The 237,240-nt window shown below is 37.8% G+C and overlaps 3 protein-coding genes, 1 long non-coding RNA gene and 1 other non-coding gene across 7 annotated transcripts; 1 reads left to right on the top strand and 4 right to left on the bottom strand.

Moving 5' to 3' along the window:
* Positions 1-91,256: 91,256 nt before the first annotated feature.
* Positions 91,257-100,278, bottom strand: LOC149079637 (serine protease 30-like). The gene is made up of 9 exons (XM_089240233.1): positions 100,098-100,278; positions 99,657-99,814; positions 97,658-97,889; positions 97,071-97,184; positions 96,357-96,567; positions 95,560-95,689; positions 94,281-94,446; positions 91,563-91,705; positions 91,257-91,464 (listed from the first exon to the last, which is right to left on the bottom strand). Exons 1-9 carry the CDS (start codon positions 100,150-100,152, stop codon positions 91,294-91,296), a joined length of 1,380 nt encoding a protein of 459 aa, XP_089096359.1. The 5' UTR covers positions 100,153-100,278; the 3' UTR covers positions 91,257-91,293.
* A 3,026-nt stretch (positions 100,279-103,304) lies between these two features.
* LOC149079638 (uncharacterized) lies at positions 103,305-112,220 on the bottom strand. Of its 2 annotated transcripts, XR_016193677.1 has the most exons (3): positions 112,002-112,136; positions 111,103-111,257; positions 103,305-103,357 (listed from the first exon to the last, which is right to left on the bottom strand). It is a non-coding gene; the product is annotated as an uncharacterized LOC149079638 (long non-coding RNA). The 2 variants fall into 2 exon arrangements; XR_016193676.1 differs by lacking the exon at positions 103,305-103,357 and having other exon boundaries at positions 111,021-111,257; positions 112,002-112,220.
* A 4,296-nt stretch (positions 112,221-116,516) lies between these two features.
* LOC149079639 (TBC1 domain family member 2B-like) lies at positions 116,517-225,756 on the top strand. Of its 2 annotated transcripts, none has more exons than XM_089240236.1 (19): positions 116,517-117,141; positions 121,115-121,265; positions 121,401-121,617; positions 124,160-124,332; positions 126,319-126,446; positions 127,762-127,902; positions 128,998-129,232; positions 129,375-129,481; positions 130,885-130,964; positions 131,468-131,561; positions 131,688-131,802; positions 131,956-132,101; positions 133,774-133,885; positions 134,055-134,186; positions 138,729-138,866; positions 139,494-139,670; positions 140,698-140,832; positions 218,451-218,528; positions 225,562-225,756. In XM_089240236.1, exons 1-19 carry the CDS (start codon positions 116,717-116,719, stop codon positions 225,649-225,651), a joined length of 2,874 nt encoding a protein of 957 aa, XP_089096362.1. In that variant the 5' UTR covers positions 116,517-116,716; the 3' UTR covers positions 225,652-225,756. The 2 variants fall into 2 exon arrangements, with proteins under 2 accessions (XP_089096362.1, XP_089096361.1); XM_089240235.1 differs by having other exon boundaries at positions 116,527-117,141; positions 124,073-124,332.
* LOC149079640 (uncharacterized) lies at positions 143,375-211,045 on the bottom strand. The gene is made up of 4 exons (XM_089240234.1): positions 210,908-211,045; positions 146,626-146,763; positions 145,686-145,962; positions 143,375-144,792 (listed from the first exon to the last, which is right to left on the bottom strand). The coding sequence occupies exons 1-4, from the start codon at positions 210,989-210,991 to the stop codon at positions 144,554-144,556; spliced, it is 738 nt and encodes a 245-aa protein (XP_089096360.1). The 5' UTR covers positions 210,992-211,045; the 3' UTR covers positions 143,375-144,553.
* TRNAK-CUU (transfer RNA lysine (anticodon CUU)) lies at positions 185,595-185,667 on the bottom strand. The gene has a single exon. It is a non-coding gene; the product is annotated as a tRNA-Lys (tRNA).
* Positions 225,757-237,240: the final 11,484 nt, after the last annotated feature.

The raw sequence follows: 237,240 nt of genomic DNA on the forward strand, positions 1-237,240 counted from the left end.
TGGTAATGTGTGGTAGACATTATCACTGTGCAACCTGGGTAACGCAAATTCTACCACAAGTCACTATACCGCGTGATCATTGGCGCCGCATAACCATCATGGTCCTTGCACCAATGAAATGCAAACTCCAAAAAAAATTACAGAAAAGAATACTGTGTTAATGCGGCATCGGCAAAGACGCCACATACCTCAGAAACAGGCGTACGCAGGGGGGAGGGGAATAGGTGGCTCCTGCCCCGCCCCCCAAGCCGACAAAAAATTGGAAGAAAAAAAAATGTAATACTTCTATGAAACAAATCAAAATGTGAAAAGACAATACTTTTTATATAGTATTTTTCGGTTGATTCAGATGCTTTTTGAAGGGTGGTAACTCCAAATTTCTCAAAAGAAAATTTTTGTGCAAACCCCAAGCGTTTTTGTGTCCTCTAAAGGTCGATCTTGCCTACGCCCCTGCTTAGAAATAGAACTCAAATGCGTAAAAAGCCGCTGCTTTTATATAAGTTACTGTAATTAAAAAAATCACCTTAAAATGTGAAAAAAAACTATTAAAAGTTTAGAATTTCACAAATAAGACGATGTTGTTACTAACAAAAAAATTACAGTAGACTCCATGGGCGGAGAAGAAACAGGTTGGGGGGGCGTGCCCCCAGAGTCAAACGTGGAGTCAACTGATCTAATGTATATATGTATAGATGAATTGACATCATCATCATCGAGCCCCCCCCCCAGACTTCCAAGTCAATCTCCGCCTATGGTAGACTCCCGTTTACCTGATACATCTTCTAATATGGAAAAATTGAAGGATAATTTACAAATTTCGGTATAACTGAAAACACGCAAGAAGTGAGCGTAATTATTATTTTTTTTCATTTGTAGTATTGTTATTTTGTTATTTGCAGTTAAATCCTGTTATAATGAACTTAAGGGGAAATTTGCTTTTCTATATTCGATCCAATAAGTGAACGTTGCATGGGGCCAAACATTTTGATCTATACCCTGAGAAATCTAGCTTATTGGGAAGAGCCTGGTCATTCTTCAAAATGTGGCTAATATATTTCGAAAATTATCTAGCACTTTCTAATCATACTAATATATAGCCACCTCGCTGGGCATTTTGCCTGTTGTGGTGTTGTATTTGTATTTGTATATTTTATGCTTATCGTAGTGAACCCATACACACATTTAAACTAATTAGAAAATGGATGCTTGTTTGCTCAAACACAGCCCGGTTTCATCTAGGCTTATTACAATAAGGCGGTTTCTTCATTTTGATTATAATATGATTGCATGAGTGCCGGATATAATCAAGAGTCCACCGTTCTCCTCCCCCCCCCCCATATTTCTTTTCATCAAGCCTATAATACTGTAGAGCAGTGATTTATGACTTGTTCGTGTGGGTACGATCACTATAAAATGGGTACGTGAAAATAATACGCGACACATCAGAAAAACGGATGAGATGATAATGCACTGGGTAGTAAAGTATATTGAAGCTTATCAATTTGAACACCTCTGTATCCAGAACACCGTTCTATATTAGACGGTGTTAATGGAACTGACTTATTGCTAAGAACAGAAGGCTTATGCTTGTCTTAAGACAAAAAATGTCCAGAATACTGTTATTCTATATCCTTGGAAAGCTAACTTGGACTGATTTCAATGGGTGTCCAACTTAGACAGGTTTCGCTGTTTATGTTACCATTAAAGCTCGAAAGCCGTTAATGTGCGCATTAGCTAAGTAATCTGCAGATTAATTAGCCCGATCCGAAAGTGCGGAATCACCTACAAAATAATAGTTTTCAACACTTTACCTAGGTAATGTACGCATAAAGGAGTGATCCCCATCCCTCTTTGAGGAAAGAACGGATTTGCCGCCCCAAGTGATGTCGCGGAAATCATTCTAAAAAAAGGGAAGCAGAATAGGGAACAGTGATTGGCTGGAAGCTCATCCGCCATATTTAAGCAAAGTGTGACCTCATAACATTGCTATAACTGTACAGATTCCTCTCGCCACATTTCTTAGAAGAAAATTAGCTCAAAAAAAGCAAAAAAGAAAACGCATAAATAAGGCTTGTAATAAGTGAGTTAACGTTATAGGCGAAATAATTACAGTCCAGATCGATCCATTCTGTCATTTGTATAAACGTGTCTTCTTTAGAATATCCCGTGGGCGTTATCATTAGGAAAACCCTAAAAAAATACATTATTATTATTATTATTTTACAAGAAAAATAACTTTGGGAATTCCACCGTACTTTTCTTTAAATTGAAGCGTACCTGTCACACAGAAAACCAAAAATAATAATAATAAAACGGGGTCACCGATGTCAAGTGTGGATGCATACGGTAATTAAGATAGTAATTAATCAACAGAGCGAGTAATTAGACTTTTACAATAGATCACTCTATTCGTAAACCTGAAGCCAACGTCCACGCATACCTGTATATGTGTGTGTGTAATACGATCATTAATTATTTCGAAGAAAGCAATTTTCCTTTTGGTTGTATTAAAAGATGAAAAAGAACTCGGTTCTTGTTTTCTTTGGGAGTTGAAATAAGGAGTGGAAATTCTTCATTGGATCGAGGTACCCTCGTATGTCCTTGCCCTGATGGCTTCGCTAACCTTAGGGCAGTGTTACCCCAACGCTCTTCGGTATAAAAAGAAAGCTCTCTCTGTGCTTTTATAGATGAATCTTTGCGTTGAAAAAGACAGAGCTTCCATTAAAAGTTACCCTTATTGACATCGGCGTGGATGCCGCATGAATGGAATGATAGAATTTAATACCATAGTAACTCAAGTGATTTGCCATACCATCGCGATTAGTGGTAGCACATGATAGGGTGTGGGTCGTAAACCCCGACAGCCACAATCCCGACGCGGCCAAAATCCCGACAGATCAAAATCTGGACATGGTCAAAATTCCAACACGGCTGAAATCCCGAAAGACCAAAATTTCGGAACTGCCGAAATTCCGAAAGAACGAAATGCCGGCGAACAAAAATCTGAACGCTGGCGAAAGTCAAAAAGACCAAAGTACCGACGACATCAAAATTCCGACAGACCAAAATCTCGACATTGCCGAAATTCTGAAAAACTAAAATGTCGACACGGTCGAAATTCCAACAGACCGAAATCCCGACGATACCGAAATTCTGACTGACTGAAATCACGACATAGCCGAAATTTTAAGACCTAAATGCCGAAGAAGAAAAATCTCGACACGTCAAAATTCTGCAAGACGAGAATCCTCACAGACCAAAATCTCGACACGATCAAAATTCCGTAACAGGGGGATCCCGACAGACCAAAAGCTCGACACGGTTGAAATTCTGCATAAGATCAGGATCCCGACAGACCAAAATCTCGACATGGTCAAAATTCCGCAAGACCAGGATTCCAACAGACCAAAATCTCGACATGGTCAAAATTCCGCAAGACCAGGATCCCGACAGACCAAAATCTCGACACGGTCGAAATTCTGCATGAAACCAGGATCCCGACAGACCAAAATCTCGACATGGTCAAAATTCCGCAAGACCAAGATCCCGACAGACCAAAATCTCGACACGGTCGAAATTCTGCATGAAACCAGGATCCCGACAGACCAAAATCTCGACATGGTCAAAATTCCGCAAGACCAGGATCCCGACAGACCAAAATCTCGACACGGTCGAAATTCTGCATGAAACCAGGATCCCGACAGACCAAAATCTCGACATGGTCAAAATTCCGCAAGACCAGGATCCCGACAGACCAAAATCTCGACATGGTCAAAATTCCGCAAGACCAGGATCCCGACAGACCAAAATCTCGACACGGTCGAAATTCTGCATGAAACCAGGATCCCGACAGACCAAAATCTCGACATGGTCAAAATTCCGCAAGACCAAGATCCCGACAGACCAAAATCTCGACACGGTCGAAATTCTGCATGAAACCAGGATCCCGACAGACCAAAATCTCGACATGGTCAAAATTCCGCAAGACCAGGATCCCGACAGACCAAAATCTCGACACGGTCGAAATTCTGCATGAAACCAGGATCCCGACAGACCAAAATCTCGACACGGTCGAAATTCCGCATGAAATCAGCATCCAGACAGACTAAAATCTCGACACGGTCGAAATTCCGCAAGACCAGGATCCCGACAGACTAAAATCTCGACACGGTCGAAATTCTGCATAGAAATCAGCATCCAGACAGACTAAAATCTCGACACGGTCGAAATTCCGCAAGACCAGGATCCCGACAGACTAAAATCTCGACAAGATCGAAATTCCGCCAGACATAAATCTCGATACCGCCAGCATTTGAAATGACTGAAATCCCAACAATTCAAAATAAATTTCATTAAATAAATATTAATTTACACTACTTTTTTGAAAACCTATTAACAGGAGCAGAATAAGTGTATGTATTTCTATAAAATAAAATAGAATTTTTTCCAGCTTAACTGTTAATAAACAAAAAAAATTCTGACAATCAATTACATACCGCACCGCAATTCACCGGGACTTTCAAGTATGAAAATTAAGATTTTCGAATGAAAAGGGAAAATAACAGTATTCAGTATTCTCCATACAATATGTATTAAAATTTTAAATTCCATCTGATGCTATAAACTTAGATTTCAACTGTAGCATAAGTCATGTACGAATAGAAAATTTTAATAGTTTAGATAAGGGAAAATATCACCGAATAAAAGTTTCAGAAACATTATGTAAGTGTCACCTGATGTCTAAAGTGTACACGTCACTGCTCGTAAGGCGTAAGTCAATCGTCGTGGGGTCATTAACTACATGAGTTTCAAGTTCATTTACACGCTTCCAACAGAAAAAAAAACTGAAAAAGACGAGGAAAATCCTATTGTTGAAGTGACGCAACACACAAAAGCCTGACTCGGAATAAGGGAAAGTCCCAAACTTCAGCTGTCAAACCATCATCTTGACTCCCTTGTTGTGGCCACCCACAAGATGGTGTTGGTGGACAACCGGAGAGAAAGTACTAGAGGTGTGCCATCTACAGAAAGGGGCTGGGAGCTTTGTTTTCCGGTGTCATGTCACCTGCCCACTACCTGTCACAAAAATCTCTTTAAGTACTTCACGTGAAAATTTTACAAAATATTGATGGAAATAAGATATACCACGTATTAAATGGATATATTCATTGTTTTTGAATTATAACAGAAATCAATGAGTTTTGATTTTCAATTTCAACTAGCGTTAACCCTGAACACTCAAAACTTGAACGTTACTTTCGTGTCTCCCTATGGAAGCTTGTCTGTCAGTAGTGTTACAAATTTTAGACTCTCAAGGAAGGTGCTTATTTCGGAAGCTCAAGAGAAGTGCATGCAAATTTTGGAAGCTCGGGACAGTAACGTGCAGATTCGGAAGCTCTGGGTAAACGTGAGTGGATCTTAGACGATCAGAGAAATTGTGTGCAGATTTCGAAAGCTTCTTGTTAGAGCGAGTAGATTTTGGGAGCTCCAAGTTAGCTCGCGTAAATTTTGAAAGTTTCAGTTCAGCACGTTGTATGCAGATTTGAAACGCTCAAGGAAGTTGTGTGTATACAAGATTCATCGAAAGACTGGTTATTTGTGGAGATGAAGATTACAAGGAGAAAATTCATCGCTGCCCTCGCGGGGACTCGAACCCCGGTCTCTCGCTTGCCGGAAGAGTGCTCTACCGTCGAAGCAGATAGAATACTTCAACCTTGGAGCTTATATATATTTTGAAAGGCACCGTACATGGACGGCATCAACAATCAACTAATAGCTCGTGAATGACATAGGCCAACCAGATGGCCACATGCATATAGAAATGTCCTCTCCACGTGTAAATACAACGTCCGGCAAGCGAGAGACCGGGGTTCGAGTCCCCGTGGGGGCAGTGATGAATTTTCTTCTTGTGATCCTTATCTCCACAAATAACCAGTCTTTCGATGAATCTCGTATTGACAAGTGAAGAGGACATTTCTATATGCAAGTTGTGTGTAGCTTTAAATTTATCGAAGGTGGAATAAAGATTTTTTAGCGCGTTTAGATTATAGATACTCAGAGAAGGAGGGTGTGGATTTCGAAAGTTCTCCTCTTTCGCGCGTGCAGATTTCGGGAGTTCCGTGCTAGCGGGAGTGAATTTTAAGTGATAGGAAGTACGTGTATATTTTGGAAGCTCTAGATTAGCTCGTGTAAATTTCGGAAGCCCCAGGTCAGCATGGTATAGATTTAAGACGTTCAGCCGAGGTGCGTGTAGATTTTAGACGCTCAGAGAAGTTACGAGTAGGCGTTGGAAGCCATAGGTCAGTGCGAGTATATTTCGCAGAGTCCAAATCAAAGAGGAGAAACTCAGGGAAAATGCTTGCAGATTTTGGAGCTTCTCGTTAGAGACTTCAAATTTTATAAGCAATACATTTTATTCGGGGAAATGCATGTAGATTTTGCTATGTCTGATAAGTGGATCTTAAACTTTCAGCTCCGGGTTAGAGCAAGTAGAAAAAATTTAAATGCTCAGGCAATGTCTATGTGGTATTTAGAAACTCCTCGTTAGAGCCTTCAGATGTTGAAAGCTGGATAGCGCATGCAAGGCTCTAGGTTATTGCGAGTACAGATAAAACCTAAAGTTACGTACAGATTTCGGAAACTCCTCGTTAACACTTGTAGATTTTCGGAAGCTCCTCGTTAACACTTGTAGATTTTCGGAAGCTCCTCGTTAACACTTGTAGATTTTCGGAAGCTCTTCGTTAGTGCGTATAGACGAGTTATCACGTGTAGACTTTAGAGACTCCGTGACAGTGCGTGTAAATCTTAAAAGCTTAGGGAAGCTAGCTGTTACAGCAGAAGTTATTTAAAACATTGCTGTGGCGCTCATAATCAAGGATACAGCCCGATACATATAGACCTCAAGATCTACAAAAACAATATCAAGTTCAATTATTGAAACTTATAAAATGAAAGTAACAAATACTCATTCCAACAAGGCCCAAACAAGCCATTAAACCCAATAGTAGAGTGCTCCTAACAGCAAACATCCACACATCCATTCCTCACTTTCTCGCATGGAATATGAATGAAGAGCACATACGCATTTCCTATCCTCTTATTCATCTGTTAAAAGCAAAATAACACAGGAGGAGAATATAATAACTTCTGTGCTCTTACAACACACACATATATTTTTTCTTTTTCTTCTTTAAATAAATCATATCACAGCAATTTGCCCACCGGGATAAGAGAAAGAGAGAGTCCAAATCGAAGAAGAGGAGAAAAAGAAATGGTTCCTATATCCATGGTTGTCTCTGTAATCGGCCATGGCAATGAAAGGAAAAAAACTTCTCAACACTTACAACATGGGCCCACAGAAAGCAAAAGAAAAAAAAGAGGAATGCCAAGCCCCGGGCGTTATTTAGAAATATTACCATCTACGGGGTGATAATATCTGTTCTCAGGTTGGATATGAAGGTTAGTCGAGCTGGGGGGGAGGGTGTATTTGCGGCCCTCGTATAACGTATAGGCCTGAATCATTTAGGATCGCGCTTCCGTTGATCAGGTCGGCCATTCTTGTTTTTTTGTTGTTTTTTTTACTACGGTATCTTAGTATGTAAGTCCAAGTATTTTCAGTCTTTTCGCCCTCCGTCTTGAGATATTCCTACAGAAGATTAAGAGGGCAATTTTTGCAATGATAACTGCAGAAGTCTCTCTTCCCCCGAATGATTGCCTTCTCTTTCCTTGATTCTCGTTCTGTGTTTGAGATTGTAATTCAGGACTTGTTTTTTGAAGCGGGTCTAAGTCTTCGAAATTTTATATTTTTATCAGGTGCCGAAATTATTTTTTTTTCTCAAGGGGGTGGGGGGATAAATGCGACAAGTTGGATTTTCGAGATTATATTGGACAGTCCGGACTCGTAAATACATTAAGATAAAGTTTGACATGACACTTTACGGTGACGGTTTTTTGAGTTTTTTGGACTGGGGCGCAATCGTATATAATCCCGAAAATGTCCACTTAGCGGCCGATTTATACCGATGTCTTGATCATTCTGTGTTTTTTGATGGTGGGATTGATATAAATAAAGGACCGTGTGTTTGCGTTGAGGATGGTGGTGTTGATTGCGGTTAGATATCCCGCAATAACGTGATTTGAGTGCGAAAATTCTGGACATTTCGTACCGCAAAGCAATTTGAAAAATTCCAACCTCAGTTTCCAGTCGTTTCTAGACAGCCTAGGCCATAGTTCCCCAACCTTTTTTGTCCCATCGCCCCGATCTTCAGAAGTTTTTTTTCCCATCGCCCCCAACGCAATCTAGCCCATAGGATCCTATGTTATACCCGTAGCTTCTACCACCCCCCTGCAACTTTTCATCGCCCACGTTAAGAATCACTGGTACGTCGTAGATCTGAAATTCCGCTAGACCAGCGGTTCTCAACCTAAGGTCATATGGCCCTTTTGTGGTCCTGGGGGACCATGGGTGGAAAAACAGATGAAAGGAGAGCCGCGGCAAGAAGTGAAGGGGACCCACAGAGATCTGCGAAGAAATAAAGTTTCAGAGTGAAATACACGGTGGTTATAAATAAACTCGCACTACTCAGGCGTATGTAGTATCCATTCTGATGGAGGTATTTAATTGATGAAACGTGGTACATATGGACCATGGGGGAAAAGATGGATTCAATAAAAAATATTTCAAATTTTGTCCACAAGGTGAAAACTTGGCGCTCTTTTATCTGTTATATTTTCCGCCATGATTCAAATAATGTATATACCAAGTTTCAATTAAATATGTCCACCACAACGGGCGCTACATAGGTTGGAGTAGTCAGTATAATTAAGCTGAGTAGTGCAGTGAGTAGTCCCTAGGTGGTCGGTCCGTGACGATGGCGTAGGTGGTACGCGGGCAGACTCGATAAAATTTTTCACCCGTTATAATTGATATTAGTAATGTTCATATAGGTTCAAATAAAATTATACCTTCATATAACGCAGGTTCACCATGCATCATTGAGGAGAATGCTGGAAATTGCGATCTTAAATATCACTAAATTTTGTATTTTTGAGTATCACTAAATTTTGCAAAAAAATTGCAATTCGTAGCTTAAATAAATTTGGTAATTACTACTAAAATTTGCTGAAGGGTGTGGAAATAGAGCTGCTACAATTAGTCGGTGATGACTATATTTCATTGAGGAAATGCGGTAAACTGGGATCTTAAATAATAATCCTTAAAATACGGGACATCACCTATTGACATCAAAAACATTATCGGAAATAGGCACAAAATCACCAATTATCGTAATTTAAATTCAATAAAAAAAATTGTTGACAAATACGTGAGATGAATATTAATAATTTTTGCCATAATTTTATGAATATAATTTATATTATGAAAACGGTTTGAGCCTGCGTCCGCGTATATTCATGGCTTTCAAACTCAAATAAGTATCGTTGAAAAAACGGGACAAATGTATAAAAAAAATCGGAACAAAGAAAATTACAGAATGCCCAGTAATACGAGACACAAGTGGTCCGTCAAATTGTTTCAGGTATCTTAACTACTATACCAAACATCAACTCTGGCCATATCGCTATATTGCAATTTACTGCCAATAATGTGATGGGTTGGAAATGAAGGCACTGCGGCGCTGTTCATCGGTGGTCGCCTCAAGCTCGTTAGGTTAAATATCTTATATCGCTATATCGCTATATGTTACGGTAAATGTGATAAATCGGTTTTTTGTACAGTTGCCAATCGTTTCCGTAAAGCCAGGTTTTCCTAGAAGCACGTTTCTACAGTGCGTGCAGCGTTAAAACTCTGATTGGTCAAAAAAGCTGAATTTCAAGTTTTTAATCAATCAGCGTTTTCACGCTGCACACGGCGCAGAAATTCTACTCTTAGGAAATTGATGATTTTGGAAATACGAAAAAAATTCGTCTGTTATGGTTGACCTACCCCGATTTAAAGCAGTGCCACGACCCCTGAAGTCGATTATGCATAATAACCGGTAAAAAGGGATAAATTTCAAGTATTTATCGAATTAACCAAGTACGCTTAAATATCAGGTACAATCACCCATAAAAATGAAAACTTTTTTTTTAGTATTGAATCAAATTTGCTAACGATACTTGGGTATTATGCATAACCACCGGTAAAAGTGATAAATTTATAAAACTTACGGATACGATTGGGAATTATGCAAAAACTATATTATCACATTTACCGTAATCAAAGCGTTTTAAACCCCTTGCCTCTTTCGGCCCGCCTCGTATTTTAGTGACGTAATAGTGATCTTGGATAATGATCGCAACCCCATATTAAAATCCTATGTATAGGATGGAATAACGCATCCCTGTACCATCGCATTCCCTCAACGCTGCGTACTTTCTGAGACATAATAAGAATTAAAAGTGGGAATTTTCGTTCCGTGACGTTACATAATGGTCAATATAAATCAGGTGCACTGTTTTAAAGATGTAATCACGTCAAAAATTCAAATGATTCCGAATGGCCTTTAATTAGGGCAAAAGTATTTCCGACGTATATATGACCATCTGGGTCTTGAACACGCGATCATTCAAGCGCACCCCCGGACACCTGAATAAATTAAATCTCATAACACCAGCTGTGTACAACGGTAATTATACTTACGTGAGGTAATAATTGCACATGTGTGCATATTTGTAGGTCAAGGGTCTATATCCCGAGAGAATGTGGGGGGGGGACATTGAAGATGCATCGATTAACTCCGAAAAACCGATCGATATCGATGGGATGGGCAGGAAACGTATGCGTAATGCGTTCAACGCGTAACGTGTCATTACACGTGAATGGACGGTAACAACACACACCGAGGTTTTAAACACTACCAATTAGTGCAGGCATTTTGAGCATGCGCGTGTTTGTCACGCATTCCAACCATTTTTTTTTTTAATAACAGCGTAAGCGTAGTCTTCGACAGACCTAGAGAGCAGTCATTTTCTATATAGAGGAGAAATAATCGATTAATTATGGTAATGTTGTTTTCTTACACCAGGAGGCCTACCTACCATAGGTAAAAATTAACTTAATCAATTTTTTTTTTTTGGTAAATTATAAATTTAAAAGTTCTCTTACACACAGAAATGTGGCAGCTACATTGAGCAGCGGGGTGTCTTTTACCGGCCTGTCTGTACCTGAATTATTACACATGTGTAGCTTCTTCTTGGCTTCAGGCCCCCAATGTGGCTCGGCACATCGCGTGAATCTCTACGAAAGAGATTAGAAGCAATTTTTCACCTTCAGTCAACCCTCCCCTCCAAGCCTTACCTATGAAACTTTTAGAGCTTTAGGGGGCTCGGGTGGGGGGGGGCAGGGAGTGTAGGCCATATATTGCTACCTGACCTCTATTACATCTCCAGCTTCTTCTTGTTCTTTTGCCTGAATTCCTTTCAAAAGAGGCGACAACTAGAACAGTGAGCATTGCCGTTATAGCGAATTCGGTGGGGATCTAGGTAATAGGGAAATTTATTTCCGAGCTGCTCTAAAGGGAGGCCCCCCCAGGATTTCCTCATCACGTGAATAATCACGTGATGAGGATTATATGCAGTGTATTTGCGCATCGATATTGAACTGATTATTGGGAATGTTGAATATTAAATTAAGGTGCCCTGAGGCGAGTGTGAGTTCTTCCTTTCTAATTGCTTCATCTGTCATTTTAATCTAATTGTGATAACTTGTTAAGTAGAGTAGAAATTAAGAGGTTTATACATTTTCCCCACGTTTTTACTGTGCTGAGGCATGCGGAGCCCAATGCATTTACATAACCCCCCCCCCCCCCGCATTTTTGCGAATTTCCCTTATTATTTGCCGTATAGTGTCGGATAATATTTTCGGGAGGGAGGAGTATTTTTGTATTGTGAGTTTTCTGCATTCCACGGTTATCAATCAACATTATGAGTTTTTCTGCATACTGAAGTGGCAAAAATTAGTTTTTTAAACAAGAATAATAAAATGTTTTGGCTTTTTATTTTTTTTTAAACCAGGGGTTCTCAAACCGAGTGCCGCGGTGCCCTGGTTCCTCTCCAACCTTTGTCAGGGGGTACCGCGAAGCGGTGACCATTTCTTCGGTGTTTTTGTATTTTCGTATTTTTCTTCAATTTTCTTGTATTTTCGTATTTTTCTTCAATTTTCTTGTATTTTCGCATTTCTTCAATTTTCTTGTATTTTCGCATTTCTTCAATTTTCTTGTATTTTCGCATTTCTTCAATTTTCTTGTATTTTCGCATTTCTTCAATTTTCTTGTATTTTCGCATTTCTTCAATTTTCTTGTATTTTCGCATTTCTTCAATTTTCTTGTATTTTCGCATTTCTTCAATTTTCTTGTATTTTCGCATTTCTTCAATTTTCTTGTATTTTCGCATTTCTTCAGTGTTTTTATATACTGTATTTACATTGTTTTTTGCTTTCTTGTGTACTGTTCCTTTTTGTGGTATAATATTTTGTACTCTTATGTATGCAGTACGATTTTGTTTAATAAAGTTTTTTTCCGACACGGCCCCGACCCTTCACAGGGGCAAATGGTTAATATTGCCTAAAGCCGATAGAGCCCGGACCGTGTTCGGTTTAAAAGAAAGAAAGAAAGAGTAGATATCACAGCACTATATTGAACATTGAACGACCGAACACACCCCGCTTCCCATCTCAAGGAGATATCAAAGCGTTCCCGAAAGATGGGTGCACCCGGAATTCTATTAAATATGCATATGTATATATATCTATATAAATTTGTATAACAGAATAACAAGTCCAATTACAGGAGTATAAATCAACGAAATAATTATGATAAATCATGATCTAAGAATCGAAATCTAAATTGATATTATAGCGTCCTTGGGGCACGTCCGGACTCGATAATCAAATTCCGTTGGTGGCGGTCCGTCCGTGTTCGTTGGATGTCACTAGTCGTGTAGGCCGTACAACGACGAATCGATGTCATGTTTGCGTCACATGTCCTTGTCCGAGTGTCCAAGTCAGCCAATGTTCGGACACCCGGATGTTTTAGCTCATTCTCGACACACATTCCTGTTCCATAAGCATCCTACATCTTAATTCTCCTGGGCAATTAGGAGATTTTCATCATTCCCGAATCTACATCGGCTGGCTAGCTGGATTATGGGTGGCATTGATTCACCACGTTAACATGTTAAGTGGTTATAGTTTCTCCAATAAAGTTCGCCGTTCAACGACGTATCAGTTTCGTAAATTTCCAGTACCCCTACGTGGCCGCAGCACTATAACAAGCATTACACAGAAACAAACTTTATGTTAGGTTCACAACACGTGAGCTCCAAAGTCTTCTTCGGCCATGCTGAGACAGAGCGACGGGCCATAATCTGTTAGGAGGAGGGGGAGGAGGTACCTACGTGAAAAAGTAAGTATTTAAAAATAATATGTATCGTTTTAATAGTTTCAAAAGAAAATTTCAATTTAAATTATCAACGATGATTCCTATAATTCATAAAAATTATATTTAAAAAAATCATGAAAATACATTTACACGCCGAGTTACGAACTATCAATTGGAATCGTATCGATCGAAAGAGATTCTAGTTCGCAAGAAATATAGCGAGTTAACAGCTGAGATTCCAACCATAATTTATCATCCACGGGGTTCGAAACCGGTCTGACGTCCACACGGAAGGCGCAGGAGAGTGAAGGACTTGGGGTTGAGGGGAGGGTAAATAAGTAACTATTTAGTGCTTCGGAAGGGAACACATTCGGTTGGAATCGATCTCATCTTAACGCTTCCAGACACCAGTCAACCCTCCCGCTGTTATAGGAAATTACTTTCCTCTCGAATCTGCGGCTTTCGATTTCGCTGCTTCCAGCTCGATTTATCCTGGTCATGGCCGTTCCATTGTTTTCGCGTTCTCTCGGGCCTAATTCTTGGCATTCCCGTGTAGGCTGATGGGAAAACACAGACAGTAAGAAACAACCAAATATGCACATACACGTCCTTGTACCACACACAGACGTCATCTCAAAATTCTGATTAATAAGCTCACCATGAATGTTGTGAAAACTATAATCACGTTGTGGAGATTGTTGATGTTATTCAAACGCATTCTAGAGTCGTGGTCTACAATCAGCACTTTTGATTGAGGAGGAACTTTTTTGTGTGACTGAGAGAATGGGGTTCCCTCGATAAATGCGTCATAATTACGTACTTACTCGAATCACATCTGCTTTGTTCTGAAACACGCCCCGTTGATCCCTTATTAACCCTTCGTAGAGACCCGGTTGTCCACGGAGCTTCATATAAAAATGACTGCTGTAGACTAATGGCCATGCTTCCCGCCACCCAAATAATTCTGCATCGCAGACCCTAGGCTGGGATCTTCCATCGGCCCTAAACCAACTATTGTGGAAATGTTATCGTAAAAACATAAAAATGATAAGAATATATTCTCGGGGGCCCCCGAACTAGAGTCCTACATTATTGGGGTCATACCAACCGTTCCCGACCCTTTAAGCTTCAAGAACCTCTCTACATATATCACTGAAAAAGAAGTAGGATCCCCCTTCTCCCTCAAAAATGCGAAAGATACTCGCGTTTTCCTGGAAATCAGCAGGTGTGAGTACCTATTAGAATGATCAAGCCTTACAGCGTCATTGACGAGATATCCCGCCTAACTTAGTGATATGTATTACGAGGTATCTCGCCTTCTTAAAACCGTGTTATTTCGCCAGTGGCGAGCTCAGCTATCTCTATAAGGCAGGCTTTGTACGCAAACGTGTTTTTTCAACCCCCCCCCCCCCCGCAACTTGTCAGATCAACTGTCAGTGGCAGCAGTTGTTCAAAGTTTGATAACAGAAGGATATGAAACGGTGTTTCTCTCCCTTCCCTTTTTGCATTAATATAATAATAGAAGTACAGTATAAATAACAAGGCAAAGATAAAGTATTTCCTCTTCCCCTTGGTTTATTATTATTGTCAGAGTTGAAGGGAAAGCGCTATCACCTGCACAAAATCGGAAAAATATATTTTTCTTCAAAAAGAAAGGTACGGCATTTTACAAAGGATTTAGTGATTTCCATTGTGGCAGTTAAAATGCGGATCAGTGAATTAAAAAAAAAACCCATCTTTTAAAGGGTTAAGAGATGTTTATATGTTTTGATATGCGTAGGAAGTGTGGATATTCTAATCTTAATAGAACAACTGCTTCTTGTATCGTATCTGATTGCATCTGATAATATTTTCATACCCAAAACACATTGAAAACGTCAGCCTCGGCTATAATGACAAAACTTGGTGGAATCTTCGATGTCGTTACAACCGAGTTTGACCGTATAAACAGAAGTAATTTACCTTGAAATGCTAACGACACAACGGAAATATTCGGAGGTTAAGATAGTGTTATAATGAGGAGATAATTCAGTGTTTCTTAGCTTTAAATAGACAATTTCGCGCTTCTGAATTTTTTATATTTCATATTTACAAACTCTACTATTATTCAATTGAGAAATAGCGTTGAGCTGAGTTTGTGCTGCCATCTAACAAATGAAAACAATAATGATCTCTGTAGTAGTTCTGGAAGGAATATTGGTTGGTGGTTTAAAACCGGTGTGCAGCAGGGAAACGTGATATGGGGGTATGTGTGATACCGCAGCAGGGTATGTGTGATACCATACTGGTATAAAATTTATACGCCATAACACTGTTTAGTAAGAGATACTAACCCCCGGCACGGCAAACATAGTTCGCCAAACGGGTTCCCCGAAGGAAACATTTATTTTCTCCACAAAAAAAAAAAAAACCCATAACAACACTGGTTATGTTATTATGTTTGCCGCAAGATTCCAGCTATGAATTTTTGGTGAACAGAATATAAATACATAATTGAATTCAAAGTTAATGGGCTACCGAGAGTATTTTGTGGCTGACTCACACTCAATATGCTGGTTTTATTTATTTTTTAAATAATTCTTTTTGGAGATGGCAGCAACAACTCAAAAAACAAGAAAAAATTATTTTTTATCATACACCAGAGAAACATTTTCTGCTAGCATGCCTACTGCCACCTATCAAAGAAAAATAAAAGTATTTGTTATAATTCTTCAAGTGAAATTGGTTATTGATTTGTGAAAATAAATAATTTTTTGCACGATATCAAATATTTTTTTTATTTTTCACCTTATCATTATTACCATAATTTCCATGCATCATAATACTGCTACTTCACCACGCACCCAACTCTGGCCATACCGCTATGCTTCAATTTACTGCAGTTAACGAGTTGGGTAGGAAATGGAGGCACCATCTATCGGTGTAGGGGGGGGGGGTGTTGGGGGGGTGTAGCAGTAGTAGGTAGGGCCTCCAAAAAAATGGCTCGGGGATCCATGATGTTCTTAAGTCAGCCACGTCGTTGGGCAATTTGCCTGTTGTGGCGTTGTACTGTATTTGTATTTGTATTTGTATAAGAGAAATTAGTTTCTGCTTTAGAACCGGTGAGCAGGATGAAATGAATAAATGGTAATATTTATTATGCATTATTCATTTTCATACTAAATGCCGTTGTAATTTTTTTGGGGGGGTCATCATACCGGTTGATATGTTTTTATATTTGTCATAGAATTTCAGTAATTAATGTTTGCTGTCCCATATATGAATGTAGCGGGACTTTAAACTAACGGTCAATAGGATACTTTGAAATGCACATTTTTTTCATTTTTTGCTAATGGCAATGCAATATCAACATGCTCTATTATAATACTCGAGGGAAAAAAATTTACACTGATGCGTGCCTACTGCCACCTATGAAATAAAAACAGAAGTGCCTGTGAATCTTCAATTAAAATTGATTAATGGTTTTAAATCGGTGTGCAGTACGAAAATAAATGTGTGGTATGATGTTATACTCATTTTTCATTTTCATTCTGCAGACTGGCGTAAAGTTTTCATGCACTATGATACCGGCTACTATGTATGTGTGTTCCCGCAGAATTTCATCAATTACTTTCCCGTAAAAAAAACAATATTTCGAGAACTAGCGCAGAACGCTGATTTAGACAACACTAAATCCAAAAAAAAAAAATTGCTCCTAATCAATAATCTTGGAAATTTTAGAAAACGTGTTTTAAGAGATCCTTGATGCACCATCATTCTAAATCACCTTTAGACAACTCACCTATCAATACCCCACTGGAACAAAGGTGCTCCAGTCATTAGCCGAACGTCATATAAAATGTTCGAAAGCCTTCTTATTGTTAATATATATAAATACAGCTCCCCAAAATGGATCCAAACTGCAACCGCTAACGAACCATAGGCGTAAAAATATCAAAAAAAAAGGAAAAGAATTAGAGTTAATTTACACCTCCAGCATCCGGGATTTAACTTAATCCTTGCTCACAGCTATAACTATGAGATATAAATGTTTGAACTTGAGTCGTAAATCTTACGAGGCTCGTCGTAAATATCATCTTTCTCTCTTCTCTTCTCTTAAACGTATATAGAGAGATTCTGCGCCTTTTCTTTCCTATGTCTTGACGTCTCGGATCACAACGATACGATCCCCGAGAAGGTCGTAATTAATGTGATTGTTTCGTAAAGTTGTGATAAGTAGAAATAAATAGCATTTAAATGTCGTAAAAGATCAGCTAGATTTTTTTTTTGTTGCTTCTTGTTTCCTCATCGCGATAAATATACGATTTTTTCGGGTTTTTTTTGCCAATTTATATTAGAGATTCGTCAGTATTTTTGGTCTGATTTTTTTTTCATCGCCCTTAAAGAAATATTGTTTTTAGTGATGTTGGTTTTATATATTTTTTCTTTTTGAGGTGCGTGTGGCACGGAAATGCAAGATTATGAATTAAGATTCAATTTGTGTTTCAATTGAAAAATCGATTTACTAATTCCTGCGATACCGAATGCAAATTTTATATCTCAAGTCCCGTATTTTCCGGGACTTTAAGGGAGGTCACATATCTCTAAACATGGGGAAAAGTTAAAATATCACATTAAAAATACTATTTAACCATTGATTTATTAGAAATTTTTTCACATATTTTTGATCAAATATGCTATCCCATGCTGGTATAAAATTTTACACATCTTTGATACTTTATTTTTTAAAAATTTTCAAAACAATACATTAAAAACTTCTTGCGCGAATGATAAAATGACGTGACATCAATATAACCATACAATATTGAAATTGAAATGATGAAAACGGTTCATTTCATAAAATGAACTAAAAAATTTCAGATTCATTCAAAAATATTTGATTTATAAAAAAGCATTTTTTTTTAATTTTTGAAAATTTAAATTTAAATTACTTAATAAGAACGAGTCAATGCAGTTCAATCTTTAGTTCAGTTTCGAGAACTTTTCTTAATTTCTGCAAAATATAAGCCGCAAAATAAACATATATTTAAATTGAATTACCAATAACGGGAAATAAAATGAAGTATTTGGTGTAAAAAATAAAACAGAATCAAAAAAGTAAAAATGAATAAAAAATGCCAATTTTTCGTTAGATCAAAAATAAACCTCCAATAAGCAATTGTGCCGGTGAGGGTGCTTAAACGATATGCAGTATGTAGTTGGCCTACACTGCCATCAGCTCGTTTGTGGGCATACGAGTAACATACGGTGAAACCTCCCATGACGGACAAGCCTCTCGTTAGCAGACGAGGAATCCGTTAATACTTGTTTGAATGTCATGGAGGAGGGCTCCAATATATTTCACTGGCTATTAATGGACACTCCCCGTTAGCGACAATTTTTTTAAATTTTAATAATTTCCGTTATCGAGAGGTTCTACTATAGTAGCGAAATATTATAAGCTTTTATGAATCACTCAAAGTGTGTGTTCTCTTTCGGGACGTCCGTATATACTTGAACAATTTTTTTTTTTATTCTGGGAAGTTAGCCCGTCTTTTGGGGCACAAATTTTATTATTTTATTTCACGAAGTTAGTCTATATTTGGGTGGGTAATCTTTACCCATCTTTCGGGAACGATATCTACTTGAGATGGGAAGCGGGATGTGTCCGGTCCTGCAATATCAAGTCTGTATTTGGGAAGCAATGTTTTTTTTTAATATCTTTCGGGAAGTCGGTCTATGTTTGATCACATATTTTGTTATTTCTGTTAGGAATTCAGCCTGTTTTTGGGCTAAAAGAATGAATATTCCTTTTGGGAAGTCAGTCTGTGTTTGAGCTACAAATTTTGTTATTTCAGGAAGTCGGTGTTTATTTGAGCTAGAAATTTCGTATTTCTTCTACAGAGTCGGTCTGTATTTGGGATGCAAATTGCATGATTTCTTCTGGGAAGTTATTCTGTATTTGGATCACAAATTTTGTTAGAAAGTCAGTCTGTATTTGGGTAGCAATTTTTGAAATTTAATTCGAGAAATTGGTTTTCTTTGTGTGGGTACACTTTTTTGTTTATTTTGCTTTTGTGAATTTAGTCTGTATTTTCGGGCTAAAAAAATATTAACTTTGGGAAGTTAGCCCGTATTTGTGCCACAAATTTCATTATTTCTTTTTATGTTTTTAGGAGTCACGATTTTTTTTTTCTTTTTGGAATTCAGTCTTTGTTTGAGCTATAAATTTCGTTTTTTCTATTGGAAAGTCGTTTCTTATATTAGTTGCTGATTTTTATCATATTTTTGAAAAAGGTAGTCCAAATTAGAGCCACAAATTTTGTTATTTCTTTTTGGCAGTCTGTATTGGAGCTACAAATTTCTCTATTACTTTTGGAAAGTCCCTGTCATTTTTGCATAGAAAAAAAATGTCGTTAGTTCTTTTGGGAAGTCAATCTGTATTTAGGCTGCCAATTTTATTTCTTTTATCAGTCTATATTTGAGCTACAAATTTTAGTCTCTTTTGGGAATTCAGTCGTTATTAGAACCTTCTTTTTTTTATCAATTTTGGGAAGTTACTGTGTCTTTTGCGCACTTTTTTTTTATTTCTCTTGGGAAGTCGATCTGTGTTTTGGCTGTAAATTTAAAAATCAGAAAATTAGTTATCCGCCAGAAATCGCCCTAAAGTAACGGTTCTTAACAAAGAACACGACTAAGTCATTTCTATTAAATTACCAAGATCGGTTCTTAGTTACAAGATAATGGTTATGTTTTTTGGAACATTGAACAAAAAAAAAACCAATAATAGCTTTGTAATCTCTTCAAGGCCTCATTGAGCAGAAAAAAATTAATTCATAATTCTTTAGAATCAGTCCTTGGAACAAATAACTCCCGATTGATTCCGATCGACCGAACAAACAAATCATGACCTGCCATATTAATGAAGTCAGTGCTATTCTGTGACAGAACAAGCGAGTTATCACTAGACCCAGACGTTCTAAGAGACAGTCTGATAAGAGGGTAAGGAACTACTTACTCCTCACAAGAGACTGGTTAATACTTTTTTCTCAGTTTCTCAGAGATTATAACCTTCTACAGTCATTTAATTTCCATGAATTCAAAATCCCTCCAGGTCAATATTTCTAGTCGAACCTTCCATAGAAATGATAGCAAACTCTACAAATAAAAACAAAGCCAATTATAAACCAACCAATGGAATCATAGAAAAAAATACGTCTGTAGTCGTTTTTTGTCTTCATATCCTTTTTATAATAACATGGTGATTATTAGACATAAGTAGTAGAGGCTCGAAACTCCCACGCTGGCTATTAAGTCAGCCAACCATACCATTCAATTAACGCCGACCGAAAGTAGATTTTTCTACCTATAAATATACATAAAAAATGATTCAATTTAATGAAATAATCAGAAATTGAAAAATATATAGAGAGAGAAAAACAAATGGATTCTAAAAATGAAAAAAAACCATTACTGAGTAAGAAAAATCGAGTTTTTTAAAATGAAAACAACCACCAGACATTGAAGAATCTCTATATATACCTACCATATACTATAGGCATTATATAGGCCTCCGTGACTTCCTCGAGGGACCAGCCAGTCCATGGTAGAAGGTCATTTTCTCTCTCCTATATCTATAGACTTATAGACTACTTTATTATATAAGAGGACAATAAAAAAGCCCAAAACTTTTGTGAATGCAATTAGTCGGCCTCTTTTGATACCTAGTTATTACACTCAGGTGGCCCGGTGAATGTTCCCCTAAGATTCACATACTATTTTCCCTCCCTCGAAATTTTTATTTTTTGCTTAGGCCGGCCTTAGGCATTGTGGGAGGAAGACGAGAAAAGCCATGTTGCTTTGAGAAATGGGATATAAGAGGCACTTGTGGTTGTACACCGATACTTATATATTTCTTTTCCTCCTCTAGATGTTGTTGTACGGCTATTATTAGTGGGTATTGCACTGTAAGGACTTTAGTATAGTGGGGGTTTTTTTTGGTTTAGGCTGTTACACTATAGTCACATCTAAAATACATAGAAAAAAAAATTTAGATGATGTGCCACACCTTCGTGTAATGAAACTATAAACCAATATGTTTTCCGAGGTTCCGATACATCATTAGCGGACTTGTGTGGTGAACCACTCGGCTGCCGGATGACTTGTTGACTACATATAAGAGCATAAGCCAAACAAAATTTCACGCGGAATTCGTTTTCCTTTTTCTCTGAAAAAATGTCATTCGGTTTTCCCGAAAGTTCTGAGAATTTTTATGGGTTTTTTTTAAGGTCAAGGACGTAATATTGCGTCCAAAAGCCAGTGGAATAAATTCGAACAAGTTCTCCGTTTTCTTTCCTATATCCTCATCATCGCGAAGTTTTGTTGCAACCCTATGAAACGAAGTTGTGCTTTTTACCTCCGTTTATTTCTGTACCTACTCGCATTAGCGCAAAGGGGGGTTTTAGGGTTATAACCTCTCCCCTCTTGAGCCAAGATTATTGTGTTATTTTGCAGGAAAAAAAGTAAAAAACCCCTCAGAAGGAAAAAAATCTGTACCCCACCCCTCCCCAAGAAAATTCTGCGTGCGCCCATGCCTACTCGTATTACTGTTTCTTTTCTCACATATGATGTATCCTTCTACTACGTTGTATATACATATAACAGACGAAAAAGAACTCATAGAGTGAGGGTAAAAAGAGAAATCTACTTCGTATTTATGTTGTTCTTCTTATCTATTTACTGCTTTGCTTTCATTTGATTTTTTTCGCCCTTCCTTTTCTTCCACTTTTTTATCCTCCTACTACTTTTTCTTTTCTGCAACTTGGGGTTAGTTAGGACAAGGTTACCATATTTATCGCTGATTCTCAAATGAACATCATCCGAATTTCTCGTCAATAGCTTGGAAGCAAAGGAGGTTAATTTACGCTGAAGACTTCTATTTTCGAATTATCGTCTTTTTTTTCCACAGCTTCAAGCTATTATTTGGGCATTTTCTCATATGGTGGATACTTTCTTAAAGGTGGATACGGATGCTGTGATATTATTAATTTCATTTGGTAAGTTGTTGTAAAAACTTAGAATCAGATGGAATGTTTCCAGTTGAGGAGCTTATTTTCAAAAGAGATGTTTCTTTTTGGTAACTCATTTTTAACGGTTTCTGAATCTTTGCGATGAATTCTACCGGATCATAAAACGGGGATTTTCCCCAACGGAAATATTTTTGGAGAAAATTATGATGTAAAGTTGACCGTTTCTACCGAGGGGCAAAGATGATATGCACCTCGTTCATTCACTTCAATAAATTCTTTGGTAGAACCTTTCGATAACGGTCAGCCATGAATTTAGTCGCCTTAAAATGTCCGCTAACGAGGAGTGTCCGTTCTCATGAATAGGAAAATACATTGAGTCGCATCAACGTGATTCAAAAAAAATGTCCGTTAGTGGTGGTGTCCGGTAACGGGATTGTACGTTATGGGAGGTTTCACTGTAGAATGATCGTGCTCTTATGTTAGTTACGACAGACTAGTAAGGGTACCTTCTTTGTTTAGGTGAAACATTCTGCAATCAACAGGTCGCTTAGAAACTTCCGATTTTTCAGACTTAACTAGTTTCAATTTTAATCAAAATATAAACATGTCCACTAATTTTCTTTTTAATTGGAACACATTTAAAATTTAATCGTTTCATATCTCCCTAGAAACAGGCAACTTCAACCCGTTGCTCGTGAGCATCACAGTGCTCCCCTAAAGTGTCCACACTGCTCGATGCTAGTGTCAGATTTCGTGCTCATGATCACTTGATTAACATTCCAATTTGTGCAAATTACATTCAAGGATTCAAATCATCCTGCTTTCGTGCAATCGTTTGTTGAACTTGCCGTAACGGTGCTCTTCTTTTTGATGATGGGTATTGGTATAGGCGGTGCTTGCGACTAGAAAAAGGTAGAAGACCTCTGCCCTAGAATAATGATCAAGAAACATGATATTTAAACATTCTTATATTACTCTCGTAAGATGCCTGTCAGCTATTTCCTAATTTTGTAAAGCAAACCTTACGTTTTTACCTACGTTAATACTATATGTAAGTACATATTTTAATTATGTATCTACATAGATAGATAGATAGAACCGCTCACAGCCCCCGGACTGATGCAAAACACCTTACTTCCGTTACCTCAAAAGAGGCAGAGTTGTGTCGGAAAAGTTAGCAAAGATTTATAGTGGTGGCTCCCCTTGCCCCGTGCTCGCAAGTTTCGAATTACTCGCGTCGTTCTCCCCATGAAGACAGCCATCAACTCGATGCAACGTACAAGCCATTTGACAAAAATGGGTGACTGAATCCAATGACTAGGGAGAAAAATTGCACGTGCGGACAGTGGCACATAAGGGCCGGAGACCGCAGCCTGGGATTTCAAAAGAAGGAATGCTTTGGATAAGCCACCATAATTTAAAATATTTGAATCAACATTTTGATCACATATTTTGGCATGGAAAAATGCAACTTGATTCCATGAAAACTGATGACTTCAGTTTCAAATTCAGTTCAAGACTAAAATTTATTGTCTCCACTAAGAACCGCAGTTATTTACACTTTCTTGGAAGCAGCATCTCTCCTCACATGTATCAATCGGGGAAGTTTCTATGTAGTAAAACTAGCTACAATGTAATCGAAAGTAGTTTCGAAATCGCGATCACTGATCTAAAATAACCGATTTTTTTTTTAAAAACGACAAAACCCAAAGGAATAAACTCCAGAATTTGACAAAATATGTTAAGCAATTAGAATTTCTTCAACTGGACACAGTTAATTAATTTCTTAAGTAAATTTCATAATCTACGTATTGCCATATTTTTTTTATATGTGGCGAATATGGCATGAAATTAATAAAAATATTTTTATAGCATCAGTTAACATCACATAGTCGCGACAAAAAAAAATTCTATAAAAATTCGATTAATCGATTACAAAATTTCGATTAATCGATTACAATTTCGATTAATCTATTACAAAATTTCGATTAATCGATTATAAAATTTCGATTCATCAGTTAAAAATTTTAATCAATTCCCAGCCCTCAGGAAATTCTCAAATCTTCCGAAAAATAGCAATTTCTAGGAAAAATAGAGTTCACTAAACAGAGAGAGACATAAAAAGGGGAAAAAAAGAGGAAAAATACGTATTTTTACAATCTCATCTCTCACATCTGATTCAAATGGATATCTTATGACTTAAATATATTTATTACTTACTTTTGTATATATAGCTTTTTTCTCTTCTCTCCTATCTAAAGGAAAAGAAAAATGCCTTTCAAGAAAGAGGCTTTGGTGATTGAAAATGGTTCGTCCTGCCCACGTGTTGGCTGTCTCGGAGGAGATTTTCTACCTTAAAAAAGTCTTTATCTGACCGCGTGCGTCTTTTTGGTGACAGTTAAAAGGCGCATTTATTGCTGGTGTCAGTTCCAGTCGTTGGGCATTAGTCAAAAAGCCCCATCTTCTTCTTCTTATTCTTCAACTTTGTCCTTGCTCCCTGTATTCTTTTCTCATTCGTCGTCTTCTTAAAAAGAAATGGGAGAAATAAGAAAAATACTCTACTATTGCTTATTCCGATAACAATGCGGTAATTTATCTGCAGTTCACGTCTGTGCACCTGAGATTCTAACACGAGAATAAGAGATCACACCATAGGAAATAGGAGAAAAAAAGAAACTAAATAAGAAATCTTCTAAGATGTGGAGGAACATTCATCAATTTTTAGTTGTTTCACATTTACGTACCCGAGCAGTAATTTTTGAGATAATCGTCGGGAAATGACACAAATTTCCGCTCGGACACAAATCACCGGTCCCATTTTTTTTTTTTCAAGGATTTATATATTAAGGGAGTAACTTTTTTACTTTTATATAATAGCGATTTATATGCTGATAGATTGCCTTTATATAAATAAATCTTGAACTTGATTTACCTATTTGTTATTCGTGAGTATGATTTCGTATTCCAAACTGGATTATGTCTGCATTGTGGAGAGTTTTTTTTTCTTGATATGAAAAAGTAGACAAATTATTTGAGTTATATATTTGGAGAGTCTTGATATGCAAATGTTGTAAGTCTCATGTAAATTGTCGTGGTTTCTGGGATATACTTAAGAAAATTATTATTATTACTTAAGAAAATTAAGAAAATTATTATTATTACTTAAGAAAATTAAGAAAATTATTATTATTACTTAAGAAAATTAAGAAAATTATTATTATTACTTAAGAAAATTAAGAAAATTATTATTATTACTTAAGAAAATTAAGAAAATTATTATTATTACTTAAGAAAATTATTATTATTACTTAAGAAAATTATTATTATTACTTAAGAAAATTATTATTATTACTTAAGAAAATTATTATTATTACTTAAGAAAATTATTATTATTACTTAAGAAAATTAAGAAAATTATTATTATTACTTAAGAAAATTAAGAAAATTATTAAGAAAATTATTAAGAAAATTATTATTATTACTTAAGAAAATTATTATTATTACTTAAGAAAATTATTATTATTACTTTAGAAAATTATTAAGAAAATTATTTCTTGTATGAAAATATAACTGACCGGTAACAGTCCACGGACCAACAGATGAAGAACACTTAATATAGTAAGTATTAAGTGTTCTTCATCTGCTGCTCCGTGGACTGGTACCGGTCAGTGAGGAATTTTGATTAATTCATTTAGCCTAAACATAATTTGAAATGTTATACCGTCTATACATTGGTTTTTATCTCTCTCTTGGCCGTCAGCAGGTCCGAATTATTTCTCCCATTTTATTATTTTATCGCCTGCCTTAAAAATTATTTTTCAAATTTGTTTAGTTTTGCTGGTCCTAAATCTTCCTTCTACGGCCTATTTATTTAGTTTTGCCTTCAAATTATTTCTCCCATTTATTTATTAGTTGCCTGTCCGTAAATTATTTCTACAATTTTTGTATTATTTTTACAGTTTACAAATTATTTTCCCCCCTTTTATTTATTTTTTTCCAGTCCATAAATTATTTCTTCTGTTTATTTATCTGTTGCCGGTCCTCAATCTATTTGTCCTACTTATTTATACTTTGCTGTATGCAATTTATTTTCCCTCTTTATTATTTTATTTTTCATTTGTTTACTAATTCTGAGAATAATTCTGTCAATAATCCTGTGAATATTTCTTTCAATAACTCTGAAAGTATTTCAACAAGGGATGAAGCGATCCCTTGAGTAGAATATTGTATGTATATATATATGTGTGTATTTTTCTTCTCTTTTTTTTCTCAATAAACTATTATTATTATTATTAATTCTTAAAATATTTCAATCATTCTGAAAATATTGCTTTCAATGATTCTGTGAAAATATTTTTCGTTATTTAGGAATATTCATGAATTGTGAAATAATTTTTTACGGTTTCTGAAACTTTTTCTTTCAATAGTTCTGAATGGTTTCCTTCATTATTTTGAAATTATTTCTTTCAATTATTTTGAAATTATTTCTTTCAATTATTTTGAAATTATTTCTTTCAATTATTTTGAAATTATTTCTTTCAATTATTTTGAAATTATTTCTTTCCATTATTTTGAAATTATTTCTTTCAATTATTTTGAAATTATTTCTTTCAATAATCGTGAAATTGTTTGTCATTAATTCTCAAATTCTGAATGTTTTCTAAAAATAATTTTTAACTTTCTTCTTTCACCGGAATACACACACACGATTTTGGAATATTCACACAGCATGTCTATAAACTCTGTATCTACGTAAGCCTGTTTTCATCAGCGAGCCACTCTAACTTATTAGCTCCAATAAAGCGAACCAATTTTTTGGTCGATTGAAGTTCGTTAACACAGGGTTTTAAAATGATGATGCGTCTCCTCGATTATTGCGGAATGATTCCTGGTTATTTAGTTTATGAAATATTTAGTTCCTTAGAGCAGTGGTTCCCAAAGTCAGTGGTTCTCAACCTGTGCGCCTCCAACCTTTGGAGCGGTCAACCTGACGAAGGTTTTTCGAAAACATTCTTTGTTAAACAGCTCTGGGGACCCGGCGGATGAGTATTGAATAATAGCAGACAGGGGCGCCGCGGGTGGAAAAAGTCTGAGAACTTCTGCCGTAGGGGGTTGCGAGAGATTCTCCATATTAAAAACGTCCATATATATATATAAACAATTCATTTTTATTTTAAAAATACTACAAAATGCTTTTACTTAGCTGAGCTGATTACCATGTATCATACAATGTAATTTTATCAAATTCTACTTGTACAATAACCAATATATCAAATTAATAATTTTACAGGCTGGAACAGAATCCACCTGATATTTCAAAATAGTATATTTCTTAAAAATTGAAAGCACAGTATGTAATAAGTGAAATGTGGAAGCGTCATCTATCTTTTGCTTTAAGTATTACTTTTTAATTTCATACGTAGAAATTTTGATTTAATATTTTCAAATTATATCGTTTTTGTATTTCCCCCCCCCCCCTAAAAAATAGATTTTTTGATAATTTTTATAATAATTTATCATTTGGAAAAATTGCATCTGATTTTCTCAATTGTAAGTGAAGAAATGGGGAGATTTTTGCTTCTCAAACATGTCATTTAAGTAACTAATCATATGTAAAAATATATGTTGAATTTAGTTGAGAAATCGAGATAAATGTAAAAAATTTGTTGATTAAAAATTGCCAGGAAAAAAGAAATGCTGTTGACATAAAACAATGATATCTGGATTGATGCATATTTTATGGAATATATTTATCGATCTTTTTAGAAAAACTTTTGTTCCAAGTTTTTATTTTAATAACATATGTTACAGTTGATCTCAATTATAGTGAAATTTGATGCAGTCAAATATCGGTTAATATAATTTGTAATTGTTTATTTTGATCAGTAGACAAATTTTGGTTATAAATTAATTTAAGTTTCGATTTTGTGTGTTCCCGAATAATTCAGATTTGTTTGTCAGCGTCATCTATCTTTGACTTTAAGTATTACTTTCTAATTTCATACGTATGAATATTTTGGTCATATATTTTCAGATTATATCGTTTTTGTACTTTTTTTTTCTCCTTGAGAAATCAATTTTTCAATAATTTTCAAAATAATTGATCATTTGAAAAATTTAATGGTCGATTTCAAATGTAGAATCATTTTCAAATCGGATGATTCTTTCTTAATCACCCTTTGTATACGAAAATCAAGGACCATACACCTCGCTACACTTCCATCTCGCATAAGGGACAACACTAAGCACATCAAAAAAGAGAATAAATATATATAATACAGTCGAATACCGTTTAGCTAAAATCTCGTTTTAACGAACACTTTTCTAATCCCTCTAGATAAGTTAACATACGAACAATGCAAAAATCTGGAATTCCTTTATAACGAAATTTCGTTAAAACGAAGTGATTTCTCCGATCTCTTGGAGTTTGTTATAACACTGTATTTAAAAAAAGTTGAATATCAATAAAAGTTGATATCGCCTAACTGAAACCTAAACAAGCGTTGCGAAAAATTCTTTCGGGATTTCACATTCACCGACGAAAAATCGGAATAGCCCGAAAAACTGGGATATATGGTCAGCCTATGTGGGGAGGGCACCGATAAATTCCTTGGTCAAAAGGGGGGGGTCACGCTTCAAAAAGTTTTTGAACCACTACTTTAGAGAAAGCAAGCTTTTTTAATACTGTACACAGATCCTGATATACATACCACAAACGTCTATTACTACAACCGGAATCCGGATCAAGTATACAAAATGATACACTTTTTCGGATTTTACGCTTAAATACGAACCTTGAATTCAAGAGGGGAAATAATATCAGTGAGAAAATATAATTATTTCGGGAGGTAATTCCAGGTATATATCGCTGTTATTCCGGCAATTGAATCGTTCTGCTATGTAATGTGTTTGCGTGCAGATATTTAGACGATTGCGACTCAACGTAGGAGGTATATGGATTTAGGAAGTCCACCACATGGGCATAAATAATACACAATTGCCCTTCGGGAAATAACAGGTTCTATTTTTCTTGTTGAAAAGCGGGTATTAGTTTTTTTTCCGTAGGATAATACTTTGTAAAATGTCTCTTGTGCGCGTAACCACAGTATAATGGCTGTAGGAGAAGAAAAAAATAACAATTAGATCGTTCTACTTCTTGAAGACGATACTTTTGTTTGTGGGTGGTATGGATGGTCATTTCCCCCTTGAAGATATGTTTACGCTCTTCTAGTTCAGTGGCCACTAAACTGTTGCCATCATCTGATGAAGTCATCATGTCGGTAACTGAAGGTCTTTGAACTTATTTTCCTATCAGTCTCTCGGCTCGTCTTCCTCGGATATTCTTAGTGTTGGGAAGTATTTATTAATAATGTTTAATGGATACAAGATTGTTTCAAATCTGAACAAATTTCTAAATTATGAGAAATCGGTTGAAATGCGCGCAGCGATAAAGTTAGATTGTCTCTGAATTTTTATCATACGTATCTTGCTTGTCTAATGCCTCCTACAGAGCCGTTTTTGAGGTAGAGTCGAATACCGTTTAAACCATAGTCTCCCAAACTTTTTGTTCCATCGCCCCCTTCATCAGATATTTTTTCCTACCATCGCCCCCCAACTCACGTAAGGATCCTATAGGATCCTATGTTAAATCAGTAGGTTCTATCGCCCACTTTGGGAAACACTGGTTTAAACGAATACCGTTATAGCGAAAATCTCGTTTTAACGAACACTTTTCTAATCCCCCAGATAAGTTTACATAGGAACAACGCTATGTAACCTGGAACTTCTTTATAATGAAATTTCGTTATAACGAAGTGATTCCTCCGGTGTCTTGGAGTTCGTTATAATGGGATTCGACTGTATTCGCCTATTTTTATAGTTCAGAGGTTTTCCGCCAGAGGTCCACGGACCCCTTGTCGGTCTTTAGAGAGATTTCACAGGTTCCGTAAGCTTGGATGAGGAAAAACAATTAAAGAGGTTGGTGTGAAATTTTGGGGATTTTTGAAAAAGTTGCATGTTGTTGAAGTTAAAATTCCTTCCTTTGCGGCACCTATACTTTTCAAATCTTGTTTTTCTACGTTGTTTAAATTTTACAAGTTGTAATCGTTATCGTTGTAATCGTTACAAAATTTGAATCTTTCAATTTTTTTGAAAAAAAAACCAATTTCATTTATCTATTAACAGCTTCAGATCATCCAAGAGAGGAAAAACATTACCATTGTCAAATAGGTTTTTGATTAGATGTAGGTCTGGACCTAGAGGTGGCGAATAAGTATCCAAATGATGTCTCGCGCCAATGTTTCCCGGTTTGAGATCAATAAATCTGTTTCCCACCTTTCCCCCCCCCCACCAACTTTTCACCCGACATCTCACCCCTAGCACGTTTCGTCCCCTGTGCATTTGGCCCAATTTCGCCACTGACATTTTACCCCGGAAAATTCACCTGCCCTGACCGTATGAGCGACCCAATAGGTGACGAATTGAGTGACTCTATCAGTGATCAAGTGAGCTGGACATTTACCCCAAACATTTCACCAGCTCTGAAAGAATGAGTAACCATGTGAGTGAACATATGAATGATGGTATGAGTGGACTAAGTGAGTGACCGTATGAGTGGACTAAGTGAGTGACCGTATGAGTGATCAAGTGAGTTACCCCGTGACATTTTGCCTGCCTTGAAAGCATAATGTCCGTATGAGTGAACATATGAATGATGGTATAATCAATCATTCACAGCCACTTACTTGGTAATTTATACGGTCACTAACTCACTCATACAGTCAATTTCACACTCATATAATCAATTTCACACTCATACAGTCAATTTCACACTCATACAGTCAATTTCACACTCCTACAATCAACTTCATTCATTTGGTCACTTGTTCGGTCACTCACCCACTTATATGGTGACTTACTTAATCATTTAATCACTCACACTGTCAGTCACTCATACGTTCAGAGCAGGTGAAATTTCAGGCGCGAAATTTCCGGATCCCATTCCGAACACGCCATCACCTTCGGAGAATTAAATTTCCGTTCATGGATCTGCTGAGATATAATCTCTATTTTCAATCAAATCTGTCGAGATCCCGACACGAAATTTCAATATAAAAAATCTAGCAAATAAAAAAATCTCTGCACAAAAATCTAGTCTAAAGATCTGGCAAAAACATGGCGTTTAATAATAATAATAATAAAACAATACGGTAATATCTCGGAGAGATGAATTTTTTTTTCTATTCTAAGTATTTTCTTTTCTCTATCCTCTTAGTTCTTAATAAATGGTGAGACCCACAGCCATTCATCTCCGTGAGTGGGCCCCGTTACCCCCGCAACATGAGATGTGTCTGTCACCCCCCCCCTTCCCTCCCTCCTATTGAGGTTGATGGATTTAGTCTTCCGAGGTCCATTCCTACATTTGATATTATTTCGCAAAAATTTCGATAATAAACTACAAGGAGATTGTTGCAGAAAAATATAATCTCGCGGGTGCCATAAATTCTTTCGATTACCACCCAAAGGTTCTTAAATGACCATTCCGGTCTGTGACATCGGCCCGAAAAATTATTTTTCCCTACCTTCTCCTCTTCTCTCTACATTTATATGGTAGATAAATGCTTATAGAGTGCTTTTGAAAATATTCCTGTGGCCCGAGGGACAATTTTTTTTTTGAGTCTTGTCTTATCTGTGTCCACGAGAAAAGAGGAGAAGGAATGAGCACCTCTGACGGGAAATATATGTATCCAGAAAACATCAAATCAATCTTATTTCTAAGAGGCGTCCACGCGGGCACATCCCCCTCCTTGCCATTCCCACCTTTCCCCCCCCCCGTAACCCTCGCCATGGTTGGTGGTGGTCAAGTCTTAAGAGTGAAGAGTCGTTACAATCTTATAGAGGACAATTTAGAATCCCCATCTGCGCTAAGCGTCAGCGATGGTGGCATTGATAAAAACTGAATCTACGGAAGACATCAAGCTTCTAATCTTTATGAGCAGATCTGCTTCGGCCATGATGGAAAGTCCTCGCGTTAGTGCCATAAAAAAAAATTATTTTTTTTATGTATACCTTCCCCCCCCCCCTCCTCCTCCTTACTGAAGCATTTGGCGATATACAAGTTGCAAGAATGTCGGCCTCTCGTACGATTTGGGACATTTAGCGGTGGGGTGCCGCTGCAATTCTGTGTTAGTCTTTATAAGCCTATATTTTTCTACATATTGTGCATTCATTTCCGTCGAAATTTCCTCAAATGATTGCTAAGGTGTTTTCTTTTATCTTATTAGAGAATCTGGCATCTGAAAGCCGAGCATGGCGTAGTAAGATAAATGAAGGCCGAGTAGAAAGTATATACGGCGATGCCGAAGTTGAATTCTGAGAATGTGTCACAATTTGGTTTTTTGATAGCACGGGACCAAATTGTGTCGTACTAAAGGAATTCACCGGTTAATGTCACTGAAATAAATTTATATCTATTTATATCATTGTATGTTTTGTAATTTCATTACCAGTCTTGTTAGGTCACATATTCTTAGCCCGCAGACCGAAAGCCAAGTGTCTTCCTCGGAGAATTTTCAGAAGACAAATGACGTGAAAATACCACGGTTAATAATCACTTAAGTAAAATGTGAACCAAGAACGCGGGACTAAGAAACGTCAGGTTTCAAGAATTTCAACTCGTCACTGATGTGGTTTGAGCATTTCAGCTCTTCCCTGATGGGGTTATTTCACTGATGATGAGTATTTCAGCTCTTCCCTGATGGGGTTATTTCACTGATGATGAGTATTTCAACTCGTCACTGATGCGGTTTGAGATATTTGTATTTGAGTGTAGTTTATCACTATGTAAAAAGGCAAAATGTCGAACTCTGCCGTCCGGAATCGATGATAAAATGTAGGTCTCGGTCTAATTAGCCCTCGTGTGCAGAAAATGACCGCGGTGCAACAAAAACGATGAAACGATCAAGTTAAAAAGTGTGAGACTCCTTAAACGGCCCGTGACACATTACAGTACACACTTCATTTTTATAGATCACTTAAGTGGATCTTGGGATATTTACCGATAACTCAAGCGACACGCTTTCAGATAACCTGAGTAACTCGCGGCACACGTTCAGAAAACCCGCAAGTAGCCCGTTGACACGCTTCCGAACCAACGAAGTGTCCCCACACACACCGCAAAAGGTTTCGCACCCCCTCGCCATATAGCATGCGAGCATCGTGCAAAAGAGTTACGACATATTTCATGAGAGAATCTCTCATACAGTATAATCTTCTGTCCTGAATATTGGATTATATAAGATTATTCTCACCATTCACGTCCTAAGACTCAAAAGGAAAAAAAAAACCGAAATTTAATGAAATTCCGTCGGTGTAAATGCGTTTATTTACACTCATAAAAGTGCTGATTGGTTCACAGTGGGGTGTTTTCTTCCTGCCCCCCCCCCTTTTTCTTACTTTGGGTGTGTTCATAATATTATGGCACCTGGCAAAAGGCAATTTCTAGCTGTCGAAGAAAACTTCGTAAGAAAGAACAGGGCAATGTGAGAGGTCGAACAACAGGTACAAAAAAAAAAGCCAAGCAAAAATAAAATATCGAAATATACTTTTAAATGGAATAAACACCAAGCAGAGGAGGAGGGATGAGAAAAAAAAATGGCTGTCATTGCGAGCCGAAGAGAGTAATCAATCAAAAAGTGAAGAAGTGAACGTTTCTTCTGAGGGTTTTTTTATACTTTTTACGTAACTTGCTAAAACCCCCTACCGACTGCGTTAATTATTCGGCTGCCAGTTATCCCTGCGATTAATCCGAGTTGCGTCTCGTTAAACCCCTGAGATACTCTCTGACAGGCTGCAAAAGAAAAAAAAAAAAGAAAATGTTACTCACAAAATGTGGTGAAAATCATGGTACAACCGTAAATACGTAACGGCAAAACAGCTGACCGTAAGCAGCCATGTGCCTGTGCGTGTAGTTATTCAATCAAAATAGGTTCCCTAGAACTGTTAGTGTTAGACTGGAATTATACACTATAAAAGTTTGTTAAAATTTCTTTTATAAAAGTTGATAAATGCAACCAAACAAGCATTGGTAACATCCCAGCAAATACAATCGATCACCTTATTGGTTGTATTTTTCGAGTTTTGTCAATGAACTTTTATGAAACTTTTATAGTGTAATCCCGGCCTTATACAAAGGCCACAGCAGACAAAATCCCCAATGAGGTGGCAACAACAAAGACCGACAACAGCTCAGGCCTATCAATGAGGTGGCAGAAAAAAAGATGTCTATGAACAATATGGATGTCGAATATAGGCCTGTATCTAAACTATTACATCAAAAATACAGCAACCCAATAAGATCAATAAAAAACAACTAATTATGCTCAATTATAACTATACTGCTCATAAAAATTATGGTTGCCTCATCTAAGTATGGAGAGCTCGATTTATCCCACTGTGTCTATCGTGCTTTATTTTAAATGCATCAATAGAGTCTAAAAATTCACGACCCCCGGAGGTGAGCTATTCCGTTTATTGGCATCATTATTAGAGAAAAACTACCTTCGACACCACAACCTGGAATCTTTGTCCCTTACAAAACGATACTGGTGTCGAAGCAGTTGATTTACGATGGATTAATAACTCGTGATTCATTTTATCCATCCCGTTGAAAATTTTAAACACTTCAATCATATCTCCCCTCCCCCGACATCGGCACTCTTCCAATGTAAATATTTTCAGAAAATCAAGTCTCTCTTCATAGCTTAAGCCCCGTGTGCCACCAAAAGCACGCGTGGCTCTTCTCTGCACCCCGTCAACGAAATCAATGTCCCTCTGTCGGTATGGTCTCCAAAACCTGCTGCATACTCCATCCAATCCAGGACGAACTAAGCCCCGGAAAAGTGGACGGATCACTTCGGGAGAACACGAAGAGACATTTTTGAGAATGAAGCGGAGCATTCTATTCGATTTTTTGACCATCGTCGAACAATTTTCAGAAAGCCTAAGCCGCTCGTCAATGAGAATTCCCAGATCGGCGATCCAAGTTGCATCCGGAATGATAACACCATTCAACTCATTAGTGAAACGTGGGTTGTTCGAACCAAAATGAGCGCCCATGGTAATTGTATTAGTGGTTAAATGCGAGGTAATGTGCCGTATCATTGGCGAAATGTAAGGTTATGGGCAAAGATGCGGGGGGCGGGGCATATAGGTCATTGTGTCCCTCCCCCAGCGTCAAAAGTGGAGCCGACTGATCTAATTTATATACGTTATATGAATTGAAATCATCATCATCATGCCCCCCCCCAGACTTTCTATTTAGAGTCTATCTCCGCCTATGGTTATGAATCGTATCAGAAGTGGAATATATGGTTATTAATGGTATCAGTGGTAAAGTACGAAGCGAGAAATCGTGTCGGTAATGAGTTATCGTGTTGGAATTGTTAAGTGATGAATCACGATGATTTAAATTGTATCGGTGATGAACTACGAGGATTTAAATTGTATCGGTGATGAATCACGAAAACTGGGAACTGTGTCAGTGACAAATTGCGAGATTATAAATTAAATCAGTGCTAAATTGAATAAATTGTGAAAAATTGCCAGGCCAGCAATTGCAATTTCAATAAATTATGGGAGTGATTATTTAGAAGACAATTGATCATATCTATGATGAGTTAAACGCGCATAGAAACTGCACTAGTGACGAGATGGGAAAAAAATGTATCAGTGACGAGTTTTGAAATAAAAAATATCGCATTCAGTGACGTGTTGGAATGAGAAAATCACATCGGTGATGAGTTTAATTGAAAAAAAGAACCTCGTCAGCGACCAGTAAAAATTTTCAACGTCTAATCAGATACAAGTTGAAATGTTCAAAACCGCATCAAGAACGAAATGAAATATTCAAACCCACATCGTGACTAGATGAAATGGAAAACCACATCGGGGTGACGAGGTGACAATGAAAAGCCTCACCCGGAAACAGTAAAAATGCTCAACACCATTTCAATGGTGAGTTGAAATTTTCGAAATCTCATCAGTGATGAAGTGAAATGCTCAAAACAGCATCAGTGACGAGCTAAAATTAGCAAGACAGCAATAGTGATGAGTAGAGCTCGGATTATATGCAAATGCATATGTGCATATGCATTTGCATATTTTGGCCTTTTTTAGCATTAATGCATATAAATGCCTAAAATCAAAGAATTTTCAGTATAAGTGCATATTTTTGAAGGTTTGTTTAAGCTCACTCAATTTTTTTAAATAATTTTTTGGGTTTTTTTTTTTCACCCCGCACGTGAAATTTATGAAGTATTTTACGAATAATATTAACCGTTTTATTGTAAAGGCTATTTCCAGAGATATGTCAAAGTGTTAAATTTTTTTAGAAATAGTGTCGAAATTCTTTGGTTAATGATATTTTCGTTATTGAGAAGCTACAACAAACTGAAAATTAAAAAAATGCTTGAGTAAAAGTATGAAGAAGATATTTATTTGCATATGCGATATATGTAGCTATATGAGGGGATATTTTTTGTAAGTAAATACATATATGCACTAAGAAATAGAAAAGGTGCATTTTACAAACACATCAGCTTATTTTTTGCATGATTTTCTCATTTTTTGAATACATATTTCGGAATTTTTTACTTTTCAAGATTTCTAATGCATATTCTGAGGTGTTTGATGCACATTTTGGTATTTTAAGTGCACATTTTGTACTTTAAGTACAAATTTTTGCATTTTTAAATGTGTGTGTGCATATTTTTTGCATTTTCAAGTGTAAATTTTTTTGCACTTTCAAGTGTAAATTTTTTTGCATTTTTAAGTGCATATTTTTGCATTTTTAAGTGCATATTTTTGCATTTGCATTTTCAAGTGCATATTTTTGCATTTTCAAGTGCATATTTTTGCATTTTCAAGTGCATATTTTTGCATTTGCATTTTTAAGTGTATATTTTTGCATTTTTAAGTGTATATTTTTGCATTTTTAAGTGTATATTTTTGCATTTTAAGTGCCTATTTGCATATTTTTTGAATTTTTAAGTGCATATTTTTGCATTTTTAAGTGCATATTTTTGCATTTTTAAGTGCCTATTTGCATATTTTTAGAGCATATTTTGCCACTTTTTTAGTGCATATAATCCGGGCTCTAGTGATGAGTTGCTTGGTGGAAAATTGAATCAGTATCATATCAAAAAAGTTACCACTGAATCAGTAACAAATCAAAACGGGATCATATGACATCATAGCGACCCCCCCCCCACACACACACATGGCCCAGAACAGCTGTTTATGTAAAAAAACCTGAGCTAAAATAAATAATCTACTAATATTTCCAATACTATTTTCGGGTAAGTTTTAAGTGTTTTTCGCCCCAAACAGTAGAAAAAATGACATCTTGGCTCATTTCAATTAGTTTGGGTAATAGTAGTTGACTATTTAAAAGAAAGCAGCACTGTCACATTAATTATCGTTTTCTCCTCTTAATCGTTGTTGCAACGTATCCAATTTTTTTTTTTGCAAATTTGGCCAGAAACGATTTTTCTCCATTATCATTTTTGTCGCACCACGATCATTTTCTGCAATCGAGGTGCTAATTAGACCGGATTCTACAATTTATTGCCGATTCCGCAAGGCAGCCTTTTTTTATACTCATCGAGAGGCCGGTGCACTAAACTAACCCCTCGGTGTGGGACCCCCTGCGGTAGCAATCTTTTTCTTTGGTCATGTCACTGTTTCTGTTGTACCCTGTGCCAGGAAAGTTTTTGACAAGGACCAACTCGCAATACCTCTAAGTATCCTTTGGTACTTTAGTCGAGTGTCTCCCCGACCTGGGCTACCGCTCCCACGATTCTGCTTCCTCAAATGCGGTCAAAAAATTTATTTTCTTCCGTAAATGAGACCCAAAAATTTGTTTCCTTGCGTAAATGTAACCCAAAAATTTTTCTTCCGTAAATGTGCCCAAACATTTGTTTTCTTCCGTAAATGCATCTCAAAAATTTGTTTTCTTCCGTAAATGCGGTCAAAAAAATTGTTTTCTTCCGTAAATGAAACCCAAAAATTTGTTTTCTTCCCTTAAATGCAGCCCAAAAAATTATTTTCTTCTGTAAATACGCACAAAAATTTGTTTCCTTCGTAAATGGGATCCAAAAATTTTTTTTCTTCCCTTGAATGCAGCCCAAAAATTTGTTTTCTTCCCTTAAATGCAGCCCAAAAATTTAATTTGTTTTCTTCCGTAAATGCGAACCAAAAATTCCTTTTCTTCCTGCGATTTTTTTTGTTTTCTTCTACTACTCAAAAAATCCAAAAAGTTGAAGACTCCTGGAGTACAAGATTCCTCCAGGAAAAAGGTTGAACTTTTCTTGTTACAACTCATCCCTTCAGTTGTAAAAAGGTTATTTCTAGTGCGATATACATACAGGTGGTTGGTATTTACAAGAGGAAAATATATGATTCGAATAAAGCCAGTAATTAGATATTTCGGTCAGTTAAAAGATGTCTGTTATACTGTAGGATAAGACGGAGGGTAAATAAAGGTGCTCGGTTGATAGATCACGGAGAAAAAGATCGATGTCGTGCAACGAACATCGCATTTGCTGTCGCTAAAACCAACACTGGGGGTGAAGGATCGACTCTCGAATCATACACGATTTACGCCCAAATGGAAATTCAATTTTGCTCCTGGTATCACATATCGGTTTTTCTACGTATTTTCGGCTACCCCGTGTTTTCTGCCGCTCGATGTTTCAGTAGTCGACATTTTGTTTCGACTATCGATGTTCCTCCGACTCTGCTTGGAGGTTTTTTCAGCTGTCGATGTTTCTTCCATGTCGTTTTTCTCCTATTTTTAAACTATTCGACATTTTGTAAACATTTGTGTAAACATATCATGTTTCTACATTTTGGTGATTGACATATTGTTTCGCAAAACATCTATGTTTTAAATATGTCGGCGATTGGTATTTTGTTTCGACTTTTTGGTCATTGACTTGTCGGCGTTTCATCCATGTCGCGCCTTTGTCGTTTGTTGGTGATCAGCGATTCGTCCATATCGCGTCTCTGCTGTTGGTTAGCAATTAGTGTTTTCCCCGTGTGCGTGTTAGTTGGCGATTAGCATTTCGTCTATGTCGCGTCTTTGTCGTTTGTCGGTGATTTACGTTTCATCCATTTCACGTCATGTTGTTTGTCGGTGATTTACGTTTCATCCATTTCACGTCATGTTGTTTGTCGGGGAATTACGTTTCATCCATTTCACGTCATGTTGTTTGTCGGTGATTTACGTTTCATCCATTTCACGTCATGTTGTTTGTCGGTGATTTACGTTTCATCCATTTCACGTCATGTTGTTTGTCGGGGAATTACGTTTCATCCATTTCACGTCATGTTGTTTGTCGGTGATTTACGTTTCATCCATTTCACGTCATGTTGTTTGTCGGTGATTTATGCTTCATCCATTTCACACGTCATGTTGTTTGTCGGTGATTTATGTTTCATCCATTTCACACGTCATGTTGTTTGTCGATGATTTACGTTTCATCCATTTCACGTCATGTTGTTTGTCGGGGATTTACGTTTCATCCATTTCACGTCATGTTGTTTGTCGGTGATTTATGTTTCGTCCATTTCACACGTCATGTTGTTTGTCGGTGATTTATGCTTCGTCCATTTCACGTCATGTTGTTTGTCGGTGATTTATGCTTCATCCATTTCACACGTCATGTTGTTTGTCGGTGATTTACGTTTCATCCATTTCACGTCATGTTGTTTGTCTGTGTTTACGTTTCATCCATTTCACGTCATGTTTTTTGTCGGTGATTTACGTTTCATCCATTTCACGTCATGTTGTTTGTCGGTGATTTATGTTTCATCCATTTCACACGTCATGTTTGTCGATGATTTACGTTTCATCCATTTCACGTCATGTTGTTTGTCGGTGATTTACGTTTCATCCATTTCACGTCATGTTGTTTGTCGGTGATTTACGTTTCATCCATTTCACGTCATGTTGTTTGTCGGTGATTTATGCTTCATCCATTTCACACGTCATGTTGTTTGTCGGTGATTTATGTTTCATCCATTTCACACGTCATGTTGTTTGTCGATGATTTACGTTTCATCCATTTCACGTCATGTTGTTTGTCAGGGATTTACGTTTCATCCATTTCACGTCATGTTGTTTGTCGGTGATTTATGTTTCGTCCATTTCACACGTCATGTTGTTTGTCGGTGATTTATGCTTCGCCATTTCACGTCATGTTGTTTGTCGGTGATTTATGTTTCATCCATTTCACGTCATGTTGTTTGTCGGTGATTTATGCTTCATCCATTTCACACGTCATGTTGTTTGTCGGTGATTTACGTTTCATCCATTTCACGTCATGTTGTTTGTCGATGATTTACGTTTCATCCATTTCACGTCATGTTGTTTGTCGGTGATTTATTTTTCGTCCATTTCACACGTCATGTTGTTTGTCGGTGATTTATGCTTCGTCCATTTCACGTCATGTTGTTTGTCGGTGATTTATGTTTCATCCATTTCACGTCATGTTGTTTGTCGGTGATTTATGCTTCATCCATTTCACACGTCATGTTGTTTGTCGGTGATTTACGTTTCATCCATTTCACGTCATGTTGTTTGTCGATGATTTACGTTTCATCCATTTCACGTCATGTTGTTTGTCGGTGATTTATTTTTCGTCCATTTCACACGTCATGTTGTTTGTCGATGATTTATGCTTCATCCATTTCACGTCATGTTGTTTGTCGGTGATTTATGCTTCATCCATTTCACACGTCATGTTGTTTGTCGGTGATTTATGTTTCATCCATTTCACACGTCATGTTGTTTGTCGATGATTTACGTTTCATCCATTTCACGTCATGTTGTTTGTCGGGGATTTACGTTTCATCCATTTCACGTCATGTTGTTTGTCGGTGATTTATGTTTCGTCCATTTCACACGTCATGTTGTTTGTCGATGATTTATGCTTCATCCATTTCACGTCATGTTGTTTGTCGGTGATTTATGCTTCATCCATTTCACACGTCATGTTGTTTGTCGGTGATTTACGTTTCATCCATTTCACGTCATGTTGTTTGTCTGTGTTTACGTTTCATCCATTTCACGTCATGTTTTTTGTCGGTGATTTACGTTTCATCCATTTCACGTCATGTTGTTTGTCGGTGATTTATGTTTCATCCATTTCACACGTCATGTTTGTCGATGATTTACGTTTCATCCATTTCACGTCATGTTGTTTGTCTATGTTTCCGTTTCATCCATTTCACGTCATGTTGTTTGTCGGGGATTTACGTTTCATCCATTTCACGTCATGTTGTTTGTCGGGGATTTACGTTTCATCCATTTCACGTAATGTTGTTTGACGGTGATCAGCTTTTCGTCCATGTCACATCTCTGTCATTTGTTTGTAATTACCGTTTCGGCCATGACATATCTCTGCCGTTTGTTTGCAATCAGCGTTTCGTCCATGTCACGTCTATCACTGTGAATATTTCGTCTTGAACCAGTATAAGTTTTAGCTTTCAAAAAACCTAATAACGATCCTCTGGTCCTACCAGAGTCTTCACTCATAACAGTACTCTGTTTCATCTTTTCAACATGATGTTAGTGTCGATGTCTCGAGTGTCCACATCCATCATTGAAGTAGGTGAAGTCCGCCACCACCAATATAAAAATAACCGTCAAACTCGCGAAAGCAAAATTGGTCAAAATACAAAGTAATAATTCTGAAAATCACAGACTATAAATATAATATTAAAATAGAACTGCATTGATTATTGGTCGAATGTTTTAACTAGCGTCGAACTTAGAACTTAGATCTCTGTCCAAGCATCTATAATTTTAGCCTTTCACAAATGAAATAAAAGCAATTTAGAGAAGCTCATTAATAAACAAAAACAAGCCAATATTCAATTGAATGGAATGTCAATGTTCACAAAATGGAAAATTCGGTGGGGAAATTTTTGGAGATAAGTGTGGCTTTCTTTCCAAAGCACAAGCCAGTCTATATACAGAACTGTTAAAAACCAATTTATACCCGTGCAAAGCCCCAAATGATGTCGAAATAGTAATAATAATAATAAAGCAGGACGAGAATATAAGTTATATAAAAAGGATAAGGAGGGGGGTGAGAGAGAAATGGAAGAAATTATTAATGATTTATCGAGTACCAGCAGCCGCCTTGTAATTGCAGCATCTTCATTCAACTTCTCGAATTATCTCCTCCTCCTGAATTTGTAGACAGATCATCATCATCATCATATCCTTTGGACCTGAATCAAATGTAATGGAGTAAAAAAATAACATAAAATGAATTCGTCTCTCTGGTACCTGAAGGGAACGTATAATTTATTCTAAAAATAATCGAAAGGTCACGTCAAGAGGCTCGAAGAAATGATGATATGCGTTCAATTCATCCGATCAATCCGAGCTATAAATGAACTCAATTTGCAAATTAAGTTGGAAAGAAATGTATTTTTAGCCATATTCAATACTAACATGATTTCAGATATTTGTACCTGATTTTTCCCCCAAATTAATGAGTATTAATTTCCAAACTTTATTAACTATAAATAAATTTTCATTAATTATTTTTAATTATATTGATAAAAACTGAATAATGTAAGTCTTTTAATGTTTGTATTGAGAGAAATATGTTCCAAATCGAATTTTAAAATGGTTTAATCTGATCATAAACTAAGTATTTGATAAATAATACCTTCAAGAAAACGGTAATTTTATTATAGGGTCAACTCTCATGATAGCAACCGTGCGTTATACTGACCATCCCATTACAAAAACCGGTCCGAATGTGTTTTCTTACTCATTCTATGGTTATTTTATCCAATATAACGACCTAAAATATCATTTAATCCATTAGAACTTTCACAATCGGTTACCAACCTGAGAAGAAATCAACAAAATATTGTAAATATCCGAGTAAATAATTCCGTTTTTAAGAAGCTCCAAAGAAACACAAACGACGACTTCTGATTATTTTGATCCATGTGTTGAGAAATAAATGTTGGTTTTAGCTCAAATACAGTTTTACACAAGTGACGATTTACCACAAATTATATCAATGAAGAAATAGATATATATATGGTAGGAAAAAAGGTTCAGTGAGACAAATATTGCAAGAGCAAAAACTGAATATAGTGAAACCTCCTCTTAATGGACACCCCTCTTTTTACGGAAAAAAAAACAATTCGTTTGTTTTTAATTCTTCAATGGCAATCCCCTCAGATGTAGTCACCCCTCTTTTATGGAAGATTTTTCTTGTGCGTGAAAAAGGGGATTTACTATGTTTCTACAAATCGCATGAGCCATGATTTACAATTATGTCAGTGACGAGTAAAAGGAATGAAAACCACATCAGTGACGAGTTTTATGGAAGAAAACGGGATCGGTGACACATTGCAAAAGCAGAGGCTGAATATTTCTACAAATTTTATGAGTAACGATTTACAATGAATCATATCAGTGACGAGATATTTTTGCTAAAAAATTTAATCAGTGATGACTTACTAGAACAAATATTAAAGGTTTCTACAAACTGCACAAGTTACATTGAGAGAGATTGTATATTTATGTTATTGCATTTTGCATTTTCCCATGGTCCATATAGCGTATATACCAAATTTCAATGGAATTCGTCCTCCAGAACGGGTGCTACATAGGTCGGGTAGTGTCAGTATATACTGACGGGCGCTACACTGGTCTGAGCAGTGACTCATTGGTCTACATTGGCCTGAGCAGTGTCTTATTGGTCTAAATTGGTCTCAGCAGTGTCTTATTGGTCTACATTGGTCTGAGAGCAACCATTTTAGATATCCTAAAATTTTGGCTGTAATATCGGATAAGTAGTTTTTGAAGAAAAACGCTCAGAGTACTTAATTATATAATCACCCTGTATAATTAGTCAACATTTTCCACGATGCGTAACAAATAGAATGTCAGAGATGATAAAACGTTCCATAAAATTTAATCTCTCATTGTTGGGCAACTGAGCTTAAACGGCATCAGACTTGTTTTGATAACTTTCCTATTGCATCCACGGCTTCCCTTTAAGAAGCGCTCCGAGCACTGGATTTCAACGTTCCTCTTCCAGATCTTATCAACGGTATATAACCCTCCATCAACCAAAAAACGTTACGTACTAACTGGACGTCAGAGAGGTCAAGAAAATTACACGTTTCATATAAGGACGACGAAAAAAACCCCATTCTTCTCTCTTTCTTCTCATACACATCCACATAACACACGCCGATAGGTTCATCTCCTCCTCTTTGATGACTTAGTTTCCCAATAACGTTCCCGCTTTTTAACGCTCCATCAGCGGTAGAGCGCCCCTAACGTTTTCGCCGAATGAAGAATTATGAGATATCTACCTGTGTGTGTGAATGTGTACGGGTTACAATTAACGAGATACAGCGACATAACATCTATCTACGGGCCGATAAATGCTGTCACCTGCTTAATTCCCCCTCGGGACGTACTTTCTCGCTATGTGGCGCTCGGGTAAAAGTTGGCAGCTGTCGACAAGCCCCGAGGCCAAAATCGAATCGTTTGTCTCCTTCTTAAATGACAGCCTAGACCCGCCACCGTCATTTAGTCGCATAGTGGAAAGTAAAAGAAATATGGGGTGTGTGTGTGTGTTGAGGAACTGGCAAAAGGGGGGGAGGGGTGCCTTGTAAGTTCGGTACCATGTAGTGAGGTTGTCCGTATGATATCACATTATGTGTATCGCCAAGTTTTGCCCCTCTCCTGGTTCGAACTTCATCACCTGCCCTTGCGATCCGCGACGCTTCGAAATCGGCAGGTTTAGCGGCTGTATCGTGTAATTATCTTCGAACGTGGTCACATTGCGAGAGGAGGTAGGGTAGGGTTACAAGTGATACTTTAGAAGGACACACGAGGAATTAATAAGGATATATACGGGGGGAAGGTTCCTTGGGAAAATTATTCGGCCCATTAGTATCGGCGAACGTACTTGCGGCAACCTGACTCGTGTATATATATATAGAATTCAAGAAGGCAATTGAAGATTTACTACGGCTAAAATGATTGGGAAGGGAATTGCAAAAGACGAGAGATGTCTGATCAGATTCAAATCGATAATATCGATGGCAATAGGGGATTGTGTCCAAATCAAAATAACTTAACGGTGTGTTATCATGGACATTGAAAAATCTGAGATAACTGATCTTAAGTTTGCCTTTATTCAGGGTATTTTTAACCAAGTACCAATTTTTTTAAACCTCGTAAAAAAAATTTCGTACTCGTTACTCATACTTTGAATTCATAAGTATAATCAGTCATGGTAAGTCGCCACTGTGCAATTTGTCGAATATTTTTGTCCCTAATATGGTGTCCGTCCTTTAAGTTCTTCACCCCAAAAAAAATTCAAATAATTTTTCTGTTACTTTCAAAGTTGTTTTATAAAGAGTTACTTAATCAACGAGTATTTTCTTAACAACACCTATACTAATATTGACAGACCTATCAAAGAAATCTATTAAAAGAAACTTTGCAAATTTTAAAAAATTAAAAATAGCAAATGATAATCATAAATTTCCCATATCTTGTTGCTCTATCAAATTTCACAACATCCAATTGAATTCAGATTTGTGACATGTAATACAATATATGTACAATAATATCTACAATCATAAAATTGGTTTAAAATTCTTCAATTTGCCTCGTGGAATTCTCAAAGACATTGATAATAGAAAATTTCTCTTCATCATCAATAATAATATCAAAAAAGTTCTGGAACTTCTCAAAACCGATAATATCAAATCCATTGAGACTTTTTGATTTTGGAAATCTATTCACTAACATTCCACACAATGAGGTTATAAACATCTGTGAGTTTCTCTAATATTTCATGTTACAGATACATTGACGATTTAATAATCTTCAATTACAGCAACTTTCACAAAATCCGATACAATTTATAGTCATATAACTCGTCACTGATGAAATTTAAATTTGTGTAATTTCCCACTGATACAAATACAAATACAAATACGACGCCACAACAGGCAAATTGCCCAACGAGGTGGCTGACTTAAGAACATCATGGATCCCCGAGCCATTTTTTTGGAGGCCCTACCTACTACTGCTACACCACACATGCACCCCCCCCCGCCCCGCGGAACCCTCAACGAACCGGTACATTCGGGAATGTGCGTGTACGTGTAGTGAAACCTGACGTGAAGTTTTTGCTTCTCTGTAATGCTTGTTACGTGTAGTGCTGCCATCTGCCACCAGGTTTTCTAACTAAGAGTGAAGTGTTATAATTGAATGATTTATCGTTGTAGGACTGTTGCTCTCTGTGGTGAGACCTTTTAACGGGGAGATCGGCTCGCATTTGCACCTTGAAATTGGGAACCACAGAAAACCAACTTCGGCCGACCACCACTGTGGGGTTCGAACCCGGATCCTCGCATCGCGAGTCCGTCACTATAAATAACCTCTCGACCACCACAGCGGCAAATTTTCAGGCCCCTTTCACACGGAGCGGATGCGGATGCGGACGCGGGCCCGCATACCCTTTCAAATGAGCACTGAAGATACGAACGAATCGCTTGCATCTTTAGTTCGAAATTCGTGCATAAAAACTGTTTTTTCGCAATTTTTGTAATTATTTTTCTTCTTCACCCCTGATTCAGTGCCCATAGGCAGCCTAGAGGCATTCTTTGGTGGTTTAATCTAGAGCGGCCACATAGAATATGGGAATAAAGATGTCTTCATTCCGATCCTCACAAGTAGTCGATGGGAGAATATGTCTTTTCGGAAATAAAAATCCGTCTTTTCGGAAAAATATGGAAGAAAAATTTTCCAAAAACATCCAAAGCATTCGATGTTCCAAAAAAAGAAAAAAAAATTCAGCAAATATCAAAGAATTTGCAAGTAGTAAAAAAGGGAAGGGGTAGAGACTTTCAAAATGCCTGTGCTTAGAAATATTCACATCGCAATTCTGTCTTAGGCCGGGATTACACTATAAAAGTTCATTCATAAAACTTGAAAAATGCAACCAATAGGCGGATCAGTTAAGTTCTCTCGAATGTAACAGATGTGTTTATTGGTTACATTTTTCAAGTTTTATAAAATAACTTTCATAAATGAAAGTGAATGTAAGTGAATGAAATCCCATCCTTAGATTAGTCTCACTTCTGAAATATAAAATTTCATTTTTTCAGTTTATAGACTGATTTTTCAGTTTTAAACTTGTAGGTATCGGGGGAACCACCAAAAATATTCAAGCGCTAGGGTCTTCAAACGACTTAATCCGGCCCTGAGTGAACACCGTGAAAAATCACCTTCAAAAAGTAGGTAAAGATGCGGACGAATTCGCTCCGCATCCGCATCGTGTGAATAGCTCCGAATAAACCTATTGCCAAAACTTCTATGAGCGGATGCGGAGCCCGCACTTAGGTTTTGACACATGCGGACGACGTCCGGACCCGCATGAACATTTCCTTGGTGCGGAGATTTTTCGGCTCGTCTGAAAGGCGCAGTATATTCCAATTGTTAAAACTTCTTCCGGACCCGCGTCCGCATCCGCTCCGCGTGAAAGGCCTCTCAGTTCTGTAATTCGTCGCTGATACGATTTCTAGTAGCGTAATCAATTACTGATACAGTTTTTATTCCTATTATCCATCACTGATACAATTTTCAATCATGTAGTTCATAACTGATATAACTTTTATCCCCGTAATTTCTCACCGATACATTTCCCAATCTTGGACTCTCTGGACTCGAAATTTCCAATAAAAACTCCATTATATATGTTTTCTTTTATTTTAACACCATTGTGAGGATATTTATGTCTAATAACGTTTTTTGAATTCTCGACTGTTTTTCTGTGCTCTCGGTGCCGAAACTGTTTCAGTGTGAGTTTATTATAAATCGCATGCCTTAGAAATTTTTAGAAATAAAAATAAATCACGTACGTCAAGAGTATAGCCAATGATTCTGGTTCTCTGAACCGCATTGAAAGACTTTTCCAGTCGGACTTTTACCAATTCCTTCGGCAAATCCAAAGTTATATACAGGTAAAACTTGAAATTTACTGTAACACAGAAACCTTTCATTTTCCCAAATCCTCGATCAAATCTCTATGCACATTACTGAAATATATATCAAGATAGATTGCTGTAGTACATGGAATCCTTGACCCCAACGAGGAGTGGGGGACTGACCATGACCTCAGTTTGAGTGAGTTCTGTTTTTTTTTTAAATTTAATATTGTAATTTGTAAATTGTAATAAATTTACTTTGAAAGAGCCCCGGGAAAAGTTTGACCTGGTGCCCACCGAAGATTTCAGACTGGAGAGTCCGGGTGAGCATTTGGAAATCTTATATTCATACGAGTAGGCGTCCTGTGATTGGTCACAATGAGTGACGATGGAAAGCAAAACGTCACTTTCAAATGAGTCGTTGGCTAAATTCAATATAAAAATTGACAATTTTTTTTTCCATTGCAACATTCTTTTTCTTACTTCCTCATACGGTTGCAAGCACTTTATTTTCGTCTTATTTCAAATTCTTATAGTATTATTTGTTATATATATAATGCATCAAAATAGCCGAAATTCATCAAAAGAAAGTGCCCGCAACCACGCATAAAAAAAAATAAAGAAAAAGAACAGCCAAAAAATGGGGAAAGATTCTCTATCTTCGACTTAGCGAAGAAAACCGCCAATGGTGACGTATTGCCACCTTCGTCATTCGTTGCGGCCAATCACGAGAGTCAGAATTTCATTCTTACTGGTATAAATAGAAAGTTTGCTAATATGGGGTGGGGGGGTGGCTCTCAACCTTATTGAACCCAAGTACCACTAAACTTCTGAGGTAATTTGACCACTAATTTACAGCATGTGAGCCTAATTTTTATTCGAACCTATCTGAATATCAATAGGTCAATATTCTTATTCAGATAGGTTCGAATAAGAATATTGACATATTGATATTCTTATTACTTGTCAATTACTTGTTACATAAGATTGAATAATTTTCATTTATGTAGTTGAAAAGGTTTTCGCTGCCAGCGGCCATGATTAGATTGGCCTATTCGGGCTTGAAGGCTGTCGTTTTTTTTTCAGTTTGACCTCAACGTTTCTCTAAGACTACCGTTTAGTGTCTTCAGGAGAAGTATTATTTTATCGGGATGAAGATGTCAACCACTAGTGTTGGAGAAACGTCGAGGTCAAGCAACTCAAACAAACGACTTCGTTTCAGCCCGAACAGCAAATTTTCAGTTTTCATTTACAGTGGGACTTCGGTTAACGAGCAGTTCGGTTAGCGAGCAAAAATTGTGAAAAAAAAAATTGATTTGATTAACGAGCGATTATTCGCATTACGAGCAAACATTTTGCGCTTTGTTTATTTATTGTCACGTTTTCGCAACTAAACTGATGATTTTTCGCTTTCGTGCACACACGTTCTGGGAAATCGTAGGTAATACAATTGTAGGTAATACTCCCCTACAGTGTCCGGTCAGCATGCCTCACTAGAAAAATTGAGTGTGTGACTACTATGCGAAACTAGATGTCGCATTGTAATCGCGCGTATGTGCGCTTGTTTTTTACATAAATTCTGCTTGGCCAGGAGCTGACCATATACGAACTGATGGACCACCATTGCATGCAACAGAAAGAGATTATATTGAGGGTATCTTTCTCTTGGGAAGAGAGAAGTGAGAAGTTCCTCACTGTTCAAATGTGATTAGAGAGATGTGTAAAATGTGGGAATCTGTGCAAAATTCTGCAGAAAAATACCAATGAAATAGAAGCACATTAAAGCAAGCAATAAATCTGTCCAACGACAATGCAATTTTCCTTCTCCGAGATATCCTAAAAATGAGGAAAATAGCAAGTGTCATTGGATACGTTCTTTTTAACACAAAAAGAATAAGAATGCAAACAACAGTGAGTCCGTAAATCGTCCAACACGAGATAGTCCTCTTCTCTCTCGTTGTTTAGAGTAAGTTAATTTGTGTACATTATCTCGTATCGCATGTTTGTTTATGGCGTTATTACATTATATATATTTTATTGTATTATATTATCATTATTATTATTGCATTGTATTATTGATTAAACGCCGTTCTTATTAGTCATTTTTATGTGAATGAATAATTGCGGAACGAATTATATTCGTGTTTCCATTATTTCCTATGGGGGTGTTTGATTCGAATAACGAGCACAAACGCGGAACGAATTAAGCTCGTTAACCGAAGTTCCACTGTATTTTGAATCAAATTTTCAAGTCTGCCTGTTGAGGACTACGTATCTTTATCTTCACGGACCACCCAAAGTCCTTGGACCATAGGTTGAGAAACACTTGCATACAGCCTCGAAATTGACACACATGCCGTCATTTCAAGATTTTCGAATCCGAAACCTGAATATTCAACACTCTTATTCAAAGAATTATCATGAAGATTTTATCACATCGAATACTTCAGTATAAGTTAAAAGAAAAATCAAGTAGCTGTTGGAGTACGTAACTCTGAGACATAGTTGGGAAAAGATTCAGTGCCGCGGAGAGGTGCTTCGGTAACACAGGGCCAAACTGTTACCTCAAGATGAAGAACAAGGCGTCGATTGCCTGATCGGTGCCCCAGCGACCCATAACCAGAAAAAAAATAAAGGGGGGGGGAAAGGAAACAAGATTACTGGTTAATAATCGTTCCATATAATTAGGATGGTTATTAGTTTTTATTAATGTGTTTTCTTCTTCTTGGTCGTCCACTTGTATACTTACGAGTTTGCTCTTTTTGGGTCGCCCCAAGCGTTTCCTGTCGATCTTATTATTACCGCGTCGAATTCTGATTTCTCTCTCTTCTCTCGTTTGTTGTCGCCAGCAAAAATAAAAATGGTGATGATTCTCGTTCGCGGACCCCCCGCCCCCCCCCCCCACCTCTATCTCTATCTCTCGCGCTGACGCAAATTATTGCACTCGCCATTAAAATATCATGATAAATGTCTTTCGGACGAGCTGGTACTCAATATGAGCAGGTACTTTAGATAAGGGTAATTGCTCGGGATGGCACAAAATTGCTGATTCCTTTTGGTTTGAGAAAAGAAAAAAAAGAAATCAATGGTGGGTTTATATAAGAAGGGGACAAATGAAAAGTACCTTTTTTTGTCAGGTATATCAGGTATGTAAGGATATGTATGCGTGTGTGTGTGTGTAACCTTACCCCCCCCCCATCCCCGTCCATCATTTATTGGAAGTTATTTCATAATATCCCTAATGGCCTTAGTACGCGTGTGCGTGCGTCCATCTAATAATTTTGAACTTAATCAGGTTGAACGATAGGTGTTCGCCTTAACTCGGTGCCTCCCGATGAGAATCCGTGGGGGAAATTTGTCTTCTTTTTTTTGTAGCTTAAGTACGGGTAGAGGATATTCGCGAGAAATTTTATCTTCTATATACAGGGTGATTCGGAACTATTGGTACAAGGGGAATGAAACGCACAAGTAAAGATTAAGGCTATTCGTTCAAAAAAATCCAACCTACCTTGAAAACATCTTTTGTGTGCATCTGCCCATTTTTGGCTCGATTTGATCGCCGTTGCGGTGGAGTTATCGGGTACGAGTTAATTTTGTGAATGTTTCAAGTGCAAAACACTAACCATTGTTCGAAAATTGGAGCTATGAGCTGTTTGATTGCTAAAAATTGAGGAAAATAAAGTGGGGGTTATCAAAAAAAATGGAGATTCAACATAGGTTGCAAAGAGGAATTGAAGAGAAAGTTCTTGGGTGGTTCAAGAAGAGATTCAGATTATAGGAGTTCATAATTACCCGGGAAAAGTTCCCGGTAGCAGAAATTTTCACCACAACCCGTTTACATGCCATTTAGTATATGCCGGTATTCGCCCTCCCCCCCTTTTCGGAAGTCGTCACTGGTCACGTGGGTTGAACGGGTGGTTGGCTCAAGATGGCCGGCGAAGGAGCTAACAGAAATTGTCGCGGCACGAAGAATTATTGGAGAGATGGTCGAAGTCATCCACTATTATTCCGCACAAAAATGGGACTCTTTTGACGGATCTCCGTCCTACCTTTTCCCCCGATGAGGAAAAAAAGTTGCCGTTTAGGTAATAATTACCAAAGCTACCCCACAATCTTACACATATAAACGGGGCTGAAGGTGGGAACCATAGAAAAACAAATTCAGTCGACCATCAATGTCTCGACGGTGGTGTTCGAACCCCTGGACCTCACGATGCGAGTCCGTCACTACGATCACTCGACCACGACAACGGCTCATATTGACATTCAGGGATATTTATGTGTAAGATTTCCCCTTTTTTTGAATGGAAGTCCGGTGAAAATATGCAACAGTGACACAGCCCTTGCTCAAAGAAAAGACATTAAATTTTGCATGATTATTAGGCAAAAATAATTTCAGTGAAAACATTCACCTTACATCATATCAATTGAAAAAAAACCAGCAAAAACAGATTGCCAAATATTTCGCGTGAATTACGACAAGAGATTTAAATTTAATTTAGACTTTTTTTTCCTAATGCTGTATAGGCTATAGGGTGAATTTTTTTAGCAGTTCTGTTTTAGAGTTGGGAAAAATTGTTGATGTGACTGGTTTTCATTATTCGGAATAGTGACGCCATCTATTGTGAAAATTGGGATAAGTGTCATCATCGAGGCTACGTGTGTAGGCGTCCTCCTTTCTAAGTCTCCGAATCTACTTTACCGCACACCAACCTTCGGTCATATATCGCCATTCGGCAATTTCCAACCAGCGGAGTTGGGTGGGAAATGAAGGCAGCATCTATCGGTGGTCGCCCCAGGCTCGATAGGTAAATAACTTGTTTCTGACGTTCTATGCCCAGATTCGAACCCGTGGACCTTGACGATAACCTTCATAGTGGAAGACGAGCATCTCACCACTGCGCCACTCGAGCCATCATTTCCGAATCTGGTAACCCTAGCTCTGGCTATATATACCGTATATAGACGTTGAATTTTTCATTTTACAGCTCCACATCTGTCACTGAAACTTCCTTATATTCATCAAAAACGACTCTGGGCTTATCAGGGCTTATCTTATTATAAGTTATCTTGATGCAAACCGCACCTTTTCTGGTCAATTGGTTGATTTATCATTAATCTGATATTTATTCTTTGGAGGTGCGGTCTTTGCGTGACGTCATTTCGTACAAGATAGGATAATGGAATTCAAAGAAATCTAAAGTCTCTAAAAAAAAACATACTTCCGTAGTTTTTCACTTTTCGCCGTAGTTCTGTATTTTATACAAATACAACGCCACAACAGGCGAAATGCCCAACGAGGTGGCTGAGAATGGTAGAAATCAGGCCCGTCATTTAGGGGGGGGCGGCCGTTGCCCCCCCCCCGGCTTTCGAAAATACACTAAAAATGGTATATATATACATATACAAACATGTATATACATATATTGAGTACATGTGCTTTGCCCCCCCGGAAAAAGTTTAAATGACTGCCCTGGGGTAGAAATCCATTCTCAGAAATGGTAGAAATCCATAGAAACTACAAATTCCGTAGTAGTTGGCAACTATGTATATGAGTAATATATATATAGTATGTATAGTATTATATATAAGTAACTATGTATATAGCATCATCGTAATTGACTGGACAAATAAATTATGTTATGTTATATGTTAGGGGTCATTCAAGTATTACGTCAGCATCGATGGGGGGTTCCGATTTGCTGACTTTTGATGACGAGGGGGGAGGGGGGTTTGGATGATGCTTACGTCCTCAACCACCCTTTATAAAAATATGAAATATTCTTAATGACATCCTGAACTGTGGTGTTTGTGGGCACCTGAACTAGCAATCTCCCTATTGATAAGTCTCCTAGCGAGCCACTTTAGTGATCGCTAAATGTTTCGTGGCTCCTTCAAGTGATCTAGAGATGTGCTTGAGACGCTTAAGTACTCTAGAACTGTGACACGCATCATTCAAGTTGTCTGTAATTATGCCGTGGATCACTTAAGTAATTTGGGAATGTGCCGGGGGTAACTTGAGTGATGTAGAGCCGTCACACTGGGGGTCGCTTAAGTGCTCTTAAATTGTGCCAACTGTCACTCAAGGGATTTCTAAATGTTCCACGGATCGCTTAAGCGTTCTGAAACTGTGTCGCGGATCTGTGAATGTGCCGCAGGCCTACTCGTGTTATCTCAAAAAATAGTGCCACGGTCCTAGTTGAGTGATCTGAAAACGTGCCGCTTAGTTCATTTTTACAAAATTAGGTTTGAAGGGCAAGCCACATCAAATAACCCCACGGGCCAAGGATTTATCATTATATGCTTTAGAGGGTGGGTCACAATGAATTTCTTTAAAGGAACTTTTGAGTTCTTAGCCTTCAAATAGCATTGATATTAACAGAAATTGATTATAATAACATAAAGGTGTTTTCCTTCAAAATTTTGATTGTTTTTTAAATATTTTTTGCATTTCGAAAAATTATTTTTTGATCGTTTGGAGCGGGCCAGGAGCTCCACCCTATGTCCTCCCCCTCCTCGCGTACGGTCTCACCGTATATATCCCACCAATATTTCATAGGAGGTGGGGGAGGCAGAGATGACGAAATTTTGATGACGGGAGGGAGGGTTGAAAATGTTTGAAAAATTGCTGACATAATATTTGAACGGCCCCTTATGTCATGTCATGTTATGAGTATAGAGAGATATTTTTTTTTTTCACAGGACAGGTGATGTCCAGATTAAAAATTGATTGACTTTTAAGGTATCCGACTACCTTTCTTGTCACTTTTCTTTAAAATGGTACTGGAGTGAACTTTAATAACATTTTTTAATAGAAAGTGTCTCGAAATGGTGAAAACAGTGACAAATTTTGGTCTGCCTGTGGCATTTTCTATGAAAAAGTCGTTTTTATGTCAAATTTTTTAGGCGAAATTCACGTGATATTCGAAACACGATTGCAAAAATTTTGTTAATGAAATGCTTTGAGATTTTCACAGTGCATTTAGCTAGTAATGTTGCAGGTTATGAACCAAAATTTAAAGGATTGCATGATATGCTCATAAGTTATACCCAAATACGTTTATGTACATATAAATTTTCTGAAATTTCATCCTACATTTCGTCTATAAAACACTGCAATTCAAAAAATACATGTGATAAACCTTAGATTTAGATTTTGGTTCATAACCTGAACAATATATAGCAAAATATAACATTAAAATTTCGTAATGATGCAATGAATAGATTTTTACAAATCATGTCACAAACTCAAGTAAAATGTCAAAAATAGCATTCTTCGTAAAACACGTTTTGAAGTCTTTATTCGCGTATTACCTGTATGTAAAAACGCAACACTAAAGTGAACGTAATTTTGATTGTATAAGCATCATATAAACAAAGCAAGGCCCGTTTTGGAATCAATTTTCTTCCAAAATGACGTTTTCAACGTAGTCGGATACCTTAGGGGCCGTTCAAATATTACGTCAGCATCGATGGGGGTGAGGGGGTTCCGATTTGCTGACTTTTGATGACAAGGGGGGAGGTAGGGTTTGGATAATGCTTACGTCATCAACCACCCTTTATGAAAATATGAGTTAGGATTCGGAGGGGCAGAGCTGATGACGAAATTTTGCTGACAAGGGGGGGGGGGTCAAAAATGGCTAAAAATTTGCTTACGTAATACTTGAACGGCCCCTTAACTGTACAATTCCAAAATTGTAATTTTTTTTTCCTAGGTCCCTACTCAAGGGGAAAAAAAATCTATTCCCCCTCAATGACATTGGTGTTGATTAGAATTTTTGAATCTTTTGATCACAGCCAACACTTTCCGTGCCTGACAGAATCACCTGCAACTCAAGAATTTATAGGTCGCCCACACGTCTCTCTTATTACTTTTCTTCTTCTCCATTTTCAATCTTCAACACTATAATCTATCTTCTATGGGAAAAAAAAGAAATTTCTTACGATACATATATTCTGCACACAAAAAAATAAATAAATATCGAAACGGAAATCGTGTTCATGCGCTTAAAAAACTGCGGTAAGCCACTGACAAGAGACGGACAACACAATAAACACCAGATTATAATAGTCTACGGAATTGGAAATAGCCAGCCGTGTGAAAAGTCAGCTGTAAAAAAAAAAAAGAAGGTTGTGAAAGGTCAGTTGTGTACCAAATAGTCAATTTTCCTCCGAGATTCAAGGGTGCCAAAGAGAAGGAAAAAGGAAAAATTACTATATTATAAAAGATGACAGCTTGAAATCAAAAACTGCCATGCCATCTCACAATACGTAACTTCCTTTTCCTTAGTGTTTCCTATTTTTTTTTTCGGATCTATGAATAGCACAAGTTACGTTTTTATATGGTGTTTTTAGTCGCCATTGTCTATATAGTTCCTCTAATATATATTTTTACAAGTAAAGCAGGGCAGTGCAATCGTTTTTCCACTCTGTGGGGCAAAAATTCAATTTTGCTACTACATTCTAAGCCGTTTAATGTGATCGTATCGGAACTCACAAGATTTCTGATAACAATAACGGAATGATAACTCTATCTACGAAAAGTCCCGTTCTCGCAAATACGTATTGTAATTGTATTGTATTGTATACGTACATTGTGATTTCTAATAAAAAAAATATCCCCGTCAATTAACTGCCAAACTTTTCTTAGTGGAAATTAATAGTCATTCGTAGCGAACTTTTAATGACTATTTATTGAGAACGTGAATTTTCAGATCACATTCGTATATGCACGCGTTTTATCATTGTCTAGGAAAGTGGTTCTCAACCTGGGGCCATGTGGCTCTGGAATATTCTAAGGGACCAAGGGCGAAAATCAGGTGAAATGGAGCTGTGACAAGGGGTGAAAGGGGGTCACGGAGAGCAGGGAAAAATTAAGGCTATCAAGTGAAATATGGTGCGAGAAAATGTGTTACACTACTTTCAGAATCCAGCAGAGGTATCTTTCTCACGGGCCCATGTGTGCTTGGCTCTGGAGCTCATATCCATGAGGGGGGGGGGGTGAGTGTGCATGGTGAGATTGAGATTTTTGTACTATGTATTTTCAAATGTAAATATGTAAGCACTTGCTTCCAGCTAAGTATGCCCCATCCCTAGAACATTACTTTGCCCGAGGACACCCATAATGAACACAAAGACGGCCATACATAAAACCACCAGAAGGAGGAAAAGCTCACCGAACTCTAGCCCTGGGTAGGCGAGGACCCGGGGTGATGTGTCGGAAGAGTCGATTGTAGGTTCACGTTTTGGATCAGCTCATATTTACATAAACTTACTTCTCACATTTAATTCGGCTATCGAAAGATATGATCACCCACTTTCTGGATCCGTGCCTGGCCCAGGGTTCCAGAAATCGATCTCATTTATGAAGTTTTCGCTCATTATAAGTTATAATTAGTTTTGATTAAATTCTATTCAATGAGTACAAAGAATCTCATCCTGGGATGAGGGTAGGGGAAGGGGCTGGATAAAACGGGGGGGACCCATGAGAAGAAAATATTGTCCGAAGGGGGGCCCCCATGGGCTGAAAAAGGTTTCAGAAACCACTGGTCTAGGAACCGTAACGAGACGAAAACGAAAGTATGAAATTTCATTCATGTTTCTTTTTTTTTTTCATTACTTTCTTAGCTTTAGGCCTAAACTGACTTGATATCAGTTGTTCTTTTGAGGTTGATTGATTAAGATAGGTTCGACCTTTGCCTCTTATACCTAAGATGTATAATATGTATTTATTCGCCAATTTATTTACTGTCAAGACCTGATTCTTGTATTTGAGTTGCAAAAAGAGTTGTGTTCCCTAGAGGTTTAATTTCCGATGTAAATCCTTCTGCGGTTGAGAAATTCTGAAAGTTTCATTAAAGTTCAGGTGCAGCTTACGTTTTATGTATTTGGAATTCCTTGAATAAATTGAGTTGAGTTGTTTCGTTTGCTTTTTTTAAATGGAGAAGTCCTTCGATAACGTTTCCTTATCGAAGAAATAATAATAATAATGCAATTTAAATTCAACGTCCACGATCTTCAAGTTTTGAAGATAACAGGAATCACAGTGATTAGACCCTAGTTTCCCACACTTTATTGTTCCATCGCCACCTTCTTGAAAAAAATTTTTCCTCTCTTCGCCCCCCAGCTAAATCGAACCCATAAGATCCTATGTTATAACCGTAGCTTCTACCGCTTCCCTGGACCATTCCGTCACCCACCAGGGGGGGGTGCGAATTGCCTACTTTGGGGAAACACTGGATTAGATCAGGGAGTAACAGAGTGAGTGACGTAGTTAGGGAATGGAGAAAGTGAGCGACCGGGTGATTGAGGGAATAACAGAGTGAGCTAACTAGTGAGTTGATGATAGAATGAGTGACCCAGTGAGTGAATGACAAAGCGAGTAAGTTAGTGATCTAGAGAGTAAATGAGTCTCCTAGGGATCACGTGTCAACCTGCCTACTGAGAGAGTGATCGAGCGACATTGTGAATGAATGACCTGGTAAGTAAGGCAGTGACCTAGGGAGTGAGGGAAATAATGAGTAATCTATATTTATAGTGAGTGAGTAATGTATAATGAGTGACCTAGTAAGTGAGTGATAGAGGGAGCTACCCAGTGAGTTAGCGGTAGAATAATCGTTATAACGAACGCCAAAAAACTGGAGGGATCACTTCGTTAAACCGAAATTGTCCCTATGTAAACTTATTTGGGGGATTAGAAAAGCGTTGAGTATAAAAAAGATAATAAAGCGGTTGTCCTACTGTCATTAAGAGATTTTTCTACAAAACAGCACATTTTTTCCAAAAAGTCCTTTCTAAGTCGCATTCCACAGTAAAACCTTTCGATAACGGACACCGGTAAGATCGAAAATTTTGTCTGCTACGAGGGCTATCCATTAACTGATTTTTGTCACGTTTAGCGACTTTTCTGGCGAGCACTGTAAATATCCCGTATTTTTCTGTATTCAAGGTCACTATTTCTCTCGATGAAATATGATCAGCCCTATCTATTAGAAAGGAAATTAAACTGTTTTATGTAGGCTGATTATAATTCCTCAAGAAAAAATACGGGAATTTGGGATTCTCACAAAAAGCAGAAAAAAAATGCACCGAAGATGCGTCTAAAAATACAGAAAACCTGCCAAATGGTGGAAAGTTAAGTACTACCTCAAATTGCAGTTGATTTTAACGCAGCAGCTCATGGGGAGGGGGGAGGAATAACGTTAAATACAACAAATATTTGTGATGTACACATATTTTCAGTCATAATTATCATAACATAATATAAGTTGGGAAAAGTATTGAATTTCTTTATTATTTCAAAAGTACGGGAAAAAACAGGGCATTTTTTTACAAGAGTACGGACCGCCTAAATTACGGGGAAGAACAGGAATGTCCCGTTAAATATGAAGCATATGGTCACCCCTGTTTGTATATGAGAATCTTTTAGGTACAAGACTCGGCACATTTTTCCGACCACCGAGGAGCAAAATTGTCAAAATCTAAGCCCAAGTCATCAAAAACATTCTAGAAGAAGCACAATTCCAAATTTTACATTCGAACCTTGGTCTCTCTCACAAAATCGATTATATTTCCACAAAACAAAATCCCACATGACTTATGGAAGTGTTAACAAAATGTTCTTGTACGAACACGAACATCCTGTTAATCAAAATCATTACGCACAAACACTCGTATATATATAACGCTGTCATACTGTCAAAAGGTATAATAAAAATACGAATATAAAGACGGTAAGAAATGCTATTATTCATAAAAATATATATATATATAAAAGATCGCAGACGTTCTAGTTTGATCTTCAAGAAGATCAATGATCTCGCTAACAAATGATGTTTGTATCGTAACGTGTTACGCGCGGTACACACGAGCATATACAGGCGGAAAGATTGATGTGTTTTCCCATAGCCACATTGAAGAATAATCGTACGATATATTCAAGATATTTTCTTTTTTCAATGCACTGCGATTTCGATCAAATATTTCTATGTGTGCCCTGAGGGTCTTTATTGTATCCAGAAGCGGCGAGAATTCGAGGTTTTCTTAATGGTTCCTCACAATGACCTTTGACATCCAGACCTGAAGTTAGGTAAAAAATAAATAAATAAATAAGAATGTGCATAGTAAATGATGTTACTCTAGACCGGTGATTCCCAACGTAGGACGCACGCCCCATGGGGGGGGGGGGGTCAATATGATTTTTAAGAGAGGAAATTTGAAGATCCGAACACCCTTCATTTTTTTATATCAGTTCAATTTTTTCAATTTTTAAACAATTTCTTGATGATTTCTCTCTTTTATTTTTCTCTTTCTGTGGAAAGGGTTTGAGTAAGGGTTCTTAATGCTTTATGTTCCACGGAAAATTTGTACCAGTAAGATAAAGTCCCCCAGCACGGCCCAACCCACACGGATAAAGGGCTTATATATCCCGGAAAGGACAGAGCCCGGGCCTTGTCTGGTCTGACTAATATAAAGTCCACGGATCCCCCTGTACCAATAAAATGTAGGAAAAATGAAGGGCACGAACTCCTTAAGAAAATAATGTGTATAGCAATGTAAACAAAAACGAGTAAATTGTTTTTTCATCCAAGTTCACGGAAGTCTCATCCAAGCCCCCCGAAGTCTCTCCGAGGACCCCTGATTAATCGATAGAGCCATTGTGATCACTTCTTTGCTTTTTGACCAAATAAAAATAGACATAAATGTGGGGTGTGCTAAGGCCCCTCTGGCTTTAAAATTCAAGGGGGCAAAGCAAAAAATAATGGTTCTTACATTTGGGAAAAAACAAAAACTTCATTATGGAATTGTGAAGTTTCACCGAAGGGAGGGGGTTCCCCTAATGAAAGTTTGGGAGTTCGCTTGCTGAGTTCGGTATTGCTTTAAAAATGTGTGACGTAACAATTCACTGTAGCGGCCCCGGATGGCATTTGCGCACCTATGTTTCCATGTGATTTTGGATTGCTATCGAATGCTTGAATTGCCCTCTCAGTATGGTGATGTTTCACTGAATCACCCTGTAAATTTACCATGGAGAGAGTACTGTAAACAATACTGGCTGGAGGGGGAGGGGTCCACCAAAGTTCCCAGCCTAGGAATCAGGACACCCCCCCCCCACCCTCCCTAAAACTGAAATTATTCGCGCTCGCTGGAAGAATCCAACAAAATGAAAGTATGGGTCTCCTCGAAAAACCGAAAGGGAGAGGTATTCTAGAAAATTCAGGATCTCCCGGATTATCCGGAACCTCGAACTTTCGAGACTCGGATTATCGAGTTTCTACTGTAACTGATAATAAAATGTCAGAGATCTCGTTGCAACGTCACCGCTGGGGACTGAATGTAATGACTTTGTAAGCGGGGTGACTCGATAATGTGTGGGGGTAAAGTCCTATTTACTAATTATGTTGGCGGGACCTTTAATGTTATACGCGGAATGGTGTTAAAAGCGATAGACGTTGTATATAGAGTTTATTATTAACAGATGCTCAGTATCTATCAAAGTACTTATTGTTGGATAGATTGGTTAAGATTCAATTGTGTGTGGCTGCATTTGTAGCGTTAGGTATTTGAAAAAGTATTCGGCATATTCGCGATATTCAAAAATATTCGAAGCATTCGGTGTTCAAGAGGTATTCCGCATAGTCGACATTCAGAAAGTATTCGAATTATTCGCAGTTCTCGGAAAATATTTAAGACATTCGGGAAATATTCGGGGGCGTTCAATAATGAAATAACGTAAGAATATTTAGTATTCAAAAAGTATTTAAAGAATTTAATGTTCGTAACATTATTTCGAGCATTTTATATTAGAAGAACTGCTTGGAGAACTTGATATTCAAAAAAGTTTTCACACATTTGATACTCAAAAACACTCGAACATTCGGAGAGATTCAATATTAAAAAAATACTCGAATGTTCGGAGCTTTCAGTATTCGTAAAATAATTCGCATATTTGATACTCCAAAAATATCTCGCACATTTAATACTCAAAAAATATTAGGACATTTAGTGTTCGAAAAATATTAGGTGCATTTCATATTCAAAAATTTTTTCAGAGTGTTCCATACTTGAAGAGTATTTGATATTCGAAAATATTTGGTAATTTTTATATTTGAAAAACATTTGGTACATTTGGTATTCAGAAATTACTCAAAACGTTGAATAACTACTTGAAGCATTGTCTACTTCAGGCATTTGAAATTCGAAAATTTGTCACAGAGTTAGATTTTCAAAGAAGCATCGATATATGGCGGAATAGTTGGAAAATTCTCATCAAGTCCAAAAACTCGAGATATCTCTTAGTGTTTCCCAAACAGTGGGAAGCTACTTATAAATTTTTATTACTCACACCAGATAACACCGATATTTCTAAAATCCCGGTACCTCTACGGAAACGACATTTATGGAAAGAGACCTATCATTTCCTCTCACATAAAACCTTAAATAAGATTCCCACGCTAAATATCTTCAAACTCGACTACTTAAAATCGACTATATAGCTTTTATCATACGGTGGTACCCTCACGGAACCTCTAGCAAGTTATAACCTAGCTCTCTCTCTCTCGAGTTAAAAAAAAAAAATTGCAACTCGCCCACAACACTTAGAAATTCTTCCCCCCCCCCTCTCCTCTGATTATTTGCCTTTCTTTTAAACAGTATAATGATGCCATTATTATATTTCTTCATTTTTTACGAGTACTGATGTCTTTTCCATGTACCAAAGGCGATAAAATAAGAGTAGGACGTGAATACTACATTCACTTATTTTATTCTTATGAAGGCTCCGTGTAGAAACTGCCATAAGCTCCAGGTATTAATAGAAGCTGCTGAAATAAAAATAATAAAAAAAAATGTTAAAAAATGCAAGTTGCGTGCGTGTGAGTGTTGCAGGAGCAGCAGCAGCAACAACAACTTTTTTTTTTTTTTTTTTTGCAAATTTTTGCCGCACCCTGTAATCCAAAACCTGAATGTTGCTAAACTTTTTTGGGTGAAGAAATGCTGTGTTGTTTTTTTTTTACTCTTTCAGTGTCTTTAGTAAAATAGCATTGAAAAATATATGGTATACATATATAGTGAGTATAAATTTATATAAGCGATGAAAGTGTTGATTCCTTATTACGAAACGTAGTTATATATAACGAAATGATAATCCTTCTTTACGAGAAATTCTTAATTTTTGCCCAATCTTTTCTTTTTTGGGGGGGGTTTATTCTGACCGGATAACATTGATCATTCGATCGAAATGAGTGTTGAAGGTATAATCCCATTAACGACTGCGTAAATCAAGTGTTTTAAGTCAACTTATTAAGAATATATGCGTTTCTGGACTGGGAGGAAGCGGAACGCATTTCTGATATTACTCAATAGATAAGCTTTGTATATAGGCTCGTATTTAAAAGAGAAATGCCAATAATATACTGAAATTTGGGATCTTCTTTCTCACACAATGGGAATGGGATGAGGTTTCCTCTGGTGATTATGATTGGTTTGGATATTATTTATGTTTGATTCGTGATTTTTTTTAGTGGTCGCGTGTTTATGGGGTTCTGATTCGTATGATTTGAATGTACGTGGATGAGTCGTTAAGTAAGTCACGGAGTGGTATGATTTATTTCATTTATTTGTTGGTATTCTTATTTGGAAGCGATGTCTCCGTAGGTTACATTGTATGTCTATGATCTCGAGGAAAGGTTCTCCCGATGGTAGATAAACCATTTTGAGGACTAGTTTGTAGCCAGAGGTGGATTTAACGGCGGGTGCACCGGGCGCGCGCGCCTGGGCCGACATCTAGAGGGGTCCCGAAAAAAAAACAAATTTCACACTTTTTTCAAATTTAAGGGGCCCAATATTTTTTTTCTGCGCCCGGAGCCTCGACTGACTTCAATCCGCCACTGTTTGTAACACATCTTCAGATCTGCAGTGATTCTACGCCATTCCGGAAAGCATTTGACAGAAATCGGTTATAATTCTTTTTTTATGTAAACGACATTTTGTTTTGATACTTTAATTCTTTCACAGAATATTTAAAAAAGTTCAAATTTTTTGTCAATTTTGGTTTATTCAATGCCCTGGGGGAATGAGCTCCCTATGCCAACCCCCCCCCCTCCCCGTACTCCTCTAGATTCTACCATTTAAAGAACTAATTTTGCGCAATCGTAACGTAATCAACGAATATCATCTGTCCCCCTTGCTTGTACATGATATTTACAAACTCCCTGGAACAGTTACAGAACCGACGAACCCTGCTTAACATCAACGATGTATCCATGTCAAATTCTGTACTCAGAGTGGGGAAACAAACCGTACTAATTACTAATTCCGGCAGTAATAGCATTTAACCTCATGAAAAGAAACAAAAAAAAAACATTTTTTTTCCGATCCACTGAAACAATCTGGGAACAAAAAATGTCAAACATTTGTTTCAAATCGAAAAACTTACATGAAAGATGAACGATAAACTAATCTATTAACTTCGGAGGAGAAAATTCTCTCAAAATTACAAGATGTCGGAACAAAGATAGCGGAAAAGTCCCTTAAAAAAAAACCAGAAAATTTCCACCAGGTGGATCTCATCCATTCCAATCTTTGTAAGGGTCTTTCTCTTAAGACACAAGGGAAGATCTTCTTATTCTGGTTTGCTTTAAGTGGAGTCACAGGTCGAAATCAAGAAACGGCTGTCTTCTTCTTCTCTTCTTGTTCTTCTTCAATAACAAGAAACTATATATAATAAATGACATAAATATGGCGTTGGTATTTCTTTACAGATGAGAAAATGCTACCGATCGGTGATAAAGAGAGGGGGGGGGGGGCTAAAAACGAAATTACGGGGTTTTACGGAGTCCCCTTCATTTTTACCAATCGAATATAGTTAGAGTTGAGTGTGTATCTTTAGGTCTTTCATTTCATTTGCTCCTCCCCTTTTGTTTCGTTGTTTTTCTCGAAGATTCGATTCCTCTTCCTTACAATTTCATGGTCCTCTTCGGGAAATGATCGGTCTTATTACATACACTTAACTTATTACACTTAAGTTGGCGAGAATCTCCAAGTTGGTGTTGGATCGCGTGTGGATGTTTACCGAAGTGGAGTTTCATTCAAGAAATAATTCTACGAAGGAATCCATTTTTTACAGGAGAATTGTTAGTTTAACACCATTGCGATCGTGACATTTTCTTGTCATCGGCAGGGCCGTCTTAAGGGCATCATGGGCCCCGGGGCCAAGTGATTTTTCTGAGACCCCTGCCTTGCCAATTTTCGAAAATTTCAACCGGTTCTCGTTTTTGTGAGGCCCCTCTTGTCTTGAGGCTAAGACGGCTCTGGTCAGGGAACTAATAGAACTTTTTATTTGAGAAATATTATTTACCACTGATTTATTTCAAACTAGCTGTTGCCCGCGGCCTCGCTCGCGTGGATTTGATAATCTTAAAATTGCTTGGCGATGATTTCCCTCCACCCATATAACATTTGCACCCCCTCGGAGGTTGAATTTCCAGAAATCGTCCAAGTGAGTTTCTATATCATACAATAGCGATCACTCACCAGTGCCATCTTAACTCATAGGCCCAGCCGGGCACGGCCCTGGTGCCTCTAAATAAGAGGGGCCTCAGAAAAATAAGAAGCAGTTGAATTTTTCAGGAATTTGCCAGGTAAGGCCTCAGAAAAATCACTTGGCCCGAGGGCCTATGATGTGCTTGAGACGGCCCTGTCACTCACCAAATTTCGCTAGTTTGACCAATTTCAAAAAACATAGTCCCGTGCAGTGGCGTCGGAGCCGGGGGTGCTGTGGGTGCTCGAGCACCCACGGAAGTTTGTAGAACGGGTTCGAGCACCCACAGAATTGATTCAAAAATCGAAATTTCCTGCATGAATCTCAAGACAGGCACCCACAGGTTCGAAACACTTCCGACGCCCCTGGTCCCGTGGGTCGCGAAGCTGATCCCGTTGCTGCTTTCGGGTCGCGGCTGTAAAAGGTTAAGAACCTCCTGCGCGTAACGTGAAACAGCAATAGAAATTATTCCCCCTGATCGATCTTCTCTTCCTGGAGGATAACTCCCCAAATGTGTATGCCTGGAACTTCCGCGCAGTTGTTAAACAGGGGGCGTGTTCGGACAATGATACAGGTGATTTTTTCAGTACGAATCTTTTTTTCCCTTTCCCCTTCCAAAATTGTTCTTTATCCATTTTTTCCGAAGAATATACTGACACCCAGGGGTGAAGATGGGGCGAAAAAAGATCTTCAGTTTTACGCCCGAAGCGACAGACGTATTCCGAAGAAAAATGTAATTTTACATGCTCTCTCTAAAAACTTAAACTCTTCAGGGTACGAAAAGATTTACGGAAATAACCTGCGCTCTATATAATCATGGCCTGTCATTTCATTTACTAAGGACACGTTATCGTTATCACTTATTGAAGAAGGAAAGAGAATGGGAAAAAATGGTAACAATATACTGTATATATATACATATATATAATTTTGAGGTAATATCATAATTTCCTGTTTACTTGGAATCTTAATAAGCTGAAACGAAGAGAACAAAATATTTTGTAAAATTTTCATTTCTAGCAAAAAATATACGTTTAATTCTCTTGTTTTTTTCAGTTATTTTGTTACCAGTTATAACCGTTATTACCTGGTATTTTTCCAGTTATTACCGGAAAAATACCAGTTTTATTTCGGTTATTTTTCCGGTTTTTAGGAATTTTTAAAGTTTTTACGGACGTTTTACCCACCTTGTAGCCAGATTGTCATCGTTGAGGTTTTTAAAACGGGCGTTGAATAAATTTTCTAGCCCCAAACTGTCAGGAAAATCTAGAAAAATTGCAGGTTTCGCTTTTATTATCGATGATATTATTTATGAATTTCCATTTCTGACGGTTTGTATTGAATTTAATAAATTGTTTTCTATATAGTATTCATTTTTAGTATATATTGTTTTCAATTTGTGTAGATTAGTTATACAATTCTAAGCAGTTTTAAATAGTGAATCATATAAGGATGTTTCTTTTTCCGTAATGTTATACAATACAAATACAACGCCGCAACAGGCAAACTGCCCAACGAGGTGGCTGACTTGAAAACATCATACATCCCCGAGCCATTTTTTGGAGGCCCTACCTACTACTACTACACCACACATGCACCCCGCCCACCCCCGGAACCCCCCAACGAATCGGTACATGCGGGAATGTGCGTGTACGTGTAGTGAAACCTGACGTGAAGTTTTTGTTTCTCTGTAATGCTTGTTATGTGTAGTGCTGCCATCTGCCACCAGTTTTTCTAACTATGAGTGAAGTGTTATGATTGAATGATTTATCGTTGAAGGACCGTTGCTCTCTGTGGCGAGACTTTTTAACAGGGAGATCGGCTCGCATTTGCGCCTTGAAGTTGGGAACCACAGAAAACCAACTTCAGCCGACCACCACTGTGGGGTTCGGACCCGGATCTTCACATCGCGAGTCCGTCATCTATTATATAATTATATATATAATATTTTCTTTTCTCTTGATCAAGACATAGATTTCAGTAGTCATCGTTTTGATGCTCGAATCCCGCATCTGCGAACACTGCGTTAGGTAAGATATAACAGCAGACCAATATTGCATTAAGGTGGTTGGTACACGATCTTATCATCCACGCTTTCGTTTGAGAAAAATATCCTCTCTTTAAGAAACATTTGAAATTTTTCTATTCACTTTAGGCACCCCCAATTTTTATTCCTCAGATACTATGGATACCATTGCATAATTTAACATAAGCATTTAGGATTTTAATCGTTGGGTTTTTCCTCGAAATTTTACTTCAACAACATACCATTTACCCATATTTTGTGCCATAATTTTTTTCAATAACTTTAATAACAAACCCTTGTTTAAAAGTATGTAATGCCTTAGTGTTGAGAGTCACAAAGTTTCAAGACGTTTGGAACGAGTGGCGTTTGAAAAAATTTTCCTTATCTAACAAAAAACTTGGTTTTGAGGAAAAAAGCATTTTAATGGAAAATATTACAGTAGCATATATATATAATGCCTGCCAGCAGTTTATAGTAAAATATTTTAAACATATTTCTAATGCAAGTAGAACAAAAATTTTAATACAGCAGACCGACGCAGAAAATTTAATAGTATTTGAAAATTGAAAAATTCGAAAATGTGTGTTTTGGAAAATTTGCGTGCACCAACCCCCCCCCCCTCCATCAACGTTCTGAGTTCTGCTGTTAATTCCCGAGGAAAACACCGTAAGAACGGAAGCAACGACGAGAAACGTCATTGCATTTGTCAACTGATTGTTTATTAATTATTATCATCTCCATAATTTGTCGCTTATTTGAACATTTTGATCATTTTTGTCGCACCACGGTCATTTTCTGCACGCGAGGGCTAATTAGACCGGGACCTACAATTTAATGCCGGTTCCGAATGGCAGGCTTGTTTTTTATACTCATCGAGAGGTTGGTGCGCTAACCAGTCGATGGGGAACTCCCTGCGGTAGCAATGTTTTCTGCGGTCATGTCGCCGTTTTTGGTGTACCCCTATGTCAGGAAACTGACAAGGGCGAGCCGGGTATCGAACTCGCGACACCTCTAATTTAGGCGAGTATCTTATCGACCTGGGCTACCGCACCCTTTTCGTTTATTTCGTTGTACGCTTTTTCATCGACGTTATAAGCAAAGTTCCTCAAGCCGTAGGAAAATATCAGCAATTACATTTCATTGCATCCAACTGCAATTGAATGCAATGGAAAAAACTCTATAATAAAAGACCCAAAGCATTTCTCTTCCAAAAAAAAGGAACTTTGTAACCTATAGTAAACTTTACAAGGTATCTGTAGCATACACAGTAAAAAGACTTCTGGCAATGTCAAAGAGCGTTACCCTTGTTTGTGGGTGGCAAAATAGTCACAAATTTTTTGTTGCATAATATAGTATATTTTAACTCAACTAAAAGAAAAAAAGTGTTAAGAGTAGAGAAACCAGCAATTTACAGTGTTTTCAACCTTTTCACTTTGAACTAAATCTCTTCTTTGGATTCCGTATATACATTTGATTTTTCTTTTAAAAAAAAAAGGAAACGCCAAGATAAATATCGCGTTTTTTACGCCAAAAATGATGGAAAAAAAACTAGGAATCCGAGAAGAACCCCGTTGTTCGAAAAGAAATAAGAAGTATTCTCTTAAATAACCGAGTTCTTAAATTTTTACTTAGTTACAGTTTCTTTTCACAAAATGTAGCAAAAAGAAAATATAGTGAAATATTATATGAAGTGTTTCTACTGTCTACCATCTTTATGGCTGCCATGTTGGCTAAAAAGAGAGATATAATCACGTTTCTCCTCTCTGCAATATTTCTCCATTTTTACTTCTTTCTTGTGTTACAATGAATGATATGTGTTATTGCTATTTTTCTTCCGCTTTGAGGAAGTCCTTAAAGGTCCTTAAGAAGTCATTTCCCGGTTTGAGAATTGTTTCGGGTGTTACCAAAATTGTTATAGTTAAATATTAGCGTGAAAATATTGAATGAAAGCTCAACGGAATATTATGAAAGATTTCTTTGGGCATTGCCTTCTTTATCCATTTTAAAGACATATGAAAGCGATAGTTTATCTGAATTGAGGTACATATCCGACTTCGTTTAGAACGTCATTTTTGGAAGAAAATGTTGCACTTCATCATCCATTTTCATTAAAATATATATATGTTACGGTAAATGTGATGAATGAGGTTATTGTACACGCTTACCAAACAATTCGGTAAGTTTGAGGAATTTTCCTAAATTTAGCACTTTTGCCGATGATTATGTTTAGCACGTAAGCGTCGTTGGTAAATTTAATAAGTACCAACAAAACTATCACTTTTACCGGCGATTATGCATAATAAACAAGCGTCGCGTCATTGATAAACATGATAAATCGTACTATATGATATACTATACATGATAATTCATACACATGTATTCTATCATTATAGCGGGGTACGATCGTACAATTTATTGTTATTATATAAGGGCCCGCCTAATTCATCGCTGAAATGCATATCGTTCCATGGTGGACACATTTTCCTCTGTCCACCATGGAACGATATGCATTTCAGCCATAAGCAACGTCTAACCGTACGTCTGACAATCATGGATCTGCATCAAAGTCTGCTGATGTCTCCGTCTCTTAACTCCTGTGGTGAATACTCGTGTTTTCTGGAAGTCACTTTGGTTCAAAGTTGATTCATTTCTGTCAGGTAGCTTTCTGAACTGGTATCCCAATTTGCTGGACGTATTCGCGTTAAAAACGTTGAGGTTTCATGCTATTGGTCACCCACAATGATCCGATGTGGACAGATTATCCTCTGTCCACCATGTTAGCTACAATTACAAACCACGGATTCAGCTATCCGAAGGCACGTTGAAAGAAAGCAATTAGATGCGGCTTTACCACAGATGAAAGGTAATAAAAATATTTCTAGAAAGTGAATTCAATAAAATTTGCATCTTTGAGACGCTCCCGATGAGGAATTTGATAACCAGAATCAATGACGTATATTTGACTAATTAATTGAATATCTGAGGTTGTTGCGTTCTCATCGACGTTATAAGCAAGGTTCCTTAACGATAATCTATATGGGAATCAGTCCAGACCACCGACTATGGACGTTATAGCCGAGGTTTCATTACTGGTGGCTAGTTTAATCGAGGTCGTTATACCTGAGTTTTACTGTATAAAATCCAAAGTTGTATTTCGAATTGAGACGAAACCACATTTCAAACTGATAAAGAATTTGTATCAAAAGCCGCTCTCAATTGTAATAAATTGGCTTTGTTCAAAGAACAATCAATGGTTCTTAAAATAACTACATTACATAATATAGCTTTTACTCCTTCTTCCTTGATGAATGTCTATCAGGTTGACCGAAGTCCAGGCTAAAAGCCTAAAAGCACACACATATGATAGCTTAAAAAACCCCCGAGACATGTCAGTCAATATTTCACGGATAGCAAAAGAAGCTCAATGTCAGGTCACATAACATGTTCTTTCTCTCTCTCTCTCTCTCTCTCTCTCTTCGTTTTCTTCTCTTGCTGTTGGAACAGGCTATTATGGTTCAAATGAGATGATGTCTTTGGTAGAAAAAAGAAGAAAAACTCTTCAAGAGGGAACTAATAAGTTTTCATGAGAAATGCTTGCACGCGTTCCCACGCGCTCGTGTCACAACCTACAACCTTCTCGGTTAAACGCCTCGAGGCGAGTTCAGTGCAAAATGCATGAGAGGAGGATCATAATAACCATTCCAAAAAGACGTTACTTTGATAAGGATGACGACCTCAGACCACGATCACTACACCACAAAAAAATAAAAATAAAAAATAGGTACCATAAATTGTCTCCTGGGCTAGCTATATGAGAGGTATGAGTGGGAAGTCGCGTGACAAATGTGTGTGTGAGGATACGTCACTAAATCGACTGTGAAAACACCAATATTCATAAATCTCAGTCCCCGCTACTTCCTCTCTAACTGTGACTTTTATATTGATATTTTAAGAGGAATTATCCATTTTGTTGCACTTATTGGCAGCGTGTACCCATAACTACAGCACTTACTCTGGAGAGGAAGAATCTCTGCCAGAACATAACGTGTCTGAAGCAGTTTTGTTCCTAACCTGGGAACCCTACGATGTTGTAAAGAGCAGTGGTTCTCAAACTTTTCCCACACGCGGCTCCCAAGAATAGTCTAGAAGAGATATACTTGTATATATAAGTTCCAAATAGGTACACACATTAATCGACGCCGCTGGCAGAGGTTGGTGACACCTCTAGGAACCGCGGTGCTCACTTCGAGAACCAGCATACTTGCCAACTACAACGGAATTTCCGTAGTTTCTACTTATTCCTGTCGTAAAATACGGAACTGCGGAGAACCGTGAGAAACTACGGAATTCTGGTTTTTTCATGAGCTTCTTTTGTTCAAGGATTTTCCATTACCCCCCTAAATGACGTAACGCAAAGACCGCCTTTCTAAGGAATAAATATCAAATTACAGTGATAATAAATCAACCAATTCACATAAAAAAGGTGCGGTTTACACTACGAGGAGCCGTCTTAACGCACGGGCGCACCCGGGCCTCACAAAAATGAGATTTGGTTGAAATTTTCGGGAGTGAGTATGTGAATTTGTCAGGTAAGGGCCTCAGAAAAATCACTTAACCCGGGTGCCCACGGCCCTGCACTAAGGTAACATCATGTGGAGGGCAGTCAGGAGTCTCTCCCTGAGAGGCCAGTCAGGAGTCTTTTTTTTTCCTGAATCCTATAGAGAACTTGGACATTGGACTATGACTTGAATATGGACACTTGTGTGTGTGTATATGTTATATATTTCGAGCGGATATTCTTACTATGCAGAATTTCCCACACTGTTTACGGGACACCGAGTCTATCCAATACCTTGATTGATCGTCTAACATCATATTTTTTTTATTATTATTCGACACGAAACTCTAGATCCTTGAAACTCCGCAATTTCAGACACAATCGGAATTCACATTGAGTCCTAGTCTAATTAACCTCAGAAATATAAAGAATGGGACAACACCTGGGAAATCCCTCTCTCTGGAGTGTATGAAGGGGACATATGTATATACATATATATCGTACTTACTATTCAGAGACATCCCTAAATCAGCCATATTTCTCTCTCTCTCTCTCTCTCTCTTATTTCAAATAGCCTCATGAATGACCCTCCTTAATAAATATTTCAACCGACATTACGAATGCATACAGTGCATTAGACAAAAAAAAAAATAACGCGATACAAAACGAAAAGAGAAGAACAACAACAAGAAAACGGCTAAAAAATAGCGGTACTAATTCACATGCGGGGTGAGATTTGCCGCGTGTCAGGAGACGATGAGAGATTGCTGACCTTCGACAATGTCAGCTGACCTTGCTTGGTGAAGGGGGAGATTCGTCGGTTCGAGTGACCCGAAAGATGTCTGACTGGAAGATTTCACCACAAACTTTTTGCCACAGTCCAAGACGGACGATCGACAATTAAACCTCTTGGCCTGACACACAGATCCATCATTGACTTAGATAACCGGCGGGAATCGACCAGCGAGCACACATACATACCCCGTATAATGCCAGAGAGAGAGAGAGATGCATCGCTCTCTCTCTCCAACCATTTTCTCTTCTCCTCTCTCTCTCTCTCTCTCTCTCAAGTAAGTATTCAGAGAGCTATCCCTCTCTTCTGTTTTTTGACAGGACCCAAATTTTACACCATTCTGGTATTTCGTCTTGTTCTGGTATTTCGAAATTGTAGGGTTCCTGGACATAAATATCATTCTTCTAATAACGGCGCGTTTATCCTCCCTCCCATTATCACGGCTGGTAAGGTTGAAGCCTACACGCCTGCATGTCACGGAGGAATATTTCTACAAGTGTATCTTCACATTTCTGGTTCTCTTTCTTTATACACACCGCACGGCAACTCTGGTTAATATAGTACCACCACAGGACAACTTACAGTACTGATTGAATTCAGTTGTATTCCCAGCTCTTTCAGATTGGCAATTCTGAGGCTGTTTGCGCCCGTCACGTGCGGGTACCATCTAAGTTTTATCCCTTAAGGAAAATCCGTACCCACGAAACTCTCCTTTCTCACAGGGAGGCCACCAGTGGCGCATTTACGGAGGCTTAGCGAGCTACAACCCTGACCGGGAGGCTCAGAGAGGCAGCAAATTTGAGGAATGAGTGGCCGAGAAAATTCGTAGAATGGAGAAAGGCATCAAAATTTGTGTATAACCCTAAATATATCCGCATCTGCCGAACAGGGCCTTTCTTAACGCATGCGCCTACCTGGGCTTCAAGAGAAGAGGGGCCTCATAAAAATGAGGTCAGGTTAAAATTTTCGAGAGTAAGTGTGTAAATTGGTTAGGGACAAGCATTTTTAGCCAGGTAGGGCCTCAAATATATTACTTTACCCAGGGCCCTTGATGCTCTTAAGATGACCCTGCTGCTCCCGAGACAGTAAGGAACTAGGTCAGTGATTGACCAAAAAGAGTGACCTACAGAAATTACAAGCACGTAAGTGGGCAAGGGTGTAAGCGAGCATGTGCAAGTATGTAATTGACCAAAACAGTGTGCAAGCATGAGAGTGGCTAAAAGAGTGTGGAAGAATGCGATTGACCAAAACAATGTGCAAGCATGTGAGTGACTGAAAGAGTGACTTTAGAGACACAGGTATACTTGGAGGGTCAAGAAAATTAGACCAGAATCGAAAAGGGCGGCAAAATTCCATTTGCTCACAAGCGGGAAAAAACCGTAAATGTGCCTCTGGAGGCCACGGGTGAAAATAAAATGGAAGGGGAGCCATGAAGGTATCTAAGGGGTGCCATAGAAAGCTGTGAGAAAATAAATTCAGATGTATAAAGAAATAAAGGTTCTAAATGAGTGTGAGAAAATTGTACTAAAATTGTAGCAAAACTGCCGATAGAACCAGAGCCATCTTAACGCATGGGCCTATCCAGGCATGACTCGTTGGTCTCTCGATAATAGGAGGGGCCCAGATCAGCCATCTTCAACCTGTTGCTCGCGAGCACCATTGTGCTCCCTGAAGCAACACGAGTGTCTTGTTTCATGCTTTGGAGCACTTGATCAACACTTCAATTAAAACAACCTGTAAAACTTTTATTCCAGATTCCATAGAGTAGCCTACCCAAGATCGATTTTCTCGGCCTTATAAAATCTTTTTCATTGTGGATGAAAACAGCACTGCCAACCAAATATTGAAGGGAAAAAAATGATTTCGGTCATTACCACTGATATTACGCAAATCAGAACCGAGAGAGGAATTGCGTTCGGAAAAATGCTTTTCTGTCTCGACAGCACATTTACTAACGAAAAATCGTGAATGTCCCGGAAAACCTGAAAACATGATCACTATATACGTAGCGGGGGGGGGGGGGGGGGGGTCATCAATAAATTTCTCGTCAAAAGGGAATAATGGTTCAAAGTGTTCGGAAACCACCGTATGATTTGATGTGACTATTCGATGCATTTGATTGACTATTCGAAGTTTTTCTTTAATACAATTCTAATTGGGAGGCGGTTTTTCTCGTGTTGAAAAGTGATTTTCCCTGCAAATATTCCCTCATAATACATTTGTGTTATATAACTATAACATTGAATAAATCTACTTATATTTCAAAATTATTTCGTAAATAATTGGAAAAATATTTCCACCGAATTTCACTTTCAATCTTTCACATCCCTATAATCTGTTGTATCGCCATCTAGCGACGAACTATGAAATCCAAAGATTTATCATTAACCTAATCATTTTCGGGCAAAAAAAAAATTTTATATTAATTTTGTAAAGGCTTCTTTAAATTTAAGTAAAAGTTTCATGAAAAAAATTCATGTAATTATAATTCAAATAAAAAATAAATGCACAAAATAGAAGAAAATATTTCCTAAAAATGTATATTACATCACTATTTTCATTGAAAAAAGATAATTAAAAAATGAATCCAAGTACTACATGGCGTACAAGTAAACAAAAGAAAAATCGCGATTTCTATTAACCATTCATTTTTTTTTCCACCCAGGTCGTTTAATAACCTGGTAATATCTTACCACTCCATCACATTCCGCCAAAACACATAAGCCCATAATCTCCACGAAAAATCGCGATCCAGCGACAAGATTCCAATTCGATGCAATAAAAACTCATTTTCCAGTTTCATCACCTTCATCGGTTTCCATCAACCGCATTCAAACCAAGGTTATCCTCCAAAAAAATCTCGAAATATATATATCCCGAATCAAATCTATTTCATATATACTGTTTTTATATGTATTCCCCTACGTAAAAGACCGCGGTCTCTTCAGAAGAAATAACCTTAACCTTTGCGGTTAATTTTCAATCCGTATATGGTCGATTCGTCTTCTCCCATGTTATTAAACTTTTACACGATTCCAACATGGCTCGTATGAATGGTGCATAAGAAGAGATAACGTTCTCTCTCTCCCCTTTTGCGTTATTATAACTTAAACGGACCAATCCTATATTTTCTCTCCACCTCATATCATCACCTACGTGCGTTATGGTGTAGAACAAAATAGAAAAAATATATATATATGAGAAGAAAGTTAATTGGTAAGAAATTATTATAAGATCGAGTACCTTTTTACACCATAGATAAGATCTCTCATGTTGCGAGTGCTCTCCTATGTGTGATAATCGACTCGCTACCTCACACTGTCGGGTCAAGAGAGATAAGATATGATATTGAGGAAGAGGTGTTGTAATTCATAATGGGATGAACTTTATAGAATTTATTTTAGCTTAATAATCTCGAACCCCCCCTCTCTCTCTTTTCTTTTATTATTACTTTTATCTATTATCATCATTTAATAGGGTTGCCCTTGGAAAGTATAGAATCCAATTTTATTTTATTTTTCCTCGTTGGTTGTCTGGTTAAGCGATTTGGCTATTTCACCCATGTTGGAAATGAGAATAAATTTTTAATTTTTTTTAGATCTAAATTTTCTGAATATTTTCCTTGAAGTCGTTGAAGTATGAGATGTCGTTTCTCCCTTTAACTCTTTAACTGAGGCATTACAGAAAGCACACTAAACCCCCTGTAAAAAAAATTTTTTTTTTCTTTTAATAAGATTCCGATTTTCAGTGAGTGCAAGTAAAGGGGGTAAGAAAATGTGTTCCATTGAAAAATCAGCTTTGCAAAATATCTGGGTTTGTCATTGCTAAAGTAAAAAAGCTTTTAAGAAGCCGAGATATCTCGTTAATGTCAGTGAGATGGTTAAGAAATATTATAACCGGTGTTTCGTGGCACTTGAGAGTGTCAAGCAAGGGAGAATATTCTCCTACATGCGAGAAAATCTTTTCGATGCATTCCCTTGTATAAGCCACACCTGGAAAACGATACAAAAAACCCGCAGATTTGTATACGCTGTGCGTAATGTTGCGAAAGACAACACAGGCAAGTCAGTCGTTGCTCTTACCTTGGGCTTATTGCGGGATTCGGAAATTTTGCCTCCGACATTCCGCCCCCGACGATTCATCCGCAGAATTTCAATTCTGAACGAATTTTCAGAATTAATTAAATATAATGCCGAAATTAACGTGAAAATATTGCCATGATGAATGGAAAAATAATCCCATAATGAATGGAAAAATAATCCCATAATGAATGAAAAAGTAATGCCATGATAAAAATAAAACCAGAATGAAAGAAATTATGGAAAATTATTGAGCAATAATTGAAAATTTATCTGAGAAATAACCGCCACTTATACCACTTTAAAAATTTCAAAAACCAAACATTTCGTTATTTAGAAATGTTTTATAAGCATTTTCAAATTCGATACAGACCCCTGAGCCACAAAATCAATCGTGTTGTTGATTTTGGGTCGTGTGTATAATAAGGTTATGAACCCGTGCAAGAGTTGGGTAATTGGAAAATTATCCCATGATCCAATAATTCATCATTTCTTACATTTTTTCCCCTTGAAACAATTTATTTTTAGTTCATCAAATTTACTATTCATTATTACTCATAATTTAGTATTTAAAATTTAATTTATTAATTAATGACAATTTTCTGTCAAAATATGGAAATATATAAATAAAAATCTAAAAAATGCATGCAGTTGGACTCATTTAACCATTTTGTTCATTCGAAATCGTTAAATTTCAATAAGTTATTTTTAGAGACTCCCTGAGATCATTGTACTATGAGTAATAAAATGTAAATAGATATTTTGAAGAGTATATGAGAGAGAAGAACTTGTATAGAAAAGTATCGATAATATAGAATGACGTTGTCAATTTGACGCGAAGAGAGATTGTTCTCAAGAGATAAGAACAACAACACAACAATCAAAGCTGAAGACAACTTTGTTTCATAATGCCGGAACTTCAACAGTGAAAAAAAAAAAAAAAAGAAGAGGAAATTCCCGACCATGTCCAGATCATGCTAAACTGAAACCATACCATGATGAAAGTAAAGCATTTACACGTACAGAGAGAAACAAGAAAAGACCTAATAATTTCGGTACAGTAGGATAAAAGAATGAGTAAAGTAAAAAAGAGAAAATGAAAACTTTTTTTTTTTTTTAAGGATGTGTCTAATCGGAGTTAGTGTTTGAAAGCAAAGCTGAAGCTCCATCCAATATGGGGATGATCTGGACGTCAAGTGGCGATCAACGATTTCTTACGCCCGCTGTCCATCAATGTCCAACACTAAGAACACTACTTTTGAAGGCGCAAAAGAAAAAAAAATGAAGAAACGAAGTAAAGAAGAAAGGAGTGGTTGTACCACATATAAGATGAAAATTAGAATCTTATACACAAGAAATATAAGAAATCTTTCTTTATTTTCTTATGTATAAGTTTCTTTCTTCTCATGTAAGGCCATCATCTCACTCACATTTTACGGAGTCGTGTCAAAAAGAAATTGTCAGTTCGGACTGATCCGTTGTTCCGGTGTGTAACAACAGCACGTGTTGTAATAGTGTTCGTTTGGACGTGAAGTCCTATGGAGTCGAAATTGGATTTATATACATATATATATACGTATTTGCTTCTCTCGGTTAACCAATTTTATTAAGTAAATAATATAGGAAGAAAAATATATTTCCGATTAATATAAGAGTAACAATACAATAACTGTGATAAACATTATAGGGTAACTCCATGAAGAGCTCCTTAAATCTGTGTACTGTTACAATGTTGAATTTTTACTGTCAGAAATATTCTATTCGTTCTGTTGTTAAAAAGTCTTTAAAACTGGTTATTTTCATTTTAGTCGTTTAAATTTATTGTCTATATTGTTTTATGAAAGTATTTGAAATAAACTAGAAATTTTTTTCTCTTATTTTAGTTTATTCCATCTATATTTTGTCTGTAAGTCAGCAAAAAGAGCTAGCCGTTTCTTGTATTTTATTTTATTCCGTCTGTATGGTTGCCGAAAATTCTTTGAAACAGAAAAATCATTTCTGATGTTTGAATTTATTCCATTTGTATTGTTGCCTAAAAGTATTTGAAACGGGATAGCTATTTCCCATATTTTATTATTTATTCCATCTGTATTGTAGCCTAAAAGTATTTGAAACGGGAGAGCTATTTCCACATTTTATCATTTATTCCATCTGTATTGTTGCCTAAAAGTGCTTAAAACGGGATAGCTATTTCCCACATTTTATCATTTATTCCATCTGTATTGTGCCTAAAAGTATTTAAAACGGTCTAACTATTTCCCATATTTTATCATTTGTTCCAACTGTATTGTTACCTAAAAGTATTTGAAACGGGATAACTATTTCCCTATATTTTATCATTTATTCCATCTGTATTGTTGCCTAAAAGTCATTGAAACACACTATTTTTCTTTCTGATCTTTTAATTTATTCCATCTCTATTGTTGCTTGGAAGTCTTTGAAACCGGCTATCCATTTCTGATATTTGATTTCATTCTGTCTGTACCGTTGCTCGAAAGTCTTTGAAGCAGGCTATGTATTTCCGATATTTTATTTCATGTTACCTGGAAATATTCGAAATGAGCTAGCCATCTCAGATATTTGAATTCAACCTATCCGTATTGTTGCCCAAAAGTCATTGAAACAGGCTAGCCATTCAAATGTCCAACACTAAGAGCACTACTTTGAAGGGGCCATCATCTCACTCACATTTTATGGAGTCGTGTCAAAAAGAAATTGTCAGTTCGGACTGATCCGTTGTTCCGGTGTGTAACAACAACACGTGTTGTAATAGTGTTCGTTTGGACGTGAAATTTTATGGAAAATCTAAATTGGATTTATACACATATGCATGTATATGTATTGGTTTTTGTTTTTTTTTTGGGGGGGGGGGGGGTCTTGCGTAACCAATTTAATTGGTCGAACAATAAAGTCGAAACTATAAAGAAGGATAAATTTATTTCTGATGAATAGAATATCAGGGAAAATCTATAAACTTGGTTCTGAAATCTGTGTGTTGTATCAATTTTATTAAATTTTATTGTCGTGAAGTATTCTAATTGTATTGTTGCCTACAAATCTGTAAAACAGGCCAGCCATTTTGTTTAAATTTGTGGTTGCATGTAAATAATTAAAACAGGAGATAGCCATTTCCGATATTTGAATTTTTTCCAACCGTATTGTTTCCTAGGCTGGCCAATTCTTATACACGTGACTAAATTTATTCAATTGATATTGTTGCCTTAAGATCTTTGAAACCAGCTAGCCATTTCCAATATTTGAATTCCTTTCATCTGTATTGTTGCCGGAAAATATTTGGAACAAGCTATTTCCATTTTCGATGTCTTGATTTAGCCTATCTGTATTGTTGCCTGGAAGTCTTTGAAACCGGCAAACCATTTCAGATATTTTAATTTATACCTTTTGTATTGTTACTTAAAAGAATTCCATCTGTATTGTCCGAAAACCTTTGAAACAGGCTAGTCTTTTCCTATATTTTAATTCATCTCACCTATATTCTGGGCTAGCAGTCTTTTAAACAAGGTAGCCAATTCTCAAACTTGAATTTATCCCATCTGTTCTGTTGCCTGAAAATCTTCGAAACCAGCTAACCACATTTCCCATACTTCTTAATGCTTTAAAATTACCCATAAAAATTTTAAATTAACTGGTATCAGGAACGAAAAATTTCTGATTGTGGAACTACTTACAAAGTTGTCTGTCATCAAAGTTAGCATTAATTTATGTTACATAACGAAAAAACAATTTTTGTGTAATGGTACATGTTTACCTTTTTGTTTACAGCAAATACTTGAAAATTTCATCAATTTTTTGACAGGTTCCATAAGAGAAAGGCAATCGATTTTAGATTCCTTTGTATTGCATTAGTTTAAAAAATTATTTTTTTTCTGTTTGAATGTATGCATCAATTATATAAATTCAATCTTTTCCTATATATAAGCATTTAAGCAGAAGGAAAAGAAACCTAAGCATGAGAAGCCGCCGATGAGGGCGATGACATAGGCCTTAAACACAACCGTATCAGCACCTATAATTAGTATGTCCATCAAGACCCATCCCGAAAGGTATACATACGTACACATGTACGTAACTCGTATATCCGACAAGTTTTATTACCCTTCAATAGATGAAGAGAGCGAACGAATACTGCCAAAAAGGCACCTTTTCGATTTTCCTAGGCAGGCTGAGCTCAGACCGAATACCGTTGAATGATGGCCTTGATTTTCTTCACTACATGGGGGCTCAAAGCGGCCGAGATGAGCAAAGCACCTATGGTGTTGAGAGCTCTTAAGACAATGATAAACAAGCCAGTCTGTACGGAGGGGCCTCCCTTTGACAGCAAGATGCTGGATTGGGAGAAACGAGCAGGCGAATCGAAGAAGGGGCGGAGAGGGATTGCCTAGCCCCCCCCCCCCATTTAGTGAACCAAGCAAAGAAATGGAATCAATTCAAGGGAGACGCATTCGAAATAACAACGTTAACTGCAAACTAATGAGCTTGGTAGACATAAGAAAAGAAGGGGAGGGAGAGAGAAAAGGGAATCGCAATCAGAAAGAGATAGATTAAAGTTAAGCAAGGACACACGTTCCTTTCTTCGGAAACTGGTCTGAAACTAAATACTTGCTACCGATTTATCTTATTTTATTTTTTTTTTACTTTTCGGATCGAACACGTCACTTTGCATTGCAGTTTGAAGAGGATACGAGATAGTACCCTCTTGACATGAACATGAAAACTCTCCTTTATCTTGTCTTCGGTCGAAACATCTTCGTAATCGTCCTACGATGTTTCCGACTGTATGCATTTTCTTTGATTTTGAACTTTCGTTCTGGATATCGGTAATGGGAAAACAAAATTATGAAGGCCTTTTAAAAATTTCACCTTCTTTTTTTTTTTGGTCTGAAATAACGTTCTATATTGAATATTTTGGGTACTAATATTTTCCGTTCGCAGCCGTGTTCTCCACACGACTGTGAACGTAATATATATGAGAATATATTATGTATATACGGAATATACAAGGATGACGTCACTCTCCGCTACCATACAAAGGTTTTAACAACTGGCTGTTGCGAAGATATATTTCGGAAAGAGAGAAAATTCAACTGCCCCTGCGGGGAATCGAACCCACGCCCTAGACCACTATACTACAGAGGCACCGAATCTCTCAATCTTTCCTTGGAGCTCGTGTACACTGAAAGGGACCATACATGGACGGCCGGACCAGACTGGCCAAGCTCACAACTGCTGACGCTGCCACGAGATGGCAGCGGAAAGTGAAAGGACGTGGGTTCGATTCCCCGCAGGGACAGTTGAATTTTCTCTCTTTCCGAAATATATCTTCGCAACAGCCAGTTGTTAAAACCTTTTTCTATACGGAATATATTATGAGCTTAAAATTATGAGTTCCGTTTATCTGGGCTTTCGATAGTCACAATATCCACAGGCCAAAATCCTAACAATATCAAAATCTTGATGATACCAAAAGCCTGACAACACCAAAATCTCAATGATTACACAATCCCAACACAGCCGGAATCCCGACGCAAATGAAATCCCAACGCGACCAAAATTTTAAAAAGTAGCTGCCGAAACTTCGGCAAGTATAATCCCGATATTTCAAAATTTTTGTAAAAAGAAAATATCAAATGAACTGACTTCGAGAAAATTTATCAGAAGGATGTGGCAACGCGGAATAAAAATCAATCAATCAATTCAATGTGATGAATTTTTTTTTCCCCTTTTAATTTCACCACATTTTTTTTAGGTGCGGTTGAGTTTTTTTGAAAAAATTGAACTTGTTTTTATTTTAACAAGTTTATTCTCATTCTACTGAATAGACACAATATCCCATTGTTCGCAAGTGCGATGCGGTAAGTTTTAGACAAAGAGTATGAAATGCGGCTTATCTGTTGAGAATTTGATTTGTATTGGGGTAAGCTGACCATATTCCTCGAGAGAAATACGGGACATCGGGATTCCAAATACGGGAAAATACGGGACTTCGCCAATTATCGCCAAAAACGACGCCAAAACCAAACAAAGTTGCCAAATATTGTTGAAATTACGGAAAAATCACAATGGCGGGAAATGATGCATTACTGCAAATTGCAGTGGATTAAAATGTATTCCACGGGAAAAAAACGTTTACCAAGGCAAATGTGCGAGATTAATATCCCATATATAGTTGTAACTATCATAAAATAATTTGAGTTGAAAAATAATTTCAATCTTCGACTTTAATAAAGAATAAAAATTCAAGTAGGCTTCGTGTGAAATACGGGAAGAACCGGGACACTTTTGCCAAAAAGTCGGGACGGCCAAAAAAAGAGAAAATACCGGGACTGTCCCGGGAAATACGGGACGTATGGTCACCCTATGTTGGGGGGATATTTAATCGCAATCTATATCATTTTTGTTCTGCGTCACAAAATACTGTTCACAAATTAACAAAGTCTTCTTTTTTGAAATTTATTTGAAAATGTCTAGTCCCGGTCTGAAAAAATTGTGTCGTTGTCGGAAGCTTGGTCTGTCGGGTTTTCCGTTTGTCAGGTTTTGGCTTTGTCGGGACTTCTTTCTATCGGAATTTCGACTTGAGATTTCGGCGCTGTTGGATATTTGATCTGTCGGCTTTTCGGCGCTGTCGGATTTTCGGTTTGCCAGATTTTGTCCTTGGGATTTTTTCCCATCGGAATTTTGACTTGGGATTTCGGTGTAGTTGGAAATTTGGTTTGTCGGGTTTTGGCCTCAGCTATATCAATAAATTTCTGTTGACTTGAATGTTAGCAGGTTAATAACTAAAAATTTACCTGGAAGGAAATTCTCGTGACCCCCCCCGTCCCTAAACCTTTTTGTTACTCCTCCTAAGTCGATCCTGCGTACACCCCTTGGCCTGATGGAAGACATTATGAAGGCTATGGGCAAATCTGGCAAAGGTTTCTCGCAACTAAAAGAAGAATTTTCCGAAATTAAATGGGGCAAAGCTAAAAAGCTAGTACGTATTTGTAACTCCTAAGAAAACTACCCTTAAAAACAGTGATTTTATTTTCGCATAGAACTCGCTATGCGGGATTCCCTTCATTCACACCTGTAATGAAGGGGTTTTTAGGGAAACAAGGCAGGTGGGACCTTTCAATGATGAGTGATTACCCCTGTTGGATTTTGCAGAAAGAAGACAACGCGATACACAAGAGAAAGAAATGAATCATTTTGTTAAAATACTGGGAAAATGCGTATAAATTTTGCTTTGTGTACATGCATGTGCGCTCTAGGCATATTTCATGTATGTGTATAAGAAAACAAATTTTTTTTTTTGTTTGCCATTTCATATATAACGATGTATGGATATATGAAAAAATAACTATCTTAATAAATATATTATAATTTATTATTAAGAGTATGCCAATTATCTCCATTTTCAAGATGTGTAAATTTTTCATATCGTACGCATGTTTCAGAAAATGGCCATTATGCATACAGAAAAAACTGTGCCTGATGGAGATCACGTTCATATTTGAACTCAGCACCTCAAAATTAGTCTAAAAGAAACTTATTTCACTCATGTTATAAAAAAAGTTTGAACTGGAGTAATTGCATAATTATTGAAAAAAATGATTTCAAAGTATGAGAAGGAAAAATAATTTCCAAATGACCGAAATAAATAATTACAAAATCATTTCAAATGATTTCAGATGAAAATTAATCTCAGAATTAATTAATTTCATCAATACTTAATCATAAACTTTTCAGAAGTAGTCAAAAAAATTATTTCAGAAGTAGTCAAAAAAATTATTTCAGAAGTAGTCAAAAAAATTATTTCAGAAGTAGTCAAAAAAATTATTTCAGAAGTAGTCAAAAAAATTATTTCAGAAGTAGTCAAAAAAATTATTTCAGAAGTAGTCAAAAAAATTATTTCAGAAGTAGTCAAAAAAATTATTTCAGAAGTAGTCAAAAAAATTATTTCAGAAGTAGTCAAAAAAATTATTTCAGAAGTAGTCAAAAAAATTATTTCAGAAGTAATCAAAATTGATAATTAACAAAATAATTTCAGAATAAATAAAAGTCTTCATTTTTTCATTGTTCGAGGACTGAACTCGGGGGCCCAACTGGCCCCCTTCAATTAAGATGCCACTAAATTGCATGAATTTGTGTCCCGCGAAAAATTCACGTGATTTAATCCAACCGAAGTCGATTGGAAAATAGTTTTATCATCTTCCAATAGTGATTGTTTGATCTTTCAGTTTCGTTTCAGATGAAGATGCGTAGTTCGGCATTGTACTGTAGTTTACTTTATCCTACTTGAGTGTCACAAAATACTGAATTCTAGGCTTAGAAAGGCCATGTTATTTACAACTACTTTATAATTATGAAGGAATTTAGCATGGAAATGTATGTGTAACGTATTTCGCGAGAAGTTTCCAATGAAGAGAAATCATTCAATAATCAAATTCTTTCTCAAATGTCTAAAATGTATCTCGAATGTTTCTCTAAATTTCGCAATTCATTCAAATTAATCATATTGCATAAAGTAAGGTGCAATTTTGAAAGAGGGGGAAAAAAAATCTCGATTTTCGATGACCATAACGTCTTACTAGTCATCTGCATTTCAACACCTACTTCCATATGAATCATCATCATACTCTCTCAAGGAGCGTTTCCATTATTTTTTCCATTCACGTAAAATCCCTCTCCTCATTCACTTTGATTTGTTTCCGTGGCTTTCTTTAGTTCAAGAAACGGAATGCCACCCGTTGTGACAGATGAAACATCTCGGTGAGTCGAAGAGAGAACAAAAATGTCTTTAAGAAAAGGAGTCAGTCGTTTAGCATTTCATTTGTGACAACCGCATCGAAATGGTCAAAACTAAACACCCAGGCCAGGAAATAAAACGCACCTCTTTAAACAGCGTTCCTCTTTTTATCACGATGAAGATGATGGAAGCACTTCTTTTACCGCAAAAAATAACAATAATAAATTCAAAATTATTATATTAAAAAAAAAAAATCTATACAGTATATATGAAGTTTAAGGGTTCGGTCACCAAGAACAGCGGGTAATACGTATATAGTGTATAAGTATGAGAAACGGGAGGTCGGCAATCTTATTTCACGGCTCGTTATCGGCAACACCTCGCCTCGTAAGAAAAGAATAGAAATGGGTGGTCAGGAATAAAAGGATTTTTCTCTTTTTCTTTCAAATTCATACATAACAATATTTCCGTTTTTTGATATGGCATTTGAGATCCCTTTTGTGGTCAATGATTCACCATAATACGCTTTTTTTCCGTATTAAAACATGTATTGTATACAGTGTGTGATGACGAGTTTAATATGTATTTGAAGATTGTAGAGATAGATTTACTGCCAGTGTCATGGAAAATGTGTGGAAACCGTAAGAAATTCATGCATCTTGCTTTTTTTTTTCAGAAAAAACTGGTAAAAAAAGTCATAAAAAGAAGAAAAGTTCACTTATAACTTGATAATATTATTAGATTGATTATTATAAAGGAAGATATTTGGTTGTTTTTGTGAGTTTAATCAGTGGAAGAGTACGTACCGTATTTCAACGTATATAAAGAGCCCCATTTTTGTAAAAACAATTAGATCTCGAAAATCGGAGTGTTTCTTAGTCCAGTATTACACTGTAAAAGTTTGATAAAATCCCTTTTACAAAACTTGAAAAATCTAACCAATAAAGTTATTGGTTACATTCTAGAAAATGCAACCGGTCACCTTATTGGCTGCAATTTTAAAGTTTTATAAAAGGACTTTTACCAAACTTTTATAGTGTAATACCGGCCTTATACGTAGATAGTATGATATATATTAGAAAATTGCTCAACTCTCCACGAAACTCTAATACAAATACAAATACAACGTCACAACAGGCAAATTGCCCAACGAGGTGGCTGACTTAAAAACATCATGAGAACATCCCCGAGCCATTTTTTGGAGGCCCTACCTACTACTGCTACACCACACATGCACCCCGCCCACACACCCCTCCCCCCGCGGAACCCCCAACTAATCGGTACATGCGGGAATGTGCGTGTACATGTATTGAAACCTGATGTGAAGTTTTTTTTCTTTTTCTGTAATGCTTGTTATGTGTAGTGCTGCCATCTGCCACCAGTTTTTCAAACTATGAGTGAAGTGTTATGATTGAATGATTTATCGTTGTAGGACTGTTGCTCTGTGTGGCGAGACTTTTTAACGGGGAGATCGGCTCGCTTTAGCGCCTTGAAGTTGGGAACCACAGAAAACCAACTTCAGCCGACCACCACTGTGGGGTTCGAACCCGGATCCTCGCATCGCGAGTCCGTCACTATAACCACATAATAATAATGAACCATTTGATGCAGATGATTGTGATGTATCAGATGAGAGTGATTAAGAATTTAATGGTTTCTACGATGAATAAAAAGTATTTTTTTGCATCTCAAAATTAAAATCATATTTGAAAGCTTTTTTTCCAAATTTTAGGATCAAAAAATCATTGGCGTTTCTTGTGAACACGTTAGAAATGCGGTAATCTTTTGCCTGATATAATCACTAAAACAAGAACAACGAAAAAATGCAAAATTCATATGAGGGGCCCACAACCATAGTAGACCACGTCCATTTATCTTCATTATGGATAATAACACCTTAAACTCTTCGATAGATAATAAATTCAGTTCAAGTGATGTGAAGGAATTAAATATGTCAAAGTTCAGTTAAAACTATCATTTTTCAGTGCCCTGATTTAACAAAATTTGTAAAAGCCGGGCTTTTACAAAAGCTTTAAGGTGTTGTTATGTATAATAAATATAAATGGACTTGGTCTACTATAGTTGCGGACCCCTCATATAATATCCGAAAATTATGAATTTCGTATTTTTCGATGCATTTGCCTTTTTTTTTGTGTTCTTATTGGTTTAATCGGTTCCTGAAATGAAAAGAGAGAAAATAAACACATTTCAAAGAAATGTAGTAGATTATAATGGATACTGCAAGTTTTAAAACGCATTTGTTCTTTGAAATCCATTGTACAGGGTGAGTGAAAAGTCCATGGCACATTTAAAAAAAAAAATCAACCAATGCTTTACAAGCAGTGCATAAAATAATGTTTTTTATGAATATTTTTTCGATTTGCATTGCACAAATCTATCATATTTCAATACAAGCACCCTCCGTACTATCCTCTTTGGACTGTAGTAACAGATTCTATTTCAAAATGCCAACCTATGCCCAGAACCGTTCCTCGTGAGTTCGGGATCAAACATGGGTTTTAAGGGGTTCCTTTTGCACAAAGCAGTCTCTGTGGTAAAGTTGCGGATCATTAATATAAGTACTATTATGTAAAATTACTATCAAAATAAATTCTGAAGTATAGTATGGCATTTGTTTACTTTACATCTTCCTCAGGGTATTCAATTTTGCATTCAAAAATTAAGTAATATGAGAAAGTAAATATGCAAAACACACGAACGTAAAATTATAGACTTGGCGATATCTTGATGTTGTGATTACAGACAAGTACTTACATTTAAACTTTCTACAATACTTCATGAAATGAGAAAAGAATACCAATACAGTCGAATCCCGTTATAACGAACGCCAATAGACCAAATGAATCACTTCGTTAAAACGAAATTTCGTAATAAAGAAATTCCTGATTACATAGCATTGTTTCTATGTGAGCTTATTTGGGGGTTAAAAGTGTTCGTTAAAACGAGATTTCCGCTATAACGGTATTCGTTAAAACGGGATTGGACTGTATTCAGAAGGCGGACAATTTTCGGGAGGGGTGAAGAACTAAAATTTGTGATCCCCCCCCCCTCTCGGGCAGGGCCGTCACTAGGATTTTTGCCGCCCGGGACAAACATTATTTTGCCGCGCCCACAACTTTAAAATTCGATAATTTTATAATGGTGTTCTCTGTTCCCACATACAACTGCCCCCCCCACCACTCGAATTTTTCCACCTGGACAGTTGCCCTCCCCCACTCTAGCTACGGCCTTGCTCCTGGGAACATTCCCCGTTCGCTTAAACGAGAAACAGGTACTACTGTGCCTATGCAGTTTGCTGTCACGGCCACATAGCATCATAGGATCCCCTAGCAAGATGAAGTTCTTTAAGACCCCCCCCCCTTCTCTATGGGAGTTATTAAGGAGCCAACCATAGCATATCACCACCTCAGAAAACTATAGCGAATTAAATCGTATCAACATGCCCTCCCCTTCTTATGCACTTGAAGCCCCGGGGGCCGTGCCTGGATGAACCAATGCGTTAAAATGCGCTGGTGTTCGTTCTTTCACTTGGCGAAGCCATTCCTAGTAAAAGGTGATACAAGCTTCAACGTTCAGTTCATTGCAAAAAGTGCAGCGTCGAGTGCAGACGCATGAGCAGGGATCACCTCCCTTCCCCTCCCCCTGACGACCAAAAATTAAAATTACTTTTAAATGTTTCGTATTGAAACATCAAAACAAAATACCTACCCCTTTGTGTTATGTTAATAAATTTATGTAAATCTAAGATGCTTTTTTGAAGGTTACTAACACAAAATTTCTCTAGAGGGGAGGCCCGCTCCCCCTCCTCCTGCTCTAATCTCAGTGTGCTTCTTCCAAAGGTTGATAATGCGTTCGTCCCTGATCGAATGAATGAATGAAATCTATCATTTTTATGTTGAAGTTTTTCTATGGGAGGATGAGAGGAAACAATTCAACTTTACTGTTCGTTCTGTCCTGCCATCTGTTGACGTATTACGGAACAATCGATTTTTCAGATTTTTCAGCTGACGATAGATGGCAGCATCTTCCGATCTAATCACATTATTTTTACAATTTTTTATACTGTGGTAAAAAAATTTTGTACTTTGAATTTCATTTTTGGTAAAAGTGAGATATTAGTTGTGTGTTTGGTACGAAGAGAAACGCAGAATTTGTTTACCGATATGATTATTTCCAGTAGCAAATTCCAGTGGAGAGCACTGTGCCAGAGTGGCATGGTGGTAAGATGCTCGTCTACCATCGCGAAAGTTGTTGTCAGGGTCTCGGGTTCGAACCCAAGGGAGGATATAGGTAAGATATTTCCCCTAACGAACTCAAGGCGACCACCGCTAGACACCGCCTTCACTTCCGACCCATCTCACTAATGGCAGTAAATTGCAATATAGCGATATGGGAAGAGTTGGTGAAGTAGTGGAGAGCACTTTGTGCAGCGCTTTGTTTTGGATGTGTGGAGAAAATTTTATGAAAAGTGAAATTTAGTTGGACGACACAATAAAAGTTTTATGAAAGTTCATTAACAAAATTTGACAAATGCAACCAATGAACTTATCAGTTGTACTCGCTCGATTGTAACCGATATGCTTATTGGTTGCATTTCTCAAGATTAATGTAGTACCAGCCTTAGACCACTGAGCTATAAGGAAAAGTCAGAGCCTTAGACTAGGTGGCCGGCCTCCCTGGGCCCGTTTGCAGTCCCACAATCAGCCCTCATGGAGCGGGGCATGGGGGTATAACTCTGATTCTGGTCTGGTAGACTAGGTGACCAAACTCGAGGTGAAAAATTGTCCAAAATCGGTCCGTGTGACAAATTTCTTAGTGTTGTAGAAAATTTTGAGATTTCTAATCCAAAGAAATAATTTGAAATTTCCTTAATGCAGTGCAATGCTCTTAATTTTATCATATTTTCATCAATAGATAGAAGCACATTCGTTTTGAATGTGTCTTGCAAAATTTGCTCAAAAAGGAAATTTAAGCAATGTTTCTCGGGCATGTAAGTCATGTCCAGCCCTGCCACCTTGCATTTAAAAAAAGTCCACTCTAAATAACAACTGATAATATGAAACTGAATGTCTTTTAATGAAATAAATTAGCTTTACTGAGAACCAGTAACGTTCGTTATCCATTCCACGTAACTAGGAACTGATGTGTAAATTCCTGGTTGATTTTCTTCGGCGCAAATACTTCCGCCGGTCGACACCACGCCGAAGACGGTCCATTTGCTTTGGCCTTTATCGTAGTGCACAAGAGGTCCGCCACTGTCTCCCTACGATAAACAAATCACCAATAAAAATTCACCCGTATTTTCTACTAACATTAAGAAAATTTATTCATCTACGGTTTATCGTGCATGTTGATGCTTACCTGGCATGAATCGTGCCCGCCTGCGCTATAGCCAGCACAAATCATAGTTTTAGCTATAGGGTACCGGATGTACATTTTCCTGCAGTTTTCCACTGAAATCGTCGGGACCGCTGCCTGTTTCAGGACAAGATCGAACCCGGTTCCTGAAATCAAGAAGGGGAAACAAATTTCACTGAAATAACGAAAAATTGTGTATTTTAAAGGAATTATATATATATACTAGCTATAATACCCGGCGTTGCCCGGGTTTTCTTCGATGAGACTTTTTTGGATCAAGTGATATCTCCCTCTTTCTTTGAGGGACATGCAAACCGTGTCTAAGTTCACCAATATGGCGACTTCCTACGCGACTCATGAAAGAAAGAAATCTAGTTTTCAAGAAACGTAAAAATAACTATATATATTTTTCCTTTTTTAAAGGGTGCTAGGTATTTCGATTCCCCCCTTTGAACTTATCCATTTCTGCCTGTTTCTGCTTCAAAAAAATGCTTAATTAAAGCTGTGGAATTTTTCGATGTACTTTTCACGGGGCCCGTAATTAATTTTAAAGCGACCTAAACTATATGAATTTATGCAGTTGAATATTAAAAGACAATACGGAGACATTTATTTTCATGCTTGAGAAGATATAAATAAAAAGTTTAAATCAATGTTATTGCATGAATATCCAACTCGAAAGTAGGTCCGACTATTTACTTCATATTTAATCTCCTGGGCATCGTATATCTCTAAGCGAACTCAATATTTCAAAAATCGAGTATTGAATACAATTTTTAAAATTATTGATGTGACAGAAAACCCCACTAAATTTCCGCATTTCTACATTAAAATCGGCAATTTTAACACTGATTTCTATGGGGCATCATCCTTTGCCTTAGGAGCCGTTCAAGTATTACGTAAGAAAATTAGTAGCCATTTTTAACCCCACCCCCCCACCTTGTCAGCAAAAGTCACCAAAACGCTGACCCCCCCCCCCCCTGTCAGCAAATTTCCGTCATCAGCTCTGCCCCTCTGAGTCCTAACTCATATTTTCATAAAGGGTGGTTGATGACGTAAGCATTATCCAAACACCCCCCCCTCCCCCCCTTATTATCAAAAGTCAGCAAATCGGAAACTCCCCCCCCCATCGATGATGACGTAATACTTGAACGGCCCCTTAACCTCAAAGTGATGCTGATGATGGTGTCTATTCAAAAAGCTCTCATTACTGGGAGGATTGAATAAAGTGGAAAACCATTATAAAGGCATAAATGTTATACATATACTGACAGCGTTGAAGAAGTCACAAACCATTGTAAAGGCATATACACGTCTTAAACGCATTGCTAGGGAATCACGGTAACCAAAGTAAACGTTCGGAAAGTGATTGTTGAGGCCCGAAAACCATTGTTGCCCGACAGTTTTTTGCCCATTAGGGGCACTTGCCCTACCCTGACGAAATTTTAAAGTAGCCTATCGTTTAAGTCGGGTCCCATTTGGTATATATGCAAAATTTGGCGACGATCGATCTAAAATTGTAGATTTGTATAGAGAACATACACACACACAGACACACAGAAAATCACCTTATAGAAGATAGATAGATAGACTAGCTATAATACCCGGCGCTGCCCGGGTTTTCTTCAATGAGGCTTTTTTGGATCACGTGATATCTCCCTCTCTTTTTCTTGAGGGACATACAAACCGTGTCCAAGTTAACCAATATGGCGACCTGCGGGATTCATGAAATAAACAAATCTAGATTTACACAGAAAAGTAGAAATGAATATATATTTTTCTTTTTTTGAGGGGCGCTATGTATTTCGATCCCCCCCCCCCTGAACTTCAAGTTATCCATCTGTCTGTTCCAGCTTCCAAAAATCCTTAGTTAAAGCTGTGGAATTTTTTCGATGCACTTTTCACGGGCTCATTACTAATTTTAAAATATCCTAACCCACAAGAATTTATGCAAATAAATATCAAAAGAGACAATATGGAGACATTGATTTTCATACTTGAGAAGATATAAATGAAATCAATGATATTGCTCGAATATCCAACTCAAAAGTATAGGTTTGGCTAATTACTTCATATTTAATCTCCTGGGCTAAGCGAACTGAATATTTCAAAAATCGAGAATTCAATACAATTTTTAAAATTATTGATGGGGCGAAAAATCCCACTAATTTCCGCATTTCTACAGTAAAATCGACAATTTTAGCACTGATTTCTATGAGGATCACCCTTTTTCTGACTCTCAAAGCGATGCTGATGATGATTATGACGTCTATTCAAAAAGCCTCATTACTGAGAGTATATTGAAAATGTGGCAAACCATTACAAAGGCATAAACTATCATACATATACTAACAGGATTAAAGAAGTGACAAACCGTTGTAAAGGCATATACACGTCTGAAACGCATTGCTAGGGAACCACGGTAACCAAAGTAAACGTTCGGAAAGTGATTGTTGAGGCCCAAAAACCATTGTTGCCGGACAGTTTTTTGCCCGTTTGGGGCATTTGCCCTGGGCTGACGAAATTTTAAAGTAGCCTGTCGTTCAAGTCGGGTCCCATTTGGTGTACATGCAAAATTTGGCGACGATCGATCTAAAATTGTAGATTTGTATAGAGAACATACACACACACACACAGACACACACACAGAAAATCAATTTTATATATATAGATAGATAGATTGAGTTAGAAGATATTATATTCTGTTAATTATTAATTTACCGTAGGTTTCACCCCAGCCAGTGGTGTAGCTCAAAGTTCCACTCGGCAAGGATGAGCCGCTTTTCGGTAAACAGGCTGGCATGACGTAGTCCGTCAACGTCACTGGTGCGTTGAGTTTGATCAAAGCGATATCGTGCTGCTTCTTCTCAAGCCAAGGAGTTGAAAACTAGGATTTTGTACAAAAAAATAGCACATTTGGAACTGGTATGTACTAAAATTTAATAGCAACAGTTGATTTGTGGCAAGAAGGATGCCGTGATATTGAGTCAAAAGTGCCGCTTTGTACTCAGCGTAAATTACAGTATCAACTAGAGAGTGTAATTAAACTGGGATGGTTAGAACAGTAAAGGGGTCGATTGAACACGCCAAAACAAACAACATTAACAATGTGGAGTCGGAAAGCAAGCGACGAGCCGCGAGTCAGTGTATTCGTAACCACCCTGTATATACAGTCAAACCTCGTTAATGAGTCACTGTTGGGAGAGCAAAAATATGACTTAGTAAGCGGAGTGACTCGTTAAACGGAGTAAGCCATAGCTGTGCTAATTCCTGCATGAGGACAATTGGGACTTACAAAAAGTGACCCGGTAAGCGGAGTGACGTGTTAACCGGGTGGCGCACTAACGAGGTTTGACTGTATATGTATATTTCATTCTTTCTTTTATTAATAACAAAATTACTCTCAAAAGTTCTAAAATTGTCCCTTACAAAAGTTCTGAAATTATTTCTTTCATCAAGGTGTTGTTTTTCACCATTTCTGAAAATTCCGCAGCCTTTCTTTATGTCGATTTTTCCTTACCGAAACGTGTGAAATCGGAGGCCTCGGCAGGCGGAGATAGACTTGGAAGTCTGGGGGAGGAAGCACGGTCATTATTGCTGGGGCGCACGATGATGATGTCAATTCATGTATACATATATGCATTAGATCAGTCGACTCCATCGTTGCCATCTCAGCCGTCCGTCCGTCCCGTATCTCCGCCCATGGGCCTCGGACCCCCAAACTCTATAAGACGTCTCTAATGATGCATGAATTGCTCTGAGTCACTTGTGAATCTAGAAAGCACACACATCTCACGTTGTTGTTTTTTTTAACTCTCAGCCACCTGTCTTCAATTGTCTTTGAATTTTGTCAGCTGCTATTAGTAGCTTGTGTACTGTGCCTATATCCTAAAAACTTTCAGCAGGGCACGGCAAAAAGTTCCGAGGACCATGCGGTGAACACCCCCTCAGGTGCAACTATAATCAGTAAAAAAGGGAAATATAAATACTCGAAACTCACTTTAGTATTTAATCCTTTGTATCCTGGATGAATATGAATAGATTCTACGTAACGTATTTGTTCCGTTTCATCAGGCAGCAGCTTGTAGTGTTTTCCCAAGAGAACGTTCCAAGCTTTCACGTTCAGTTCCCTGCAAAAACATACGTATTATTGAGTGGGGGGGGGGGGGATGAATAAAGCTCATAATTTTAGCATTAAAATTTCCCCATTATAAACAGTTTGACCTCAATATCCTATCATCTGTTGCTGTACTACGAAATAATAGTTTTCGTGATTATTCGCTGTTATGTTTATAGACACGGTATTTTGTTAAAGTAATAGCACATTTTGTGAATTTCTTAATTTCTATGGGCGTGGTAGCCAAGGTCGATGAGATACTCGCCTAAAGTATCAAAGGATGTTTAGAGGTGTTGCGAGTTCGATCGATTCCCGGTCCGCCCTTGTCAGAAACTTTCCTGCAACAAGGGAGTGCAACAGAAATGGCGACATGACGACAGAAAAAGATTGCTACCGCAGAGAGTCCCCACATTGAAGGGGTTAGCGCACCAACCTGTCGGTGAGTACAAAAAAAACTGCCGTTCGGAACAAGCAATAAATTGTAGGTTCCGGTCTAATTAGCCCTAGTGTGCAAAAAAGGACCGTGGTGTGACAAACATAATCTTAAATTCTATTATTGAAAAAACATTCCGTTAATTAATTAATTACTAAATATATGAGTGAAATTGAGTTAGACTTAGTGCTATTTGAGTAAAACTTAGCTGTATAATCCACTGATAAAAAAAAAAATTGCATAATACTTTCGAAAGCAATGTCCTGCCGTCATAACCCACTGCTTGTTTATGAGAGTTCCACCACACTGATGACCGAAGGGTGCCAATTCGATGAGTGTAAGTGAAACCTGCCAGGGCCAGCTTCCGGAAATCGCATCTCTTCCACCGACGATCTTATCATTCCCTGGTGCAGGTTTTATTTTAGGAACTCCACATTCCGCCTGCAACTTTGTATTTTCTGGTATGGAAATGAAAAGTAAAATTAATTTTTCCTCCTGACTCTTCTGTGTCCAATGATTTCTAGGTTATAACATTTTCCATTCAATAATATCAAAGCACGTTTCAAACGTGTTTCGTCATTTATCTATTCTCAAGTTGTTTTCATATTATATGGTAATGATTTCGAAAATCTTTCACTAATAACAAGTGATTCGTGCGCATTTTACGAAAGTGAAGAGAAGCCAAATTTCGCCAAAAAATACTTCGAATGAATTCATTGTTCATTGATATCAAAAGAGGGCAATGCCTACCAAGATTGCTTGAACATAAACAGCAGTAGATGGTGGTATAAATTCGGCTGAGCCAGGCGTCTTCAACGCATGGCCCTTGGAACTTTATGACATGGCTCGCTGAACATTTATAGAAAGGTTTGTTAATCCCTGAGTTAGCTCGTCAAAGAATTGCGCGGGAGACAAGAAGGTATAACCATGTAATGGCGAAAGTTCTAAAATGTATATATACCGCAGTTTTCTTCGTCGGTACCATCACCGCAGTCATCGATTCCATCACATTTCTTGGTCGAGTTGAAGCAAGCGCTTCCGTGATGGCATCGTACTTCGTTCTTGTGGCATTCAACTGAGAGATAAAGAGAGGAAACTTATAATTCCTCCATACAAAAAGCATACGATTGTTACAGTAATTAATAACCACACAGCAAGGTCGTTTCAACACATGGGCACTCAAAGGAAGCCTCGTGATAATGAGATTTGGCTCTGTGATTTTTGAGATTTAGGGAATAATGCATGGCAACAGAAGTGCCTAAAACCAGCCGAGTCTCAAGTTTTATTGTTTAATTGCTCACGACTCTTTTTATAACTCCATCTCTGTGATGGAGTCTATATTTGGGAGAGCCGTTTTAACAGCTCCATGGAACTCCGCGCAAAATTATGCTCTGGGGTTCCTACCTAGCTGAGAGTACTTAGAGTGCTCTCAAAAATCACAGAGCCAAATCTCATTATTTGGTTTTAGGCATTTCTGTTACCATGCAATGTTCCCTAAATTACAAAATATGAGAAAGATACGTAATGAACATGAAGTAGCATGCGTACCTGGCGCATCCGAGTGTTCAAAAAAGAACTGGAACCCCGTATAAAACGGTACGGATCCACTTTTGAACCTCAAATGAAGTACGTTCGTTCTAGATCTGTACCGTCCAGGTACGTAGAAACCGCAGTATGAGCCGACTTTCCTCCCTTTCGGGGGTACGCCTTCGAAGATTTCAAGTTCGTCTTCGTCGCACTTAGTGTTTATGCCGAAGGACATCGTCTTCAATGTTATCACCTAAAGTGAATATTAACTCAATCAGATGAAAATAATACTTCTAGTATAGATCCAGTATAGACTGTCACTCTGGACACTCCTTATATTGGACAGTTTTGAGTGGATCCGACTAAAATCCTATTTTATGGATTTCTGATGGTTAGATTCAGAAATCCATAGGTCGCTGGTTCGACTCCGGCTCGACGGAAAAAATATTTTTCAACCCACACGGGTAAAAGGCTTATATCCCGGGAGGAACAGAGCCTGGGTCGTGTCTGGTCTGTCGGCTAAAATCCTATATCGAAGCATATCTACAATACCCTATATCTTGGGCACCTGAGTTCTTATCTTAGACAGGTGTAGCTCATTGTCTGCTGATTATCTGATAAAGTGTTGTGTACTTGACAGTCTATAAGACGTTGTTGGAAGAATAGGTTTCCCCCGACTCTCAGGCAGATTTAAAAAAACAGATTTATTGAAACAACTTGATTGTAACCTACAAAATAGGGTGTAACAGTCAGATTGTTGTGTTTTTCTTGCACCTCTGCACTTTCCTTTATTTCTTAAGCTGTCTTATTATTTTTTTAACCTCTCTGAATTTATCTTATTATTATTTTCTTGGGAATATATATCCAAGAGATCTGTAAGCGAATTTGTTGGTGTTAGTAGACATCCGTGGCCGAACCGGGGTTCGAAACCAGACCTACACAGTATTCGCCCGAGTGGCGCAGTGGAAGATGCTCGTAGTCCACTATGAAGGTTGCCATCAAGGTACATGGGTTCGAATCCGGGCACGAAGGAACATCAGAAACAAATTCATCACCTACTAAGCCAGGGGCGACCACCATTTCGCGATGGCGCCTTCATTTCCCACCCAGCTCCACTGGCTGGAAATTGCCGTATGGAGATATATAACTGTAGGTTGGTGTGCTGTCAAAGTAGTAGACCTGCACAGTCAGAGGTTAGCTCCCTAACCACTGGACTGCCAGGCGACAGTCAAGTTATTCAGATTAGATAGTTTTTTTGTAGACCTACTGAAAGGGCACCCTAGTCCCTTGGGGTCACAGAGTGAATGGTCCTAATCTATGTATTTATATGTGTTTTTTGTTTCTGTCTCTCTGTACCAGTTTTTTTTTTTTTACTCTGTTTTTTGCCTTTTGTATCAGTTTGTACTTGTGGTTTTTTTCAAATAAAAAAAAGAACGTTTATTCAGTCCTCAATAGTGTTTAATTAGTGATCAAGCCAATAGTGATCCCCATGATGAAAGAGATGTAGACCCTTAAACAAAAAAGAATTGGGTGTCTGGCGCTCTGCATCACAGTTCGCGGTCACGGTCAATAGTGTATGTGAAGTATCATTTTAGACTTCCTGCAAGTGTGAAAGTAAATTTTCATTATCATTATGAGTAAACGAAAGTCAATGGAGAGACCATTGAAAAGAAAAAAAGAAGTTATTCAGATTAATTTAACTGACACATTCAATTATTGAATTTAATTTCTTAATTCTAAGATTATTAATTAAATAGGTATTTTGTACACAATTATTTTCTAACACCTATTCAAAAAGGTTGATGCTTTTATAAGCATAGTGTTAGTTTTTTGTCATATTCTACTAGCGAAATCTTCTTAACGATGCCGTAAAATATTTCTTTGGACACCTCTCTAACTTTAATAGAACCGTAGGTGTCCGACTTAGACAGGTTTTACTGTATACTAATTTCTAGAATGCAAAAAAATTTTAGTAGATCATCGCCGAGTATTTTTAATATAGTTAATGCATTGCAAATACCTTTCCAGCGGGAGCTTGCAAAGTCCACGAACAGTTCGAATTAGGTGGGTAGAAATGAAAGTTGTCGAAGTTCGGTGAAACTATGAACCCGAGCGAGTCTTCAACGAGGAGAGGTTTCTGTGGCCCACACGCTATGGATGAATTCGCTACCATGAGTTCTGCAATGGAAAAGGAAAACATTCAACACGATGGCACTTGAAATTCGACAACCAGGAGCAAATTATTATTACTTTAGAGCACACACAGTGGTTCCCGAACTTTTTTCCACGCGCGTCTCCCTTGGGGGACCTTGTCATCGTTTATCCGTGAATCCCCAGAATAGACTAGAGAAGAATCAAACTTATTGCACTGAACACGGATACACATCGATACTCTCATTCATCTCGAAGCAGACAGTGAGAACCACTGCTTTAGAATCTGGAAAAATATTCAAATGCTTACCGCCATCGCCGTAAAACGGCAAATGGAGGAGCATCTGTAGAAGTGGAGGCAGCATTGTTTCCTTCACTTAATGTAAAATGACACAGATATTTCGTTGAGGTTTTTTTTTGAACACATCCACCGCTTGGGCTAATCCAAGAAAGGGACAACAGAGATCTTAAAATCGATCCCAGAATCTATACTCGATGAGAAAATGACGGAAGTCCATATCACTCCACTACGTACAGCAGCTGCGACATTTCTCAAACGCAACTCCATCGCGCGATACACCTGTCTAGAGAAATTAACATCATAATTTCTTTCTTTTAAAAAGAGATCTTCCTTATCTTTTTTACACTAACTCAGCTTCTTCTTCTGACACTTTCACAAAGAAACTATAAACACATCAAAACATACAAAAGAGTCTTTGTATGTTTTGTGACGTCAGAGTTTCTGATGAAATTACGTCATTCGGATCTTCATATCCACCCTGAGAGTGAGCGGTTTTATTCAATATATCATGAACAATCTGATTCGATATGTTTTTAGAAGTGATTTGGAGCACAATAAAATGAAGAAATAGCCTAGGATAGAAACAGGGGCGTACGCAGGATCAATGTCGGCGAAAGGGAGGGGGGGGTTACAAGGAATCTTTTTAGAGAAATTTTGATTTACTGACCTTCAAAAGAACATTTTAAATTAACAGAAATTGATTTGGGTCGTTTCTTCCGATATTTTAATTTTGCCACAAATATTTAAAAAGATTTTCAATTTTTTATCGCCCCCCCCCACACTCACACACACCTCCCCTGCGTACGCCTCTGAATACGAATGAATTTTGATTATTTTATTTCCATCAAACAAAATTCAATTTCTTCAAAACTACCAATAAAACACAAAATATTACATGCGTACAAACATTCGACATTTCTCACTTCCGAAAGATGGCAACACCAGACACGCAACATACGTGACTAGGTACTTTTGTTGAAATATGATAGATGAGTCAGCCTAAGGTCTCAAGGAACAGCCAACAAAAGAGATCCTATGTTTTTGACTGCAATATTCTCTGAGATATTCGAGGGGGGGAAAAAACTTTCGTTACCAAAAATAGCAAAAATGTTGGAAAAGACCAGCATGAAAGAGGGGAAAGGAGCGTGTCCGTTAGTTTTTGCTGTTATTTCCCAACTTTTCTCCGATTTTTGAATTCCAATATCTTAGCGGATAGCGTACTTAGAAACATGGAATTTTTCCTGTTGGCCTCAAGCAACAACTTTCTAATTGGAAGTTAGAGGACAGAAGGACCGTATAAGGATTTAGATTTTTCATTTTGTAATACACTGTATTTTCACTCTGAAAACTGGTACAGGGTAATTTTTGAACTCCTTTTGAGTATTTTTTGAGCAAAATAGAACTCTGGATATCGCACCGCATCCCTTTCTTCTATAGCATACGTTACAACTGCGAACGAAGTTCTGTATGTGACTACTGGCAACCCAGCTTTGAGTATTTACATGGAATGCGAGGCTCTCGAGACCAGACTGCTACATCTTGAAATGGACATAATAGTAGACGGGCAGTGAATTCCGTCAAACCAATTTGAGCAACTTCATAAGCAATAGCTATTTCACCCTAGCAATGATCTCGCCAAGTCTCAATAATGCTATTTGGTATTGATAACATTGATTTCTTGGGCTCTAAAAATATATTCACTGCTAGCTCTAAAACAGAAACGACTACTGGCTGCGCGTATGTGGTACTAGCGGAAGATGGTTCAATAGAAGAGGAATGGAGTCGAAGGTTAGCTAATGAGAATAGCGTATTCCAAGCTGAGATTTTTGCGATACTCAATGCTGTCAAACGTGCGGAAGAGATACTTTGTCCAGTGACAATCTTGACAGATTGGGCGCATCTGGGCTCCTAACCATACAAGATCCTCGTTCACCTAACCCTGACGTACGGAGTATTAGTCTTATCCTACGCGCTCATGACAACATAATATTAGTCTGTGCTAAAGCGCACGTAGATATTGCTGGAAACGAAAGAGCGGATCAACTTGCCAAGGAGGCGACAACATTAAAAGATTTGGTGGTTCTACGTGGCCGAGGAGTCATGCCCACAATATCTTGAAAGACAGAATGCTTCATCCCTGGCAAGCTGAATGGAGCAAGAGCTCAGCAAAAGACGCCTACAAGATGCAACGCCGAGTGGCTTTGCGCAAGTGTGTATATCCGCGAACAAAAACAATCCTCTTATCTGGGCAATGCTCCATTTCCGACATATTTGCAGAGCTTTGAACGACCATCTCACAATGCTTGTAAGTGTGGCGCTACGGGCTCTCTATGGCACTACGTCTGCCAATGTCCACACACATCAGCGTTTCATTTTGGTTAGATGTCACAAAACCAGATGACGGCATGGAAAAGAAGAATACTAAGAAGTTCGATTAACTTCTCACGCATTTAAAACTGGATTCAACTTTTACACCGAAACTTATATTTGTTGCACGATAAAAAGTGCAGAAGAAGCAGTATGAATTTCAGTCTTATAAAGTAAAGCTAATACCAAGGAGAGTCTACAACTTGTAGCTACGTAGGGGTACTGGAAATTCACGAAATTGATATGGCGTTAGATGGTGAACTTTTATTGGAGAAACAATAAACACTTAACATGCGAACGAGGTGAATCAATGTCACCCATAATCAAACTAGCCAGCCGATGTAGCTTCGAGAATGATAAAATTCTCCTATTTGCACAGGAGAATTAAGATGTAGGATACTTATGGAACAGGAATATTCGCCTAGAACGAGCTAAAACACCTGCGTGTTCGAGCATTGACTGACTTGGACTAGGACTCCATGTGGCGTAGGCATGACATCGATTTGTCGTTGTACCGCCTACACGACTACAGCTTGTGGCATCCAATGCACGCAGACGGACCATCACTAACGGAACTTTGGTTATCTAGTCCAGACGTGCCAAGGACGCTGAAATATCAATTTACACTTAGATTCTTAAACCACGATGATTCGTCATTTTCTTCTTAATTTATACTCCTGTAATCGGACTTGTTATTCTGTTATACAAATTTATATACATACATACATATACTCATTTATAATAAAATTCCGGGTGCACCCACCTTTCGGGAACACTTCGATGTCTCCTTGAGATGGGAAGCGGGGTGTGTCCAGTCCTTTAATGTTCAATGAGTATTTTTTAAACTGGAATCATACCATCAATTGATAAGATAAAGGCCGCATTAGCGCTCACAGAACACCCTGTATATTGAACGAAAAAAAAAATTCACTATTATTAAATTTGTTAAACGCAAATATATATATATATATATATATATATATATATATATATATATATATATATCGACATGAAAAAATTATGATGCGCTCAAGAAAAAATGTTACCACTTGTATTAATTACTTCCCACTATAAAATGGATGCCTTACACCGGTGGTTTTCCACCGGTGCTCCTCGGGTCCCTTTAATTTTGCCATGACGGCTCTCGCTGCCCACACAGTCACGCGGGGATAGGGGCTCTTGTGTGGATCAATGCAAAGAGTCCAGCCACCTCGTGGGGTGGGGCATTTTACCTGTTGTGGCGTTGTATTTGTATAACAAACAACTCATATAAAGAGCCAATCAATAACAATATTGAGATTATGCTTCACACAAGAGCCCGCCGCCCCCCGCGTGACTGCGCGAGCAGTGAGCCGCCATGACAAAATAAAAGCGAAATTTATAGTTAAGGGGCCGTTCAAGTATTACGTCATCATCGATGGGGGGGGGGGGTTCCCGATTTGCTGACTTTTGATGACAAGGGGCTGAGGGGGGTTTGGATAATGCTTACGTCATCAACTACCCTTTATGAAAATATGAGTTAGGATTCAGAGGGGCAGAGCTGATGACGAAATTTTGCTGACAAGGGGGGGGGGGTCAGCGTTTTGCTGACTTTTTCTGACGGGGGGGGGGTCAAAATGGCTAAAAACTTGCTTGCGTAATACTTGAACGGCCCCTAATTACGGGGCTAATTGTTAATTAATTACGGTATTTCCCTTACTGGGGCTTGCTTCTGTAACTTCGTCTCGCGGTTGAGGGGACGACTCAACACCTGGCTAACAAATTCCCTGGACAGATCGTAACGATCTCTTGGGAATACGTACGTGCTGATTACGTTATTTTAAAAAAAAAAAAAAAAAATTACAAACTTGAGAATGTATTTAAAACAAAAAAAAATACCCAATATAGTGCTGATTCGTCAGAAATAAGATACCTATTGGCAGGGCCGTAACTGGATACTTGGTTAGCCGGGGCAACTACTCATTTAGGCACCCCCCGTAATGATGAAGGGTAGGTTAAATAGTTAAATTTGCGCCATTTTTTGTGATGCGCCCGGGGCACCAGACCCACCTGCACCCCCCCCCTTCCCCCACTAGTTGGGGCCCTGCCTATTTTTAATATTATGCCCATTCTAAGATTCAATGGTTTCTCCTTGGAGTGTTATTACCTTTATCTCATCAATAGTTCGCCGTAGTGGTATGATTCTAATTTTCAAAATGTGACCAGAAATCACTCTGTACGAGTTTTGAAGATGAAAATACAGTGTACACAAAATAAAAAAATTTAAATTTTTATACAATCCCCCCCCCCCCATCCTCTGACTTCCAATTACACAGTTGTTGCTCTTTCTCTTCTGAGTCCAACAAACAAATTACATGTTTTTAACTGCATTATTCCCTGAGATATTTAAATTCAAAAATCTGAGACGGGTCCGGGCTTAGGAGAATTTTCCGGCCCAATGCATCACGGCTTCCTCTAAAAAAATTTTATGTAGTTGGTCCCCGACTTACAAACTTTTCGAGTTACGAACATAAATCTTGAAGGGAAAATTTTTTTTCACAAAGAACGCATTTTCTATTACATTCATTTTTTTTCATTATTTCATGAACGCGTTGATGGTCTGGATCGTAATCAAACACGATCCATTGAGAGGGAATGACATTTGAATTAAATTCATAAATTATTAATAATAATTAGCGCGTGGTCCACCTGCTGACACTTCATCGTGGCTCGAACCATATTGAACAGACATAAATTTTTGTCATACTTTTAAAGCGCTTCATCATCTCTTTATCAAATATACGTTGCAATTCGATAACTTTGATCATTTTTCGAATCTTTTATAGCTGTTTTTGTTTAATTAATGTAAATTAATAGAAGTAAAGGAATGAAGTACTGGAATTCCATGACCATCACAAGGATGGGGCTGATAAGTAGGATCGTCTTAAGAGCATCATAGGCCCCCGAGCCAAGGGTTTTTTTGAATGCCCTACCTAAAAAAATTCTCGAAAAATTCAACTACATCTCGTTTTTTTGAGGCACCTCTTCTCTTAAGGCCCTTCGGTCACGGCCCGGGGTGGGGGAAGCGTGCGTTAAGACGGCACTGCCTAAGGTACGCACCAGGCGTCCTCCTTTTTCAGTTTTGAATCTGGTAACCCTATCTGAAGACCACATAATCTGTGTTTTCACTTATTTGTTCGATCATCCATATTGTCCGAATGTTTTTGTGGAAAGAAATACAGTCAAACCTCGTTAGTGCGTCACCCGGTTAACACGTCACTGCGCTTACCGGATCACTTTTTGGAAGTCCCTATTATCTTCAGGCAAGTAATGGCACAGCTATGGCTTACTCCGTTTAATGAGTCACTCCGCATATCAAGTCATATTTTTGCTCTCCCAAGAGTGACTCATTAACGAGGTTTGACTGTAATTATTTTTTCTACATAAAATCGATTATTGCAAATGTACGAATTTTTTTAACGAAATTTTCGTCTCATAAAAAAATTTCATGCCAAAGAACTTTCCCTATCTCTCTGTCATCAGCTCATGAGTTCCCTGAAATTTCGAAATTAAATGGCAGCACCAACGGTATATAAATCAAGCCTCTGGAGAGAGTATGACGTCAGCGGCCTCCGCCTTGGCAGTGCTGAGAACTGTGTCCCCCAATATCTTTCGTCGGAACATCACGTGACTCGCTGAAAACAAACACGAACCCCACCCCCCCCCCCCGTTATTTTCTTATGGCATAAATAGGAGTTTAAACAATAAATGAAAAAAACAATTTCAGCATGGACGAGATAATTCCAAAATTAATGAAAGTTATAATTGCAGCATTAATGGAAGAAAATATTCTAGAATCAATGTAAGAGATCATTACAGCATTGACAAAAGTGATAATTCCAAAATTAATGAAAAAGATAATAATAAAATTAATGAATGAAAGAGATAATAATAAAATTAATGAATGAAAGAGATAATAATAAAATTAATGAATGAAAGAGATAATAATAAAATTAATGAATGAAAGAGATAATAATAAAATTAATGAAATAATGAATGAAAGAGATAATAATAAAATTAATGAAAGAGACAATTCCAGAATTAATGAAATATAATTTCAGAATTAATGAAATATAGTTTCAGAATTAATGAAATATAGTTTCAGAATTAATGACAGAAATAATTCCAGCATTAATGAAAGAAACAAATCCAGAATTGATGAAAGCAATTATTTCAGAAGTAATGAAAGAAATAATAATTAATAAAGGAAATAATAATTAATAAAGGAAATAATAATTAATAAAGGAAATAATTCCAGAATTAATGAAAGAATATTCAAGAAATAATGAAGAAAAATTTCTGAATTAATGAAAGAATATTCAAGAAATAATGAAGAAAAATTTCTGAATTAATGAAAGAATATTCAAGAAATAATGAAGGAAAAGTCCAGAATTAATGAAAGAATATTCAAGAAATAATGAAGGAAAATTCCAGAATTAATGAAAGAATATTCAAGAAATAATGAAGAAAAATTTCAGAATTAATGAAAGAATATTCAAGAAATAATGAAGGAAAATCCAGAATTGATGAAGGAAAATTCAAGAGATGATGAAGGAAAATTCAAGAGATGATGAAGGAAAATTCAAGAGATGATGAAAGAAATTATTCCACATTAATGAAAGGAATGATTCCAGTATTAATGAAATAAATAACTTAATCTTTTTTCACCTTTAAATGAGTTCTCTCTATCCTTTTTTTTTTAATCTTTAAAACCCAATATTTAGAGACCGAACTGTACATTTCTATGGAAAAATCGACAGGCGGGAAGTTTGTTTTCACCGAGTCCCGTAATTTCCTCGCATTTGATGTCGCTGCAGTCGCGGTGGCTGGATGCTCCCTCCTGTAATATATAATCTCTGTCGTCTGCTTCTCTCCAGGTTACTCGTTTTTGGCGTCTCCTTGAGTCCTTAAAAAATAACTGAACTGGCACTTCAAACTTCCAGTTCTGTTTGTGAGCTTAGCTTGTAGGGAACCGACTTCTTCTCTGTCGTCTGCTCATTAAGAGGCACTTTGTTTTGGACGTCTCCTTATGCTCAAATAAAATAACCGAACTTATAGTTTAAATTTCCAGTTCAGTTAACGAGCTTTGTTTATAAGGAACTGAGCTGAATAAAGAATATAGTTTTTTAATATGGACTTCATCGTCACCTTATGAGTCACTTTTAAATTTGAGATTAGATGGCAGCACATTACTATAAAGTGGAGTGTGGGAAAATTCACTTTTTATGATCTTACCTGTCGTCTGCTTATGTAGAGGTCCTTTGTTTTGATGTCTCCTTGGGTCTTGAAAAAATTACTAAACTGGAAGTTTGATCTTTCAGGTCAGTTTTCATGTTTTTGGGGGTGTATTTTCAGGGGTATATAATTGACATATTTACAGTAAATATTAATAAAGTAAGTGGCATATTTACCAGGGGGGGGCCTGGAGCTTAACTGACTACACAGCCAGGGGCCTGCAAATTTTAGGAATTGAATGGCTAAATTAGTACATAACGAGCGAAGGCCAAAGCATTTTATAACTTAGAATCCGCGCTGAAAGACTGGGTTATTAGTGAGTGAGAGTTTGTGAGTCCATAAGTTAGTAAAAGAGTGACCTACATCATGTGTGAGCATGTGATTGATCAAAAGAGTGATGCAAAGCGTGTGCAAGCATATGCATGACCCAAAAAAGTGTGTACGCATGCAGGTGACTGAAAAAGTGTGAAAGCATGTGGGTGACTGAAAAAGTCTGCAAACATATGAGTGTCAATAACAGTGTGCAAGCATGTGAATGGCCGAAAGAGTGACACAGACAGTGTTGAGCATGAGTGAGTGACCAAAACAGTGTGCTAGCATCTGAGTGACCAAGAAGAACCTAAAGACAGGGCCACAACTAGATGCTTGGTAAGCTTGAACAAGCACACATTTTGGCGCCCCCTCATAACGTTGAAGGAGAGGTTAAAGAGTGAAATTTGTACCCCCTCTAGTCTGGCGCCCTGGGCACCTTACCTGCCTGCAACCCCTAGTTGCGGCCCTGCCTGAAGAAATTGGGGGGGGGGCTAAATGGGTTATGACATAAGGCAGCAAATTCAAGAAATGAGTAGTCAAGAAAAGAAAACGAATGAGAGAAGGGCGTCAAAGTTTGGGTAGCCCACAGGCAACAAAACTGTGAATACGTCGCTGAATATTCTTGTTATTTATAAAGATCATTTATGATATGACGTCATGTTACTATTAATAATGAATATCCTTCACATGAGAATTTTACCTTTTCGTAAGAATTTTACAACTCTAGTTTGATTACGCTTAAAAAATTATATAGTTATATTTTTCGACAATAAATAACTTTTTATTCAATTAGCAAACTCTATAACTGAACTTTAAATCAATTTTTGCACATGTAAACACAATGAAACAAGCAATGCATAATTTTTTAAATAGTGAAATAGACTCACCTCCTGCCTCTCACCTTCAGTGGAAGGCAATGTGATGTGTTGCCTTGACAGTCCAGCAAGGCATTTCGACACTTGCTTGATGGCACGGCAACTGGATGGCTGGCTGACATATGCCAAATCTCCTAATGTCAGCTGGAAACTGCCCGTGGCATAAAACCTTAGCGCAATGCACAGCTTCTCTTCAGGCGATAGGCTGTTATTTACCCTATTATCTGGAGGCAAGCTGTCTCTAACCAAAGGTAAAATTTCTTCTGCAGTGCTCAGACTTATTCTGTACTAGGACATGAAATCCTCATTAGATAACATGTCCAAATCTGAGCACCTATCACTGTAAACGATCCGCAATCTTCTTTCTATATTTTCAATTTCTTCCAGAGCTTGAAGATACTGCAAATATTTACGATAGGAAGCCATGTTTCAAGAAGTAAATAATACTAGCGCGCATGCGTTTACCATCGCCAGTAATGCTAACCGCCCAAAAGCAGCGGTAAAGTTAAAACGGTAACTCGCCGGTTAAACGTACGGAGAATACCGTTTTTCAAATAACCGTCATTTTTACACCTACCTACCGATTAACCGCTGATGGTGAATACGGCCGTACTCATGTTTGATTTAACTTTTGCGCAGGTTCTATGTGCATGCCACTGGTGCCTACCAAAGAAGCCTGAGCCAAGACGTCTGTTTGGGGATGTACGAACAGTCTGTGAGTAACTCTATCCATACAGTTACTAAATAAGTATGTAAGATGTCCCAATATGTCGACCTGCAAGAGAATTTTTGGGAGAAGCTCAAATTCCTGGGAGTTATCTGTGCCATAGACTGTATACGCATTCCTGTTGTGGCACCATCAAAGTTTGACAAGAAGTATCCAGAGCCTTCCTATGTCAACGGGAAGCAGTTTCACTCTGTCAGTGCCCAATTGGTGAGAAATATAGTATTTCAACTTCTTGCCAATAATCATCCTTTATGATTTTGAATTTTGGGAAAGGGGGGTGGGGGGTTAATTTTTTAAAAGGGCCAGTTATATGGTTTTTGCATTTATTTGAGCCTGAACCCCTCCCTCCAAATTTTCAATGAGTTTATGCCCATGGGTGTCACATGGCATCACTATAATAAACATTAGACAGAAACAAGCTTCACATTAGGTTCACAACACGGACACGCACATTCAAACATGTATCAATTTGCTAGAAGTTCCGCAAAGCAATATGGCTGAGGTGCATGTCTGGTTTAGTAGTCATTTATGATACGTTGTAGTACTATACACATATGTTGTCTGAACACTGTTCTCAACCTTTATGTAAAGAAATTTTTTTTCCATTACTAAATTTCAGGATATTTGTAACGATTTCTGTCTGACACAATGTCAGGTTTTAGTAATTCACATGCTTCTATGCAGTCTTTTTAACTATCTCATTACATAGTTTTTTTTATTATTTCAGACAGAACTTCTGACTCTCAACATTGAGGCAATGGATGCTCAGCGGTAATGATGACTATTGCTAGTGTGGGGTTTTTTTTTTGAGCGGTAAACACTGACTGCGGGTGTGTTTTTCCAACCTGTATGTGTGAATGCAGTCAAAAATAGGGAGGGAAAGCATTATTGATCAGAAGGGCATGCACAAATGTTGCGTTTGTCTTCCAAGTTTTATCTTTGTGATGTTTTCAGTTTTTGAATATAGTATTGCTTATAAAATGTCTTGTGTTTCGAATGTTTTATGCTGCAATGTCCTGGCAGTTAAATTCTTGCTATACCTCAAATTTTGCAAAGAAAATAATAAATGCACAATGAAACTAAATGTAACTGAGAGTTGACTCATTACTTAATCAAGGTGTGAGGAATTCATTGATTTTGGTTTTAAAAAGATATCGGCAATAGTTTTTATTAAAATATTTTTAGTGATCTTGATCCTTCCCTATGTTCGTTCATTTTAACTTTCCAAATCTGTTAGCCGATGCATACATTTCATGAATTTTTAAATAGTTGAATTTAACTGTAAACAGGGCCATATTATCCTCCAGTCTCCTGTGGGAGATTAAAAAGTGACCTATCTAAATCAAATACAGCAATACAAATTCAATCAATAAAAAGGAAAAAAATCACAATTTTAATTTTTCTTATCTTTAAACATGTTACATAACTGTGATGAAAGATTGTTTATAGAAGTGGGTACTTCTTTGAAGGTTATTGCAGTTTCCTCCTGCCCCTGTATGAGCTTTTCCATCACATCCTCTTTTTTTTTTTTTTTTCGTTGTGGCGTCCTGTTCAATGAAGCTGAGACTGTTTCCTCTTGATGGGAAGGAACAGTAAGGCATACATCAACAGGACCTGAAATGTGTATTCAAGTGAAGGAGATTTAACAAATAATACCTCATAATCATATCCATTATGCATCAAACTTTCAGACAGTTATATACAATAATGATACAACACAATGCCATCATGTCACAACTGTATGTGTTTCTGAAAATGCAGGGCAGTCTCAAACCTGGTGGGGGCCTATGCATTAAGACGGCACTAACTGGAAGACCACAAAACTCAATTGGAAATGCGTGAAACATTTCTGTATGTGAGAGGTAATAGGCACTGCGTCCCAAAAGTGAAATTTAATGAGATCGCAATGTAAAGAAGCTCTTCGCTTGTGGGAAAATGTGACATGGGATAAAGTAAATTTCACTTTTTTTTTCCCACAGCACTCCTGTAGTGAGTCCATGTCTACACAAAAAGAAATGTTGTGGTTTAAATAATCATCCTATGCATAACTGCCACATTAATTCAACCTTCAAAAACCAGATTCAAAAAGGCCTGTTTGGACCGCTGTTAATTATTGTAACATTCTACCATTGTTTATATAAAAAACAATTGCATTCGATTTTTTTTCCTTTGAGAGATGTTGATGAAAAAACAATTTAGTTTAAGCGATTAAATGCAATATTTCCTTATTTCGTTTCTGTCATTTTTCTAACATCAGCAGGAAACAAAATGTTTGGTTTTATACACGAAACATATTTAATAAATTAAATATATTTCATAAATTACAAGGTAAAATTCAACAAACTTGGAAGTACTCACCTTTTTCCAATCCTTCCCATCTTTGCTGGGACCATACGGAATGGCATTTAATTTTGTCGCCAGCCGTGACCATGTTGTATTTTTGTCGTGACTTGTTGGTCAGAGGACAGCTTCCCCTCAATTAAAGCATGGCGTTTCTCCAAAAAAATTATCATCACCTCATACTGAGCGGCGATGGTCTTGGAGCATCGCTTGGGTTGAGCACCATTCATTGCGATAGGAAAAAAAAAAAAAAAAGCACACGGAAGGGACAGAAAGTAAATAAACAAAATGTTTCTGTTGCCACCGGCAGGAAGGACAATTAAAATAAAAAACATAGTAGTTGTTGTATTTCCTTAACATAGCGCTGATTGATCCACTGACCTATAGTGTGGATTGATCAGAAGATGAATTACTCTTAAAGAAGAATTTTCGCGTACTTATCGTATCACCTGGTCTGAACGACAATCTTCAACGAGTGGAAAATGGTCGCTCAGAATTGCCGCTGAGAATTTTGTCCTTCAGCTTGTCTTTCAGAATTGTCCTTCAGCGAGGGACAGGTTGTTATGAACGACAGGTAGATGGTCGAGCCCCAGCTTTGTTTATAAGGAGCGTAGCTGAATGAAGAATTTAGTTTTTTATACCTGAGCTTTTCTCGTCATCCCCACATAAGGCACTTCTGATTTTGAAAGTAGATAGCAGCACCAGCAATATTTTTAAAAATGAATTTCTTAAAGTATTCTAGAGTATTAAATTAATTTTAATTCCCGTTTGAAATTGTTAGTGCCATTGTGAATTTGCGGCAAATGCTACAAGGCAAAAAAAAAAAAAACTGCTTTAGCGGCGTAACATTTCGAGTCACCCAGTATATACGGGTTTTGTCATTGCGTAACGCAGTGACAAAACTGTTCATGTGAACATAATAATCATTCATTATCAGGATTTCAAGCCTATCGGAAAATATAAATAATCAGATTTTTAATAAGAAAATTATCAATTTGTTGACTTCAATTTCGATACGGTGAAAATCTGATATTTCGTTGGATGACAAGCTGCCGTCAAGTGGCTTTTTGGTTCGTAATGTGGCCGCTCTCTCGCAGGCGAACGAAGCAACGTGCGAGTTGACTTAAACACAACACAATATTTCACATAACAGTCCTTACTATATTTAATATACAGGGCGCATAGGTAACGGGGCATATGGCATTTTACTGGCGAACCATTGGTCCTAGAGGCATACTTCCAGTTGGAAAAAGTTCTCGAATAATGTGTTGTACTCAGATATTTGATTCATGTTGCTAGGGGTTACATATATATTAAAATAAAAATGTTAACTTTTTATGCGGACACCCTGTGCCCCAAAACTCAATTGGAAAGTTGTTTCCCGGTCTCCATTAAAAACATTCATCGTTTCTAAGTGCAATATTCACTGAGATATTGGGAAGTTGGGAAAAAAAATCATTAAAAGGAAACCATTTTACCCGCATTTAATGCTGTTTTTTTTCCCCCAAATTTCCTCAATTTTTCGAATTCGCATATCTCGGTGAATATTGCTGTTAGAAACGTGAGATTATTTTAGTTGTCATCGGAAAAGACAGAGAAACAACTTCTTAATTGGGTTCTTTGGCACACGGGGATGGTATAAAAAGTTGTTTTTTAATTTTATAACTAGACAACCCCTTACAACATGAATGACATATCTGAGTTGGGCACGTGATTTGGATACTTTTTCTAGTTGGGTATGTCTTTAAGACTCGCAAGTAGTGCCATACGCCCTGTTACCCATGCAGTCTGCATATACACATAAAAAAATACAGTCGACTCCCGTTTTAACGAATACCGTTATAACGGAAAAAATATCGTTTTAAGGGAAACTTTTCTAATTCCCCGGATAAGTTTACATAGGAACAATATAAAAATCTGAAATTTAACGAAATTTCTTTATTACTCCGGTCTCTTGGAGTTCATTATAATGGGGGTTGACTGTATCCCCCCCCCCCCAAAAAAAAAAACATCTGTTATTTTTCCACTAAACTAAAGTAATTGAACTTTTGCATTTCTTTTGCGGTCTTTTCATAATGATTATGTCATTTTACTTTTATAAATTTAGGAAGGAAACAAAAGGAAGAATGGGTGGGGAGAAAAAAAAGAAAAATGACCAAGAGGGGCTCTGTTGTGCGTAAATGCCTTTAAATTCCATTTGTGAGCAAGGAGATTCGCGCCTCACTCCACGACCACCTAGATAACCTGGTTATATAGGAGGTCGTGCTCACTCGCAGTTTTATGTCAAAATTTCACATTTATGAGACGTTTGACTGTGGTTACGATTAATCTCTATGTGTAACTTTCAATATTAAAATATTTCATTTATACGAAGCTCAATTTCAATTCTTTGACAATTTCATTTTGACACGAACTCCAAATCTTTGGCATTTAGACATCATTTCCAACTATCAAATCCACGAGGTTTTTGCAGATTGTGAAAATGCGTCGCTGAATTGGTTTTGCATGCGTATTATCAACACTAAAAACCACAAATTTTAGGTTGACAGATACAAAGATACGCATTGAGCCGGTTGTGGACATTTCAAAGTGAAGACTTACGTGAGAATTTATTGCACTTTTCTGAGAAATCAACAGACGCAGTGAGTCTCAAATAAACGGATTTAAATTGCTTTAAATGTGGTCATACGCCCTTTTAGAAATTTTTTTCTAATGTCCACAACATTGTTCTTGCAGGATAGGAAAATTGCATTGAAATTATTTCGGATGTTGCGGGCCAGTAGTAGGCCAGCAGCAGGCTTACGTAGTAGGGCAGTTAATAGGAAGCATTACAGTACAGATTAAAAAAACTTTAAATATGTGGTGTCAATCTTAGAGGAAATCCCAATACATTATCTGCTTGGATTGCATATAGAAACCAATCCACAAACCAAATGACGTTAATACCGTCTTAAATATGTTCAAAATCACGTTTTTCCTGTTAAATTGAAAGGAATGACATATGAACACTTGCGATTGAGACACAACAGCAAATTTATGCAATTACAGTTTCTTAAGTTATACAGCAATGTAGTTCTAAAAAAATGAATTTCGCGGGTATTTTTCCCCCCATGTATGATTTGGTCTCTTGAAGTTCGTTATAACTGAATTCGACTTTATTTCTTTTCAGTAGAGGCAATGGGTTGCCACCCCACCCCCCCAAAAATTCATAAAGCTTTGTGCCAAACTAGATGGCTATCCGCCTGTAATTGCATGAAAACGATGGGTTTTTTTACAAGCTTTCATTTTCCACTCATCTACTTCTTGGATTCCATTTACTGCCAGCACTCAAAAGAATTTCAGTGAATGGTCAACAAATCTTTGTATGCTTTCTTTATGGCAGCCCTCTTTGAATGAAAAGTCTTCGAACACACACAACACTTTCTGTCTTTACAGTTACTCCATTTTGCTTTAAACCTCTTCTGTAGTTTGTGTCAAGGCCTACTGTCACCCCCAAGTCGTAAACCCAACGAGATTACAGGGGCGTAGCCAGAAATTTGTTCGGGGGGGACCACTTTCATTTCGGAGGGGGACCAAAGTGACAGAATAATGGATTTGGCCATCTTTTTCCCTTTTTTCGGACATTTTCTCACATTTCGGGGGGGGGGGGGGGAACCAGACCCCCAAGTTCCCCCCCCCCCTCGCTACGCCCTTGCGAGATTACATGCAACGCTTTTTTTATTTCCTTCCTCATGTTAATGTTACTCGAATAGCGGAAAAATTGCGAATTATATATTCTATGCATTTTGTTTGAAATTAAGTTTTTTAGTCAGTGACTAAAAAAAATTTAATTTCACAAACTTCATCGTGGCTCCCGTATCAGTAGTCGTGGCTCCCCTTTTGTAAGATTTTCATCCGTGGCCCCCTCTTGAATATCCAAGGGCCCCCCCGAGGCCATATGGCCCCCGGTTGAGAACCACTGTGCTAGTTTATCAAATTATAGTCGAGTATTCGAATTTTTTGTTAAGAAAATTTTACAAATTTTTATGCAAAGTAATCAAATCGTTAGTGCAAAGTGTTACGTTTTCAAATTAATTGTTCATTCGAGAATGAAAGTGAATGAAAGTGAATGAAAGTACTTTTTATTTCCAGTTTAAATTTAGCGCCAAGATATCTTGTTTCTTATGAAATTAGAACTAGTGCTACTATCTATTTATTGTTTGAGTAACTAAAAACTTTGAGTTTCGTTCTCAGACGTGTCGCTAGACGGCAGCATAAGTTTTGTACAGATTTCTTAAGTAATTTGGAATGTATTTTCACTAAGACCATGTGTCCACATTTTGTCGTAATTTTGGTGATCTTGACTGTTTTTATGAACATAAAATGCCAAAATTATTTTATGTTTTCAAAAAAACTCAACTGAATTAATTTTTACGTCTTTTGTCATGCGAATAATAAAGATAACATTTGCCTACCATTACGTAGTTATGACGTCACCTGCGTGAGAAAATCCTGGGAAAATATTTCCAGACGTTATAGAGGGCGATACTAATCACACCCTATTGTTTACGTTGGCGTTCCTCATGTGCAGTGACTTTTAAATTTGTAAACAAAAACAAATGGGCGTTCATTTAAAAGGGCGTCTTTCCCAATTAACGCCCGTTTATAGCCAATATCCTTTCACACTGTGCCAATGAATCGGTCGAGCCGTCCATCCCAATTTTGAAGGTTAAAGAAATACAGAGAGAGAAAAGATGTCGTCTAGTACTGCGAGCAGCAACAGCGAAGACGCCACCAGTGGGAGGACGTCTGCGGCGACGATCAACAGTGATCTAATCAGCTTCGATGATACAGCGACAGATGACGTCCAGATGCGTAGGGCGACAACGACGACAAACAACGCTGGCGCGATCGGTAGTCAGCAGCGGCAGTCCTCGCAGATCCAAAACAACAACAAGCAGTGCTACGGTAGGTTGTGCGGTTATCTAAACAAGTTGGCGACTCGCGGTATCTTGAAAACGTTCAAGAGGCGTTGGTTCGTCTTCTACGAAGATAACTGCAAGCTGTATTATTATCGGTCCCCGAACGACTCGGAACCCCTTGGCGAGATCGACGTCTCCAAGGCGACTTTCACTTTCGACGTCTCCAACAAGGAGAGGACCGGTTACTTCACCATCAGGTACCATCTTGCTGGTATTTTTTTTATCCTACCCCACCCCCCTTCCCCTCCCCCCCCCCCAACACAAACCCGAGGGTTCTTAACCAGAGGTCCAAGTAGGGGCGGATCCAGCACTGAGTAGTTGGGGGCAGAGCTTTCTTTAGAGCATAATTGGCCCCCTGGGACCAAGTGATTTTTCTGAGGCCTTATCTGGAAAATTCTTGAAAATTTCAATCGGTTCTCATTTTTGTGAGGACCCTCTTCTCTTGAGTCCCCCAGGCAGGGCTGGCTCCATACGTTAAGGCGACACTGATTTGGGGGGGGGGGGTGAATGGTTTTGAGTTTCATCGTCCTGTATTTTGCGGGACAAAATTTTCCCATTTTATTTGTCTCTGAGGGGGTTGATCGTTCCCATTTCTTCTTGAGGGGCAGAGCTGGGACCATGTTCTGGTCTGGTGGCTGTTCATATTTACACCCCATCCCCGACTGCATCCACGTCTGAGTAGAGGCAGACATCTTCAGATTCAAATAGAGCGAAGGTGCTCGTCTCTTCAGATGCGGATGAGCTGAGGTAGATACTTCAGTTTTGAATGAAGTTCTGAAATGGGGCAAAGGTAAACATCTTTAGATTCAAATAAAGCTGCACAGGTACACATCTTCCGTTGCAGTCGAGGCAAGCATCATCAGCTCTGAATCAACTGGAGGCAGACATCTTCAGCTGTGGATGAGCTGAGACAGATATCTATCTTTAGTTGTGAATGAAGCTGAGACAGATATCTATCTTCAGTTGGGAATTAAGCTGAAAGTAGCCATTTTCAGCTGTAAATGAAGCAGAGGCAGACATCTTGAGCTTCAAATGGGGCAAAGGCAAATATCTTCAGCTACAAATGAAGCCAGGGCAGATATTTTCAGCTGGAATAGAGGGAGGGGGGGGGGAGCTAACATCTTCAGCTGCGAAGGGAGCAGAGGCAGACTGATCCAAGTCAATGTGTCTGAGAAACGACTGTGAATCATCATAATCAAATCATCTCATATTTCATGGGACACACAACTTTTCTTCATATTATTCGACTCTTGAGAGAGAAGCTTGCCCCAATCACACCTCTGGATCTGTGCTTCGACCCATGGCCTCCTTGTGGGTCTTTGTAGAGATTTCGAAGGGTCCATGATCTTGAATGAGAGAACAATTAACTTATTTTCAAGTTAATTGTGGAAACTCTGTGACGGACACTCCGTTTTGTTAAGCGCATTATAAGTGCCCCACCTGGCTAGAAATACCTGCCAGCCTATACATCATTCTTGTGTGCACCCCTCCCTCAAGTCTATCTCTGCGTATGTTACCCAATGATTTTTATACTCTGGGAAATTGTAACCAGATCTCATTATCATGAGGCTCCTCTGCACATAATGCCCCAGGCGGTGCCTCTGTGGACCCATGTGTGGGTGCAACATGCATGGTCCCATTCAGGTGCAATGTGTCTGTCAGTGCTTGTTTTATGTTTTTTGCTAGTGCTACTACTACTCAACCATACATGGACTTCGTACACATTCCTATATTGTATTTCTAAGGAATTGGTATGTGTCGGAATGTGTGTGTACATGTTGTAAACCTAACGTGACGTTTGTTTCAGTGTAATGTTTATTAAGTGTTGGTATAGGCGTATGCAGAATTCTCTCTGGGGTTTCGATTTTTTTTTTCCTTCTGAGGAGGGGTTTTTTATGTTTTTTCCTGCATAATAACACTACAATTTTAGCTCAAGGGGAGGAGGTTAGAACCCCAAACCCCCCCCCCTTTATGTATGCCAATGAGTGTTGTGCTGCCATCAATTTCTCTAACAATGGCTGAAGTGTAATGATTGAATAACTGTTTCGTTGTGGGCCTGATACCCTCTGTGGTGAGACTTTTTAATGGGCAGACTATCCCGCATTTGTGCCTTGAAGTTCTTACCAGTTCTGCCACCTGGTTTCCATATTCTGAAATGAAGGTAATAAATGCTTAAATTTTCATGTTCTGTTTCAGTATTGTGTTGCAGGTGGCCGCCTGCTCTCAGCAGAGAGACTTTTCCAAATGGAAGACCAGCTTGCGTTTGCACCTCGAAAAATGAAAAACTTCAGTCACTCACCACTACTCGACAGATGGCAACACAACACATGACAAGCATTACACCGAACAGATTTCGAGTTGGGTTTACAACACATACATGTACAGCTTCCAGCACGCCACAGGTCTTCTTTGACCACATGCTCTTCGTTGAGATAGCAGTGGGCTCATGATCTTGTTAGGAGTAGGAGTCAACCACCACCAACACTGTGCTGCCAACAAGGTCTGAAACTGTATCCTTACTATGAAAGTTCAGTACTATGCCCACACAAGGTCAATCCCATAATGCTGCAACAATGACTCTGTTTTTGTAGGACAAGATTGGAACCCATTTTTTGCACTGGAATTGGTGCACTCTTGCTATACGAAAAAGTGATTTTTGGTGAAACTCTGATTTTGTGTGTGTGTGTGAATTTTTTTTTCCGATAAAAAATTTGATTTGCCTTTATATACCCAATTCATTGCTCCAAATTTGTTAACCAAAAAAACTCTACTTTTTTTTTCAAACCGAGCACTACTCAGGTCTATCGCCATAAGCAATTTACCACCTAGTGAGTTGTGCCGGAAGTGTAAGTACCTAACCTGGGTGTGGTAGCCCAGGTCGATAAGATACTCGCCTAAAGTACCAAAGGATGTTTAGAGGTGTCGCGAGTTTGATACCTGGTTCATCTTTGTCAGAAAACTTTCCTGACACAGGAGTACAACAGAAACGGTGACATGACCGCAGAAAAAATTGCTACTGCAGGGAGTCCCCCATCGAGGGGTTAGTGCACCAACCTCTCGATGAGTATAAAAAAATAAGCCTGCCATTCGGATTCGGCAATAAATTGTAGGTCCCGGTCTAATTAGCCCTTGTGTGCAGGAAATGACTGTGGTACGACAAAAATGATCAAATGACCTTACAGTCTGAGTGCATATCTAGTGCTGTGTGCGATTTTTCAGTGCTGCCATCTATATCTCAGAAGTGAAGTGAGTGATGTGTAGTGACTGGATATTTGTACTGTTTGTAGGCCTGTTGCTCTCTGTGGCGAGGCTTTTTGATGGGGAGATAAGCTCAAATTTGCACCTCAAATTCGAAAACCACTGAAAACCAACTTCATCCGACCACCACTGTGGCAACAGTGGGGTTCACACCCAGGTCCCCGCGATGCAAGTCCATCTTTATTACCATTTGACCACTGCAGCAGCTACAAGATATATTGTAAAACTGGTTAATTATGAAGAGGTACTGATTTTTGGAGAAATTTCTTCTCTGCCGCTACCAGAGCATGGACTCGGTTCCCTCGATTGCCAGTTAAGTGCTCTACAAACTGAAAGCTACACAGTGATAGAATAATTCACCTTTGGAGTGCTTATATATATATGCTGAATGGTACCATGTGATGGACTGTGGCAACAATCGGCTAATAATGTCTAACAATTGACTTGAGGCCACCAGATAGCAGTATATATTTCGAGGAATATGTGCTCTCTCCACTCTTGTTAATAAAAAATTTACTGAAAAACTGGCTAATTATGTGTCTCCGGTAGTGGCAGAGATGAAATTTTTTCCAAAACCTCTCAGTATCCCGGGCCAAATGATTTTTCTGAGGCTCCACCTGGTTAATTCTAGAAAATTTAAACTAGCTCTCATTTTTGTTTGGGCCCCTCTTCTCTTGAGGACCCCACGTTGTGCCCAGGTAGGCCCCACGTGTTAATACTCCACTGTTTTCAGTATATCTTGTATTAACAAGAGGGGAGTACATCTTTCTCGAAATATTTCCAAACAAAACTTGAAAAAAATATTGTTGTAGAAGTATTTATCGCTATATTGAGTATTTTTGTAGTGAGGTTTCACTGTATATCAATATCATATAATGGTGATAATATTTTCAATTTTGATTATTTTTTTAGCGTACCTGGCAAAGACTACTTTTTAGAGGCTAATAATCGACAAACGTGTTTGTTTTGGCTTCAGGAGCTACAGAAATTCAGAAGAGCCAACAGCTTGCTAAGAACCGAGCAGATCAGAAAGCAATCCCAATCATGCTCGGTATCATCTATGGTATAATCATGAACGATTTTTCATTTGATACATTTTCATTGACGATTTCAATTTCATAGCGCATGTCTTGTATGAACTAGTTGACCCACATATGTGTTTTTTTTTCTTTCTCTCTCTCTCTGTGTGTTTGAATAGCGTCCACGTAGTGGTCTTCTCGCTAGCAGTGTATCCGGTAACGATCTGCTCAAGGCTAGTGAAGGTAACCAGGTGCAACTTATGACTCCGGTAGACTGTCCAATTGATGTTGTTGGTGAAGAGTCTTCTTTCCAAAACAATCCATTGGCATTAGCGCAGCAGAAGTTCAGCAATCTGAAAATGCAGGTCACAAAATCATACAAGTTGTATTCTGAATGTGAGTAACTTGATTGCTTATTCGCTCTGAAATTATCCAATGTATAAGAGTGAATCAAATGAAAACGGAACAGTGGTTATATAATTTGGTTTGTTTTTGTATAAATGGGGCAAAACTTTTGTTTAGAGGTGGAGCGAAGGCAAGGAAGGCACTTGGAAGCATGTGCACTTCATGGTGCTGCATCTGTTTGAGCTAGTTATCTGACCAACTTCTTTCTCCAAAGCGTCCGTGATGACGAGGTGGCCTTGACCAGGTCACATATCATCATTCATCATCATGGGCCTAGGAACTCAGGTTCATAGAAGGGACTCATGATAAAAAGACCAGGGCTAGACAAATCTATTGCCCGATATGCCCTGGGTGTGTATTTCTTCTTTCTTTCTTTTTTTTTTGCAACCACATGCACAATGTTGATATATTAGATATTGATTACAGCATGTACTATCTTAAGTCTGGCATGTAAATTTTTATAGATGTTTTCCAGCTCCACCTGGGACCAAGATTTCGGGGCATGATTATTCAAGCCAGGGCTGGTCTTATTGCCAATGTATTGCTGGATATACCCTGGTATGAAAAAATTTTGACCTGGAATCAAAGTCAGATTTAACAGTGGGTACACTGGGGTTGTGTCTAGGGCCCAGACTTCTGAAGCAACCCAAAAAAACCCAAGTATTACACTTTTTTCTAAGTTAAGGGGCCCAATGTTTTCTCTTTCACCTAGGCCTCAACCAACTAAAATCCACTTCAGCCTGGAATTTTTTTTTTTCCAACCACATGCACAACACTAGCATATCATATATTGATTCAGGCATGTACTATCTTAAGTCTGGCATGTAAATTTTTGAAGGTTTTGTCCAGATCTGCCTGGAAGCAAGATTTTTGAGTGCAGGTATGCATGCTAAGGCTGGACAAATTTATTGCCCAACATGCCTAGGGCATGTAAAAATTTAGACAGGCATATGTTTTTTCAACCACATGCGAGCATATCAAATTTTGATTGGAGCATGTATGTATATCTTTAGTCTGGCATGTAAATTTTGTCCAGCTCTGCCTGGGATTAAGCCAGAGCTGAACAAAGTGTTGCTCGTCATGGCCAGGAAGTGCCATAACTAGCCATTCCTGTGCAAGAATTTGCATTTAGACCCCTTCTGGGCCCATTCAGCCCCCCTCCCCTTCCAAGTGGGCACTGTAGCCAGGGCATGTAAAACATTTTGACAGATCATGTATTTTTTTTTTCAATTGCATGTAGGATGCTATCATATGAAATATTAATTCAGGCATATATTATTTTAAGTTGAGCATGTAAATATTTTTGGGCGTTTGTCCTTCTCTGATAGAAGCTGGTGATTCCGGCCAGATTTGGGTCTCTAAGCATTTTTGCCTGGGGTCCCCATGATGTTTCTGAGACAGCCCTGTAGTTGGATTTGAATGATTCAACAACTGGTTTACTGCAAACCAGTTGCCAAACATTTTGTACTTGTAAAAGTTTGGCATCCCTTGTAATCACATAAGTTAACAATTAAAACTTTACATGCTATATACAAGGCAGCTAGTATTGCTAACTATAGGTATACGCAGGGTTTTTTTCGGAGGGCGGGTCAACAAAATTTTTCTTCTGTAGGAGGGAAGGTTTACGTCTTTTCCGACAAAATAACACTGTAATCTCGGCTGGGGGGGGGGGGGGTAGAACTCCAACATCCTCCTCCTGCATTGCATGCGTAAATGATTGAAACTATGGATTTAATTGCCAAACCTGTCAGAATATGTATGTGCATTCCTGGTATACCTACATTGATTGAGAGTAGTACGCTGTATTTATTGATAAATGCATATTGATCACCCCTTCAAAAAATGTTGCCACAGAGAACAACAGGCCTACAATGGTACAAATCTTCAATCATTGCATTTCACTCATAGTTTGAAAAATGGATGGCAGCACTATACGAAGTGTTACACAGAAACAAACTTCTCACGTTAGGTTCACAAGAGGTACATGCACATTCCAACATGTAGAGGTTCTGAAGATGAATATGAACAAGGTGCGTGTGTGGTTCAGTAGTAGTATATATTGATACCCCACCGGTGCCAGAGCGGTGCTAAAACATCACATTCAACACCACATACACACTTAGACTGTTAGGTATGAAGAAATTTGACTCTAATTATTGAAATTGTGATACTCACAACTCAATCAGTAGTGAATTCCCCATGGCAATAGACCAGAGTTGTGCTCAGTTTGAAAAGAAAGTCTGGGTTTCGAACCATATCTATTAGTTAGGTGTCTTTTCCACTAAGAAGACTGAAATGAATCCAATTTTTGAGTGTCATATGTTTTTGTGTAAGAAGACTGGTGAGTAATGTGTGTGTGTTGGTTTAATGTCAAAGTTCTCTCTGCATGCGCAGTTATTAGAATTCATTGTCAAATAATTGTTGCTTTTCCCATCCTTAAATGTAGTGTCTAGTCCAGATAATGAACAAGTGCCTCCTAAAGAGAAGCTTCAAGGCGCTGGTGATGCTTGTAGTAATTCAACTTTTTTCACAGATCTCGACAATGATATCTCTTCTTTGAAAGAAACACCATCTGCATTGTCATCAAGTAAACCTAAAACTCAGAGTTTTTCAGCACTTCGCTCCAGAATATCATCTTTTCGAAAAATGGCCAGTGAAAATGATGCATTGAATGCTAGAAGATTATCCAAAAATCTAGACACCAAGGTATGTTCAAAAGTGTGATTTTCTGTGATTTTTTAAAAAATCTTTTTTGTGTCTTTGCTGCCTGGTGGCCTATACAAATTTTGCCCCTCTCTTTCACTCCTGGTCTAAGTTTCTTGACCACCCATTCTCCTCCCTATCTTGTATATATACAAATATTTTTTTCTTATTCAAGAAATTGGGCGCGGTAGCCCAGGTCTATAAGATACTCGCCTAAAGTACCTAAGAATGTGTAGAGGTATCGCGAGTTTGATACCGGTTCGTCCTTGTCAGAAAACTTTCCTGACACGGGTACACCAGAAACGGCGACATGACTGCAGAAAAAATTGCTACCGCAGGGAGTCCCCCATCGAGGGGTTAGCGAACCGACCTCTCCTATAACTTTCTTTTCCTTCGTATTTCCTATTTTTTTTCGGATCTATGAATAGTACAAGTTACGTTTTTATATGGTGTTTTTGGTCACCATTATCTAGTTCCCCTAATACAGTGGTTCCCAACCAGGGGTGCTCGTACCCTAGGGGGTACGTGAGAGGCTGTTATGGAGTAAGCGAAAAGAAAATGGTAATGGCGGCCAATTTTGCAAAAAAAATATTATTGCAAAAGATTAAAAAGAATTTTAAAAAGTAGGGTAGAGGTTTTTACTAATATTGTCAGTAGCAACTAACATTGTCATTAACCTCCCTATCAATAAAATCTTCTATTACAGAGGCGTTGCATCCGCTGAAATTATCAGCCTTCCCTCCTCCCACCGTTCCTGATACAGGGGTACAACAGAAATGACGACATGACCACAGAAAATATTGCTACCGCAGGGAGTCCCCCTTCGAGGGGCTAGCGCACCAACCTCTCGATGAGTATAGAAACAAGCCTGCCGTTTGGAATCGGCAATAAATTTTAGGTCCCAATATAATTAGCCCTTGTGTGCAGAAAATGTCCGTGGTGCAACAAAAATGATCAAATGATTATTCAAGAAATTTTACTTTCATTATTAAAGCTGTTAAGGGGTCATTCAAGTAATATGTCAGCATTGATGGGAGGGGAGAGTGTTTCTGATTTTCTGACTTTTTATGGAGAGGGGGAGTGTTTGAATGATGCTTACGTCATCAACCAACCGTTATAAAAATATGAAATATTATTGATGGCATCTCACTCAGTATGCTAAAAACAAGAAAAATTTTTCACCAGTTTGCGGGCACCTGAACTAACATTCTCTCTATTGATAAGTCCTCTACAGAGCCGCAATTTAGTGATCTCTAAATCTTTCGCGGATCCTTCAAGTAATCTAGAAATGTGATGCGGGCCACTTAAGTGCTCTGGAACTGTGCCGCAGGTAACTTGAGTGATGTAGAACCACATTGGGGGCCGTTTAAGTGATCTAAAACTGTTCCGCATGTCACTCAAGCATCTCTGAATGTGCCATGGATCGCTTAAATGTTGTAGAAGTGTGTCGCGGGTCGCTTAAGTGATCTGTGAATGTAACACGGGCCTACTTGAGTGATCTGAAAATAAGCCACACCTGCTTAAATGCTCTGGAATTGAGCCACGGGTCACTTAAGCGATCTGTAAATGTGCAGCTTAATTCATTTTTACAAAATTAGGTGTGAGGGGGCAGGCCACATTTGGTCCACGGGCTAAGGGTCATATATGGCTTATAGGGTGGGTCACAATGAACTTCTTAAACAGAAATTTTGATTTCTTTAGTTTTCAAAATAGCACTGGAATTAACAGAAATTGATTGTAATAACATATAATGGTATTTTCTTTCAATTTTTTTAAAATATTTTTTGATTAAAAAATAAATTTTTGAGCATCTGGGGGAAAGGGGTACATTATCCCCCCTATACCCCCCTCCGAGCGTACATCTCTGATTCCACTAAGATGCGTTAGGGGGTAGGGGGCAGAGCTGACGAGGGGGAGTCAAAATGGCTAAAAATTTGCTGCCGTAATACTTGAACAGCCCCTAAAAAAATTTATTTCTCATTATTACAGGTGAATGAAGAAATTTCATCGTTGAATGAAGAAATCTCCAGTCTGCAAGATGAGCTTACGGCAAGTCGAATTTTAATAAAAGATTTGAAGGTTCAGTTAGAAGCTGCATTGAGAGAAAAGGAAATGCTGTGAGTTAATTTATGATCAATTATTAATGGGTTTTTTTTTCCTGATGAATGATGTTATTTATTAAACTATTTAGCATTTTAAATGTGCCTTACAAGTTGAAGCTAATATATTGCAGAGTTGATGTCGAATTGCAGGAAAATATTTTTTGTATGTAATTAGGACTATGAGAGATTAATTCACTGTAGGCTCCTTATTTCTCTACATGGGCAGATACAGAGGGGGAGTGGAGGAGGCAATTATCACCCCTCCTCCCCTAGTGAAAAAATTTTATTATTGGTGTATAGGCAGCAGGGGCTTCGGAAGTGTTTGGAACTTGTGGGTGCTCATCTTGATCTTTATAAAGGAAATTTTGACATCTGAATCAATTCAGGGTGCTTAGACCCATGCCATAAATTATCGGGGGGTGCCAAGACCCATGTCACAAATTACCAAGGGCTCGAGCTCCCTCGGCAACCCTGGTTCCGACGCCACTGATAGGCAGGCGTGTGGAGGTGGGATTACAACCTCATGTCTTGAAAAAATACCCCTTCCCTCCAAGACAGTCCCTCTGCAATGGTCCCTGGTGCGAGGAGGGGTGATTTATTATGTAGGTTTATTGAATTGTCCTATAGTTTACATAAACCAATTTTTTCTATGTAATTTGGCTGTTAGAGATGGATAAGTAACCACATTCCCTTTACTCCCCCACTTTCCCCTTTTCTGGATCCATGCCTGGCCCAGGGTTTCAGAGTTAGACCTTATTTTTAAAACTTTCATTCATTATGAAATTAGTTTTCACTAAATTACAAAAGATCAAAGTGAAGAAACTCCAAGATTTGGCAAATATTGTTCAGCATCTTAAGTTGCTTCATGTGGGCAGCCTTGATTTCTTAATTTATTCTTATATTTGTTTAAAACTAACGAATAGGTTTATGAAAGGAATAAAAAATATTCTTATAGTATCAGTTAATATTATATAGTTACAAAAAATATTTGGCTAAAATTTGATCAATAGGACAAAAAATTTTGATTAATCAGTTAAAACTTTTAATCAATTTCCAACCCTATTGTTATATAATAAACCCCTATCGACATCATGTCTCTTTATAGTGTGCATTCGAATGCGTCACACCTTTTATTAGAACTTTTGTGAAAAATTTCAACCAACATTAAACCCGCATGAAGTCATTCATTACATTATGCTTTTTCTTTGTTTCTTGATGTGTGATATAATGAGAAATTTTTCTTTATATTTTAAAGATGTAAGAAACACTTTTTCTACATTTTTGTTAACTTTTCTTTTTGTCTTGATTCAATTTAAATATTTATTTCTAGGATTAATCGGAAAAATTTAAATGACGGAAGTTTATCTGTTGATGATGATGTTGTGAACCTGAAAAATGAACAAATACACAGATTGACATACGATCTAGTTGATCAAAAAGAACAAGTTGAAAAACTGCAACGTCATATCAAGTGAGCTTTTCTTTCGTGTGTGTGCGAGTGTTTTCTTTTGGTTTATTGTGTAGCTCTTGTGATTTCTTTAATTAATTTTTTTATTGTTTCTTTTTTGAATTTTTTTCCTTTCTTTTGGAAATACTCCACTTTAAACATTTATCACAGACTAAAAAATTATTTGTTTATCCAAGTAAATGTTTATAAAATTAAATTAAACTTCTTTTTTTTTAATGTGTAGGTGGCCCCAGTATCCTTTCTAAATGAGTCTGTATTATAGTAAATTTGAAATATTACAGTCTCATCATATGAGGAGCTTATTTTCTAAAGGAAACCTTTCCACTTTTTTTTTTTCAAAATGCACTTTGCAATTGCTTCTGAATTTTCGAGATGAGCTTTGTTAGATTATGCAACAGGGTTTATTCAAACTGGAATATTTTTGGTAGAATTTACAATGTAAAGCTGGTCATTTCTACCAAAAGGGAGCATGTCTACCTTGTTCATTCACTTTGGTATTTTTCATTCAAAAGGGAACATAACAAAGCAGTTGTTCCTGCTGGCATTAGGGGTACTTTTTTCAAAACGGCATATTTTTAGAAGCACTTTCAAAAGTCGCATTCTATTGTAAAACCTATCAATAATGGGCACCCAATGGGACAGAAAAAAATGTACCTCTAATGAGGATTGTTTGTTAATGGATTGCACACAAAATACATTGATTTCCGTTGACGAAATGAAAAAAAAGGTCTTAGTGGAGGAGTCTGCTAACATTCACTTAGTCATTCAAACTGAGCCTGTTAGAGTCTGCTAACCCTGGTCTATCACCATGGGCAATTTGCTATCAATTGAGTTGTGCCAGAAGTGAATGCGTGCATGCACCACTCCCATTTACTACCTGTTGAGCTATTTTCCACTTTTGTAAAGCAGTCCGTTCTGAAGAAGAAAAAGTTTTTTTTACTTTTACTGTAAATTTAGTAATTGTGGAAATGTTCCCTTTTGAAAATAAGCTCCTCATGTTGAAATATATTGTATAACTAAAAACATTTACTAAAAAAAGGGTGGACAAAATCTATAAAAATTAGCAGTCTTGCTGAAAAATATTTTTTTCCTATGTAGTGCTCTAAAGACAGAAGTGACGAATTTACAACAAGAGAAAAGTGTGTTCCAAGAGTTACTTCAGCAGAAAGATCAAACTATAGTTTCTCTAACAAATGAAATATTTGATCTAGAAACTGAGAAAAAAGAGAAAAATCAAGGAGATCAGCCTGATAGTGGTGTCATAATTTCATCACCCGAAATGCAGAAATCTTCAGAGTCACTCAGAGACATGAATGATATAGATAATCTAAAGGTATTTAGAATGATACTAATTGCATGTTATATGATCTTCTTGTTCTATGCTTTATAAGTATTTCATATTCAATACGTTCTCCAGAACATTTTTATTCATTTTTTATTTGTTTTTCTCTCCTTCCTTCTGAAACTGTGCCCAGATAGCTGTTCAAGCCTTTGAACTGCAGAACAAGTTTCTTAATAAAGAAGTTATCGAGCTGAATCAGTTGAGGAGTGACTCTGAGCAAAGAGAACTTGTGCTTTCAATGTACGTAAAAATATTGTGACTTATTTATTTACAGTTTTCCTCTGCATCAGCCAGCATACTGAGAAATTTGAGTCACAGGTTCAAGAAAATTCTTAAATATCAGGACTCAAAAATAATGGATTGAATTGTGAGATTTGTCTGTTCTCTGCATTTTGGGATCCTTTGTGTTTTATGAACTACGTTCAGATAGCTTGAATTTTAAAATTGCTTTTGCTGAGATAAATCTTGGTTTATTGCAAATGCCAGATACTAAGCATATTTGTTATCGTAGATTAAATAAGCTAAATGGGAAAAAATTGTAGACTGAAAATTATTTTTTTATTCTTTGATCATATGTTGAAGATATGCCCCCACCCCCATTCTGGATCAGGGGCCCCTAAGCTGATATCTTTGGTGAACTCCAAGCCAGATTTTTCATGGGTCCTGCTATATCAAATTTATGACAAAAACAAAAAATGATGTTAACTGTTCTGAGCCCCAGGGCTGGAGCCCTGTCAGCCCTACCATTGGGGGGGGGGCATGATTTAAGATTCGAATTAGAGGAGCAAAAAATTAAGGAATTGCACTGCAAAGCATGATGTTCTAAGGTGACAATATATTTCTCCAATCTCTGAACATGCAAAAACCATACAAAATGCAATATCTGTATTAGGCCGGGATTACACTATGAAAGTTTGATAAAATTCCTTTTCTAAAACTTGAAAAATCCAACCAATAAAGCTCATAGGTTACATTCGAGCAAATGCAATGGATAATCTTATTGGTTGAATTTCTCAAACTTTATAAAAGAACTTTTAGAAAACTTTTATAGTGTAATCCCAGCCTTAGACTATATTAGGTCAGAGCAATGAGCAAATGCTTAATTTTTATGACAGTTATCAAATTCTTGGACAAAACATGTTTTTGCTAGAATGATCAGCAATGGCCCGGCAAAGTTTCTAGTTGCGATGCTGGTGTCAGGTGCCTGAATTTTCATGTTATGTAAGCATCATGTTAAAGGTCTGCCTGCTCTTTGCAGAGAGAATTTCTCAGAATAAAGAGCGGCATTCATATTCGCTTCTCAAAGTTGGAAATCTGGAAGCTGCATCGCATACAATTTTGGAAATACCCTAAAGAGCTATAAATCTTCAACACTTATTTTAAAAATGGAAGTTGAAATGGCTCAGGCCTGTGTTTTAAACCCAACTGTGATCTATATAATGATAAGTGTTACTATATAAATTTATTTTCTTAATTCTCTAAAATAATGGGTAACAAGATAATGCTCAAGATATATTTGATCCCACAGAGAAAATGGCTCTATTGTATTAATATAATGCATAACACATATGAAAATGATTGAAAATATTCAAGTTTAACATAATTCCTTGTATTCACGTTGTTGTATTTTCTATACTGTATAGGAAATGCAGTGAATGGGAAGCTAGGAGCTGTCAAATTCAGAGCAAATTGCTTTTCTTACTGAATGAGCTTAATAAACAAGGTAAGAAAATTCAGTCGAATCTTGTAAAGTTGAATGCACAGCCAGGGCCAGATCTTGAATCCTGGGAACTAAGAAATGCGCGGAAAGAAGAAAAACTAAGAACTCTACGCAGCTTCAGAAGGTGCCAACACAAGGGATATCAGATTTTTTTAGGGTGCCAAAAAAAACTAAAGGGAGGCATTTTTAAGTGCACAAACTAAAGGGGAGGGGCAAATTTTTAACATCAAAATATTATTCGCTTACACTTGAAAAATGACCAGGACTGGCTCTGTGCTTGGCAGCCAACAAAAATCTTTTGAGTTCTCATTAGTTCAACTCATCAAATTATCCCACAACATAGAAGATTCTGGGCCTTTGACTTAAAGAGATATACTACTCATATAGAATACTCATTTAATTTAATTTGTATCTCCATCATCATTAGACGTTTCTTATCTTTTCAAATCATTTATGAAAACTTGAAAGTTTTGTGGATATTCTATTAGACTTTTATTTCATTTTAGATGCGGCTGGTAATGTTGGTGATGTGGTGAATAGACTGTTAAATGAAGCAATAGTAGAAAATCCTGCAGAGGAGTCCTTTCCGTACTGGTCCATGTACATACTTTCTTATTTTATCTCATTTTTCCTATAAGCTCTATTGTTGCTCTTTCACATAAAGATGTTTTTCCAACATAATGTACTATTCATCTTGAATAATTTTAAGCATATTTTCTTCCACAGTGAAAATGTCTATGATGATCTGGGCTTTAACTACAGATGGGGTAAAGATGACATATTGCCTCTTAAGGCTGCCAATTTGAAACAACGCTCTGAGGATATCGTGAATAAAGCTAAGGTAAACTTCCGTTTGTAATTGCATTTGACTATGGATCATGATCATTGGTATGAAATGTATCACATTATAATTTCTGCATGCTAATAACATATATTCATCATAGTTTTTGTATGTTTTCTTCTGTATTCTGATGTTGAATTTTTACCTTTTCAGGATGAGGCTGAAATGGCATCATGGCGAGTCAAATGGGACAACTTCATAGTAACATTAGGACACAAGGATCTTCAACGAAGTCCAGAATTGAAAACCCTCCTCAGACAAGGCATTCCACGGGAATACAAAGGAAGAATATGGAAAGGGTATGCATTTATATGTATACAATAGTTCTCTTATTTTAAATTGACTTAACTGTGCCATGCTAAAGGAACCAATTATACATTGCACAGCTTTTGCACACAAATGTGTAAGTATTAATTCTAGAGGAGGTAAATGGGGAAATAAGCTACCACAAGCATAGACAGTGATACAGAGGTGTGTGGGGGGGGGGGGGGGCGTTGTCCCTCTTAACATCAAAGATCTGTGCAAGCAGCATGATGTATACAGAATAAACATATCAATTATATCGACCAGAAGTGTAGAAGTGTCTCAATAAACTTTTCAACTTTTCTTCCTTTGCCACAACCTTAAGTATTCTGCTCAAGATGTCTGACTCCTTTGTCATCAAACTTATGTTTTTCCCATGCTTTCCTATGCATCTGAAATCTGGGACCCTATGGCTCAAGTAATATTGACAAGCTGGAATTGATCCAAAATAACTCCACCCGCTTTATTTCAAGACTGTTGGTCCTCCTTTGTGGCTATTTCTGAACTTAAATGCAAACTAAATCTTCATCATCTTTTTATTCACTATCTTATTTCGTGATTAACCATGCTATATGAAATTTTCCACAGATGTCTAAACTTTTGTACCTTTGGTATCTTATTCAAGCCTTCATTTTTCTCTAGCCATGTTGATCATCCTCGAAAATTAAACCCTTCCTCCACTGCTACTGTCTTTTTTTTTAAAATTTAGTTTCTTTCCCATTCCATAGTTGATGGGAACAAACTCTGCTTTTTTGTCACTGATTCATCCACGACTAACGTATCTCTTAAAAATGTAAAACAATATCTTTGTCACCATCATATGCATTCTCATCATATGTATTCTCAATAATCATGGCCTTGGCCAACATTATTGTATGAAAATAACAAATATGTATATATATATATATATATATATATATATATATATATATATATATATATATATATATATATGAATTAACCTCATCATCATTGTGGTCCTTCACCCCCAGACCTTCTATCTCTGCTTATGCTATTAAGAAAGTTTTCATTTTTTTATTGTATATTCAAGTTTTCTAATTTAGCGCAATAGAAAATTTTTGCAAATATGATACTGCCAGTGCTTGTTTTTACTAACCCATACAGGTATAACCATAAGTTCACATGTTATCAAAAGTTGGTAAATAGTAAAGACGTTTAAAGAAATTATATGTTGTTTGGGACTATAAGACTAGACTAAAAATATGTTGTTCATAAATTAGAGGTTTGTAAAATTCAGTGTCAACTGTAGTAGCATCTCCAAATTCCAGTCTTGCAATTCTTTTTTCTGCTGACTTCAAATTGCTTTTCCTACTGTTTCTTATTGAAAAACAAATGTAAATAAAGTTGTAGTTGGTGATTTTTCATGTATTTTGTATTCTTTGTCTAAGAAAATCATATTTTATTTGGTATCTAGGCAAGATAAGAAGTGTCTATTTCTTCAAACATGAGCTAAATCGTAGGAAACTCATGAATTTTTTTAGTACAATGTACCTTAAATGATAAGAAAATGAAACGTTGATTTCTTATGATAAGATGGGGGTTGTAAATTTCATATGATTTTATTAGTTTTATATGAAAAATGATGGGAGCTAACAGCCTTTTAAATTTTAATGTTTGTTACGATAAAATTTCATTTCATAATTTTAGGTGCATTGACATGCGTGTAAAGTCAATGAAGTACCGATTGGGCCCAACTTACTATGAAAAACTATTGTCTTCACAAGAGTTAATCACCAAATTAGATCCATCTTGCAAGCAGGTATAGAATGCCGTATATATATATTGTAATCTTCTTTTTTGTTTTTGATGAAAATAATGTGTAATTATATACTTTAGAGAAAATTTATTTATTTTTTGCTATTGCAAAATTATACTATTAGTTTCTTTTGTTTCTTAATTTTCAATCACAATTCTATTTACCTTTCAAGATTGAACTTGACCTGCTGAGAACACTGCCGAATAACAAACACTATGAAACCAGAGACTCGGATGGAATCCGTAAATTGAGAAGAGTGCTGCTTGCATATAGTAGACATGATCCAGTTGTAGGATACTGTCAGGTAATACTTGCTTAACATTGTGCTGTGAATGTTTCATTATAATTTTACATCAAGCCTGGTTAGGGAGACACAATTGCTCTCCTTTGAGCATTATTCAATACAAACGCAAAAGCTACAACATGCAAGTTGCCCAACTAGATTGCAGAAAAAAGGTGCCCCATGAAAAATATGAATGTCAAAAAAATTATAACTAAAATGCAGCAACCTAAAATAAAAGTATATATCTGGAAAATATAATTAATAATACCCTCTGTCCCTAAAATTTATGGAATTGTAAAAAAGTTGTTTTCCAGACAAACAAAAATAAATGCATGAATGTGGGAAAAATATTTATTACATACCAGATGCTATTGGCATTCCACATTTCATTTGAAAGAAAAAAAAATTATACTAAAATAGAAAACAAATACAAGTAAAAAGGCTCTTCCAAAAGTTTATGGAATAATCAAGTGCATTATAATTTCTGACAAACACATGTTAATCAAGAACTGATAATTTTTCCATTATTTTGAACAACATCAAACGAATGAGCCAGGGAGCGGTTCAAGCTTACCTGCCGTTCGGGTGCAAAGCCTCGTGCCACAATAATCCTATTTGTAAGATGACTGGGTTTTTGCCCAGAGATGATCCTGGGACAAACCTGCTTTTTTTAGTACAGAGTCACACACTGTTTACCGTATAAAATGTCTGTGACCACACGTGTCGCTTTTAAAGAAACTTTCACGCATTTTATTCAAGAGTTATTTTAGCATTCTTAATTATGTTGGACAACTTGATCTGCATTACAACTTTTATTGATCGGCCATCATTGCTATGCCCCCCCCCCTCCCCGACCGGGAGCAGGGCCCTTAGGCTCGGACCTTTGTCAGGCTCTCTCTATAACGAATGTATAGCATGAAAAAACAAAAGTTAGAATCCTCCCGGGCCTCTGGGGCTGGAACCTTGTCAGCAGGGCCACAACTAGATGCTTAGTCAACTGGGCAAGAGCACATTTTAGTGCCCCCTAGTAAGGTTGAAAGGTGAAATTTGTGCCCCGTGTGGTCCAGTACCCGAGGCACACCAGACCTGTCTGCTTCCCCCTAGATGCAGCCCTGCTTGTTAGTACTACTCTTGTGAGGTCCATGGGGCACCAAAATGCACACTTGCCTCCTTGTGACAGAGTAAATTCTTGTTTCTGGTATTATGGTCCCGGGCTTAGTCTGTTCCCCATCTTTTTTCCAACATCTTCATCGCCAAAGTGTGGCTCAAAAGTGTTATGTCATGCGAGTTTTTACTATTGGTAATTTTTTAGTATTTTGGTGTCAAACTAAAGCCTAAGCTACCGCCCCTTATAACCTACTGCCAGGTTACACCGCACCCCTCGCTCACTCGCTTAATTCTCCCCTGAAGTGATCTTCCATTGAAGAACTAAACTTTTTAGGAATTAAAGGTCCATATTATACCATTTAGTTACTATGGCATGTTTCATGGCATTGGCCGAGCTGAACTGTCGCCCATTAGAGTAGACTTAATGAATATATTGCTGAGATCAGGACTCATTGGTGGCCAGTTCAGTAGAGTCACATTTTTCATTTTGAAATAGGTTTTTCGGTGTTGAACATATGCATGGGAGCATTGTCCTGCTGGGAAAAAAAAAGTTCTGCTCACCCCCCACTAAAATTTAACCTAAAAGAATGAAGTGGTATTGTGTATTTTTGTGCATCCAGTCTTTTATGCCAAGATGTGTGCTGTCATTGCTAAAAAATGTGTGTCCATGAATGTGAAGGTCACCCATACCATCCTCAGAACCTCCACCCTGATGTCTGCTTCAGTATGAGTGTGGTTTTCCCTTCAGATGGGTGCCCATACCTTGTATATGCATCTGAACCATCTAAATTACATTTCTTTTCATCACTTACATCCATTTCTTTCTATAAGCTACATGGTTTTGAGTCCACTCTAACATCTTGAAATGTGGGGCTTTGTATATCTGAATGTGGGACTTTGAAAGGGATAGTTGACAGGCAATTTTCCATATGAACGATGAAAGCAGTTTTTTTTTTAGTTTTTTTTTAAAGCCTTAACTGGCGATATGTTCATACCAGTCACCTCAGCGTTTCCACAAACAAACATCAGCTGGATGAACACCATTCTTTTTATCAACCTATCATCGTGTAAAGTCATATATGGAGAGGTCTTCTAGAACAGTGTTTCTTAACCTTTTTTTGCCCGTGGCCCCCTTTAAGCCATATTTTTTTCTCGTGGCTCCCCTGTCTTACCCAGAGTTTTCAACTCTCATCTAGAAGCAAGACACTTTATACTTATTGAAATGATTTTTTTCAGTGAATTTATACTGAACAAAAATTTTGCAAAGAAAATTGGCCTCCAGACCAGTAGCCTAGAATTTATTTATCTCCCCGCTAGTCCGAGTTCTATCAGGACCGTCTCAATATCATGGCCCCCCCCCCCTCCTTAGGCAAAGTGATGCTATAGTAGTCCCATACTTTAGCTGGAAATAAACAGCCTACATATTTCCTATTTATTTTCAAAATTAATTGTACTATACAAAATATCATAAGGTAGGGTCAATTATGGGCATGAGGCCCCTCACAAGAGTGGGACTGACAGAGCTACAGCCCGGGGCCTAATATGGTTTTCATCTTTTTTTCTTTGTTTTTCATACAATAAATTTCATATAGGGAGGGGGGGGGGTCTGAAAAATTTAGCCGGGGACTTTAGAAAAACCCCATCCTAGGGAACTTGTTGCAAAATGTAGGCGGTGAGGCTTGGGTGGGTCCATTCCCTAAAGAAGGCCCTGGTTTTATGGGTGGTTTTGTTGGATTCTCTCTCTCACTGTAAGTGTTAGTCACTAATATAAAAACTTTATTTCTTCACACCTTAATTTTTCTTCTCAGCTCTCCAAACCACCTGTCATGGCCCCCTTCCCCATTTTCTTCCGTGGCCCCCTTGAAGTATTCCAGTACCACAAGGGGGCCATATGGCCCCCGGTTGAGAACCACTGTTCTAGAACATGATTTTTGATGGTAAGGTGTCTTACTGGCTAAAATGCAATAAATTATGCTTTTGCAACAATTTAAAACCTTTGGAAAATTTTAAATAGATTTACTTTGCAACTTCAGTCTCAAAATTTTGTTATTCTTGTCCACAGAAAGTTAGGTCGTTTTTCTGTCTTGTTAACGAAGTATTATCTTGCACCTTATTTCAATCTTACTGAATTTATAGTTTTCAAGCCTTGCATCATGATTTGGCATTTCAAATTTTCATATATTCAATAGTTTCCATAAACTTTTGGGTCACATAATTCCAACAAATTAACAATCATAGATACAATTTTTATTATTTTATGAGAAATGTTCTTTATGTTAATGAAAAAAATATTTTCCTTTTCTGTGTAAAAACTACATTTCATTGCACTGCCTTATGCAGAAACTGTGTTATGCTACAAAAGTTATGCAGAAAGAAAGAGATTCCATGAACTTTTGAACTTTTGGGACATAATGTATGTAGTACATGGCACATAAAAAAAGATTATCGTTGTATTATCTAGGTGTGGATAGCCTCTCACTTTACCCCAATGTGTTTATCATACTTCTTTTTAAATGTGTCAATTGTGTTAGAATTCACGACCTCATAGGTGAACCATTCCATTTATTGACAAGCCTATTCGAGAAAAATTCCCTGCAACACCACAACCTGGAGTTGTCCCTTACTGAACGATACTGGTATCCCCCTTGTTAAAGCAATTGATTGACAGTGCATTAATAATTCATGGTCCATTCTATCCATCATCTCTAGTGCCGACAATGCATGGGCCCACCCAGGCACAGCCCAGGGGCCTCAAGTGCCGAAGGGCCTCATAAAAATGAGATCTGGTTAAAATTTTCATAAGTAAACATGTCTCACCACATAGAAGGCCTCAGAAAAATCACTTTGTCCAAGGCTCCAGGATGCTCTAAAGGCAACTCTGTTCATCCCATTGAAAATTTCAAACACTTCTTATTCCCTGACACCTGTGTTCTTCCAATGTAAACATATTCAAGAAATCAAGTTTCTCTCTTCATAGCTCAAGCCTTGTTTGGCAACAAGAGCATGCGTAGCTCTTCTCTGCACACCCCCCTCAACCAAGTCTCTGTCCTTCTGTATGTATGGTCTACAAAACCTTGCTGTATGCTCCAGTCCAGGATCAACTAAGCCTTGGAAAAGTGAAAAAATTAATGAGGGAAACTCGCAGAAACCATTTAAGAATGAAACAAGCATTCTATTTGCTTTTTTGACCACTGCTGAGTGATGTTCAGAAAACCTGAGCCGATCATCAGTGGAAATTCATAAAAATTGACCCTAGTTGCATATGGGGTGGTAATACCATTCAACTGGTAAGTGAAAAGTAGGTTGTTTGAATCAAAATGATTGACCACGCACTTACCCACACTGAAGGTCATGTTTCATTCAGTATATGAATACTATCAACCTTGCTAAAACGAATATCAATGGTTCCAGCAGGTAATATTAAATTAAGAGCTAACCTGTTCTTTCTTTGTACAGGGCTTAAACCGACTTGCTGCCATTGCCTTGCTATTCATGGATGAAGAAGATGCTTTTTGGTGCCTTGTGGCTATAGTCAAATTTCTTATGCCTGATGGATATTATACCAAAACTCTGATAGCATCACAAGTTGATCAGGTACAATTGAAATGTTTAATATTTTTTAGGATAGTTTATGAATATAAATTGACAGGATAATCCTTTTTTGTTTGAATAGAAGAAAATTTTGATTAGTGGAAATAATCTTTTTAAATGAATGCTTGTTTTCAATCAAAATCTTCAAATACAATCGGAATAACACTCCCTAAGTGGATACTGATTTTTTTCTTCTTTGTCCACTTGTTTGCACTTATTACAAACTGTCAATTTCTTTTATAGTAGGAATTTGTATGTGAAAGCTTTAATTTTTATTATTATTATTATTTGAGTGCATAGTAATCAGATTTGATCTATTGATATTGTATGATGATCTGTACTCACCTGAGATGATGCATGAGATGTGTGCAATGAGCCCTGTGCAATGAGATGATGCATGAGATGCAATTTGAATACAATGTGAAGTGATTTCTCTGTGTTTCGCATAATATGGATAAACCACCTAAGGAGATTTTGTGGTTTTGGTCCTGATATTATCCACTTGGAGAGTTTCGACTACATTATCTTTATTTTTAATTTTTTTCTGAAATTGTTTTTGTATAGTTCTAATATGCAAACTTCTTTCAGACACTTTGTACTGTGTTTTCCTGATTGTAACATTTTTTTTAGCGAGTTATGAAAGACCTCATGATGGACAAATTGCCTCGGCTGCATGCTCACTTCGAACAGTTTGAAGTGGACTTATCATTATTTACATTTAACTGGTTCCTGACCGTTTTTATAGACAATATACCAGTAGAGACTTATCTGAGAATCTGGGATGTGTTTCTTTATGAGGGAAGCAAAGTAAGTTTCCTAGCATTTGAGTTTTTTTTTTTTAATTTCTCAATTTGTTGGTAATGAAAAAGATCTAGTTTTTTTGTTTTTTGATGGGGGGGGGGGGGGTTTCCCCATCATAGTCATCATCAACCATTTTCAATCCACTGCTGCATGAAGGTCTCCTTTAAATTTTCCCATTTCACTCTGTGTGATACTTTAGCCATCCAGTTCACTCCAGTCACTTTTCTGATCTCGTCAATCCATCTCGTGTGGGGACGCCTTCTTGGACGTTTAACACCACAGGGGTACCAATCTAGAATATTTGTAGTCCATCTGTTGCCTTATCTTCTTGCAATATATCCAAAAACTCTCCAACAGAAAAATCAATTTTCTTTTACATCTTGCATTACAAAAAGGGTTTTATTTCCCTTGTAATTTTCAAACTTCTCTTCTGATTTTTTTTTAAAAAGTCATTTTGTGATATATAAGAGGAAGTATCAACACATGACTTAACAGCATCAAACCTGTGAATTTCAAAATAAAATTATTAATGTGCTGGTGTGAAATAGTAAAATCCAGAATAGTGATAAAATTTTTCTTTTCAGTTTCAATGTTTTGTTACAGTGACAAAAATGTCCATAATACCTATTATTAACACTTTTTTGTAATTTTGATAAATAAAATTTAAAACTTCAAATTCAATAAAATTTAAATGTATCCATGATTTTTTTTTTCTAAAGACTAATTTCATGACCATTCAGTCACTGATGAGCAACTTTGAAAAAAAAAAATGATATCTGAAAAATTACTTCCCCTATTATATAACATATACTGGTTTTATTTAGTAGTACTTGTACATGACTAAGATATACCATCTTGAGAATGAGAGAGTTTTCTCTCAACTAGTCTAATAAACGGTAATAATCAAATTAGAAGTTGAGATACAGTATTTTGCTCTGGTTAAAATATATGCCATATTCTTTGGGAAAAAAATGTAAAATTCTTAATCTCTTTGTATTTTTATTTAAATTTTGTCAAAAATTTTTATTTTCAGGTTCTCTTCAGATATTCCTTAGCATTTTTCAAGTACTGTGAAAATGATGTATTGCAGTTGAGAGACTACATCTCCATAAACCGTTACTTACAGGCAATGCCTGAGAAAATGGTCGATGTGAAGCGGATAACTCAAGTAAGTCTGTATGCCAGTAAAAAAAAACTAGAAGTGAAGTTTGTATGTATTTAACACATGCTAGAGGGACACATCATACTGAGTAGTATTTTAAGAAGTCTGGTGCATCCTTTTTTTGTAGGGTCCTGTTTTTGGGAAAATAAGTCATAATTTTAGGAAAAATGAGTAGTGAAACAATCTAATTAATTTTGTGCAAAAGAAATAAAATTAATTTTAAATGTTTCATTGATTATCTAGGGTTTGTGTTTCAGATTTAAAATTTTGTCAAGGGTTTGGGAAATAGACCCGAATTTTGGCTGGACAGACCCCTAGTTTTACTGAATGAGTGAAAGATAAATTTTTGAATATATTTTTTGATGTTCTTAAGTCAGCCACCTCATTGGGCAGTTTGCCTGTTGTGGCGTTGTATTTGTATTTTTATTATATCTTTGACTAAAATAATCATTGCCTAGTTTCTGTATGATAAAAGTAGAAAATATTTTAAGACAATGCATGCATTTTTTTATTGAGGTTCTATAGCACTAATTTCATTTGATTCACGCAAATTTTTATTTATATAGGATTTTCCTATATCTGTCATGGTTAAGGGGGGGTACTTGAAAAAAAAAAAAATGTGAGTATAATCACTTGGGCAGGTAGTCTAACTAATTAATTTCTCTAGGGAATCTTCTACATAACTTCTAATCTTTGATATTACTTCTAATGAACACTAATTTGCACATGTCAAATCTTATTGAGACTTATTCACTCAATATGTTTCTTCAATCCAATGTTTCTTTGACTTATTCATATAGCACAACGCTTTTGTGCTATGGGGGAAAATAACAATCATTTAAGTTGGTATAACAGTCAGAGGTTTTTGGTGTGTCTTGAGCATGTGATGGATGTAATAAAAGATGGATACAATTTGTGTAACGTAAACTGCAGCAGTACTTGCATATTTTCGAAGATGCCTTATGCACAGAGAGCATCACTGTGTCCATCTTGATCAAAACCGTCTGAAGAAGTTTGGTAAAGCCAGGGCACAAGCATTTTAGAGGGTGTTTGCTCTGAATTTGTGAATTGAAAATGTATTATGTACATATTTATAAGTAAATTTCGCAATTCAGGATCTTTTGCTAACTTCAGTTCTTCAATTCCGGAATTCCACATGTAAATCTTGATCAACCAATTCATTTTAACTCTAGTTTCATTCATGCTCTTTATATTTTTTAAATGCAGCATTCTAAGCCAAATAATTCAAAAATTTTAGAACGTATATTTTTCAAGAAAAAAACTTGCATGAACAAAATTTTAACTTTTCCAAAACATTTTTAAAATAAACCCATAATTGGAGGAATGATTTCATTATTTCTCTGAACTGAAGGCTCAAACTTCGTAGTATTAGAAAATGCATGCTGTAAATTAAATTATACGTACAATAATATGATAGCATCATATTATATGGAGGATCACGCATGATATCTAGGTAATTCAGATAAGTTATTTGGTGAGAGAAAAGTCATTGAATATTCAAGGTGTTTATAATTAAACTGACACTACTACTACTGTAGTGCCTGTTCTGGTACATATTTTTTGTTGAAACTTCCTACATAGGTTATGTGGACCATGGGAAAAGAAAACTGCAATACAGTAGACTTTCGATAATCCGGCTGTGTGTTAATTTGGCCCATCCAGTAATCCGGCATTTTTAGGCAAGTTTTCTTTGAGCATAGAAGATGAAAACGTGTCACTGAATGCCGGTCCTCATAAGTTTGTATTATTTAAATGGGCTTTTCAATTGACTTCCAGTAATCCGGCAGTTTTGGCTGGTCTGATTTGTGCCAGATTAGCGAGTCTGCTGTATATAAAAAAATATATTTCCATTTTTGAGCACCAGGTGAAAAAGTGGTGCAGTTTTATTGCTCTTTCCCCCCCCCCCCCATGGTCCATATAACATATGTACAAAGTTTCAAAAAAATACATCCGTCAGACCTATGTAGCGCCCATTCTGGTGGATGCATTTCATTAACACGTTGTATGGACCATATATTATATGTTAAAAATATATATGGACCATGGGGAAAAGAGGACTGTAATAAATAGTACAAATTGTTCACCTGGTGCTCCCTGCAGTTTCTTTTCCTCATGGTCTATATAACCTATATATAAAGTTTCAATGAGAGAGACAACTACCAGAACAGATGCTACACAGGTCTGAGTACTATCCAGGCCCGTAGCCAGAAATTTTTTAAGAGGAGGGGGAGGGTCACTTGCATTTCGGGGGAGAGGGCAAAGTATTTGAACAATGGATTTGGCCATCTTTTCCCCTTTTTCAGTCATTTTCTCATTTCGGGGGGGGGGGGGGGGGGTGTGTGTACCAGACCCCAAGTCCCCCTGCTATGGTCTTGGTACTGTAAGTTTAATTATAACCACCCTGTATATGGTGTGACATAGCCACCCCTGGCTCTCAGTGTATGTTCAAGCATGTAACATGTATTTTTTTTTAATTGATTTAATGGAAGGTATTTTATTTACTGTAAAAATCACAGATAAGTCAAACTGAACTGGAAGATTGAATTTATTTGATTGTAAATAATTATTTACAACACCAGTAACTGAAATAATGAGCAAAAAACATTTCCAAAAATGGCGGAATGATTAAACATAATATGATGATAAATAAAAACATTCAAAATGAAGCAAACCACACACATTTAAAAAAAAAAAGCTCATAGTCACTCAAACACAAAATGTTCATAGGATTTCATGGAATACGTCCCTTTCAAAGACCAGTGACTTCTCTTTTTTTTTCTTTATATTGAAATCAAGGCTGTAGAGGGATGGTAAGAGTGGGCTACAGAGGGAAGAGTGATTCATTTCATTATACCATAGAATCTTCATCTACATGATTTTCACTAGATTATATGCATATTTGTTGTTACATATGTCATTCTGAAAGAGGGGTTACAAATTTTTATTATACAATTAGTTCTTTACCAAAGATGATTGCCATAGCAATTCTTTGGCTTGTCATTTGTGAATTTTATTAGTTTTTTTTTTTAATCTTACAAACTAATGTGTATGGCGATTTTCTTTCTATATTGTGTCATGAAATCCATAGAATATTACTTAAGTTTTTAAAGTTACAGATTTATATTCACTTTTGACTATTTTTTCTATAATTGTTTTTTGCTTATAATGGTGGTAGAAACTAATATGGCATAAGAAAATCACTTAATGCTGTGATTCATACATTGTTACATATGATCTGAGTAATGTCACTGAATGCTTTTAATGCTTGAAAAACTCTTAAGTTGACATGGATTAGGGGAAAAGAACATGGACATTAGAAATTTAGTAAGTATTAATATTGCAGATTTAAATATGTAATGCCTTTTGTTTTGCAATGAATGCATTACATATTACTGGAATGTATAATGGGCTATCTTCCATATGTTTTAGACATCACATTTAAAATTAGGAATTAACATGAAAACACTTTATTATTACTGCATTGTTTGCATTCTCAGCATTGTTTCAAGCTATGCCAAAGAATGTTTTGATTTTATCACATTTTATAAAAACTAATTAATTTTTTTTCATCTAAATATATCTACAAATCAAAATTTAGTGAATTCGAATTTCACAGAATCTAACGGTAACTTAAAATGCTTGTTTGATTTTCAAAATGTTAATCTTTCTGTAAGAATTTTGCCCAATCTTCCCTCGTGCTTTTGTTTTATTTGAGAACCAGTCTGTCTGGCCCTCGAAAAACTTCATTCCACACTTTCTTGGCCTTGTTATTACCATCCATTTTTTTAATTACATATTTCTTTTTGAGTTTGTTTTTAGACTGCTGGTGCTCCGTTCTATTCAGCCATGACTCTGCGATTTGTTTTGCCTTCTCCATCTTTCTCTTTTCTCTTTCATTTTGCAGTCTTCGCCACTGAATTGTAGACATTCCTTCTGGCTTGGAACCTAAGTCATGTAAATGGGGAATTATAAAGTTAGCATTTCAACATCTATAACTGAAATCATTATAGCTGAAACATTACAACAGCATATTCATTGTATAATCATAAACCATTTATGCCTGCATAAACTATCAGTACATCAGTTTAAACTATCTGTACTGACATACATCAGTATAAACTATCAGTATGTCAGTACATCAAAACGCAATCCAAGTCAGGGGCGTAGCCAGAAATTTCGTTCGGGGGGGGGGGGAACCAAAGTGACAGAACAATAGATTTGGCCATCTTTTTCCCTTTTTTTCGGTCATTTTCTCACATTTCGGGGGGGGACCAGACCCCCAAGTCCCCCCCCCCCTGGATACGCCCTTGATTCAAGTACTTCATAAATTTTCAATTAACAATGTTTCATGTAGTATCAGTATTTTTTGGGTGCGGTAGGTAGCCCAGGTCGATAAGATACTCACCTAAAGTACCAAAGGATGTTTAGAGGTGTCGCGAGTTTGATACCCGGTTCGTCATTGTCAAAGAACTTTCCTGACATAGGGGTACAACAAAAACGGTGACATGACTGCAGAAAAAATTGCTACTGCAAGGAGTCCCCCGTCAAGGGTTTAGCGCACCAACCTCTTGATGAGTGTAAAAAAAAACAATCCTGCCGTTCGGAATAATAAATAACCGATAATACAATTTATTGTAGGTCCCTGTCTAATTAGCCCTCGTGTGTAGAAAATGACCGTGGTGCGACAAAAATGACAAATGTATCAGTACTTTTTCAGAACTTATCACTTATGTCATTATCTGTTTGTTTGTTTGTTTTTTAGCCAGGCAATCAGTTTGTTTTTTTTTTTTTTTTGCCACTGAAAATGGTACATCAGATTGTATAGTATGATTGCTTACGTTTGTCATTGGAACTTTTCTTCTTCCCTTCAGCATCCTTATTACTTTTTTCATCTTTTGCTTCCTTAACTTTTTGCTGCTGCTGTCTACCACTTTGTGGTGGCAAAGAGTTTGTTGGTTCTTTGTTTACTTCTCCTCGGTGACCAGAATGCAACATTTTTTCAGCGTTTTTTCTATGATGTCTGTCTTTGTTGGGCCTGTGAGGCTCGACTTGGTCAAGGGAACTCTCATCCTCCTCTTTTGACTGCTTATTATCATTCTTTTCTTTGTGGCGATTCTAAAGAAAAGTAAAAGTTTTATGGTAATTTTGTTGGATATATCATATAACTAATTGGTCTTTTTTATCAACAGAAGATACAACTTGTGGGATGCATGATGATAACTAGATCATCAAATTATTTTTTTTCCTAAACGAACTAGACTTTTTATTTTCATGTATCACCAAATACGAGAAAAAAAAATTCTGTTGCATGTTAAATATCTGATACTACTTTATGTTTATCGGCATGAATTAGTCTCATATTGGGTGATGTGAGGGATGAACTTCAAAAACACAAAATGGACTCTTTGACGTCAAAGCCAGGGGGTTGTGGGTGCTTGAGCATCCACGGAAATTTGTGGAACGGGTCTGAACACCCCCCAGAATTGACTCAGAAATCAAAAAAATCTTCTACACAAAACTCAAGACAATCACCCACAGGTCCAAAACCCTTCCGTCGCCCCCTGAATAGACTGATTTTGGGGGGGGGGGGGGGAGATCTAGTGTTTTTTCATTTCCGTAAATGTACACACTCTTCTCCTTTCAATAAAATGATTATGTCTTTCAAAAATTAAGCTGTTAAGTTGGCCCTGATCTCTATGCAGACTACTCTATCTATGTATTTATTCTACCAAAATAACTGCGTAAGGTCAAATTAATGCACCTTAATGAAGTGCTTACCAGTTTTTCGCCATGATGAGAATGTAGTATGTGTTGTTGCTGCTTCTTCTCTATTCCATCAGCTTCAGTTTTATTTTTTATTTGTTCCACAGCTTCGTGATCTTGACTTTGGACAGCACCATTTTCAAACTTCTTCCACTGCAAGTAAAGGAAATCCACACTTATTGATTATCAACTGCTTATGTTAAAATAAAAGTCATTGGAGTCCGAGAAAGCGGAATATTAAAAACAACCAAGTATAATCTTGAGTCGTAATTTGAGGAATGCATGCTTTACATGATAATGTTTCAAGTGAATTTCAATCCATATTCTCGCATCCTCCTCACCCCGAATATTCAACATCATGGAGTATTTTCCAGCTCGCTCCTATCGAGACTAAGAACCACTACTCTAAACCAAGTTAGACATTTCTGAGAAACGTGCGGAATCATCTCATTAATATGCGGGTTGGATGCGAAAATCACCGACTTCGGTCTTATTATTCGGGACGGAACGTGTTCCTAAGTCGGTGATTGTATGTGGTATGTATGAGGTTAAAAGAGTACAAATGGTAAAGCAGGGCGCTCCATATCATAGAACCGGGACCCTAGGTTGATATCGGGCCCCAGGTCATTATTGACACCTGTTGGCCTCACTTTTCACTGACACCTCCTTGGTAAATTTATAGTGTAAAGTGAAATAAAAAAAGAAACCGGGCCTAAGTAAATTTATAGTATAAAAAAAAAGAAATCGGATTTCTCCCGGGGCTGAAAGCTTGTCAGACTCCCCGCTTTGTGGGATGGCATGACCTAAAGAAGTTATGAGGAATCCATAATTTCACAATTCTTTCATTTATTTTTTTTCTTTTGATCGATTCGACATGAATCATGGTCCTGAAGATTTTTAATCTTGAAATCTTTGCTTGAACTCTCAATCCATAATTAATTTCATCCTTCCGTCCACTCTCCCCCTCATTTTTTTTTTACGTTATATAGTCGGGTAAAGGAAGAGGAAGGACAGGAAATTTTTATAGGCGAAAAAAGGAAATCGAAGAAAAGCAAATTTGATGAAAACTTATCGAACTAGAAAGCTTCTCTTAAATGAAAAGACCTTTCCAGAATATAACGGTACTGACATAATATATTGCGCGTCTATGTATGCATGCATGCTTGCTTGACATTTTATGGCGTAATACAGAGCGTCGTGACTGAACTAGTATTTTTATTTTACTATGAATACGCAGCAATACCGTGAGTACTCACAATTTTTTTTTTTGTGTTTTTTTGTTTCCCACTCTTCATTTAATATGTATACTCTTTCTTTTTCCTCTTCCCTCTTGAGAAGGAATGATCATCGTAAGCTCTTTCTTACCTTTAATTCCATTCCGCTTATTTTATTATTCACAAACGGATCTTCTACACACAAAATCATTACTCCCGGAAGACTGAAACGCTCTTCATCTGGTGTGCCCTCGAACATTTTATTTTTTTACTGTGCCATGTTCGGAGGAAAAGTCCGTCCGAGAGTTTGTGTGTATTTTTTTTCCCCCTCCTATTTATTCCGAAGAAATACGTTCGTGCGCTTGCATACATTTTTGCGGCGTACAATGTTAAAGGATTTGTTGGGAAAAAAAGGAAAGGGGTCCCGCTCTCTGTCCTGAGAAATACTTCCTTTGATATATAGAACCAAAGGAATTTTCTCTCTCTCGTCCGATTCCCTTTTGGTTGGAGAAAAGTATGGTACTTACTTCGCATGAAATTCTTTTGTTGAAAGAATGGAATAAGACCTAGAGTTCCCGTGTATGCAATGTTTCCTACAAAGTTATAAAAGAAATCGTATTCGAAAAGATGGAGCGTAGTGGTGAATATTTCTTAGTAGTAGTAGCCACCGCTTAAGTGAAATATGGGTCCCTACAGCATCGTAAATTCGGCCGAATTTCATTTTTTCTTTTTGTATTTGTGTTTGAATTACTCGCTGGAAAATGTAGCGCAGATTGTATTCTATTCGAAGCTGGAGAGAAAAAATATTGTTGATGGATCTTTCTTTGAGATGTGGTTGGATTTGTAGGCTTCTTTTTTTTTTACCCTTCTTAATTCTACACGCCTTTTTCCCAATTTCTATTTCGCGGTTTGTATATCCCTCCAGGGAGGAAAGTCTAGCAATGTTTCCGGCATTCTCTGTATGCTATTTGTGTTGAAATATTGCATGGACATATCTTCAATGTGATGTTTTCCCTTCTGATTTGTTTGGTCAAAAAAAACATGCTGCGGTATGAGTATATAATCCTGTCGTATATGTATCTGTTCATATTCTTTGTAAGAAATGAAGGTGTTTTTTGTTTTTTTTTGGTTTGATGTTTGCCGTGAAGTTTTTTTTTGTTTTTGATATACGTCGCTGTAGAAAGAGCTGAGTAACGCTATACTGAATTATGTGGATGTCGATCCATTTTTTGTAGTTCTCTGGTTTCGTTCATGTGGTTCGTTTTCAACTCCATGGATTATTTGAATAGACATGGAGTTTTAATATTCTATGTTTGTGATTATTTGCAGTAAGAATAACACCATTTATTCATTTCTTCAAAAATCTTAACACTACTTTTGATTTCAAAATAGATTTTAAAATATATTTTAATGTAAAAGTTATAATAATAGCATAGCAATAATAACACCACCACTACTATATTCAAGCTATTATTGTCGATAGATAGAGCCGTTTACAACCAAAGACTGATGCAAAGCAATTTATTTCCGTTTAGCTATCATTGATTTGACGCTTTTTATGCGGGGTGAATTTCAGCGGTATGGTGAAAGTGTTAACCCTTTCTTTTAGATGCATCATTAGCCTCATTACCAATGGCGTTGGAACCGGGGGCGGGCAGTGATTGCTTGAGTACCCACATTAGTTTTTAGCATGGTTCCGAACACCCTCAAAAATCAAAATTTCCTACATGAAGAGGAAGACTAACACCCACGGACCGACACACTTTCGACACCCCTGCTCATTTAATATATTATAAGGATGCTCGGCATTTTTGGAGAAAGCAGACCACTCAAATAACTCAATAACCTTTCAGGGGCCGCAATGAAGCAAAGTGACTCGGAATTTCAAATGTCGCAATTTTGAATAGCGTAATGAAGATTTTGAGCAGCAATCACGATACTCATTTTAAGTTGGACCAAACTTGAAAGAGGTGGCGATGGAACCAGAAGTTTAGCAGACTGGATTAGACTAAGATAATCCTCTGCTTGCGATTATGTTAAAATACAGTAAACTCGGTTATAACGACCTGCTAATTACGTCAATAAGAATTGGTGGTCCAGACTGATTCCCATAGAGAATTATGATAACGAACTTTGCTTATAGCGTCGATACAAAACATTTCCTCAGATGTGGCGTCGAATTTTTCGTCATTTTGTTTATGTTTCTATGTGGTTTTCCAAAGAAATTTCTAAGATTAGAGTTGATCACATCCAGGGAATGTTCGACGTTAGTTATGTTCAGTTCTGTTACCTAACGTTGAAAAAAGATTTATTGCATGTTTGACATTCCGACATGCTCATTGACATGACCATTATGCGAGAAATCTCCGTATTTCGCCCTTCCAGACTATATTTTTTTATTTAAAAAAATGTCCATTTCTTACAATGGAACTTGCTTAAATTCCCAATCGTTACTAAAATGAGGAATGAAGACAATTTTCATAATTTATCAAATGTGTTCAAATGAATATGTGAATACGACTGTAAATATATCATATTTGCCAAGTTTTTTTTTTTCGTAAATACATTTTAGCGTATATGCTGTTGCATTTTTTTTTTTTCGCCAAGTGTTTAAGGCCCGTTTACTTGGGAAATGGAAAAAGCATGTTTAAAACGGGGTTGAAGGATTTTCGCTAAAATCCTTTTACATGGACCGACACTTCTACCCCGCTTTACAGAAGTCGGGGGTTCGCGTGCACAAAGGGTTATGGGAAAGGAGGTTGCAACCCTCAAAAGCACCTTTTACACCTGCAATATTGCGGTAGTATTGGGAGTTCTGGCACCCGCTTGACGACTTTTTTCCCACCGCAGGGAAAGAGGAGGAAATATTTACACAGAGGTCTCCAACCTTTTTTTAGTCACGAGCACTGCCTGTACCCATCATCAAAAGAAGAGCACCCTTACAAAAAGAAAAAGTTTGACATACCATTGCTTGAAATCAGGATTATTTCAATCCTTCAGCGCAATTTGTACAAGGTGTTTACTTGGGACGTTGATCAAGTGCTCGCGAGCACATAATCGGACACGAGCATCGAGTACTCTTGGTGCTTCAGGGAGTACCGTGTGCATAGGCGTACGCAGAATTTTCTCGGGGGTTTCAATTTTTTATCTTCTAAAGGAGGGCTTTTTTACGTTTTTTCCCGCAAAAATAACACTATAATCTCGGCTTGAGGAGGGGTTAGAACCCCAACCCTTCCCCCTTTGCGTACGCCTCCTTGCGTACGACCGTGTACAAGATTCCTGATTTACACACTCTTCTATGATGATTTTTGCGGTGCTTACTCTCTTTCCCATAATCCTTTGCGATTTTTCTCCATTGCGAAATGAAAGAAACCGGATTTTTCATTTCTCATGTAAGCGGGGCTAAATATCCACAAGAAAGAGAAGGGCTCCTCCATTTTTCCCCCAAGAAGGAAAAAAAGTCGTCAGGCGGGTGCCAGGGCCGTCTTAAGAGCATCATGGGTCCCCGGGCCAAGTGATTTTTCTGAGGCCCCCCCCGGGCCGTGCCCGAGTGGGCCCATGCCTTAAGACGGCACTGGCGGGTGCCAGAACTTCCAATTGTACCACAATATTTCACATGTAAATGGGGCTTTGCTATAAACAGTGTTTGTTAATTTCGTCGACATTTGGCTACATGACTAGTGAGAATCGGTGATGTCTCGAGTTATATATCCCAACTACCCTTATTTTTCTCGAAGAAATTGGCCACTATCATAGAGAAATAAAAAAATTCATGCAAAGTATTTGCCTGTGATTATATTTCATGTAAAAAAAAAAGTCTTCGAAACGTCAACCCGGTTGTAACGGCACCTCGGTTATAACGACAAAATTATGTGGAATCTTCGATGTCGTTATAACCGAGTTTGACTTTGTTCATGACATTTATATATATTTTTTATTTTTGCTTCCATATGTTACGGTGTAATTTAGATATATCCCTTGGCATTCGTGATATTTCTTTTTGGTACCGTCATGAAATATGATAATTATAATTAATAATCTAAAAGATAAGGAAAAAGAAACCGTTAAAATCGATGTATTCGTTTTAGTTTATTCGCATCATCAGTCGATCAGTAACACCCTGCTGAATGGGAATGATTCTTCCGAGGTTTTCTATCTTTAATTTCCCCCATCCATGATTCAATAGCTTCGTAATTCCATGTCTCTTTCTCGTGTTTGACTTCTTCCTCTAGATCTTCTTGAGATCCCGTTGTGGGGACTTCGGTTGTCCGCCCATTGTTATTCCTATTCGTGACATATCTAGCCCATTTCCATTTCAAATTCATGGCTCTCTGAATGTCATCAGCTGCTTTTGTCAGGCCTCTTATTCACTCGAAGGTGTTTCTATGTGTGTGTTACGGGGGAGGAAAGTCATTCCACAATAACATTATGTATATGGTTTTCGATTTTTGCATTAGTTTGCTCTCTCGCCGAGGTTCCCGTTTTTCTGATGAATAAGAAATGTTCATACGAATCTGTGATTAGTAGATACATTTTGTATGCATGTATACTTGGTATTCAAAGTTGGTGGAATTCCATAGAAGCTTGAATCATCTTCTGCGATGGATTTTTGGTTTCGAAAATAAATATTTTACGTCGATTTTCCATTTTCGTTTATGATTTCTAATTGCTCGTGATATTGTTGTTGTTTTTGAAAATCATAAATTACTGTAGGAAAGTAATTTGTAGCTAAGCACATCGCACAATTTTCACGAATTTTCGTTTTTTATTCAGCAAGAAATAACGGGCAGCCTACATCTCAAGTTTTTCTTTACTTTTCAGTAACTTTTTGTCTACCAGTGTTTTATAACCTTTCCCATCTCTTGACACATTTGAAGCTACGGTCGAACTTTCGCGGTGCACTTGAATTGAGATTTTTTTTTTAATGTACAGTTTTAATGATTTATTAACTAACCCAGACAAAACAATTTATTGCTAAATTGTAATAAAAAGACAATCAAGATTCCCCTGAAACACAAGTATGAGTTATGAAATGATGTTTGGACTCCTTTAGAAATAATTTCGTCAATTTTTTTAATTATTGCGGCACACCTACGATCCCCCTCACGACACAGTGGTCGAAAAAAGCCTGGTCTATACCGTCTTTGTGATTATCAATACATACACACACAAATGCAATAAATTTGGAGTATCAGTTTTTACCACAATGTATATTTTCAGTTCATAATATTTATACGACATTTAATCCACATTATAATATCAAGTTACAATTATAATATTAAAGCACAATTATGATGTCAAATATCAATGAAATTAGAATATTTAATCCACAACAGTGTCTACAGATTCACTTTTGAAAGTTGACAAAAATTTCAGTTTTTTTATGGTTGATTTTTTCAATTGTCTTCTAGTTTGGGAGAATTTGTCTGTCTACCATGGCATCGTTTAGTAATCTATGTTCGTTAAGGCCGTTTTGAAGAATTTGGAGGCCCACAGGGTTCGCAAATTGCTTGAAGTTATTAGTCTTGGGTATAGGAAAACATCTCGACCCTATCTTACGTTCCTATCGAGGCCAAGCATTAACTTAGCTAAATGAAGATGTGTGCTAATTAATGCCAGGAACTTGGGTAATAAGAAAGATTTTTTAGAAACTATGATGGTTGTGGAGGGCCTGGATCTTATAGCCATTACTGAATCTTGGGCAAACGATGGGGGATGAATCTTTTTTACACATTTCAGGATACGATACTTTTTTAAAAAACAGATCTGATAGGAAAGAGGGTGGAGTGTTAATATACGTGAAATCATGTTTGAAGGCTAGAGAGTGTAACGTGAAGAGAAGTGATATTGAAACTATATGGGTTGAGCTTGAAAAAAGACATCATAAGCTTATTGTTGGGGTTTGTTACAATCCACCGAATAGGGATCCAAACTACATCGCCCAATTTCATGATGAAATTTCCTATATGTGTAAGCGTAAGAGGGTTATCATACTAGGGGATTTCAATTACCCAGGTATTGATCGGGAGAACCTTTCATCTAGAGATCAGTATGAAAGAGACTTTCTTCAATTGGTGCTCGGAAATTTTTTGTACCAGCATGTATCAGAAGCCACTAGGGGTACTGCTATTTTGTATTTAGTTCTTACTAGTTCTGAGGATCTTTTTGAACATGTTTCGGTGGGGGAAGAGTTTTCTTCCAGTGATCATCGTATCGTCAGACTTCACTGTAACCTTTCCCTCAGGTAAGGTTGATAACAAAAGACTGGTTTCTTGTTTTCGGAGAACTAACTTTGATGTTTTGAGAGGAAGGTTAGCGGACGTTTTCAAAGACCGGTTGGAATCAGTAGGGGTGGTAAGTCAATGGGAAGAATTTAGTGCAAAGCTGTTCTCTGTTTTTGCACGACGTCATACCCTTTGTTCGAAAAAAGCGTATTTGTACATCGCACCCTCGATGGTTCACGGATAGCGTGCTTAACCTTTATCTTAAAAAGAAAAGAGCATTCAGAGAGTATAAAAATGGACGAGGTGCACATGTGTGGTTTAGTAGTATGTTTAAAATGCTATACTTTCCCGTCCTAATAGAAACCTTTTCCATTCGTTCTGAATGCAGATACTGCGCAAGGAGATTTCATTTATTCAAATAACTAAATAGATAAAATGAAAAATCTTTTAGTTAGTCTTTGATTTATTTTAAGACTGTATATTTTCTTATCTAGTTCTTTTACTCTATTTTGTGATCAAGTGCATAAAATGATAATCGATGGCAGTTCTGTATGTAATTTAGAAAGGCTGGGTTTCCAAGAAAGAAAAAAATAGATTAAATAATTAGATATCGTTCGTATTCGGAGGAAATCTCTTGAGAATGTAGTACCTATGTCATTGAATTTTTTTCATTTTGGTATATCACCTCAGTGAAATCGGAAATTTAAATTACTCGATAAATGTAATCGCGTGTACTAATAGCATCCATTCGTTTTATTTACTTAGAACTAAAACTAAAACTGATTTTTATTGGTGTTCAGAACCGAATAAAATTTTTGTTTCCCCCTCCCCCCTTTCATAATATGAAACAGAGGGAGCAGATGGAAACAGAACTTGAAAAATATCGTTTTTGTTATTGATGGTTTTTGGGGGATTTTCTTCGCTGCCAGAGCTTTACGTACATGGAAACATTTGGCACATCTTCAAAAATAAAATAAATATAAATAAAATACAGCTTAGCTCTTGCGTTCTGAAACGAATGTTGCCTCGACATCCGTCTTGGAGAAAGCAAGATTTGTATGGATAGCTTTCAGTTCGGCCACCTGATCTCGGCATCTTTAATTTTATTTATGGGCACTTAGTTCAGTTAGTATTCGTATTTCATGACCAATTAATTAAACAGCTTACGGGCGTGATAAGAAACGTTGACGCAGAATTCTGTGACATCTACTGTGCACTTATTCATAAACTGGAGAAAACGTCATTTTTTTACTATCCCACGGTGAAAGCGTCAAGCAAACAGAGGCGGTTCCGAATCCGAGTTGAAAGGCCAATAAATACTTTTTGACTAAAAAAACTTGGTCGGGAACGCAAAAATAGGTTCCGCACGGGCAGAAATTTTTTCTCGAGGGTCGCCAAAAATCCTACATGGGTAGAGATTTTTTTCTCGAGCCACCCCCCCCCCCCCCTGCAAGTAAACTCATTTCTGACTATTTGACAGCGTAAGTACCGTTATTTCACACAACTATGGTCCAAACCCGTGCTCACTAAAACATCGATAATCGAAATGTTAACATCTACTGAACTACTTAATTACGAAAGCAAAGAGCATAGATAGTGTATCAACTATGATTCGTAAGCGATTTATAACACGAAATATGTGATGGACTATAGTCCAAAATTTAATTTTTAAAAAATCAATATTTGAGCTACATAAGGAATAAAAAAATGTTTAATATTAAGACTTGATCTTTCTACAGGCAATATCAGCAAAAAAAAATTTTTTTTGAACAGCTTCAATACAGAAGTTAGGATGATTAATGTAGAAAATGGTGTTATTTTGTATCATAGATGTGTGAAATTACGGTACTTTTCTCAATAAGAAAAATCAAGTTAATAAAACGTCAACACGGTTGGTTTTCAGCCGTGTCTTTAAACACTTTAAAACATTTCAATTCCAAATATGATGTACAGTGAAATCTCTTCTGACTAGTGGTTCTCAAATTATGCGTTGCGGCTCCTAAGGGCATCGCCAACCTTTGTCAGGGGCGTCGCGGTGAGCAGTTTTTATTAATGTGTGTCTATTTGATACCATGAAGTGCTTCTTTGTTAAGCTATTATGAGGAACCGCGGATACATCTCCACTGGAGCAAAGGGAGCCGCGTAAGACAAAAGTTTGCGAACCTACTGTTTTTGACGATATAACGATACACTGCGGAACAAGAAAAGATGTCGTTGTAGAGGAATTATCGTTTTACGAGAAGGGCGTTATCAATAGGTGCCACCAAATTTATGCTGTTTCTGTATGCGTGCGTGCGCGCGCGCTTTTTTTTTTCAAAAGCTGCTTATCCGAATAAAGCCAAATTTTTAGGATATCTTAATGAGACCATGGGAGAAAGATTTATGAAATAAAAAAGTTCAATTTTTGACCACCAGGTGGAAAAAGTAGTCCATATAGCCTGTATACCAAGTTTCAATGGAATACGTTCACCAGAACGTGCGCTATAGGTCTGAGTAGTTTCAGTATTCTGACACTACTCCGACCTATGCAACACCCGTTCTGGAGGACGTATTCCATTGAAACTTGGTATATATGCTGTACGGGTCCATAGGGGAAAAGGAAATTTAATTTAGAAAAAAAAACCTTAAACCCCCCCCCCCCACTTTTTCACCTGTTGGTTGAAAATTGAACTTTTTTTTTTATTATTTCATAAATCTCTCTCCTATGGTCGCATTAAGATATCCTAAAAGTTTGGCTGTATTCGGATAAGCAGTTTTTGAGAAAAACTACTCAGTTTATATGGGAGCTCTAAAATTATAATCACCCTGTGTAAAAGCCAGGAGCAGGCGAAATGTTGTAATTCATAAATATTCGGAACTTCCGTGTGATAATATTATAACAACAAATTCAAGAAAACTTCGACTAAAAATCAAGTAAAACCGGGACATTTTTCAAGAAAGTCGGAATGAAGAAAAAAAAACTCAGAAAAACGGGAGTGTCACTGAAAATATGGGTCAAAATGTGGGACATGTGATCACCTCAAATCCACCCCTGGTAAAGGCTGTATAGCTACTTCAAAATTACTCAATGACCGTACAAGTGTGCAACAATTAGTTTTTTCAATATGTTAATTAAAAATTACATATTATTATATTAATAAAAAAAAAACCAAGTGTTTACTGCATCAAACTTTTGCGGGATGCCATAAAATACAACTTTTACAAAATGTTCCCTAACAAATGCATTTTAAATTGTTAGTCTTATTTTTATTGTTAACATATTTATGGTACTTGAAAGTACCAGGTTAATTAATTCGTTGTATACTGAATAATTATTTTGAAAATATATATGTATGCATATTTATTTATTTATTAGACCTTAATTAAAACTAAAATGACCTAGCAAAAAGTTAACATGATGATTATTTCATTTTTCGTAATGTGATTGATAAAAGCTTGAAACATTCTTCAAGGAGTATGATTATAGCAGTTTAAGAAAAATTCTTCAAAAAAATATTGTTATCGAGGGATTTATCGTAGTAAAGGCTATCGTTGTATCGAGAGGAGTGAAAAATCAAACTACAGGCACACAATTCCGAACTAGATTTGTAAAAAAAAAAATCATTATTGAGGGATTTCGTGTGGGCATCGGAGCTGGAGAGCTTTTAGGACATACATACTCAGCTCATGACGCCTCGAAGTCATGATGTGGCCCGCGACCTCAAACTAGATTTTGTAAAATTTGATTTAGCGGCACATTCAGTGCCCACGACACGTTTTCGAACCCATGAAGTGGCCTGCACTCTGCTAAAAGTTGAGCACCCTTGCTGTAGGGTGTTTTACCCAGGAGGTAAAAACAGGACAGTTTACCGTAAGGATCCAGGTTTGAACCCGAACCCCGTTGGTGGCATAGTGGTGTTTTACTGAAGTAGGTTCCCTGCGGTTTTTCAATTTCGAGGAGCGAATGCGAGGCTTGTCTCCCATTTAAAAAAAAAAAAATCTCTCAGCTGAGAGCAGGCAGTCCTCCAACAAGATACTAACATGCGATAAAAATCGAGGCATTTACCATCTTCACTTCATAAGATAAAAGGCAGATGGCAGCACCTTCACGAACACGAAACAAGCACAACTGTGACAACATAAATACATTAAAGGCCAAACATACACTCAAGCACATGCTCCCATTCCTTCGTGTACGGATTCGTCAGACATTCCGCAGAAGATTGTGTACCCGGTGTATCAACGGTGACGTAGTAGAGTATCGTTGGAGCGAGGTTTCAACTGTTAACAGAAGAACCTGCTCAGTCTCTTAATGTTTTCAAGGACTGCGCCGACTTTGTGATGAGCTATACATAGAGCTTGACGCATTTTTTAGGTACCCCCCCCCCCATCCCTCCCTTCTTCAGAAAACAGTCGCTATAGCTGATAAGGCGAGTGGGACGGTTTTTCCATCAGTTCAGAGAAGAGCCACTTTTTTTATTTTTTTCCTTGGCCTTTCTCACTACCGATAAGACGTTGATTTTCTTCTCTGGAAACGAAGTTATCAAGGGATAAAGGAAAAACTCCTCACTAAGCCTGTTTCTAAAAAAGAATAAAATAAAATTTAGTGTATGTATAATACTCTACTTCTATACATCCCTTTTCCGACCTCTGCTTCAGTGGGGGTCTTGCTGCCGTGTGATCTCAATGGCCCTTTTCTTTTCTTATTCTCAATCTTTCTTGCTCTTCCTTAAAGTTTTAGAGATATCTTTACGCTCAAATCTTCCATTCGCACCTTGAAATAAAACAGATGGCCCGTAAAAGCACCTCCTCGGAAGTCCTCCCTATTATCTGGCGTCTTTTTTTACCCTCAAGAATTTTGTAACTCTTTTTCATGAAAGGTAGCCGATAATGGTTTCTCCTCCTCCTCATTTTTATGAAGCCTTTATATCTCGTACACATTTTTTTTTTCTTCGTTCATTTTCCCAGATGTTCGGTGCTTATATACAGTAACTATAGTGCTTTCGCAACTATATTTTACAAGAAATGCACTTCTTGGTCCAAGTAATAAAGGTTCCTGATGTTGTTTACAGAGAATTCATGGAGGTGTTAAAAATATCGAAGAGGCCTCGTACACGCCTGGGAAATTTTATACTTATAGTTATTGCATGTGAATATGTAGGGGGTATGGTGTTATGGAGAAAGAGATTTTTCATAACTATAACATATTATGTTTTTTCGCTTTAGTGTTGTTCCGTCAGGAAAAAGCAAATTTTCTGTTCGTTTATTTATTTTCATAAAAAAAAAACCACATTTTCGATGGAGAATTGCTTGAATTTGCAGTTTTCTATTCGATTACGTAGAAACGTCTAGAAAAAGCATTACCTGAATGTTCCGAATATGTAGGAAATGATGCTCAAAAATATTTAATGAACATAATATTATCAATACGTTCATTTTAATGTACTTTGACTGGAAATTTGTTCACTGAGAAGCATGGGCTTCATTCGGGGGGGGGGGCGTGGAGGTCATTGCTCTCCCCCTCAGCGTCAAAGGTGAAGTCGACTGATCTAATGTATATATGAATTGACATCATCATCATCGTGCCACCCCCTCCCAGACTTCCAAGTCTATCCCTGCCTATGCTGAGAAGGAAATTGAAATCTTTCGAACTCCAAAAATCTTGTTGTCCAAAATTTTTTTGTTTATCCAAAATTGAATAATTGATTTAGAAAAATTGATTGGGGTTTTATTGCTCGTAAATTTCGTTGAGGAATCAATGATATTTCAATACGAAGAGGAAAATTCTTATATTCTGGGGAAAAGTTTTTAACAACTTTTGTTGCTTAGTAAAGGTTTTCTAATGAGTAGACTTTTTAGATGTGACTGCAGATTTCTTATGATAGTGCATTTTTCGCTATTTTTACGCGATAAGAGCATTAAGGCTGTCCATTAATCCGTAGGAGTAAGAGGGGGGGGGGGAAGAGATCTCTTCTGAACAGCACGTTGCAAGGCATCCCAGATATGTTCAATAATGTTCATGTCTGGGGATTTTGGTGGCCAGCGGAAGTGTCTAAAGTCAGAAGAGTGTTCCTGGAGCCACTTTGTAGCAATTCTGGACGTGTGGGGTGTCGCATTGTCCTGCTGAAATTCGGCTGAAAGTCCGTCGGAATGCACAATGAACGTGAATGGGTGCAGGTGATCAGACAGGATGCTTACGTACCTGTCACCTGTCAGGGTCGTATCTAGACGTATCAGGGGTCCCATATCACGCCAACTGCACACGCCCCATACCATCACAGAGCTTCCACCAGCTTTAACAGTCCCCTGTTGACATGTAGGGTCCATGGATTCATGAGGTTGTCTCCATACTCGTACGCGTCCATCAGCTCGAAGCAATTGGAACCGAGACTCGTCAGACCAGGCAACGTGTTTCCAGTCCTCAACAGTCCAATGTCGGTGTTGTCGGGCCCAGGCGAGGCGTAAAGCTTTTGTGTCGAGCAGTCATCAAGGGTACACGAGTGGGCCTCCGGCTCCGAAAGCCCATATCGATGATGTTTCGTTGAATGGTTCGCACGCTGACACTTGTTGATGGCCCAGCATTGAAATCTGCAGCAATTTGCGGAAGTGTTGCACGTCTGTCACGTTTAATGATTCTCGTCAGTCGTCGTTGGTCCCGTTCTTGCATGATCTTTTTCCGGCCGCAGCGATGCCGTAGATTTAATTTTTTACCGGATTCCCGATATTCACGGTACACTCGTGAAATGGTCGTACGTGAAAATCCAAATTTCATCGCTACCTCGGAGATGCTATGTCCCATCTCTCGTGCGCCGACTATAACACCACGTTCAAACTCACTTAAAATTCGATAACCTGCCATTGTAGCAGCAGTAACCGATCTAACAACTATGCTAGACACTTGTTGTGTTATATAGGTGTTGCCGACCGCAGCGCCGTACTCTGATTGGTTCCGTATCTCTTTATTTGCATACGCATGCCTGTACCAGTTTTTTTGGCTCTTCAGTTTACATAGCAAACAGGGTGCATTGCATTTTACTCACAAACCATCGATCTTAGAGGTACTACTTCCAATTAGAAAAAGTTTCCAAATAGCGTGTAGTACTCAGATACGTCATTAATGTTGCAAAAGGTTGTATAGCTATTAAAATTTAAAAAAAAAGACTTTTTATATATTCCGTGTGCCCATAGCCCAGTTAGAAAGTTGTTGCCCTGTCTCTCCTGATGCTAACTAAAAAAAAATTCCACGTTTCTAAGTGCAATACTCACTGATGCATTCGAATTCTAAAAACGGAGGGAAATTGGGGAAAAAAACCCAGTGTTAAATACGGATAAAACGTTTTACCCGCACATTCGTGTTGTTTTTCCCTCCAATTTTTCTCTGTTTTTCGAATTTGAATAGCTCAGTGAATTAGAAACGTGGAATTGTTTAGTTGGCATCAGGAGAGACAAGGAAACAACTTTCTAATTGGGTTTTGAGGCACACAGGGACTGTATGAAAAGTTAATTTTTTTGTTATTTTGATCACCACCCCCTTACAACGTGAATGACATATGTGAGTGCAACACGTTATTTTGAAACTTTTTCTAATTGGAAGTATACCACAAGGATCAACGGTTCGCCAGTAAAGTGTCATACGTCTTGTTTGCTATTCACCCTGCATAGTGCCGGTCTCCAGGTACCTGGGCTAGAATTCAGTGAGGTTCCCTCTTGCCTTGGTTGTATGTAGGGCGATCTGAAAATCATGGACCCTCAGGCAAAGTAAAATTTTGTGGGGCTCCGTATTCAGCTTACATATTTGTGTACAGCTTACTCTCAAAAATCATAGTACTAGATCGTGTAGGTTCCCTATGGGCATGAAGCCCGCTGGGGCTATGCTCGTATGACCCTATTTCTATGGGCAATTTTGCAGGATTCTGAAAGTAGTCACACAATTTATCCCACCATATTTCACTTAGAAGTTCTATCTCTTCACATCTTGTTTTGCTTTCTTAGCCCTGTGTGCCCTTTCCCCTAAATCACCTGTCATGGTTCCCTCTTCCCCCAATAATAACCTTGAATATTTTTATTCCAGGACCACAAGGGGATCATATGGCCCCAGATTGAGTAACCAACACTGGTCTAGAAGGCTTTATTTAAACCCCTCGTTAGAGAGAGATTCCTTGTTTTTAGTGTTTAAACCAAGGTTGTTCAATCTTTTCATTCCGCTGGCCAGAAAATGGAATATATGTGGCCTATATTACTCTCGTATTTTACGGGACATTCCCGTAATTGTTGCAATCCCGACTTTTATATAAAGTGTCTCGTTTTTTTCGATTTTCAATGAATTTCACTAGAATTTATACCTTTTTACTTTAATCAAGGAATTAAGATTATAAATAATTATTTTTGTTAGATAAAATGCATTCATTTCACATATTTCTGAATCACATTTTTTTTTGACGACTTACATTTGCAGTGTTTTAGTAAATTTTCCGCTATTTGCGATTTTTCAGAAATTTTAACGATAGTTGGCAACTTCACTCACCTTTAACAATTTCCTTGGTTATAATTAACAACTTTTCTTTAATTTTATAATTTTCATCGATAACTGGCGATGGCTCATATGGATCCCCCGTTTTCCGTATATTTATATGAAGGAAATATAGTCAGCCTTTTACTGCTGATACTTTTCTACTGCAAGACCATAAACTAAAGATATACTATTATAACTCTGTGTGCAAGATCTTTCGCGGGCCGGAGATTGTGTGCACCCCCCTAGTTTAAGACAATCAGAGCATATTTTCCGACTCATTCAAATATTAACGCATGCGCTCCCTACATTGCATTTTTATTTAGTTACTTATGAAGACGTTGTTTTAGTTAAGTTTATGGTAATATTGAAGAGAAATTTCTGACAGCGTTTGCGGGAGGATAGAATTTTTCACAAATGTTTCTCCACTTCCGATTTAAAGTGAATGCGTAGAAAGTCTGAAGTAAATGTACTGTAAAATCGTAGCTGAGTTCATCATCTCCTCCTTCGTTGTGTTTCGCCCATGATCTCGTGAAAAAAAATTATTTAATGGAGTTATTCTTCTTTCACCCTTTATCCAGGTACTTTATCTGTCAAGGAATATTTTTTTCTTCTATTTTTCCGCTTTGATGCATGGCTTTGTTGTTAAAATAGATATATATATATCTCTCGCGGAAATCTTTAGAGATGAAGGATAGTACTGCATATAGGTAAGTATAGTATCTAGAGAGAGAGAGATATAAGTTACTGAATTTTCACTTGTCATTTTACTTATTTAGTTTGAAAAAAAAATTTCCTTCCTTTACGAGAAAAGTTTTAACTCTATCCTATATCTTTTTGGGCGGATAATAAAAATTTGTTGTTTTCTTTTTTTTTTAATTTAAAAAATCTTATCAGAAAATTCGGAGTATTTTTTTGGCTTTACGATCTACAGCTTTTATATGAAAGGATTATTAGATATATAGAATTTTCTCTCTTTCGGAACTTAATTTTTCTCTCCAAATCGAATTCAATTTAGATTGAAGGAAGGATGTAATTCGATTTATTTATTTTTTCTACCGCATCAATTTTTATTCGTTCATATTTTGAATTCGGACCTGAATAGCTTCGATGATTTTCCGTACAAAGATTATGTAATTAAATTAGTTAATGAGCGGAAATGAGTTGAATTTCAATAATTTTTTTTTTTCTGCTTGTTTAAATATATTTTTAAAGCCCGACATTTTTCTTTCGATGTTAAGTTCTTCTATTTGCATGATTGTATTGAAGAAATTATAATGTTGTTTTTTTAAATATACAGAGAATATCACATACATACAGGGTATCTATAAATGATCAAAACGGTTCCGTAATTTTTTTATTCTTTTTGTGGCTGAAACATTTGAGATATTTCGGTCGAGTTTGATATTAAAAGGCAAGTACAGTGATACCTCGCCTAACGAAGATGATTGGTTCCAGAAATACGCTCGTTAGCCGAAATCTTCTTAAGCCGAAACGTGATTTCCCATCGATTTCTGTGGAAAATCGTTTGACTCGTTTCAGGTTCTGCCCGAAATTTAAAGTCAAGTTTTTTTAAAACACCGAGGAACGCCATTGGAAAAGACAAAATCTTACTGAAGGCTAAAACGAATAGCTTCAAAATTGAATAAATGAGAATCTACACGAAGATAAAAGAGATATTGAAGATCTTTTTATTTCACACTAATGAATCATACATACACAACCAACACCAGCTTTAGTCTATCTATGGTGTCCCATCCATTTGTGATCTGATCAGCGCATTTCTGCGTCTGACACATTCAGATAGAAAAGATAAGCTCCTAGAATATCCAGACTGTTCGGTTTGATGTTCAGAGTCTTGCGCGCTCTAAAAACATAGGCTCCTTTTTTCAATGCATTTTTTTGCTGTTGTTGATTCTTTCATTTTACGCTAAATAATTCAAAAACTTTCAGAAAGAGAAGTGTCAGTAGATCTGGAAAAGTATTTCGAGGTGGGCATTAGTTAGTAGGACTCGAGTGAGAGTAGTTCTGATGATCAATGGCACCAAAATTCAGCTCACGAAGCCACTGTTTTATGATTGTACTGTAGATGCATCCATATCAACGAAGATATTCGAATTTTTTTAAATTTTCAAACTATTTACGAATTTATGGGGCACTTTGTGCATGTGATTTATAATAATAAATTAATCATGTTATGATAGTTATAGTTAGCAAAAAAGAATTTACTTTGACTTTTTGTTAGGGTGTGTTTAGTAAAAAGGTAAGTTAATCTATGGATATTGATTTTTCGTTAATAAACCAATGACTTTTTTTTTTCTAAAAAGAAATTCAATACATTTTTTTTCTCATCATTTTCGGTTATAGGATTAAAGAAAAAAAATATGTAAGCTATAATTTTTTTTCGGACCTCTTATAAAGAACATTATTGATACTTAGATGAACATATCCGCCAGCCATCGAAGATTATAACTTCTGTACTAATGGTCCCTCAGAAATAAAAAAAGAAAACAAAATTATTCGAAATCCCACTTACAGATGTCTACTTTCATTATAAAGCCGAGCAAACAAGCTCTTTTATTCTTCTACCATCCTCCCCCCCATAACTTAAAACTTGTATTTCTCTTGAAGTGCTTTTAAACACCGTAATCGCCATCAGTGGGTGTCGGAGGATATAATATACCTCCGCGCTACTTTTTTTTCGGGCCATTTGTAACTCCTCCCACCACCTGGGAAAATCAGGAAATTTTCCAAACATCTTTCTCGCAACATGCGTATTTTCTCGTTAATACCCCGTATAAGAGGGGAGATAAAAAAAAAAAAAAAACATACAGGTATAAAAATGCATGTATGAAATATATGGAAGAGCGATGAAAATGCTGGGTCCATAAATTACGGAATAAATCTTTTTCTACTTTTTTGTTTTCAAACCACTCGTTGCTGCATTTATGCACACGCGTGATTTTTCCCAAGTACTACTTAATGGACTCGAAGAAGAGTTTCTCCTGAGAAAGTCTCTCTCTTTACATTCTTCTTGTTAGTTAATGTACTCCTCCGCGTCGCAGAAATAATTCCTGTCCTCTTCTTCGCTCCAGCCTAGTCGTCCTTTTGGAAAACTAATGGCTCGCGCTCTCCATCTTTTGCCCACCTTTTAACTCTTGGATTCCATGGTAGAAGAGGAGGAGAATCCTTTTACCGTCGGTACTCTTCCATTAAGTACTGTTTGTGCTTGTGCCCTGACTGCTTTATTTACTCTTCTTTTTCTTTCTCATTAATGTCGCTGCTACTGCACTTTTTCCTGTCGAGAATTTGTCAGTTAAACACTGGTTTGGTCCAGTTCTGGGCCACGCCTGCTTCATAAAAGGAGGACGTAGCGGAAAAGATGTGTTTTCTCGCTCTTTCTCTCTATTTTTCATTTTTGAGTGGCGGAATTAATGGGAAGATAATTTCTGCTTTTTTTCATTATTTTTGTCTTTTCAGAATTTTTTACCTGAATTATAAGAATTAAATTAAGTTATGTATTTAAAAAAATTGGAATAAAACATTCTAGCTTTTATTCCCAAAAATATTTAATCCCATTCCCATATAGGTTTTTTTTTTCATCTTATTTAAATCTGCAGTTGAAAACTACTTTCTTTAAAGTCAATTTGAGAATCGTCAATTTTTTTCTTTCGAACATTTTTTTTTTTTATTAGACGAAACATCATAAAAACATACAAGCCAAAAAGAAAAGTACAAAGCAAACATTATTTGACCCAAAGGGATATAATCCTCCCATGGGTCATAAAACAGTAATTCAAATGGGGCAATTTTTTTTGGCAACCTTGAAACTGTACAAAACAATAATATGCGAGGATGATGTCTCTCTCCGCTATCCATACGAAAGTTTTTAACAGCTGGCTGATGGGAAGATAAATTTAGGATAGATAGAAAGTTCAACTGCCTTTGCGGGGAATCGAACCCACGCCCTTTCACTTTCCAGGTAAACACCCGGAACGTATAAAACAATAATACTCAATATCTAAATTGACTTTTTTTTTCTTGAAGAATGCAGGGCTCCCACTGGTCCTACTTTTCCTACTTTTTTGGTAAAATGTCCTACTTTCTCCGTTTTGTCTTACTTTGTAGTTTTTGTCCTACTTTTCCTACTATTTTTACAAATTCCTATCAACAAAATTCATGTAATTGATTGTAATTGAGCAGGAGGGAATCATTGATATATTGCCAAATGTTGTAGATTGCAATTAATGATTCTGCCAAAGCAGCAATTGCATCGTTTTCAAGGTTATTTGAGTGGTGTATGTGGACCAATTTGGTCTCCTAATTTTTTGCTTAGTTTTTGGGTTCAACAAGTAGAGCAGCAGTCATTAAAAACGCCTGTCTGGATGGAAAAAAATTTTGTATTTACTACTTCATGGTCTTGTACAGTAACATTCATCATTCAAAATTATGGTGTTCATTTTGTGTATAGGTGAAACAATATTTTGCATTACAAAACAGTTGGATACATAGGCTTTTTGCTGATTCTGATGCTACCCAATAGCATATTTAATTGTCTTGCATATTTTTAAGGCATGAAAAGGCATAAACAATATTTACAATGCTCAGTAAAGAACTAGAAATGAAAGGACTTCATTTTTGTCAAAAACGATTACACTGGCATTGAACAGTACAATGTAAAAAAAAAATCCCTTTAAAAAAATATGGGCGATGCAGTAAAACCATCCGGTTCACCTTTACTTATTTACATCAGACTTTGTAATTTAGAAATTTTTCACTATGCTTTTGAAGGGGTCTTGAAAGAGCGTCATTTTTAAAAAACTTACATGCCTTCATAATTTGTTGTGCACTGTTGAAGAGAGGTGAAAGACTCCATAAAAAGAATGTAATAAATATTATGAGAGACAGAAAAGAATTATCTATGTTTTCACCAAAAATTGCTTTTATAACTAAGTCATCTCTGGTCATTTTACTTTGGCTTGAGTCAATCTTATACTGTAGGATACTGAAATAATGCTATGAAAAAAAAAATTTTTTTTTTAAATAAAAACAATTGTTTTAGGGATTTTTTTATTATGCTATGATTATGATGTCGAGGGGTTCCCCCCCCCCCATCTTACTTTTAGTGCACCTTTTTCCTACTTTTTCTAATTTTTTGAGTGGGAGCCCTGAGAATGCAATAAATGTTCAACTGCTACCAGGGCCGTAGTGTGCCTTCTCGGGGCCCGCTATTGAAAGGCTTATTATTAGGCAAAGCAAATGTAAACTTTTGTGGGGCCTCCATTCAGCTCGGAGCCAAGGGGCAATACCTCAGTTACCCATAGTTACGGTCCTGAATGTTATCCCCTCTCTCTCTCTCAAATTATAGTAATTAGTTAATTATCAAATAAAAGGGACTGTTCTATACCCGTTATTTCAAATACACAATTTATTATAATTTTTTTTTTTAAACATATCAAGTGAAAGCTCTTTTCTATTAATACCATTAAATTCGTTGCATAACCTTGGAGTAAGAAAGCACGAAAAAATTTTGTAAATTGTTTTTCTTGGCAATGGTATATAATATAGATTCTCTGTTCGTATAGTACCTCTTTGTGCAATTGCTCTGCTGGGATACCAGTCAGGATTTTCATACATGAACAGCAATTCTTCGTATAAATAAATAAAATATATTTCTGAATTTTTAAGCGATGATCGGTAATGTCCGTAACTGAGCAGGCACGTTTATATGTGTTTATAAAATATCTATATAGTTTTCATTCATAGCTAAACGATACTTACATAACATGAGTATTCTGTCACTTTCCATTTTCGTTTACAAATATGGAAAACAGGTGGCAGCATCAATATAACAAGAATCAAACATAACTCTAACGTTAAATACGTTAGGGTCACTCATGTGCATACGCACACTCAACACGTTCCTTTTCGTCATTGTTTATAAAACTAATAGCTCGCGCTCTTCATCTTTTTGCCCACCTTTTTTAAAGTAGTAGAGTAAAATTCTTTTACTGTCGGTACTTTTCCATTAACTAGTGTTTGTTCTTGTACCCTGGCTGCTTTATTTACTTTTTTTCTTGTTCTCATTAATGTCGCCGCTGCTGCACTTTTTCCTGTCTAGAATTTGTCAGTTAAACACTGGTTTGATCCAGTTCTTGGCCACGCCTGCTTCATAAAAAAGAGGACGTAGCGGAAAATTATAGTGCCGGACTCGTGATGCGAGGATCCGGGTTCGAACCCCACAGTGGTGGTCGGCTGAAGTTGGTTTTCTGTGGTTCCCAACTTCAAGGCGCAAATGCGAGCCGATCTCCCCGTTAAAAAGTCTCGCCACAGAGAGCAACAGTCCTACAACGGTAAATCATTCAATCATAACACTTCACTCATAGTTAGTAAAGCTGGGGGCAGATGACAGCACTACACATAACAAGCATTACACAGAAACAAACTTTACATCAGGTTGCACTACACGTACACGCACATTCCCGCATGTACCGATTCGTTGGGGGGTTCGCGGCGGGGGGGGGGGTGCATGTGTGGTGTAGCAGTAGTAGGTAGGGACTCGGGGATCCATGATGTTCTTGGGTCAGCCACCTCGTTGGGCAATTTGCCTGTTGTGGCGTTGTATTTGTATTTGTAAAAGATTGCGTTTCTCCCTCTTCCTCTCTATTTTGAATTTTGAGTGGCAGAATTAACAATAAAATAACTTCTGATCTTTTTCTTTTCCCTTCAAAGATTTTTACCTGAATGAAAAAATGAATTTTTATGTACAGTAAAGAAAATGAGGAAAAAATTTTAGCTTTTTTCAAAAATATATAATTCGATATATTCCCGTATATTTTTTAATATCTTATTTAAAGCTGCAGTTGAAAACTAAATTTTTTTTTCTACTTTATTTGAGAGCAATTTTTTTCTTTAGAGTATTTCTGAAGTTTCAACATTGATTGGAAATGTCTGTAACTGAGCAAACACGTTCATATGGGTTTATATAGGGTCTATATATAGTTTTCAGTACCTAGATGATTCTTACATAACATGAGAATTCTAGCACTTGCCATTTAGTACGTTAAGGCCACACAAGACGTTCTTGTATGTACCAATTCGTTAGAGGTTCCGAAGAGAAATAACTTTTTTTTTCAAACAGTTGCTGCCTGTGTATTTTAATTGAATCTTCATATATAGTAATAGATGTGTTTAGCAAATTTTTATCCATACCACATAAATAAACAACTGGTCTGTTAACACAGGCATATATTACTCGAGTTTTCAATAGTTATCTGTTTTTCGTTTTCATAACTTCAATCATCTCCCCACACCTGGTAGCAGGGCCCCTGGACTAGCATCTTTGGCGGGCACCCATAATAAATTTGTAGCGTGAAAAAAATGAGAATCGTCTTGGGGGCCCCTCCCCCGGGCTACAGCATTGTCATTACCGCCTTTGTGTGTGTGTGGGGGGGGGGGGGGTCATGGTTTCAATCAATGGAAATAAACAAAATCATCCTATGAGGCTTATACACATAGGAAAAACATGTTTATCCGTATTGATTTTCATTTCATTCAAATTCATAGAGATCCTTATGATCATCAAAATCTATAATCATTGCGAATGGCTTTGGATCAAAGGTTATCCACTCAACGCACATCAACGATCCACTCAACCGGTCTCCACTATTCAACGAGGAATATGTCCTCACACCGCTAACTTTCCCAGGGGTATCGTTCAACCATCATATCTACCTTAGAGCCATATCGTAACCTGGCCAAAAATAGCCACTCTACATAAACGGAAGTTACATTAGCTCTGGAGCAATGGAGGCATAAAATTTAAATTGAGCAGCCGCTTTCCATGGAGGAAGATAAGCAGAATGTGCTGCCTTGAACCTCCGTGCTGGAAGGGGGGAAACCGGAACACTTTTCGCATGCATGCAGACACACGAATTCACCAATATCGCCGGCGATATTGCTCGGCAACGTAATCGTTCGAGCTTAATTCGAATTCCATCAGGAAAGCCTTTTATGATGCCATTTCTGCTGAGCCTTCCTGGAACTGCATCGGGGGGGGGGGGGGTGGGGGGGGGGGGGGTATGAGTGTTTCCTCGACCCTTTGGACTGATTGTTTGGTCCCATTGGAAACTACACGTTATGAAAAAAAATGTTCAAGTTCTTTTTTTTCTAACTGAAATCTAGCGTTTTTATGTGTTTCCATTCGTAAATGTATGTTATTTGAAATCATATTGATGCTGTAACTTCTGGTTCATTCATAAATCCAACCCACAGCCGCCCCATAAGACGTGGGGGCACATTACACGGGAGCAGTGTTCGCCAATACACTTCAAAATTCAGTTTTACTCCTCCGAATTTCGTTGAGGCATGAAAATACTTCTTCAAATTGTAGATAATTTTCATTAATTTCTCACTGATTAAATAAATACCTCTCGTTTTACAAACATACCCCTTAAAATTTTAGAGAGGAGTGAAATTACTCTCCGAAATTATATTTTCGGATAACTCTGCACTGGAGTATATTGAAAACAATTTCCTCCAAAATTCCTTATACAGTGGAACCTCTCGATAACAGACATCATGAGACCAAAAGTTTTGCCGCAAACGGAAAGTGCCCGTTAATACACTCCAATCCGCTTATAATGGATATTACGGAATATTGTATATAATGATTTTTTCCGTTCTATTGAACCTGAAATACCAAATATTGTAAAAAATATTGCTTATAACGAACGGTTTTTAGGTCATAAAAATCCTAACCCTAATAGTAACTGTATAACCCCTTGCAACATTAAATGACGTATCTGAGTTCTGCACGTTATTTGGATAATTTTTCGTCCCGACATTTTTAGAAAATTTTGGTGCAATACATTTGAATTCATTACGACTTGCAATAACCTTTACATTTCTAAGAGCGGCTCTGAATCCAACGTTGCTCTTGAATAGAAGTTGAATTTGTTATCTTGGTGGTGTGCCCGTGAAATAATTACGCATTCTCGGTATCTTGACATCAGCTATTTCAAGTGGATATCTCTGGAATTACGCGTGAGGAATAATTAAATGTTTCATGAATAATTAGAGGCCTGACTGGATGTGTTTTAGCGGTCGCGTGAAGCTCTCGTGAACTGCTTCCACGTCATTCAGTTGTACGTTTCGTAGGGTTTGGCGTGTAATACCTAAATATTTTCGAAGTTGCTGCAAGATCGTATATATAAATGAAATATTTCAGTGGTTCCGCAAATGTGTATAGTTAACCGCAATTTCATTTCTTGCAACTCACCGATAGCTTCAGAAATCGTGAGTAATTCTCCGACAAGTCCCCCAGTAATTCTCCGGCAAGATATTTCCCTTAAAAATTTCAATATCTTCATAGATAATTCAATTACTCCTGTCGATTCCGCGAACTCTCGGAGTAATTTTTGTTGCTTTTGTTGGAGTGAACTCCGTAAGACGTTAGTTATTTAGACTGTGTTAAGGCTTATATAACTCTTCCTCTTTCTCTCTCTCTCTCTCTCTGGTGGTGACAGGAATTTTCCTCGAAAATAATCGACTGAACATTTTCGATGACGTTCTTTTCAGTGGAGTGACTTAAACTTTTACGGTAAATAGTGTGACGTGAGTTATAATTGATAAGTCAAGCAAGTCGTGTTCGTTGTCTCTTTAGCTATTTAGATGAGGATTGCAGCAGACCTTACTTCATAGCCGGGACCATAACACGGAGCTACTTTGCACCGTTTTTGAGTTAATTAGGGGATTAATGATTTTTGCAAAATGGTATTGATATATATTCTATGATGATGGGAGAACAGGTCTGTTGCCATTAAAAAAAGTCATCGCATTTTTTGTTATTTTAATTTTTTATGATTCTTTTTTTTAAGATTGCTGCAAAGTAACCCATCGGCTTACTTCGCAATCTACCTCATATATTATTTCTTAGCAAGACAATGCTTTGGAGCACTGTCGATCCACTTAAAATTCATTGTGTTACCACAATAAATTATTGTGTTATTATATTATATTAATACATGCTGTTATGTTACCACAGAACTACGGGAAACTGACAGGAAATGGATTTTTTCGGTCTTCAATGGAAAAAAAATTATCACAATTCCCATAAGTACAACTCATCTCATTTAACATGTAAAAAAAGAAGCAACTAATATGAAAGAAATTTGGTATTATTTTATCAAAAAACAAGATACAAGCAATATTCGTTTTGAATAGGATTGATACTGAGCTGAATTAAGCCCAAAACGAAGTAAAAATAGTACTTTGGGATTGCTTTACACTACTTTTTGGTGGTACAAAGTAGCCCCAGTTTTGGTCAGGACATTACTATCAAATGAATATCGAGCATATAATGATAAATAGTCGGTGAATTACAACTTTGTAGGTATGATTTAGAAGACAATTAGTTTCTACATGCAAATAAACAGTATTTACTACTGAAATTAATTATTATTATTTATAATCTGAAATCATGTATTGCGGATTGTACTCCTATATTTTACATTATTCCACGCTGTTTAATATAGCCAGCTCTAGTGCAATCGTTGTTCTCTATCACTGAGAGAAAAAATTGATGTCTCAAATACAGTGAAAAACGTAAAACTGGAGTTCGTGCAACTGGAGTATTGCTAATGAATTCACAACTGGAGTATTGCTAATGAATTCAATGCATTATGATTAAACACATTTTCATGTAAACGCAATGACGGAAGTCATCGGATTTAATCTCGAAGCTTAACACACATTTTTGAAGGTGTTTAAATACTCAACAAAACTTACCAAACTGCGGTTGGTCAGTTTCTCCAAAAGACACGGAAAAACGTGAAATTTTTATTTTAAAGAAGTCGGGACTGCGAACAATACGGGGACGTCCTGGGAAAACGGGTCATATGGTCACTTTGGGCAAACCAAGAAAATCCCCGGTTTCCCCCCTTCTATTATTATGACGGTTTTTTTTCTGTGCGAAATATTTCATCACGTGATAAACTGCAGATTTTTTATGTCTGCGAATTAGCACGTATGACTTTCTAATTGCTTCGTTTTTGACAGAAAAATGCAGATTTTTCTAGACAAAAATCCCAGGTGAAAGCAACTATCACAGGTGTGTTTAGGCCCTAAACACATATGTGCTAGGAGACTTAAGGCCCTAAACTTCAGGGTACTCTATAGGGTAACGATATCGAAATAGCGGATATATCTCTTACTCAAATACACGAGTTGTCCGACAATGTCTCCTGTCGGGAAGAATCAAAACCACTTGGAAATTTTCATTACAATAGCCACTAGGGAACAATCGACCTTTTTCCAGGATTGGCGCAAAGTAGCCCTTATTACGGTATGTGTTTTCGCTGCGAAGGTTCTCCCGATTAACCTGAAGGCACATCAGTGTGTGTGATGAAGTTATTACTTAATTACTTCGGCAAAGAAGTACGTTGAGTTGGAGAATCGTTTATTTTGCCTCTTCTTTTGGTTTGAAGAGTTAGGAGGGGTTTTTTTTTTTTTTTTGCCGTATCTTCTCCACTTCTTTCACTCCGATCTACTCCCAAAAGAGTTATTGCTCTCATCTCGATAAACTCCCTGATTCCCCGGAGGTTGTGGGAATGTGGCACCAGCAACCAACCTCCCTATCGGTTCGGTAGCTTTTCCATTTCAAACTAACGCTTTCTGCTGTTCTTTGTGGCGTTTGCTGTGTGTGTGTGTATGGGGGTTGGAAGTTGGGAAGAGACTGTTCCTGGGCGATATTTCACCGCCGGTAATTGATTTTCTTGGCAAAGCACACCCCCCTCCCCCTTTCCTTTTCTAGCTCCTCTCTGGAAACATTTCTCTATAAACCTCTACACTATTTCTCCCACAACCTTACAATTTACGTTTCCTTGCCCCCCCCCCCCTCCTCGTAGTTGTTACATAAGTACGTACGTTTCCAGAAAGGGTTATGCGAAGCTTTTGAAACGAGTCTTGTCGTATAGCACGTCTTTGGAATGCGAATAGTGGACCCCCGTATGTATTTGAGTTGCACTGAATGTGAGTTTTACAGTAATCTGTCTTTTCGAACGCAAATGGTGAGAAAAGTAATTACCGTAAATGGAGGTGAGAAGGAGAGCATGGGATGGAATTGGATACCCCCCGAATTTCCTGGACGAAGTTTGTACGGTGGTGCTTTGCACGAGTCCGTGAGACTTTTCAGTTTAAACCACCCCACGTGGCTAACGTGATATTAGGATAGGATATTAAGTAAATGGTTCTGTGTTTTCGCGGAGTCCGAACGGAGCTCGTTGAGAAATAATAGGCAATGAAGCCGTAACTACGGCTGCTAGGTGTCGGATCCATGTACATTCGTATATATCTTACTACGCAAACACCTTCTAATGGCTTAATTGCTGAGAACAGAATATTCGAATTATGCCTCTCTCTCTCTCTCTCGGCCGTAATAGCACAATGGAGTTTTCTCTCGGTCGTTATGGCATAATTAATACGATCCAGAAAATGAAATACCTTCAGTGAATGGATGTGAATTTAATCCATTCCCCAAAATCATAAGCGGATGCAGGTTCTTAGAACGGGAGGGGGGGGGCGGATTTTTGAACCCCCCCCCCGCCCCACCTGTGCAAGTAATACAAAATATTATGGGAACGGGAGACAGCCACCCCCCCCCCCTCCGATTTCCCCTTGTATCCATCTATGGTCCCAAGTAGCAGAAGTACTTACTTCGCAACTGACTTTTGAATCATATACAGTGAAACCTCGATGTGACGATGCTGTGGAATCTGAAAAAATATCGTTGTAGAGAGGTTATCGCGCGTTATGTCGATAGGTAAGCATTGTCATCAGTCGTCCCAAAATTCATGCTGTTGTTAGCATCGCTTCTGAATTGGCGTTATTAGTACTACACACCATGAAATGCTTTCCTAAGTATTTATTCGCAGCGAAAAAATTATAATTGTTTAGTTGATTAATAAATTCAGTTAGTCGTTCCACACTGTAAAGTGATTTACCGCACAATACTTTTGTGTAGTACACAAAAAATAGCTTCACGCCAACTTCATTTAGACGGTAGAAAACGCAAAATACCGATGTTATTAAAAACCCTCGAAAGAGCAAACACTGATGACAAATTAAAAAAAGATATCGAAGGTGATTTTGAGTAATCTATAAATAATATTATTGTAGCGGTTTCAGAATATCGTCAAAAAATATCATTACAGAAAGATTTATCGTAATAAAGGATATCGTATCAAGAGGAATTTAACATTAGACGACAGGCAGGCAGTAGACCAAGCAAGAAAAAATATCGTTGTAGAGGGATTCATCGTTATATCGGGTGTCGTTGTAGCAAAGTTTCACTGTATTTTTCATCTGAGTATTACGGTACGCTGTTTTGAATATTTTTTAATTGGAGTTGCATTGGTGTTGGTCTGTCAAAAACCCCAGCGAGATACTTGACCTTATTCCAAAACGTTCCGTGATACATCATGCAGTGATCGAAAAAAATAATTACAGCCAATCAAAAAAGCCCGCCTTTTTTTGAAAACACATTCATCAATTTGTCCGGGGTATGTACAGTCGGCCCCGCTTAATCGGGTATCAACGATTCCAGCATACAATATCCAGTTAAGCGAGGAAGAATTCAATATTGTCATTTTACAACGTTAAGTTAGTTTGTATATTGAAAACTAATGAAAGTTCGATATTAGTAAAGGTCCTCGGATAAATCAGCCATCAAAAATGAAATTAAAATTTCATGTAATTGCAATTGTACATTGATCAAAGTAACCAAGATTTTTGCTTGTACGTGTTGGAGACAACTTGAATACTTGGTGGCTAGTACCTGCTCTCAAATGTATTTATCTTATCCTAGTAACATATTGTCGCTGGCTGTGTCACGACATATTATAAAATTAAGTAATTAAATTAAAATTTCTTTACGCAATGAATGAACTCGCTCAAATTGTGTAATCAAATCATAACAACCAAGGCGGACGGGGGGGGGGCAGACACCCCCCCGAACGAAATTTCTTTCTACGGGCCTGATAATAACACAATAAAAACATGAAAGAATTACGTATGCGCCGCAATATACATAGATTTTTAATGGCTTACTCGATATTTAAACATACTTTATATAATTAAGACGTGTTCACACTCACCCGAAAAAGGAATCTTATATATAAACTAGCTATTATAAACCCGGCGCTGCACGGGTTTTCTTCAATGAGGCTTTTTGGATCACGTGATATCTCCCTCTTTCTTTGAGAAACATACAAACCGTGTCTACGGTAACCAATATGAGGCCTTCCTGCGCGACTCTCGAAAGAAACAAATCTATATTAAAGAAACAAAAATGAATCGTTTTTTTTTTCCTTTTTTGAGGGCCGATAGGTATTTCGATTCCCCCCCCCCCACCCCCCTGAACTTCACGTTATGTATCTACCTGTTTCTGCTTCCAAAAATGCTTAATTAAAGCTGTGGAATTTCTTCGATCTACTTTACGGGCCCATAATTAATTTTTAAAAAACCTAAACTATATGAATTGATGAAGTTGAATATTAAAAGACATTAATTTTCATGATTGAGAGGATAGAAATAAAAAGTTGAAATCAATGTTATTGCATAAATATCCAACTCAAAAGTAGGTCCGGGGCTAATTACTTCATATTTAATTTTCTGGGCTTCGTATCTCTAAGCCAGTGGTTCTCAACCTTGGCAAGCCCACGGCCTAGTTTCATTCCCAGTCAAACACAAGACCAACGGCAAATGAATGAGGAAAAATGAAACGGCTGATCATTCGCGGCCCGGTATGAATGAGGTCAGGGCCCGGAACTGGGCCACGGCCCGGCGGTTGAGAAACACTGCTCTAAGCGAACTCAATATTTCAAAAATCGAAAATTCAATACATTTTTTAAAATTATTGATGTGGCGGAAAACCTCACTAAATTTCCGCATTTCTACAGTAAAATCGACAATTTTAACACTGATTTCTATGGAGATCATCCTTTGCCTTACCCTCAAAGTACTGCTGATGGTGTCTATTCAAAAGGCTTTTATTACTGGGAGGATTGAAAAAAGTGGCAAAAACCATTATAAACGCATAAACTATTGTAAATATATACTGGCAGCATTAAAGAAGTGACAAACCATTATACACGTCTGAAACGCATTGCTAGAGAACCACGGTAACTAAAGTAAACGTTCCGAGAGTGATCGTTGAGGTCCAAAAACCATTGTTGCCCTGCTCTGACGAAATTTTAAAGTAGCCTATCGTTCAAGTCGGGTTCCATTTGGTGTATACGCAAAATTTGGCGATGATCGATCTAAAATTGTAGATTTGTATAGAGAACACACACACAAAAAAACAAACAAAATCAATTTTATATATATAGATAGATGTGGAAGTATGTATATATGTTTGTTCTTTGTACAAATCTGCAATTTCAGATCGATCATCGCCAAATTTTGCATATATACAAAACAGGACCGGGATTCAACCATAGGCTACTTTAAAAGTTCATCAGAGCAGAGCAAATGCCCGAAATGGGCAAAAAAAAATTGTCGGGCAGCAATATTTCCTGGATCCTCCCAGTAATTGAAGAAAACCCGGGCAGCGCTGGATATTATAGCTAGTATAATATAAAAAAAAACCTTGGCCACTCACAACCAAAGCCACTGGAAATCTCCGTTTCACATCCGGCTCACAAGGCTCAAAAAGGAACTCGCATGGTGCAACCCTAACTGACCATGTGACCTAAGTCAAGTGATAGAAAGGAAAAGCAGAGGAGGAAAGATGAAATCGAGGAGCAGCGGAGGAAAGACGCGACGGAAGAGCATCGACTGGGACTAGAAATCCAGAAACTGAAAATTGAGTTAGAATCCCGATCAAATGGGAGGAACCAGTTTGAAAACATTAAAAAATCCAAGCCGAGTGTTTCAAAATCTGATGCAGAGGTTCGAAATGAGTGATGATATGTCTCTGGAGTCCTCTCCGAGCTACAACCTCGCCGTGTTTCGCTACGAAAGAAGGAATGGGTCACTCATCTTCTAGGACTTCTGCCTTATGAGATAAATCAACTGCGTGGGAACCCGAAGAGAATGTGGAGAATTTTTACCTTGAAGAACTATTGATGAAGAGAGATAAATTGACGGTGAAAAAGTTTCGTCAGCTGTTTGTCTCGCATCAGAAGAAGCAAACCAGTACTTGGCGAGACTTCCAGGCTTAGTGGGGCATAGCCTTAGAGCAGCGGTTCTCAACCTTTTTTTGACTCGCGGAGCCCTATCCAGTATATAATTTCTATGGCAGAGCCCTGTTTGAGTCGAGGAGCCCTTTCTTGTACATAATTTTTATGGCAGAACCTTTTAGGCCTCTTTTATTTATTCATCTATCAAATTTACTGATTTATATTGTTTTCCTCGAGTCGCCGCGGAGCCCCTGGGATGTGCACACATAGCCCTTGGGGCTCCGTAGAGCACCGGTTGAGAACCCTTGGGCAGTGCCGTCTTAAGGCATGAGAGTCCACTAGGGCACGGCCCGGGGGGCCTCAAGCGAAGAGGGGCCCTCACAGAAATGAGATCTGGTTGAAATTTGCGAGAATTGTTTGGTAGGGCCTCAGAAAAATCAATTGGCCCGGAGGCCCATGATCTTCTTAAGACGGCCCTGCTTAGAGGAAGTATAAGGGTATAATATATCTCTTCTCTCCTATAGCCCAGGGCAGCTCGTTCAAAGGAATGGAAAACTTGGGAAATGAGTGGTCAAGAAAATTAGTGGAGTAACAGAACGGCGTCAAATTCGTGTAGCCCACAGGCGGTGAAACAATAAATCTACCTCTGCCTGGAGCAGTGCTTTTAAAACTATGATCTGCGGTTAGTTACTCATTATATTACCCATTACAATGTTTACTCATGATCCTGCGGGGTGGGGTGTATGAGTAAGGGTAATGGGTGGAGATATGCTGGGGGGGGGGGGCATTGCCTCCCCAGCGTCAAAGATGGAGTCGTCCGCTCTATATATGAACTGACATCATCATCGTGCCGCCGCGCGATGGTAAGGGTCCGTGGGTTTCATTTACTGCCATGGCACATTTACTTCTGTAAAATTGTTTTTTGTTCAATTTTTTTAGCATATGAAAATTATTAAAAAAACAATACGGTTTGGATTTTATGGAGGTGGGTGGTGGCTCAAAATTGACCTTCGCTGCAGAGGGTCCGTGAAGCAATGACTTTCACTACTACTTAAACACACGTGCACCTCGTCCACATTCCTGTGCGGAACTTCTAAGGATTTGGTACCTGTTGTGAACCTAACGTGAAGTTTGTTGTGTGTAGTGCTGCCATCTGTCATCAATTTTTCTTAATTGAGTTTCACTGCAGGAGATCCGGTTGCTCAAAAGGTCTCTGACATCGAAAAGGTTTGGAAATACTGACCTAGAGAAAATTATTTAGAGAGTGAGGCACTAGGTCAGTGCGAGTGACCTAAAATTAGCAGATAAGTCGATGAACGACCAGAACAGGGATCTAAAAGATTTGCAAGCACATGAATTCCCAAAACAGTGTAAAACGAATATGAATGACCAAACGATTGGTATACAGAGAGAAAGGGGGAGACCGGTTGGTGAGTGACTGAAAAAGTGGCCAAAACCATATGAAAGCATGTGAATGACCAAAAGAATGACCTAAATAGTACGTGAGCAGGTCAAGTGAAATGTCAGAGATTGCAAGCATGTGAATGACGAAAAAAATTGGCCTAGAGAGCGAATGACCTGGTCAGTGAGCGAGCAAAAGAGTGACCGAAAGAGTTTGCAAGCATATGAGTGGCTGAACAGTGTGCAAGAGCACATTAATGACCAAAAGAACGACCTAGAGAGCACCGGTACAGGTCAGTGAGGGACCAAAAGAGTTTGCAAGCATGTGAGTGACCAAAAGAGTAGGCTATACAAGAATGATGAAAAGAAAGAGCCAGAGACCTGGTCGGTGAGTGACCAAAAGAAGGAATTATAGAGTGTGTAAGCATGGGAGTGACTTATTGATCTGGTGTGAATCAAGTCACTAAGGCAGTCACTAAGTCACTTAGGTTAGTGTGAACCTAGAGTGACCTACCGCTAAAAGGCCAAAAGAATAACAAAATGCTTGAGAATGTGAGTGACCGAAAGAATGACTGGAACGGGAGAAGGGCAGCAAATTTTATGTAGCCACAGGCGACAAACCAAAAGAGTTTGCAAACATTGAGTGACCAAAAGAGTTTGCAAGCATTGAGTGACCAAAAGAGTTTGCAAGCATTGAGTGACCAAAAGAGTTTGCAAGCATTGAGTGACCAAAAGAGTTTGCAAGCATTGAGTGACCAAAAGAGTTTGCAAGCATTGAGTGACCAAAAGAATGTCCTAGAGAGCACCAGTGCAAGTCAGTGAGACCACAAGAGTGACAAATCCGCCTCTGATTATATCGACAGTTTTCCTCGTGTGATAGTGAACTATCGTTATAACAAACTTTTACTTTTTCGCAGTCTTGGATATTTTTACTTGAAAGTTGCATTGGTGTGTTGGTCAGGCAAAAACTCGGCTTGACACTCACCCGACCTCCTTCCAAGATGTTCCGTGACAGATCATGCAATGACTGAAGAAAAGAATTACAGTCAATCAAAAAAAAAAGCCCGCGTTTTGTGAAAACACATCCATCATCAACCTGTCCGATGTGTATCTGAAAATTTCTGAAGCTGTTGGAATAGTGAGATTTTTCCTCATATCTCTCTAGAAGCAGTTGAAAACCACCCGCCGAACAACACAAGATGAAAAAATCCAAGATTCTTTGAATTGTTTTTTTTTTTTTTTTGTGAACCAAAATAGGTCTCGGCATTATTTTTATTTATGACTACTTTCGGGTTTTTTTGAAGAGTTAAAATGCGTTCATTCTCCCTGGCACTTCATTACCCAGGCATGATTTCCATCATCGAATCCGGTGGTGGGGGCGAATATCCATGTTTATCGAGACATTTTTCCTCTGGTTTGTTTGGGTCTAGGTCAATTCGTCGCGATCAACTTGTCGCGCGACAATTCGTCGCAATCAATTTGTCGCAGCGTCAATTCGTCGTGCTACAAACTCGTCGCGGTACAAATTTGTCGCAGAGTCAGTTCGTCGCGGTACAAATTTGTCGCAGAGTCAGTTCGTCGCGGTGCAAATTTGTCGCAGACTCATTTCGTCGCGGTACAAATTTGTCGCAGAGTCAGTTCGTCGCGGTACAAATTTGTCGCAGAGTCAGTTCGTCGCGGTGCAAATTTGTCGCAGACTCATTTCGTCGCGGTACAAATTTGTCGCAGAGTCAGTTCGTCGCGGTACAAATTTGTCGCAGAATCAGTTCGTCGCGGTACGAATTTGTCGCAGAATCAGTTCGTCGCGGTACAAATTTGTCGCAGAGTCAGTACGCCGATCAAATAAATTTTCAAAATTCAGTTTTCATGGTATTCATGCCACACTTCCCGCTTTCTGGCGGGATCTCCATTTCTCGCAGCGAGGGGCGTTGGGCGAACACACCAAGATGATAAATTACGATAAAATAAATTTTCAAAATTAAATTTTCACCGTATAAGCCGCACTCCCGCTTTCTGGCGGGATCTCCATTTCTCGCAGCGAGGGGCGTTGGGCGAACACACCAAGATGATAAATTACGATAAAATAAATTTTCAAAATTAAATTTTCACCGTATAAGCCGCACTCCCGCTTTCTGGCGGGATCTCCATTTCTCGCAGCGAGGGGCGTTGGGCGAACACACCAAGATGATAAATTACGATAAAATAAATTTTCAAAATTAAATTTTCACCGTATAAGCCGCACTCCCGCTTTCTGGCGGGATCTCCATTTCTCGCAGCGAGGGGTGTTGCGGGAACACACCAAGATGATAAATTAGGATCAATGCCCATCCCAAAGCACAATTTGCCTAAGGGGTCATTCAAGTATTACGTCAGGATCGGGGAGGGAGTTTCGGATTTGTTGACTTTTGATGGCGGGGGGGGGGGGGGTTGAAGGTCGCTTACGTCATCAACCACCCCTTTTTGAAGATATGAAATATTCTAAGCTGCTGGTGAAATTTTGCTGACGGGGGAGGGGATGGGGGTCAGTGTTTTGCTGATTTTTGCTGACAAGGGGGAGGGGGTCAAAAATGGCTGAAAATCTGCTTACGTAATACTTGAATGGCCCTAATTCACTATTGAATATGTATCTGCCATGTAGGGAATACATCTTTGAGGAATTTTTTACCGACAATATATCTAAGGCTAGCATTACGCTATGAAAGTGTTCTAAAAGTCCTTTTATAAAACTTGAAAAATTCAACCAATAAGATTATCGGTTGCATTTGCTCGAATGTAACCTATGAACTTTATTGGTTGGATTTTTTGAGTTTTTAACTTGAGCAACTTATCCGGTGCAAATTAAATTTTGAAAATGTATGTGATCGCAATTTATCATCTCGGTGTGCGCCCCAACACCCCTCGCTACGAGTAATGGAAATCTCGAGAGAAAGCGACAAGTGTGGCTTATCCGGTGAAAATGAAATATTAATTAAATTAAATTATTAATTATTTCAGGTTCTTGTGGAGATACTGTAGTGGTTAATGTTGGTGGGAGTCTCGATTCCACATGGGACAGATACAAGTTTACACTTAAAGACAGCCTCCGCTGTACTGTAATTTGGGGAATATCATAAACACCGACATTTTTTTACAGAATTTTAAAATTTTATCATAGAAAAAATGATTTTTTTAACATTTACAATAATTAAATAATAAAACATTAATATCAATTGTAATTTTAATTTCGATGTAATTTCGATGATTTTTTTCGAAATGACAAAAAAAAAAATTTAGTAAACTGTGTGCATTTCTTGATGGAAAAAAACTTTTCTTCATGTTTATTTTTTCACGTATGAGACAAAAAACCTACATGCAGATCGCGTGACGAGTTGACTCTGCGATAAATTGACGTCCCGACGAATTGGTTACACGACAAATTGTCACTGCGACGAATTTGTACCGCGACGAATTTGTACCGCGACGAATTGGCTCTGCGATGAATTTGTACCGCGACGAATTGGCTCTGCGACGAATTTGTACCGCGACGAATTGGCTCTGCGACGAATTGGCTCTGCGACGAATTTGTACCGCGACGAATTGGCTCTGCGACGAATTTGTACCGCGACGAATTTGTATCGCGACGAATTGGCACTGCGACAAATTGATGCGCGACGAGTTGAGCGCGACAAGTTGATTGCGACAAATTGACCGGCTACGGGTTTGTTTGCCGCGATGGATCTGCCCGTGTATCATCTATTCTAACAACACACCACCACCACCGAAATGAAAATCTCTTTTTCGGGAGAAACTGGTTGTCAGTCATTGGTTAACTTTGGTTTTTGGAATTGGTCCAGTTCTTCCGTGTTTATCTATCTGTATGGTTTTTTAGCTGTGTTTTCTCTTCTTCGCTTGTGTGACATCGCATTTCCCAGTTTCAGCACGTTTGCTAGGACAAAAAAATATATATATATGGGGGGGGGGGGGGGGGACTTATTTTTTCCTTGTTTACTCCAATTTACAGTAGAAGAGGAAAAATCCGGTGCTTTCTTTCTGAAGCATCGTCCGCCGCCACATACCTCGTTTGATTGATCCTTTTTTGTAAGGCCGGATACAGTAGAGCAGTGGTTCTCAACCGGGGGCCATATGGCCCCCCCTAGTGGTACTGGGATACTTCAAGGGGGGCCACGGAAGAAAATGGAGAAATTGGCCATGACAGGTGGTTTGGAGGGCTGTAGAGAGCTGAGAAGAAAAATTAAGGGGGGGGGGGGGAAAGAAATACAGCTTTTATATTAGTGACCATACACTTACAGAATCCAACAAAGCCACCCATAAAACCAGGGCCGTCTTTGGGCATGGACCCACCCGTTCCTCACCGCCTACATTTTGCAGCAGGTTCCCTAGGATGGGGTTTTTCGCAGGCCCTCGGCTAGATTTTTCACAGACCCCTCCTCTATATTAAATTTATAGCGTGAAAAACAAAAATGATGAAAACCATATCAGGCTGCAGCTCTGTCAGTCCCACTCTTGTGAGGGGTCATGTCCATAAGTGACCCCACCTTATATTTTGTATAGTACAATAAATATTGAAAATAAATTGGAAATATGTAGGCTGAGCATCACTTTGCCTAAGGCGCTCATAATGTTGAGACGGCCCTGAATAGAACTCGGACAAGCGGGGAGCTCAATAAATTCTAGGCCAGTGGTCTCGAGACCAATCTTATTTGCAAAATTTTCGTTCAGTATAAATTCACTGAAAAAATCAATTCAATCTGTATAAAGAATCTTGCTTCTAGATGAGGGTCGAAAACTCTGGGTAAGACATGGGAGCCACGAGGAAAAATATATGGTTCAAAGGCGGGCAAAGAAAGGTTAAGAAACACTGCAGTAGAGCATCGATTATCCGAATGCCAATCAAACGAAACCGTTCCAGTCGGCAAATTCAAATTTGAGGCGCTATGTAGAAGTTCCGCCGCTAGTGCTTTAGTGAATCAAAAGAAAATTTTGGACCTACTTTTCTTAAACTTTAGGCGATACTTTAATGACCATTTTGAACCTGTCAAACTAGACCGACTAGTCAGTTCTCTGTGTTGTTTGTAAGACATGATACAAAATATGTGCAATTTTGTGTTTAATATCACTGTTTCGTCGTTTCATATTGTTCCTGTGACATCGGTACAATTTTTTTTCCCGTGAATGATCGGTTATCCGAACACCCCCCCCCCTCCTCCCAGTCCCCAATTGTTTCGAATAATCGATGCTCTACTGTACTTCCCACCAAATTCATCCATCGAATGTCCATGGAATTTTTTTTTTTTTTATCACCTCTCTCATTAAGCAACCATCTGTAATAACTTCGGAAACAAAAAAAATTAATAGAAAAATTTATTAAAATTTTTTTTTTTTTAATTACCATTGAAAAAATTCCTTTGATTTCTATTTTCTGTTATCTTCAGATTGAAATTCTTTCGTTGTACGCAAGGGGAAAAAAAAAAAAAATCTTCGCCCAACGTGGGGCTCGAACCCACGACCCTGAGATTAAGAGTCTCATGCTCTACCGACTGAGCTAGCCGGGCGACGTTTCGGGAACCGTTAATATACGATATAATGAAAAAGATAATAATAAATGATACATTTGTAGGTGATCAGTTAGTTCTTCCGCACTCAAATGCATGGAAATACACGTATTTTTTTAATCCATGGCGGGAATTGTTCAATGTTTGAATGACTAACTATAATTGAATTCAATTCCAAGCCATTAATTACTTTTTTTTTTCAAGGAGTCCTTGATAAAGCATCCTTTTTTTTTCTCCTACAAAAATTTCACTTTTTTTTCTATAAAATCATAGTTCCCCAAACTTTTAGTTCCATCGTCCCCACCCCTTCAAAATTTTTTTCTCCTCATCGTCCCCCCCCCCCCCAGCTCAAGTCAGCCCATGGGATCCTATACTAAACCCCGAGCTTCTAAGCCCCCAGGGGGGTATAGGCCAAGATAGGCTTGGAAGTCTGGGGGGCACGGTCAGTATTGCTGGGGGGGGGGCAAGATGATGATGATGCCAATTCATATATACATTAGATCAGTCGACTCCACCTTTGACGATGGGGTGCCCCCTACGCCCCGCCCTCCGGTGTCTCCGCCCATGCAAGGGGGGGAGGGCGATATTACCCACTTTGGGAAACACTGCTATAAAATATTTGGCTTCATTGCTCCTATAACATTTATAGTGTTATGGCTGGAATATTCTGACCAGTAAATTTGATTTCGTGGGCGGAGGCGTCGTGGAGGGGCATTGCCCCCCCCCCCCCCATCGTCAAAGGTGTAGTCGTCTTATCTAATGTATATGTGAACTAACATCATCAGCGTGCCCTACAGACTTACAATTCTATTCTATTATTCCGCCTATGTTCAACAATTTTATTCAGTCGTTATTTAAACCAAAATGCAACTTTTCATTAGACAGTGGTGACCTTTAAAGCCTATTCTATCCGAAAAGGCTGTGATGACGTGCCTGTCGCCAGGGTTCGAACCATAGGTGGATACTGGGGAGGGGGGGTGGGGGTGTTCGGTAAAAAAAAATTGTAGTATTGGCATAAGCGGGAGAGCGGAAAGGTGGACGTTCGTCCGTTCACAAAACAACAATTCGTTGATTAGTCCCCCCCCCCCCCCCATGGTTTGAACCTTTCAGGTTTTGCCTGAATGCGTAATTTACTGTGCTAGGGCCAGGACCGGACTTGAGCGGCGGCCAATGTCGTCTTAACGCATGGGCCCACCCGGGCCTCATAAAAAATGAGATACTGTTGAAATTTTCTATAATATCCAAGGTAGGGCCTCAGAAAAACCACATGGCCCGGGGGCCCATGATGCTCTTAAGACGGCCCTGGCGGCGGCTGCGAAGGGTGTGATAGCACCGGGCCGTAAAAACCTGCGGCAGGTAAGCTCGTGCCGCCTCTGATGCTCTTGCCCCCAATTGAAAATCCATGATGCTCCAATTGAAATCTCCGTGATGCTCCAATTAAAAATCGCGAATAAATAGTGCGTAGTTATAATGGACGTATAAAATTTATTAATTTTACAATCTTTGGAAAAAAAAAAAAAAAGAGAAAATTGAAAAATCCCATTTCGTAGGATTCGCTAATTAATCCAAAATATTGATCACATTGAATTCTGTACACACAATCCCTCCCCCCCCCCCGGCGAATATTTATTCATTAGCTTGCTTGAAATGCGTCAACACAATTTTTTTTAATATCTGGATAATGTTTTTAATTATAATTTATCAAAAAACCAAAAAAAATCCAATCTCAAACTTGTGAATTTTCCTACATTCCTGTAAAAAACTATTTACTCAACTAATATTTTCTTAGGAATTTCAATAAAATTAACTATAAAAGAAGAAGAAAAAAAAAGTATTTTTATTTAACCATGACTTTTTTGTTACTTTCTTGCTCTAGGAAAAAGAAAAAGATTTAAGAAAAAATATATTTTTGTGATAAAAACTAGCGTAAAGAAGCTTTCTTTATATTTTCTCTATTTGTTTTCCCCTTCAAACAGAAAGAAATTTCCAAAGAAAAACAATGAGTGGAATAAGGTGCAAAAAAAAAAAAAGAATAAGATTTTTCGGAACTTTTCTCTCCTCGTTCGTCTTTTTCTTTAATAATAATCGGTCCCGAAGAAAGCATTGTTCCAAAAATAATAAAATAAGAACATATTCGTTATCAAATATAACGAATACTTGGAGAAGCGAAACTTTCCGGTAGAAAACTCTCTTTTCTGGAGAGAGAGAGAGAGAATCTAACGAATTGCGAAAAGTTTTCTTTTATATACTTGAATATTTGTCTCGCTTTAAGTATTCGCACTAGTTTCTGGAAATATTTTATGTTTGTATGTAGCGGCTGGAGCAGCAAGATAAATTTCTCTTATACGAGAGTCTCGCGTTCGTAAATCAGAACAAAGAGAAGGAAAAAACAAAAAAAAAACAACAGCCAAGTTTCATGTACGGTGTCTTGAATCAAAGTCGAAGATTCTCGTGAATTCATAATGATAACGGCGTCCAGTTCTGATAATAAATCGAGCATGTAGATATGTATTCGAAAAAGATTTTTTTAAAAATTGTCCGGGGGGGGGGGGAATCGATATAATCATTGAGCTGAGAATGTTTTACTTGAAGTATAACTTTTGGAATTATCTGAATGTTCTGTTGGTTGACAGCTTTCGGGGGTGAAGCACTGAAAGTCCAGGGGCGTGATCAAGCGCGGATTCACGTGGGAAGGGGGGGAGCGGCGATCGCCTCTCCCAAGAGCCGGATAATATGACAAGAAAATTTGTCTGTCCCTTAAAATACGGAATGGTTCAAAGCACCTACAAAATAAGTCGTTTGTTTTCCCGACGCATCGCCCTGGATTCGCCTGCCTGTTCGCTGCTGAAGTTGTCTGCTTCCGCTCCGTTCGCAGCTGAAGATATCTGCCTCCGCTCTATTCACAGCTGAAGATGTCTGCCTCCGCTCTATTCACAGCTGAAGATGTCTGCCTTAGCTCTATTTTAATCTGAAGATATCTGCCTCGGCCCATTCGCAGCTGAAGATGTCTACCTCCGCTCTATTCACAACTGAAGAAGGCTGTCTGCCCTCCTTTCGTAGCTGCTTCCGCTCCGTTCGAAGCTGAAGATATCTGCCTCAGCTCTATTTGAATGATATCTGCCTCGGCCCATTCGCAGCTTTAGATGTGGGCTCTATTTGAATCTGAAGATGTCTGCCCATTTGCAGCTGAAGAGATCTACCGCTGCTTCATTCACAGCTGAAGATGTTTGCCTCCACTCCATTCGAAGCTAAAGGTACCTTCCTCCTCTCTCTTCCGCGCCTGGGTGTGATACTGTGTCGAATACATTACTTTTCTGCAACGGGCCTAAAAAGGTGCAAATACGGTCGAATCCCGTTATAACGAACTCCAAGAGACCGGAGAAATCACTTGGTTATAACGAAACTTCGTTATAAAGGAATTCCAGGTTTTTGCGTTATTCTTATGTAAACGTATCTGGGGGTATTAGAATAGTTTTCGTTAAAACGAGATTTTCGCTGTAACGGTGTTCGTTAAAACGGGATTTAACTATATTCAATCATTACGCTTCACTCACAACTTCAAATATAGAGGCAACATTTAAAAATCAGACACAACACTTGATACGCACTCAGACTATAAGGTACACGCTTTTTGTTCCAGACTCTGCCACGAAGCTGGGCTGGAAGAGATCTTGGCAACCGGATAAGTCCTGGCGTTCATTCATGCATGCGTCTATTGATTTTGTTTTTTAAATTTGCATAACAAAATGACACTCAGTGCCGCAACTGGCGAGGATCGGTCGGGTCTTCCGCTTCTAGTTTGGCGAGCGAATTTACGTTTTCCCTTTCCTTTCATAGTTCGCTCTACAATAGGCGTTTGTCCAATAACTCCTATATGCCATGTAACCTGTTTCCTATATATAAGCTCAGCTCTCCTTCCTTTCTCCCCCCCCCCCCCACCTTTTATATTGCCTAGCACCATTTTCTGATAGAGAATTGTTTCTTCTTACTGAGCGCGGATCTTAAGGGTTCATTACGTCAGCATCGATTGGGGGTTTCCGATTTGCTGACTTTTGATGACGGGGGGGGGGGGGAGGTTGGATGATGCTTACGTCATCAACCACCCTTTACGAAGATATGAAATATTCTTAATGGCATCTTATTCGGTGCGCCAAAAACGAAAAAAAAACAACCTTGCAATAGTTATTGGGCACCTGAACTAACATTCTTCCAAATGATAAGCCTCCTACAAAGCCACTTTAGTGATCTCAAAATGTTTCACGGATCCTTCACGTGCTCTGGAAATGTGTCCGGGCCGCTTAAGTGCTCTGTAACTGTGCCACGCATTACTCAAATGATCCGTAATTATGCCACGGATCACTTAAGTAATCTGGGAATGCTCCGCGGGTAACTTGAGTGATGTGGAACCGCACTGGGGGCCACTTAAGTGCTCTAAAACTGTGCCACACGTCACTCAAGGAATCTCTAAATGTGCCACGCTTCGTTTAAGTGTTCTGGAACTGTGTCGCGGGTTACTTGAGTGGTCTTTGAATGTGAAAGTGATCTTTGAGGCCTACTTCAGTGATCAGAAAATGTGCCACGGGCAACTTAAATGCTCTGGAATTGTGCCACGGGTCATTTAAGCGATTTGTAAATGTGCCGCTTAGTTCATTTTTACAAAATTAAGTTTGAGGGGGCAAGCCACATCAGATAACTTTCAGGGCCACATTTGGTCCGCGGCTGAAGGGTTTATCATATAAAGGGTGGGTCGCAATGAATTTCTTAAAGATAAATTTTGAGTTCTTACCCTTAAAATAGCATTGAAATCAACAGAAATCGATTATAATAACATATAAAGGTGTTTTCTTTCGAAATTTTTACTTTCATTAAAAATTTACATTAAAAAAAAAAATATTTTTTTCGTCTGGGGAAAGCGCACCAGCCCCCCCCCCCCCCATGCTGCCTTCCTTCCGCCTACGTTTCTGATCCTACCAATATGCGTTAGGAGGTAGGGAGCAGTGCTGACTAAATTTTGCTGACAAGGAGGAAGGGGGGTGGGGGTCAGAGTTTTGCTGACAAGGGGGGGGGTCAAAAATGGCTAAAAATTTGCTGACGTAATACTTGAACGGCCCTTAACTAACTACTTTAATTGAATATTAAGTGACTTAATTTTTCTTAAAAAAACTTTCCCGCTTTATTATCGTCGACACACATTGCCTGCACCGTATTAAAGAGTCGAGTAGACACAAATGAGATTGCTTGATGAAGTCAACCCATCTCCATAATGCAACATTGAACCTGAACTACTTGGCACGAGTCACATAATTTTTTTTTCCTTCTATTTTATATTCACCTTTTTTCAATTCAGATTTCATTTCCCTCCGCCTACGCAGTCGCAGATGCAGGTAAAGCTCTCTCTCTGCCCTGAACGAAGACGTTGACATCCTCAGAAAAAAATGACTAAGCGCGACTGAGTTGTATAGTATCGCTCTTTCTTGGCAGTCGGCCCATGTTCGAGTTTTCGGGCTGGAAAATGGAAATTTTTGGACTCGGTGAAGGAAACGTGGGATGGTAACTCGATTTACGTGAAAATGGATTAACCTCTTTAGCGAAGAATTTCCCCAAATCCCTTTTCTCGTGTGATTATCTGCATTTATTTGGTTTTTTTTTTGGTTTTTTTTTATAATTTCAAAAATAAAAAAAAATTCGACTTCGCGTCTATATTGTTTTATTTCTATCGAATTCGGATTTAAAGTGTCTTAAGTGTATTTTAAAAAAATCATATGTTGTGTGTGTGTGGGCTTCATGGAGGAGTTTTCGCATTCATTGAATGAAAAGACTGTGTTGATGGCTGAAGGCATCGACAGAGACAGATTTATGGTTTTGACGCCCCCCCCCCCAATTCTAATCTAATGTTCTTGACCACTCATTTCCCCAAATCAGTCGCCCTGAGCTATACATTGAACATTGAAGGACCGGAAAAACCCCGCTTCCCATCTCAGAGAGATATCGAAGCTTTCCCGGGGGATGGGTGTATACGGAAATTTATTAATTTATGTGAAAATAACAAACAACGCTATACATATATACAATAAAGCAATAAAGAATCTGGAGTAAAAATTGTGATCATAGCTTTGTCATCCACAGATAATCAGTCCGTAATCGTAATAGTCCTTATGTAAATAATTCAAAGAATAATTTTGTCTTGTATGTGGTAGAATCTGGAATTGAGTTTATGCAATCTAGAATATACTAGTCTCATCAGTCAAGCCGTAATAAGATATAAATTGACGTCTATATGGCCGGCATCTCCATTTCATTTATACCTGCCGGAAAAGGATGAAGCAGTTGACACTTGCCTTCTTGGGCGTAAATTATATCGATTATTACGTGTCGGTGAAACAACCGATGCTTTTCTTCTTGGCCGTAAATTATACTTTTTTATAGGTAACCGTGTTGTTGGCTCATAAGACGGGTCCTCCGAGCTCGAATGTCGTCCCCTTGATCGTTAATATGCCTCTGTCTCTCTGGATCACTCTTTTGTTCACTCACTTACCTGGCACCTCGTTTTCCCATGTCTTTTGGTCACTCTTGTGGTTGCTCACATGCCTGCACACTCTCTAGGTCACTCTTGTGGTCGCTCACATGCATGCACACTCTTTCGGTCACGCGCTGACGGGTCCGTCCTTCGCTTTCTAGGCAGAGGCTGTTTTTAGGTTTTCTGGCCTTCTCTCTCTCCCCCCCCCCATTCTGTTTTAATTTTCTTAATCACTCACTTCTCAAATTGCCGCCCTAAGCGTTTATGAGCTTCTTTTAAAAGATTTAATCAGCTTTTCTCTACTGGTACTTCAGCTGAATGTCCACCTGTCTCTAGTTGATTTTTTTTCAGTTCAATCGATAATGAGGTTGTTCAAAGCCAGTTGAATTCGTGCTAGGCCTTCTCACATTTATCAGTTCTCATAAATCATTTTGACAAATGTTTTGTTTGTTAAGGAATCTATCAATCATCTATACATGATAGCAAAATGAAGAATGGTAATAAAATATTTCTGCAATTTATAAAGACCAATATTTATAGGCCTATGCCAGCGGTTCTCGAGCTTTTTGACTCTCGGAGCCCTTTTTAGTATATAATTCCTATGGCGGAGCTCCCGTTGGCCTCTTTATATACATCTATCTATATATAACGACACATTCCTTTTTGTCATAATTAGGATGATAATGGGACACGTATACGGAAAATTTTGTAATTTTGCTCTTCCTGACCATTTGTTCTTATTAAAAGGACCTTTCTTTTCAACAAAGCTTAGTTATAATCGAGTTTGACTGCATTTATCAAATTTACTGATTTATTTTAATTTCCGCGGAGCACCAGTTCAGAACCGCTGGCCTATGCTTTAAAAAAAAACGTGTCTATTGATATGCTAAATTCTCTGTACTAAAGGTCTCCAACCTTTGAGTTTTTCTGCGCCACATTGGAAGAAGACAGACTTTTTTAGCCTCATCGGGGGGGGGGGGGAACTGTTTGATGCTACACTCAAATGTTAACGATAGCTGATGAGAATTTTTTAAGCCAAATTTACTCTTCCAAGTTTTAAAAAATGAGTTAAGTTTCCCCCCCCCCCCACTAAATGTCACTAGAATATTTTCCGAGTGGAAAACTTCTGAAAATTTCGAAATATTCAAAATATTAGTAAGTATTTTTACAAATGTATTTGCTTGAAATCACCTCTTGAGTCTTTTTTTCTTTCAAATCGAGCGCAGCTCCGGCCTATCGCCACGGGCAATTTACTACCGAGTGAGTTGTGCCGGAAGCGTGAGTGTGTGTATAGAGTGTTGTGTCTGATTTTTCAGTGCTGCCATCTATATTTCAGAAGTGAAGTGTTGTGATTGAATACTTGTACCATCGAAGCATATGCATTATAATATATACAACTCTTGGGTCTATATTGGTAGCAATTCTGGGCCCCGGGATGAATTTCCCTGCTATATACCGTGGTCATCCTATCAATTTAACTTATGCGTAATAAGTCCGATAAAACTTAATTACTTGTTTGTAATCAATGAGGAAAAAATAATTAGCAACAAAAGCTTTTCATCTGATTGAAATTTATCCCAATTTATTTTTTTTCCCCCATAACAATCGAATCGAAGATGTTATTTTAATTTTTGATACTATTCTACAAACTTGAAAAAATAAATTAATTGTTAAAAAATAATAACGATTTCCTTGACCATTTTTTTGCAAATAATCAAAAGGAAAAGTGCGTTAGAAAAAAATTACACTTATTGGAGAAAGAGAATAAGTGATTTTTTTTTCCTCAAATTCTTTTTCTATAAACGTGTTAACTTAAAAAAATATTTGACTCGCAGGCGAAAAACAAAACTGTGTATTGTGATAACCATCATTACTATCTGTAGATATACGTCTGAAGCACAGTGAGAAATTTCTTTTTTTTTGTCAAAGAAAATTTCTCCGTAAAATTAAATTATAGGACTCGTTGCGTGATACGAGAAAAAACTTCGTTTTTTTTTTAAAAAGTAAAAAAAAAGAGATCAAAGTTTTTGAAAAATATTTTCTTTTGAAGTAGAATAATGGTATCGTATACCTATTCCTTTTTTTTATTATTATTGTTACAGTTATTACTTGTGCTTCTTAACCTCCCCCACCATCATCATCATCATCTCATGGGCTTTTCATATAGATACACGTGTGTGTATTCTTCTTTGGGCTTTCTTTATGAAAAGAATCGCCTTTTTCCAAGAAAGAAAATTGGATAAAAGATTTCTCAAGGGTGGGTTCTTGTATAGAGACTTTTCTTTTTAATCTTTCGGTTTATTTTTCCAAATACTTGAGCTGTCATAGCATCATTAAAGTTGAAAGGAAATAAATAAATACTGTGTATCACTATTATTATTACTTTTTTTATGATACATATCCCCCCCCCCCTTCCCTGATGCGAATAGTATTGGAACCCGCTTAAGACGTTGGTTGCAGTGAAGGAACTGTTGTTGAACGTTATGAGAAAGGGATAACGTGTTTTGTTGAGGTACCTATCATAAGTCGGAAGATGATTTCTATTGTGCAGAAAAAATGGGAGAATCCATCAGGTTTATGGTTTTGAAAATTCCCTCGTGTTCTCTGGAATTTCTGCATTGATCGCTATTCTCTGGTGTGGTTTAGATACATCGCAGTCCGCCTTAAAAGATCAACTGTATTTATGGATATCTTTTATAAATTTTATATCGGTGCGTCATACAGTCGACTCTCGATTTTACGAATCTTGAATTTACGAACACGATCTTTTTTCTAACAATGCGATCCTCGCGTATTCCCAAGAGATCCCTGTATGATCTGTTAAGGGAATTTGTTTAGTGTTAATAAATATCCATGCCCGAAAAGGGATTAGAACCCAGGCCTGCATAGTAAGAGACTAGCTTCCTAACCACTCGACTGCCCGGCGGCAGAACTTTTTTCCTTTGCCTGAACCTTTACGGACGTTTCTTCTTTTCCGAGCAGCATGCCATCGAGCTAATGTTAAAATCACTCTATTTTACGAATTTCTATCAACTCTACGTTTTACGAACTTCGTTTTCTTACGCTATTTTTGTTTTTTTTCCCCGGTTATTTTATTCTTCCGGCCGCCTCCGAATTCGTTGTAAACAAAAGTAAACTTTAATTCGGACGTTCTACGTGACTCAACAATCAATCACAAACTTACAGGTGTTTTACGAACATGCGCCAGGAAGGAGGGTTCAATTGTTGGGGGGGGGGGGGAGAGGTGTGACCATGAATTGAAGATGCACGTTGACAACGTAATTCACTTTTTGTGCATTATGGTTTGATAAAATAGTGGTTTCAGAAACGGTATGATACATTAGGTTATCGATAAGCCATTCCTAAGTCGAACTCTATTTCAGCCAACTGCTGTTTCCTCTCCGCAATTTCAACAAAACGGAAAAGATGCTTGACAATAGATTAAAAAATGTATATTTTGAAAGAAATAAATCAGCGAAGTCTTACAAAGACAGAAATTGCCAACAAAAAAAGTGCGCGATTCAAAAAATTACATTGAATTAAACACGCCGGAACTAGAGGGGCGCAGGAGGGAGGGACAACTACCCCGGGCGGCAGTTTTAGGTGGGAACAAAGAACACCGTAATGACTAAAATTATCGAATTTTAAAGTTGTGTGGGCGGAAAAAACATGTTTGCTCCGGGCTGAAAATCTTAGTTGCGACATTGCCTCTAATTAAAAATCACCTAAAGACACCGTTTGTTAGTGGATTAGAAAGACCCGTGTCGGAAGCTCCCGGCGACCCATAGGTTAAGAACCCGCTATACACTGTCTCGAGTGCGTATGTGAAGGTGCATGTATACCTTCATTTTCAATGGTTTTGATGATTCTTTTTTCAAGTTAAGACCTGAAGGTATTGGTAAATATCAAAACTCAAATGGTCCTAGTAAAGATATCAACCCAAATTAATTTATTTATTTTTCAGAAATTATTATTTTTTCTGGCTGAAGGTCATTTTGATATATAGAACTCAATCAAAAAAAAATTATTTTTTTAATAGCCAGTTTTGGCTTGAGTTTTAAGGTCCGCACATTGGGAAACATCGACTTAGAGCAGCGATTCTCCACCCGGGAGGGAAGGCCTTGTGTCTCTGGGTCATTCTAAGTGAGGCTTACGGGTATCTGTTTAGCCCGAGAGGTCCGGACATCCACCCTCGTTTATAATATTTATGTACAGTATAAATTTATTGAGAAATAAATATAATACAGTCAACGCTCATTATAATGATCGCCATCGTCCCGTTGAAAATGAACATTATATTGGAAGGAAAAACATATAGGTTCTTCGTTTTATGAAAACATTTGGGACTCATCCTACGGGTCGTTTTAATTGAATGGTCGCTATAGCGTGGGGTCGTTATAACGAGAGTCGACTGCATATCGAAAGGGTCTCGCTCTTCGAGTTTAGGGACTTGGATGAAACAGGGCACCACACACAAGAAATGAATGTGGTATAAAGAAGGACATGGAAGAAAAAAAGGTTAAGAACCACTGATTTAAATAAACAAAATGTGAATTTTTGTTACCCCGTGGTCAAGCAGACCCATCTGCTTCCCTTCCCCTTCTAGCTACGGCATTACAGTCATCCCCGCTTAATCGGATGACGGATACTCAGCTTTAACGAACAAAGTCCCCCGTCACCAAAATTTCTCCCATAGAGACAATGTTAAAGTTCCCCGCTTAATATGATAATTTCAACGACTTTTCTCCGCTTAAATCTAATATTACGCTTCACACGTCAACTGTTAATACACATCAACCCACTATACACAATGTTTTTTTACTGAATGACACATTTGGAATTAATGGAAAATGTGTTACTAAGTTAAGAATTTAAAAATATATATATTTGAGAGTAGGTACACTGGCCTCCAAGTATGTATATGTATCCCAAGAGTCCTTATCATATTCCCAATACAGTACAGTATATCGCTTCAGGTCACAAATATTGCAGTTTACCTACGCAAATACCCAATATTTCGAAGCTCTATCCTCCGTTTGTTTTGATGAGAAAACACCGACACACAAAATATAAATTTCATCGCTTGAATAATTTGTCATAACACTGAATCGATCAATTTTTTTTTTTTTAAACAAGAGCTATAGTTAACGAACCGGTCTCAATCCATTAATATGGTGAGAGGGAAGCATTCAAACCATGATCAATCAAAAGACCAATCAAATTCAATTATCTGTGCTTTTTAGTTGAGTAGCCGAGAAGGGGAAGAAAAAAGTTTCATATCATAGAATCGATTTTTTTTTTTTTCGTTTCTATGATCGATAACTTGTAAACACTTCGGATGACGTTTTACATTCAACTCATTCATCACGATTACAAACGCGTCTCTCTCTCTTTCTTTTTAGTTTTTTCAAACGCAATTTCTGTTTCCGAGTCAAAAATTACTGAAAAGATGGATTCACAATCTATTTGATATTTTAAAATTCACAGTGAAAAAAAAAATTGATTTATGGTTTAATGTAAATTCGGGGTCGAAAGAATCTTTTCAAATATGAATTTCGAAAATATTATTACTTTTCCAATATTAGAGAATTTTTCATTCATATATCAATTATAAGTAAAGCCCGAATTGCATGCATACGCAATTTGCATATTTTAGCTTTTTTCAGTGTGTTAATGCATATACAAATACTTAAAATGGAAGAATTTTCAGAAAAGTATATATTTTGGAAGTTTTACTAAACCTTCATGAGATTTTTACAATTTTTCAAAGGAATATTTCTCATTAAAGGTGCATAACATCGGGGTTTTTTTTCTCCGCATGAAAAATGATCGGTGAAGTGTTTGTACCTGCCTATATAAAAAAAAGAAACAATGGTGAGAGAAAGAGAGACGAATTCAGTGAACTACTAAAATAAAGATGTTTGTAGCCTTTGCTGGTTATTCAAGCTGGAGTCCTATAGAGGCCGAGTTAAAATTTATCCCACTTCATCCTTGTTTCAGAGAGCCACAATTAAAGTTTGGGCAGATCTTTTTTTTAGTTAATGTAAGACGAACCAATTACTGTCTAAAGACACGTAACTGCAAGCTTGACAAGAATGCACGTTTAATCTTTTTGCGCAAGTGTGTACAACTTCTGTTCGCCTCCACACAGTACCAGCATGCTTGCACAGGCGTCAGTTTTTACACTGAAGTATAAGTAATTTACGGAAAATTCACCGACAAAAGAATTCGGTACAAGTGGAGTGAGCGCTTGACCGAGGCAGTGACCAGATGAGCAAATGAGGAAGTGATGGAAATGAACGAGCGAATGAACGAATGAGTGACCAAGTGAGGACATGCGTGATTTCTTTTATCCTGTTCTGGTGAAACAAAGACGAATCAGAATACAATAAAAGAACAAATGATAAATATAAATGTTGCAAATAACGACCAAACTTCTCTACGGAAATTTTTTCACTTCACCCGAACAAGCCCCAGGCTGTACCTCTGATTGGCAATTTCAACTATCGGAAGCCTCGTACTTAAACCTCACCATACACAGTCAAGCTTACCTATTAAAAGGACACTTTGAATTGGGGACATCTCTGTCTGAAGGACGAATGTCCTGGTCCCAGTCACTCAGAATAGAAATTCTAGTAATTTCGGATAGATGTGTTTTACCCTTAAATTTTGATAAGATAGCAAAGGTCTCAACTTGGCCACCGAATTAATGATTACGTTCAAGGCCCCGAATGTTGTCACCCAAACAAATCTTGACAAATGACTTTAAAAAATGCCATCAAAATAACAAAATCGTTTTTGCCAAACCAGTTGCGTACGAAAGAAAGTTTTGATAGCATTAAAATCATATGAAATTTTTTTTCCCTGAACGCTTATAGATTTCATCAAAAATAAAAAATTTTCTAATAACCGAGTTATAATTCATGAATTGGTTAGAAAAGCTGGCGTTATGGCGCTCACAAGGTGGGGCCGAGAGGGCCCCCATCCCGAGGGCCTGGGACGATTCTTATCATTTTTCGTTTTTCACACTATAAATTCACTATGGAGAGGCCCGTGAAGAATCTCACGGGGGACACCAAAGATCCCAGTCTAGGGCCATGTAGATAGATGTAGGAGCCATTACTGGCGTATGAAAGGGGTACACTGTTTTTTTGCAGTAAAAAATATAACTCCGCCATAAAAAATCCTGTATAAGCTTATGGTTAGGAAGCCATAAAGCATCTGTTTTTTTATTTTACAAGAAATTCAAGCATATTTTTCCATAAGTACTCAATGCAATCAGTATTCATATAATTTTTTCGGTCCTTTCCATTGTCAAAAAATTTAAAAAGTGAAAAAAATATCTCGGAAATGCCAAAAAAATGCCCTTAGAGTGAAAAAGCAGAAAAATTCAAATATCATCAACATCCGTGTCCTGATTATGGTTATTACAGACTTCAGTGAGAGTCTGCAAAACAAACAACACTGATTGATTTTTCCCCTAAATGATTAATTTTCTTTTTTGAGAACTTACGGCTTTTCTGGGAAAATTTTTATTAATTACATTTCCATCCAATTTTCTACAAATTTTTAAAATATATAATTATTTTACTTCCATTATTTAATCAATTATTTATTATTATCAGTTTATTATTTATTATTATTTATTATTATTTATCATTTATTATTATTAGTTTATTATATTTAATTTATACTTTTATGTAGTATTACATTCCGTACAAAGATTTTCCTTTTATTATTCAAAGAAATTTTCATGCATGGAAAGGTTTTTATGTCATACGTATTTCAAGTGCCCCCTAATAATGGGCCAAAAAGGCTCCGTAGATGTCCCTTATTGAGACGGTTTTGCTGTATTTCAATGTATTTCCACTTAGCATGAAACCCTAAAAGTTTTAAAATTTTTCCCCAACTTACAGGGACAAGGAGAGGAGGAGACTTTTTGTTATAGAATGATAATTTAATATTTTTATAAACAAAAAATCCTTTTCCTAACACTATAGAGAAAGAGTGAAAGCAACCCCAATCTTCAGCATAAAGCTCACATGTTCCTATTTAAAAGCAAGTTACACATTGTAAAACACATTCCAAGATGGATTTTTAGATGGTTATGAAACATAAATTACAGAGAGGAAAACCCAAGAGAGAGAGAGAGAGAGAGAGAGAGATGTTCCTGTGGTAAAAGGATTTAAGTAGAGGAAAAAGAAAAAAATTCTCGCAAGAATTAACACATAAAATTCTGGGGGGAACCGGGAATTTTAATTAAATTCCTCATTATACGCGCTCAGCGTTTTAATTTTTCCGCTTAACACTTCTTCTAAAAATTCAGAATGAATGTTTTTCTCTCGCAACTCCCGGACATAACATATACAGCACATCTCATACAGTTTTTATTGCTTTTTAATATTTTTTTTTAAAGGCCAGCGCAGACATGGTTCTCAGGTCTCAACCACCCCCCGTTTCGCAATTAAGTTTTCTCCTCCCGTTTCTTCCTAATTGCATTCCGCCTTAATTAAAAGAAAAGCCGGGAGAGATTGTTTAATCTTGGTAACTGCATACACACACACACTATGTTTTTCCACCGGCTCCCAATCCCTGCTCGTTTTGATGCATGCACATGCAACAAACGTCGTCTCCTCCTCTTCCGACTAGATGCGTGGAAATTTAATTAGCGAACCAGAGAGGAAAAGCAAATGGAAACATTAAAAGGCACGAGCAAATAAGCTTTCGCACAGATTACGACCAACATGAATTCCATCATGCGAAACGGTTTCGCTTTTACCCTTCAGTACACACTAACGCGTGCGACAAGACGCTTTTGGGAATTTCAGATTCCGAGGAATTGGAATGAAAACAGCCGTGAAATCCCATTTCATGAGCTAGTCTATATGGTAGTATGTAAGATAAAACGATTTCTGACGTCTATACGAGGGTGAGAGAGAGAGAGAGAAAAAAAAATAAGATAATTATTTCATCGGGGGTGGTTCAAGATAAATTCAATTATTCGAGCAAACATGTTTTCCCAAAACTTTTTTAAAAAGACTTCTTTTTTATTATTTTTTTTCATGAGTATACGACCTGTATAACAGAAATAAGATTACAAAGGGTGTCCTGTGATTCGGCCTTTATCTTATGAACCTTTCGTCGTAGAGGTATAGTTTCAATTTAAAAAATGCTCAAAATGAAATGCTCACAAATCAGCCTGTACGAGTTTTAAGAGTGAAAATGCAGTGTGTCACAAAATTTTTAAAAAAAACCTAAATTTTTATATGCTGCCCCTGTATTTTGGAAGTTGTTGTCCTGTCTCTTCGGAGCCCTACAAATGAAATCACATGTTTCTCTAACTGCATTATTCGCTGAGATATTTGAATTTAAAAAAATCGGAGAAAATTTCTGCTAGAACAGCATAAACGAGGGAAAGAAGCGCTGTCCGTGAAGCCCTGTTTACGTATGCAAGATTGGGGAGGGGGGTAGCTTTGGTGATTATTATCTGCATGGTAACTTTTTTTCTTCATGGGGGAAAAAAAGAAATACGAAGATCCTTCAAATGAGTCCTATCTTTGTTGCGGAATAATGGTGGGTGACCTCCTCCCCCATAATCCTTTGTGCCGCGAAAACAACTGTAAGCTCCTTGGTCAGCCATCTTGAACCAACCAGCACCTCCTAGAGATAGAAGGCCTCCGCAGTCTGCTTGTGACGTCAGTAAGTATTCCATTTTCCCTCAAAATATTCAGGGCAAAAAATTCCCTGCTCGCGTGCCAGTATCATCGTTGGGAGGAAAAGAAATGATCGGGCTCAGAATTGGCGATTTCTATGCCCCGCATCCAATCACTATGCGGTATTTGTGAGCCAATCGGGAAGATTATTTGCCAAAATAAGAAGAATCGAAATAGGATGCTGTGTTCCAAAATGTAGCAAACGTGCTAGGTAGTCTGAATGACGTTTATGGCAAACAGTGCAGAGGCCTTCTGTCTATAGGAGGTGCTGGTAATAACCAGTGATGACTTCCGGAAAGAAGAGGGGGAATACCGGCATAAACTAAACGCCGTGTAAACGGGTTGTAGTGAAAATCCCAGTTACGGGTAACTTCCCAGGATATTTTATTGCACATATAAACGGGGCTTTAGTTTTTGCTGTTCTTACGCAATTTTTCTCAAATTTTTAAATTCAAATATTTCTCTGAATACTGCATTCAGAAACGAGATAAAACGCCTTTGTTGGCTTCAGGAGAGACAGGGCAACAACTTTATGATTGGGTTTTCGAAGATAGAGTGTCCGTATAAAAATGTAGATTTTTTTTTATTTTGTGAACCTGCATTTTCACTCTCAAATGATTCCTGAACATATTCTGAGCATTTTTCTTAAATTGAAACTATACCTCTACGATGAATGGTTAGTGAGATAAAGGTCGAATCAGGACCTACAGGACACCCTGTACATACAGAAGAAGAATATATTCAATATTGCAGCTGCTTCTTATAAACTGAGTTAAATCTTTTTCTATCGCCATTATGGGCAATTTATTATCGGTTTACTTTCTTCCGGGGGTGAATGAGTTGTGCCGGGTCGAGTGCCAAACATCTGCGTGCGTGTATCTAAGTATGAAGTTAGAGCTGCCATCTAGATTTCAAATTGAGAGTTAACTACAATAACTTAATATTCGCACCGTTGTGGGGATCTGTTGATGTTTGTGGTGGCTCGCATTTTCACCTCAAAGTTGGAAACCTCAGAAAATCAACTTCAGCCGACGGTATGAAGCGACACGTGTTAACGTGTCCCTTCCGTTCACGTGACCAAAATCGCGATCACATCTTTTGGTCACATCTTTTTTTTTAAGGTTCGAGGGGAGAAGATTCAGACTGGGGATTGAACCTGCGACACTTGATACTTCTCTCACGGTGGTAGCCTAGGAGATCTGCGACTGCACCACACGGTGTTGTGAATGTACATGCTACGAAATGTAACGCATTAATGAATGAGGGTACAACCGTACAGTATACAGCTTTTGTAACGTATCATTGCATCAGACAAACCAAAGTTCTTCACGGACTGACTTTTTTTCCAGAGGCAGATAATTTTTCTGCTCACGAGAGGTAATTACAGCGGGAGATTAGATAGTACCTGCCCGAGTGGACTGGTGGTGGCGAAATGCTCGTCTACCACCGTGAAGGTTGCCGTCACGGTCCTAGGTTGAAACCCAGAATAATAATATAACTAAGATATTTTTCCCTAATGAGCTTGAGGTGACTACCGATAGATGGCGCCTTCATTTCCAACTCATTAACGACAGTAAACTGCAGTATAACAATATGTCCAGAGTTGGTGTTTGGCACATAAGTAATGTGCATCCAAGCAGTTGGATGCGTACCCGAGAGCTTAAGGTGCCTCCTAACGAACACACAAACGGACATTGGCAATCTTATATATACTGCTTTGTTTAATTCTGCCTCTTTCATCGAATGCTGTATACCAACGTTTCTCAACCTGTGATCCGCAGGCATACTTGATAATTCTATTCTGTGCGAATGAAAAATTATTAAATTGTTGCAATTAGTAATAATACCCACATGGGTTCAAATAAAAGCTATACTTTCTTGGGGTCACCGTTCCTCATCAAGGAAACTGCAATCCTAAATACGGGATATCACTAATTGTAGCCAAAAAATGCCGTTTACGATGAATTTGCCAACTAATTCAAAAATGGGCGAAGAAAATAAAGGCCTACTACAAATCGCAGATCACAACAACGTATTTGACGAAAAAAAAACCATTCAAATGACTAGATGACCATATTTCATTGCCAAAAAATCAAGGCAACTGGGATCTTAAATACGGTAAAACACGGGACGTCGCCAATTGTCATCAAAGACTTTTCCATTAGTCGGCAAAAATACCCCAATTGTAGTAAAAATCCACTGAAAATTTAAAAAAAAACGCTGAACCTGACAAATATGTAAGATGAATATGTCCATATTTGTATTTATAGCTATAATAATCATAATAAGTTATGAAAGAAAAGCTATTTATTCACGATTTTTGTAAACATTACAAATTCAAACGAGCATCGTTGAAAAAACGGGACAAATGTAAAAAAAATATATTCGGAACAAAGAAAAATACAGGTATATCCCGTGATACGGGACACATAAGGATCGTCGAATCGTTTCAGGCATTTGACTGGTCTTTGGAGTCAGAAAGGTGGAGAAACGCTGCTGTATATACCTTTTCTCACGTCTTAATAAATTTACCCCGCGCTCGTTGAGATATTTCTATCAGGTTCCAATACTGAAAATATCTACGAAGTAATGTGCTTCAATTAACATTTAATTTAACTTTTAATGATGAAAACTTAATATGCACGATTAGACATTTGTTTTCAATACCCATCACTAATTAGAAAAGAGCTTTTAGACTTTTCATTTTAAAATTTTAACACGCCTTCGTCCCTTTCCAACTCCGCGATAATGAATGAAGACAGAAATTCTCTCGCGCTCTAGGACCAAAGATACAAGTAATTGTATTACTATAAACGAAGCAGCTGCTATGAAGTTAATGAAGGAAGGCTCCTCAACACAATCCGTAATTGAACCTCGAAGCTTCACCCTCGACTAGATCAAAGAGAATCGGTCTCTTAAGGAAGAGAGGACGGACGCAAATTGGAAGTTCTCTCGTTACAACGACGCCGAATAACCACGGAACAATTCGCACTGGAACTTTATAAGAGTTCTTCTCCCTCTAGTGTGACTCTAGTGGAAACTAGATGATTATTATTATTACAGTACTCGATGAATAGTAGCCCTTTCAATAAAGGATTCCATAGAGATATTACAAAAGCCCTCCGCTTACTCTTCGAGTGCATAAATACTACATACTATTTATTGCATATCCTTCTTTTACCCAATGGTCAGTTTCAAATAGCAAGATCGACCAGCGTCTCTCTTATTTCAGTCATAAACATTGATGGGAAGGTAATAAAAAAGATAGCATCTCTACCAATAATAGAAAAAATAAGAACAAGTGAACATTCGGTACCAGTCAATACCGTTGGCAACCGGTTGTGATGCAGTCGGTAGAGCATCAGATTGGCAATCCGACAGTTACGGGTTCGATACCTGCTCGTCACATCTATTAACCTCCAGTGCGACGCAGTGATAATACTGCGTCGACAGATTCTCGACTTTCCCAGCCATTTTTCATTTTCCCGATTTTTCCAAACTTTCCAAAACGCTAGGAACCGTAATGTAATGACCCCTTAATTATGTATAATTACCATATTTATTTTATTTATGCAATATTGCTTGCCCAAGGCCTATACAAGAGGACGCGGTAGATTTGTAAACATATGCTTTGTAACATTTGACAAGAAATCGGAGATCGTGGGGGAGTTAACAATAGTAGAGGGGAGCTTGTTCCATTCAACTATGGTATTGGGAAAGAAACTGAATTTAAAACAATCTGTAGAGGCAAAAATAGGTTTTAATTTTTTGCGATGGTCAAGTCTATTGGAAACATAGGAAGACCTAGACAAAATACCGGATGTATCGAATCTTTAATTTAAATGACCATGAATAATCTTGTAAAGCATGGCTACGTGGGAGATAAGTCGGTGAGTAGCGAGTGGGTGGAGATTAAGTTCGAGTTTAAGATCGGAAACTGAACTAAAAGATGACCAGCAGTCATGAATAAAGCGGGTGGATTTATTTTGGATAGATTCTAGTTTGTCGATGTTACTAGAGGTGTTGGAGGTCCCAGACCTCAGCTGCATAAGTAAGAACGGGAGAAATATAAGTTTGGTAGCAGAGAAGTCGGACGTCACGAGTAGAATGTTTGAAGTTGCGGCGAGAAGGAAAAAAAGTTTGTTCACAATTTTGATCACTAATCTGAATTTTCGGTAGAAAGGGGGGTTCGTTCTCCCCCCCCCCTTTTTTTTTAACACTTGTCAGAAGACGAAGACCATCCATTTGAACCATTTATATGAATGCCATATTTTTTTCATCAATAAATATGATCCTGTGTTTTTGTTTCCCTAGCACTACAGTTGAACCTCTTGATAACGGACACACAGTGGGGACTAAAAACTACGTCCGCTAACGGGGGAGGGTTGTGTTCGTTAATACAGTCCACGCCGCTTAATGTGATCAACTTCTAATATTTCAACATCATCAAGAAACATCAACTTCTGATGTTTCTGAATAAAAGAAATAATAAGCCCAGAATAAACCAAATTGGCCATCTAGCTCAGGAGAAATTTATTCGTTCGTTTGCAATACATCACTGAAATCTGCGTTCGTCGAAGTAATTTTAGTAGAAAGGGGTTTTTAACAGCTACCTGATGCGAAGATATATTTAGGAAAGAGAGAAAATTCAACTGCTCTTACGGGTAATCGAACCCACGTCCTTTCACTTTCCGGGAGAAAGCACTAGACTACAAAGGCAACGAATATCTCAATCTTTCCTTGGAGATCGATCACTGAACGGGACCGTACATGGACGGTCGGACCAAGCTCAAAATTGCTGACACTGCCATCAGACGGCGACTTACCCGAGGACGATGTCACTCTCTGCTATCCGTGCAAAGACTGAGTCTTTCGGTCGTGACCCATAGCTCAACAATCCCTGGCTGAAAGTAGATTTGTACGACCCTTCTCAGAAACTCCTGTACAGCCGACCTCTAACTCACGGTCAGGGATTCTCGAATTCTGGTGCTTAGGTCATGGCTTAAACTTGATTCGCACGAGCTTCCTATAGATGAATCGTATAAACCCACTTACATTCCTGTATATTCCTTATTATGTCAATAATGCCCTTATTGCGTCACTGGTATCACTAATTTCGAAAAAAAAAGTGTCATGGGTCGCGATCATGGGTTCTTAACCTTTTTTTTCAGCCACGACCCATAATCAAAAAAAGCTGATCTTTTTTTTGATTATGGGTCGTGGCTGAAAAAAAAGGTTAAGAACCCCTGCCGTAGAGGATATAGCTCCGTTGAGCCCTGGTATGTTCTAAGAGTGGTGGCGCGATATAATATATTTCTTTTTTATATTTTGCGATATTTTATTAACCGTCACTATGGTTTTGGTTCCGTAAGAATGACAAACAGTTAAAATAATGCAGATATCGATGAGAGAATAAGGTTTTCAATAAGAATTCGCGTCACGAAATCGCAGCACGTGCTTAGATGGAAAGAAATCGCGTTGTGTTGTATGCTATTGTAATTCCCAAAATGGATGCACAGTAATTCCATTCCCAAACGAAGGACCACAACTTGGACGTTTGCAGGCGGGTTTGGTACAGTAGGAGCAGGACCAAAACGGGTGCCGAATTCATCCCCCTGACCCCTTTTCCACCATTACAGAGGAGCTCCAAAATGCATGTGTTCAGGGCCGTCTTAAGAGTATCATGGGCCCCCCAGGCCAATTGATTTTTCTAAGGCCCTACGAAACAAATTCTCTAAAATTTCAACCAGATCTCATTTTTTTGAGGCCCCTTTTCGCTTGAGGCCCCCGGGCCGTGCCCGGGTGGGCCCATGCCTTAAGACGGTGCTGGAATGCGGTGAGTACATATCGTACCTAACTATACCCAAACGGTGTGCCGCGGTACTCCGTGAGAAATTTCGCGGCTTGAACTGTAAAGAAAATAGTAGTATGGCTACGATTCCCAACTCGGTGCCGCCAAAAAGGTTCGAAATCGGGTAGCGGTGATACAAACGTGGAAAAAGTAGAAAATCTATATCATAGTTTCCCAAACATTTTTTTTCATCTCCCCCCCCCCCCTTTTCAAAAAATTTCTCTTCTCATCATTGTCCCCAACTCAATCCAACCCATAGAATCCGATGCTAAACTCAAAGCTTCTACCGCCCCCCCCCCCTCCCAGACCATTCCATCGCGCCCTTTGGGAAACACTGATCTATTTGCTTCCTTTTTATTACTGACGGTACCTTTAAGTACTACTAATTTTTTTTTTCAACGGGATGGAGTTAACTACACTCCAATTTGGATGATCTCCACAGTAAAACAGGTAATTTGCACTTTAAAACAGATACGTTCCACTGAGAAACCGTTTTATAGTGGAATACTAAATCCAACGGAGTTCTTGTTGCAATTAATTATCGTTATTACAATCGTTAGTTGAGATCCAACGTTCGGGGCCATGTACCGTGGGCGGAGATACGGAAAGGTCACTATACCCCCCCCCCCCCCAGTATCAAAGACGGAGCCGACTGATCTAATGTATTTGGATGTATACTTTGACTTTCAAGTATGTCATCATCATGTCCCCCCCCCCCCCAGACTTTGAAGTCTATCTCCGCCTATGCCCTGTGTCCCCCATACCCACGTCTCTCCATGTTCGCGGTTGAGGGCGAGAGCCCCCCCCCTCAAACATCTCCGACTAGTAGTCCGATAGTACACACGTCTTAAAGAACAACACAAAAGAATTAATATCACAACGTGATAATACACGATCAGTTAATTATTGATGAATCGTGATTATTAATTAATAAGTGTCAGGAACTAACTATGTTAGTTAATTGATTCTTGAAAACGGGCTTTTATACTGTTCGGAGTAAATTAGTTTTTTAATTATAGTGGTTAATTATTTCATTAGTTAATTAATAAATTACATGATCAATTAATAATTATAGCCAGCAGACTTTAAATAAAATTGTAGTTGAAATATATACGGAATTTTATATTGATGCTATCAACTGCACTTTACTTTGGATGATATCCACTTTTAAACGGATACTTTGCACTTTAAATATAAGTGCAAAGTATCCGTTTTAAAGCGAAAAGTATCCGTTTTAAAGCGAAAAGTATCCGTTTTAAAGCGAAAAGTATCCGTTTTAAAGTGCAAAGTATTCGAATTATAGTTGCATGTACCAAGTGCAAAGTATTCAAATTCAAGTGCACTTAATATTACCCCCCGTTTTTAACTCTTTACAGCCCTTACATATGTTGTTGAGTGTTGGTATTTTAAAGTGCAAAGAGGCTGTGTAATAACTTCATGTTTACCAGATGACAGCGCAAGTGTGGGACAACTTGTTTTTTAAAATATGTTAATTAATAAGATTGAGTTAGATGTTTCGTCCCTGTAAAACACAGCTTATACAAAATGTTCCCTAACAAATGTATAAAACAAATTACGGCTTTCTTTGTGGTAAAATAAATAAATACTGATGTATTCATCATAGTTGAATTGACGTTATTTTTGATTTTATTGCAAGCATATAGTGCTGACGAAACTTTCAAGTACCAGGTTAATTGATTCGTTGTGCACTGAATAACTTTTTTTTCAGGCTTTAATTAGAACTAAAAAATTTACATGATAATTATTAGTAGTGAAAGAGTAAATTGTGCATTTCCACCGTTATCTTGCAGAATATATCATATATTTCGAATGAAAGATAAATCACCTGTGAATAGTACGACGACATGCGTATACATAATTATTATCATCCGCAATAATGTCTATGTTACACGGTAATTGTGATAAATCCGGTTATTATGCATAATCGCCAAGCATTTTGGTAAGTTTGATAAATTCTTCTTAAATTTATCACTTTTACCGGCGATTAAGCATAGTTACTCAAGCGTCGTTGGTGAATTTAATAAGTACTAAAAAAAATTTATCACTTTTACCCGCGATTATGCATAATACCCAAGCGTCGCGTCGTTGGCAAACATGATAAAATCGTACTGTATGGTATACTATACATGGTAATTCATACATGTATTTTATCGTTATCTCGGGGTGCGATCGCAAAATTTGTTATCATATCGTAGTCCGACTGTAGTCATCACACACATACTAGACTCATTTGGGGTTTTTTTTTTCATATTTATCGAATTCACCAATTACACTAGAGCAGCTGTTCTCAACCGGTGCTCCGCGGAGCCCTTGGGGGTCCTTGTGCACTCTCTAGGGGCTCCGCGGCTGCTTGAGGAAAATAAAAAACTAAAATTAAAAAAATAATTATAAATACTTTTAAATAGTAAAAATAAATCAGTGACTTTGATGAATAATTAAAAAGTTGGCCTCCGCTATAGAATTTTTTAACTTAAAAGGGCTCCGCGAGTCAAAAAAGTTGAGAACCGCTGCACTAGGGTATTATGCATAACCACAGATAAAAAGGCGATTGATTTCAAGTATTAATCACGTTTATAAATGACACGTGTGGTTATTGTGCATAATCGCCGGTAAAAACTATAGTTTTTTTAGTATTTATCAAATTTATATCAACGACGCTTGTGGGTATTATGCATATTCGCCGTTAAAAGTGATAAATTTACCAAACTTACCAAGACGATTAGTAAGCATGATAATAACCGGTTATTATGTATAATGACCGATTTACCGTAACTAAATTATATACTGTAACGATTTACCGTAGACGTAAATTTATACGTCTTCCAACAGATATATTCCACATTTAGATTAATAAATATTCTCTCCGGATAGAGAAGATATTGAAACTGGAGTCGTACTAGTGAGAGCGATTTGACTGACAGGTAAATATTTTGAACATATTTCATCTATCAGAGGATCTTCGAGAAATTCAAAAAATTAAATAATTCTTGAAAACTTTAAAATTCAAATAAGAAAGAAATTTTAAATTCTTTTTTGGCGGAAAAAAAAATCTGAATCAGTTAAATATGTGAACAGCAGAATTTTGTGATAAATTGATATTTATACATATACGAATGTTTTTTTCGTCACATGTCTTACCTCTTTGAGTGACAGCGTCGCGTCTATGATCGCCAAAAACAGCAGCAGGAGCATCAGAACGGATGTCATCCGGACTTGTGCCATCGTCGTAATCGGAGAATCGGTTTTTGTGTTTTTTCTCTCTCGAAAGTCGGATTGATGATTAAAAACTCTCGCTCTATGTCTAAAAGCTCTCGGGCATCCCGAGTCTTGGCGATGCTCGGCTCTACCGAAATCTCGCCAAGAATGTTATAGTCTCGGGAGAATTCTTAGTGGGAACTGAAACGTGACCGAATTTGAGGAAAAAAGTCCAAACTCTTCATGTCAACAAAAACTGATTCACAAAAATTTTTATTTGTCAAATGTGCTTTTTTTCAAAACATTCTGAAAAAAAAAAATCCAAAGCGTAAACTGAGTTCAAAATTCTAAATTTATAAATCGAATGAATTCGAACATTACAATGAAAAAAAATAAATACAGGTAACTATATCCGAAAAAAATCCCGTTTGCAAGTACGGTGACCATACATCCCGTTTGGTCAAATGGAACGCATGTTAAACGGATATTGGTGGAACGTGACAACTTTTTTTCTTTCCTTCACATTGTTTTCGTCACCCTCTTGCTGGCACATTTTCTTGGCCACTCACCGAACTAGTCCGTCGCTCTTTGGGTCACTCTTTTACTTTTAATCATCCTCATGCTTGCACATTGTTTTCGTCACTCACATGCTTGCAAACTCTCTAGGTCAGAGGTTCTCGACCCCTGGTCCGTGTGCTTTTCCAAGGGGCTCCACAGAAGCTCCAGGACAATGAAATACATAAGTAGGTCTGATAAATTAAAAAAAAGGAGGCTTATATAGAGTTCCGCCATAGAAATTATAAAGTCAAAAAGGCTCCGCGAGTTAAAAAAAAAAGGTTGGGAACCGCTGCTTTAGGGCAATGCCGTGACTAGTGGAGGGCAAAGGGAACATTTCTCCCTGATGTCCAGTTTAACATGGCAACTTCGAGGCGCAAATGCGAACTGATCTCCCCGTTAAAAAGTCTCGCCACAGAGAGCAACAGTCCTACAAACAGTACAAATATTCAGTCACTACACATCACTCACTTCACTTCTGAGATATAGATGGCAGCACTAAAAAATCATACACAACACTAGATACGCACTCAGACTGTTAGATACACGCACTTACACTTCCGGCACAACTCACTAGGTAGTAAATTGCCTATGGCAATAGACCTGAGTTGTGCTCGGTCTGAAAAAAACAAAAAGTTTAACATGGCAGCGAATTTAAAGGATAAAAATTGAAAAGAATGAGAAGAAAAAAAAGTTTTTTTTATTTAATACTGTAAAAAAATACTATAGTTTGCAGCAGGAGAGGTGGCAAAATCAAGTTTTGCCTGCCTGATAAATAATCCTAGTTCCGGCCCTGTCTCACGGTGCCGCCGCGGCACACCCATTGGGAATCACGGGAATAAATCGTTACTCTATAGAATGAATAGATTTTTTTTCTTTTACAACGTATCAGTGGCATTTTTAGTAAGTAATCCGACGCATCGTGGATTCATAGGAGAAGTGAAATCAATAATCTATTCAAATTCTGCTCGGAAGGTAAACACCGAGTTCTGAATACGGAATCGGAGGACGTGAATACGTGAGTCTGATTTTGAATACACTTGAGGTGTCTTAGAAGAGTGCAGATTCCGCTACCGTTACACTTTCTTACAACAAGGTAGAGATGATTCCCGGCTGTTACTTGTATTATGTTCCCTTCTTGTAATACACTTTGGAAGAGGAGACGGTAGAACTTTCCAGAGTCGCCGAAGTGTTTCATTTCCTTCAAGTTCAGAATCTTGAAGTGAATGGCATATAAAGTACTGTCGGCCCCGCTTAATCGGGTAGCAACGATTCTAGCACACGATATCCGATTAAGCGGGTTATCCCATTACGCATTGAACAATTCAATTGCCATTTTACAACACTGGTATAGTTTGTACTGTATTAAAAACTGATGAAGGATCAAAATAATAATAAAGCTTCTCGAATAAATTGGACATCAAAAATAAAGTAAAAAAATTGTATTTAATGACAATGATCATAATACCCAAGATTTTTACTTTTCATTTGGGGAAGTCAGCACTCTCTATTGGCGAAATAGTGAACAAAAATAAAATAATTAAATACAAATACAACGCCACAACAGGCAAATTGCCCAACGAGGTGGCTGACTTAAGAACATCATGGATCCCCGAGCCATATTTTGGAGACCCTACCTACTACTGCTACAACCCCCACCGAATCGGTACATGCGGGAATGTGCGTGTGCGTGTGCGTGTAGTGAAACCTGACGTGAAGTTTTTTTTGTTTCTCTGTAATGCTTGTTATGTGTAGTTCTGCCATCTGCCACCAGTTTTTCTAACTATGAGTGAAGTGTTATGATTGAATGATTTATCGTTGCAGGACTGTTGCTTTCTGTGGCGAGACTTTTTAATGGGGAGATCGGCTCGCATATGCGCCTTGAAGTTGGGAACCACAGAAGCTCAGCCGACCACCACTATGGGGTTCGAACCCGGATCTTCGCATCGCGAGTCCGTCACTATAACCACTCGACCACCACAGCGGCAAAAATATTGCACCGCATGTGAAAATATGTTGATAGATGGGTCAAAACAACTAACCTACCCCGCCATGTACACTCACTTTAAGGAATATGAAAGTGGCACACAATATTGATTAAAATAACAGAGAGAAAATACTGTAAGATATATTGCCATAATTATTTGGAGGTGGGTGGGTTTGAACCGATGTACCCTGAACTCTTCCCAGCTCTATCTAACTCCGTATCTTACCAACCCACCACTACAGCACTAAAAAAACTTTTTCATGTCGGGATTCAAACCCATGACAGCTGATAAAACCCCTATCTCCAGCCTGATGCGCTAACCAATGAACCACACAAACTTCAATTTGTAACCACACAAATGTAGGTATTGAAGACAAATTGAATACTTGGAGGCCAGTACCTACTCTCAAATGTATTTATCTTAACTTAATAACATATTTTTCATTAATTCCAAATGTTTCATTCAATAAAAACATATGTATAGTGGTTGATGTGTATTAATTTCGTGTAAAAGAATAAGATAAAAGGCAGCGGAATTGTGCGTCAATTCTTTGTTTTTTCCAATTTCAATTTGTATTGGACCCTAGGTCGTAATACAAACATGTACTGTTCCCTACACGTTCGGAAGCGCGTTGGGGGGGGGGCACAGAGGCCTTGTGCCCCACCCCTCCTGGATAAACAAAGATTAATTTTTTAAAAAGTTTTTGAATATTTTTGTAAAATTCGCTAAGCATTTCACAAATGCATTTTCACTTACAGTATTTCTTCCATTGTATCTGGAAATATTTTCCATCGAATCTGTATGTGTTTCATTGAATCTAAAGTTATGTGTTTCATTGAATCTAAACTTATGTGTTTCTTTCATTAATTTCAAATTATCATTGATTCTGAAATTATTATTAGTATCTTCATATTATTGTATAGATATGTTCTCATCATTTGTGTGCATTCTCGTTAATTTCTGGATGCCGACCCCCCGTTCCTCAAAATTTATGAAGTCATGGCTCGAGGGCAGAGAGGCCTTTAATGTCTGGGTCTCAGCGCAGACCGCCGAAATCGTAAAAATGCTTCGAAAACCAATAAACCAGCGGACGAATTTATGACGGGATTGCAAGTGTAGGAACGTTTTAGACACAGAAGAAATTGAAGAAAGGCCATGTCCAATCAATCCCGATTCACTTTCGTGTTGCGCCCTCTACCAGTGAAAGCCCCTGCGACTCATAGGGTATCTTTTTCTCAGTCACCTCGTTGGGCACTTTCCATGTTGTAGCCTTGTATTTGCATTGGTTGACTTTTCAGTCACCCATTTTTGTCGAATGGCTTGTATGTTGCATTGATTTGATGGCTGTCTTCATGGGGAGAACGACGCGAGTGATTTGTAACTTGCGAGCAAGGGGAGCCATCACTGTAAATCTTTCTGCTGACTTTTCCGACACAACTCTGCCTCTTTCGAGGTAACAGAAGTAAGGTGCTTTGCATCAGTCCGGGGTTATGAGTGGTTCTATCTATCTATCTATTGGTTGACTTCCTGGCCTAGCCCATGGATGTGCAAACTCCGAGCAGCGGGTCAAATAGACCCTTTCGGAAATTCGAAGCGATTCTAAAAATGTTTCATTATTTCAAAATATTGATATGATTAGATTTTTTTTTTCAGAAAATTAGTCACAATTAGCTTACGTAATTTTTTTTTTGGGGGGGGGGGGAAGAAAAAAATAAATTCAAAATTTAAAAAAAAAAATTTATCGGAAGAAACAGAAAAAAATTTTAGCAGGAAAATATTCAAGTGACAAAAAATTAAAAAAGTAATTTACCAATTTATAAAATTTTATTCATGACAATCAGCCATAAATTGCCTTAGACATCAATAAAATATAAATTTGGTGAATTCCACGTGTGTGAATTTTTTTATTTTAATGGAAATTTTTAAAAATCAAATATGGTCACTCTCTTACTGATTAACGCGTTCGCAATTTACGTACATAACTTTGGATGTTCGTAAGTCGGGGACTGTCTATAATCTAAATAAATTATGCAATAATATCGCTTTCCGGTACAATTTTCCTAAACCCTTCATTTTGATAATGCTAGTAACAAAAAGTGAATTTCAAAGGATTTCACGGCCAACTAATTAATTAATTTTAATCATCGAATATCCTAATGAAGATTAAATACAAGCTTTCAAAACAACGAAGTTTTATAAATCTCTCAAATCAGTGGAAACTGTTTGCATGTTATTAGTTCGTGTTTACTTTAGTCCAAGAAGTAGACGGCGGAGAAAATTCATTTGCATTATGCAAATTAGAGGATTCCAATTCTTTCCCCCCATTGAAAGCTTTGGGAAAACTTGTCATCGGGAAAATTCCGAGTATTTCAATCCCGTACATTCCTTTGCTTCGGGAAACGCTACTTACATGTGTATTTGCTTTTTCATGAATCTTTTCTTCTCAATTTATGGTGTTGTAACTATGGTGGTATCTTGCAGAGAAAATATCTGAATAATTTTATATAACATTGCCAGAAAATTCCGGTAATCATCGACTTTGAAATTAGTAGGGCGGTTGTTTAAACCAATGGGTCTCAACCTGGGGGCGGCGATGCGCCCGAAAAATTCGTAAATGGTTTAAAAAATAATAAAAATTTAAGGAGTTCGTACATTTCAATGTTGTTTGCGAAAAAAAAAAAGTTATTCTCACGGAAGGGGATTTTTTTGGTACAGGAAAAAATATAGCTGAATTTTTCACCCGTAGAGGGCGCAACACGAAAGTGAATCGGGATTGATTGGACCCGACCTTTCTTCAATCTCTTCTGTGTCCAAAACGTTCCTAAAGCTTAGCTTATGTAAAACAACTTCACCAGTAATGCTTTGCCCCATCAATGTCGACATCACAATGGAAACCTTATGTAAACACCTGTGACTGGAAAATTCATCAATCAGCTGTTAATCGTGCAACCTGCATTTTATAGGATTCTGATTAGTAAATTTCCAGTGATCCTCTTTCGTGAGGCGCCTTCTATCTACAGAAATTTAAACCGTTCCTTTCTCAACCACAAAAAATTACCCTTCGTGAGAATAACTTTCACAAACCGAATTCAAAAATATTAATTCGTTAAATTTTTACCATTACTGGCGCTGATATAACGATGTTTACATTGCACGATTCGTGAAGTTGTTTAATCTCAAATACCAGCGGAAAATTTACGAACGTTTCGGGCACAAAAGAGATTGAAGAAAGGTTTAGATCGTCTTGGGGGCGATGGAAAGCTCCAAGGGGGCGGTAGAGGCTGCGGGTATAACATAGAATCCTATGGTTTAGATTGCGTTGGGGGGGGGGGGGGGAGAAAAAACTTCTGAAGAAGGGGGGGGGGAGGTGTGGGACAAAAAAGGTTGGGATACTGGTTTAGATCCACTACCTCGTGCAGCGGCCTCTAATGACAAAAATTTGAACTATTTTTTTCCTCAACAAAAAAGAAAGTTTCGTGAGCAAAACCGCATTCAAAAATACTAATTCCTTCAATTTTCACTATTACCGACGCTTACATAACGATGTTAACCCCACATCGGTGAATAAAGCACTATTGGTGACATGGTCCCCACAAGGGGGGGGGGGGGCTGACAGCACTCTAGCCCTGGGCCTGGGCAGTTCTCATCATTATTTCCTTTTTAATGCTATAAATTAACTACAGAAGGGGCCCGTTAAAAGTATGACCGGGGCCCTCAAAAGATTCCAGCCTGGGGGCCCCTCTCCAGGATGTGTGAAGTCTCCCAAGGCCATGCATGATTGGTGAAGTTGTTTTATCTCAACCACCATTAGAAACTTTGCGACCTTTTTGGACACGAAAGAGATTAAAGTGTAGGTTCAATCTTCTGTGCAGCGTCCTCTTCCGGCAAAAATTGGAAGTAATTTCTTCTGTAGTAAAAAAAAAAATCCCCCCCCCTTTCGTGAAAATAGATTTTTCGCAAACCGCATTCAAAAATGTACCAATTCCTTCAATTTTTACACTATTTATGAATTTTTGGGGACACCCTGTATTTCCCTTTCCACCGATCTTTACTACTCCATGGCATGATAACTAAGGTGGCATCTTGCAAAAGAAATATCGGAATAATTTTGAATAACATTCCAAGAGAATTCCGGAAATCACATTGGCTGTGAAAGTGGAAGAGGCCGGTCGTTTAAACTCATTATGGTGTGGAGTAATTTAATGTGGCTTCCTCTCTCTTCTCTCCTGATGAACCATCTCGCACTTCTCTCTCTCTCTCTCTCTGGTGTTAATCCTTCGATCCGGTGGATTCTTCTCCCATTTTCAATGTTGGGGATTTTTACCGTGTGTTGTTCAAAACTCCAGTGATGGATCGTTCGCATGTTGGTAATGAATCATGGGGATATGCCATGTATTCATGTATGTGTGTGTATTTCGCGCAATTCTCGCCGTTTCCCATGATAAACATCTTTCACAACAACCGCATTTTTCCTCTCACCTCTGTGTGGTGATGGATGATGGATCCGTCGTCCTTTATGTTGGTGATGGGATCGTTTGGAGCATCCACGTCCATTTCTCTGGAACCCATTCTTGTTCTTTTTATGATTGGTCGGCGGTGCTCGGGTGAATATTGATGCTCGTTTGGATCGATCCCGGGTGGGAACGACGAAAACAATCGTATTTATGGATTAATCGATGGGATATATTCCTTAATAGCTATCTATTTATACGTTCCCGCCTCGCACGTATTCGAGTCGAGGTGCTTATGTAAAATCGTGGGGGGAGTGTGGAATTTTTAGTGCACATCAATTTCCGTCGACACTTTCGTGATCGTGTCGCGTTCGAATAAATTAGTTGATTATTTTTTCTCTTTAATTTTTGCATTTCACTAATGATCTTTATATTGGATTTTTTGTTTCTTCTTATTTTTATGCTCATATTCTTGTTGTTTTTCTTCTATAGATTGCTTTCCACGAGCTGAATCCGTTTCCTCAGCGAGTCATCACAGCGAAGAGGGAGCAGCACATGCTGATAGTAAAGGTGAGATTTCTTAAAATTTTATGTTTTGGTACAGCGGGAAATTCACGATGGCTGCGGAAAAAATATGCACAGAATGGTACACATAAGCTGTGTGCAGAACTGTATTTTTAGCATGGTGTCGTGCGCTTTTTACAAGGAAAAATCCTTAAGGCAGTCGTCCAGGCAGCCTTCCACTTCAGCATTGGTAGCTGAGGACCCCCCTCCCCCCAAAAAAAAATATATAGTCCGTCTCAAAAATTTAGGCACAAAAGAAATACATAAAGGAAGTGCGAGTATTATATGGGATAGTCGGGTAATATGGAACACCGGGTTTCCTGCGCCTTCAGATATGGTTCCCACAGTGGCGTAGCCAGAAATTTCGTTCGGGGGGGGGGGAATCAAAGTGATAGAACAATAGATTTTGCCATCTTTTTCCTACTCCTGAAATTTACTCAGACAAGTTTTCAAAAGTGTTTATTAGTTATTAGAAATGTGCTCAATAATTTGAAACTAGGCACAATGTAGATCACAAGTGTTTCTGTGCTGTGCTATTTTTAGCTGGCGATTCTCTCCGGTTAGATGGAACGCTGTTTTTGTTCCGCAAATATGTGTCGGGTAATATGGAATACTATAAGTAATATCTGAGTTGAAAAGGGCCCCAAGGTAACGTCTTCAAAAATTTTTGAAATAACTACCACTGATTCTACTCATTTAAATATGCGCAAAAATCCAAAAAAAAAAAAATCGAGTGGAATTATTATAAGCCACTCAAAAAAAAAATTGTAAATATCAATATTTTCAACGCCAATAGAGGCCAAGAATGAATTTAAAAATCCCGCACCCCCTAGAGTATACTATAAGAGTGACGTCATTCAAACAGCACATAATCAGGTACAGCGCTGATAAAGAAACAGAAAAAAGAGAAATGATTCGTTTTTAGAGAGCATAGAAGCTGGAGAAAGAAAGAAAAAGAAATTGAAGTTTTTTTCATAGATATATCGCCAAGAAGCGCAAGAGGTGATGTGTGGCCAACTGTTGTCACTTAATTTTTTGCGGCTTTAAGGTATCCGACTACGTTGAAAACGTCATTTTGGAAGAAAATGTCGATTTTTGTTCTTTCTATAAAAGCCCTATTCTTTGTGATTCCAAAACAGACCTTGTTTTGTTTATATGACGCACACAACCGAAGTTACGCCCACTTTAGTGCGTTGCGTTTTTAAATACAAGTAATACGTGAATATTGACTAAAGTTTTACGAAGAATGATATTTTTTACATTTTACTTTAGTTTGTGACATGATTTCTAAAAATTTATTCATTGTGTTCTTACGAAATTTTAATATGATATTTCACTATATATTGTTCAGATTATGAACCAAAGTCTAAGATCTATCACATATATTTTTTGAATTACAGTGACGAAATGTAGGATAAAATTTAAAAAAATTCACAAGTTCATTAACGTACGTGGGTGTAACTTAATGAGCACATAATGCAATCCTTTACATTTTGGTTCATACCCTGCAACATCACTAGTTAAATGTACTGTGAAAATCACAAAATATTTAATTAACAAAATTGTTTGCAATCGTGTTTCGAATTAGTACTTTTTTATAGAAAATGACATAAGTAGACTAGAATTTCAAGGAAACAGTTATTTTCCGGATATTATGCTGAGGTGAACTCGGAAAGAAAAGTCATCACGTCTCATCCGGGACTCGAATCCAGACCCTCTTGCATAACGGGCAAGCATGTTACCATCTACTACACCACTGGAGACAATCTTGGCTGAGAAAAAGCCATCTATCTCTAAACCGTCCAACCGTGGGGGGGGGGGGGGGGGGCATTTCCTGAAGTTAAGAGATGCTACTAATGTCTCTACTTCAGCGCCTCACGCCACAGTGCATGAAATAAGGAAGGCAGGGTCATGTCTCCAGTGGTGTAGATGGTAGCATGCTTGCCCGGTATGCAAGAGGGCCTGGGTTCGAGTTCCGGCGGAGACAAGATGACTTTTCTTTCCGAGTTCACCTCAGCATATTATCCGGATAATCACTGTTTCCTTGATGTCTTGGGCTGAGAAAAAGCCGTCTATCTCTCTCTAGACTACAATTTGTTACTGTTTTCACCAATTCGAGACATTTTCTATCACAAAAAATGCTATCTGAGTTCACTCCCGTACCATTTTATAGAAAAGTGCTCTCGAACGTAGTCGGATACATTAATAATTGCCTTCCACCGCTAAATTTTTTGTTTTTAACCGTTTCTGGGTAAGATGAATTCACTTGAATTTTCTCACAACTTTTTGTGAATGACGCCTTGGGACCTTTTCCTTGTTAGTTGAGCTATAATATCTCTTCAAGCTGGACAGTTTAGTAAGATAGAATAGGAAAGGCCTTGGAACAATTGTGTGTCCTATTCTCTGTGAGCCCACCTTGACTGTTTTGAGGCAGAATTAGGAAGATTGTATTTGTGGCTCTTGTAAATAGACTATGGACACCCCCCCCCCCCACCGCATCATAAACTACAAAAAACGAACGATGAAATTTTCATTTCTCATTGTCGTAGGCTTATTAAGTGTTGTTTTTGATCAATTCGATTTATTTTTCCCCGTTTTGGACCCCCTATTCCATATTACCCGACAAAAATGATTTTTTTTAATGCCTTTTACTTATTTTATAAGTGTAATACACTGACAAATGCAAAGACAAGAATCGAAAATTGAAAGAAATGCAAGTTTCAGGTTTCTATCGTGTTTTGAATTGGAATAATCGCAAAAGGGGTATTCCATATTACCTGAACTTCATATTTGTAAAACGTACAAAAATGTGTTTCTATAAAATTTTAACAATACACTACGTGCCGCGAGACAGAGATGTTTGAAAACCGCAGTTCTAGAACAACGAATCACTCCGGATCCACCAGGGAGCCCTCGCGCATCGATCACTTCGGATGTTTACCGTCAGTAATAAGAGATAATGCGGAAATTGGCCATTTAACTAACTGAGATCGGATACGATCGATCGACTCGCATGTCTTTTGCAAGATTAACGCTTGGATTAAACCGCACATTCCTCACACAGGAGCTGTTATTCAACGTACACTATCTGTGCACAAATAATGTCCGCAGAGAGAGAGGCTGCAGATAAAAAAGAAATTACGTTTGGAAAATCTGATACATGCAAGTGCATGCTCAACGCGTGGCCCTCGAAGTCATCTAGTGTGTGGCCGCGACATTGAACTTGATTTTGTAAAACTGAACTAAGCAGTACATAACCATTTAGAGTGACCCGAGACACGTTTACAAATCCCTTGAATCGCATGGGACGCTGTTCTAGATCTTCGAGGGGCTCGCGGCACATTTTTACTTCACTTAAGTGGCCTGAGGCACATTTCCACACTAAAGTGCCGTTCCAGGTCAATTAAATGACCCTAGCGTAGTGATTCTCAATCTTTGGAAGCCCGGCCCGGTTGATTCTTTTTTTCTTTTTTTTTTTGTGAGTGGAAAGCCCGGTCATACATACGACTAATGGAAAATAAATGAGGAAAAATGGAACTGAATCACTTACGGCCCGGTTCTTTATTTAAAGCCAGACAGGGCCCAGGCTCTATCCCATCGGAGATAGGCTCTGTACCTCGGAGGGTTGGGCCATGGCAAGGTGGTTCAGAAACACTGACCTAGATCACTGTTAAAGATCACTAAATGGCCCACGGCACATTAACAGATCACTTGGCCTGCGACACATTCACAAATCAATTATATGACTTGGGGTACTGTTCCGGATCACTCAAGAAGCTTGTGGTGCATTACCAAATCACTCAAGAAGCTTGTGGTGCATTCCCAAATCACTACCTAAGTTACTTATCCCGCTGTTTCAGATCACATACAATGCCCACGACACATTTTAAGATCATTTGAGTTACTTGCGGCGCATTAGCAGATCACTTAAGTGGCCCACGGCACATTTATAGATTAATTATGTTACCTCGGATTGACCCTGTTCCAGATCATTCAAGTGTCTTGCAGTAAATTTTGAAACCAATGAAGTAGCCCACACTTTTCAAAATGTTGAGCACCCTTGGTCTAATATTTTAATGCTCCGGAAGTCATTAACGGGGACTTCTGCAGTATACAATGACACACCAATCAAATGTTTGGTTACAATTACCAAATCTTTACTGTATTTTCATTTCCAGTTTAGGAACCAAGTTCCACAGGCGATAAATGTGATGATATCAAAGCATACGGCTCAACCCATGAACCCATTGCCCAAATGTGGCCCTCGGAATCATGTGATGTGGCCCGTGACCTCAAACCCAACTTTGTAAAAATGAACTAAGTGGCACATTTTTACAGACAACTTAAGTAAAACGCGGTGCGGTTTCACATCACTTGGGTCCGTGGTGCATTCCCATATCACTTCAGTGACCTGCGACGCAGTTACAGAGTACTTATGCCGCCCGTGGTGCATTTCCACGTCAGTCAAGTTACCCGCAGCACAATTCTAGATCACTCAAGCATCTGGCGACACATTTACAGATCCCATAAGTGACCCGCTGTTCATAAGTTCAAGATGTTCTCTGTTAGCCCGCGCGGTACGTTTTCATACTAGTGAAGTGACCCGCACTCTTAAAGATTGAGTACCCTTATATTACAGCATAGTTTTCCAACTAGTGCTCTGCGGATCCCTATGATTTCGGTACCAGAAGCTGTGAAATATTTCATCAATAATGTTATGAAAATATCAAATGTATTTCCGGCATGCCGGCAAATAGCGAGGGATGCCAATATGCCGGAAAATTCGAGGCACAGATTCTGAGAAAATCTTAAATATCTAGACTCTCCTAGAAGGTGCTAAGACTATGTGCCTAGAGGGGCGAATTGTGTTTGTTGGATTGTCCCGTATTTTATGGAACAGGCAAATTGTCCCATATTATTAGGCTCTTGGGAGGGGCGGTCGTTCCCATCGCCCTTCCCCTTCCTCTCGATCCGCACCTGACTGAATGGAGGCAGGCGTCTTCAGCTCCGAATTGAGCGGAGTCGAGAATTTTCATCTGCGAATGAAGCCGAGACACAGACATCTTCAGCTGCGAATGAAGCAGAACAGAACAACTTTAGATTCGAATGAAGCAAAAGCAGATATAGTCAGCTGTGAATGAAGCCGAGGCTGACATCCTCAGCTTCAAATGAAACGAAGACAGACATCTTGAGCTATGATGGAGCAGAGCAGAACAACTTGAGCTGCGAATAGAACGGAGGCAGGTGGATCCAGGCGAAAGTGTCGATGAAGCGACTTATTGTGTAGACGCATCTGATCATCTCGTACTTTACGGGACAGACAAATGTTCCCCCATATTATTCGACTCTTGGGAGGAGTGATCGCACCCCCATCACCTCATTCCTCCTGCATCCGCGATCGCGCTAACGCCATTATTTTTATGATTTTATGGTTGACCTCAGCGGTGACTAACTTTTTTATTTTAAGTGTTATATTTTTGTTTTTTCATGTTGAAAGCACACACACACACAGAGGCTCAAACACTAAGAAAACCATTGGGGGGTGGGGCAGTGGCGGATTAAAGTCGGTCGACGTCCCCGGCGCACAAGAAAATACTGGACCTCTTCCTTAAATTATAAAAATATGTGAAGTTTTAGTTTTTTGGGGCCCTTTAGAAATCGAGGCCCTGGGCGCTCGCCCGGTGCGCCCGCCGTTAAATCTGCCTCTGGGAGGGTATTGTTTCTGAACGTCCTGTATATACGGGATTCAAGGGAGTCCTCGTGTGGTGCATTTTATATTCGTGAAATTTTGATTTTGGGAGCTCTTAATTTTCGGTACCTATGCTGAACATATAGCTGATCTATGGAAGTGGTTTTCAACCTGTAGTCCCTCCCCCCCCCCCCCCGGGCGTCCTTGGAGAGGTACCGGGGGGGGGGCGGGTCTGTAAGCTAAAGCGAACGAAAGTTGCCATATTAAGAAATAGCAGAAAGGCAAGCAAACTCCCGTTACGGAGCCAGCTGACGCTTTCGCTCTCGACGCGCCCGAAGCGCGTCGGACCAGGTGTCCTGCGGGAGAAATATAAGGCGGCGTCAAATAAAAAGAAGCACGATCCAACCCACACGGGTAAAAGGCTTATATCCCGGGAGGGACAGAGCCTGGGTCGTGTCAGGTCTGGGGGGGGGGGGGGTTCTGTGAGCTTGGATGAGAAAATAATCGGCTGAATGTTCTTACATTATTATGTGCTGAATATAATTCTGTAAATGGCCGCGACCTTCGGCCTTCATCTACACTTTTTGTGCAGAGGGACACAAAAAAGTTAAGAACCTCCTCACATCTAGGATATCTATGAAAGATGTGCTTTCTATAAGAAAGATAACACGTACAACGGGAGAAGCTATTTTGTGCTCCTCGAATGAGATGGAGTCCATGGACCCCCATGCTAATATAATGAGAGCTACGGAAAGAAAGGTGGGGGGCAAAATTTATATCAAAAAATTATTCAGTTTATAGCAATGTAAAAACAATCAGTTTTTTTTTCTCATCTGCGCTTACTTATTCCCGGCCCATTAATAATGCCGTCTTAACGCATGAGGCCCACCGAGCACAGCCCGCGGGGGGAGCAAGTGCAAAGGGTGTCTCGGGATACTGACACCTTTGGACTTTTTCCTTGTTAGAAACTTTGAATTCCTTTTCTTGGCTTAATTTAACGAGATTCCTTATTTTGTTACGCATTGTACGTTTACTCTCAAAACTGGCACATGGTAATTATACTTGATTATAATTACCAATTATAATTAATTATTTTGAAGGCCTTTTGAGCATTATTTTTTTTAATTGGAATCATACGACGGACAGTTGATTATATAAAGTAAAGGCCGCTTTAGCACCTACGGGACGCCCTGCGTAAAGGACTAAAAAATCGTTTGTCCAAGGCCCGAACTTATGAGAAGGAGGCTCTGATTGTGCCGGGGAGACGGGATGGTTGGTCCCAAATGGTTGAGGTTTTTGAAAGTGGCACGTGCGTCGTAAATGGTCATTTAATGTAAAATGTCATTTCAGGCTCAGCTGGACGAAATGGAATCATTACGCAACTCGATCCCGAGGAACATCGAGAAAATCAATATCGATTACCCCAGTGAAGAAGACTGAAGAACTATCAAATAAAACGATCAATGAATTTATTTGATCGTATTGATCAGTGAAAAACAATTAAAGACGTCTTGGACAATCCTATAAATGATCGGTAATCACCGTTTTTTTATATACACACACACATATACATGTTTTCATATAACTTAGCTCTAATTTACATATTTACGGTAAATATTTTTCACACAATCAGAATTTTGATACATGTGTAAAAATGATTAACATTTTATTTTCCTCGAAAATTTTATAATTTGTGATAAATATGAAAAATTTAATGCAATTTTTTCCATTTATATATATGTTACGGTAAATGCGATAAATGCGTTGATTATAAATAGCATCCGGTTATTATGCATACTTATTGAGCATAAAATATTATGAGCATTGTTTGCCTAAATTAATCATTTTTACCGGTTATGTGCATATCATAATATTTTTATGCACATTACCCGAGCGTCGTTGATAAATTTAATAAGTACTCAAAAAAAAATTGAGAACTGAAATGACCCACCTTAAAATTTACATGATAATTATTTCATTTTTTCATAATTCGGTAGTAATTATTTTTACGATAAATAATGTCATCAGCAATAATGTCTATGTTACGCGAAAAATAAATCTGGTTACTATACATAATCGCTGAGGACTTTGGTGAGTTTGATAACGTTCCCATAAAATTTTTAAAATTTAACCGGTGATTACTCATAGTACCCAAGCGTCGCGTCGTTGGTAAATTTAACAAGTACTAAATAAATTATCACTTTTACCAGTGGTTATGCATAATCAGGGTCGCAACTAGATATTTTGTTACCCTGGGCAGCAGGCATTTTGGCGCCCCTTGTAATGTAGAAGAAGCACTTAAAGGGTGAATTCGGTGCCCCTTCTGGTTCAGCGCCCGGGGCACAGATCCGCCTGCTCCCCCCCAACTCTAGTTGCGGCCCTGTGCATAATACCCAAGTGTCGCGTCGTTGGTAAACATGATAAATCGTACCATACAAGTATGATACATGATGGTTTATACATGTATCATTATATTGGAGTACGATTATTATCATTATATCGGCGTCCAATTATGTTTATACATACTAGACTCATTTAAATATTTTTCCATATTGGTGAAATTCACCAATTACACAAGGGTATTATGCATAATCGCAGATAAAGGCGATAAATTTCAAGTGTTTATGAAATTTGCTAACGACACTTGGTTATTATGCATAACCGCCAGTAAAAGTGATTAATTTATCGAACTTATCAAGACGATTGTGTGATAAGTATGCGTAATAACCGATTTATAACATTTACCGTGAGATATATGTAAAGGGCTAGCAGGGCCGCAACTAGGGAAGCAAGCGAGTCTCGTGCCTCGGGCGCTGGACCGGGGGGGGGGGGGCGCAAATTTTATTCTCAAACGTCTCCTTCAACATTACAAGGCAACACTAAAATCAGGGCCGTCTTAAGAGCATCGTGGGCCCTCAGGCCAAATGATATTTCTGAGGCCCTACCTGGCCAATTCTCGAAAAATTCAACTACTTCTCGTTTTTCCGAGGCCCTTCTTCTCTTGAGGCCCCCCGGGCCCATCCGTTAAGGCGGCACTGCCTAAAATGCGCACTTGCCCCGGGTTACCAAGCATATACTAGTTGTGGCCCTGAGGGCTAGGATTTTTATGACCAACAGAAACTTATAACCGACAGAACATGTTCCATCGAGTACAATACGGGAAAATTACAGGAAATCACCAATCATTGTCTAAAATGATACTAGAGGTACACAAATAAAATAGCTAATAATTGCTAATATCGCCGAAAAATCGCTAGTCATTGCCAGAAAACGATGTCAAAGATGAGTAATATTGTCAGCTATTGGTAAAATGACTAATTACGGGAAATGAAGCAAGTGAGCTTGGGAGCGGGAGGATCCCCCTATTCATTGTTATGCTGAAATATGCAAAACATGCTGTATATATGCCTTAAATTCCGTAGATCATGGGAAAATGTCACAAAACTACTGAAAATCATGAAAAAATGCTCCCGTAAAAATATAAAAATAGAGAAATAAGCAAAAGATGCATAAAACATATGCAAAGTCATAGAAATCACAGCCTTATTTATCAACATGGTTTTGATAGTCATTGAAAATTCTTATACAGTTGAATCCCGTTTTAACGAATACCGTTAGTGAAAATCTCGTTTTAACGAACACTTTTCTAATCCCCACCCCCACCCCCAGATAAGTTCGTATAGGAACAACGACACGACCTGGAATTCCTTTACAACGAAATTTCGTTGCAACGAAGTGATTTCTTCGGTCTCTTGGACATAGGTGGAGATAGACTCGGAAGTCTGGGGGGGGGGGGGGGGCGGCACGGTGATTATTTCTGGTGGGGAGGGGGGGCACGATGATGATGATGTCAGTTCATATATGCATATATGCATTAAATCAGTAAACTTCACCTTTGACGTGGGGGAGGCAATGCCCCCTCCCCGTATCTCCGCCCATGCTCTTGAAGTTCGCTATAACGGGATTCGACAGTATTGCATTACTCTTGGAAGCATTTATTTAATTTCTCTTTTACAATACTGAATTTATGAATTCATTTATTTATTGTTAATAAATGAATTTATAAATTGTACAAGAAGTTAAAGCCTTCGTATGATAGCGGAGAGTGACGTCATCATTGTGTAAGTCGCCATCTGGTGGCAACGTCAGCAGTCGTGAGCTTGGCCTGAGTCTGGTCCGGCCGTCCATGTACGGTCCCTTTCAGTGTACACGAGCTCCAAGGAAAGATTGAGAGACTCGGTGCCTCTGTAGTCTAGTGCGTTCACCCGGAAAGTGAAAGGACGTGGGTTCGATTCCCCGCAGGGGCAATTGAATTTTCTCTCTTTCCAAAATATATCTTCGCAACATCCAGTTGTTAAAGCCTTTGTACAAGAAGTGCCTGGATATGCCAGTTTGTTTCCTGTCCAAAGAAAATATCTGGCGTTTGAAATTTTAATTGAGCAGAATCAGAACTGAAATTTCACGCCAGGATTTGGGAAATGTGCTGCCATCTATTGAAACAAATAACCAACCTAAACTTTTCCGTTTGATATTTTCTTACTAGGTAGCAGCACCAACCCAATGATCAGACTCCGATGAGATCCAGGTTAACTCACGATTTTGAATTACTGTATATACCAGGGGTTCTCTCTTAACCTATGGATTGCGACCTAAAATTTGGGTCACGGGGGCTCTTGAGATGGGTCATAAGAAGTCACTTATAATCCAGGATTAATTAAAATTACTTCCTAATAGAAAAAGATTCCAGCTCTGATGCCAACACAAGAATTAATGAAAAAATAATTATTAAAATTAATGAAAGATAATTGGAAATTAAAGAGAGAAATGATTTACGAATTAATGCAAAAATTCAGAATATATATGAAAGAAATAATGAAATAATTTTGAGAGTTATTGAAGGCTTTTATTAACTTGTAGCCTGGGCCGCAACTAGGTGCCTGGTCACCCGGGCAAGGGTATGTGAGTGTTTTAATACGGCCCTGATGACGTCATAAATGTGCATGTAAAAAGAAATATAATGGCGGCATGTTTTTTTGTCGGTTCTACTTATAACAGGTGGAAATCACCAATCACAAAAAAAAATTACAAATCTTGCCTTTTTCTGTGTAATTTGTATATTTGTAAATATTTTTGTTGTGCGTGAATTAATTAATTCGCGTAATTAATTAATCAATGCAAATTTGTGTTTTGCGTTAGCCTTTAATCTGTCGAAGATCGGATAACAATCACAATAAAGTCGCCAATTGGCGATTTTTTCCATAAATCTTTTGGTGTAACCCCTATTTTTCTTTTGTAATAATAATGATGGGATGTCGCCAAAAAAAATCACCAAGGAAGACAGTGTAAGGGTTAGAATGTATTACTGACGGTATTAACATTGTTTTTTCTTTTTAATTATAGAATATTTTTTTAATGCAATTTAGTTATTATGTACGTAGTAGTGTCTAAATGCAATGTAATGTGATGAAAAATGATCTGGCTGGTTGGCTCGAAACCAACCTCCATAACTAGTCTGTTTTATGTAATTTTTTTTTACCTTGATTGAAATTAAAAATTTAATTTTGAACCATGTGTTTGTGCCAATGTGTTTCGATGTGTTCTCTACCACAGTGGTTCTCAACCTTTCTTTGTCCATGGCCCCCTTTCAACCATTTCTTATTCCTATGGCCCCCCTCTTGCGAACACGAATAATTTTCTACCCCCCCCCCCCCCCGTTTTTCCATTAGAAGATAGTTATTCAAAAATTGTCTGAAGTATATAAATATGTTTCAATCAATGTAAATTCTGCGCTTGAAGACGACACAAAGTCATCAAGTTACTGTAAATACAATTACAACGCCACAACAGGCAAAATGCCCAACGAGGTGGCTGAGAAAAAGATGCCCATAAAAATATGGATGTCATATATTTCAAAAATACAGCAACCCAATTAAAAATGTAATTAACAAAAATTATAAACAATATATATATACATGATAAAATACTATACAATGCCCATAAAGAATACTTATGGTTGTCTTATTCTAAGAATGGATAGCTTCTCGATTTACCCCACCATGTTTGTCGTATTTTTTTTTTAAACGTGTCAAATGTGTTACAATCTACTACCTACGGGGGTAACCGTACTAAAAGTTCATGGTCCATCCTATCCATCCCATTGAAAATTTTGAATACATCGATCATATCTCCTCGACACCTGTGTTCATCCAATGTAAACATATTCAAAAAATGAAGTCTATCTTCATAACTCAAGCCCCGTGTGCCAATAAGGACACGCGTAGCTCTTCTCTGCACCCCTTCAACCAAGTGTATGTCCCTCTGTATCCATGACGAACTAAGCCTCGAAAAAGCGGAAGAATGACTAGGAGAACGCGAAGAGACCTTTTTGAAAATGAAACCGAACATTCTATTCGCTTTTTTCACCACCGCTGAACAATGTTCAGAAAACCTAAGCCGCTCGTCAATGAGAATGCCTTCTGGAAATCAAGGTAAACAACGTCGACATTTTTGCTCTTACCCAAAGCCTTAGTCACGTGATCATAGAAGCAAAGGAGGTTAGTTACACATGACTTCCCCTTCCTGAACCCATGCTGATTTTTCCGACAATACATTATTCTCGTCTATCCACTTCACAAACTGCCTTTTGATGATAGTTTCCAAAATTTTCGAGATGGAGCTCGTCAAACTCACTGGACGATAATTGGACACCGCTTCTCTACTATTCTTCTTAAATATCGGAACAACATTAGCAAGTTTCCAATCCCTTGGGACGATACCCTCAGTAACACTGCTCCTATATATCTGTGCGACTGGCCCCAACAATTTATTAGCACATTCCCTGAGGATCCTGGGATAGATATTTTCTGGTGCTTTGCTTGAACATACATTTCTTAGAAGATTTAGGACCTCCACGTCTTCTACTTGAATATCGTTGAGGGTTTTATTACCCCATGCAACACCCGTATATCGAATATCATTATCTCCATTAAAAACCAACGCGAAAAAGTCATTGAAAGCACTACACATGTCTACATTGCTTTCTAACCCAGACCCTCCTATCGAGAGGGGGCCAACCGTCCCATTATTGACGCATCGAAAAAATGATTTTAAGTCAAAAATAATGTTATCTGCCACCCTAGATTCAACTTCCTTTTTAGTATCCCTTATCACTCTCTTCAACACTCTTTTTTTATCAGTAAACAATGATAGGTCACGTCGTCCACTTTTATACTCTCCGAATGCTCTTTTCTTTTCAAGATAAAGGTTACGCACGCTATCCGTGAACCATAGAGGGTGCGATGTACAAATACGCTTTTTTCGAACAAAGGCTATGACGTCGTGCACAACAGAGGACAGCTTCGTACTAAATTCTTCCCATTGACTTACCACCCCCACTGATTCCAACCGGTCTTTGAAAACTTCCGCTAACCTTCCTCTCAAAACATCAAAGTTAGTTCTCCGAAAACAAGGAACCAGTCTTTTGTTATCAACCTTACCTGAGGGTGAGGTTACAGTGAAATCTGACGATACGATGATCACTGGAAGAAAACTCTTCCCCCACCGAAACATGTTCAACAAGATCCTCAGAACTAGTAAGAACTAAATCCAAAATAGCATTACCCCTAGTGGCTTCTGATACATGCTGATACAAAAAAATTTCGAGCGCCAACTTAAGAAAGTCTCTTTCATACTGATCTCTAGATGAAAGGTTCACCCAATCAATACCTGGGTAATTGAAATCCCCTAGTCTGAGAACCCTCTTACGCTTACACGTGTAGGAAAATTCACCATGGATGAAATTTGTATTATTTCAAATTAGTTTATTTTTGTGTAAATGATTGTGGTTTCGTTGAGAAAATGTCAGTTGTAGCTTCCAAAATACGCATTCTTGTAGTGATAAAAATCGCAAAAAGTGGTAGCAAGCAGTTTTATTAATTTTATTCTCTTCATGCGGATAAAAGTAGTTAAGAGTAGCCACACAAATTAATCACAATTGTAAAGTTCAACCTTTCACATCGTTTTCAATAATGTATCAAGGATACAGGTTCATGTTGTAGCCATACTATGAACTTAAAAAAATGAACTAAAATACGTGTGAAAAATTTTTAAATATTTGTTTGAAACATTCATTCCAGAGAAATCATGTGCGCAGTCACAGGGCTGGATTAACCATTAAGCAAAATAAGCAAGTGCTTAGGGCATCAGTACTAAAGGGGCACCACCAAAAAGATATCATATGGCATTTTATTTTTAATGCACGATTTTTTTTCAACATCGATCATCCGATAGAAGATTCTAAAGCTGGGCTTTCCTAGGAGCAGGTTTCCTGTGCCACGCGCAACGTGATTCACCCAGCGCGACACGCCGTCCACTCACCAGTAAGAAAAGCAGCGTGACTGTTTTCCTACAGAGCGCAATACCCCCCACGACAGCGCTTTACGTCCGGCGTGATTGGCCGACTGCTTCTGGAGGAGTCAAATGCGTCGTGCGCCGCGGTTTTGCCGATATTCTCTTCACTCTCTTGTGTGTTTTCCTTCCCTTCCCTTCAAACCGGAGCATGCAGACGACAGAGTAGCTGATGCCAAAGCCATATACTTTACATAGCCGCCCTGATCTGATGCGTCTCGCTAGGAAAACACAAACGCGTGGCGTGATTATGTAACACGTTTCTGTCGGCGCGAAATAGTCTAATTCGGTTCACGCTACGCAACAAACCTATTCCTAGGAAAACCCAGCTTGAAATTTTAAGAACACTTGATTGTAATAGTTGAAGATCATTATCACAAGGATGGCACAAAAGATGAGAAACTAATAAAACTAGACCACATTATTTTGCTGAGTTTTTTGATTAGCTCTTCACAATTTTCATAAAGTACGCCCAGGGCTGTCTCTTAACATTATCACACACCCGCATACAAAGCGATTTTTCTGAGAGAGGCACTACTACCTAGCTAAAAATTCCTACCTACCTATTTGCATATTTACTCTAGAAAACCGGAACCAGATCTAATTGTCACTTGGTTGCCAGAAGTGCTCAGGTGGGCCCATGCGGTAAACCAAGTTCTACACAATGAGGGCATGATTTTTGTGGGTCATTAGTGGATCAACTGTGTAGTTTGATCTATAGAAGTAAAAGAAATGCTACCAGGTGTAAATTACGAACTTGAGAATGTATCTAAAAAGAAAAAATACCCAATATATATAACGGTGAATCGTCAGAAATAATATACCTACTGGCAGGAACGCAACTGGATACCTAGTTAGCCGGGGCAACCACTCATTTAGGCACCCTCCCCCCCACGTAATGCTGAAGGATAGGTTAAATGGTTAAATCTGCGCCCCCTTTTTAATGCGCCCGGGGCACCAGACTCTCCTGCTCCCCCTCCCCCAACTACTTGCGGCACTGCCTATTGGTAATATTATGGCCATTCTAAGATTCAATGGTTTCTCCTTGGAGTGTTGTTACAGCCTTTATCTCATCAACCGTCCGTCGTAGTGGTATGGCTCTAATTTTAAATATTCTCAAAATGTGACCAGAAGTTACCCTGTACGAGTTTTGGGGATGAAAATACAGTGTACACAAAATAAAAAATGAAATTTTTATACGATCCTTCCCCCCCCCCCCGTCCTCTAACTTCCAATTAGACAGTAGTTGCTCTATCTCTACTGAGCCCAACAAACAAATTACATGTTTTTAACTGCATTATTCTCCGAGATATTCAAATCAAAATATCGGAGACCAGTCCGGGCTTAGGAGAATTTCACGGCCCAATGCAAAAAAAAAAAAAAAAATTGCGGCCCTCTCTAAAATTTTTTCATGTAGTTGCTCCCCGACTTACAAACTTTTCGAGTTACGAACATAAATCTTGAAATTTTGTTTTCACGAAAAGAACGAATTCTATCACACTCATTTTTTTTCATTATTTCAGGAACGCGTTGATGGTCTGGATCGTAATCAAACACGATATCCATTGAGAGGGAACGGCATTTAAATTAATTTTACAAAATTCATAGATTATTAATAATAATTAGCGCGTGGTCCACCTGCTGACACTTCATCGTGGCTCGAACCATATTGAACAGTCATAAAATTTTGTCATACATTTAAAGCGCTTCATCATCTCTTTATCAAATATACGTTGCAATTCGATAACTTTGATCATTTTTCGAATTTTTTATTGCTATTTTTGTGTAATTAATGTAAATTAATAGAACTAAAGGAACCAAGTACTGGAATTCCATGACCCCCACAAGAGTGGGGCTGACAGGCAGGATCGTCGTAATAGCATCATAGGCCCCCGAGCCAAAGGATTTTTTGGACGCCCTACATGGAAAATTCTCGAAAAATTGATAAATTGAATCTGGTAACCCTATCAAGACCACATAATCCGTGTTTTCACTTATTTGTTCGATCATCCATATTGTCCGAATGTTTTTGTGGAAAGAAATAATTACTTTTTCTACATAAAAAAAATCGATTATTGCAAATGCACGAATTTTGTTACCGAAATTTTCGTCTCATAAAAAAATTTTATGCCAAAAAATGACAAAGAACTCTCTTTCATCATCGCATGAGTTGCCTGAAATTTCGAGATTAAATGGCAGCGCCAACAGTATATAAATCAAGCCTCCGGAGAGAGTGTGATGTCAGCGGTCTCTGCCTTGGCAGTGCTAAGAACTGTGTTCCCCAACATCTTTTGTCGGAACATCACGTGACTCGGTGAAAACAAACACGACCCCCCCCCCCTGTTATTTTCTTATGGCGTAAATAGGAGTTTAAAACAATAAATTAAAAAATTAAAAATAATTTGAGCATGGACGAGATAATTCCAAAATTAATGAAAGTTATCATTTCAGCATTGATAAAAGTGATAATTCCAAAATTAGTGAAAAAATTAATGAAAGAGATAATAATAAAATTAATGAAAGATAATTCCAGAATGAAGGAAAGAGATAATAATAAAATTAATGAAAGATAATTCCAGAATTAATGAATTAATGAGATATAATTTCAGAATCAATGACAGAAATAATTCCAGCATTAATAAAAGAAATAATTTCAGCATTAATAAAAGAAATAATTTCAGCATTAATGAAAGAAACAAATCCAGAATTGATGAAAGCAATTATTTCAGAAGTAATGAAAGAAATAATAATTAATAAAGGAAATAATTCCAGAATTAATGAAAGAATATTCAAGAAATAATGAAGGAAAAGTCCAGAATTAATGAAAGAATATTCAAGAAATAATGAAGGAAAAGTCCAGAATTAATGAAAGAATATTCAAGAAATAATGAAGGAAAATTCCAGAATTAATGAAAGAATATTCAAGAAATAATGAAAGAATATTCAAGAATTAATGAAAGAATATTCAAGAATTAATGAAGGAAAATTCAAGAGATGATGAAAGAAATTATTCCACATTAATGAAAGGAATGATTCCAGTATTAATGAAATAAATAACTTAATCTTTTTTCACCTTTAAATGAGTTCTCTCTATCCTTTTTTTAAATCTTTAAAACCCAATATTTAGAGACCGAACTGTACATTTCTATGGACAAATTGCCAGGCGGGAAGTTTGTTTTCACCGAGTCACGTAATTTCCTTGCATTTGATGTCGCTGCAGTCGCGGATGGCTTGATGCTCCCTCCAGTAATAAGTTCGACCAGTAATGTCGTCTGCTTCTATTCAGGTTACTTGTTTTGGGCGTCTCCTTGTGTCCTGAAAAAATAACTGTACTGGCAGTTCGAACTTCCAGTTCTGTTTGTGAGGTTAGCTTGTAGGGAACCGACTTCTTCTCTGTCGTCTGCTCATTAAGAGGCACTTTGTTTTGGACGTCTCCTTATGCTCAAATAAAATAACCGAACTTATAGTTTGAATTTCCAGTTCAGTTCACGAGCTTTGTTTATAGGGAACTGAGCTGAATAAAGAATATAGTTTTTTTAATATGGACTTCATCGTCACCACATGAGTCACTTTTGAATTTGACATTAGATGGCAGCACATTACTATAAAGTGCAGTGTGGAAAAATTGACTTTTTACGATCTTACCTGTCGTCGGACGTGGAGGTCTTATGTTTTGGATGTCTCCTTGGGTCTTGAAAAAATTACTGAACTGGAAGATCTTTCTGGTCAGCTTATAAACTTTGTTCATGAGGAGCAAAACTGAATGAAGAATTATTTTTTTATACCTGAGCTTTTCGTCATCACTACATAAGGCACTTCTGATTTTGAAAGTAGGTAGCAGCACCAACAATATTTCTGAAAATGAATGTCTTAAAGTATTCTAGAGTATTAAATATTAATTTTAATTCCCTTAAAATTGTTAGTGCCATTGTGAATTCGCGGCAAATGCTACAAGGCAAAAAAAAAAAAAAACTACTTTGGCGGACGGCGTAACATTTCGAGTCACCCAGTATATACGGGTTTTGTCATTGCGTTACGCAATGACAAAACTGTTCATGTGAACATAATAATGATTCATTATCAGGATTTCAATCCCATCGGAAAATATAAATAATCAGATTTTTAATAAGAAAATTATCAATTTGTTGACTTCAATTTCGATGCGGTGAAAATCTGATATTTCGTTGGATGACAAGTTACCTTCAAGTGGCTTTTTGGCTATATTTATTAAATATAGTCCTTACTATATTTAATATACAGGGCGCATAGGTAACGGGGCATATGGCATTTTACTGGAGAACCATTAGTCCTAGAGGCATACTTCCAGTTGGAAAAAGTACCCGAATAATGTGTTGTACTCAGATATTTGATTCATGTTGCCAGGGGTTGCATAGTTATTAAAATAAAAATGTTAACTTTTTATGCGGACACCCTGTGCCCCAAAACTCAATTGGAAAGTTGTTTCCCGGTCTCCAACAAAAAAATTCAACGTGTGTAAGTGCAATATTCACTGAGATATTCGAAGAAAGTTGGGAAAAAACATCATTAAATGCGAGGAAACCATTTTACCCGCATTTAATGCTGTTTTTTTCCCCAAATTTCCTCAATTTTTCGAATTCGCAT

The sequence above is a fragment of the Pholcus phalangioides genome, unplaced genomic scaffold, assembly GCF_987345545.1.
Source record: "Pholcus phalangioides strain wild (caught in Gottingen) unplaced genomic scaffold, Ppha-v1.0 ptg000012l_1, whole genome shotgun sequence".
Classification (NCBI taxonomy): Eukaryota; Metazoa; Arthropoda; class Arachnida; order Araneae; family Pholcidae; genus Pholcus; species Pholcus phalangioides.

Excerpts from the sequence above, each read along its gene's own strand:
- LOC149079637 (XM_089240233.1), bottom strand. The coding sequence starts at position 100,152 with ATGCTGCCTCCACTTCTACAGATGCTCCTCCATTTGCCGTTTTACGGC. Across the intron at positions 97,890-99,656 it reads TGCAAGCTCCCGCTGGAAAG|GTGATAACATTGAAGACGAT; the intron begins GTATTTGCAATG and ends TATTCACTTTAG. Across the intron at positions 97,185-97,657 it reads TGAACACTCGGATGCGCCAG|TTGAATGCCACAAGAACGAA; the intron begins GTACGCATGCTA and ends TTTATCTCTCAG.
- LOC149079639 (XM_089240235.1), top strand. The coding sequence starts at position 116,717 with ATGTCGTCTAGTACTGCGAGCAGCAACAGCGAAGACGCCACCAGTGGG. Across the intron at positions 124,333-126,318 it reads CCAAAAATCTAGACACCAAG|GTGAATGAAGAAATTTCATC; the intron begins GTATGTTCAAAA and ends TCATTATTACAG. Across the intron at positions 131,562-131,687 it reads TCCTTTCCGTACTGGTCCAT|TGAAAATGTCTATGATGATC; the intron begins GTACATACTTTC and ends TTTCTTCCACAG.
- LOC149079640 (XM_089240234.1), bottom strand. The coding sequence starts at position 210,991 with ATGGCACAAGTCCGGATGACATCCGTTCTGATGCTCCTGCTGCTGTTT. Across the intron at positions 146,764-210,907 it reads CGACGCTGTCACTCAAAGAG|TGGAAGAAGTTTGAAAATGG; the intron begins GTAAGACATGTG and ends CTTTACTTGCAG. Across the intron at positions 144,793-145,685 it reads GAAAAGTTCCAATGACAAAC|GTTCCAAGCCAGAAGGAATG; the intron begins GTAAGCAATCAT and ends TACATGACTTAG.